This window comes from Eleutherodactylus coqui, chromosome 8, assembly GCF_035609145.1.
Source record: "Eleutherodactylus coqui strain aEleCoq1 chromosome 8, aEleCoq1.hap1, whole genome shotgun sequence".
Lineage (NCBI taxonomy): Eukaryota > Metazoa > Chordata > Amphibia > Anura > Eleutherodactylidae > Eleutherodactylus > Eleutherodactylus coqui.
The window spans coordinates 3,128,519-3,415,000 of NC_089844.1; the positions used below are offsets into that span (position 1 = coordinate 3,128,519).

At 45.2% G+C, this 286,482-nt stretch overlaps 2 protein-coding genes across 2 annotated transcripts in view; both read right to left on the minus strand.

Annotated features, from left to right (window-relative positions):
- Positions 1-15,273: 15,273 nt before the first annotated feature.
- LOC136577423 (scavenger receptor cysteine-rich type 1 protein M130-like) lies at positions 15,274-184,367 on the minus strand. The gene is made up of 6 exons (XM_066577318.1): positions 184,325-184,367; positions 178,497-178,796; positions 30,876-31,190; positions 18,311-18,631; positions 17,905-18,219; positions 15,274-15,335 (listed from the first exon to the last, which is right to left on the minus strand). Exons 1-6 carry the CDS (start codon positions 184,365-184,367, stop codon positions 15,274-15,276), a joined length of 1,356 nt encoding a protein of 451 aa, XP_066433415.1.
- Positions 184,368-218,502: 34,135 nt separating this feature from the next.
- Positions 218,503-286,482, minus strand: part of LOC136577424 (CD5 antigen-like) — a 91,664-nt gene continuing 23,684 nt past the window's right edge. Inside the window, exons 3-5 of the mRNA XM_066577320.1 lie at positions 269,163-269,474; positions 222,339-222,650; positions 218,503-218,930 (exon numbers count right to left, since the gene is read on the minus strand). Of these exons, the coding sequence (XP_066433417.1) occupies positions 218,503-218,930; positions 222,339-222,650; positions 269,163-269,474 (1,052 nt within the window). The remainder of the gene's footprint in view (positions 218,931-222,338; positions 222,651-269,162; positions 269,475-286,482) is intronic.

Below are 286,482 nucleotides of genomic sequence, written 5' to 3' on the forward strand. Positions count from 1 at the left end.
CTGGGGTTCTTTAGAAGTGGACACATGTAGTTACAACTCCGTGTGGACCGACAGCATGGGTGGGTGCCAGGAAGCCACCAGCGGTACATAAATATATCCCATTGCATTGCCCATCACAGCTGAGGTAATAATGTCATGTTTAATGCAGGTGGGCTTCGGCCCACACTGCATGCCCCAGTCAGACTGGGGTTCTTTAGAAGTGGACACATGTAGTTACAACTCCCTGTGGACCCACAGCATGGGTGGCTCCCTGGAACCCACCGGCGGTACATAAATATATCCCATTGCATTGCCCATCACAGCTGATGTTACATCAGCTGTAATGCAGGTGGGCTAATAATTAATTTGATTACACTGTAGGCGAGGGCCCCCAAAAATTGGTGTATCAACAGTACTAATGTACCTCTGAAAAATTGCCCATGCCCAACCAAGAGGGCAGGTGAAACCCATTAATTGCTTTGGTTAATGTGGCTTAATTGGTAACTAGGCCAGGAGGCCGCCCAGTTAAAATAAAAATTGGTTGAGGTGAAAGTTTCAACGCTTTAATGAGCATTGAAACGTGTTAAAAATTGTTTACAAGGGGCGGAGCCTGGACGCCGAGCGTGATGGCTGCTTGAGAGAAGCGCTCCTCTGACCAAGCACCCACGCTGGCCTCAAATAGCTTCTCTTAGACGGAAGAATGGGCAAGCTGACAAGGGATAAGAACGCTGAACTGCAGGGAACACCTCGAGCGGCTAAAAGGCAAGTGGATATGCAGCGCTTCTTTAGAGAAAGACCTGCCCGGTCCCCGCGCCCCCCCTCTAAGATGGCGCCGGCGAGGGAACTCATTGCTGCTCCCAGCAGGGGGGAAGAGGAGGAGACGTGCTCCGAGGATGAGGGTGAAGAGATTATTTCACATGCCCTGCGTCCCATAAGCGCTGATCTGGCCGAGATCAAGGGTGACCTGAGACAGATGGGACACAGGGTAGAAGAGCTGGAGACTGCAGTGTCGGCCACCACTTCTCACTCCATAGAGCTAGAGCGGGCCTTAAAGGAGCAGCACACCTACCTTAGCAAGACCCTCCTAATGCAGGAAGATCTTGAAAATAGGAATCGCCGCAATAATGTGCGCATCAAGGGGCTGCCCGAATCCCACTCCGCCGAGAATCTACAGAAGGTCGCTAAAGAAATCTTTGCCTCGCTTTTGGGGACAGACAGAGCCAGTTCTATTTGTGTCGAAAGGATTCACAGAGCACTTAGACCTCCGCCGAGTGAGGCCGAGCCACCTCGCGACATCATCTGCAAGGTGCTCTCTTTCCCCGACGCGGCCGCCATATTGAGAGCTGCAAGATCCAACAGAGAGATACACTTCGCCGAATCCCCAATACAAATTTATCAAGACCTTGCCCCCTCAACCGTGGCGAAGCGCCGTGCTCTCCGCCCGCTCCTGGAAACGCTCAAATCCATGGACATAAAATATTCGTGGCTCTTCCCGTTTGGGCTGAGCTGCTTCCACAAAGGCAAGAGAATTAACGTCCGCACTAACGAGGACTTGCAAAATCTGTGGAAAACCCTTCAGATTGATCCCATTGACTTGCCTAATTGGCAGCCCCTGCCGGATCCACCCCAATTTCAGCAGCTGGAAGACCCGGAGACATGGCTGGTAGCGGGTTGCTCTAAATCCCCAAAAGGGGGAAAAAAGAAGAAGTCAAGGGACGATGCGACCTGATTGCCCACTGAAGAGCGCCCTGAATCTCTTGTGGCTATACGAGCTCGTCTAACAATCGGTCGACCAAGGTTACCAATGTTTCGTTCTTTGTTTCTTTTTCTTTCTACAGGCCAGTAAGTCTCACTTCAGTAACGGGAAAAATTTTCGAGGGGATTCTGAGAGACGCAATCGATGAGTACCTCAAGGAGATTAAGGGAATAACTCCTCACCAACATGGATTCATGAAGGGTCGCTCATGTCAGACAAATCTGATCAGTTTCTACGATGAAGTAAGCTCTAAGCTGGACCAGGGAGAATCTATTGATCTTGTATATCTGGACTTCTCTAAAGCCTTTGACACCGTGCCTCATAATAGGCTAATATACAAAATGAGGCAGCTCGGACTGGGCGAAAACGTGTGTAAGTGGGTAAAAAATTGGCTCAACGATAGAAAGCAGAGGGTGGTAATAAATGGTTCGTACTCTGATTGGACCACAGTCGCTAGCGGGGTGCCACAGGGTTCAGTATTAGGCCCCACTCTGTTCAACATATTTATCAATGACCTGATAGAGGGGCTGCACAGCAAAATATCAATATTTGCAGATGACACAAAATTATACAATATAATTAATGCAACGGAGGACAATGTGTGGCTACAAACGGACCTGGATAAGCTGGGGGCTTGGGCAGAAAAATGGCAAATGAAGTTCAATGTTGAAAAATGTAAGACTATGCACATGGGCAGGAGGAACGGATGTCACCAATATTCACTTAATGGGGTACCACTAGGGAAAAGTGATATGGAAAAGGATCTGGGGGTACTAGTGGATAATAGACTAAACTGGAGTAACCAATGCAAGTCAGCCGCTGCAAAGGCAAATAAAGTCTTGGGGTGCATTAAAAGAGGTATAGGGGTGAAGGACGAGAACATTATCCTTCCATTATATAAGGCACTTGTCAGACCTCACATGGAATACTGCGTACAATTCTGGACACCGGTGCTCAGGAAAGATGTCACAGTGCTTGAGGGGGTTCAAAGAAGAGCGACTAAACTAATACATGGAATGACGGGACTGGAATACCCAGAGAGGCTGTCCAAATTGGGACTATTTACTCTAGAAAAAAGAAGGTTAAGAGGCGACCAAATAACCATGTATAAGTACATGAGGGGACAATACAAGGATCTCTCCCGCGATCTGTTTACATCCAGGACCACGACGGTAACAAGAGGACATCCGCTACGATTAGAGGAAAGTAGGTTTCATCACCAACACAGAAAGGGGTTCTTTACTGTAAGAGCAGTTAGACTGTGGAACTCTCTACCGGAGGAAGTGGTGATGGCAAAATCCATAGAGAAGTTTAAAAGGGGACTTGATGTCTTTCTGGAGAAGGATATTACAGGATATAAATTTTAGTTTAAGTGTCAATCCTGGTATATAGGCAGGTAGGAACTATTAGGGGTTGATCCAGGGAACAGTCTGATTGCCATTAGGGAGTCGGGAAGGAATTTTTTCCCCAAAAGAGCCAATTGACTTCTGGCCTTGGGGTTTTTTGCCTTCCTCTGGATCAACACAGTAGGATAGACAGGCTGGACTAGATGGACAATGTCTTCATTCGGCCTTACATACTATGTTACTATGTTACTATGTAGGACCACCGCAGCGAAAGAACTGGCGTGTTATCTTGTGGACTCTCGACTCGGGAGCAATATGACTGATGGTGGTCAATGCAAGAAATGAGACACCATTCCTTGTCAGACTGAGTATCCCTATTGTTTTTTCTAGATAACCGTCGGCCGTTAGTAATAGTGTTGACAGAAATGTTTTTGCTCATAGTTTAAAATTCTGTCGAATACGATAGCTTTAATTACTATGTACTGGACTGTTGGCCCAGTGGCCAATGCTTTCAGCCTACCTCTCTGGGGGCCATGGGTTGCTGGTCCGTCCAGGCTGTACCTATTTCTCTGAACTCCCGTCGTGGTCCTTGACCCTACGAGACTTCAGTAGCCGCCCAATTGTGGGTCAGAGGTTCGGGAGACCTCGGCCACCCCGCCTCTCCGCCTACCTAAAAACCTTAAGTCATTTGCATAAGTTAGGACTAATTGTATTTTGTGCTATATTTACAGCACTTTACTGTTTTGTGTTGTTCCCCCGCCCCGTCCCTCTCTGACCTTCCTACCTATCCATCCCTCTCATTCCTCGTGTATCTCCCCAGACTCCCCCTTCCCATCCTGGAGCCTCGGACATCCAGACACCCAACCCACTAGACTCCTCCATAGGGCCTAAACCGTTCGCCATCCTCTCCACTTATTGGTACCTGCTCAGGTACCCCACCTGCCTTCTTGCTTCTCACTTGTCCACTTTCTCCCGCCGTAGCCTGGAATCGTAGCCATGGTGGGACTCCGCATTACCTCCTTCAACATCAGAGGTCTCAACTCCCCCTTCAAGAGACATAACCTCGCTCTCCTCATCAAAAGGTACGAAAGCAAAATACTTTTCTTACAGGAAACACACTATAAGGGACCCAGGTGCTTCTCCCTCCCGGGCAAACATTTCCCACAAGCGTTCCACAGCACTCATCCCTCCTCGGCCTCAAAGGGGGTCTCGACCCTTTTCCACAAGACAATAAATTTTGTTGAAGAGGCCCAGTACAGGGACGGCGAGGGAAGAGTCCTGTATATAAGGGGTACATTAAATAATATTAAAATGACCTTCGCCAACATTTACGCCCCTAATGTAGACCAAGTGTCTTGGCTGCTCCAGCAATTAAACATTTTAAAACAATTTGCGGTAGGGCAGATAGTCCTAGCAGGCGACTTTAATGTCACGTTCAACCCTTCCTTGGACTCCTCCTCCGGTAGATCTCAGACTTCCCAAAAGAGATTGAGAAAGCTAAGCAAATGCTTACAGGAGCTAGGAGTGATAGACTCCTGGCGTACTTTAAACCCCTCTACTAGGGACTATTCGCACTTCTCATCAATCCACTCGTCATACCAGAGACTGGATTACGTCTTGGTCTCCTCAGACCTCCTCACTTCTATGATCCATGCTGAAATTGACTCCGTGACAATTTCCGACCATGCCCCAGTTCATCTGATCCTAAAAGATCCACGCCCAGTTGCAAGGGAATGGAGGTGGACTCTCAATGCGTCATTACTAGATCCCATTGAAGAGAGAGAACAACTCTCCAAAGCTTTGGAGGAGTACTTCGACATCAACTCCTCTGGCGATCCCAAAATCCCAATTGTGTGGAAAGCGCACAAGACGTTCATCCGGGGTCTCCTAATAGCCTTAGGCTCCCGCGTCAAAAAACGCGCACAAAAAGAAATAGACGAGAAACTCTCGCAGATAGCAAAAGTGGAGCTGGCTGCGAAACTTTCCCAGTCAAAACAAAATCTAGACAGCCTCATCTCTTTAAGGTTAGATCTGAAACACATGTTGGAATCTAAATTCAACAAAAAACAACTACACTTAAAACATCTGGTTTACGCCCAGGGCAACAGAGGGAGTAGATTAATGTCCGCATTAATCAAAAAAGCTCGGACAAAAAATCATATTAGCGCTATAAAAACCTCCACCAACGAAACTTATACCTCGACTCCCGAGATAGCAAAGGAGTTCCAGAAGTATTACTCCAAACTCTATAATCTGAGGGACCCCCTCACCTACGACCTATCCCTGGACCCATCGGTCCCGATAAACAACTTCCTTAGCCAACTCGACATCCCTAGAATTAACCCTACAGACGCTTCGACCCTGTTGGCTCGGGTCACTGAGGCGGAGGTTGAGGAACTAATTGCGTCAAGCCCACCCCACAAGAGCCCGGGCCCGGATGGATTAACTATCCAGTATTACAAATCCTTCCTCCCCATCTTAAAACCCAAACTAACAGAGTTGTTTAACAGCTTGATGAGGGGGGACCCCCTGCCGAGACAGTCCCAAGAGGCCCACATTACTCTGATCCATAAGGATGGTAAGGACCCGGAGTTTTGTGGTAGCTATCGCCCGATCTCTCTCATAAATCAAGACATGAAATTGTGGACTAAGCTCCTTGCAAAAAGGATGGAGCCCTTCATGACTACTTTGATAGACAGGGAGCAGACGGGCTTTGTGTGTGGAAGGGAGGGGAGAGATAACTGCATAAGATTGCTACATGCTGCCCGCTACGCAAAACGCCACAGAATACCCTTAGCCTTAGTAAGTACAGATGCAGAAAAGGCATTTGATAGGGTAGACTGGCGTTATATTGAAGAGGTCTTGCACTCCTTTGGCTTTCCAGCGGAGTTCATACGGGCTATTCTCTCTCTCTACATTTGTCCTCACGCAAGACTTAAGATTAACGACACTCTCTCTCCTCCCTTCGACATAAAAAACGGCACTCGGCAGGGGTGCCCCCTTTCCCCCTCTCTGTTTGTGCTGGCCTTGGAGCCGCTGCTTCTCAGGGTTAGACAAGACCCGGGAATCGGAGGTCTCCATCTCGGTAAACATGTGCTCTCGTCAGCAGCGTTCGCTGACGATATAGTCTTTTTAATAACTGATCCCCAAAGGAGCCTGCCCAGGCTAACGGAAGTACTCGAGGGATTCGGCCTTGCTTCCAATTTCAAAATCAACTACACAAAATCAACTATTTTGAATGTCTCTATACCAAAGGCCCAGGCTGACGCATTGAGAGCCAACTCTCGCTTCATATGGTCGGACTCCTCGATTGACTACTTGGGCATCATACTATCCCGGAAAGCCGAAGACCTGTATAGGGTAAACTTTATCCCACTGCTAAACTATGTCAAATGTCTCCTGAAGAACTATGACATTCCATTTGTGTCTTGGTTCGGCAGAAAAAAACATTATTAAATCATATATATTACCCTCTATTCTGTATAAAATCAGAATGCTCCCGATTCATTTGCCGGCCAGCTTCTTCAAAACACTACGCACTGCGTTCACTGGATTCATTTGGAGGCGGAGGAGGCCAGGACTGGCCTACTGTCTGATGACTAGGAGGAGATCTGAGGGAGGGATTGACCTCCCAAATCTGCTGGACTTCTACCGCGCTGCACATCTTCGCTACTGGTTTGACCTAACCCAACCTCATAGAGACAGCTTGCTGACCAGATTAGTGGAAGGCTACAATAGAGATCAACTGCTAGAGGATCTCTGGCTCCCCTCCAGGAGCAGATACAAAGCCAAGGGTTTCAACCCATTACTTAAGGGCCCCTGCACAGTCTGGGATGAACTAAACAAAGAGTTAGCCCCACCCCCCTCTCCCCTGCTCCCGTTGTGCATTCTTACTAAAACACTCGACCTACCTACAGACCGAAGCTCGTCCTCGATGTGGAAAAAGCTCTCACCCCTGCAATTGCTGGATCTTTATCCACTAGCACACTTGCCCCCGACTACAACACTGCGGAAGCTCCTCCCCGAGAGTAGACTTTCTTTCTTACAACAAGCACAATTGGAGGGGATATTAAAGACCTTCCTCACAAAATATAAATCCACTAGACCTTTAACCCCATTTGAGAAAGCACTACAGAATAACAAACCCCCTGTAAGCAAGATCTCCTACCTAAAGAAGAACTTTGTCGCCCCTAGTCTCCCTTACAAACCCGCTTTCTTGAGCTCCTGGGAGAGAGACCTAGGAATCACACTATCCTCAAGTGAGATAAAAGCAATTCTAAAAACCTTTTTCGGCCTCTCCCCTTGTGTTCTCGCACAAGAAGCACATTATAAGTTGCTTTCCCGTTGGTACCGGACACCACAGTGGCTACTTGATCACAATCTGTCCGCGGATGGTTCCTGCTGGAGATGCGGAGGCCACCTTGGCACTTATCTACATCTCTGGTGGTCATGCCCGATATTGGCTCCCTTCTGGAGAGGAGTGGAGAAGATAATTCATTTGATCTCACCAAACATAAAAATATCACCGGAATTGGTACTCCTCTGGAAGCCCTCTAAATTCTTCCACCCACAGAGAAACAAGATGATAGCCTTGATCCTGGACACAGCCAAATCCCTAATACCCTCCCTTTGGAAACAACAAACGGCCCCCACATTGAGACAGTGGAGGGAGAGAGGGACAACCTCTACAATGTGGAGGAATTATACAGCTGGTCCAAAAATTCACATGACAAATTTAGTCAGGTATGGTACATGTGGTGGACAGTGAGAGACTCACCAATATGGAACGAATGAAGCGATGGCTACGGCTTCGGATACTCACCTCCCCCCCCCCTCCTATCCACCCCCTCTATCCCACTCTTCCCCACCCCATACTCTCCCCCCGCCCACAGTTGACGAGATTCTAGGTGCAGAAGGCAGCCCCATGCGGATGTTCGCAGGGAATGATAACTTGCTTTATCCTGTATGAGATAGAGGTAATGTGAGTTAATTTTTTGGCACTAGTATTTCATCTCATCCAGGTCCAACGACGAATGTATCTGTGCAAGATAATGATGCTGCTCAGCCCATTTATAATCGGTACTTTATGTCTTATATCTGCAGTATGTCTCTTTAATATGTCTCGACCCCAGCCCGTTGGACTCCCCATGTTCGTCTGAGATTTATGTATTCTGCACCGTGTAATTGTAATTGTTGCCTTGTTATTACTTAAAAAATTCAAATAAAATCTGATTTTCAAAAAAAAAAAAAAATTGTTTACAAAAATTATATGACTGAGCCTTGTGGGCTTAAGAAAAATTGCCCGTTCGGCGTGATTATGTGAGGTTTCAGGAGGAGGAGCAGGAGGAGGAGGAGGAATATTATACACAGATTGATGAAGCGAAAAGGTCCCCGTTTTTGATGGGGATACAGAACGATGCTTCCATCCGCGGGTGCAGCCTACGTATTGCTTACGTATCGCTGCTGTCCGCTGGTGGAGAAGAGAAGTCAGGGGAAATCCAGGCTTTGTTCATCTTGATGAGTGTTAGCCTGTCGGCACTGTCGGTTGACAGGCGGGTACGCTTATCTGTGCTGATTCCCCCAGCCACACTAAACACCCTCTCTGACAAGACGCTAGCAGCAGGACAAGCAAGCACCTCCAGGGCATACAGCGCGAGTTCAGGCCACGTGTCCAGCTTTGACACCCAGTAGTTGTAGGGGGCAGAGGCGTCACGGAGGACGGTCGTGCGATCGGCTACGTACTCCCTCACCATCCTTTTACAGGGCTCCCGCCAACTCAGCCTTGACTGGGGACCGGTGACACAGTCTTGCTGGGGAGCCATAAAGCTGTCAAGCACCTTAAAGAGTGTTGCCCTGCCTGTGCTGTACATGCTGCCTGATCTCCGCGCCTCCCCTGCTACCTGGCCCTCGGAACTGCGCCTTCGGCCACTAGCACTGTCGTATGGGAATTTTACCATCAGTTTGTCCACCAGCGCCCTGTGGTATAGCATCACTCTCGAACCCCTTTCCTCTTTGGGTATGAGAGTGGAAAGGTTCTCCTTATACCGTGGGTCAAGCAGTGTGTACACCCAGTAATCCGTAGTGGCCAGAATGCGTGTAACATGAGGGTCACGAGAGAGGCATCCTAACATGAAGTCAGCCATGTGTGCCAGGGTACCTGTACGCAACACATGGCTGTCCTCACTAGGAAGATCACTTGCAGGATCCTCCTCCTCCTCCTCAGGCCATACACGCTGAAAGGATGACAGGCCAGCAGCATGTGTACCCTCACCAGTGGGCCAAGCTGTCTCTTCCCCCTCCTCCTCATCTTCCTCCTCCTCCTCCTCACCGCGCTGAGATATAGACAGGAGGGTGCTCTGACTATCCAGCGACATACTGTCTTCCCCCGGCTCTGTTTCCGAGCGCAAAGCGTCTGCCTTTATGCTTTGCAGGGAACTTCTCAAGAGGCATAGCAGAGGAATGGTGACGCTAATGATTGCAGCATCACCGCTCACCATCTGGGTAGACTCCTCAAACTTTCCAAGGACCTGGCAGATGTCTGCCAACCAGGCCCACTCTTCTGAAAAGAATTGAGGAGGCTGACTCCCACTACGCCGCCCATGTTGGAGTTGGTATTCCACTATAGCTCTACGCTGCTCATAGAGCCTGGCCAACATGTGGAGCGTAGAGTTCCACCGTGTGGGCACGTCGCACAGCAGTCGGTGCACTGGCAGATTAAACCGATGTTGCAGGGTGCGCAGGGTGGCAGCGTCCGTGTGGGACTTGCGGAAATGTGCGCAGAGCCGGCGCACCTTTCCGAGCAGGTCTGACAAGCGTGGGTAGCTTTTCAGAAAGCGCTGAACCACCAAATTAAAGACGTGGGCCAGGCATGGCACGTGCGTGAGGCTGCCGAGCTGCAGAGCCGCCACCAGGTTACGGCCGTTGTCACACACGACCGGTTGGAGGCTCAGTGGCGCAAGCCAGCGGTCGGTCTGCTCTGTCAGACCCTGCAACAGTTCGTGGGCCGTGTGCCTCTTATCTCCTAAGCTGAGTAGTTTCAGCACGGCCTGCTGACACTTGCCCACCGCTGTGCTGCCACGCCGCGCGACACTGACTGCTGGCGACGTGCTGCTGCTGCTGACACATCTTGATTGCAAGACAGAGTTTGCGTTGGAGGAGGAGGAGGAGGAGGAGGAGGAGGGTGCTTTAGTGGAGGAAGCATACACCGCCGCAGATACCACCACCGAGCTGTGGCCCGCAATTCTGGGGGTGGGTAGGACGTGAGCGGTCCCAGGCTCTGACTCTGTCCCAGCCTCCACTAAATTCACCCAATGTGCCGTCAGGGAGATTTAGTGGCCCTGCCCGCCTGTGCTTGTCCACGTGTCCGTTGTTAAGTGGACCTTGGCAGTAACCGCGTTGGTGAGGGCGCGTACAATGTTGCGGGAGACGTGGTCGTGCAGGGCTGGGACGGCACATCGGGAAAAATAGTGGCGACTGGGAACTGAGTAGCGCGGAGCTGCCGCCGCCATCATACCTTTGAAGGACTCCGTTTCCACAACCCTATACGGCAGCATCTCCAGGCTGATAAATTTGGCTACGTGCACGTTTAACGCTTGAGCGTGCGTGGCGGCGTACTTGCGCTTGCCCTCAAACACTTGCGCTAGCGACGGCTGGACGCTGCGCTGACAGACATTGCTGGATGGGGCCGAGGACAGCGGAGGTGAGGGTGTGGGTGCAGGCCAGGTGACGGTAGTGCTGTGTCCTCAGAGCGGGGTTGGATCTCAGTGGCAGGTTGGGGCAAAGGGGGAGAGGCAGCGGTGCAAACCGGAGGCGGTGAACGGCCTTCGTCCCACCTTGTGGGGTGCTTGGCCATCATATGTCTGCGCATGCTGGTGGTGGTGAGGCTGGTGGTGGTGGCTCCCCGGCTGATCTTGGCGCGACAAAGGTTGCACACCACTGTTCGTCGGTCGTCTGCACTCTCAGTGAAAAACTGCCAGACCTTTGAGCACATCGGCCTCTGCAGGGTGGCATGCCACGAGGGGGCGCTTTGGGAAACAGTTGGTGGATTATTCGGTGTGGTCCTGCCTCTACCCCTGGACACCACACTGCCTCTTGCAACCTGCCCTGCTACTGCCCTTGCCTCCCCCTCTGAAGACCTGTCCTCAGTAGGCGTTGCAAACCAGGTGGGGTCAGTCACCCCATTGTCCTGCTGCTCTTCCTCCGAATCCTCTGTGCGCTCCTCCCTCGGACTTACTGCCCTTACTACTACCTCACTGATAGACAACTGTGTCTCAACGTCATCGTCCTCCTCACCCACTGAAAGGTCTTGAGACAGTTGCCGAAAGTCCCCAGCCTCATCCCCCGGACCCCGGGAACTTTCCAAAGGTTGGGCATCGGTCACGACAAACTCCTCCGGTGGGAGAGGAAGCATTGCTGCCCAATCTGAGCAGGGGCCCGAGAACAGTTCCTGGGAGTCTGCCCGCTCCTCAGAATGTCTCATTGCAATGGAGTGAGGAGGCTGGGAGGAAGGAGGAGCAGCAGCCAGAGGATTCTGAGTTGCAGCAGTGGACGGCGCAGAACTGTGGGTGGACGATAGGTTGCTGGAAGCACTTTCTGCCATCCACGACAGAACCTGCTCACACTGCTCATTTTCTAATAAAGGTCTACCGCGTGGACCCATTAATTGTGCGATGAATGTGGGGACGCCAGAAACATGTCTCTCTCCTAATCCCGCAGCAGTCGGCTGCGATACACCTGGATCAGGAGCTCGGCCTGTGCCCACACCCGGACTAGGGCCTCCGCGTCCTCGGCCGCGCCCACGTCCTCTAGGCCTACCCCTACCCCTCAGCATGCTGTATTACCAGTAATGCAGAAACAGAACGCTATAATTAAATGTGCCGCTTATTGGCCTGTGGTTGGAGGCTGAGTTCGCTTACGGAACGCCAGGAAATAATTATGCGCAAGCCTGCTGTAACACTTAGCTGGCTGCGTATGATTTTGTAGAACTACTACACCCAGCACACACAGACCCAGAACACTGAGCACAGTGACAGGCAGGCCAAATAATTTTTTTCCCAATATTTTTTAGAAAAGGCCCACTTCCTATATTCAATCAATAATATATGTCTTCTGTCCCTGCCTCCACACTTCTGTCCCTGGAGTATTACTGCAGGGCGCAATGCTCTGCACGGCCGATATACCAAAAAAAAAAAAGGGCAACACTGCAAAAAGCAGACTCCACAGTACTGCACACGGTAAGATGTGGCCCTAAGAAGGACCGTTGGGGTTCTGGAAGCCTAAAATACTCCTAACGCTCTGCCTGCCTAAGCACTTCTGTCCCTGGAGTATTACTGCAGGGCGCAATGCTCTGCACGGCCGATATACCAAAAAAAAAAAAAGTGCAACACTGCAAAAAGCAGACTCCACAGTACTGCACACGGTTAGATGTGGCCCTAAGAAGGACCGTTGGGGTTCTTGAAGCCTACAATAACTCCTAACGCTCTCCCTATAGCAGCTCCAACACGATAGCACTGTCCCTCAGCTATGTCAGAATGCATCTGTGGCGAGCCGCGGGAGGGGCCGATTTTTATACTCGGGTGACACCTGATCTCGCCAGCCACTCACTGCAGGGGGGTGGTATAGGGCTTGAACGTCGCAGGGGGAAGTTGTAATGCCTTCCCTGTCTTTCTATTGGCCAGAAAAGCGCGCTAACGTCTCAGAGATGAAAGTGAAAGTAACCCGAACATCGCGTGGTACTCGTCACGAGTAACGGGCATCCCGAACACGCTAATACTCGAACGAGCATCAAGCTCGGACGAGTGCGTTCGCTCATCTCTAATATACACATATCTACATGTGATAATACACCTACTTACGATGCAGTATTTGGAATAGGTGTAATGTTTCCATTTTGTATTGGCAATAATACACAATTTCCATCTGACACTTTAAAATATGAAAATTCTTAAAGCAAAATTCTTACGCCCAACATCACTGTGTTTATTCTTTGATTGATGGGGTTGTGTGAAGGCCTTTTGTGGGATGACCTGTGGTTTCTATTGGTAATATTTTGGGGCATTTTTGATAAGCTTTTTATAAAACTTTCCTGGAAATAGGATGACCACAATAACACAGCTCTGGTGTTGTGCTTTTTTTTTCTTACAGTGTTCATTGGGTCACCGTGTGCGATAAGTAAAGCATTATTTTAAGGAATTGAACTTTTCTTTAATATTCTTATTCTAAAAATTGTAAGAGGGAGTCTAGACTTTTAATATCTTGTTATATTAGTACCCACAGGCAGAAAGGGATTAATAGCATCTAGAACAGCCCTGGGGGCCTTCACAAGGCCCAAGGCTGCCATGCTATATGAACGGCCACCGGCAATTGTGTTGCAGTTGAGCTATTTGGGTAACAGAAGGAACTCCAGAAGGAGGCTCCTAGATTTGGTTCCTCCAAGGTCTACATAATGAATGCTCTGATAAGGCATCTGTGTAGCGCTTTTATATTAAAAGAACTGTAGGAATTTGTGCAGAAACCAAAATCTATATATACAAAATTGAATGTATGTCTGTCTGTCTGTCTGTCTGTCTGTCTGTCTGTGTGTCTGTCTGTGTGTCTGTCTGTGTGTCTGTCTGTCTGTCTGTCTGTCTGCGTGTCTGTCTGTCTGTCTGTCTGTCTGTCTGTCTGTCCGTTATGCATTACTACACCATTCATCCGATCGCCATGAAACTTTGGGAAGTTGTTGAGTACACTCCTGGGAAGATTACTGGCATAGTACATCTATCCTACGATAGGTGGCGCCGTGCGAGCGTCGTCGACAGTTATGCCCCCCAGACAAAGATCATTTGATTTCCATCTCAAGCACAAAAACAAAAGGCATCACGAGCAACGGGAGGCGTGTTCAACTACAAGATGATGCATCCACCGAACGTATCACAAGACAATTGCTGCATATTGAGAATGCTGAGGTAAAATGAAAGCTGCGCTGTGATTGGTTGTTATATATTATACTGAGGTAACATGAAAGCTGTGCTGTGATTGGTTGCTATATATTATACCGCTGAGGTAAAATGAATGCTGCACTGTGATTGGTTGTTATATATTATACTGCTGAGGTAACATGAAAGCTGCGCTGTGATTGGTTGTTATATATTATACTGAGGTAACATGAAAGCTGTGCTGTGATTGGTTGTTATATATTATACTGAGGTAACATGAAAGCTGTGCTGTGATTGGTTACTATATATTATACCGCTGAGGTAAAATGAATGGTGCTCTGTGATTGGTTGCTATTTTTTATATTGCTGAGGCAGAATAAAAGTTGCGCTGTGATTGGTTGTTATTTCTCTTACTGCTGAGGTAACATGAAAGCTGCGCTGCGATTGGTTGTTATATATTATACCACTGAGGTAACATAAAAAAGCTGCACTGTGATTGGTTGTTATCTAGATATACAAAAACGAATGTATGTATGTCTGTCTGTCTTCGCAGCAACCCGCGACGGGTAAGCTAGTCAATTCATAAATATTTTACATCCGCGCTGAAGTCACGCACATTGGGGGAGGTTTACTAAGTCTGATACACCAGAATTCTGGCTGAATGTATACCAAAAACTGACCTACATGCCTTGTCCCACATTCACCATGCATTCCAGAAACTTATGTCTCTCACTTGGTAAAGGGGTAAGACTTTGCAGCGAAATTGGAGTGGCCTAAATGAGACAAAGTGCACCAAAATGCTGGAGTAGAATTTTGGCACAAACTAATTCATCCAGTAGACGGTACAAATATTGGCAAAAGTATCTAAAGGTTCCCCAAATGCATGAGACTGTAATAGATTTGGCACATTTTTAGCCTGCCTGGTGTAATTTTACACTATGAGGCCATTCTTGCAACGGCTTTATCCTGTGTATTAAAACTCCACTTTTTCAGGTCATTAGCGACCAGTTTTTTTCCCTTATTGCATAAGTTATTGCACTTGACCATACCCACGTATGGCATTCTGACAAGATGGTCCCTTCTGAGGTTACCCTGAGTGCAGGAATGCTTTCTTTCTTCACACTGTTATAAAGGAAAGTATGTAATAGGGAGGCATTTTTCTGCACTGGAGTAGGTGTAAAACCCATGAGATGTGTCTAGCTTGCCAGAGTAGGGGAGGAGAAGGGCAAGCACCCACTCCATCCATGCAGGATATCCCGGGACTTGGTTTGCCTAACTAGTAGCCAGGTGGAAGAGCTCTTTGGGAGAGGTGTGAAATGTTCCCACATGACTCCCAGTCTGGGGACGAGACACACAAATATTAATCCCATGGAAGTCATAAAATGGTATACATTCAAATGTTCTTTGTTTAACCCCTTCCTGCTCCAGGGTGTAAGCTTACGTCCTGGCAGTGGGGTACTTCCCGCAACAGGGCGTGAACTTACGTCCTGGGGATAGCGTGAGATCACATATGATCTCGCGCTATCCCACAGCGGGAGCCGGCTGTCAGTCATAGCCGGCCTCCCACTGCAACAGCGGGGGTGCATCGGAGATGCCCCCGCTCCCCCCCCCCCCCCCGCTGTTAGCCCCTTCCGTGCCGCGATCTATGTAGATCGCGGGATGGGAAGGGTTCACAGAGGGAGTGCGCTCCCTCTGTGAAGTTGTCAGGCTCTCGCGATATAATCGCAGAGAACCCGGCCTGTTGCCGTGGCAACAGGACGCCAGACATTGGCGTCTTCTGTTGCCAGTGCCTGAGATCACTGTACAAGCAATAAGGCATGGCAGGGCAGTAGCCCTGACATTCCTTATCACAGCGATCACCAGGGCAGTGTTGTAAGTCCCCCAGGGGGACACAAATTGTGTTAAAAAAAGATTTAAAAAAATAAATTAAAAAAAGGAGAAAAAAAAGGAAAAAAAACACGTTTTTTATGCTTTTTCTCATATTAGCATAAAAAAAGGTTAAAAAAAATTAAAATCCCACATATTTGGTATTGTCACGTCCATAATGATGCATACAATAAGCTGCACATGCTTTTGACTGTGCACGGAAAAAAGCGTAAAAAAAAAACCGCTAAAAAACTGAGGCAAAATGCTAATTTTTAGCATTTTGCCTCCCTAAAAACGCAATAAAAGTGATCAAAAAAGGCGTATATACCCCAAAGTGGTACCACTAAAAACTACAGCTCGTCTCGCAAAAAATAAGCCCTCATAGAGCTCCGTACATAAAACAATAAAAAAGTTACAGGTCTTTGAATTCAGCGGGTTAGAAAAAAAAAGGGATTTCCAAAAAAGGGATTTTTATTGCAGAAAAGTGGAAAAACCTAAAAAAAAGTATGACAGGAGAGAGAGAGAGAGAATTGGCCGGGAGGGAAATCTTACAGATAACTTAAAGGGGTTGTCCCGCGTCGAAACGGCTTTTTTTTTTTTTTCAATAGGCCCCCCGTTTGGCGCGAGACAAGCACAAGGGATGGGTTAAAAAAAAAAGTTTAGTACTTACCCAAATCCCCGCTCTGCGGCGACTTCTTACTTACCTTACCAAGATGGCCGCCGGGATCTTCACCCACGATGCACCGCGGGTCTTCTCCCATGGTGCACCGTGGGCTCTGTGCGGTCCATTGCCGATTCCAGCCTCCTGATTGGCTGGAATCGGAACACGTGACGGGGCGGAGCTACGCAATGATGCGTAGAAGGGGGCGGAGCCAGAACGCCGCTCGTGCCGAGACCCAAGAGAAGGGAGACGACCCTTCTGCGCAAGCGCGTCTAATCGGGAGATTAGACGCTGAAATTAGACGGAGCCATGGAGACGAGGACGCCAGCAACGGAACAGGTAAGTGAATAACTTCTGTATGGCTCATAATTAATGCACGATGTATATTACAAAGTGCATTAATATGGCCATACAGAAGTGTATAGACCCACTTGCTGCCGCGGGACAACCCCTTTAAACTGTGGATTATACAAATACCCTGAGAATCTGCCCGATAATTTGCTTCTGTACAAGAATGTTTATTTGGTTATAATTTCAGAAGTTTAAGTAAATAAACAGAATCGACCGTTCCTCATTCTCCTTCAAAAAACATCCTGTATGTGGACTACTTTACTACATTCAAGAAATCTGCTGCAGAGGACAGAAGAGTGGCATCATGTGTGACAATTGAACTACAGGCAAGCTCCGGATACTCTCTCTGACCTCCCCTAGCAGTGCCGAGGTCAGGTCCTGAGCTACCCCCAGAGGGAAGATGGTAGAGCCCTGTGACAAGGCCTTTCTGTACGCCGCTGTCTCCTCGGCTGTGGGCGCGCTCCTCGGATGCTGCATATATATATATATATATATATAATAAATGACTCCTGGATAGTGTAATGCTATCATTTAGAGACTTCTAACATCGTAAGCAAAATGGTAACATTATTCTAATTGGAATCTGGACCAATAAGTTTACATCTTCCATAGGTTGTACATGTTTTATATCAGGTACAAAGAATCGTGCTAAAACACCAATCTTGCTCAGGAAGAATGAAGAAAGTCCAACGTTGGGTTAAAAGCTTCCAGTCTTTATTAAACGATCCAGGCAGACATAAAGAAAGGTCATGTGCCAATATTATTTAAATAGATGGAGCAATTCATTTCTGCATATAAAATAATAATAATCACACCTCATTCTCAATTTGACAAGCTTAAAGCATGCTAACCGTACTGCCCCAGGCTCTTAACCCTTACCTGGAACCTGGGCTACTTTTTTCTAGTGAATCTTTAAGTTCATGGACAGATGTCTTGAGCACATAACCTCATTAATGATGTCCATATGACCTAATATATCACCTAGTCAATATTTCAAACCCCTTTAAATAGCAGTGAATACTATCTTACCTGAACATATCACACCTGCATCCTCTTTATGACCACAGTCATGTTTACCATACTGGTTTGCTGGACAGTCCTGGATGTGTGTTTCATTCCCTCCACATTCCACATTGTCCAGCCAGATCTCCCCAGTTCCTCTTCCATGATAGCCTCCAGTTGTAGCTTTGACACCATAACCACAGCCCAGCTGCTTACAGACCACATCTGCATCGGCTTTATTCCAGGAGTCATCACAGATTGTCCCCCATCTTCCATCATGATAAATCTCCACTCTGCCCGCACATCGGCCGGGACCATCTACCAGCCTCAGCTGGTTACTTTCTGTATTAGAAGAGACTCACAGATATAACACACCATGTAATATGTTTAGTATTAAATAATCTCTACTTGTGCTACATAGAAGCTACTATACCTGAGCAGATAATTTCTATCTCCTTTTCCTGTCCCGTCCATGTATTTGTATCAGATGATCCAGTAACAGAACAATCTGCCAGTTGGGTCTCATTTCCTTGACAATTACCACTGAGGTACACATGACCACTGACTGTTGTTGGAGGTATGATAGTAAATTGCCCAACCGCATGACCACAACGTAATTCTCTGCACACAACTTGGGTCTCATTAATGCACCATTGGTCACCGACAGCTCTGTTCCATGTATTATTGGGGAGAATCTCCAGTCTTCCTGCACAGTGATCCTCTCCACCCATCAGCCTCACTGTCTCCTCTTTCCCTGTGGTTATATAATCTCATTATTTAACATAATTCATTCTAATAGTTTCATAGATTCAACCTGAGAAATCAGAAGTGACTAAACTAAGAATGATTGCAGATTTATTTATTTTACTTTTTTCCAGAGAAATATAAATGTACAGTATAAGCCAACCGTAGATATGGAGGAGGGCTTCAACCATTAAAAAAAACTTTATTGATAAAAACACATACATCTACCAGGTAAACGCTGAACGTTGGCAAAGGCCAATGTCTGGCCGAAACGCGTTCAGCGTTTACCTGGTAGATGTATGCGTTTTAATTAGAGATGAGCGAGCACCAAAATGCTCGAGTGCTCGTTACTTGAGTCGAACTTTCCGCGATGCTCGAGGGTTCGTTTCAAGTAATGAACCCCATTGAAGTCAATGGGCGACTCGAGCATTTTTGTATATCGCCGATGCTCGCTAAGGTTTTCATTTGTGAAAATCTGGAAAATTCAAGAATGTGATGGGAACGACACAGAAACGGATAGGGCAGGCGAGGGGCTACGAGTTGGGCTGCATCTCAAGTTCCCAGGTCCCACTATTAAGCCACAATAGCGGCAAGAGTGGGCCCCCCCCCCAACAATTTTTACTTCTGAAAAGCCCTCATTAGCAAGGCATACCTTAGCTAAGCACCACACTACCTCCAACAAAGCACAATCACTGCCTGCATGACACTCCGCTGCCACTTCTCCTGGGTTACATGCTGCCCAACCCCCCCGCACGACCCAGTGTCCACAGCGCACACCAAAGTGTCCCTGCGCAGCCTTCAGCTGCCCTCATGCCACACCCTGGCCTCATAGCCACACCACCCTCATGTCTATTTATAAGTGCGTCTGCCATGAGGAGGAACCGGAGGCACACACTGCAGAGGGTTGGCAGGGCCAGGCAGCGACCTTCTTTAAAAGGGGCGGGGCGATAGCCCACAATGCTGTACAGAAGCAATGAGAAATATAATCCTGTGCCACCTCCATCAGGAGCTGCAAATGTGGGCATAGCAATGGGGAATCCATGTGCCACACAGTATTCATTCTGTCAAGGTGTCGCATAGCTCAATCCACACTGCAAGGGGAAAGCCGTCTGCGCTCTGCCCCCTACCCAAGTCAGTCAGTGTCTTTGTGCCAGACAGATCAAACACCGCAATGGGAACTAAGTTTGCACCAACAGCATAGGTGGGTCCTAGGCAACCCAAGACATGAACAAAAAATTGATCTGAGCGGCCAAACATGGCAGACTTGCACCGCGCCCACGGCATAGGCCTCGGCCCACAGATTCAGCAATCCTAGGCTGGAAGCGGACTTTCACTGCACCCAGGACATAGGCCTCTGCAGAAACCCTCAGCAATCGCGGGCCTACAGCGGACTCCGATGCTAGCGCAGCTGTGCACGTCTCATTAGCGCTGTATTGCTCCTGTAGTTTGTCCCAATGCAGCGCCTCGGATAGTAGAGCTAACGTCAGACTAAATACAGGTGGGCTTCGGCCCACACTGCATGCCCCAGTCAGACTGGGGTTCTTTATAAGTAGACACAGGCAGGTACAACTCCGTGTTGACCGACAGCATGAGTGGGTCCCAGGAAGCCACCGGCGTTACATAAAAAAACCCCATTGCATTGCCCAGCACGGCTGAGTTAACGTCAGATTAAACGCAGGTGGGCTTCGGCCCACACTGCATGCCCCAGTCAGACTGGGTTTTATTTATAAGTAGACACAGGCAGGTACAACTCCCTAATGTGAAGTCCGTGTGGACCCAAAGCATGGGTGGCTCCCTGGAACCCACCGGCGGTACATAAACAAATCCCATTGCAGTGCCCAGCACAGCTGAGGTAACGTCAGATTAAATGCATGTGGGCTTTGGCCCACACTGCATGCCCCAGTCTGACCAGGGTTTTTAATACATAGACACTGGCAGGTACAAATCCGTAATGTGAAGTCCCTGTGGACCCACAGCATGGGTGGCTGCCTGGAACCCATCGGCGGTACATAAATGTATCCCATTGCAGTGCCCTGCTCAGCAGAGCTAACGTCAGATACAATACAGGTGGGCTTCGGCCCACAGTGCATGCCCCAGTCAGACTGGTAATATGTACCTTAACAGTAACCTCGTTGGTGGGAATGAGGTTGCGATTGCGGACCTAGTGGCACGGTTTTATTTAGTTGGTTTTCGGAATGTGGCCATGATTAAGTGGGCCATGGCGGGGAGATGGTGGGGGGACTCTCTTGTTGTGTCGTTAAAGGTGAAATTCTTGGACTGCCACCAGACGGACCAATGCAAAAGTATTTGCCAAGAATGTTTTCATTGTTGGAGGAGGAGGGGGATGTTTTTGAGGCACTACGTGTCCTCTCCACGTGTCCGTGGTTATATGCATGTTATAAGCGCGTTAGTGGGAAATGGCCTCGCTGCCATCATGTCTTTGGGAAGCCTCCGTTTCCACACCCCAGTGACATAGCATTAGCAGCGGTATAGGCAGAGCCCAGAATTAGTAACATTTCAGTGGTAGCATTAGGGACAGGCCCCAGTAACATATCACTAGCAGCAGTATAGGGGGAGCACAGTCTTAGTTCCATTTCATTAATAGTAGCAGTCAAGACAGCCCCCAGTAACAATTCCAAAACAGCAGTATAGGGGGAGCAGAGTATTAGTTCCATTTCAGTAGTAGTAGCAGTCAAGACAGGCCACAGTAACATTCCCGTTGCAGCAGTTTAGGGAGATAACAGTCTCTTTCACATTTCAGTAGTTGCAGTATAGATAAGGCCCCAGTTACATTTCTGTAGCAAAAGTGTAGGTCAACCCCACACACCTTGCTGTACCATGAGTGCAGGTGAAGCCCATAAAAATTACTAGGATTACACTGTAGGCGAGGGCCCCAAAAAATTGGTGTACCCACAGTACTAATGTACCTCAGAAAAATTGCCCATGCCCAACCAAGAGGGCGGGTGAAACCCATTAATCGCTTTGGTTACTGTGGCTTAATTTGTAACTAGGCCTTGAGGCAGCCCAGTTAAAAGAAAAATTGGTTCAGGTGCAAGTTTCAACGCTTTAATGAGATTGATGAAGCTAAAAGGTCCCCGTTTTTTATGGTGATAGAGAACGATGCTTCCATCCGTGGGTGCAGCCTACGTATTGCTTACGTATCGCTGCTGTCCGCTGGTGGAGAAGAGAAGTCTGGGGAAATCCAGGCTTTGTTCATCTTTATGAGTGTAAGCCTGTCGGCACTGTCAGTTGACAGGCGGGTACGCTTATCCGTGATGATTCCCCCAGCCGCACTAAACTCCCTCTCTGACAAGAGGCTAGCCGCAGGACAAGCAAGCACCTCCAGGGCATACAGCGCGAGTTCAGGCCACGTGTTCAGCTTTGAGACCCAGTAGTTGTACGGAGGAGAAGCATCACGGAGGACGGTCGTGCGATCAGCTACGTATTCCCTCACCATCCTTTTACAGTGCTCCCACCGACTCAGCCGTGACTGGGGAGCGGTGACACAGTCTTGCTGGGGAGCCATAAAGCTGTCAAAGGCCTTGAAGAGTGTTCCCCTGCCTGTGCTGTACATGCTGCCTGATCTCCGTGCCTCCCCTGCTACCTGGCCCTCGGAACTGCGCCTTCTGCCACTAGCGCTGTCGGATGGGAATTTTACCATCAGTTTGTCTGCCAGGGTCCTGTGGTATAGCATCACTCTCGAACCCCTTTCCTGTTCGCGTATGAGAGTAGAAAGGTTCTCCTTATACCGTGGGTCGAGCAATGTGTACACCCAGTAATCCGTAGTGGCCAGAATGCGTGTAACGCGAGGGTCACGAGAAAGGCATCCTAACATGAAGTCAGCCATGTGTGCCAGGGTTCCTGTACGCAACACATGGCTGTCCTCACTAGGAAGATCACTTTCAGGATCCTCCTCCTCCTCCTCCTCAGGCCATACACGCTGAAAGGATGACAGGCAAGCAACATGGGTACCCTCAGCAGTGGGCCAAGCTGTCTCTTCCCCCTCCTCCTCATGCTCCCCCCTCCTCCTCCTCCTTCTCAACACGCTGAGATATAGACATGAGGGTGCTCTGACTATCCAGCCACATACTGTCTTCCCCCGCCTCCGTTTCCGAGCGCAAAGCGTCTGCCTTTATGCTTTGCAGGGAACTTCTCAAGAGGCATAGCAGAGGAATGGTGACGCTAATGATTGCAGCATCGCCGCTCACCATCTGGGTAGACTCCTCAAAGTTTCCAAGGACCAGGCAGATGTCTGCCAACCAGGCCCACTCTTCTGTAAAGAATTGAGGAGGCTGACTCCCACTACGCCGCCCATGTTGGAGTTGGTATTCCACTATAGCTCTACGCTGCTCATAGAGCCTGGCCAACATGTGGAGCGTAGAGTTCCACCATGTGGGCACATCGCACAGTAGTCGGTGCACTGGCAGATTAAACCGATGTTGCAGGGTCCACAGGGTGGCAGCGTCCGTGTTGGACTTGCGGAAATGTGCGCTGACTCGGCGCACCTTTCTGAGCAGGTCTGACAAGCGTGGGTAGCTTTTCAGAAAGCGCTGAACCACCAAATTAAAGACGTGGGCCAGGAATGGCACGTGCGTGAGGCTGCCGAGCTGCAGAGCCGCCACCAGGTTACGGCCGTTGGCACACACGACCATGCCCGGTTGGAGGCTCAGCGGCGAAAGCCAGCGGTCGGTCTGCTCAGTCAGACCCTGCAGCAGTTCGTGGGCCATGTGCCTCTTCTCTCCTAAGCTGAGTAGTTTCAGCACAGCCTGCTGACGCTTGCCCACCGCTGTGCTGCCATGCCGCGCGACACCGACTGCTGGCGACGTGCTGCTGCTGACACATCTTGATTGCGAGACAGAGGTTGCGTAGGAGGAGGAGGGTGGTTTAGTAAAGGAAGTATACACCGCCGCAGATACCAGCACCGAGCTGGGGCCCGCAATTCTGGGGGTGGGTAGGACGTGAGCGGTCCCAGGCTCTGACTCGGCCCCAGCCTCCACTAAATTCACCCAATGTGCCGTCAGGGAGATATAGTGGCCCTGCCCGCCTGTGCTTGTCCACGTGTCCGTTGTTAAGTGGACCTTGGCAGTAACCGTGTTGGTGAGGGCGCGTACAATGTTGCGGGAGACGTGGTCGTGCAGGGCTGGGACGGCACATCGGGAAAAGTAGTGGCGACTGGGAACCGAGTAGCGCGGGACCGCCGCCGCCATCATGTTTTTGAAAGCCTCCATTTCCACAAGCCTATACGGCAGCATCTCCAGGCTGATCAATTTGGCTATGTGCACATTTAACGCTTGAGCGGGTGCGCGGCGGTGTACTTGCGCTTACGCTCAAACACTTGCGCTATCGATGGCTGGACGCTGCGCTGAGAGACATTGCTGGATGGGGCCGAGGACAGCGTAGGTGAGCATGTGGGTGCAGGCCGGGAGACGCTCGTGCCTGTGTCATGAGAGGGGGGTTGGATCTCAGTGGCAGGTTGGGGCACAAGGGGGAGAGGCAGTGGTGCAAACCGGAGGCGGTGAACGGGCTTCGTCCCACCTTGTGGGGTGCTTGGCCATCATATGCCTGCGCATGCTGGTGGTGGTGGCTCCCCGGCTGATCTTGGCGCCACAAACCTTGCATACCACAGTTCGTCGGTCGTCTGCACGCTCAGTGAAAAACTGCACACCTTTGAGCACCTCGGCTTCTGCAGGGTGGCATGGCGCGAGGGGGCGCTTTGGGAAACAGTTGGTGGATTATTCGGTCTGGCCCTGCCTCTACCCCTGGCCACCGCACTGGCTCTTTCAACCTGCCCTGCTGCTGCACTTGCCTCCCCCTCTGAAGACCTGTCCTCAGTAGGCTTAGCAAACCAGGTGGAGTCAGTCACCTCATCGTCCAGCTGCTCTTCCTCCGAATCCTCTGTGCGCTCCCTCTCGGACTTTCTGCCCTTACTACTACCTCACTGATAGACAACTGTGTCTCATCGTCTTCATCCTCCTCACCCACTGAAAGCTCTTGAGACAGTTGCCGGAAGTCCCCAGCCTCATCCCCCGGACCCCGGAACTTTCCAAAGGTTGGGCATCGGTCACGACAAACTCCTCGGTGGGAGAGGAACCATTGCTGCCCAATCTGGGCAGGGGCCCGAGAACAGTTCCTGGGAGTCTGCCTGCTCCTCAGAATGTGTCATTTTCATGGAGTGAGGAGGCTGAGAGGAAGGAGGAGCAGCAGCCAGAGGATTCAGAGTTCCAGCTGTGGACGGCGTAGAAGACTGGGTGGTCGATAGATTGCTGGATGCACTTTCTGCCATCCACGACAGGACCTGCTCACACTGCTCTGTTTCTAATAAAGGTCTACCGCGTGGACCCATTAATTGTGAGATGAATCTGGGGACCCCAGAAACTTGCCTCTCTCCTAATCCCGCAGCAGTCGGCTGCGATACACCTGGACAGGGAGCTCGGCCTGTGCCCACACGCTGACTTGGGCCTCCGCGTCCTCGCCCCCATCCACGTCCTCTAGGCCTACCCCTACCCCTCAGCATGGTGTATTACGAGTAGAGCAGAAACAGAACGCTGTAATTAAATGTGCCGCTTATTGGCCTGTAATTGGAGGCTGGCTTCACTTACGGAATGCACAGCAGAGCCAGGAAACAATTATGCGCAAGGCTGGGAATTAATCAGCGACTACTACCCCCAGCAGACACGCCATAAACTGAAGAAGGTCACTGCCAGGCCAAATATAGTATTTTTTTCCACTTTTTGGGAAAAAGCCCACTGCCTCTGATATACGCTGTATTTGGATGTCCCTGTTGGAGGATGACTGTGGTTACTGAAAGGCCAGTGCAGCCAGGAAACAATTATGCGCAAGGCTGGGTATTAATCAGCGACTACTACCCCCAGCAGAAACGCAGTAAACTGAAGACAGTCACAGGCAGGCCAAATATAGTATTTTTTTCCACTTTTTGGGAAAAAGCCCACTGCCTCTGATATACGCTGTATTTGGATTTCCCTGTTGGAGGATGACAGTGGTTACTGAAAGGCCAGTGCAGCCAGGAAACAATTATGCGCAAGGATCGGTATTAATCAGCGACTACTACCCCCAGCAGACACGGAGTAAACTGAAGACAGTCACAGGCAGGCCAAATATAGTATTTTTTTCCACTTTTTGGGTAAAAACCCACTGCCTATATAGCCAGTATACCTCTTTCCCTGCCTCACCAGTACTGCCCCTATACTCTGTAAAATGAGTGCAGACTGAGGACGCTATGCTCTGCACGCCCGATATACAAAAAAAAAAAAAATGTGCAACACTGCTCCCAGCAGCCTCCACACTACTGCACACAGTCAGATGTAGCCCTAAGAAGGACCGTTGGTGTTCTTGAAGACTAAAATAACACCTAACACTCTCCCTATAGCAGCTACAGCAAGACAGCATTTTCCCTGATCTCTGTCAGAATGCATCTGTGGCGAGCCGCGGGAGGGGCAGATTTTAATACTCGGTGTCACCTGATCTCCCCAGCCACTCACTGCAGGGGCGTGGTATAGGGCTGGAACATCACAGGAGGAAGTTGTAATGCCTCCCCTGTCTTTCTATTGGCCAGAAAAGCACACAAATTTCGCAGGGAAGAAAATTAAAGTGACTCGAACATCGCGTGGTGCTCGTCTCGAGTAACGAGCATCTCGAGTAACCTAATACTCGAACGAGCATCAAGCTCGGACGAGTACGCACGCTCATCTCTAGTTTTAATCAATAAAGTTATTTTTTTTAATGATTGAAGCCCTCCTCCATATCTACGGTTTCTCTAATGAAGTTTAGCCGATTGCCAATGGCCATCTGAGGACGGAGCTCCCGCTGGTAAACAGGTATTGTTTTTTCCCCTTTACCGGAGGCACTGCTGGTGAGGTGAGCCCCTATTCATTTTTTTCCTTTACTTTAGTATAAACCAACATTTATTATGCTGTTCACACCACTGAAATGTCACAATGCATGACATGAACTATACTTGTGCTGCTTGTAGGCTGATCAGCTAATTCCCAGGGCCCCTGTCATTACAGTCCACATAGGAAGCAGAAAGCACTGACCATAGTGCAGTGGCCTGGCTTGGTATTGGAGATGCACCTACCCCTTAATTCAGGGGGAGCTGCGCTTGCAGTACCAACCTGGGCAGCTGTGTTATGGTTAGTGCTTTCTACTTCCCGTAATGGCCATATTGACAATGGCCCTTGGAATCAGTTGGTGGGCAGGAATCCCCAGCAACACTTCACTGATGATCATCTAAAGGAGAGGGGTGGAGCAAACATGATGGTATCAAAGGCTTTGGTCCCAGGTGCTGCCAATCAGGAGAGCTCGCCAGAGGTTGGCACATCAGATTTGTAAAGAGCTATAGAAAGAAAAGACTGGTGGATAGGCGCAACTCTCCAGACAAGATGGTGGGATGATAGGATGAATTATTCAGCTTCTCTTTTATTGAGTATACTAAATATCACCCTCCACTTCTCTTGCTATCTCCAGCTTCATCTTTGGTACCATCAGCACTTTTGATTCCCATATCCCTTAGTCCCAGAAGTGATATCCCACCCAACCTGAATGAAGAAGGGGTTCTCCTTGAAATGCATATCCTATGCTGTTTTTTTAAATATACTTAATAAAAGAGAAGTTGGATGATACATCCTACCATCCCACAATCATCTATTGATAACAATCATCAATAGAAAAAAATGAAAAGTCCAGGAACACCTTTAAGTTAAAATAGAACTTTTAAGTTAAAGGAACTGTGTGATTGATGATGTGCTGATGTTTCAACTCTACATCTATTAATATATTCACTGAGTTATTGTGAGCAGCTGTCTCACAAGACAATTTGTCAGAATCCTTTTATAAGAGATCTGACATCCACAGTCTCTCCATCCTTTGTCCAGGTATTTCATCACACTTGGATATATAGAGAGATTAGATGGTTCACGTTCTGTATTTTTGAGGAGTTATAAATGACTACTCACCTGTACAACCCCTGTCTGTAGTGTCTCTCTTTTTGTTTGTTAGCCAATAAGTGTCCTTTTAAAGGATTTCAATAAAGATTTCTGTTTTAAGTCTATACCTGTGAAGGGCTGTTTTAACTTATATATATATAGACTTTTCTGCCCCCGTGATTCCCAAAATGAAATCATGGTGAAAGAAAATAAATTATATTTTTTTCCAAAGATATTTTACTGTTTTAAGTACAGTAGAGAAAAAAACTGTATACATTTAGTATCATCGGAATTGTACTGACCCATAGAATAAAGTTATCAGGTAATTCTTGGGACAGTGTGTAAGGCGTAAAAACAAGAGCTCCAAAGATGACAATTGCGTTTTTTTTCCCATTGCACTCCATTAATTAATATTTAAGTGTTTTTTCAGTGCATTATTTAGTGCATTAAAAAGCACCACTAAAAAATACTACTTGCCCCGTAGAAAACAAGCACTGAGCAGCTAAGTCAGTGGAAAAAAATAAGGGTTAGGATTTTTGAAAGTGGAGAGGAAAACCAAAAATTGAAAAATAAAAAGATCCTCCAGAGGTTAAAATACTCAGCAATCCATGTCTGATTCATTTTCACAAATATGAATTCTTCCAAGCTTCTGATATACAATGTTGTCTGCTTGGGAATAACTACATCACCTGCCATGCTGAATACCCTCTCTGATGCTACACTGGAAGGTGTACAAGATAATATACCCACAGTAAACTGGGCCAGTGATTGCCAATGTTCCAATCTACTGACTCAGAGATCCATGGGATGTTGGTTCACAATATTTGCTGGAGACTGGACATATTCCAAGTAAGACTGAACCTCATTGTTCAAGTGGTGGTGGGGAACATATCTTTTGTCATGATGATGTGTGTCAGGTCGGTATTTGGTCAGGTCAGCATATAAAAACTTTGTTATCATGTACTCCAAACTGTATTAGCATTGTAGCATCCCAATAAGTGAACAATCCACCAAGTGTAGAGCAGAGAGTGGCAGATGTGCTTGTAATAAAGTCATGGCAATATGCTGCCATGGAGCCTCAGGTATGGGTACTGGGCACAAGAGCCCTGCGGGTCTTAGTTTCTGTGGTTTATACTGGGCTCAGGAGGTACAGGAGGACACAAAATCATGGATTTCCTTCATCATGGATGGCCACCAGTACCGACTGTGAATTAACTCACTAGTCTTGCATTGCCCACAATGACCAGCTAATTTGGGACAGTAACCCCAGGATAGGACACCTCTCTTCTTGGCTTCAGGTACGGACGTCTTACCTGGCGGAATATCCTTATCCCTTTCCAATCCACTGTCTGACGTCTAAAGACATTCTGATTGAAACCTGTACAGATCCGATGTCGGAAGATGTCCAGCAGGGTATTCTTACTGTATATTACTGGCCGCTCTGTTGTCGGGGGTCTCTCCAGCATATCCCATATCGCAGTACTGGCTCTAGCCAGCTAATGATGCCACTGCATAATGGCAGAAAGAGAAAGTCCCCTAGGAGAGCCTGAATCCAAAATTGGATTGCAAAGGGTTAACCTGAACAGGAGCTATGGTCAATAATCTGGCAGGTTCAATGATGAACGGTGGAGCCTCTTCAGCGTTGTTACAGTTAAATGCTCTAGATAGGGTGTCAGCCTTAATATTTTGGTTGGCAGGCCAAAATTACAATGTAAAATCCAACCACCGAGCCATTGTGCAGTCTGAAGATACGTCAGAGTTTTATGGTCAGTGTAAATTAGGATGAGATGCGAGGCTCCCTCCAGCACATATCGCCAAAATTCCAGAGCCATCGTGATAGCCAGTAACTCGCGGTCCCCTATAGAGTAATTCCGTATCGCCGTGGAAAATGACTTCGAGAAAAAAAACGCATGTCACCTTATTCCATTTTGTTTTTCAAGATTAACAAAATCTGCAATTCTGTAATGTTTTTATTCACTCTTAGGGCCTTCAACATGCAGTATAAATAATATGCTACATTAATGCAGGCCAGTACAATTATGGCAATACCAAAGAAATATAGTTCTTTTTCACACTTTTTTAAATTAAAGTGTTTTTTGTTTATTACATCATTCAAAGGCCCCTAACATTTTTTTTCTTATCAATGCTGCTGTGTAAGGTTTTTTTTGCGAGATTAGGTGCACTTTTTAATAGTACCATTTGTTAATCCATGTGATGTTTTGATCACTTTATTGTAAGGCGAGATAGGCAATTTTCTCTTTTCGACTTGACCTGTGTTATTTATATCCTGAATCCAATGCTGTCTGTGAGTTCCAGCAGTGAAACACGAAGCACTTCTGGCTGAGACACTTCCATTACTTGCCAGGAACCCAGCAGGTGAGGCAATTTATATGAATATGCTATTCTTTGTGCATTACACTGTGGCACACAAATCATTTCTGGTCACGGATAAATCTGGTTGAGGTAATCTGGTATCTTAGTGGGAAACCAGCCGTAGTGAAGAATGCTGTGATTACTATATATACACACTATATGGACAGAATTATTTGGACTGCAAAAAAAAAAGGAAATAGTGAGTTTGCTGAATGGTATCCTGGGAAGGACATGGGTAAAATAGAAAGCTGCTCATTTTGTACTAACTATTCATGCACCCGATAGAGCACGTATGGGACGAACAGAAACAACGGGTATGACACTGCTACCCACACCTATTCTTACAGCAATCTCTTCTCACAGCCTTGTTGGAGGAATGGCGAGCTATTCCCCACCAGACTTACAGATACCTTGTGGAAAGTATGCCTCGACATATTGTTGCTGCAATACAAGCAAAAAGCGGGCCAACACGTTACTAAATAGAATAAAGCACTTTTTCTGAAAAACATGCAGAGTCCAAGTACTTTTGTCCATGTAGTGTACTAGTGGGAGTATTCTTTCATAATACCTACTTTAGCTCTTGATAAAGCTGAACTGTGTATTCTCATAATGCATGGCCTACTTCTGACTTCTATCTACTATATGCATCTGATGGGTCATCTGATGAAACATTATCTTCATTTACTTCTAGATCTGATCAGTGATTTGTAGTCCCGCAGTTTTGTTCTGCACTCCTGCATTCTATGGGAGGAGGCAACGTTGCCACCAAGCCTTTCCCCCATTCGGTATTAATCCCAGTGGCTCTCTTACTGAGCACCTACCCTGGTCTTGTTCTTTGTTTGGTTCTGCAGCTTCTCCGACTTACTAGTCCATCAATGTTAAATCCAAGCAGACTCTCTAAAAGCCCAACATTTTTAAACACTGTTGAATGAATCTTACCTGTACATATAACACCAGCAGTATCCCAGGATGGACATTCACTGTTTCCAAGTGCAGTTATATTGCAGTCCCCCAGGTGGTATTCTGTACCTGAACAATGAAATCTGTATGTGGTGGTAACATAATATTTCCCAAAATGCCCTCCACCTGGAACGGACCCAGCAACTCCACATTTTATTTGCCTGCAGAGCACATTAGCCTCTTGTAGACTCCAATGAGAACTGCACAACACCATCCATTGTCTTTCATATAATACCTCCACTCTCCCAGAGCAGCGATCACTACCGTTCACAAGTCTATAGCTGTTAAATAAGCCTAAAAACCATCAAGGAATGAAAACATATTGTGAAAAAATACAAAATCATCAAGTAAATCAGTCATTAGAGTAAATGTGTCTGTTCTGTAGCAATAAAAGCCACAGCATCCTACAGTCTGGATGTACCAGTAAGGTATAATAAGTGTTCTAAATCGGATGCGAGTGCAGAACTAATCTGTATGGGGTATAATAATAAGGGCAGCTTAAGACACCATTGATTTCAACCGGTTCATTCTCACAGATCTTTTTTCCACTTGCAAAATAAAACATGATATGCTCTATTAAGCGCGAGCACCCACTGGCGTTTGCGTTTTCCGCGGGAAACGCAAACGCGTTTGCGTTTTTGCCGCGTTTCCCGCGATTTTTCCGCGCGTTTTTCGCGGCGTTTTTCGCGGCGTTTTCGCGGCTTTTCCATTAATTTCCATGGAGAAAAATAAGGACACATATGCAACTGACAGTTCCTATGTTAAAAACGCAACGCAAAAAAACGCCAGTGGACAGGAACACATGTTATCTCTATGCCTGTGCAGGAAAAACGCAAAACGCAAAACGCAGGTAAAAAAACGCCAGTGGGTGCTCGCCCTTAGTGTGCATTTGTGCACCCAAGACCCCATAGGAATCTATAGGGGGTGCGCAAATGACAACACCCGCGAGCTTGCACAGAATACTGTGTGATTTCTCAAGAAATTTGAAACATCGGGGATTAAGCTGCACAGACTAATAAATCATGGCATAGATGTGTCCCGTGCTGATGTGAACAAGTTGCGCTGTCCCAAGTGTATATGTACTTACGGATATCTGAAGCTGCCCTAATGTCAGCATTTTTAGAGATCATTTACTATTGTTCTGATGGAAAAGATTGGAGGTCATACTGCATTACATTTCATATTGGAAGCAAGCTATTAGTGACAAGTGCCTTAAATATATGACTAAGTGATAGCACTGACCCAGGATGTCATTTACATCTACTGTACCTTCTCAGGGCAGCAGCCAAAATCATAGCTGATCCTGATAATGTAACCACTACATCTAATAGTCAGTAGGGATTGTGACCGTTTACTGATCAGTTTCTTTGCCTTCTGCAATATATTCATTGTCCAATAAATGGCTCATACATACTAGTTGGAGGTTATATGTGGCAGTGAGGGGGTTACTTGTTTACAATATAGAGCTAATCTAATGTATTACAATTTTAAGGTAAAAATCATAAATTTATTAGAGATGAGTGAGCACACTCGTCTGAGCTGGATGATCGTTCGAGTATTAGGTCACTCGAGATGCTTGCTTCTGGAGTCGAGCACCACGCGGTACTCAAGTCAATTTCATTTCCTTCCCTGCATGTTTAGCGCCAATTTTTAGCCACTAAACATGCAGGGAAGGCATTACCACTTCCTGCTGTAACATGCCAGCCCTGTGCACGTCTACAGCAGTGAGTGGCTGGTGGAATCAGGTGACCGCCGAGTACTTAAACTAGTGCCGCCTGCACTAAGAAAAGAGCTGCTGCTGAGATAGGGAAAGTGTTAGAGTAGGATCCTGTCTTCAAGAACCCAACGGTCCTTCTTAGGGCTACTCCTCATTGTGTGCATTACTTTTTTGGCTGGCCAGAAGCAGTAGTGCACCAATTTTTTTTCAAGCATCTAGGCCTGTGCAGAGCATTTCACATCTACCATTCTCTGTGTGCGGTGAATTAACCATAGTTTTCATCACTAAACAGCCAGTTAATTGCTGGCTGGGCCAGTGTAGAGCATCTCACATCTTCCATTTACTGTGTGCGGTGAATTAGCCATAATTTTCAGCGCTAAACAGTGGGTTAATTTTTCCTGGAGCTCTGCAGAGTATCTCACACCTGCCATTCGCTGTGTGTGGTGAGCTAGCCGTAATTCTCAATGCTTAACTGTGGGTTACTTTTTCCTGGGGCTCTGCAGAGTATCTCACATCTACCATTGTCTGTGTGCGGTGAAGTAGCTGCAGTTATCAGCACTATCCACTGGGTTAATTTTTTCTGGCACTCCATACAGCCTCTCTTATCTACAAGTATCTGTGTGCGGTGAATTAGCCCCAGTTCGCAGCGCTATACAGTGGGTTAATTTATTTGTGCCCTGCTCTATCCTTTATCTGACATGATGAGGAGTAGGAGTAAGGGTCGAGGATGTGGACGTTCACGTGGGTGTCCAAGTGAGGGTGTGGGCAGAGGCTGAGGTCCTGGGCAGGGTGAATCAGAGTCGGCTGCTGAGGGATTAGGAGAGCACCGCTCCCCAGCTTCATCTTACATTTTGCGGGTCCGTGTGGTAGACCTTTATTACAAGCACAGCAGTGCGATCAGGGTCTGTCGTGGATTGCGGATAACGAGTCCAGCAACATATCAAACAGTTTTCCACGCAGTCCACTCCTACTGGGCTAGGAACTGTGCTTGGAACTTCCTCCCAGCCTCGTCACTCCAGGAAAATGACAGATTCTGAGCAGGTAGACTCCCAGGTACTGTTCTCGGGTCCCTGCCCTGCATCGGAAAAAACGGATTCTCACCCACCTGAAGAGTTTGTCGTTTTTCCGGGATTCGCCCATACTATTGCTACAGAAATGTTTCAGGGTTTCGCTTATACACGTGCCACAGAAATGGTTTTCCAGGGTTCGCCTATACTATTGCTACAGAAATGTTTTAGGGGTTCGACTATACTGCGTGTGCACAACGGCTTTCTTATTGCGTTGTTTAGCTATCTGACACATACACAAAATGAATTGGGCAGAAGTGTGGGCAGAGGCCGAAGTCCTGGGCTGGGTGAAACTCTGCCATGTTTGTGCACTCTCTTTTCCTCATGTTTAATACTGTCCTTGGGTTTCATGGGCTCACCTATGCTGTGGGTGCACAAAGGTTTCCCAGCATGGTGTTCAGCCATCTGGCAAATACACAGAATGAATTGTGTGGGTACACATGGGTTTCCCATAGCTATGTAACTCACAGCACCTTGGGTCACACAAGGTGGAGGCTGGGACCGAGCCTGACCCTGGGCCTGCTCACATGCTTCCCACACAGAGGATTGCGTGTCCTACCTTGGTCACAGTTTCTCGGGCTTATTATGCCACCTCCCCCTCCTGCTTGGGGTCTGGGGATCAGCACTGGTTGACATCTATTTGCTCGTGTTACCACAGTTATCTGACACACTGGTTTGGACTAATCAAAAGAAGCGCAACTGAATTAATGAGACGTTCACAGCAATACTAGCATCCGAGTCTGCTTTATGCCCATGATTTCTGAGGGTGTGGGCAGAGCCTGAGGTCCTGGGAGGGATGCAACTGTGCCTGGTTTAGCCTGTGTAACTTCTTCATGGTTCATCCAGTTTTGGAGCGATGAAAGCCACTGTAACTGATTTAATGAGACGTTCGCAGCAGTACTAGCATCCGAGTCTGCTTTATGCCCATGATTGCTGAGGATGTGGGCAGAGGCCGAGGCTTTGGTGCAACTGTGCCAGGTTTGAACTGTGGAACCTCTTTGTGGTTCATACAGTCTTTGGAGCGATGAAAGGAACCGTAACTAATGGCACATTGCGTCAACCAGATGGAGGCTGGGACCGAGTCTGACCTTGGGCGCGCTCATGTGCTTCCCACACAGAGTATTGCAGGTCCTACATCGGTCACAGTTTCTCGGGCTTATTATTCCCCCTTCTCCTCCTCCATAGGGTCTGGGGATCAGCGATGGTCGGCATGTATTATTTCTTGTGTTACAAATTACCACAGTTATCCGAGATACTGGATTGGAGCATTCACAGGAAGTGTAACTAATCTAATGAGACTTTCACAGGGTCACTGTATACCTGTGGTGGCTACTTTTGCAACACCTCCTGCTTCAAACCAATCTTTGGTGTTAGTAAGCTCTGCAGCATTGCAGAGATGTGTAGAAGTACTGGCATCTGAGTCCCCTTTATGCCCACGTTTGCAGCTCCTGACAATTTTGTGATGGAGGTGGCATGGGATTGGATTTATGATCATACGTCAATTTATCATCAATTTTCATCACCATTGTGGGCTATTGCCCATACTTTTAAAGAGGGTCGCTGCCAGCCCTTCCAACCCTCTGCAGTGTGTGTCTTCGGTTCCTCCTCATCCAAGACGAGCTTATAAATAGACATGAGAGTGGTGTGGCTATCAAGCCAGCATGTGGCATGAGGGAAGCTGAACGCTGCGCAAGGAAAATTTTGTGTGCACTGTGGATGCAGGCTCGCGCAGGGGGTTGGGCAGCAATGCCAGCATGTAACCCAAGAGAAGAGGCAGTGGTGTCACCCACAGGTGGTGATTGGCCTTGATTGCAGCTAGTGTGATACTTAGCTAAGATGTGCCAGCGCGTGTGCCTTGCTGCTTATGGTCTGTCCCAAGTAAATTTGTTGGGGGGGAGGGGGTGTCCGCCAGGCTATTGCCACCAATTTGGCTTAATAGTGTGACCTGGGAGCCTCAGATGCACCCATGTATGTTGCCCCTGCTGTTCCCTATCCATTTCTGTGGTGTTTTCATGACTTTCTGATGTTTTCAGGTGTTTCACAGAACCTCCCCTATGCGGAGCATCGGTCAGCTTGAAAAATGCTTGAGTCTCGCATTGACTTCAATGGGGTTCGTTACTCGAAACGAGCTCTCGAGCATTACAAAAAGTTCGACTCGAGTAACCAGCACCCAAGCATTTTGGTACTCGCTCATGTCTAAAATTAATAAATACTCCTACCAAAAAAGTAAAATTATATTACAAAAGAAGCGGTGTGTAGCACAAAGCACAAATAAAGTAAAGTGAATAATTACAACTAAGTTGAAGTGAAAACATTAAAATACAAAATTATAAAATTCTCTGGCCTGCAGTCTGTGCAACTGGGCAGGACATCTATATCGGTGGTGGCATGTTCATCCTGGACTGCCAACATGAACAGGGTACAGGGGGCAGCCAAAACGGACGCGGGAAAGTGCTGGTACAGGCGGCTAGATGCAGAACAGACAGAATGCACCTCTGCAGGAGGGTAAAGGCCTGTTTATCTCGACCGTGCAACATAAATGAAAAATAAACTAAGGGAAATCCTTTCCCTGCAAACCCCTACCCCGGGAGTGAGCCCTGCCCTATTGGCAGGTCGATCGCTTTCGACAGGTGCGGACCCACACTTGTACCTAGGCCACTACAAATCCCTACCAGGGCACCCTGAACACATTGGGTACAGTGGACAGAAATAAAGTACAGACAAACAATAGATACAAACAGGGAACAAACCAAAGTACCAGAGCCAGACACATAGCAGCTCTGAGCAGGCTGACTGCTCAGGGAATACTGGAAATTAATTGGCAACTCCCAGGCAGCAAGAGCTGGATCTTATAGGGAGAAGCCAATTGGCTGACAGAAATGTCAATCACCAGCCACACCTCTCTGACACTAGCAGGACTAATGTACCTAGACTAGAAAGCACAGGAGCTGAGAACCTTGGCTAATCTGGATTGAACCTACACAAACTAGGTGTGCTGGCAAACAATTAACCATGTGCTGACTGAGACGTGACACGTGGTCAGGGCTGGAAGTGTTATATACGTCTTCATTCTATTGAAACCAATAGAAGTGAAGCTGATCCTCTGGTCCTGACCACTGATGTAGATGCCCAGCCACCATGAACTGACAGCGGACCGTGGAATCAGCTGATTAGCAGGGATCCCAAGGGGCCAATCTCCAATGATCTGTTACTGATGACCCATCCCAAGAATAGGTCATCAATATTAAAAAGTGCCAAAACCCCCTTTAAATTCTCTCTAGGCAAGACATAGTGACATATGCTGAGGTCTATGGTGTAACATGTTAAACAAAAACATTACACATCCAGCAGATGCAGGGCTGACAACATTACTTTTTTTTGGACAACATATCCACAAAATATTTATGGACAGATTGAAAAAACACAATAATCCAAAAAGATTATAAGAGATACATGCCAGTAACCCGGAAAACTGATATGAACACCGGAGCAGCAATTACTCTGAAATGTAAAATGAAAATTACAATAACTTTCAAAAGCTCCTCTCACTTCAAAAAAAAAAAAATCAGACACAATTTTTTTATGGACACTGGAAAAAATGGCTATTTTTTAAATGGACTTTCAAGGACTTTATGAATGCTACCTGTCAGTGACCCATCAACCAAAGGGTCCTATGTGAAAAACCTTACTCCTTTGTTAGCATAGAAGATATTTTCACCTGATAGCACAAAATTCTCTACAACTGATATCATGAAAAGTTGTGTAAAAAAAATGAAGATAGGTAAAGTTTGGACAGTCTGTCAAAGTGTGGCGAGCTGGAAGTATGAAGTTTACTTCTTAATGAAACATTGTGAAATACCTTCTCTTTAAGAAATATAACTTTCAACTCTAATCTCCATGCATGAATACAGTTTATGCAGGCCCTTGCAATATCGCTGCGGTTTCTTGCAAGGATACCGCAACTTTGTAGTGGTACTAAGTTGCATGTGGTGCTACAAACTCACACAACTTTGTAGCACCACATGCAAGGATTTTTGGGGGAAAGCGTGGGGTGCTTGAAATATAAGCCCTACTCTGAAAATAAGCCGTAGCTGAAGAAAAAAAAAAGTATATATCACCTAGAAGCGCTGTCCGTGGCTCCACAGCAGCTTCTTCTTGGGTCCCCGACACAGATCATCTTCCTCTCTTTTGGCCGGGGATTGATAAATCCCTTCCTCCTGGAGGCGCTGGCTGTAATTGGCTAACACTTTGGCCAATGAATGGCTGTGTCTGGTTCATCAAGTCCTGGCTGTGATTGGCTAAACGTCAGCCAATCACGGCAAGTGCTTTCAGGAGGGGGGATTTTTCAATCCCGGCCAGAAGATAATGAAGAGAAACAGTGTTGGGACCAGGGAGATGATGCAGCCAGGCTCACATCACTTTTTAGGTGATGTATACTGTTTTTTTTTTTTTTTTTCCCTGTAGCTAGAAGGTTCCTTTTCCTGTCATGGATGTAAGGCTTGCCAATTTATTGAAAAAACTGTCACCTTCAAAAGCCCATCAACTGGAAAAACATATACCATCAGGGACTATATCAACTGTAGGTCTACAAATGTGGTCTACATTGCTACCTGCCCCTGCCCCAAGGATTATGTGGGAAAAACTGCTCAACAACTACGAAGATGGGTACTAGCCCATGTGGGCAACATCAGCCGTAAGGAACCAACAAGTTTGGCTACTCATATGCGAGATGTACATGACAACAATCCAGAATTGGTTACCTTTAGGGGCATTGAAGTCCTAAGACCATCAGGACGGAGAGGCAACATTGACCGCAAACTCCTACAAAAAGAGGCGGCTTAGATTTATCATCTGGAGTCCTCTGCTCCAAAGGGACTTAATGAATGCCTCTCCTTTGTTCCTTTCATCTAGAACATCATTTAAATTCCCTCCTGCCATACAACCATCACTGCTCTCTTTTGATCTCTAGCTCTGTGCAGTTCCATATTCTCATAATATATTTTTACAACCACCCATGTAGGCTTAGACTCTATTGCACTCGATTATATCATAAAATATGTTAATCTCACTATTGATGGATACGTACCTGTTTGCTGTATCACATTATGCCCCATCATAGGCATTTTATTTACTCTCTAGTACCTGAGTGCCCGTATTTCATCTGTTTTTCAACTCCCTTACCTGCTGCAGTCCCTAAGATACAGGTTATCATTTAATAATTACTATTTAAAGTATCGGAACAATGTCTGAAAGTTTTTTATTCAATGCTGGTAAAGTGATATTATGATGTCGATGGTGGCGCTAGACCGTAGTGCGCTTCAGGCAGTGCTATCTTGGCTCTTCATGCACCTGCACTGATGGTCTATATCTAGACAGCGCATGTTGCTGCATTGCTAATAGGTTGGTTCGTGAGTGCGCATGCGCACTTGTTCTTACTGAGATATCGCGAGAATATTAGTACATCGTCACGTGATAGTCATGTGACTGATGACGTCCATTGGATCGCAACGTCGGCATCCTCCGTGACATGTTCCTCCTGGGTCATTCCGTGTCAGTTCAACCAACGCTCCCGGTCGACCATCTCAGATTTCAATGAAACTTTGCACAAAGGTAGACCCTGACCCTAAACTAAGATAGCCAGAATATTAGGCTTCAAAGTTTGGTTCACGAGCTACAGGTCTTACTCTAGGGGGTTGTCATGTGATTACAGCGCGCAACCTGAAAAAAGTGGCGATTTCAATCCATTGCCAAGCCAGTTCTAATGACTCTAGAGCAATGAAACTTCACACACTAGGAGAACTTTTGGTGCTGAATCCAGCTAAGCTACTCAGACTGCCACTCTTATCATCATTCTGCCACCATTGCATGTCAAAGTAGCTGAAAAATTCTATCGCGCAAAATAAAGCTCATATTTTAAGCAGTAATAACTCCTAATCAATGCAATCCAACTCAGCTCTGAATTTATCAATGTGCACTCAATAGAAATGTTTCTCATTATTCCCATTATGGACCCAAAAGGATGCATAGCTCTTAAGATACAAGGAGTCAAAAATGGCAAAAAACACTTTTTTGCAAATTTTTCCCTTTTTCACAGGCGAAAATCGGAATGTACTCCATTTTTTTATTTTTCATTTTTGTTCTATTTGGAAGAGAATTTTTTGCTCTACAAGATTCGATGTTTTTCATTTTGTTCCCAGACCTTCTAGATGGGAAAATATCAATGCCTGTGAAGGTCCTATGCACTCGCAGAGGTCAAATAATAAAATAAGTGTAAGTTTTGCATGGATGTATAATTAGTGTATGTGTATAAGAGTGTGCGTTTGTGTGCGTATGTGTATAAAAGTGTGCGTCTGTGTGCATATTTTTATAATAGTGTGCATCTGTGTGCATATATGTATCATAGTGTGCGTGTGTGCATATGTGTATAAAAGGGTGCGCCTGTGTGCCTGTATGTGTATAATAGGGTGCGTCTGTACGCGAATGTGTATAATAGTCTGCGTCTGTGTGCATGTATGTGTATAACAGTGTGCGTCTATGCGCGTATGTGTATAATAGTGTGCGTCTGTGCGCATGTATGTGTATAATAGTGTGCGTCTGTGCGCATGTATGTGAAGGTAGTGTGCATCTGTGTGCATATGTGTATAATAGTTTGCGTCTGTGTGCATGTGTGTATAATAGTGTGCGTCTTTGTGCGTTTTTGTATAATAGTGTGCGTCTGTGTGCATATGTGTATAATAGTGTGCGTCTGTGTGCGTATGTATATAATAGTGTGCATCTGTGTGCGTATGTATATAATAGTGTGTGTCTGTGCATATATGTGTATAATAGTGTGCGTCTGCGTGCATATGTGTATAATAGTGTGCATCTGTGCGCGTATGTGTATAAGAGTGTGCATATGTGCGCGTATGTGTATAAGAGTGTGCGTCTGTGTGCATATGTGTATAAAAGTGTGCGTCTGTGTGCATATGTGTATAATAGTGTGCGTCTGTGTGCGTATGTGTATAATAGTGTGCGTCTGTGCGCGTATGTGTATAATAGTGTGCGTCTGTGCGCGTATGTGTATAATAGTGTACGTCTGTGCGCATGTATGTGTATAATAGTGTGCGTATGTGCGCCTGCATTTGTATATAAGTGTGTGTCTGTGCGCCTGTATTTGAATAATAGTGTGCGTCTGTGCACATGTATGTGTATAATAGTTGTCCTCTGTGCGCATGTATGTGTATAATAGTGTGTGTCTGTGTGCATATGTGTATAACAGTGTGAGTCTGTGTGCATGTGTGTATAATAGTGTGCGTCTGAACGCATGTATGTGTATAATAGTGTGCGTCTCTGCGCATGTGTGTGTGTATGATAGTGTGCGTCTGTGTGATGTGTGTGTGTATAATAGTGTGCGTCTGTGCGCGTATGTGTATGATACTGTGCGTCTGTGCACATGCATGTGTATAAGAGTGTGCGTCTGTCCGCATGTATGTGTTTAATAGTGTGCATCTGCGCGCCTGCATGTGTATAATAGTGTGCATGTGAGTATATAATGGTGTGCATCTGTGCGCGTATGTGTATATTAGTGTGCGTCTGTGTGCATGTATGTGTATAATAGTGTGTATCGGTGCGTGTATGTGTATTATACTGTGCGCCTGTGTGCATGTATGTGTATAATAGTGTGTGTCTGTGTGCGTATGTGTATAATAGTGTGCATCTGTGCGAGTATGTGCATAAGAGTGTGCGTCTGTGTGCATATGTATATAATAGTGTGCGTCTGTGCGCGTATGTGTATAACAGTGGGCATCTGTGCGCGTATGTGTATAAGAGTGTGCGTCTGTGCGCGTATGTGTATAAAAGTGTGTGTCTGTGTGCATATGTGTATAATAGTGTGTGTCTGTGTGCATATGTGTATTATAGTGTGCATCTGCGTACATATGTGTATAATACTGTGCATCTGTGCGCGTATGTGTATAACAGTGGGCATCTGTGCGCGTATGTGTATGAGTGTGCGTCTGTGCGCGTATGTGTATAAAAGTGTGTGTCTGTGTGCATATGTGTATAATAGTGTGGATCTGTGTGCATATATGTATCATAGTGTGCGTGTGTGTGCATATGTGTATAAAAGGGTGCGCCTGTGTGCCTGTATGTGTATAATAGTGTGCGTCTGTGTGCATGTATGTGTATAATAGTGTGCGTCTGTGCGCGTATGTGTATAATAGTGTGCGTCTGTGCGCGTATGTGTATAATAATGTGCGTCTGTGCGCATGTACGTGTATAATAGTGTGCGGCTGTGCGCATGTATGTGCATAATAGTGTGCGTCTGTGCGCATGTATGTGTATAATAGTGTGCGTCTGTGCGCATGTATGTGAAGGTAGTGTGCATCTGTGTGCATATGTGTATAATAGTTTGCGTCTGTGTGCATGTGTGTGTATAATAGGGTGCGTCTGTACGCGAATGTGTATAATAGTCTGCGTCTGTGTGCATGTATGTGTATAATAGTGTGCGTCTGTGCGCATGTATGTGTATAATAGTGTGCGTTTGTGCGCATGTATGTGTATAATAGTGTGCGTCTGTGCGCATGTATGTGTATAATAGTGTGCGTCTGTGCGCATGTATGTGAAGGTAGTGTGCATCTGTGTGCATATGTGTATAATAGTTTGCGTCTGTGTGCATGTGTGTATAATAGTGTGCGTCTTTGTGCGTTTTTGTATAATAGTGTGCGTCTGTGTGCATATGTGTATAATAGTGTGCGTCTGTGTGCGTATGTATATAATAGTGTGCATCTGTGTGCGTATGTATATAATAGTGTGTGTCTGTGCATATATGTGTATAATAGTGTGCGTCTGCGTGCATATGTGTATAATAGTGTGCATCTGTGCGCGTATGTGTATAAGAGTGTGCATCTGTGCGCGTATGTGTATAAGAGTGTGCGTCTGTGTGCATATGTGTATAAAAGTGTGCGTCTGTGTGCATATGTGTATAATAGTGTGCGTCTGTGTGCGTATGTGTATAATAGTGTGCGTCTGTGCGCGTATGTGTATAATAGTGTGCGTCTGTGCGCGTATGTGTATAATAGTGTGCGTCTGTGCGCATGTATGTGTATAATAGTGTGCGTATGTGCGCCTGCATTTGTATATAAGTGTGTGTCTGTGCGCCTGTATTTGAATAATAGTGTGCGTCTGTGCACATGTATGTGTATAATAGTTGTCCTCTGTGCGCATGTATGTGTATAATAGTGTGTGTCTGTGTGCATATGTGTATAACAGTGTGAGTCTGTGTGCATGTGTGTATAATAGTGTGCGTCTGAACGCATGTATGTGTATAATAGTGTGCGTCTCTGCGCATGTGTGTGTGTATAATAGTGTGCGTCTGTGTGCATGTGTGTGTGTATAATAGTGTGCGTCTGTGCGCGTATGTGTATGATAGTGTGCGTCTGTGCACATGCATGTGTATAAGAGTGTGCGTCTGTCCGCATGTATGTGTTTAATAGTGTGCATCTGCGCGCCTGCATGTGTATAATAGTGTGCATGTGAGTATATAATGGTGTGCATCTGTGCGCGTATGTGTATATTAGTGTGCGTCTGTGTGCATGTATGTGTATAATAGTGTGTATCGGTGCGTGTATGTGTATTATACTGTGCGCATGTGTGCATGTATGTGTATAATAGTGTGTGTCTGTGTGCGTATGTGTATAATAGTGTGCATCTGTGCGAGTATGTGCATAAGAGTGTGCGTCTGTGTGCATATGTATATAATAGTGTGCGTCTGTGCGCGTATGTGTATAACAGTGGGCATCTGTGCGCATATGTGTATAAGAGTGTGCGTCTGTGCGCGTATGTGTATAAAAGTGTGTGTCTGTGTGCATATGTGTATAATAGTGTGTGTCTGTGTGCATATGTGTATTATAGTGTGCGTCTGCGTGCATATGTGTATAATACTGTGCATCTGTGCGCGTATGTGTATAACAGTGGGCATCTGTGCGCGTATGTGTATAAGAGTGTGCGTCTGTGCGCGTATGTGTATAAAAGTGTGTGTCTGTGTGCATATGTGTATAATAGTGTGGATCTGTGTGCATATATGTATCATAGTGTGCGTGTGTGTGCATATGTGTATAAAAGGGTGCGCCTGTGTGCCTGTATGTGTATAATAGGGTGCGCCTGTGTGCCTGTATGTGTATAATAGTGTGCGTCTGTGTGCATGTATGTGTATAATAGTGTGCGTCTGTGCGCGTATGTGTATAATAGTGTGCGTCTGTGCGCGTATGTGTATAATAATGTGCGTCTGTGCGCATGTACGTGTATAATAGTGTGCGCCTGTGCGCATGTATGTGCATAATAGTGTGCGTCTGTGCGCATGTATGTGTATAATAGTGTGCGTCTGTGCGCATGTATGTGAAGGTAGTGTGCATCTGTGTGCATATGTGTATAATAGTTTGCGTCTGTGTGCATGTGTGTGTATAATAGGGTGCGTCTGTACGCGAATGTGTATAATAGTCTGCGTCTGTGTGCATGTATGTGTATAACAGTGTGCGTCTATGCGCGTATGTGTATAATAGTGTGCGTCTGTGCGCATGTATGTGTATAATAGTGTGCGTCTGTGCGCATGTATGTGTATAATAGTGTGCGTCTGTGCGCATGTATGTGTATAATAGTGTGCGTCTGTGCGCATGTATGTGAAGGTAGTGTGCATCTGTGTGCATATGTGTATAATAGTTTGCGTCTGTGTGCATGTGTGTATAATAGTGTGCGTCTTTGTGCGTTTTTGTATAATAGTGTGCGTCTGTGTGCATATGTGTATAATAGTGTGCGTCTGTGTGCGTATGTATATAATAGTGTGCATCTGTGTGCGTATGTATATAATAGTGTGTGTCTGTGCATATATGTGTATAATAGTGTGCGTCTGCGTGCATATGTGTATAATAGTGTGCATCTGTGCGCGTATGTGTATAAGAGTGTGCATCTGTGCGCGTATGTGTATAAGAGTGTGCGTCTGTGTGCATATGTGTATAAAAGTGTGCGTCTGTGTGCATATGTGTATAATAGTGTGCGTCTGTGTGCGTATGTGTATAATAGTGTGCGTCTGTGCGCGTATGTGTATAATAGTGTGCGTCTGTGCGCGTATGTGTATAATAGTGTGCGTCTGTGCGCGTATGTGTATAATAATGTGCGTCTGTGCGCATGTACGTGTATAATAGTGTGCGCCTGTGCGCATGTATGTGCATAATAGTGAGCGTGTGTGCGCATGTATGTGTTTAGTAGTGTGCATCTGTGTGCATATGTGTATAATAGTTTGCGTCTGTATGCATGTGTGTATAATAGTGTGCGTCTGTGTGCGTATGTGTATAATAGTGTGCGTATGTGTATAATAGTGTGCGTCTGTGTGCGTATGTGTATAATAGTGTGTGTCTGTGTGCGTATGTGTATAATAGTGTGCGTCTGTGCGCGTATGTTAATAATGGTGTGCGTCTGTGCGCCTGCATTTGTATATAAGTGTGTGCTTGTGCGCCTGTATTTGAATAATAGTGGGCGTCTGAGCACATGTATGTGTATAATAGTCGTCGTCTGTGCGCATGTATGTGTATAATAGTGTGCGTCTGTACGCATGTATGTGTATCATAGTGTGCGTCTGAGCGCATGTGTGTGTATAATAGTGTGCATCTGTGCGAGTATGTGCATAAGATTGTGCGTCTGTGTGCATATGTATATAATAGTGTGCGTCTGTGCATGTGTGTATAATAGTGTGTGTCTGTGTGCATATGTATATTATAGTGTGCGTCTGCGTGCATATGTGTATAATACTGTGCATCTGTGCGCGTATGTGTATAAGAGTGTGCGTCTGTGCGCGTATGTGTATAAAAGTGTGTGTCTGTGTGCATATGTGTATAATAGTGTGGATCTGTGTGCATATATGTATCATAGTGTGCGTGTGTGTGCATATGTGTATAAAAGGGTGCGCCTGTGTGCCTGTATGTGTATAATAGGTTGCGTTTGTGTGCATGTATGTGTATAAGAGTGTGCATCTGTGCGTGTATGTGTATAATAGTGTGCGTCTGTGTGCATGTATGTGTATAATAGTGTGCGTCTGTGCGCATGTATGTGTTTAGTAGTGTGCATCTGTGTGCATATGTGTAAAATAGTGTGCGTCTGTGTGCGTATGTGTATAATAGTGTGCATCTGTGCGCATTTGTGTATAATAGTGTGCATCTGTGCGCGTATGTGTATAATAGTGTGCATCTGCGCGCATGCATGTGTATAATAGTGTGCGTCTGTGCGCCTGCATTTGTATATAAGTGTGTGCCTGTGCGCCTATATTTGAATAATAGTGTGCGTCTGTGCACATGTATGTGTATAATAGTTGTCGTCTGTGCACATGTATGTGTATAATAGTTGTCGTCTGTGCTCATGTATGTGTATAATAGTGTGCGTCTGTGCATGTGTGTATAATAGTGTGTGTCTGTATGCATATGTATATTATAGTGTGCGTCTGCGTGCATATGTGTATAATACTGTGCATCTGTGCGCGTATGTGTATAAGAGTGTGCGTCTGTGCGCGTATGTGTATAAAAGTGTGTGTCTGTGTGCATATGTGTATAATAGTGTGGATCTGTGTGCATATATGTATCATAGTGTGCGTGTGTGTGCATATGTGTATAAAAGGGTGCGCCTGTGTGCCTGTATGTGTATAATAGGGTGCGTCTGTGCGCGTATGTGTATAAGAGTGTGCAACTGTGCGTGTATGTGTATAATAGTGTGCGTCTGTGCGCATGTATGTGTATAATAGTGTGCGTCTGTGCGCATGTATGTGTTTAGTAGTGTGCATCTGTGTGCATATGTGTATAATAGTTTGCGTCTGTGTGCATGTGTGTATGATAGTGTGCGTCTGTGTGCATATGTGTATAATAGTGTGCGTATGTGTATAATAGTGTGCGTCTGTGTGCGTATGTGTTTAATAGTGTGCGTCTGTGTGCATATGTGTATAATAGTGTGTGTCTGTGTGCATATGTGTATAATAGTGTGCGTCTGTGCGCGTATGTGTATAATAGTGTGCGTCTGTGCGCATGTATGTGTATAATAGTGTGCGTCTGTGCGACTGCATTTGTATATAAGTGTGTGTCTGTGCGCCTGTATTTGAATAATAGTGTGCGTCTGTGCACATGTATGTGTATAATAGTCGTCGTCTGTGCGCATGTATGTGTATAATAGTGTGAGTCTTTGTGCATATGGGTACAATAGTGTGCGTCTGTACGCATGTATGTGTATCATTGTGTGCGTCTGTGCGCATGTGTGTGTATAATAGTGTGTGCCTATGTGCGTATGTGTATAATAGTGTGCATCTGTGCGAGTATGTGCATAAGAGTGTGCGTCTGTGTGCATATGTATATAATAGTGTGCGTCTGTGCATTTGTGTATAATAGTGTGTGTCTGTGTGCATATGTGTATCATAGTGTGCGTGTGTGTGCATATGTGTATAAAAGGGTGCGCCTGTGTGCCTGTATGTGTATAATAGGGTGCGTCTGTGTGCATGTATGTGTATAATAGTGTGCATCTGTGCGCATGTATGTGTTTAGTAGTGTGCATCTGTGTGCATATGTGTATTATAGTGTGCGTCTGTGTGCGTATGTGTATAATAGTGTGCATCTGTGCAGGCATGTGTATAATAGTGTGCATCTGCGCGCATGCATGTGTATAATAGTGTGCGTCTGTGCGCCTGCATTTGTATATAAGTGTGTGCCTGTGCGCCTATATTTGAATAATAGTGTGCGTCTGTGCACATGTATGTGTATTAAAGTGTGCGTCTGTGCGCATGTATGTGTTTAGTAGTGTGCATCTGTGTGCATATGTGTATAATAGTTTGCGTCTGTGTGCATGTGTGTATGATAGTGTGCGTCTGTGTGCATATGTGTATAATAGTGTGCGTATGTGTATAATAGTGTGCGTCTGTGTGCGTATGTGTTTAATAGTGTGCGTCTGTGTGCATATGTTTATAATAGTGTGTGTATGTGTGCATATGTGTATAATAGTGTGCGTCTGTGCGAGTATGTGTATAATAGTGTGCGTCTGTGCGCATGTATGTGTACAATAGTGTGCGTCTGTGCGACTGCATTTGTATATAAGTGTGTGTCTGTGCGCCTGTATTTGAATAATAGTGTGCGTCTGTGCACATGTATGTGTATAATAGTCGTCGTCTGTGCGCATGTATGTGTATAATAGTGTGAGTCTTTGTGCATATGGGTACAATAGTGTGCGTCTGTACGCATGTATGTGTATCATTGTGTGCGTCTGTGCGCATGTGTGTGTATAATAGTGTGTGCCTATGTGCGTATGTGTATAATAGTGTGCATCTGTGCGAGTATGTGCATAAGAGTGTGCGTCTGTGTGCATATGTATATAATAGTGTGCGTCTGTGCATTTGTGTATAATAGTGTGTGTCTGTGTGCATATGTGTATCATAGTGTGCGTGTGTGTGCATATGTGTATAAAAGGGTGCGCCTGTGTGCCTGTATGTGTATAATAGGGTGCGTCTGTGTGCATGTATGTGTATAATAGTGTGCATCTGTGCGCATGTATGTGTTTAGTAGTGTGCATCTGTGTGCATATGTGTATAATAGTGTGCGTCTGTGTGCGTATGTGTATAATAGTGTGCATCTGTGCAGGCATGTGTATAATAGTGTGCATCTGCGCGCATGCATGTGTATAATAGTGTGCGTCTGTGCGCCTGCATTTGTATATAAGTGTGTGCCTGTGCGCCTATATTTGAATAATAGTGTGCGTCTGTGCACATGTATGTGTATAATAGTTGTCGTCTGTGCTCATGTATGTGTATAATAGTGTGTGTCTATGTGCATATGTGTATAACAGTGTGAGTCTGTGTGCATATGTGTATAATAGTGTGCATCTGTACGCATGTATGTGTATAATAGTGTGCGTCTGTGCGCATGTGTGTGTGTATAATAGTGTGCGTCTGTGCGCATGTGTGTGTGTATAATAGTGTGCTTCTGTGTGCTTCTGTGCGCGTATGTATTTGAATAATAGTGTGCGTCTGTGCACATGTATGTGTATAATAGTTGTCGTCTGTGCTCATGTATGTGTATAATAGTGTGTGTCTGTGTGCATATGTGTATAACAGTGTGAGTCTGTGTGCATATGTGTATAATAGTGTGCATCTGCGCGCATGCATGTGTATAATAGTGTGCGTCTGTGCGCCTGCATTTGTATATAAGTGTGTGCCTGTGCGCCTATATTTGAATAATAGTGTGCGTCTGTGCACATGTATGTGTATAATAGTTGTCGTCTGTGCTCATGTATGTGTATAATAGTGTGCGTCTGTGCGCGTATGTGTATAAAAGTGTGTGTCTGTGTGCATATGTGTATAATAGTGTGGATCTGTGTGCATATATGTATCATAGTGTGCGTGTGTGTGCATATGTGTTACCATGCAGGGCGGCGCTGGGTCCCGCGGCCGGCGCGTGCCGCTTCGAGCTCGGCTTCGGCGTCCCGGAGCTGTGCTGTCAGGGATCTCCCGGCGGCGTGGAGCAGCCAGTGTGCAGCAGCGTGGAGCAGCCAGCGTGCTGCGGCGTGGGCGTGTCCGCCCGTAGGGTGCCGCCTGCTCTCATCCACCTCCCTTATGCAACAGTGGGAGAGTCGGCTCCTCCCACTCTCCGCCCCTGGGCGGAGGCTTTTAGTTAAAAGGCTGGCAGTGACCTGAACTCACTGCCAGTTATTGGTTCTGCTAGCCTCTAGTCAGGTCTATTCTAGTCTGTCCTAGTTGCTTGTCAGTATCCTTTCGTTTGCCTGTGAGCTACACCTCCAGCCTTGATTCACCTAGTAGTTTTGTTGGTCTGATACACCTGCCTCTTCTGTCGGCACTCTGTCCCCTGTTAGTAGTTCCATCCAGGTAGTCGCCAGGTCCCTAGCCAGCGCACGGACTGCCGCCCAGTTGTCCGCCTGGGGTTAGCCAGGGCCGAGGCAAGTAGGCAGGGACAGTGGGGTGCAGGAGATCAGGGCACCCCAACTGGCGCTCGGGGGGCAGAGTGCCGTAACATAATAACTGGCCCTTTAAAACCGTTTTTGTCATGGAGGCGATCAGTTCCCTCACGAACCAGCTGCAGGCCCTGGTGCCTGTGATCCAGGATTTATCCGCCCGCATGGTGGCCCAGGAACAGCCGGGGGTGTCGCAGGGGTCGGACGCCTCAACCAGCCCCGAACCCAAGTGCCCTCTTCCCGAGGTGTTTTCTGGGGAGAGGAACAAGTTTTTTTGTTTTCCGACAGGCGTGTCGCCTGTTTTTTCGCATGCGTCCCCGTTCTTCCGGGTCGGAGGCTCAGAGGGTCGGGCTGATAATGTCCCTGCTGCGGGGCTCGGCACAGACATGGGCTTTCTCCATCCCCGAGGGTTCCTCCTGCCTGCAGTCCGTGGACTCCTTTTTTCAGGAACTCGGGGGTATCTTCGACGAACCGGACCGAGCGGGGTTGGCGGTTTCGCGGTTGTTGGTGCTGCGGCAGGGGTTGTCGTGTGTGGAGGATTATTGCTCCAACTTCAGACGCTATGCGGGGGATACGACATGGAACGATAGCGCGCTGAAGGACGTTTTTCTGCAGGGCCTCTCGGACGCAGTTAAAGACCTGTTAATTTCCCATCCCGTTCCCGGGTCCTTAAGGGAGGCTATGGAGCTAGCGGTGAGAGCAGATAGGAGGCTCAGGTCTAGGAAGCAGGACAGGCAGACCCGTAGAGTCAGGGAGGTCAGTGGCCCTTGTCCCTCCTCCTCCTTACCAGTCTCTGCGCCCGAGCCGATGGAGGTGGACCCGCTGGACCCCAAAGAGCGACGCCGGATCCGTTTGTTGCATCGTCTCTGCCTCTACTGCGGGAAAGCTGGACATCGGGTGATAACCTGCCCACTGAGGTCTCAACGCCCGCAGCCGGAACCGGCGGAAAACTCCGAGTCCTAGGCGATTGCAGGGAGGATCGCCTAGGACTTCAGGTACTTCCTAAACTTTTGGTACCGTGTCATGTTAGATTCTGGGATTTTTCCCGATCAGGGCGGGCGTTTATTGATTCCGGAGCAGCCGCTAACTTGATAAGTCTGGGTTTTGTCCGTTCTCTGATGGCGGAATTTGTGGCGTTGAAGACGCCAATTCATTTTACCAGCATTGATGCTACCCCTCTCTCTACAGGCTTGGTACGATGGAGGACCCCAAGATTACAGTTCACGGTGGGGGTCCTCCACTCGGAAGAACTGTCTTTCTTGGTTATGGAAAAAATGTCGGTTGATGTGGTGCTTGGTATGCCCTGGTTGGCACTGCACAACCCCCAATTTGATTGGTCCACCCGGGAATTGACTCATTGGGGGTCATCGTGTCACAATCACCTGTCTACCATAGCTGTGTGCTCCGCAGATACGGTGCTCATTCCGGAGTATTTGTCAGACTTTCAGGATGTATTCTCCAAATGACTGTCTAAGGCTCTGCCCCCTCATAGGGAGTGGGACTGTGGTATCGACCTGATTCCCGACGGTCCCATCCCTAAGGGAGCCATTTTCAATCTGTCAGGTCGTGAGCATGAAGCCCTCAAGTCCTATGTCTCGGAAGCTCTGGCCAACCGACATATCCGGCCGTCCAGGTCCCCTGCCGGGGCAGGTCTCTTCTTTGTAGAGAAGAAGGACGGGACACTAAGGCCTTGTGTGGATTATCGGGCCTTGAATAAAATCACGGTGAAGAACCAGTGCTCCTTGCCCCTAATTCCTGACTTGTTGAATCAGGTGGTAGGGGCTCACTGGTTCTCCAAACTGGACTTAAGGGGGGCTTACAATTTAATTCGCATCAGAGAGGGAGATGAATGGAAGACAGCGTTCAACACCCCGTTAGGACATTTTGAATGTCTGGTCATGCCTTTTGGACTCTGTAATGCCCCCGCTGTGTTTCAGGGTTTTATGAACGCAGTCTTCCACGACTTCCTGGGGGTATTTCTGGTCATTTATCTGGACGACATCCTGGTGTACTCGCCTGACTGGGATTCACATGTGCGGCACCTGAGGTTGGTCCTGACCCGTTTGCGCGAGTATCAACTTTTTGTCAAATTAGAGAAATGTACATTTGGCTCTAAACAAGTATCCTTCCTTGGTTATGTAATTTCCCCCACAGAGATTCAGATGGAGTCTGATAAAGTAGCAGCAATCTCCCAATGGGTCAGACCCGACAACCTCAAGGCTCTCCAGCGGTTCTTAGGTTTTGCAAATTTCTACCGCAAATTCATTAGAAATTACTCAGTTATTGCTCAACCTCTGACCGACCTGACTAAGAAGGGGGCTGACTTGGGTAAGTGGTCGCCTGCAGCCCTTGAGGCCTTAAGCCGTCTAAAAAAGGCATTCACGACTGCCCCGGTGCTAATACAGCCGGACGCACGACTACCCTTTTTTATTGAGGTAGACGCGTCGGAAGTGGGGACAGGAGCAGTATTGTCGCAGGAAGTCAGTGGGAGGTCTGGCTATAGCCCATGTGCGTTCTTTTTGCGAAAGTTCAATTCAGCAGAGCGCAACTACGACGTGGGTAACCGTGAATTGTTGGCTATCAAATGGGCTCTGGAAGAGTGGCGACACCATCTTGAGGGTGCTAGACACCCAATTACCGTATATACTGATCACAAGAATCTGGTATATCTCGCCAATGCTAAAAGACTCACAGCTCGTCAAGCCAGGTGGGCGTTGTTCTTCGCCAGGTTTAACTTCGTCGTGACATATATCCCCGGAGAGAAGAACGTGAAGGCGGACGCCCTGTCACGGAGTTTCGGGGTTCCAGACAGTGGGACCATGACTCCCGAGAATATCTTAGCCCCCGGCGTGGTGGTGGCAGTGTTAGAGTCTAACTTCGTCCCTCAACTACAGGATGCTCAGCAGGACGCTCCGTCAGGGGTGCCGGAGGGCAGATGGTTTGTGCCAGAGACCCTACGCCCTAGAGTCATGGATGAGTCCCACTCGTCGGCTCTCGCCGGGCATCCAGGGTTCCAGGGGACCCTGGAGCTTTGCTCCCGATACTTCTGGTGGCCAGGCATGTCTCAGGAGATCCGCAACTTTGTGAGGGGTTGCTCGGTCTGTGCTCGCAATAAGAGTCGGCGGCGTCCTCCGGAGGGTCCTCTGAGACCACTACCGGTTCCTTCCAGTCCCTGGTCTCACTTATCAGTAGATTTCATCACTGACCTACCAGAATCCCAGAAGTGCACCACTATCTTAGTGGTGGTCGACCGGTTCTCAAAGATGGCACATTTTGTGGCGTTAAAAAAGCTACCCTCGGCAAAAGAATTTGCCACGATTTTTGTAAAGGAAATAATTCGCCTACATGGGGTTCCCCAAAATATTGTATCTGATCGCGGGGTTCAGTTTGTGTCGCAGTTTTGGCGTGCCTTCTGCAGAAACCTGGGAACGTCGCTTTCCTTCTCGTCAGCGTTCCACCCGCAGACCAATGGTCAGACTGAGCGGAAGAACCAAGACTATTTACGGTTGTTTGCCAGCGAAAAGGCTTACCAGTGGGCAGAGTTCCTGCCGTTGGCAGAGTTTGCACTAAACAACCGCCTTTGTTCTTCTACTGGGGTGTCTCCATTTTTTAGTGTATACGGTCAGCATCCTCGCTTCCTTACAGCAATCCCCACTCCGTCGCTCTGTCCGGCAGCGGATGACGCCACAGATACGCTTCGGGGAGTATGGAAAGAGGTGCAGAGAAACTTGGAGGCAGCGGGGGCCCGTATGCAGTCGCGCAGTGGGAAGAGTCTGTCTGTGTCTGAACCTTACAGGGTGGGACAGAAGGTATACCTGTCTTCTAAAAATCTCAAATTGCGGGTCCCGTCCTTGAAGCTGGCGCCACGTTACATGGGGCCGTTTGCCATCACACGTGTGGTAAACCCACTCGCCTACGAGCTGGGGTTGCCAGCCACATGGAGGGTTCACAGGGTATTCCATAAGTCGCTGCTGAAACCTTTTGTCCCTTCTGTGCGCATTTGTGTATAATAGTGTGCATCTGTGCAGGCATGTGTATAATAGTGTGCATCTGCGCGCATGCATGTGTATAATAGTGTGCGTCTGTGCGCCTGCATTTGTATATAAGTGTGTGCCTGTGCGCCTATATTTGAATAATAGTGTGCGTCTGTGCACATGTATGTGTATAATAGTTGTCGTCTGTGCTCATGTATGTGTATAATAGTGTGTGTCTGTGTGCATATGTGTATAACAGTGTGAGTCTGTGTGCATATGTGTATAATAGTGTGCATCTGTACGCATGTATGTGTATAATAGTGTGCGTCTGTGCGCATGTGTGTGTGTATAATAGTGTGCGTCTGTGCGCATGTGTGTGTATAATAGTGTGCTTCTGTGTGCTTCTGTGCGCGTATGTATTTGAATAATAGTGTGCGTCTGTGCACATGTATGTGTATAATAGTGTGTGTCTGTGTGCATATGTGTATAACAGTGTGAGTCTGTGTGCATATGTGTATAATAGTGTGCGTCTGTACGCATGTATGTGTATAATAGTGTGCGTCTGTGCGCAGGTGTGTGTGTATAATAGTGTGCGTCTGTGCGCATGTGTGTGTATAATTGTGTGCTTCTGTGCGCGTATGTGTATGATAGTGTGCGTCTGTGCGCACGTGTGTGTGTGTATAATAGTGTGCGTCTGTCCGCATGTATGTGTATAATTGTGTGCATCTGCGCACATGCATGTGTATAATAGTGTGCATGTGTGTATATAATAGTGTGCATCTGTGCGCGTATGTGTATATTAGTGTGCGTCTGTGTGCATGTATGTGTATAATAGTGTGTATCGGTGCGTGTTTGTGTATTATACTGTGCATCTGTGTGCATGTGTATAATAGTGTGCATCTGTGCGCGTATGTGTATAATAGTGTGCGTCTGATTGCATATGTATATAGTAGTGTGCATCTGTGCATGTATGTGTATAATAGTGTACGCCTGTGTGCATGTATGTGTATAATAGTGTGTGTCTGTGTGCGTATGTGTATAATAGTGTGCATCTGTGCGAGTATGTGTATAATAGTGTGTGTCTGTGCATGTATGTGTATAATTGTGTGTGTCTGTGTGCATATGTGTATTATAGTGTGTGTCTGTGTGCATATGTGTATTATAGTGTGCGTCTGCGTGCATATGTGTATAAGAGTGTGCGTCTGTGTGCGTATGTGTATAAAAGTGTGCGTCTGTGTGCATATTTGTATAATAGTGTGCATCTCTGTGCATATATGTATCATAGTGTGCGTGTGTGTGCATATGTGTATAAAAGGGTGCGCCTGTAAGGCTTGATGGACAGTTAGGAGGGAAAGCCTCATGGGATCTGGGAGCTTTATGTACATGATGGATGGATGATATGTCACCTTCTATGGAGTCTCATGGGATCTGGGAGCTTTATGTACATGATGGATGGATGATATGTCACCCTCTATGGAGCCTCATGGGATCTGGGAGCTTTATATACATGATGGATGGATGATATGTCACCTTCTATGGAGAAGGTTTTCTGGTTAACCATGATATGTTACAAAGGTCATTACTGGGTCAGATGAGATGGAAGAGAGTGAGTTCTGCCCAGTGATGGACTGGTTGGCAGCAGCACATGATTGGCTGAAGAAAAATGGCGGGAAATGCCTGTGGTTGTCAGGCAGAATCTGGTGGCCTGATAGTGGCTGGTGATTGGTCCAGAGGAATAAGCTGAGAGGAGCAGCGGTGATATATGGAGGTGCAGAGATGTGGGCCATCATCAGCTGGAAAGGAAGCAGCATCCCGCCCTCCCTCCCGTAGATTTGTCACGGTGTAGTTAATGGGGGATTGTCGCCCGCATTAGGCGGGTGGGCAGGTAAACTTGGGGAGAGTTTGGTGGTGGTAAACTCGTGTCTGTAAGACAGGGTTTACATGAACTGTTATGGTTATTGATTGGTTAATAAACTTGGGTCTGTAAAACAGAGTTTACAGCAAGTGTTATGGTTATTATTGGTTATATTTCTCACCAAATGTTTGTAACCCCGTTAATAAACACTGCGGCCTTATTTATCCAATATTGGTGTCTGTGTCGGTTATTTATAAGAGTTTGGTAAGGTTTTAATAAAGCGTAAGATCCCATGTGTGCCTGTATGTGTAAAATAGGTTGCGTCTGTGTGCGTATGTGTATGATAGTGTGCGTCTGTGCGCGTATGTGTATAATAGTGTGCGTCTGTGCGCATGTATGTGTATAATAGTGTGCGTCTGTGCGCGTATGTGTATAATAGTGTGCGTCTGTGCGCATGTATGTGTATAATAGTGTGCGTCTGTGCGCATGTATGTGTATAATAGTGTGCGTCTGTGCGCATGTATGTGTTTAGTAGTGTGCATCTGTGTGCATGTGTGTGTATAATAGTTTGCGTCTGTGTGCATGTGTGTATAATAGTGTGCGTCTTTGTGCGTTTGTGTATAATAGTGTGCGTCTGTGTGCGTATGTGTATAATAGTGTGCGTTTGTGTGTGTATGTATATAATAGTGTGCGTCTGTGCATATATGTGTATAATAGTGTGTGTCTGTGTGCATATGTGTATTATAGTGTGCGTCTGCGTGCATATGTGTATAATAGTCTGCATCTGTGCGCGTATGTGTATAAGAGTGTGCGTCTGTGTGCGTATGTGTATAAAAGTGTGCGTCTGCGTGCATATGTGTATAATAGTGTGGATCTGTGTGCATATATGTATCATAGTGTGAGTGTGTGCATATGTGTATAAAAGGGTGCGTCTGTGTGCCTGTATGTGTATAATAGGGTGCGTCTGTGCGCGAATGTGTATAATAGTGTGCGTCTGTGTGCATGTATGTGTATAATAGTGTGCGTCTGTGCGCGTATGTGTATAATAGTGTGCGTCTGTGTGCATGTATGTGTATAATAGTGTGCGTCTGTGTGCATGTATGTGTATAATAGTGTGCGTCTGTGTGCATGTATGTGTATAATAGTATGCGTCTGTGTGCGTATGTGTATAATAGTGTGCGTCTGTGCGCGTATGTGTATAATAGTGTGCGTCTGTGCGCATGTATGTGTATAATAGTGTGCGTCTGTGCGCATGTATGTGTATAATAGTGTGCGTCTGTGCGCATGTATGTGTATAATAGTGTGCGTCTGTGCGCATGTATGTGTTTAGTAGTGTGCATCTGTGTGCATATGTGTATAATAGTGTGCGTCTATGTGCATGTGTGTATAATAGTGTGCGTCTGTGTGCGTATGTGTATAATAGTGTGCGTCTGTGTGCGTATGTGTATAATAGTGTGCGTCTGTGTGCGTATGTGTATAATAGTGTGCGTCTGTGCGCGTATGTGTATAATAGTGTGCGTCTGTGCGCGTATGTGTATAATAGTGTGCGTCTGTGCGCATGTATGTGTATAATAGTGTGCGTATGTGCGCCTGCATTTGTATATAAGTGTGTGTCTGTGCGCCTGTATTTGAATAATAGTGTGCGTCTGTGCACATGTATGTGTATAATAGTTGTCGTCTGTGCGCATGTATGTGTATAATAGCGTGTGTCTGTGTGCATATGTGTATAACAGTGTGAGTCTGTGTGCATGTGTGTATAATAGTGTGCGTCTGTACGCATGTATGTGTATAATAGTGTGCGTCTCTGCGCATGTGTGTGTGTATAATAGTGTGCGTTTGTGTGTGTATGTATATAATAGTGTTCGTCTGTGCATATATGTGTATAATAGTGTGTGTCTGTGTGCATATGTGTATTATAGTGTGCGTCTGCGTGCATATGTGTATAATAGTCTGCATCTGTGCGCGTATGTGTATAAGAGTGTGCATCTGTGCGCGTATGTGTATAAGAGTGTGCGTATGTGTATAAAAGTGTGCGTCTGCGTGCATATGTGTATAATAGTGTGGATCTGTGTGCATATATGTATCATAGTGTGAGTGTGTGCATATGTGTATAAAAGGGTGCGTCTGTGTGCCTGTATGTGTATAATAGGGTGCGTCTGTGCGCGAATGTGTATAATAGTGTGCGTCTGTGTGCATGTATGTGTATAATAGTGTGCGTCTGTGCGCGTATGTGTATAATAGTGTGCGTCTGTGTGCGCGTATGTGTATAATAGTGTGCGTCTGTGTGCATGTATGTGTATAATAGTGTGCGTCTGTGTGCATGTATGTGTATAATAGTGTGCGTCTGTGTGCATGTATGTGTATAATAGTGTGCGTCTGTGTGCGTATGTGTATAATAGTGTGCGTCTGTGCGCGTATGTGTATAATAGTGTGCGTCTGTGCGCATGTATGTGTATAATAGTGTGCGTCTGTGCGCATGTATGTGTATAATAGAGTGCGTCTGTACGCATGTATTTGTATAATAGTGTGCGTCTCTGCGCGTGTGTGTGTATAATAGTGTGCGTCTGTGCGCGTATGTGTATGATAGTGTGCGTCTGTGCACATGCAAGTGTATAAGAGTGTGCGTCTGTCCGCATGTATGTGTATAATAGTGTGCATCTGCGCGCCTGCATGTGTATAATAGTGTGCATGTGAGTATATAATAGTGTGCATCTGTGCGCGTATGTGTATATTAGTGTGCGTCTGTGTGCATGTATGTGTATAATAGTGTGTATCGGTGCGTGTATGTGTATTATACTGTGCGCCTGTGTGCATGTATGTGTATAATAGTGTGCATCTGTGCGAGTATGTGCATAAGAGTGTGCGTCTGTGTGCATATGTATATAATAGTGTGCGTCTGTGCATGTGTGTATAATAGTGTGTGTCTGTGTGCACATGTGTATTATAGTGTGCGTCTGCGTGCATATGTGTATAATACTGTGCATCTGTGCGCGTATGTGTATAAGAGTGTGCGTCTGTGCGCGTATGTGTATAAAAGTGTGTGTCTGTGTGCATATGTGTATAATAGTGTGGATCTGTATGCATATATGTATCATAGTGTGCGTGTGTGTACATATGTGTATAAAAGGGTGCGCCTGTGTGCCTGTATGTGTATAATAGGGTGCGTCTGTGCGCGTATGTGTATAATAGTGTGTGTCTGTGTGCATGTATGTGTATAATAGTGTGCGTCTGTGCGCGTATGTGTATAATAGTGTGCGTCTGTGCGCGTATGTGTATAATAATGTGCGTCTGTACGCATGTACGTGTATAATAGTGTGCGTCTGTGCGCATGTATGTGTATAATAGTGTGCGTCTGTGCGCATGTATGTGTATAATAGTGTGCGTCTGTGCGCATGTATGTGTTCAGTAGTGTGCATCGGTGCGCCTGCATTTGTATATAAGTGTGTGTCTGTGCGCCTGTATTTGAATAATAGTGTGCGTCTGTGCCCATGTATGTGTATAATAGTTGTCGTCTGTGCGCATGTATGCGTATAGTAGTGTGAGTCTGTGTGCATACGTGTATAATAGTGTGCATCTGTGCGTGTATGTGTATAAGAGTGTGCAACTGTGCGCGTATGTGTATAAGAGTGTGCGTCTGTGTTCGTCTGTGTATAAAAGTGTGCGTCTGTGTGCATATGTGTATAATAGTGTGCATCTGTTTGCATATATGTATCATAGTGTGCGTGTGTGTGCATATGTGTATAAAAGGGTGCACCTGTGTGCCTGTATGTATATAATAGGGTGCATCTGTGACTGAATGTGTATAATAGTGTGCGTCTGTGTGCATGTATGTGTATAATAGTGTGCGTCTGTGCGCGTATGTGTATATGAGTGTGCGTCTGTGCGCGTATGTGTATAATAGTGTGCGTCTGTGTGCATGTATGTGTATAATAGTGTGCGTCTGTGTGCATGTATGTGTATAATAGTGTGCGTCTGTGCGCATGTATGTGTATAATAGTGTGCGTCTGTGCGCATGTATGTGTTTAGTAGTGTGCATCTGTGTGCATGTGTGTGTATAATAGTTTACGTCTGTGTGCGTTTGTGTATAATAGTGTGCGTCTGTTTGCGTATGTGTATAATAGTGTGCGTCTGTGTGCGTATGTATATAATAGTGTGCGTCTGTGCATATATGTGTATAATAGTGTGTGTCTGTGTGCATATGTGTATTATAGTGTGCGTCTGCGTGCATATGTGTATAATAGTGTGCATCTGTGCGCGTATGTGTATAAGAATGTGCATCTGTGCGCGTATGTGTATAAGAGTGTGCGTATGTGTATAAAAGTGTGCGTCTGTGTGCATATGTGTATAATAGTGTGGATCTGTGTGCATATATGTATCATAGTGTGCGTGTGTGTGCATATGTGTATAAAAGGTTGCGCCTGTATGTGTATAATAGGGTGCGTCTGTGCGGGAATGTGTATAATAGTGTGCGTCTGTGTGCATGTATGTGTGTAATAGTGTGCGTCTGTGCGCGTATGTGTATAATAGTGTGCGTCTGTGCGCGTATGTGTATAATAGTGTGCGTCTGTGTGCATGTATGTGTACAATAGTGTGCGTCTGTGTGCATGTATGTGTATAATAGTGTGCGTCTGTGTGCGTATGAGTATAATAGTGTGCGTCTGTGCGCGTATGTGTATATTAGTGTGCGTCTGTGCGCATGTATGTGTATAATAGTGTGCGTCTGTGCGCATGTATGTGTATAATAGTGTGCGTCTGTGCGCATGTATGTGTATAATAGTGTGCGTCTGTGCGCATGTATGTGTTTAGTAGTGTGCATCTGTGTGCATATGTGTATAATAGTGTGCGTCTATGTGCCTGTGTGTATAATAGTGTGCGTCTGTGTGCGTATGTGTATAATAGTGTGCGTCTGTGTGCGTATGTGTATAATAGTGTGCGTCTGTGTGCGTATGTGTATAATAGTGTGCGTCTGTGTGCATGTATGTGTATAATAGTGTGCGTCTGTAGGCATATGTGTGCAAAAGTGTGCGTCTGTGTGCATGTGTGTAAAATATTGTGCGTCTGTGTGCATATGTGTATAACAGTGTGCGTCTGTGTGCATATGTGTATAACAGTGTGCGTCTGTGTGCATATGTGTATAATAGTGTGTGTCTGTGTGCATATGTGTATAATAGTGAGGATCTGTGTGCATATATGTATCATAGTGTTTGTGTGTGCATATGTGTATAAAAGGGTGCGCCTGTGTGCCTGTATGCGTATACTAGGGTGCGTCTGTGTGCGTATGTGTATAATAGTGTGCGTCTGTGTGCATATGTGTATAATAGTGTGCGTCTGTGCGCGTATGTGTATAATAGTGTGCGTCTGTGTGCGTATGTGTATAATAGTGTGCGTCTGTGTGCATATGTGTATAATAGTGTGCGTCTGTGCGCGTATGTGTATAATAGTGTGCGTCTGTGCGCATGTATGTGTAGAATAGTGTGCGTCTGTGCGCCTGCATTTGTATATAAGTGTGTGTCTGTGCGCCTGTATTTGAATAACAGTGTGCGTCTGTGCGCATGTATGTGTATAATAGTCGTCATGTATGCACATGTATGTGTATAATAGTGTGAGTCTGTGCGCGTATGTGTATGATAGTGTGCGTCTGTGCACATGCATGTGTATAAGAGTGTGTGTCTGTCCGCATGTATGTGTATAATAGTGTGCATCTGCGCGCATGCATGTGTATAATAGTGTGCGTCTGTGCGCCTGCATTTGTATATAAGTGTGTGTCTGTGCGCCTGTATTTGAAAAATAGTGTGCGTCTGTGCGCATGTATGTGTATAATAGTTGTCGTCTGTGCGCATGTATGTGTATAGTAGTGTGAGTCTGTGTGCATACGTGTATAATAGTGTTTGTCTGTACGCATGTATGTGTATCATAGTGTGCGTCTGTGCGCATATGTGTGTATAATAGTGTGCGTCTGTGCGCGTATGTGTATGATAGTGTGCGTCTGTGCACATGCATGTGTATAAGAGTGTGCGTCTGTCCGCATGAATGTGTATAATAGTGTGCATCTGCGCGCATGCATGTGTATAATAGTGTGCATGTGTATAATAATGTGCATCTGTGCGCGTATGTGTATAATAGTATGCGTCTGTGTGCGTATGTGTATAATAGTGTGCGTCTGTGTGCGTATGTGTATAATAGTGTGTGTCTGTGTGCATATGTGTATGATAGTGTGCAACTGTGCATGTATGTGTATAATAGTGTGCGTCTGTGTGCATATGTATGTGTATAATAGAGTGCGTCTATGCGCATGTATATGTATAATAATGTGCGTCTGTGCGCATGTATGTGTTTAATAGTGTGCATCTGTGCGCGTATGTGTAAAATAGTGTGCGTCTGTGTGCATGTATGTGTATAACAGTGTGCGTCTGTGTGCATGTGTATAATAGTGTGCGTGTGTGTGCATATTTGCATAACAAAGTGCGCCTGTGCGCATATGTGTATAATAGTATGCGTCTGTGTGCATGTATGTGTATAATTGTGTGCGTCTGCGTGCATGTATGTGTATAATAGTGTGTGTATGTGCGCGTGTGTGTATAATAGTGTGCGTCTGTGTGCATGTTTGTGTATAATAATGTGCGTCTGTGCGCGTATGTGTAAAATAGTGTGCGTCTGTGTGCATGTATGTGTATAACAGTGTGCGTCTGTGTGCATGTGTATAACAGTGTGCGTGTGTGTGCATATTTGCATAACAATGTGCGCCTGTGCGCATATGTGTATAATAGTATGCTTCTGTGTGCATGTATGTGTATAATTGTGTGCGTCTGCGTGCATGTATGTGTATAATAGTGTGCTTCTGCGCGCATGTGTGTGTATAATAGTGTGTGTATGTGCGCATGTGTGTGTCTAATAGTGTGCGATTGCATGCATGTATGTGTATAACAGTGTGCGTCTGTGTGCATATTTGCATAATATTGTGCGTCTGCGCGTGTACCTGTATAATAGTGTGCGTCTGTGTGCATGTATGTGTATAATAGTGTGCCTCTGTGTGCATATGTGTATAATAGTGGGCATCTGTGCGCGTATGTGTAGAATAGTGTGCGTCTGTGTGCATGTATGTGTCTAATAGTGTGCGTCTGTGTGCATATTTGCATAACAGCGTGTGTCTATGCGTGTATGTGTATAATAGTATGCGTCTGTGTGCATGTATGTGCATAATTGTGTGCGTTTGTGCGCACGTATGTGTAGAATAGTGTGCGTCAGTGTGCCTATTTACATAATAGTGTGCGTCTGCGCGCGTATGTGTATAATAGTGTGCGTCGGTGTGCATGTATGGGTATAATAGTGTGCGTCTGTAGGCATATGTGTGCAAAAGTGTGCGTCTGTGTGCATGTGTGTAAAATATTGTGCGTCTGTGTGCATATGTGTATAACAGTGTGCGTCTGTGTGCATATGTGTATAACAGTGTGCGTCTGTGTGCATATGTGTATAATAGTGTGTGTCTGTGTGCACGTAAGTGTAAAATAGTGTGCATCTGAGTGCACGTATGTGTATAATAGTGTGTGTATGTGCGCATGTATATGTATAATAGTATGCGTCTGTGTGTATACGTGTATAATAGTGTGCGTCTGTGTGCATATGTGTATAATAGTGTGCATCTGTGTGCGTATGTGTATAATAGTATGCGCTTGTGTGCATGTATGTGTTAAATAGTGTGCGTCTGTGTGCATATGTGTATAATAGTGTGCGTCTGTGTGCATGTATATAATAGTGTGCATCTGTGCGCGTATGTGTATAATAGTGTGCGTCTGTGTGCATATGTATATAGTAGTGTGCGTATGTGCATGTATGTGTATAATAGTGTGTGTCTGTGTCCATGTGTATAATAGTGTGCGTCTGTGTGCATATGTGTATAATAGTGTGTATCTGTGTGCATATGTGTATAACCTTGTGCATCTATGTGCATGTATATGTATAACAGTGTGTGACTGCGTGCATGTATGTGTATAATAGTGTGCTTCTGTGTGCATATGTGTATAATAGTGTGCGTATGTGTGCATGTATGTGTATAATAGTGTGCGTATGTGTGCATGTATGTGTATAATAGTGTGCGTATGTGCGCATGTATGCGTATAATAGTGTACGTATGTGCGCATGTATATGTATAATAGTGTGCGTCTGTGGGCATATGCGTACTTTAGTGTGCCTCTGTGTGCATACGTGTATAATAGTGTGCGTCTGTGTGCATATGTATATAGTAGTGTGCGTCTGTGCATGTATGTGTTTAATAGTGTACGCCTGTGTGCCTGTATGTGTATAATAGTGTGTGTCTCTGTGCATATGTGTATGATAGTGTGCAACTGTGCATGTATGTGTATAATAGTGTGCGTCTGTGTGCATATGTATGTGTATAATAGAGTGCGTCTATGCGCATGTATATGTATAATAATGTGCGTCTGTGCGCATGTATGTGTTTAATAGTGTGCATCTGTGCGCGTATGTGTAAAATAGTGTGCGTCTGTGTGCATGTATGTGTATAACAGTGTGCGTCTGTGTGCATGTGTATAATAGTGTGCGTGTGTGTGCATATTTGCATAACAAAGTGCGTCTGTGCGCATATGTGTATAATAGTATGCGTCTGTGTGCATGTATGTGTATAATTGTGTGCGTCTGCGTGCATGTATGTGTATAATAGTGTGTGTATGTGCGCATGTGTGTGTATAATAGTGTGCGTCTGTGTGCATGTTTGTGTATAATAGTGTGCGTCTATGCGCATGCATATGTATAATAATGTGCGTCTGTGCGCGTATGTGTAAAATAGTGTGCGTCTGTGTGCATGTATGTGTATAACAGTGTGCGTCTGTGTGCATTTGTATAACAGTGTGCGTGTGTGTGCATATTTGCATAACAATGTGCGCCTGTGCGCATATGTGTATAATAGTATGCTTCTGTGTGCATGTATGTGTATAATTGTGTGCGTCTGCGTGCATGTATGTGTATAATAGTGTGCGTCTGCGCGCATGTGTGTGTATAATAGTGTGTGTATGTGCGCATGTGTGTGTCTAATAGTGTGCGATTGCATGCATGTATGTGTATAACAGTGTGCGTCTGTGTGCATATTTGCATAATAGTGTGCGTCTGCGCGTGTACCTGTATAATAGTGTGCGTCTGTGTGCATGTATGTGTATAATAGTGTGCGACTGTGGGCATATGTGTGTAAAAGTGTGCGTCTGTGCATATGTGTAAAATAGAGTGTGTCTTTGTGCATATGTTTATAACAGTGTGTGTCTATGTGCATATGTGTATTACAGTGTGCGTCTGTGTGCATGTGTGTATAATAGTGTGCGTCTGTGTGCATATGTGTATAATAGTGTGCATCTGTGCGCGTATGTGTATAATAGTGTTGTCTGTGTGCATATGTGTATAATGTACGTCTGTGTGCATGTATGTGTATAACAGTGTGCGTCTGTGTGCATATTTGCATAATAGTGTGCGTCTGCGCGTGTACCTGTATAATAGTGTGCGTCTGTGTGCATGTATGTGTATAATAGTGTGCCTCTGTGTGCATATGTGTATAATAGTGGGCATCTGTGCGCGTATGTGTAGAATAGTGTGCGTCTGTGTGCATGTATGTGTCTAATAGTGTGCGTCTGTGTGCATATTTGCATAACAGCGTGTGTCTATGCGTGTATGTGTATAATAGTATGCGTCTGTGTGCATGTATGTGCATAATTGTGTGCGTTTGTGCGCACGTATGTGTAGAATAGTGTGCGTCAGTGTGCCTATTTACATAATAGTGTGCGTCTGCGCGCGTATGTGTATAATAGTGTGCGTCGGTGTGCATGTATGGGTATAATAGTGTGCGTCTGTAGGCATATGTGTGCAAAAGTGTGCGTCTGTGTGCATGTGTGTAAAATATTGTGCGTCTGTGTGCATATGTGTATAACAGTGTGCGTCTGTGTGCATATGTGTATAACAGTGTGCGTCTGTGTGCATATGTGTATAATAGTGTGTGTCTGTGTGCACGTAAGTGTAAAATAGTGTGCATCTGAGTGCACGTATGTGTATAATAGTGTGTGTATGTGCGCATGTATATGTATAATAGTATGCGTCTGTGTGTATACGTGTATAATAGTGTGCGTCTGTGTGCATATGTGTATAATAGTGTGCATCTGTGTGCGTATGTGTATAATAGTATGCGCTTGTGTGCATGTATGTGTTAAATAGTGTGCGTCTGTGTGCATATGTGTATAATAGTGTGCGTCTGTGTGCATGTATATAATAGTGTGCATCTGTGCGCGTATGTGTATAATAGTGTGCGTCTGTGTGCATATGTATATAGTAGTGTGCGTATGTGCATGTATGTGTATAATAGTGTGTGTCTGTGTCCATGTGTATAATAGTGTGCGTCTGTGTGCATATGTGTATAATAGTGTGTATCTGTGTGCATATGTGTATAACCTTGTGCATCTATGTGCATGTATATGTATAACAGTGTGTGACTGCGTGCATGTATGTGTATAATAGTGTGCTTCTGTGTGCATATGTGTATAACAGTGTGCGTATGTGTGCATGTATGTGTATAATAGTGTGCGTATGTGTGCATGTATGTGTATAATAGTGTGCGTATGTGCGCATGTATGCGTATAATAGTGTACGTATGTGCGCATGTATATGTATAATAGTGTGCGTCTGTGGGCATATGCGTACTTTAGTGTGCCTCTGTGTGCATACGTGTATAATAGTGTGCGTCTGTGTGCATATGTATATAGTAGTGTGCGTCTGTGCATGTATGTGTTTAATAGTGTACGCCTGTGTGCCTGTATGTGTATAATAGTGTGTGTCTCTGTGCATATGTGTATGATAGTGTGCAACTGTGCATGTATGTGTATAATAGTGTGCGTCTGTGTGCATATGTATGTGTATAATAGAGTGCGTCTATGCGCATGTATATGTATAATAATGTGCGTCTGTGCGCATGTATGTGTTTAATAGTGTGCATCTGTGCGCGTATGTGTAAAATAGTGTGCGTCTGTGTGCATGTATGTGTATAACAGTGTGCGTCTGTGTGCATGTGTATAATAGTGTGCGTGTGTGTGCATATTTGCATAACAAAGTGCGTCTGTGCGCATATGTGTATAATAGTATGCGTCTGTGTGCATGTATGTGTATAATTGTGTGCGTCTGCGTGCATGTATGTGTATAATAGTGTGTGTATGTGCGCATGTGTGTGTATAATAGTGTGCGTCTGTGTGCATGTTTGTGTATAATAGTGTGCGTCTATGCGCATGCATATGTATAATAATGTGCGTCTGTGCGCGTATGTGTAAAATAGTGTGCGTCTGTGTGCATGTATGTGTATAACAGTGTGCGTCTGTGTGCATTTGTATAACAGTGTGCGTGTGTGTGCATATTTGCATAACAATGTGCGCCTGTGCGCATATGTGTATAATAGTATGCTTCTGTGTGCATGTATGTGTATAATTGTGTGCGTCTGCGTGCATGTATGTGTATAATAGTGTGCGTCTGCGCGCATGTGTGTGTATAATAGTGTGTGTATGTGCGCATGTGTGTGTCTAATAGTGTGCGATTGCATGCATGTATGTGTATAACAGTGTGCGTCTGTGTGCATATTTGCATAATAGTGTGCGTCTGCGCGTGTACCTGTATAATAGTGTGCGTCTGTGTGCATGTATGTGTATAATAGTGTGCGACTGTGGGCATATGTGTGTAAAAGTGTGCGTCTGTGCATATGTGTAAAATAGAGTGTGTCTTTGTGCATATGTTTATAACAGTGTGTGTCTATGTGCATATGTGTATTACAGTGTGCGTCTGTGTGCATGTGTGTATAATAGTGTGCGTCTGTGTGCATATGTGTATAATAGTGTGCATCTGTGCGCGTATGTGTATAATAGTGTTGTCTGTGTGCATATGTGTATAATGTACGTCTGTGTGCATGTATGTGTATAATAGTGTGCATCTGTGCTCATATATATGTATAATAGTGTGTGTCTGTGCGCATGTATGTGTTTAATAGTGTGCGTCTGTGTGCATATGTGTATAATAGTGTGCCTCTGTGTGCATATGTGTATAATAGTGGGCATCTGTGCGCGTATGTGTAGAATAGTGTGCGTCTGTGTGCATGTATGTGTCTAATAGTGTGCGTCTGTGTGCATATTTGCATAACAGCGTGTGTCTATGCGTGTATGTGTATAATAGTATGCGTCTGTGTGCATGTATGTGTATAATTGTGTGCGTTTGTGCGCACGTATGTGTAGAATAGTGTGCGTCAGTGTGCCTATTTACATAATAGTGTGCGTCTGCGCGCGTATGTGTATAATAGTGTGCGTCGGTGTGCATGTATGGGTATAATAGTGTGCGTCTGTAGGCATATGTGTGCAAAAGTGTGCGTCTGTGTGCATGTGTGTAAAATATTGTGCGTCTGTGTGCATATGTGTATAACAGTGTGCGTCTGTGTGCATATGTGTATAACAGTGTGCGTCTGTGTGCATATGTGTATAATAGTGTGTGTCTGTGTGCACGTAAGTGTAAAATAGTGTGCATCTGTGTGCACGTATGTGTATAATAGTGTGTGTATGTGCGCATGTATATGTATAATAGTGTGCGTCTGTGTGTATACGTGTATAATAGTGTGCGTCTGTGTGCATATGTGTATAATAGTGTGCATCTGTGTGCGTATGTGTATAATAGTATGCGCTTGTGTGCATGTATGTGTTAAATAGTGTGCGTCTGTGTGCATATGTGTATAATAGTGTGCGTCTGTGTGCATGTATATAATAGTGTGCATCTGTGCGCGTATGTGTATAATAGTGTGCGTCTGTGTGCATATGTATATAGTAGTGTGCGTATGTGCATGTATGTGTATAATAGTGTGTGTCTGTGTCCATGTGTATAATAGTGTGCGTCTGTGTGCATATGTGTATAATAGTGTGTATCAGTGTGCATATGTGTATAACCTTGTGCATCTATGTGCATGTATATGTATAACAGTGTGCGACTGCGTGCATGTATGTGTATAATAGTGTGCTTCTGTGTGCATGTATGTGTATAATAGTGTGCGTCTGCGGTCATGTGTGTGTATAATAGTGTGCGTCTGTGTGCATATGTGTACAATAGTGTGCGTATGTGTGCATGTATGTGTATAATAGTGTGCGTATGTGTGCATGTATGTGTATAATAGTGTGCGTATGTGCGCATGTATGCGTATAATAGTGTACGTATGTGCGCATGTATATGTATAATAGTATGCGTCTGTGGGCATATGTGTACTTTAGTGTGCCTCTGTGTGCATACGTGTATAATAGTGTGCGTCTGTGTGCATATGTGCATAATTGTGTGCGTCTGTGTGCACGTATGTGTATAATAGTGTGCGTATGTGCGCATGTATATGTATAATAGTGTGCGTCTGTGGGTATACGTGTATAATAGTGTGCGTCTGTGTGCATATGTGTATAATAGTGTGCGTCTGCGCGCATGTGTGTGTATAATAGTGTGTGTATGTGCGCATGTGTGTGTCTAATAGTGTGCGATTGCATGCATATATGTGTATAACAGTGTGCGTCTGTGTGCATATTTGCATAATAGTGTGCGTCTGCGCGTGTACCTGTATAATAGTGTGCGTCTGTGTGCATGTATGTGTATAATAGTGTGCGACTGTGGGCATATGTGTGTAAAAGTGTGCGTCTGCGTGCATATGTGTAAAATAGAGTGTGTCTTTGTGCATATGTGTATAACAGTGTGTGTCTATGTGTATAACAGTGTGCGTCTCTGTGCATATGTGTATTACAGTGTGCGTCTGTGTGCATATGTGTATAATAGTGTGCGTCTGTGTGCATATGTGTATAATAGTGTGCGTCTGCGGTCATGTGTGTGTATAATAGTGGGCGTCTGTGTGCATGTATATAATAGTGTGCATCTGTGCGCGTATGTGTATAATAGTGTGCGTCTGTGTGCATATGTGTATAATAGTGTGCATCTGTGCACGTATTTGTATAATGGTATGCGTCTGTGTGCATGTATGTGTATAATAGTGTGTGTCTGTGTGCATATGTGTATAATAGTGTGCATCTGTGCGCGTATGTGTATAATAGTGTGCGTCTGTGTGCATATGTGTATAATAGTGTGCATCTGTGTGCGTATGTGTATAATAGTATGCTCTTGTGTGCATGTATGTGTTAAATAGTGTGCGTCTGTGTGCATATGTGTATAATAGTGTGCGTCTGTGTGCATGTATATAATAGTGTGCATCTGTGCGCGTATGTGTATAATAGTGTGCGTCTGTGTGCATATGTATATAGTAGTGTGCGTCTGTGCATGTATGTGTATAATAGTGTGTGTCTGTGTCCATGTGTATAATAGTGTGCGTCTGTGTGCATATGTGTATAATAGTGTGTATCTGTGTGCATATGTGTATAACCTTGTGCATCTATGTGCATGTATATGTATAACAGTGTGCGACTGCGTGCATGTATGTGTATAATAGTGTGCTTCTGTGTGCATGTATGTGTATAATAGTGTGCGTCTGCGGTCATGTGTGTGTATAATAGTGGGCGTCTGTGTGCATATGTGTATAATAGTGTGCGTATGTGCGCATGTATGCGTATAATAGTGTACGTATGTGCGCATGTATATGTATAGTAGTGTGCGTCTGTCGGCATATGCGTACTTTAGTGTGCCTCTGTGTGCATACGTGTATAATAGTGTGCGTCTGTGTGCACGTATGTGTATAATAGTGTGCGTATGTGCGCATGTATATGTATAATAGTGTGCGTCTGTGGGTATACGTGTATAATAGTGTGCGTCTGTGTGCATATGTGTATAATAGTGTGCGTCTGCGCGCATGTGTGTGTATAATAGTGTGTGTATGTGCGCATGTGTGTGTCTAATAGTGTGCGATTGCATGCATGTATGTGTATAACAGTGTGCGTCTGTGTGCATATTTGCATAATAGTGTGCGTCTGCGCGTGTACCTGTATAATAGTGTGCGTCTGTGTGCATGTATGTGTATAATAGTGTGCGACTGTGGGCATATGTGTGTAAAAGTGTGCGTCTGTGTGCATATGTGTATAATAGTGTGCGTCTGCGGTCATGTGTGTGTATAATAGTGGGCGTTTGTGTGCATGTATATAATATTGTGCATCTGTGCGCGTATGTGTATAATAGTGTGCGTCTGTGTGCATATGTGTATAATAGTGTGCGTCTGTGTGCATATGTGTATTACAGTGTGCGACTGCGTGCATGTATGTGTATAATAGTGTACTTCTGTGTGCATGTATGTGTATAATAGTGTGCGTCTGCGGTCATGTGTGTGTATAATAGTGGGCGTCTGTGTGCATATGTGTATAATAGTGTGCGTCTGTGTGCGTATGTGTATAATAGTGTGCGTATGTGTATAATAGTGTGCGTCTGTGTGCGTATGTGTATAATAGTGTGCGTCTGTGTGCGTATGTGTATAATAGTGTGCGTCTGTGTGCATATGTGTATAATAGTGTGCGTCTGTGCGCGTATGTGTATAATAGTGTGCGTCTGTGCGCATGTATGTGTAGAATAGTGTGCGTCTGTGCGCCTGCATTTGTATATAAGTGTGTGTCTGTGCGCCTGTATTTGAATAATAGTGTGCGTCTGTACGCATGTATGTGTATAATAGTCGTCGTCTGTGCGCATGTATGTGTATAATAGTGTGAGTCTTTGTGCATATGTGTATCATAGTGTGCGTCTGTGCGCATGTTGTGTGTGTATAATAGTGTGCGTCTGTGCGCATGTATGTGTAGAATAGTGTGCGTCTGTGCGCCTGCATTTGTATATAAGTGTGTGTCTGTGCGCCTGTATTTGAATAATAGTGTGCGTCTGTACGCATGTATGTGTATAATAGTTGTCGTCTGTGCGCATGTATGTGTATAGTAGTGTGAGTCTGTGTGCATACGTGTATAATAGTGTTTGTCTGTACGCATGTATGTGTATCATAGTGTGCGTCTGTGCGCATATGTGTGTATAATAGTGTGCGTCTGTGCGCGTATGTGTATGATAGTGTGCGTCTGTGCACATGCATGTGTATAAGAGTGTGCGTCTGCCTGCATGAATGTGTATAATAGTGTGCATCTGCGCGCATGCATGTGTATAATAGTGTGCATGTGTATAATATAGTGCATCTGTGCGCGTATGTGTATAATAGTGTGCGTCTGTGTGCGTATGTGTATAATAGTGTGCGTCTGTGTGCGTCTGTGTGCGTATGTGTATAATAGTGTGCGTCTGTGTGCGTATGTGTATAATAGTGTGCGTCTGTGTGCATATGTATATAGTAGTGTGCGTCTGTGCATGTATGTGTATAATAGTGTACGCCTGTGTGCCTGTATGTGTATAATAGTGTGTGTCTGTGTGCATATGTGTATGATAGTGTGCAACTGTGCATGTATGTGTAAAATAGTGTGCGTCTGTGTGCATGTATGTGTATAACAGTGTGCGTCTGTCTGCATGTGTATAATAGTGTGCGTGTGTGCATATTTGCATAACAAAGTGCGTCTGTGCACGTATGTGTATAATAGTATGCGTCTGTGTGCATGTATGTGTATAATTGTGTGCGTCTGCGTGCATGTATGTGTATAATTGTGTGTGTATGTGCGCATGTGTGTATAATAGTGTGCGTCTGTGTGCATGTTTGTGTATAATAGTGTGCGTCTATGCGCATGTATATGTATAATAATGTGCGTCTGTGCGCGTATGTGTAAAATAGTGTGCGTCTGTGTGCATGTATGTGTATAACAGTGTGCGTCTGTGTGCATGTGTATAACAGTGTGCGTGTGTGTGCATATTTGCATAACAATGTGCGCCTGTGCGCATATGTGTATAATAGTATGCTTCTGTGTGCATGTATGTGTATAATTGTGTGCGTCTGCGTGCATGTATGTGTATAATAGTGTGCGTCTGCGCGCATGTGTGTGTATAATAGTGTGCGTATGTGCGCATGTGTGTGTCTAATAGTGTGCGATTGCATGCATGTATGTGTATAACAGTGTGCGTCTGTGTGCATATTTGCATAATAGTGTGCGTCTGCGCGTGTACCTGTATAATAGTGTGCGTCTGTGTGTATGTATGTGTATAATAGTATGCGCTTGTGTGCATGTATGTGTTAAATAGTGTGCGTCTGTGTGCATATGTGTATAATAGTGTGCGTCTGTGTGCATGTATATAATAGTGTGCATCTGTGCGCGTATGTGTATAATAGTGTGTGTCTGTGTCCATGTGTATAATAGTGTGCGTCTGTGTGCATATGTGTATAATAGTGTGTATCTGTGTGCATGTATATGTATAACAGTGTGCGACTGCGTGCATGTATGTGTATAATAGTGTGCTTCTGTGTGCATGTATGTGTATAATAGTGTGCGTCTGCGGTCATGTGTGTGTATAATAGTGGGCGTCTGTGTGCATATGTGTATAATAGTGTGCGTATGTGTGCATGTATGTGTATAATACTGTGCGTATGTGCGCCTGTATGCGTATAATAGTATACGTATGTGCGCATGTATATGTATAATAGTGTGCGTCTGTGGGCATATGCGTACTTTAGTGTGCCTCTGTGTGCATACGTGTATAATAGTGTGCGTCTGTGTGCATATGTGCATAATTGTGTGCGTCTGTGTGCACGTATGTGTATAATAGTGTGCGTATGTGCGCATGTTTATGTATAATAGTGTGCGTCTTTAGGTATACGTGTATAATTATGTGCCTCTGTGTGCATATGTGTATAATAGTGTGCATCTGTGTGCGTATGTGTATAATAGTATGCGTCTGTGTGCATGTGTGTATAATAGTGTGCGTCTGCGGTCATGTGTGTGTATAATAGTGGGCGTCTGTGTGCATGTATATAATAGTGTGCATCTGTGCGCGTATGTGTATAATAGTGTGCGTCTGTGTGCATATGTGTATAATAGTGTGCATCTGTGCACGTATTTGTATAATGGTATGCGTCTGTGTGCATGTATGTGTATAATAGTGTGTGTCTGTGCGCATGTATGTGTAGAATAGTGTGCGTCTGTGCGCCTGCATTTGTATATAAGTGTGTGTCTGTGCGCCTGTATTTGAAAAATAGTGTGCGTCTGTGCGCATGTATGTGTATAATAGTTGTCGTCTGTGCGCATGTATGTGTATAGTAGTGTGAGTCTGTGTGCATACGTGTATAATAGTGTTTGTCTGTACGCATGTATGTGTATCATAGTGTGCGTCTGTGCGCATATGTGTGTATAATAGTGTGCGTCTGTGCGCGTATGTGTATGATAGTGTGCGTCTGTGCACATGCATGTGTATAAGAGTGTGCGTCTGTCCGCATGAATGTGTATAATAGTGTGCATGTGCGCGCATGCATGTGTATAATAGTGTGCATGTGTATAATATAGTGCGTCTGCGCACGTATGTGTATAATAGTGTGCATCGGTGTGCATGTATGTGTATAATAGTGTGCGTCTGTGGGCATATGTGTGCAAAAGTGTGCGTCTGTGTGCATGTGTGTAAAATAGTGTGCGTCTCTGTGCATATGTGTATAACAGTGTGCGTCTGTATGCATATGTGTATAACAGTGTGCGTCTCTGTGCATATGTGTATAATAGTTTGTGTCTGTGTGCACGTATGTGTATAATAGTGTGCGTCTGTGTGCACGTATGTGTATAATAGTGTGCGTATGTGCGCATGTATATGTATAATAGTGTGCGTCTTTGGGTATATGTGTATAATAGTGTGTGTCTGTGTGCATATGTGTATAATAGTGTGCATCTGTGCGCGTATGTGTATAATATTATGCGTCTGTGTGCATGTATGTGTATAATAGTGTGCGTCTGTGTGCATGTATTTGTATAATAGTATGCGTCTCCGCGCATGTGTGTGTATAATAATGTGCGTCTGTGCACGTGTGTGTATAATACTGTGCCTCTGTGCGCATGTATGTGTATAATAAGGTGTGTCTGTGTGCATATGTGTATAATGTGCTACTGTGCACATGTGTATAAAAGTGTGTCTCTGTCCACATGTACATATGTGTATAATAGTGTGCCTCTGTGCTTATGTATGTGTATAATAGTGTGTGTCTGTGTCCAAGTGTATAATAGTGTGCGGCTGTGTGCATATGTGTATAATAGTGTGTATCTGTGTGCATATGTGTATAACCTTGTGCATCTGTGTGCATGTTTATGTATAATAGTATGCGTCTGTATGTGTATAACAGTGTGCGTCTGCGTGCATCTTTGCATAATAGTGTACGTCTGTGTGTCTATGTGTATAATAGTGTGCGTCTGTGCGCGTATGTGTATAATAGTGTGCATCTGTGCGTGTATGTGTATAACAGTGTGCGTCTGTGTACATATGTGTATAATAGTGTGCGTCTGTACGCATGTATGTGTATAATAGTGTGCGTCTGTGTGCATGTATGTGTATAATAGTGTGCTTCTGTGTGCATGTATGTGTATAATAGTGTACGTATGTGCGCATGTATATGTATAATAGTGTGCGTCTGTGGGCATATGCGTACTATAGTGTGCCTCTGTGTGCATATGTGTATAATAGTGTGCGTATGTGCGCATGTATGTGTATAATAGTGTACGTATGTGCGCATGTATATGTATAATAGTGTGCGTCTGTGGGCATATGCGCACTATAGTGTGCCTCTGTGTATAATAGTGTGCGTCTGTGTGCATATGTGTATACTAGTGTGCGTCTGTGCGCATATGTGTATACTAGTGTGCGTCTGTGCGCATATGTGTATACTAGTGTGCGTCTGTGTGCATGTTTGTGTATAACATTGTGAGTCTGTGTGCATATTTACATAATAGTGTGCGTCTGTGCGCATGCATGTTTATAAAAGTGTGTGTCTGTGCGCATGTATATGTATAACAGTGTGCATCTGCGTGCATGCATGTGTACAATAGTGTGCATGTGTGTGTATAATAGTGTGCATCTGTGCGCGTATGTGTATATTAGTGTGCGTCTGTGTGCATGTATGTTTATAATAGTGGTGTCTCTGCATGTATGTGTACAATAGTGTGCGTCTGTGTGCATGTATGTGTAAAATAGTGTGTGTCTGTGTGCATATGTGTATAATAGTGTGCATCTGTGCGAGTATGTGTATAATAGTGTGCGTCTGTATGCATATGTATATAATAGTGTGCGTCTGTGTGCATATGTGTATAATAGTGTGCGTCTGTGTGCATGTATGTGTATAATAGTGTGCGTCTGTGCATGTATGTGTATAATAGTGTGCGTCTGTGTGCATGTAGATGTACAATAGTGTGTATCTGTGTGCATATGTGTATAATAGTGTGCGTCTGTGTACATGTATGTGTAGAATAGTGTGCGTCTGTGTGCATATTTGCATAACAGTGTGCATCTGTGCACGTATGTGTATAATAGTATGCGTCTGTGTGCATGTATGTGTACAATTGTGTGCGTTTGCGTGCATGTATGTGTATAATAGTGTGCGTCTGCGCGCATGTGTGTGTATAATAGTGTGTGTCTGCGCGCATGTGTGTGTATAATAGTGTGTGTCTGCGCGCAAGTGTGTGTATAATAGTGCGCGTTTGTGCGCATGTGTGTGTATAATAGTGTGCGTCAGTGCGCGTATGTGAATATTAGTGTAAGCCTGCGTGCATGTATGCGTATAACAGTATGCATCTGTGTGCATATTTGCCTAATAGTGTGCGTCTGCGCTCGTATGTGTATAATAGTGTGCGTCTGTGTGCAGATGTGTATAATAGTGTGCGTCTGTGTACGTATGTGTATAATTGCGTGCGTCTGTGTGCACGTATGTGTATAATAGTGTGCGTCTGTGTGCATGTATGTGTATAATAGTGTGCGTATGTGCGCATGTATTAGTATAATAGTGTGCGTCTGTGGGTATATGTGTATCATAGTGTGCGTCTGTGTGCATATGTGTATAATAGTGTGCGTCTGTGTGCATATGTGAATAATAGTCTGCGTCTGTGTGCATGTGTGTATAATAGTGTGTATCTGTGTGCATATGTGTATAATAGTGTGCATCTGTGCGTGTATGTGTATAACAGTGTGCGTCTGTGCACATATATGTATAATAGTGTGCGTCTGAACGCATGTATGTGTATAATAGTGTGCGTCTGTGCGTGTATGTGTATAACAGTGTGCGTCTGTGTACATATGTATATAATAGTGTGCGTCTGTACGCATGTATGTGTATAATAGTGTGCGTCTGTGTGCATGTATGTGTATAATAGTGTGCTTCTGTGCGCACGTATGTGTAGAATAGTGTGCGTCTGTGCGCGTATGTGTATAATACTGTGCCTCTGTGCTCATGTATGTGTATAATAAGGTGTGTCTGTGTGCATATGTGTAAAATGCGCTACTGTGCACATGTGTATTAAAGTGTGCCTCTGTGCGCATGAACATATGTGTATAATAGTGTGCCTCTGTGCTTATGTATGTGTATAATAGTGTGTCTGTGTCCATGTGTATAATAGTGTGCGTCTGTGTGCATATGTGTATAACCTTGTGCATCTGTGTGCATGTTTATGTATAATAGTGTGCGTCTGAATGTGTATAACAGTGTGCCTCTGTGTGCATATGTGTATAATAGTGTGCTTCTGTGTGCATATGTGTATACTAGTGTGCATCTGTGTGCATATGTGTATACTAGTGTGCGTCTGTGCGCATATGTGTATACTAGTGTGCCTCTCTGCGCATATGTGTATACTAATGTGCGTCTGTGTGCATGTTTGTGTATAACATTGTGCGTCTGTGTGCATATGTGCATAATAGTGTGCGTCTGTGCGCATGCATGTGTATAAGAGTGTGCATCTGCGCGCATGCATGTGTACATTAGTGTGCATGTGTGTGTATAATAGTGTGCATCTGTGGGCATGTATGTGTATTATAGTGTGTGTCTGTGTGCATATGTATATAATAGTGTGCGTCTGTGCATGTATGTGTATAACAGTGTGCGTCTGTGTGCATGTATTTGTATAATAGTGTGCGTCTGTGTGCATGTTTGCATAACAGTGTGCGTCTGTGCGCGTATGTGTATAATAGTATGCGTCTGTGTGCATGTATGTGTATAATAGTGTGCGTTTGTGCGCATGTATGTGTAGAATAGTGTGGGTCTGTGCGCGTATGTGTATATTAGTGTGCGTCTGCGTGCATGTATGTGTATAACAGTGTGCGTCTGTGTGCATATTTACATAATAGTGTGCGTCTGCGCACGTATGTGTATAATAGTGTGCATCGGTGTGCATGTATGTGTATAATAGTGTGCGTCTGTGGGCATATGTGTGCAAAAGTGTGCGTCTGTGTGCATGTGTGTAAAATAGTGTGCGTCTCTGTGCATATGTGTATAACAGTGTGCGTCTGTATGCATATGTGTATAACAGTGTGCGTCTCTGTGCATATGTGTATAATAGTTTGTGTCTGTGTGCACGTATGTGTATAATAGTGTGCGTCTGTGTGCACGTATGTGTATAATAGTGTGCGTATGTGCGCATGTATATGTATAATAGTGTGCGTATTTGGGTATATGTGTATAATAGTGTGTGTCTGTGTGCATATGTGTATAATAGTGTGCATCTGTGCGCGTATGTGTATAATATTATGCGTCTGTGTGCATGTATGTGTATAATAGTGTGCGTCTGTGTGCATGTATTTGTATAATAGTATGCGTCTCCGCGCATGTGTGTGTATAATAATGTGCGTCTGTGCACGTGTGTGTATAATACTGTGCCTCTGTGCGCATGTATGTGTATAATAAGGTGTGTCTGTGTGCATATGTGTATAATGTGCTACTGTGCACATGTGTATAAAAGTGTGTCTCTGTCCACATGTACATATGTGTATAATAGTGTGCCTCTGTGCTTATGTATGTGTATAATAGTGTGTCTGTGTCCATGTGTATAATAGTGTGCGGCTGTGTGCATATGTGTATAACCTTGTGCATCTGTGTGCATGTTTATGTATAATAGTGTGCGTCTGTATGTGTATAACAGTGTGCGTCTGCGTGCATATTTGCATAATAGTGTGCGTCTGTACGCATGTATGTGTATAATAGTGTGCGTCTGTGTGCATGTATGTGTATAATAGTGTGCTTCTGTGCGCGTATGTGTATAATAGTGTGCATCTGTGCGTGTATGTGTATAACAGTGTGCGTCTGTGTACATATGTGTATAATAGTGTGCGTCTGTACGCATGTATGTGTATAATAGTGTGCGTCTGTGTGCATGTATGTGTATAATAGTGTGCTTCTGTGCGCGTATGTGTATAATAGTGTGCATCTGTGCGTGTATGTGTATAACAGTGTGCGTCTGTGTACATATGTGTATAATAGTGTGCGTCTGTACGCATGTATGTGTATAATAGTGTGCGTCTGTACGCATGTATGTGTATAATAGTGTGCTTCTGTGTGCATGTATGTGTATAATAGTGTACGTATGTGCACATGTATATGTATAATAGTGTGCGTCTGTGGGCATATGCGTACTATAGTGTGCCTCTGTGTGCATATGTGTATAATAGTGTGCGTATGTGCGCATGTATGTGTATAATAGTGTACGTATGTGCGCATGTATATGTATAATAGTGTGCGTCTGTGGGCATATGCGCACTATAGTGTGCCTCTGTGTATAATAGTGTGCGTCTGTGTGCATATGTGTATACTAGTGTGCGTCTGTGCGCATATGTGTATACTAGTGTGCGTCTGTGCGCATATGTGTATACTAGTGTGCGTCTGTGTGCATGTTTGTGTATAACATTGTGAGTCTGTGTGCATATTTACATAATAGTGTGCGTCTGTGCGCATGCATGTTTATAAGAGTGTGTGTCTGTGCGCATGTATATGTATAATAGTGTGCATCTGCGTGCATGCATGTGTACAATAGTGTGCATGTGTGTGTATAATAGTGTGCATCTGTGCGCGTATGTGTATATTAGTGTGCGTCTGTGTGCATGTATGTTTATAATAGTGGTGTCTCTGCATGTATGTGTACAATAGTGTGCGTCTGTGTGCATGTATGTGTATAATAGTGTGTGTCTGTGTGCATATGTGTATAATAGTGTGCATCTGTGCGAGTATGTGTATAATAGTGTGCGTCTGTATGCATATGTATATAATAGTGTGCGTCTGTGTGCATATGTGTATAATAGTGTGCGTCTGTGTGCATGTATGTGTATAATAGTGTGCGTCTGTGCATGTATGTGTATAATAGTGTGCATCTGTGTGCATGTAGATGTACAATAGTGTGTATCTGTGTGCATATGTGTATAATAGTGTGTGTCTGTGTACATGTATGTGTAGAATAGTGTGCGTCTGTGTGCATATTTGCATAACAGTGTGCATCTGTGCGCGTATGTGTATAATAGTATGCGTCTGTGTGCATGTATGTGTACAATTGTGTGCGTTTGCGTGCATGTATGTGTATAATAGTGTGCGTCTGCGCGCATGTGTGTGTATAATAGTGTGTGTCTGCGCGCATGTGTGTGTATAATAGTGTGTGTCTGCGCGCAAGTGTGTGTATAATAGTGCGCGTTTGTGCGCATGTGTGTGTATAATAGTGTGCGTCAGTGCGCGTATGTGAATATTAGTGTGAGCCTGCGTGCATGTATGCGTATAACAGTGTGCATCTGTGTGCATATTTGCCTAATAGTGTGCGTCTGCGCTCGTATGTGTATAATAGTGTGCGTCTGTGTGCAGATGTGTATAATAGTGTGCGTCTGTGTACGTATGTGTATAATTGCGTGCGTCTGTGTGCACGTATGTGTATAATAGTGTGCGTCTGTGTGCATATATGTGTATAATAGTGTGCGTATGTGCGCATGTATTAGTTTAATAGTGTGCGTCTGTGGGTATATGTGTATCATAGTGTGCGTCTGTGTGCATATGTTTATAATAGTGTGCGTCTGTGTGCATATGTGAATAATAGTCTGCGTCTGTGTGCATGTGTGTATAATAGTGTGTATCTGTGTGCATATGTGTATAATAGTGTGCGTCTGTGTGCATGCATTTGTATAATAGTGTGCATCTGTGTGCATATATGTATCATAATGTGCCTGTGTGTTCATATGTGTATAAAAGGGTGCACCTGTGTGCATGTGTGTATAATAGTGTGCGTCTGTGTGCGTATGTGTATAATAGTGTGCATCTGTGTGCGTATGTTTATAATAGTGTGCGTCTGTGCATATATGTGTATAATAGTGTGTATCTGTGTGTATTTGTGTATTATAGTGTGCGTCTGCGTGCATATGTATATAATAGTGTGCATCTGTGCGCGTATGTGTATAAGAGTGTGCATCTGTGCTCTTATGTGTATAAGAGTGTGCGTCTGTGTGCGTATGTGTATAAAAGTGTGCGTCTGTGTGCATATATGTATCATAGTGTGCGTGTGTGTGCATATGTGTATAAAAGGGTGCGCCTGTGTGCCTGTATGTGTATAATAGGGTGCGTCTGTGCGCGAATGTGTATAATAGTGTGCGTCTGTGTGCATGTATGTGTATAATAGTGTGCGTCTGTGTGCGTATGTGTATAATAGTGTGCGTCTGTGCGCGTATGTGTATAATAGTGTGCGTCTGTGGCATGTATGTGTATAATAGTGTGTGTCTGTGCGCATGTATGTGTATAATAGTGTGCGTCTGTGCGCATGTATGTGTATAATAGTGTGCGTCTGTGCGCATGTATGTGGTTAGTAGTGTGCATCTGTGTGCATATGTGTATAATAGTTTGCGTCTGTGTGCATGTGTGTATAATAGTGTGCGTCTGTGTGCATGTGTGTATAATAGTGTGCGTCTGTGTGCATGTGTGTATAATAGTGTGCGTCTGTGTGCGTATGTGTATAATAGTGTGCGTCTGTGTGCGTATGTGTATTATAGTGTGCGTCTGTGCGCGTATGTGTATAATAGTTCGTCTGGACAAAGGACATCTCCCTCTTCATGAGAAAGCTCAGATGGAAGAAATATCATGCGATCCAGGACCGCAAAATGGCCAACGAGCTAGGTGTACCGGTCTCCGACATCCCTGCAATCAGGGACCTCCAAAGTTTGGAGGAAGATTCGTCTGGACCAATTGTCTACACTGACTGTAGGCCAACCAATAGATCTCCCCCCCCCCCCCCCCCACTATGAGCTGTCCTGAGTTGGATATCTTCGAGAATTTGGTACTAAGAGATATAAAAAAGATCCAAACCTCCAACATAAAAAAATACAATATGACTCTAAATGAAAAGAAGGCCCTGAAAGCCCTAGAAAAGAATGAGGACATCATTATCAAACCGTCCGATAAAGGCGGCAATGTGGTTATATTAGATAGAGACAGCTACATCAAAATGTGTACCGACATTCTCGATGATGCAACCACATATGCTGTTCTGGAGGAAGATCCTACGGATAAATTCAAACATACATTAGACCAAATTCTCATGACCGCTAAAGAATCCAAACTCATAAATGAACGTGAGTTTAAATTCATGACTGTGGACACACCGAGACTAGCCACTTTTTTATACCTTGCCAAAAATACACAAGGGGACGAGCCCTCTAAAAGGACGACCCATCGTATCTGGCATTGATAATCTAACACAGAATGCCAGCTGGTATCTAGACAAGGTCCTTCGACCATTTGTGTCATCTCTCCCCTCATTTGTGCAGGACACAATGGATGTCCTGCGTCAGATAGAGGGAATAGTGGTGGGTCCAGGAACTATGATAGCGAGCCTCGACGTTGAGGCTCTGTACAGTTCGATCCCTCACAACATAGGACTGAAAGCCACCTCGTATTTTCTAACTCAAAGAGGCCGACATCTACAGCAGCATAGTGAGTTCGTACTGGAATTACTAAATTTCATTCTTACACACAACTATTTTCTCTTCAATAGAAAATTTTTCCACCAGCTCAGGGGCACCGCGATGGGGACCTCTTGTGCCCCCACCTATGCCAACTTGCTCCTGGGCTGGTGGGAAGAGAAAATCGTTTTTTCCAGCGACATGCCATGGTCCACATACATCCTCACATGGATTAGATACATTGATGACATCTTAATATTGTGGACCGGCACGAAGCTGCTCTTTGATGAGTTCATGATTTGGCTTAATGACAATGATTTAAACTTACGTTTTACAGCTGCAATAGATAAGAATACAATGACATTTTTGGATATCAGTATTAAAATCGAAGCAGATGGTAAACTCACGAGTGATCTATACCGTAAAGAAACCGCCACCAATAGCCTCTTAGCCTGGGACAGCTACCATCCTTTTCCTCTACGTCGAGGCATCCCTAAGGGCCAGTTCCTAAGAGCAAGACACAACTGCTCTGATGACAATTGCTTCAATAAGGAATGTGATAAACTCCAGAAGAGGTTCCAACGACGCAAATACCCTGCTGAAATCTTGAATGCAGCTGAACAACATGCTCGCATATGTGATAGGAGTTCTCTTCGCATCCCAAAACAACGGTCAGACAACAAAAATGTAATTAGGATTATCGGTACCTATGATACTGGACATCAGGAAGTCTTCAACATCCTTAAGTCTTATTGGGAAATCCTCCAAAAAGATGTTGATATTAAACAGCACATTCCTGACCTTCCTAAAATTACCTATAGACGTGGCCGGAACATTCGCGACCACGTGGTTAAAAGTCATCTTAAATCGACAATTCCTTGCAAGAACTGGCTCACACGTTCAATTCCAACCGGAACCTTTAAATGTTCTAAATGCCTGGCATGTAAATACATTTCTAAAGGCAATTCCTTCACTGCAAGCGCTACAGGCAAGAAATATGAAATACGCGACTTCATCAATTGCCTGTCAACCAATGTAGTCTATCTGATTACATGCAGTTGTAAAAAACAATACATTGGAAAAACACGTCAACAACTGCGACGGAGAATATTTGGCCATATCGGCAATGTAGGGAGGAAAGAGGTTACCTCCGTTGCAACCCATGAGTGGGAACAACACAACGGGAACGCCGAATGCTTAGCATTCCAAGGGATTGAAATAATCAGATCAGACGGTAGAGGCGGCAACCCTGACAGTTTATTACTTCGCAAAGAGGCAAACTGGATTTTTCGGTGTGAAACCACACAACCAGTCGGTCTAAATGAAATTCTTTCATTTAATTGCTTCATTTAATACATAAGTCTCCAGTACCTCCCCCAGTTTATGTGTCCAAAAAATCTATTTCTGAAGAAACCCTAATCCATGGTCGTCATGTGATACAAATATATAAGACCACATGTGATGGTCTATCATCCACCCTTAATAAATCCTATGGTAATTATCATACTATCCCTTAGTATCTTTATGGTTCGAATCGAGAATTCATCATACTTACCTAAAATCCCTCTGGGTCACAAATGTAAAACTAAATACATCCATTATTGTATCATTTAAGAGGACCAATTCTATGTAAACAACACCTGACACGAGATCTTTTTCCATGAGCAACTTTAATAGGAATAATCTCAGTTGACAAATTTCTTCGTCCACCTAATATGAACTCTGAGTGACACATCTATATCTGTGAAGTTCATCCATTGCCCTTTAACATAGGGATCTAGATACCCATTATGGATTATATCTGGGAAGTTTATCAATTGCCCTTTAAAATAGGGATCTAGATACCCAATTACGGACTGGTCCCGAGCCCGGATGCCCCCGATTACCTTGGGACATTCATCACGGGTCATTGAGTGCATCTCCACAAGTACCCCTAGGTGACCACACCTCTGCTATGCTAATATGGGCCCTCTGAGGCGGTTTCACATAGCGAATTACGCTCTGACGAAACGTCATGCGTGGTGACGTCGTGGTAAGTCGCGTCATGACGCTACACCACATAGACGCAGGGTACGGCCTTTGGTATGGATGAGGCGCAGATGCGTCTCACGAAATGCCGGCGTCAGGACATCCATCCATGCGTGGTGACGTCGCGGTAGGCGGCGTCATGACGTCACACCACGGAGACGTGGGGTTACAGCCCAGCACGGTTGAGGTGCATGTGCGTCTCACAGGACGCCGTGCGTCATGACGTCAACGCAGCACGGCGGGGGGCAGAACGCCGGATGCGCTCCACGGCCATCACATACCGTGCGCCGCTATGTTTGGACACGATGACGGTGTGTAGCGTCACGACTGGGAGGTGATACACCTCCCTCCGCTACCATGGGTCCCATTGGCTCCACAACACAGGTCGTGGGACTTTCACACCCCCTGACTCGTAACCGCACCCCCATTGGTCCCCCGACCACAGGAAGGCGTGGAATAAACGACGGGCCTCTCTTAACCCCTCCCACAGACCGCGTCATCCGAAGCATAGTCCGCACAGATCGGTGCATCCAAACGGACGATCGCACTCACAACACATTACTATTCCCACTGAAATAACTTTCAGGACCCTAGATCCGGACTCAGACTTACGTGAAGGTCATTACCAATAAACTAATTGATGTCTCACACATGATGTGTAAACAAAGGGGCGTAATCCACTCTGATAGGTGGACATGGTGATCACACCCTCTTGGAGGACGGACTTGGACTATATAAGGCAAGCACCTTGCATCCAGAGCTCATTCCCTAGCCTGCCATCCGGGCTGCGGACACCAGCTTTGTTATTTTATCTTGTATCCATCCTTCCTTTCTGTCAACTTTGACACTTTGGGAAAATAAATTTGGGCGGGTATCGCTAAACAAGCTCCCACACGTAATGAGCTAGTAATCACTAGTTCATTTATGTGATTGTTGGAGGAGAAGTAGACCTGTATCGGGGGTATACTACAGAGGGGAAGGGGTTTGTACTCACCTCCTTTTTTGGAGACACGTGCCCTGAATAGGCACAAGTACAAATACCCCTGTAACATCGGCATAGCGTTCCATATGCACATTGCATGGGACGAGCCGGTTGCCTAATCTCTAGACGGAGACCTATTGCTCAGTACCACTCTATCTATCCCACAGGATACCATTGTATCCTGCTATCGCATCCCTGGTGGGTATTAGAGGACTGAACATATCCGTTTGAGTTCCCGTCTCAAAACCCCATGATAGATATCTACACCTAATGTCACTTTGTGTCATTGGGACACGTTACCTCTGGCAATTCTCACACTTATGTCTATGCTAATGTGAGAAATCTGGGGCTTGAGAACTTCACTCTAGGTGATATCTGACCCTTGATAAATCTGCCGAGATAACTAGTCCTCTAAAAATTTGGACACTCGTTTCTTTACCTATCGGTCCATTGAGACCCCACAATACCTTCTATATTGTTCAATCCCAATTCATAATGCTCCTGATGATCCACGCAAATTAAAGTGGTGAAGCGCGTCGAGTAGTAAATCAACGAGATATGAGCAGAAAATCAACGAGATATAGTATATAAAAAGGGAATTTGAATCTTTTGGGTCAAGTATCTTTAAAACGACCCTTACTAATTGGAGGGGGGTTTATACTCTTTTGGGAGGCCTTCTCATGGAGGTTTTTATGACACATCTTTAGAAACCTCATGAGATGCCCCCTATGGTAGAGACCAATTCCGACTCTTTATTTATAGGAATTGGTCTTGCACTCTCAACCCTCCCCAGTAAGAAACGTGAAGAAACGTACATATGAGTCACTAAAATTGAATCTAATTTTGGTGTGTGGGCTATATAGTATCAAGAAATAGCAACCGGGAATAACCAAATTCTATATTTCCAGATTGCTAACACACAATCTAGTCCCTGCTCAACCGGCAATTGGCGGGACAAGAACCTTTGTGGTCGGTGGTGACCCGATACTGTACAACACCCACACACACAACTGTGTGATTGGACACCTACCTTTAGTGACGGTGTGGTTGGATGGTTCATACCACGCCCTTTACATAGCCTTTCTTTTTGTTTTGTTTTATATGTTGTGCCCCTACGTGTGTATTTTAAAATTTTCTAAATAAAACGTGAATCTTTTATTCTAAGTCACCACTGTGAAAGGGCAATTTCTAGTTAAATTTGGAGACTTCTACTCTGCCTCCTCTGTGAAACATATGTGTATAATAGTGTGTATCGGTGCGTGTATGTGTATTATACTGTGCGCCTGTGTGCATGTATGTGTATAATAGTGTGTGTCTGTGTGCGTATGTGTATAATAGTGTGCATCTGTGCGAGTATGTGCATAAGAGTGTGCGTCTGTGTGCATATGTATATAATAGTGTGCGTCTCTGCATGTGTGTATAATAGTGTGCGTCTGTGTGCATATGTGTATAATACTGTGCATCTGTGCGCGTATGTGTATAAGAGTGGGCATCTGTGCGCGTATGTGTATAAGAGTGTGCGTCTGTGCGCGTATGTGTATAATAGTGTGCGTCTGTGCGCGTATGTGTATAATAGTGTGCATCTGTGTGTATATATGTATCATAGTGTGCGTGTGTGTGCATATGTGTATAAAAGGGTGCGCCTGTGTGCCTGTATGTGTATAATAGGGTGCGTCTGTGCGCGAATCTATATAATAGTGTGCGTTTGTGTGCATGTATGTGTATAATAGTGTGCGTCTGTGTGCGTATGTGTATAATAGTGTGCGTCTGTGCGCGTATGTGTAGAATAGTGTGCGTCTGTGCGCATGTATGTGTTTAGTAGTGTGCATCTGTGTGCATATGTGTATAATAGTTTGCGTCTGTGTGCATGTGTGTATAATAGTGTGTGTCTGTGTGCGTATGTGTATAATAGTGTGCGTCTGTGTGCGTATGTGTATAATAGTGTGCGTCTGTGTGCGTATGTGTATTATAGTGTGCGTCTGTGCGCGTATGTGTATAATAGTGTGCGTCTGTGCGCGTATGTGTATAATAGTGTGCGTCTGTGCGCATGTATGTGTATAATAGTGTGCGTCTGTGCGCCTGTATTTGAATAATAGTGTGCGTCTGTGCGCATGTATGTGTATAATAGTTGTCGTCTGTGTGCATGTATGTGTATAGTAGTGTGAGTCTGTGTGCATACGTGTATAATAGTGTGCGTCTGTGCGCATATGTGTGTATGATAGTGTGCGTCTGTGCACATGCATGTGTATAAGAGTGTGCGTCTGTCCGCATGTATGTGTATAATAGTGTGCATCTGCGCGCATGCATGTGTATCATAGTGTGCATGTGTATAATATAGTGCATCTGTGCGCGTATGTGTATAATAGTGTGCGTATGTGTATAATAGTGTGCGTCTGTGTGCATATGTATATAGTAGTGTGCGCCTGTGCATGTATGTGTATAATAGTGTGTCTCTGTCCGCATGTATGTGTATAATAGTGTGCATCTGCGCGCATGCATGTGTATAATAGTGTGCATGTGTATAATATAGTGCATCTGTGCGCGTATGTGTATAATAGTGTGTGTCTGTGTGCATATGTGTATGATAGTGTGCAACTGTGCGAGTATGTGAATAATAGTGTGCGTCTGTGTGCATGTGTATATAATAGTGTGCGTCTGTGCATGTATGTGTATAATAGTGTGCGTCTGTGTGCATGTATGTGTATAATTGTGTGCGTCTGCGTGCATGTATGTGTATAATAGTGTGCGTCTGTGCGCATGTGTGTGTATAATAGTGTGTGTATGTGCGCATGTGTGTGTATAATAGTGTGCGTCTGTGTGCATGTATGTGTATAATAGTGTGCGTCTATGCGCATGTATATGTATAATAATGTGCGTCTGTGCGCATGTATGTGTTTAATAGTGTGCATCTGTGCGCGTATGTGTAAAATAGTGTGCGTCTGTGTGCATGTATGTGTATAACAGTGTGCGTCTGTGTGCATGTGTATAACAGTGTGCGTGTGTGTGCATATTTGCATAACAATGTGCGTCTGTGCGCATATGTGTATAATAGTATGCTTCTGTGTGCATGTATGTGTATAATTGTGTGCGTCTGCGTGCATGTATGTGTATAATAGTGTGCGTCTGCGCGCATGTGTGTGTATAATAGTGTGCGTCTGTGTGCATGTATGTGTATAACAGTGTGCATCTGTTTGCATATTTGCATAATAGTGTGTGTCTGCGCGCGTATTTGTATAATAGTGTGCATCTGTGTGCAAGTTTGTGTACAATAGTGTGCATGTGTGTGTATAATAGTATGCGTCTGTGTGCATGTGTGTGTATAATAGTGGGCATCTGTGTGCATATTTGCATAATAGTGTGCGTCTGTGCGCATGCATGTGTATAAGAGTGTGCGTCTGTGCGCATGTATATGTATAATAGTGTGCATCTGCACGCATGCATGTGTACAATAGTGAGCATGTGTGTGTATAATAGTGTGCATTTTTGCGCGTATGTGTATATAAGTGTGCGTCTGTGTGCATGTATGTCTATAATAGTGGTGTCTCTGCATGTATGTGTATAATAGTGTGCGCCTGTGTGCATGTATGTGTATAATAGTGTGCGTCTGTGTCCATATGTGTATAATAGTGTGCATCTGTGCGAGTATGTGTATAATAGTGTGCGTCTGTGTGCATATGTATATAATAGTGTGCGTCTGTGCATGTATGTGTATAATAGTGTGCGTCTGTGTGCATGTATATGTATAATAGTGTGCGCCTGTGGGTATATGTGTATTAAAGTGTGCTTCTGTGCGCATGTAGGTATATAATAGTGTGCATCTGTGTGCATATGTGTATAATAGTGTGCGTCTATGTGCATGTATGTGTATAATAGTGTGCGTCTGTGTGCATATTTGCATAAGTGTGCATCTATGCGCGTATGTGTATAATTGTGTGCGTCTGTGTGCATGTATGTGTATAATTGTGTGCGTCTGCGTGCATGTATGTGTATAATAGTGTGCGTCAGTGCGCACGTATGTGTAAAATAGTGTGGGTCTGTGCGCGTATGTGTATATTAGTGTGCGTCTGCGTGCATGTATGTGTATAACAGTGTGCGTCTGTGTGCATATTTGCCTAATAGTGTGCCTCTGCGCGCGTATGTGTATATTAGTGTGCGTCGGTGTGCATGTATGTGTATAATAGTGTGCGCCTGTGGGCAAATTTGTGCAAAAGTGTGCGTCTGTGTGCATATGTGTATAATAGTGTGCGTCTGTGTGCATATGTGTATAATAGTGTGCGTCTGTGTGCATATGTGTATAACAGTGTGCGTCTGTGTGCATATGTGTATAACAGTGTGCGTCTGTGTGCATATGTGTTTAATAGTGTGCCTCTGTGTGCATATGTGTATAATAGTGTGCGTCTGTGTGCATGTGTGTATAATAGTGTGCGTCTGTGTGCATGTATGTGTATAATAGTGTGCGTCTGTGTGCATGTATGTGTATAATAGTGTGCGTCTTTGTGCATGTATGTGTATAATAGTGTGTGTTTGTGTGCATGTATGTATATAATAGTGTGTGTTTGTGTGCATGTATGTGTATAATGGTGTGCGTCTGTGCGCACGTATGTGTAGAATAGTGTGCATCTGTGCGCGTATGTGTTTAATACTGTGCCTCTGTGCGCATGTATGTGTATAAAAGTATGCGTCTGTGTGCATCTGTGCATACTAGTGTGCGTCTGTGTGCATGTGTGTGTATAATAGTGTGCGTCTGCGCGCATGTGTATGTATAATGGTGTGCGTCTGTGCGCATGTGTGTGTATAATAGTGTGCGTCAGTGCGCACGTATGTGTAGAATACTGTGCCTCTGTGCGCATGTATGTGTATAATAGTGTGCGTCTGTGTGCATATTTGCCTAATAGTGTGCGTATGCGCGCGTATTTGTATATTAGTGTGCGTCGGTGTGCATGTATGTGTATAACAGTGTGCGTCTGTTTGCATATTTGCCTAATAGTGTGCGTCTGCGCGCGTATGTGTACATTAGTGTGCGTCGGTGTGCAGATGTGTATAATAGTGTGCGTCTGTGCGCATGTGTGTGTATAATGGTGTGCGTCTGTGTGCATATGTGTATAATAGTGTGCATCTGTGTGCATATGTGTTTAATAGTATGCATCTGTGTGCATGTATGTTTATAATAGTGTGCGTCTATGTGCATACACTACCGTTCAAAAGTTTAGGGTCACCCAAACAATTTTGTGTTTTCCATGAAAAGTCACCCTTATTCACCACCATGCGTTGTGAAATGAATAGAAAATAGAGCCAAGACATTGACAAGGTTAGAAATAATGATTTGTATCTGAAATAACAGTGTTTTTACATCAAACTTTGCTTTCGTCAAAGAATCCTCCTTTTGCAGCAATTCCAGCATTGCACACCTTTGACATTCTAGCTGTTAATTTGTTGAGGTAAGCTTGTGAAATTGCACCCCACGCTTCTAGAAGCATCTCCCACAAGTTGGATTGGTTGGATGGGCACTTCTGGCGTACCATACGGTCAAGCTGCTCCCACAACAGCTCAATGGGGTTCAGATCTGGTGACTGCGCTGGCCACTCCATTACCGATAGAATACCAGCTGCCTGCTTCTGCTGTAAATAGTTCTTGCACAATTTGGAGGTGTGTTTAGGGTCATTGTCCTGTTGTAGGATGAAATTGGTTCCAATCAAGCGCTGTCCACTGGGTATGGCATGGCGTTGCAAAATGGAGTGATAGCCTTCCTTATTCAGAATCCCTTTTACCCTGTACAAATCTCCCACCTTACCAGCACCAAAGCAACCCCAGACCATCACATTACCTCCACCATGCTTAACAGATGGTGTCAGGCATTCTTCCAGCATCTTTTCATTTGTTCTGCGTCTCACAAACGTTCTTCTTTGTGATCCAAACACCTCAAACGTGGATTCATCCGTCCACAACACTTTTTTCCAGTCTTCCTCTGTCCAATGTCTGTGTTCTTTTGCCCATCTTAATCTTTTTCTTTTATTGGCCAGTCTCAGATATGGCTTTTTCTTTGCCACTCTGCCCTGAAGCCCAAAATCCCGCAGCCGCCTCTTCACTGTAGATGTTGACACTGGTGTTTTGCGGGTACTATTTAATGAAGATGCCAGTTGGGTACCTGTGAGGCGTCTGTTTCTCAAACTAGAGACTCTAATGTGCTTATCTTCTTGCTTAATTGTGCAACGCGGCCTCCCACTTCTTTTTCTACTCTGGTTAGAGCCTGTTTGTGCTGTCCTCTGAAGGGAGTAGTACACACCGTTGTAGGAAATCTTCAATTTCTTAGCAATTTCTCGCATGGAATAGCCTTCATTTCTAAGAACAAGAATAGACTGTCGAGTTTCAGATGAAAGTTCTCTTTTTCTGGCCATTTTGAGCGTTTAATTGACCCCACAAATGTGATGCTCCAGAAACTCAATCTGCTCACAGGAAGGTCAGTTTTGTAGCTTCTGTAACGAGCTAGACTGTTTTCAGATGTGTGAACATGATTGCACAAGGGTTTTCTAATCATCAATTAGCCTTCTGAGCCAATGAGCAAACACATTGTACCATTAGAACACTGGAGTGATAGTTGTTGGAAATGGGCCTCTATTCACCTTTGTAGATATTGCACAAAAAACCAGGCATTTGCAGCTAGAATAGTCATTTACCACATTAGCAATGTATAGAGTGCATTTGTTTAAAGTTAGGACTAGTTTAAAGTCATCTTCATTGAAAAGTACAGTGCTTTTCCTTCAAAAATAAGGACATTTCAATGTGACCCCAAACTTTTGAACGGTAGTGTATGTGTATAATAGTGTGCCTCTGTGCGCATATATGTGTTTAATAATGTGCGTCTGCGCGCATGTGTGCGTAAAATAGTGTGCGTCTGTGCGCATGTTTGTGTATAATACTATGCTTCTGTGTGCATGTAGGTGTATAATAGTGTGCGTCTGTGTGCATATGTGTATAATAGTGTGCGTCTGTGCACATATGTGTATAATAGTATGCGTCTGTGTGCATGTATGTGTATAATAATGTGCGTCTGTGTGCATGTATGTGTATCATAATGTGCGTCTGTGTGCGTATGTGTATAATAGTGTGCGTCCGTGTGCTTGTTAGTGTATAATAGTGTGCATATCTGCACATGTATATGTATAATAGAGTGCGTCTATGTGCATATGTGTATACCACTGTGCGTCTGTTTCCATATGTGTATACTAGTGTGCGTCTGTGTGCATATTTGCATAATAGTGTGCGTCTGTGCGCGTATGAGTATAATAGTGTGCATCTGTGTGCATATATGTGTATAATAGTGTGCGTATATGTGTATAATGTGCTTCTGTGCGCATGTATGTGTATAACAGTGTGCCTCTTTGTGCATGTATGTGTATAATAGTGTGCCTCTGCACGTATGTATGTGTATAATAGTGTGTGTCTGTGTGCATATGTGTATAATAGTGTGTATCTGTGTGCTGGTATATGTATAATAGTGGGCGTGTGTGCGCATGTATGTGTATAATATTGTGCGTCTGTGTGCATATGTGTATAATAGTGTGCGTCTGTGTACATATGTGTATAATAGTGTGCATCTGTGCGCGTATATTTAAAATAGTATGCGCCTTTGTGCATGTAAGTGTATAATAGTGTGTGTCTGTGTGCATGTGTATGTATAATAGTGTGCGTCCGCGCGCATGTGTGTGTATAATACTGTGCTTCTCTGTGCATGCAGGTGTATAATAGTGTGCGTCTGTGCACACGTATGTGTAAAAGAGTGTGTGTCTGTGCGCCTATGTGTATAATAGTGTGCCTCTGTGCGCATGTATGTGTATAATAGTGTGCCTCTGTGCGCATGTATGTGTATAATTGTCTGCGTCTGTGCGCATGTAGGTGTATAATAGTGTGCGTCTGTGTGCATATTTGCATAATAGTGTGCGTCTGCGCGCGTATGTGTATAATAGTGTGCATCTGTGTGCATGTTTGTGTACAATAGTGTGCATCTGTGTGCATGTATGTGTATAATAGTGTGCGTCTGTGTGCATATGAGTATAAAAGTGTGAGTCTGTGTGCATATGTGTATAATAGTGTGCGTCTGTGCGCATGTGTGTGTGTATAATAGTATGCGTCTGTGCGCATGTGTGTGTATAATAGTGTGCGTCTGTTCGCGTATGTGTATGAAAGTGTGCATCTGTGCGCATGCATGTGTATAAGAGTGTGCGTCTGTGCACATGTATGTGTATAATAGTGTGCATGTGTGTGTATAATAGTGTGCATCTGTGCACGTAGGTGTATATTAGTGTGCGTCTCTGTGCGTATATGTGTCATATTGTGCGTCTGTGTGCATAACTATATAATAGTGTGCGTCTGTGCATGTATGTGTATAATAGTGTGCATATGTGCGCATGTATGTGTATAATAGTGTACGTATGTGCGCATGTATATGTATCTGAGTGTGCGTCTGTGTGCATATGTGTATACTAGTGTGCATCTGTGTGCATATGTGTATACTAGTGTGCGTCTGTGCGCATATGTGTATACTAGTGTGCGTCTGTGTGCATGTTTGTGTATAACATTGTGCGTCTGTGTGCATATTTGCATAATAGTGTGCGTCTGTGCGCATGCATGTGTATAAGAGTGTGCGTCTGTGCGCATGTATATGTATAATAGTGTGCGCCTGTGTGCATGTATGTGTATAATAGTGTGCGCCTGTGCATATGTGTATAATAGTGTGCATCTGTGCGAGTATATGTATAATAGTGTGCATCTGTGTGCATGTATGTGTATAATAGTCTGTGTCTCTGCGTGTATGTGTATTATACTGTGCGTCTGTGCATGTGTATAATAGTGTGCATCTGTGCGCGTATGTGTGTCATACTGTGTGTCTGTGTGCATAACTATATAATAGTGTGCGTCTGTGCATGTATGTGTATAATAGTGTGCGTATGTGCGCATGTATGTGTATAATAGTGTACGTATGTGCGCATGTATATGTATAATAGTGTGCGTCTGTGGGCATATGCGTACTATAGTGTGCGTCTGTGTGCATATGTGTATACTACTGTGCATCTGTGTGCATATGTGTATACTAGTGTGCGTCTGTGCGCATATGTTTATACTAGTGTGCGTCTGTGTGCATGTTTGTGTATAACATTGTGCGTCTGTGTGCATATTTGCATAATAGTGTGCGTCTGTGCGCATGCATGTGTATAAGAGTGTGCGTCTGTGCGCATGTATATGTATAATAGTGTGCATCTGCGCGCATGCATGTGTACAATAGGGTGCATGTGTGTGTATAATAGTGTGCATCTGCGCGCGTATGTGTATATTACTGTGCGTCTGTGTGCATGTATGTCTATATTAGTGGAGTCTGTGCATGTTTTTGTATAATATTGTGCGCCTGTGTGCATGTATGTGTATAATAGTGTGCGCCTGTGTGCACATGTGTATAATAGTGTGCATCTGTGCGATTATATGTATAATAGTGTGCGTCTGTGTGCATATATATAATAGTGTGCGTCTGTGCATGTATGTGTATAATAGTGTGCGTCTGTGTGCATGTATATGTATAATAGTGTGCGTCTGTGGGTATATGTGTATTATAGTGTGCGTCTGTGCACATGTAGGTGTGTAATAGTGTGCAACTGTGTGCATATGTGTATAATAGTGTCCGTCTGTGTGCATGTATGTGTATAATAGTGTGTGTCTGTGTGCATATTTGCATAACAGTGTGCATCTGTGCGCGTATGTTTATAATAGTATGCGTCTGTGTGCATGTATGTGTATAATTGTGTGCGTCTGCGTGAATGTGTGTATAATAGTGTGCGTCTGCGCGCATGTGTGTGTATAATAGTGTGCGTCAGTGCGCACGTATGTGTAGAATAGTGTGGGTCTGGGCGCGTATGTGTATATTAGTGTGTGTCTGCGTGCATGTATGTGTATAACAGTGTGCGTCTGTGTGGATATTTAACTAATAGTGTGCGTCTGCGCGTATGTGTATATTAGTGTGCGTCGGTGTGCATGTATGTGTATAATAGTGTGCGTCTGTGGGCATACGTGTGTAAAAGTGTGCGTCTGTGCATATGTGTATAATAGTGTGCGTCTGTGTGCATATGTGTATAATAGTGTGCGTCTGTGTGCAAATGTGTATAGCAGTGTGCGTCTATGGGCATATGTGTATAACAGTGTGCATCTGTGTGCATATGTGTATAATAGTGTGCCTCTGTGTGCATATGTGTCTAATAGTGTGCGTCTGTGTGCGTATGTGTATAATAGTGTGCGTCTTTGTGCACGTATGTGTATAAAAGTGTGCGTCTGTGTGCATGTATGTGTATAATAGTGTGCGTATGTGCGCATGTATAAGTATAATAGTGTGCGCCTGTGGGTATATGTGTATTATAGTGTGTGTCTGTGTGCATATGTCTATAATACTGTGCGTCTGTGTGCATATGTGAATAATATTCTGCGTCTGTGTGCATATGTGTATAATAGTGTGCATCTGTGTGCATGTATGTGTATAATAGTATGCATCTGTGTGCATGTATGTGTATAATAGTGTGCATCTGTGTGCATGTATGTGTATAATAGTATGCATCTGCTTGCATGTATGTGTATAATAGTGTGCGTCTGTGTGCATGTATGTGTATAATAGTGTGCGTCTGTGTGCATGCATTTGTATAATAGTATGTGCCTGCGCGCATGTGTGTGTATAATCGTGGGCGTCTGTGCGCGTTTGTGTATAATAGTGTGCATCTGTACGCACGTATGTGTAGAATAGTGTGCGTCTGTGCGCGTACGTGTATAATACTGTGCCTCTGTGCGCATGTATGTGTATAATAGTGTGCGTCTGTGTGCATATGTGTATACTAGTGTACGTCTGTGTGCATATGTGTATACTAGTGTGCGTCTGTGCGCGTATGTGTTTAATAGTATGCGTCTGTGTGCATTTATGTGTATAACAGTGTGCGTCTGTGTGCATATTTGCATAATAGTGTGCGTCTGCGCGCGTATGTGTATAATAGTGTGCATGTGTGTGTATAATAGTGTACGTATGTGCGCATGTATATGTATAATAGTGTGCGTCTGTGGGCATATGCGTACTATAGTTTTCGTCTGTGTGCATATGTGTATACTAGTGTGCATCTGTGTGCATATGTGTATACTAGGGTGCGTCTGTGCGCATATGTGTATACTAGTGTGCGTCCGTGCGCATATGTTTATACTAGTGTGCGTCTGTGCGCATGTTTGTGTATAACATTGTGCGTCTGTGTGCATATTTGCATAATAGTGTGCGTTTGTGCGCATGCATGTGTATAAGAGTGTGCGTCTGAGCGCATGTATATGTATAATAGTGTGCATCTGCGCGCATGCATGTGTACAATAGTGCGCATGTGTGTGTATAATAGTGTGCATCTGTGTGCGTATGTGTTTATTAGTGTGCGTCTGTGTGCATGTATGTCTATAATAGTGGTGTCTGTGCATGTATTTGTATAATAGTGTGCGCCTGTGCGCATGTATGTGTATAATAGTGTGCGCCTGTGTGCACATGTGTATAATAGTGTGCATCTGTGCGAGTATATGTATAATAGTGTGCGTCTGTGCATATATATAATAGTGTGCGTCTGTGCATGTATGTGTATAATAGTGTGCGTCTGTGTGCATGTATATGTATAATAGTCTGCATCTGTGTGGATATGTGTATAATAGTGTGCGTCTGTGTGCATGTATGTGTATAATTGTCTGCGTCTGCGTGCATGTGTGTGTATAATAGTGTGCGTCTGTGCGCATGTGTGTGTATAATAGTGTGCGTCAGTGCGCACGTATGTGTAGAATAGTGTGGGTCTGGGCGCGTATGTGTATATTAGTGTGTGTCTGCGTGCATGTATGTGTATAACAGTGTGCGTTTGTGTGGATATTTGCCTAATTGTGTGCGTCTGCGCGCGTATGTGTATATTAGTGTGCGTCGGTGTGCATGTATGTGTATAATAGTGTGCGTCTGTGTGCATATTTGCATAATAGCGTGCGTCTGCACCCGTATGTGTATAATATTGTGCATCTGTGTGCATATGTGTATAAAAGTGTGAGTCTGTGTGCATATGTGTATAATAGTGTGCGTCTGTGCGCATGTGTGTGTATAATAGTGTGCGTCTGTGCGCATGTGTGTGTATAATAGTGTGCGTCTGTGCGCGTATGTGTATGATAGTTTGCGTCTGTGCGTGTATGTGTATTATACTGTGCGTCTGTGTGCATGTGTATAATAGTGTGTGTCTGTGTATGTATGTGTATAATAGTGTGCGCCTGTGTGCATGTATGTGTATAATAGTGTGTGTATGTGTGCATATGTGTATAATAATGTGCATCTGTGCAAGTATGTGTATAATAGTGTGCGTCTGTGTGCATATGTATATAATAGTGTGAGTCTGTGCATGTATGTGTATAATAGTGTGTGTCTGTGTGCATGTATGTGTTTAATAGTGTTCGTCTGTGTGCATTTGTGTTTAATAGTGTGCCTCTGTATGCATATGTATATAATAGTGTGCATTTGTGCGCGTATGTGTAAAATAGTGTGCGTCTGTGTGTATATATGTGTATAATAGTGTGCATATGTGCGCATGTAGGTGTATAATAGTGTGTATCTGCGCGCATGCATGTGTATAATAGTGTGCATGTGTGTGTATGATAGTGTGCATATGTGCGCATGTAGGTGTATAATAGTGTGCGTCTCTGTGCATATGTGTATAACAGTGTGCGTCAGTGCTTATATGTGTATAATGTGCTTCTGTGCGCATGTATGTGTATAACAGTGTGCCTCTTTGCGCATTAATGTGTATAATAGTGTGCCTCTGCACGTATGTATGTGTATAATAGTGTGTGTTTGTGTGCATATGTGTATAATAGTGTGTATCTGTGTGCTGGTATATGTATAATAGTGGGCGTCTGTGCGCATGTATGTGTATAATATTGTGCGTCTGTGTGCATATGTGTATAATAGTGTGCATCTGTGTGCATATGTGTATAATAGTGTGCATGTCTGTGTGCATAACTATATAATAGTGTGCGTCTGTGCATGTATGTGTTTAATAGTGTGCGTATGTGCGCATGTATGTGTATAATAGTGTACGTATGTGCGCATGTATATGTATAATAGTGTGCGTCTGTGGGCATATGCGTACTATAGTGTTCGTCTGTGTGCATATGTGTATACTAGTGTGAATCTGTGTGCATATGTGTATACTAGTGTGCGTCTGTGCGCATGTTTGTGTATAACATTGTGCGTCTGTGCGCATATGTGTATAATAGTGTGCGTCTGTGCGCATGCATGTGTATAATAGTGTGCATCTGCGCGCATGTATGTGTACAATAGTGTGCATGTGTGTGTATAATAGTGTGCATCTGTGCGCGTAATGTGTATATTAGTGTGTGTCTGTGTGCATGTATGTCTATAATAGTGGTGTCTGTGCATGTATTTGTATAATAGCGTGCGCCTGTGTGCATATGTTTATAATAGTGTGCATCTGTGCGAGTATATGTATAATAGTGTGCGTCTGTGTGCATATGTATATAATAGTGTGCATCTGTGCATGTATGTGTATAATAGTGTGCGTCTGTGTGCATGTCTATGTATAATAGTGTGCGTCTGTGGGTATATGTGTATTATAGTGTGCGTCTGTGTGCATGTAGGTGTGTAATAGTGTGCATCTGTGTGCATATGTGTATAATAGTGTGTGTCTGTGTGCATGTATGTGTATAATTGTGTGTGTCTGCGTGCATGTGTGTATAATAGTGTGCGTCTGCGCGCATGTGTGTGTATAATAGTGTGCGTCTGTGCGCATGTGTGTGTATAATAGTGTGAGTCAGTGCGCACGTATGTGTAGAATAGTGTGGGTCTGGGTGCGTATGTGTATATTAGTGTGTGTCTGCGTGCATGTATGAGTATAACAGTGTGCGTCTGTGTGGATATTTGCCTAATTGTGTGCGTCTGCGCGCGTATGTGTATATTAGTGTGCGTCGGTGTGCATATGTGTATAACAGTGTGCGTCTATGGGCATATGTGTATAACAGTGTGCATCTGTGTGCATATGTGTATAATAGTGTGCCTCTGTGTGCATATGTGTATAATAGTGTGCATCTGTGTGCGTATGTGTATAATAGTGTGCGTCTGTGTGCGTATGTGTATAATAGTGTGCGTCTGTGTACATACGTGTGTAAAAGTGTGCATCTGTGTGCATATGTGTATAATAGTGTGCGTCTGTGTGCATATATGTAAAACAGTATGCATCTATGTGCATATGTGTATAATAGTGTGCCTCTGTGTGCATATGTGTATAATAGTGTGCCTCTGTGTGCATATGTGTATAATAGTGTGCATCTGTGTGCGTATGTGTATAATAGTGTGCGTCTGTGTGAGTATGTGTATAATACTGTGCGTCTGTGTACATATTTGCATAATGGTGTGCGTCTGCACCCGTATGTGTATAATAGTGTGCGTCTGCGCGCGTACGTGTATAATGTTGTGCATCTGTGTGCATGTATGTGTATAATAGTGTGCGTCTGTGCATGTATGTGTATAATAGTGTGTGTCTGTGTGCATGTATGTGTATAATAGTGTGCGTCTGTGCGTATGTATATGTATAATATTGTGCATTTGTGCGCATGTATGTGTTTAATAGTGTTCGTCTGTGTGCATTTGTGTTTAATAGTGTGCCTCTGTATGCATATGTGTATAATAGTGTGCATCTGTGCGCGTATGTGTAAAATAGTGTGCGTCTGTATGTATATATGTGTATAATAGTGTGCATATGTGCGCATGTAGGTGTATAATAGTGTGCGTCTGCGTGCATATGTGTATAACAGTGTGCGTCTGTGTGCATGTATTTGTATAATAGTGGGCGTCTGTGTGCATATTTGCATAACAGTGTGCCTCTGTGTGCATGTTTGCATAACAGTGTACGTCTGTTTGCGTATGTGTATAATAGTATGCTTCTGTGTGCATGTATGTATATAATAGTGTGCGTCTGCGTGCATTTATGTGTATAATAGTGTGCGTCTGCGAGCATCTGTGTGTTTAATAGTGTGCGTCTGTGCGCATGCGTGTGTATAATAGTGTGCGTCTGTGCACACGTATGTGTAGAATAGTGTGGGTCTGTGCGCGTATGTATAGAATAGCGTGTGTCTGCGTGCATGTATGTGTCTAACAGTGTGCATACTTTTATAATTGTGTTCGTCTGCGCGCGTATGTGTATAATAGCGAGCGTCGGTGTGCATGTATGTGTATAATAGTGTGCGTCTGCGGGCATATGTGTGTAAAAGTGTGAGTCTGTGTGCATATGTGTATAATAGTGGGCGTCTGTGCGCATGTATGTGTATAATAGTGTGCGTCTGTGTGCATGTTTGTGTATAATAGTGTGCGTCTGTGCGTATATGTGTATAATGTGCTTCTTATCGCATGTATGTGTATAATAGTGTGCCTCTGTGCGCATGTATTTGTATATTAGTGTGCCTCTGTGCGTTTGTATGTGTATAATAGTGTGTGTCTGTTTGCATATGTGTATAATTGTGTGCATATGTGTATAACAGTGTGTATCAGTGTGCGTATTTGTATAACAGTGTGCATCTGTGTGTATGTATATGTTTAATAGTGTGCATCTGTGCGCATGTATGTGTATAATAGTGTGCGTCTGTGGGCCTATGTGTATAATAGTGTGCGTCTGTGTGCATAATATTGTGTGCATCTGTGCACGTATGTGTAAAAAATGTTCGTCTGTGCACATCTATGAGTATAATAGTGTGCGTCTGTGTGCATGTATGTGTATAATAGTGTGCGTCTGTGTGCATATGTGTATAATAGTATGCGCCTGTGTGCATGTAAGTGTATAATAGTGTGTGTCTGTGTGCATGAGTGTGTATAATAGTGTGCGTCTGCGCGCATGTGTGTGTATAATAGTGTGCGTCCGCGCGCATGTGTGTGTATAATACTGTGCTTCTCTGTGCATGTAGGTGTATAATAGTGTGCGTCTGTGCGCACGTATGTGTAAAATAGTGTGCGTCTGTGCGCGTATTTATATAATAGTGTGCCTCTGTGCGCATGTATGTGTTTAATAATGTGTGTCTGCGCGCATGTGTGCGCATAATAGTGTGCGTCTTTGCGCATGTGTGTGTATAATACTGTGCTTCTGTGTGCATATGTGTATAATAGTGTGCGTCTGTGCGCGTATGTGTATACTAGTATGCGTCTGTGTGCATGTATGTGTACAATAGTGTGCGTCTGTGTGCATGTATGTGCATAATAGTGTACGTTTGCGGGCATCTGTGTGTATAATAGTGTGCGTCTGTGTGTGTATGTGTATAATAGTGTGCGTCTGTGTGCATGCATGTGTACAATAGTGTGCGTCTGTGTGCATGTATGTGCATAATAGTGTGCGTTTGCGGGCATCTGTGTGTATAATAGTGTGCGTCTGTGTGTGTATGTGTATAATAGTGTGCGTCCGTGTGCATGTATGTGTATAATAGCGTGCGTATGTGCGCACGTATATGTATAATAGAGGGCGTCTATGGGCATATGTGTATACCACTGTCCGTGTGTGTGCATATGTAAATACTAGTGTGCGTCTGTGCGCGTATGTGTATAATAGTGTGTGCTGTGTGCATATTTGCATAATAGTGTGCGTCTGTGTGCATATTTGTATAATATTGTGTGCATCTGTGCGCGCATGTGTAAAAAAGTGTTCGTCTGTGTGCATGACTGTGTATAATATTGTGCGTCTGTGCGCATCTATGAGTATAATCGTGTGCGTCTGTGTGCATGTATGTATATAATAGTGTGCGTCTGTGTGCATATTTGCATAAAAGTGTGCATCTTTGCGCGTATATGTATAATAGTATGCGCCTGTGTGCATGTAAGTATATAATAGTTTGTGTCTGTGTGCATGTGTGTGTATAATAGTGTGCGTCCACGCGCATGTGTGTGTATAATACTGTGCTTCTCTGTGCATGTAGGTGTATAATAATGTGTGTCTGTGCGCACGTATGTGTAAAATAGTGTGTGTCTGTGCGCGTATGTGTATAATAGTGTGCCTCTGTGCGCATGTATGTGTTTAATAATGTGCGTCTGCGCGCATGTGTGCGTATAATAGTGTGCGTCTGTGCGCATGTGTGTGTATAATACTATGCTTCTGTGTGCATGTAGGTGTATCATAGTATGCGTCTGTGTGCATATGTGTATAATAGTGTGCGTCTGTGCGCGTATGTGTATAATAGTATGCGTCTGTGTGCATGTATGTGTATAATAATGTGCGCCTGTGTGCATGTATGTGTATAATAGTATGCGTCTGCTGGCATCTGTGTGTATAATAGTGTGCGTCTGTGTGTGTATGTGTATAATAGTGTGCGTCCGTGTGCTTGTTTGTGTATAATAGTGTGCATATCTGCACATGTATATGTATAATAGAGTGCGTCTATGTGCATATGTGTTAACCACTGTGCGTCTGTTTGCATATGTGTATACTAGTGTGCGTCTGTGTGCATATTTGCATAATAGTGTGCGTCTGTGCGCGTATGTGTATAATAGTGTGCATCTGTGTGCATGTATGTGTATAATAGTGTGCGTCTGTTTGCATGTATGTGTATAATAGTGTGCGTCTGTGCGTATATGTGTACAATGTGCTTCTGTGCGCATGTATGTGTATAACAGTGTGCCTCTTTGCGCATGTATGTGTATAATAGTGTGCCTCTGCACGTATGTATGTGTATAATAGTGTGTGTCTGTGTGCATATGTGTATAATAGTGTGTATCTGTGTGCTGGTATATGTATAATAGTGGGCGTCTGTGCGCATGTATGTGTATAATATTGTGCGTCTGTGTGCATATGTGTATAATAGTGTGCATCTGTGTGCATATGTGTATAATAGTGTGCGTCTGTGTGCATATGTGTATAATAGTGTGCATCTGTGTGCATATGTGTATAATAGTGTGCAGCTGTGTGCATATGTGTATAATAGTGTGCATCTGTGTGCATATGTGTATAATAGTATGCGTCTGTGTGCATGTATGTGTATAACAGTGTGCGTCTGTGTGCATGTATGTGTATAATAGTGTGCGTCTGCGCGCATGTGTGTGTTTATAATAGTGTGCATCTGTGCGCGCGTGTGTATAATAGTGTGCCTCTGTGCGCATGTATGTGTATAATAGTGTGCGTCTCTGTGTATAATGTGCTACTGTGCACATGTATGTGTATAAAAGTGTGCCTTTGTGCGCATGTACATATGTGTATATTAGTGTGCCTCAGTGCGTATGCATGTGTATAATAGTGTGTGTCTGTGTGCATTTGTGTATAATTGTGTGCGTCTGAGTGCTTATGTGTATAATATTGTGAATCTGTGTGCATATTTGTATAACCTTGTGCATCTGTGTACATGTTTATGTATAATAGTGTGCGTCTGTATGTGTAAAATAGTGTGCGTTTGTGGGCATATAAGTATAATAGTGTGTGTCTGTGTGCATATATGTATAATAGTGTGTGTCTGTGTGCATATGTGTATAATAGTGTGCGTCTGTGTGCATATGTGCATAATAGTGTGCATATGTGCATAATACTGTGCGTATGTGCGCGTATGTGTATTATAGTGTGCGTCTGTGCGTATATGTGTATAATGTGCTTCTGTGCGCATGTATGTGTATAACAGTGTGCCTCTGCGCATGTATGTGTATAATAGTGTGCCTCTGCACGTATGCATGTGTATAATAGTGTGTGTCTGTGTGCTTATGTGTATAATAGTGTGAATCTGTGTGCATATTTGTATAACCTTGTGCATCTGTGTACATGTTTATGTATAATAGTGTGCGTCTGTATGTGTAAAATAGTGTGCGTTTGTGGGCATATATGTATAATAGTGTGTGTCCGTGTGCATATATGTATAATAGTGTGTGTCTGTGTGCATATGTGTATAATAGTGTGCGTCTGTGCGCGTATGTGTATAATAGTATGCGTCTGTGTGCATGTATGTGTATAATAATGTGCGCCTGTGTGCATGTATGTGTATAATAATGTGCGTCTGTGTGCATGTATGTGTATAATAGTATGCGTCTGCTGGCATCTGTGTGTATTATAGTGTGCGTCTGTGTGCGTATGTGTATAATAGTGTGCGTCCGTGTGCTTGTTAGTGTATAATAGTGTGCATATCTGCACATGTATATGTATAATAGAGTGCGTCAATGTGCATATGTGTATACCACTGTGCGTCTGTTTGCATATGTGTATACTAGTGTGCGTCTGTGTGCATATTTGCATAATAGTGTGTGTCTGTGCTTATATGTGTATAATGTGCTTCTGTGCGCATGTATGTGTATAACAGTGTGCCTCTTTGCGCATGTATGTGTATAATAGTGTGCCTCTGCACGTATGTATGTGTATAATAGTGTGTGTCTGTGTGCATATGTGTATAATAGTGTGCATCTGTGTGCATATGTGTATAATAGTGTGCGTCTGTGTGCATATGTGTATAATAGTGTGCATCTGTGTGCATATGTGTATAATAGTGTGCATCTGTGTGCATATGTATATAATAGTGTGCGTCTGTGCATGTATGTGTATAATAGTGTGCGTCTGTGCGCATGTATGTGTTTAATAGTGTGCGTCTGTGTGCATTTGTGTTTAATAGTGTGCCTCTGTATGCATATGTGTATAATAGTGTGCATGCGTGCGCGTATGTTGAAAATAGTGTGTGTCTGTGTGCATATATGTGTATAATAGTGTGCGTATGTGCGCATGTAGGTACATAATAGTGTACGTCTGTGTGCATATGTGTATAACAGTGTGCGTCTGTGCATGTATGTGTATAATAGTGTGCGTCTGTGTGCATGTATTTGTATATTTGTGTGCGTCTGTGTGCATATTTGCATAACAGTGAGCCTCTGTGTGCATGTTTGCATAACAGTGTGTGTCTGTGCGCGTATGTGTATAATAGTATGCGTCTGTGTGCATGTATGTATATAATAGTGTGCGTCTGCGTGCATGTAAGTGTATAATAGTGTGTGTCTGCGTGCATGTGTGTGTTTAATAGTGTGCGTCTGTGCGCATGTGTGTGTATAATAGTTTGCGTCTGTGCGCACGTATGTGTAGAATAGTGTGCGTCTGTGCGCATGTGTGTGTATAATAGTTTGCGTCTGTGCGCACGTATGTGTAGAATAGTGTGGGTCTGTGCGCGTATGTGTAGAATAGTGTGCGTCTGCGTGCATGTATGTGTATAACAGTTTACGTCTGTGTGCATATGTGTGTAAAAGTGTGAGTCTGTGTGCATATGTGTATAATAGTGTGCGTCTGTGTGCATATGTGTATAACAGTGTGCGTCTGTGTGCATATGTGTATAATAGTGTGCGTCAGTGTGCACATATGTGTACAATAGTGTGCGTCTGTGAGCATGTATGTGTATAACAGTGTGCGTCTGTGTGCATGTATGTGTATAATAGTGTGCGTCTGCGCGCATGTGTGTGTGTATAATAGTGTGCATCTGTGCGCGCGTGTGTATAATAGTGTGCCTCTGTGCGCATGTATGTGTATAATAGTGTGCGTCTCTGTGTATAATGTGCTACTGTGCACATGTATGTGTATAAAAGTATGCCTTTGTGCGCATGTACATATGTGTATATTAGTGTGCCTCAGTGCGTATGCATGTGTATAATAGTGTGTGTCTGTGTGCATTTGTGTATAATTGTGTGCGTCTGAGTGCTTATGTGTATAATAGTGTGAATCTGTGTGCATATTTGTATAACCTTGTGCCTCTGTGTACATGTTTATGTATAATAGTGTGCGTCTGTATGTGTAAAATAGTGTGCGTTTGTGGGCATATAAGTATAATAGTGTGTGTCTGTGTGCATATATGTATAATAGTGTGTGTCTGTGTGCATATGTGTATAATAGTGTGCGTCTGTGTGCATATGTGCATAATAGTGTGCATATGTGCATAATACTGTGCGTATGTACGCGTATGTGTATTATAGTGTGCAGCTGTGTGCATATATGTGTATAATAGTGTGCGTCTGTGTGCTTGTATGTGTATAATAGTGTGCGTCTGTGCTTATATGTGTATAATGTGCTTCTGTGCGCATGTATGTGTATAACAGTGTGCCTCTGCGCATGTATGTGTATAATAGTGTGTGTCTGTGTGCATATGTGTATAAAAGTGTCTATCTGTATGCTGGTATATGTATAATAGTGGGCGTGTGTGCGCATGTATGTGTATAATATTGTGCGTCTGTGTGCATATGTGTATAATAGTGTGCGTCTGTGTGCATATGTGTATAATATTGTGCATCTGTGCGCGTATGTTTAAAATAGTATGCGCCTTTGTGCATGTAAGTGTATAATAGTGTGTGTCTGTGTGCATGTGTGTGTATAATAGTGTGCGTCCACGCGCATGTGTGTGTATAATACTGTGCTTCTCTGTGCATGCAGGTGTATATTAGTGTGCGTCTGTGCGCACATATGTGTAAAATAGTGTGCGTCTGTGCGCATATTTGCATAACAGTGAGCCTCTGTGTGCATGTTTGCATAACAGTGTGTGTCTGTGCGCGTATGTGTATAATAGTATGCGTCTGTGTGCATGTATGTATATAATAGTGTGCGTCTGCGTGCATGTATGTGTATAATAGTGTGTGTCTGCGTGCATTTGTGTGTTTAATAGTGTGCGTCTGTGCGCATGTGTGTGTATAATAGTTTGCGTCTGTGCGCACGTATGTGTAGAATAGTGTGGGTCTGTGCGCGTATGTGTAGAATAGTGTGCGTCTGCGTGCATGTATGTGTATAACAGTTTACGTCTGTGTGCATATGTGTGTAAAAGTGTGAGTCTGTGTGCATATGTGTATAATAGTGTGCGTCTGTGTGCATATGTGTATAACAGTGTGCGTCTGTGTGCATATGTGTATAATAGTGTGCGTCAGTGTGCACATGTGTACAATAGTGTGCGTCTGTGAGCATGTATGTGTATAATAGTGTGCGTCTGTGTGCATATGTGTATAATAGTGTGCGTGTGTGTGCATATGTGTATAATAGTGTGCGTCTGTTGGCATATGTGTATAATAGTGTGCGTCTGTGTGCATATGTGTATAATAGTGTGCGTCTGTTTGCATATGTGTATAATAGTGTGCGTCTGTGTGCATATGTGTATTATAGTGTGCGTCTGTGTGCATATGTGCATAATAGTGGTAGTCTGTGTGCATATGTGTATAATAATGTGCGTTTATGTACATATGTGTATAATAGTGTGCGTCTGTGTGCATATGTGTATAATAGTATGCGTCTGTGTGCATGTATGTGTATAACAGTGTGCGTCTGTGTGCATGTATGTGTATAATAGTGTGCGTCTGCGCGCATGTGTGTGTGTATAATAGTGTGCATCTGTGCGCGTGTGTGTATAATAATGTGCCTCTGTGCGCATGTATGTGTATAATAGTGTGCGTCTGTGCGTATATGTGTATAATGTGCTACTGTGCACATGTATGTGTATAAAAGTGTGCCTTTGTGCGCATGTACATATGAGTAAAATAGTGTGCCTCAGTGCGTATGCATGTATATAATAGTGTGTGTCTGTGTGCTTATGTGTATAATAGTGTGAATCTGTGTGCATATTTGTATAACCTTGTGCATCTGTGTACATGTTTATGTATAATAGTGTGCGTCTGTATGTGTAAAATAGTGTGCGTTTGTGGGCATATATGTATAATAGTGTGTGTCTGTGTGCATATATGTATAATAGTGTGTGTCTGTGTGCATATGTGTATAATAGTGTGCGTCTGTGCGCGTATGTGTATAATAGCATGCGTCTGTGTGCATGTATGTGTATAATAATGTGCGCCTGTGTGCATGTATGTGTATAATAATGTGCGTCTGTGTGCATGTATGTGTATAATAGTATGCGTCTGCTGGCATCTGTGTGTATTATAGTGTGCGTCTGTGTGCGTATGTGTATAATAGTGTGCGTCCGTGTGCTTGTTAGTGTATAATAGTGTGCATATCTGCACATGTATATGTATAATAGAGTGCGTCTATGTGCATATGTGTATACCACTGTGCGTCTGTTTGCATATGTGTATACTAGTGTGCGTCTGTGTGCATATTTGCATAATAGTGTGCGTCTGTGCTTATATGTGTATAATGTGCTTCTGTGCGCATGTATGTGTATAACAGTGTGCCTCTTTGCGCATGTATGTGTATAATAGTGTGCCTCTGCACGTATGTATGTGTATAATAGTGTGTGTCTGTGTGCATATGTGTATAATAGTGTGTATCTGTGTGCTGGTATATGTATAATAGTGGGCGTCTGTGCGCATGTATGTGTATAATATTGTGCGTCTGTGTGCATATGTGTATAATAGTGTGCATCTGTGTGCATATGTGTATAATAGTGTGCGTCTGTGTGCATATGTGTATAATAGTGTGCATCTGTGTGCATATGTGTATAATAGTGTGCATCTGTGTGCATATGTGTATAATAGTATGCGTCTGTGTGCATGTATGTGTATAACAGTGTGCGTCTGTGTGCATGTATGTGTATAATAGTGTGCGTCTGCGCGCATGTGTGTGTGTATAATAGTGTGCATCTGTGCGCGCGTGTGTATAATAGTGTGCCTCTGTGCGCATGTATGTGTATAATAGTGTGCGTCTCTGTGTATAATGTGCTACTGTGCACATGTATGTGTATAAAAGTATGCCTTTGTGCGCATGTACATATGTGTATATTAGTGTGCCTCAGTGCGTATGCATGTGTATAATAGTGTGTGTCTGTGTGCATTTGTGTATAATTGTGTGCGTCTGAGTGCTTATGTGTATAATAGTGTGAATCTGTGTGCATATTTGTATAACCTTGTGCCTCTGTGTACATGTTTATGTATAATAGTGTGCGTCTGTATGTGTAAAATAGTGTGCGTTTGTGGGCATATAAGTATAATAGTGTGTGTCTGTGTGCATATATGTATAATAGTGTGTGTCTGTGTGCATATGTGTATAATAGTGTGCGTCTGTGTGCATATGTGCATAATAGTGTGCATATGTGCATAATACTGTGCGTATGTACGCGTATGTGTATTATAGTGTGCAGCTGTGTGCATATATGTGTATAATAGTGTGCGTCTGTGTGCTTGTATGTGTATAATAGTGTGCGTCTGTGCTTATATGTGTATAATGTGCTTCTGTGCGCATGTATGTGTATAACAGTGTGCCTCTGCGCATGTATGTGTATAATAGTGTGCCTCTGCACGTATGTATGTGTATAATAGTGTGTGTCTGTGTGCATATGTGTATAAAAGTGTCTATCTGTATGCTGGTATATGTATAATAGTGGGCGTGTGTGCGCATGTATGTGTATAATATTGTGCGTCTGTGTGCATATGTGTATAATAGTGTGCGTCTGTGTGCATATGTGTATAATATTGTGCATCTGTGCGCGTATGTTTAAAATAGTATGCGCCTTTGTGCATGTAAGTGTATAATAGTGTGTGTCTGTGTGCATGTGTGTGTATAATAGTGTGCGTCCACGCGCATGTGTGTGTATAATACTGTGCTTCTCTGTGCATGCAGGTGTATATTAGTGTGCGTCTGTGCGCACATATGTGTAAAAGAGTGTGCGTCTGTGCGCGTATGTGTAAAATAGTGTGTGTCTGTGCGCATGTATGTGTATAATAGTGTGCGTCTGTGCGCATGTATGTGTATAATACTGTGCTTCTGTGTGCATGTAGGTGTATAATAGTGTGCGTCTGTGTGCATATGTGTATAATAGTGTGCGTCTGCGTGCGTATGTGTATACTAGTGTGCGTCTGTGCGCGTATTTGTATAATAGTGTGCATCTGTGTGCATGTCTGTGTGCATATTTGCATAATAGTGTGCGTCTGCGCGCGTATGTGTATAATAGTGTGCATCTGTGTGCATGTTTGTGTACAACAGTGTGCGGCTGTGTGCATGTATGTGTATAATAGTGTGCGTCTGCGTGCATATTTGCATAATAGTGTGCGTCTGAGCGCGTACGTGTATAATAGTGAGCGTCTGCGCGCGTATGTGTATAACAGTGCGCATCTGAGTGCATGTATGTGTATAATAGTGTGCGTCTGTGCGCATATGTGTATAAAAGTGTGACTCTGTGTGCATATGTGTATAATAGTGTGCGTCTCTGCGCATGTGTGTGTGTATAATAGTGTGCGTCTGTGCGCATGTGTGTATAATAGTGTGCGTCTGTGCGCGTATGTGTATGAAAGTGTGCGTCTGTGCGCATGCATGTGTATAAGCCTGTGCGTCAGTGCTCATGTATGTGTATAATAGCGTGCATGTGTGTGTATAATAGTGTGCATCTGTGCACGTATGTGTATATTAGTGTGCGTCTGTGCGTGTATGTGTATTATACTGTGCGTCTATGTGCATGTGTATAATAGTGTGCATCTGTGCGCGTATGTGTGTCATAGTGTGCGTCTGTGTGCATAACTATATAATAGTGTGCGTCTGTGCATGTATGTGTATAATAGTGTGCGCCTGCGTGCATGTATGTGTATAATAGTGTGTGTATGTGTGCATATGTGTATAATAGTGTGCATCTGTGCAAGTATGTGTATAATAGTGTGCGTCTGTGTGCATATGTATATAATAGTGTGCATCTGTGCATGTATGTGTATAATAGTGTGCGTCTGTGCGCATGTATGTGTTTAATAGTGTGCGTCTGTGTGCATTTGTGTTTAATAGTGTGCCTCTGTATGCATATGTGTATAATAGTGTGCATGCGTGCGCGTATGTTGAAAATAGTGTGTGTCTGTGTGCATATATGTGTATAATAGTGTGCGTATGTGCGCATGTAGGTACATAATAGTGTATGTCTGTGTGCATATGTGTATAACAGTGTGCGTCTGTGCATGTATGTGTATAATAGTGTGCGTCTGTGTGTATGTATTTGTATATTTGTGTGCGTCTGTGTGCATATTTGCATAACAGTGAGCCTCTGTGTGCATGTTTGCATAACAGTGTGTGTCTGTGCGCGTATGTGTATAATAGTATGCGTCTGTGTGCATGTATGTATATAATAGTGTGCGTCTGCGTGCATGTATGTATATAATAGTGTGTGTCTGCGTGCATGTGTGTGTTTAATAGTGTGCGTCTGTGCGCATGTGTGTGTATAATAGTTTGCGTCTGTGCGCACGTATGTGTAGAATAGTGTGGGTCTGTGCGCGTATGTGTAGAATAGTGTGCGTCTGTGTGCATGTATGTGTATAACAGTTTACGTCTGTGTGCATATGTGTGTAAAAGTGTGAGTCTGTGTGCATATGTGTATAATAGTATGCGTCTGTGTGCATATGTGTATAACAGTGTGCATCTGTGTGCATATGTGTATAATAGTGTGCGTCAGTGTGCACATGTGTATAATAGTGTGCGTCAGTGTGCACGTATGTGTACAATAGTGTGCGTCTGTGAGCATGTATGTGTATAATAGTGTGCGTCTGTGTGCATATGTGTATAATAGTGTGCGTCTGTGTGCATATGTGTATAATAGTGTGCGTCTGTTTGCATATGTGTATAATAGTGTGCGTCTGTGTGCATATGTGTATAATAGTGTGCGTCTGTTTGCATATGTGTATAATAGTGTGCATATGTGTATTATAGTGTGCGTCTGTGTGCATATGTGCATAATAGTGTGAGTCTGTGTGCATATGTGTATAATAATGTGCGTTTATGTACATATGTGTATAATAGTGTGCGTCTGTGTGCATATGTGTATAATAGTATGCGTCTGTGTGCATGTATGTGTATAACAGTGTGCGTCTGTGTGCATGTATGTGTATAATAGTGTGCGTCTGCGCGCATGTGTGTGTGTATAATAGTGTGCATCTGTGCGCGTGTGTGTATAATAATGTGCCTCTGTGCGCATGTATGTGTATAATAGTGTGCGTCTGTGCGTATATGTGTATAATGTGCTACTGTGCACATGTATGTGTATAAAAGTGTGCCTTTGTGCGCATGTACATATGAGTAAAATAGTGTGCCTCAGTGCGTATGCATGTGTATAATAGTGTGTGTCTGTGTGCTTATGTGTATAATAGTGTGAATCTGTGTGCATATTTGTATAACCTTGTGCATCTGTGTACATGTTTATGTATAATAGTGTGCGTCTGTATGTGTAAAATAGTGTGCGTTTGTGGGCATATATGTATAATAGTGTGTGTCTGTGTGCATATATGTATAATAGTGTGTGTCTGTGTGCATATGTGTATAATAGTGTGCGTCTGTGCGCGTATGTGTATAATAGTATGCGTCTGTGTGCATGTATGTGTATAATAATGTGCGCCTGTGTGCATGTATGTGTATAATAATGTGCGTCTGTGTGCATGTATGTGTATAATAGTATGCGTCTGCTGGCATCTGTGTGTATTATAGTGTGCGTCTGTGTGCGTATGTGTATAATAGTGTGCGTCCGTGTGCTTGTTAGTGTATAATAGTGTGCATATCTGCACATGTATATGTATAATAGAGTGCGTCAATGTGCATATGTGTATACCACTGTGCGTCTGTTTGCATATGTGTATACTAGTGTGCGTCTGTGTGCATATTTGCATAATAGTGTGCGTCTGTGCTTATATGTGTATAATGTGCTTCTGTGCGCATGTATGTGTATAACAGTGTGCCTCTTTGCGCATGTATGTGTATAATAGTGTGCCTCTGCACGTATGTATGTGTATAATAGTGTGTGTCTGTGTGCATATGTGTATAATAGTGTGTATCTGTGTGCTGGTATATGTATAATAGTGGGCGTCTGTGCGCATGTATGTGTATAATATTGTGCGTCTGTGTGCATATGTGTATAATAGTGTGCATCTGTGTGCATATGTGTATAATAGTGTGCGTCTGTGTGCATATGTGTATAATAGTGTGCGTCTGTGTGCATATGTGTATAATAGTGTGCATCTGTGTGCATGTATGTGTATAACAGTGTGCGTCTGTGTGCATGTATGTGTATAATAGTGTGCGTCTGCGCGCATGTGTGTGTGTATAATAGTGTGCATCTGTGTGCATGTATGTGTATAACAGTGTGCCTCTGTGCGCATGTATGTGTATAATAGTGTGCGTCTCTGTGTATAATGTGCTACTGTGCACATGTATGTGTATAAAAGTATGCCTTTGTGCGCATGTACATATGTGTATATTAGTGTGCCTCAGTGCGTATGCATGTGTATAATAGTGTGTGTCTGTGTGCATTTGTGTATAATTGTGTGCGTCTGAGTGCTTATGTGCATAATAGTGTGCATATGTGCATAATACTGTGCGTATGTGCGCGTATGTGTATTATAGTGTGCAGCTGTGTGCATATATGGGTATAATAGTGTGCGTCTGTGTGCTTGTATGTGTATAATAGTGTGCGTCTGTGCGTATATGTGTATAATGTGCTTCTGTGCGCATGTATGTGTATAACAGTGTGCCTCTGCGCATGTATGTGTATAATAGTGTGCCTCTGCACGTATGTATGTGTATAATAGTGTGTGTCTGTGTGCATATGTGTATAAAAGTGTCTATCTGTATGCTGGTATATGTATAATAGTGGGCGTGTGTGCGCATGTATGTGTATAATATTGTGCGTCTGTGTGCATATGTGTATAATAGTGTGCGTCTGTGTGCATATGTGTATAATAGTGTGCATCTGTGCGCGTATGTTTAAAATAGTATGCGCCTTTGTGCATGTAAGTGTATAATAGTGTGTGTCTGTGTGCATGTGTGTGTATAATAGTGTGCGTCCACGCGCATGTGTGTGTATAATACTGTGCTTCTCTGTGCATGCAGGTGTATAATAGTGTGCGTCTGTGCGCACATATGTGTAAAATAGTGTGTGTCTGTGCGCGTATGTGTAAAATAGTGTGTGTCTGTGCGCATGTATGTGTATAATAGTGTGCGTCTGTGCGCATGTATGTGTTTAATACTGTCCTTCTGTGTGCATGTAGGTGTATAATAGTGTGCGTCTGTGTGCATATGTGTATAATAGTGTGCGTCTGCGTGCGTATGTGTATACTAGTGTGCGTCTGTGCGCGTATTTGTATAATAGTGTGCATCTGTGTGCATGTATGTGTATAACATTGTGCGTCTGTGTGCATATTTGCATAATAGTGTGCTTCTGCGCGCGTATGTGTATAATAGTGTGCATCTGTGTGCATGTTTGTGTACAACAGTGTGCGTCTGTGTGCATGTATGTGTATAATAGTGTGACTCTGTGTGCATATGTGTATAATAGTGTGCGTCTCTGCGCATGTGTGTGTGTATAATAGTGTGCGTCTGTGTGCATATTTGCATAATAGTGTGCGTCTGCGCGCGTACGTGTATAATAGTGAGCGTCTGCGCGCGTATGTGTATAACAGTGCGCATCTGTGTGCATGTATGTGTATAATAGTGTGCGTCTGTGTGCATATGTGTATAAAAGTGTGACTCTGTGTGCATATGTGTATAATAGTGTGCGTCTCTGCGCATGTGTGTGTGTATAATAGTGTGCGTCTGTGCGCATGTGTGTATAATAGTGTGCGTCAGTGCTCATGTATGTGTATAATAGCGTGCATGTGTGTGTATAATAGTGTGCATCTGTGCACGTATGTGTATATTAGTGTGCGTCTGTGCGTGTATTTGTATTATACTGTGCGTCTATGTGCATGTGTATGATAGTGTGCATCTGTGCGCGTATGTGTGTCATAGTGTGCGTCTGTGTGCATAACTATATAATAGTGTGCGTCTGTGCATGTATGTGTATAATAGTGTGCGTCTGCGTGCGTATGTGTATACTAGTGTGCGTCTGTGTGCGTATTTGTATAATAGTGTGCATCTGTGTGCATGTCTGTGTGCATATTTGCATAATAGTGTGCGTCTGCGCGCGTATGTGTATAATAGTGTGCATCTGTGTGCATGTTTGTGTACCACAGTGTGCGGCTGTGTGCATGTATGTGTATAATAGTGTGCGTCTGCGTGCATATTTGCATAATAGTGTGCGTCTGAGCGCGTACGTGTATAATAGTGAGCGTCTGCGCGCGTATGTGTATAACAGTGCGCATCTGAGTGCATGTATGTGTATAATAGTGTGCGTCTGTGCGCATATGTGTATAAAAGTGTGACTCTGTGTGCATATGTGTATAATAGTGTGCGTCTCTGCGCATGTGTGTGTGTATAATAGTGTGCGTCTGTGCGCATGTGTGTATAATAGTGTGCGTCTGTGCGCGTATGTGTATGAAAGTGTGCGTCTGTGCGCATGCATGTGTATAAGCCTGTGCGTCAGTGCTCATGTATGTGTATAATAGCGTGCATGTGTGTGTATAATAGTGTGCATCTGTGCACGTATGTGTATATTAGTGTGCGTCTGTGCGTGTATGTGTATTATACTGTGCGTCTATGTGCATGTGTATAATAGTGTGCATCTGTGCGCGTATGTGTGTCATAGTGTGCGTCTGTGTGCATAACTATATAATAGTGTGCGTCTGTGCATGTATGTGTATAATAGTGTGCGCCTGCGTGCATGTATGTGTATAATAGTGTGTGTCTGTGTGCATATGTGTATAATAGTGTGCATCTGTGCAAGTATGTGTATAATAGTGTGCGTCTGTGTGCATATGTATATAATAGTGTGCGTCTGTGCATGTATGTGTATAATAGTGTGCGTCTGTGCGCATATTTGCATAACAGTGAGCCTCTGTGTGCATGTTTGCATAACAGTGTGTGTCTGTGCGCGTATGTGTATAATAGTATGCGTCTGTGTGCATGTATGTATATAATAGTGTGCGTCTGCGTGCATGTATGTGTATAATAGTGTGTGTCTGCGTGCATTTGTGTGTTTAATAGTGTGCGTCTGTGCGCATGTGTGTGTATAATAGTTTGCGTCTGTGCGCACGTATGTGTAGAATAGTGTGGGTCTGTGCGCGTATGTGTAGAATAGTGTGCGTCTGCGTGCATGTATGTGTATAACAGTTTACGTCTGTGTGCATATGTGTGTAAAAGTGTGAGTCTGTGTGCATATGTGTATAATAGTGTGCGTCTGTGTGCATATGTGTATAACAGTGTGCGTCTGTGTGCATATGTGTATAATAGTGTGCGTCAGTGTGCACATGTGTACAATAGTGTGCGTCTGTGAGCATGTATGTGTATAATAGTGTGCGTCTGTGTGCATATGTGTATAATAGTGTGCGTGTGTGTGCATATGTGTATAATAGTGTGCGTCTGTTTGCATATGTGTATAATAGTGTGCGTCTGTGTGCATATGTGTATAATAGTGTGCGTCTGTTTGCATATGTGTATAATAGTGTGCGTCTGTGTGCATATGTGTATTATAGTGTGCGTCTGTGTGCATATGTGCATAATAGTGGTAGTCTGTGTGCATATGTGTATAATAATGTGCGTTTATGTACATATGTGTATAATAGTGTGCGTCTGTGTGCATATGTGTATAATAGTATGCGTCTGTGTGCATGTATGTGTATAACAGTGTGCGTCTGTGTGCATGTATGTGTATAATAGTGTGCGTCTGCGCGCATGTGTGTGTGTATAATAGTGTGCATCTGTGCGCGTGTGTGTATAATAATGTGCCTCTGTGCGCATGTATGTGTATAATAGTGTGCGTCTGTGCGTATATGTGTATAATGTGCTACTGTGCACATGTATGTGTATAAAAGTGTGCCTTTGTGCGCATGTACATATGAGTAAAATAGTGTGCCTCAGTGCGTATGCATGTATATAATAGTGTGTGTCTGTGTGCTTATGTGTATAATAGTGTGAATCTGTGTGCATATTTGTATAACCTTGTGCATCTGTGTACATGTTTATGTATAATAGTGTGCGTCTGTATGTGTAAAATAGTGTGCGTTTGTGGGCATATATGTATAATAGTGTGTGTCTGTGTGCATATATGTATAATAGTGTGTGTCTGTGTGCATATGTGTATAATAGTGTGCGTCTGTGCGCGTATGTGTATAATAGCATGCGTCTGTGTGCATGTATGTGTATAATAATGTGCGCCTGTGTGCATGTATGTGTATAATAATGTGCGTCTGTGTGCATGTATGTGTATAATAGTATGCGTCTGCTGGCATCTGTGTGTATTATAGTGTGCGTCTGTGTGCGTATGTGTATAATAGTGTGCGTCCGTGTGCTTGTTAGTGTATAATAGTGTGCATATCTGCACATGTATATGTATAATAGAGTGCGTCTATGTGCATATGTGTATACCACTGTGCGTCTGTTTGCATATGTGTATACTAGTGTGCGTCTGTGTGCATATTTGCATAATAGTGTGCGTCTGTGCTTATATGTGTATAATGTGCTTCTGTGCGCATGTATGTGTATAACAGTGTGCCTCTTTGCGCATGTATGTGTATAATAGTGTGCCTCTGCACGTATGTATGTGTATAATAGTGTGTGTCTGTGTGCATATGTGTATAATAGTGTGTATCTGTGTGCTGGTATATGTATAATAGTGGGCGTCTGTGCGCATGTATGTGTATAATATTGTGCGTCTGTGTGCATATGTGTATAATAGTGTGCATCTGTGTGCATATGTGTATAATAGTGTGCGTCTGTGTGCATATGTGTATAATAGTGTGCATCTGTGTGCATATGTGTATAATAGTGTGCATCTGTGTGCATATGTGTATAATAGTATGCGTCTGTGTGCATGTATGTGTATAACAGTGTGCGTCTGTGTGCATGTATGTGTATAATAGTGTGCGTCTGCGCGCATGTGTGTGTGTATAATAGTGTGCATCTGTGCGCGCGTGTGTATAATAGTGTGCCTCTGTGCGCATGTATGTGTATAATAGTGTGCGTCTCTGTGTATAATGTGCTACTGTGCACATGTATGTGTATAAAAGTATGCCTTTGTGCGCATGTACATATGTGTATATTAGTGTGCCTCAGTGCGTATGCATGTGTATAATAGTGTGTGTCTGTGTGCATTTGTGTATAATTGTGTGCGTCTGAGTGCTTATGTGTATAATAGTGTGAATCTGTGTGCATATTTGTATAACCTTGTGCCTCTGTGTACATGTTTATGTATAATAGTGTGCGTCTGTATGTGTAAAATAGTGTGCGTTTGTGGGCATATAAGTATAATAGTGTGTGTCTGTGTGCATATATGTATAATAGTGTGTGTCTGTGTGCATATGTGTATAATAGTGTGCGTCTGTGTGCATATGTGCATAATAGTGTGCATATGTGCATAATACTGTGCGTATGTACGCGTATGTGTATTATAGTGTGCAGCTGTGTGCATATATGTGTATAATAGTGTGCGTCTGTGTGCTTGTATGTGTATAATAGTGTGCGTCTGTGCTTATATGTGTATAATGTGCTTCTGTGCGCATGTATGTGTATAACAGTGTGCCTCTGCGCATGTATGTGTATAATAGTGTGCCTCTGCACGTATGTATGTGTATAATAGTGTGTGTCTGTGTGCATATGTGTATAAAAGTGTCTATCTGTATGCTGGTATATGTATAATAGTGGGCGTGTGTGCGCATGTATGTGTATAATATTGTGCGTCTGTGTGCATATGTGTATAATAGTGTGCGTCTGTGTGCATATGTGTATAATATTGTGCATCTGTGCGCGTATGTTTAAAATAGTATGCGCCTTTGTGCATGTAAGTGTATAATAGTGTGTGTCTGTGTGCATGTGTGTGTATAATAGTGTGCGTCCACGCGCATGTGTGTGTATAATACTGTGCTTCTCTGTGCATGCAGGTGTATATTAGTGTGCGTCTGTGCGCACATATGTGTAAAAGAGTGTGCGTCTGTGCGCGTATGTGTAAAATAGTGTGTGTCTGTGCGCATGTATGTGTATAATAGTGTGCGTCTGTGCGCATGTATGTGTATAATACTGTGCTTCTGTGTGCATGTAGGTGTATAATAGTGTGCGTCTGTGTGCATATGTGTATAATAGTGTGCGTCTGCGTGCGTATGTGTATACTAGTGTGCGTCTGTGCGCGTATTTGTATAATAGTGTGCATCTGTGTGCATGTCTGTGTGCATATTTGCATAATAGTGTGCGTCTGCGCGCGTATGTGTATAATAGTGTGCATCTGTGTGCATGTTTGTGTACAACAGTGTGCGGCTGTGTGCATGTATGTGTATAATAGTGTGCGTCTGCGTGCATATTTGCATAATAGTGTGCGTCTGAGCGCGTACGTGTATAATAGTGAGCGTCTGCGCGCGTATGTGTATAACAGTGCGCATCTGAGTGCATGTATGTGTATAATAGTGTGCGTCTGTGCGCATATGTGTATAAAAGTGTGACTCTGTGTGCATATGTGTATAATAGTGTGCGTCTCTGCGCATGTGTGTGTGTATAATAGTGTGCGTCTGTGCGCATGTGTGTATAATAGTGTGCGTCTGTGCGCGTATGTGTATGAAAGTGTGCGTCTGTGCGCATGCATGTGTATAAGCCTGTGCGTCAGTGCTCATGTATGTGTATAATAGCGTGCATGTGTGTGTATAATAGTGTGCATCTGTGCACGTATGTGTATATTAGTGTGCGTCTGTGCGTGTATGTGTATTATACTGTGCGTCTATGTGCATGTGTATAATAGTGTGCATCTGTGCGCGTATGTGTGTCATAGTGTGCGTCTGTGTGCATAACTATATAATAGTGTGCGTCTGTGCATGTATGTGTATAATAGTGTGCGCCTGCGTGCATGTATGTGTATAATAGTGTGTGTATGTGTGCATATGTGTATAATAGTGTGCATCTGTGCAAGTATGTGTATAATAGTGTGCGTCTGTGTGCATATGTATATAATAGTGTGCATCTGTGCATGTATGTGTATAATAGTGTGCGTCTGTGCGCATGTATGTGTTTAATAGTGTGCGTCTGTGTGCATTTGTGTTTAATAGTGTGCCTCTGTATGCATATGTGTATAATAGTGTGCATGCGTGCGCGTATGTTGAAAATAGTGTGTGTCTGTGTGCATATATGTGTATAATAGTGTGCGTATGTGCGCATGTAGGTACATAATAGTGTATGTCTGTGTGCATATGTGTATAACAGTGTGCGTCTGTGCATGTATGTGTATAATAGTGTGCGTCTGTGTGTATGTATTTGTATATTTGTGTGCGTCTGTGTGCATATTTGCATAACAGTGAGCCTCTGTGTGCATGTTTGCATAACAGTGTGTGTCTGTGCGCGTATGTGTATAATAGTATGCGTCTGTGTGCATGTATGTATATAATAGTGTGCGTCTGCGTGCATGTATGTATATAATAGTGTGTGTCTGCGTGCATGTGTGTGTTTAATAGTGTGCGTCTGTGCGCATGTGTGTGTATAATAGTTTGCGTCTGTGCGCACGTATGTGTAGAATAGTGTGGGTCTGTGCGCGTATGTGTAGAATAGTGTGCGTCTGTGTGCATGTATGTGTATAACAGTTTACGTCTGTGTGCATATGTGTGTAAAAGTGTGAGTCTGTGTGCATATGTGTATAATAGTATGCGTCTGTGTGCATATGTGTATAACAGTGTGCATCTGTGTGCATATGTGTATAATAGTGTGCGTCAGTGTGCACATGTGTATAATAGTGTGCGTCAGTGTGCACGTATGTGTACAATAGTGTGCGTCTGTGAGCATGTATGTGTATAATAGTGTGCGTCTGTGTGCATATGTGTATAATAGTGTGCGTCTGTGTGCATATGTGTATAATAGTGTGCGTCTGTTTGCATATGTGTATAATAGTGTGCGTCTGTGTGCATATGTGTATAATAGTGTGCGTCTGTTTGCATATGTGTATAATAGTGTGCATATGTGTATTATAGTGTGCGTCTGTGTGCATATGTGCATAATAGTGTGAGTCTGTGTGCATATGTGTATAATAATGTGCGTTTATGTACATATGTGTATAATAGTGTGCGTCTGTGTGCATATGTGTATAATAGTATGCGTCTGTGTGCATGTATGTGTATAACAGTGTGCGTCTGTGTGCATGTATGTGTATAATAGTGTGCGTCTGCGCGCATGTGTGTGTGTATAATAGTGTGCATCTGTGCGCGTGTGTGTATAATAATGTGCCTCTGTGCGCATGTATGTGTATAATAGTGTGCGTCTGTGCGTATATGTGTATAATGTGCTACTGTGCACATGTATGTGTATAAAAGTGTGCCTTTGTGCGCATGTACATATGAGTAAAATAGTGTGCCTCAGTGCGTATGCATGTGTATAATAGTGTGTGTCTGTGTGCTTATGTGTATAATAGTGTGAATCTGTGTGCATATTTGTATAACCTTGTGCATCTGTGTACATGTTTATGTATAATAGTGTGCGTCTGTATGTGTAAAATAGTGTGCGTTTGTGGGCATATATGTATAATAGTGTGTGTCTGTGTGCATATATGTATAATAGTGTGTGTCTGTGTGCATATGTGTATAATAGTGTGCGTCTGTGCGCGTATGTGTATAATAGTATGCGTCTGTGTGCATGTATGTGTATAATAATGTGCGCCTGTGTGCATGTATGTGTATAATAATGTGCGTCTGTGTGCATGTATGTGTATAATAGTATGCGTCTGCTGGCATCTGTGTGTATTATAGTGTGCGTCTGTGTGCGTATGTGTATAATAGTGTGCGTCCGTGTGCTTGTTAGTGTATAATAGTGTGCATATCTGCACATGTATATGTATAATAGAGTGCGTCAATGTGCATATGTGTATACCACTGTGCGTCTGTTTGCATATGTGTATACTAGTGTGCGTCTGTGTGCATATTTGCATAATAGTGTGCGTCTGTGCTTATATGTGTATAATGTGCTTCTGTGCGCATGTATGTGTATAACAGTGTGCCTCTTTGCGCATGTATGTGTATAATAGTGTGCCTCTGCACGTATGTATGTGTATAATAGTGTGTGTCTGTGTGCATATGTGTATAATAGTGTGTATCTGTGTGCTGGTATATGTATAATAGTGGGCGTCTGTGCGCATGTATGTGTATAATATTGTGCGTCTGTGTGCATATGTGTATAATAGTGTGCATCTGTGTGCATATGTGTATAATAGTGTGCGTCTGTGTGCATATGTGTATAATAGTGTGCATCTGTGTGCATATGTGTATAATAGTGTGCATCTGTGTGCATATGTGTATAATAGTATGCGTCTGTGTGCATGTATGTGTATAACAGTGTGCGTCTGTGTGCATGTATGTGTATAATAGTGTGCGTCTGCGCTCATGTGTGTGTGTATAATAGTGTGCATCTGTGCGCGCGTGTGTATAATAGTGTGCCTCTGTGCGCATGTATGTGTATAATAGTGTGCGTCTCTGTGTATAATGTGCTACTGTGCACATGTATGTGTATAAAAGTATGCCTTTGTGCGCATGTACATATGTGTATATTAGTGTGCCTCAGTGCGTATGCATGTGTATAATAGTGTGTGTCTGTGTGCTTATGTGTATAATAGTGTGAATCTGTGTGCATTTGTGTATAATTGCGTGCGTCTGAGTGCTTATGTGTATAATAGTGTGAATCTGTGTGCATATTTGTATAACCTTGTGCCTCTGTGTACATGTTTATGTATAATAGTGTGCGTCTGTATGTGTAAAATAGTGTGCGTTTGTGGGCATATAAGTATAATAGTGTGTGTCTGTGTGCATATATGTATAATAGTGTGTGTCTGTGTGCATATGTGTATAATAGTGTGCGTCTGTGTGCATATGTGCATAATAGTGTGCATATGTGCATAATACTGTGCGTATGTACGCGTATGTGTATTATAGTGTGCAGCTGTGTGCATATATGTGTATAATAGTGTGCGTCTGTGTGCTTGTATGTGTATAATAGTGTGCGTCTGTGCTTATATGTGTATAATGTGCTTCTGTGCGCATGTATGTGTATAACAGTGTGCCTCTGCGCATGTATGTGTATAATAGTGTGCCTCTGCACGTATGTATGTGTATAATAGTGTGTGTCTGTGTGCATATGTGTATAAAAGTGTCTATCTGTATGCTGGTATATGTATAATAGTGGGCGTGTGCGCATGTATGTGTATAATATTGTGCGTCTGTGTGCATATGTGTATAATAGTGTGCGTCTGTTTGCATATGTGTATAATAGTGTGCATCTGTGCGCGTATGTTTAAAATAGTATGCGCCTTTGTGCATGTAAGTGTATAATAGTGTGTGTCTGTGTGCATGTGTGTGTATAATAGTGTGCGTCCACGCGCATGTGTGTGTATAATACTGTGCTTCTCTGTGCATGCAGGTGTATAATAGTGTGCGTCTGTGCGCACATATGTGTAAAATAGTGTGTGTCTGTGCGCGTATGTGTAAAATAGTGTGTGTCTGTGCGCATGTATGTGTATAATAGTGTGCGTCTGTGCGCATGTATGTGTATAATACTGTCCTTCTGTGTGCATGTAGGTGTATAATAGTGTGCGTCTGTGTGCATATGTGTATAATAGTGTGCGTCTGCGTGCGTATGTGTATACTAGTGTGCGTCTGTGCGCGTATTTGTATAATAGTGTGCATCTGTGTGCATGTATGTGTATAACATTGTGCGTCTGTGTGCATATTTGCATAATAGTGTGCGTCTGCGCGCGTATGTGTATAATAGTGTGCATCTGTGTGCATGTTTGTGTACAACAGTGTGCGTCTGTGTGCATGTATGTGTATAATAGTGTGCGTCTGTGTGCATATTTGCATAATAGTGTGCGTCTGCGCGCGTACGTGTATAATAGTGAGCGTCTGCGCGCGTATGTGTATAACAGTGCGCATCTGTGTGCATGTATGTGTATAATAGTGTGCGTCTGTGTGCATATGTGTATAAAAGTGTGACTCTGTGTGCATATGTGTATAATAGTGTGCGTCTCTGCGCATGTGTGTGTGTATAATAGTGTGCGTCTGTGCGCATGTGTGTATAATAGTGTGCGTCTGTGCGCGTATGTGTATGAAAGTGTGCGTCTGTGCGCATGCATGTGTATAAGCCTGTGCGTCAGTGCTCATGTATGTGTATAATAGCGTGCATGTGTGTGTATAATAGTGTGCATCTGTGCACGTATGTGTATATTAGTGTGCGTCTGTGCGTGTATGTGTATTATACTGTGCGTCTATGTGCATGTGTATAATAGTGTGCATCTGTGCGCGTATGTGTGTCATAGTGTGCGTCTGTGTGCATAACTATATAATAGTGTGCGTCTGTGCATGTATGTGTATAATAGTGTGTGTCTGTGTGCATATGTGTATAATAGTGTGCATCTGTGCAAGTATGTGTATAATAGTGTGCGTCTGTGTGCATATGTATATAATAGTGTGCGTCTGTGCATGTATGTGTATAATAGTGTGCGTCTGTGCGCATGTATGTGTTTAATAGTGTGCGTCTGTGTGCATTTGTGTTTAATAGTGTGCCTCTGTATGCATATGTGTATAATAGTGTGCATGCGTGCGCGTATGTTGAAAATAGTGTGTGTCTGTGTGCATATATGTGTATAATAGTGTGCGTATGTGCGCATGTAGGTACATAATAGTGTACGTCTGTGTGCATATGTGTATAACAGTGTGCGTCTGTGCATGTATGTGTATAATAGTGTGCGTCTGTGTGCATGTATTTGTATATTTGTGTGCGTCTGTGTGCATATTTGCATAACAGTGAGCCTCTGTGTGCATGTTTGCATAACAGTGTGTGTCTGTGCGCGTATGTGTATAATAGTATGCGTCTGTGTGCATGTATGTATATAATAGTGTGCGTCTGCGTGCATGTATGTGTATAATAGTGTGTGTCTGCGTGCATGTGTGTGTTTAATAGTGTGCGTCTGTGCGCATGTGTGTGTATAATAGTTTGCGTCTGTGCGCACGTATGTGTAGAATAGTGTGGGTCTGTGCGCGTATGTGTAGAATAGTGTGCGTCTGCGTGCATGTATGTGTATAACAGTTTACGTCTGTGTGCATATGTGTGTAAAAGTGTGAGTCTGTGTGCATATGTGTATAATAGTGTGCGTCTGTGTGCATATGTGTATAACAGTGTGCGTCTGTGTGCATATGTGTATAATAGTGTGCGTCAGTGTGCACATATGTGTACAATAGTGTGCGTCTGTGAGCATGTATGTGTATAATAGTGTGCGTCTGTGTGCATATGTGTATAATAGTGTGCGTCTGTGTGCATATGTGTATAATAGTGTGCGTGTGTGTGCATATGTGTATAATAGTGTGCGTCTGTGTGCATATGTGTATAATAGTGTGCGTCTGTTTGCATATGTGTATAATAGTGTGCGTCTGTGTGTATATGTGTATAATAGTGTGCGTCTGTGTGCATATGTGCATAATAGCGTGAGTCTGTGTGCATATGTGTATAATAATGTGCGTTTGTGTACATATGTGTATAATAGTGTGCGTCTGTGTGCATATGTGTATAATAGTATGCGTCTGTGTGCATGTATGTGTATAACAGTGTGCGTCTGTGCGCATGTGTGTGTGTATAATAGTGTGCATCTGTGCGCGTGTGTGTATAATAATGTGCCTCTGTGCGCATGTATGTGTATAATAGTGTGCGTCTGTGCGTATATGTGTATAATGTGCTACTGTGCACATGTATGTGTATAAAAGTGTGCCTTTGTGCGCATGTACATATGAGTAAAATAGTGTGCCTCAGTGCGTATGCATGTGTATAATAGTGTGTGTCTGTGTGCTTATGTGTATAATAGTGTGAATCTGTGTGCATATTTGTATAACCTTGTGCATCTGTGTACATGTTTATGTATAATAGTGTGCGTCTGTATGTGTAAAATAGTGTGCGTTTGTGGGCGTATATGTATAATAGTGTGTGTCTGTGTGCATATATGTATAATAGTGTGTGTCTGTGTGCATATGTGTATAATAGTGTGCGTCTGTGCGCGTATGTGTATAATAGTATGCGTCTGTGTGCATGTATGTGTATAATAACGTGCGCCTGTGTGCATGTATGTGTATAATAATGTGCGTCTGTGTGCATGTATGTGTATAATAGTATGCGTCTGCTGGCATCTGTGTGTATTATAGTGTGCGTCTGTGTGCGTATGTGTATAATAGTGTGCGTCCGTGTGCTTGTTAGTGTATAATAGTGTGCATATCTGCACATGTATCTGTATAATAGAGTGCGTCTATGTGCATATGTGTATACCACTGTGCGTCTGTTTGCATATGTGTATACTAGTGTGCGTCTGTGTGCATATTTGCATAATAGTGTGCGTCTGTGCGCGTATGTGTATAATGTGCTTCTGTGCGCATGTATGTGTATAACAGTGTGCCTCTTTGCGCATGTATGTGTATAATAGTGTGCCTCTGCACGTATGTATGTGTATAATAGTGTGTGTCTGTGTGCATATGTGTATAATAGTGTGTATCTGTGTGCTGGTATATGTATAATAGTGGGCGTCTGTGCGCATGTATGTGTATAATATTGTGCGTCTGTGTGCATATGTGTATAATAGTGTGCGTCTGTGTGCATATGTGTATAATAGTATGCGTCTGTGTGCATGTATGTGTATAACAGTGTGCGTCTGTGTGCATGTATGTGTATAATAGTGTGCGTCTGCGCGTATGTGTGTGTGTATAATAGTGTGCATCTGTGCGCGTGTGTGTATAATAATGTGCCTCTGTGCGCATGTATGTGTATAATAGTGTGCGTCTGTGCGTATATGTGTATAATGTGCTACTGTGCACATGTATGTGTATAAAAGTGTGCCTTTGTGCGCATGTACATATGAGTAAAATAGTGTGCCTCAGTGCGTATGCATGTATATAATAGTGTGTGTCTGTGTGCTTATGTGTATAATAGTGTGAATCTGTGTGCATATTTGTTTAACCTTGTGCATCTCTGTACATGTTTATGTATAATAGTGTGCGTCTGTATGTGTAAAATAGTGTGCGTTTGTGGGCATATATGCATAATAGTGTGTGTCTGTGTGCATATATGTATAATAGTGTGTGTCTGTGTGCATATGTGTATAATAGTGTGCGTCTGTGCGCGTATGTGTATAATAGTATGCGTCTGTGTGCATGTATGTGTATAATAATGTGCGCCTGTGTGCATGTATGTGTATAATAATGTGCGTCTGTGTGCATGTATGTGTATAATAGTATGCGTCTGCTGGCATCTGTGTGTATTATAGTGTGCGTCTGTGTGCGTATGTGTATAATAGTGTGCGTCCGTGTGCTTGTTAGTGTATAATAGTGTGCATATCTGCACATGTATATGTATAATAGAGTGCGTCTATGTGCATATGTGTATACCACTGTGCGTCTGTTTGCATATGTGTATACTAGTGTGCGTCTGTGTGCATATTTGCATAATAGTGTGCGTCTGTGCTTATATGTGTATAATGTGCTTCTGTGCGCATGTATGTGTATAACAGTGTGCCTCTTTGCGCATGTATGTGTATAATAGTGTGCCTCTGCACGTATGTATGTGTATAATAGTGTGTGTCTGTGTGCATATGTGTATAATAGTGTGTATCTGTGTGCTGGTATATGTATAATAGTGGGCGTCTGTGCGCATGTATGTGTATAATATTGTGCGTCTGTGTGCATATGTGTATAATAGTGTGCATCTGTGTGCATATGTGTATAATAGTGTGCGTCTGTGTGCATATGTGTATAATAGTGTGCGTCTGTGTGCATATGTGTATAATAGTGTGCATCTGTGTGCATGTATGTGTATAACAGTGTGCGTCTGTGTGCATGTATGTGTATAATAGTGTGCGTCTGCGCGCATGTGTGTGTGTATAATAGTGTGCATCTGTGCGCGCGTGTGTATAATAGTGTGCCTCTGTGCGCATGTATGTGTATAATAGTGTGCGTCTCTGTGTATAATGTGCTACTGTGCACATGTACATATGTGTATAAAAGTATGCCTTTGTGCGCATGTACATATGTGTATATTAGTGTGCCTTAGTGCGTATGCATGTGTATAATAGTGTGTGTCTGTGTGCATTTGTGTATAATTGTGTGCGTCTGAGTGCTTATGTGTATAATAGTGTGAATCTGTGTGCATATTTGTATAACCTTTTGCCTCTGTGTACATGTTTATGTATAATAGTGTGCGTCTGTATGTGTATAATAGTGTGCCTCTGCACGTATGTATGTGTATAATAGTGTGTGTCTGTGTGCATATGTGTATAATAGTGTGTATCTGTGTGCTGGTATATGTATAATAGTGGGCGTCTGTGCGCATGTATGTGTATAATATTGTGCGTCTGTGTGCATATGTGTATAATAGTGTGCGTCTGTGTGCATATGTGTATAATAGTATGCGTCTGTGTGCATGTATGTGTATAACAGTGTGCGTCTGTGTGCATGTATGTGTATAATAGTGTGCGTCTGCGCGTATGTGTGTGTGTATAATAGTGTGCATCTGTGCGCGTGTGTGTATAATAATGTGCCTCTGTGCGCATGTATGTGTATAATAGTGTGCGTCTGTGCGTATATGTGTATAATGTGCTACTGTGCACATGTATGTGTATAAAAGTGTGCCTTTGTGCGCATGTACATATGAGTAAAATAGTGTGCCTCAGTGCGTATGCATGTATATAATAGTGTGTGTCTGTGTGCTTATGTGTATAATAGTGTGAATCTGTGTGCATATTTGTTTAACCTTGTGCATCTCTGTACATGTTTATGTATAATAGTGTGCGTCTGTATGTGTAAAATAGTGTGCGTTTGTGGGCATATATGCATAATAGTGTGTGTCTGTGTGCATATATGTATAATAGTGTGTGTCTGTGTGCATATGTGTATAATAGTGTGCGTCTGTGCGCGTATGTGTATAATAGTATGCGTCTGTGTGCATGTATGTGTATAATAATGTGCGCCTGTGTGCATGTATGTGTATAATAATGTGCGTCTGTGTGCATGTATGTGTATAATAGTATGCGTCTGCTGGCATCTGTGTGTATTATAGTGTGCGTCTGTGTGCGTATGTGTATAATAGTGTGCGTCCGTGTGCTTGTTAGTGTATAATAGTGTGCATATCTGCACATGTATATGTATAATAGAGTGCGTCTATGTGCATATGTGTATACCACTGTGCGTCTGTTTGCATATGTGTATACTAGTGTGCGTCTGTGTGCATATTTGCATAATAGTGTGCGTCTGTGCTTATATGTGTATAATGTGCTTCTGTGCGCATGTATGTGTATAACAGTGTGCCTCTTTGCGCATGTATGTGTATAATAGTGTGCCTCTGCACGTATGTATGTGTATAATAGTGTGTGTCTGTGTGCATATGTGTATAATAGTGTGTATCTGTGTGCTGGTATATGTATAATAGTGGGCGTCTGTGCGCATGTATGTGTATAATATTGTGCGTCTGTGTGCATATGTGTATAATAGTGTGCATCTGTGTGCATATGTGTATAATAGTGTGCGTCTGTGTGCATATGTGTATAATAGTGTGCGTCTGTGTGCATATGTGTATAATAGTGTGCATCTGTGTGCATGTATGTGTATAACAGTGTGCGTCTGTGTGCATGTATGTGTATAATAGTGTGCGTCTGCGCGCATGTGTGTGTGTATAATAGTGTGCATCTGTGCGCGCGTGTGTATAATAGTGTGCCTCTGTGCGCATGTATGTGTATAATAGTGTGCGTCTCTGTGTATAATGTGCTACTGTGCACATGTACATATGTGTATAAAAGTATGCCTTTGTGCGCATGTACATATGTGTATATTAGTGTGCCTTAGTGCGTATGCATGTGTATAATAGTGTGTGTCTGTGTGCATTTGTGTATAATTGTGTGCGTCTGAGTGCTTATGTGTATAATAGTGTGAATCTGTGTGCATATTTGTATAACCTTTTGCCTCTGTGTACATGTTTATGTATAATAGTGTGCGTCTGTATGTGTAAAATAGTGTGCGTTTGTGGGCATATAAGTATAATAGTGTGTGTCTGTGTGCATATATGTATAATAGTGTGTGTCTGTGTGCATATGTGTATAATAGTGTGCGTCTGTGTGCATATGTGCATAATACTGTGCATATGTGCATAATACTGTGCGTATGTGCGCGTATGTGTATTTTAGTGTGCAGCTGTGTGCATATATGTGTATAATAGTGTGCGTCTGTGTGCTTGTATGTGTATAATAGTGTGCGTCTGTGCGTATATGTGTATAATGTGCTTCTGTGCGCATGTATGTGTATAACAGTGTGCCTCTGCGCATGTATGTGTATAATAGTGTGCCTCTGCACGTATGTATGTGTATAATAGTGTGTGTCTGTGTGCATATGTGTATAAAAGTGTCTATCTGTATGCTGGTATATGTATAATAGTGGGCGTGTGTGCGCATGTATGTGTATAATATTGTGCGTCTGTGTGCATATGTGTATAATAGTGTGCGTCTGTGTGCATATGTGTATAATAGTGTGCATCTGTGCGCGTATGTTTAAAATAGTATGCGCCTTTGTGCATGTAAGTGTATAATAGTGTGTGTCTGTGTGCATGTGTGTGTATAATAGTGTGCGTCCACGCGCATGTGTGTGTATAATACTGTGCTTCTCTGTGCATGCAGGTGTATAATAGTGTGCGTCTGTGCGCACATATGTGTAAAATAGTGTGTGTCTGTGCGAGTATGTGTAAAATAGTGTGTGTCTGTGCGCATGTATGTGTATAATAGTGTGCGTCTGTGCGCATGTATGTGTATAATACTGTCCTTCTGTGTGCATGTAGGTGTATAATAGTGTGCGTCTGTGTGCATATGTGTATAATAGTGTGCGTCTGCGTGCGTATGTGTATACTAGTGTGCGTCTGTGCGCGTATTTGTATAATAGTGTGCATCTGTGTGCATGTATGTGTATAACATTGTGCGTCTGTGTGCATATTTGCATAATAGTGTGCGTCTGCGCGCGTATGTGTATAATAGTGTGCATCTGTGTGCATGTTTGTGTACAACAGTGTGCGTCTGTGTGCATGTATGTGTATAATAGTGTGCGTCTGTGTGCATATTTGCATAATAGTGTGCGTCTGCGCGCGTACGTGTATAATAGTGAGCGTCTGCGCGCGTATGTGTATAACAGTGCGCATCTGTGTGCATGTATGTGTATAATAGTGTGCGTTTGTTTGCATATGTGTATAAAAGTGTGACTCTGTGTGCATATGTGTATAATAGTGTGCGTCTCTGCGCATGTGTGTGTGTATAATAGTGTGCGTCTGTGCGCATGTGTGTATAATAGTGTGCGTCTGTGCGCGTATGTGTATGAAAGTGTGCGTCTGTGCGCATGCATGTGTATAACCCTGTGCGTCAGTGCTCATGTATGTGTATAATAGTGTGCATCTGTGCACGTATGTGTATATTAGTGTGCGTCTGTGCGTGTATGTGTATTATACTGTGCGTCTATGTGCATGTGTATAATAGTGTGCATCTGTGCGCGTATGTGTGTCATAGTGTGCGTCTGTGTGCATAACTATTTAATAGTGTGCGTCTGTGCATGTATGTGTATAATAGTGTGCGCCTGCGTGCATGTATGTGTATAATAGTGTGTGTCTGTGTGCATATGTGTATAATAGTGTGCATCTGTGCAAGTATGTGTATAATAGTGTGCGTCTGTGTGCATATGTATATAATAGTGTGCGTCTGTGCATGTATGTGTATAATAGTGTGCGTCTGTGCGCATGTATGTGTTTAATAGTGTGCGTCTGTGTGCATTTGTGTTTAATAGTGTGCCTCTGTATGCATATGTGTATAATAGTGTGCATGCGTGTGCGTATGTTGAAAATAGTGTGTGTCTGTGTGCATATATGTGTATAATAGTGTGCGTATGTGCGCATGTAGGTACATAATAGTGTACGTCTGTGTGCATATGTGTATAACAGTGTGCGTCTGTGCATGTATGTGTATAATAGTGTGCGTCTGTGTGCATGTATTTGTATATTTGTGTGCGTCTGTGTGCATATTTGCATAACAGTGAGCCTCTGTGTGCATGTTTGCATAACAGTGTGTGTCTGTGCGCGTATGTGTATAATAGTATGCGTCTGTGTGCATGTATGTATATAATAGTGTGCGTCTGCGTGCATGTATGTGTATAATAGTGTGTGTCTGCGTGCATATGTGTGTTTAATAGTGTGCGTCTGTGCGCATGTGTGTGTATAATAGTTTGCGTCTGTGCGCACGTATGTGTAGAATAGTGTGCGTCTGTGTGCATGTATGTGTATAATAGTGTGCGTCTATGCGCATGTATATGTATAATAATGTGCGTCTGTGCGCATGTATGTGTTTAATAGTGTGCATCTGTGCGCGTATGTGTAAAATAGTGTGCGTCTGTGTGCATGTATGTGTATAACAGTGTGCGTCTGTGTGCATGTGTATAACAGTGTGCGTGTGTGTGCATATTTGCATAACAATGTGCGTCTGTGCGCATATGTGTATAATAGTATGCTTCTGTGTGCATGTATGTGTATAATTGTGTGCGTCTGCGTGCATGTATGTGTATAATAGTGTGCGTCTGCGCGCATGTGTGTGTATAATAGTGTGCGTCTGTGTGCATGTATGTGTATAACAGTGTGCGTCTGTTTGCATATTTGCATAATAGTGTGTGTCTGCGCGCGTATTTGTATAATAGTGTGCATCTGTGTGCAAGTTTGTGTACAATAGTGTGCATGTGTGTGTATAATAGTACGCGTCTGTGTGCATGTGTGTGTATAATAGTGGGCATCTGTGTGCATATTTGCATAATAGTGTGCGTCTGTGCGCATGCATGTGTATAAGAGTGTGCGTCTGTGCGCATGTATATGTATAATAGTGTGCATGTGTGTGTATAATAGTGTGCATTTGTGCGCGTATGTGTATATTAGTGTGCGTCTGTGTGCATGTATGTCTATAATAGTGGTGTCTCTGCATGTATGTGTATAATAGTGTGCGCCTGTGTGCATGTATGTGTATAATAGTGTGCGTCTGTGTCCATATGTGTATAATAGTGTGCATCTGTGCGAGTATGTGTATAATAGTGTGCGTCTGTGTGCATATGTATATAATAGTGTGCGTCTGTGCATGTATGTGTATAATAGTGTGCGTCTGTGTGCATGTATATGTATAATAGTGTGCGCCTGTGGGTATATGTGTATTAAAGTGTGCTTCTGTGCGCATGTAGGTATATAATAGTGTGCATCTGTGTGCATATGTGTATAATAGTGTGCGTCTATGTGCATGTATGTGTATAATAGTGTGCGTCTGTGTGCATATTTGCATAAGTGTGCATCTATGCGCGTATGTGTATAATTGTGTGCGTCTGTGTGCATGTATGTGTATAATTGTGTGCGTCTGCGTGCATGTATGTGTATAATAGTGTGCGTCTGCGCGCATGTGTGTGTATAATAGTGTGCGTCTGTGCGCATGTGTTTGTATAATAGTGTGCGTCAGTGCGCACGTATGTGTAAAATAGTGTGGGTCTGTGCGCGTATGTGTATATTAGTGTGCGTCTGTGTGCATATTTGCCTAATAGTGTGCCTCTGCGCGCGTATGTGTATATTAGTGTGCGTCGGTGTGCATGTATGTGTATAATAGTGTGCGCCTGTGGGCAAATGTGTGCAAAAGTGTGCGTCTGTGTGCATATGTGTATAATAGTGTGCGTCTGTGTGCATATGTGTATAATAGTGTGCGTCTGTGTGCATATGTGTATAATAGTGTGCGTCTGTGGGGGGCGGAGCCTGACCGCTGAACATGATGGCCGCTTGAGCAGAGAGCTCCGTTCGGCACGGCACCCTTCCCGGACCCGACAGCGGCTATTTTGAGCGGACATGCGGAAGAGCAGCAGAGAAAAGACCGGAGACCTCCAGGGAACCCCTCGTTCTCAAAAAAAACAGACGGAGATGCAGCGCTTCTTCAAGGAACGCGGCGCCCGTTCTCCCCACCCGCTCACCAAGATGGCGCCGGCCCACGAGGCTGCAGCTTCTAACAGTAAGGAGGCAGAGGGGGATGATTTCTCCGACGGGGAGGGAAGAGAAGAAATCACTAAAAGCTTCATGAGGGAGCTGATTAATAGCGCCCTGCACCCTGTTATATCCGATCTGGCCGAGATAAAGGACGATCTCAAGCATATGGGGCGCAGAGTGGAGGACTTAGAAACCTCTACAGCTTCTGTCATTAACCATTCGATTGCCCTTTCCAAAGCCTTAGAAGAACAGCGCGATCATCTCAACCGTGCATTACTAATGCAGGAAGATCTGGAGAACCGTAACAGGCGCTCCAATATCCGCATTAAAGGCCTCCCCGAGTCCTGGGCTACGGATATCCTCCCCAAAGTTGCTGGTGAGATTTTTCAACTTCTATTGGGAGCGGAAAGAGCCAACTCGGTCCAGATTGAACGTATTCACAGGGCCCTCAGACCCCCCCCCTCCTCGCCCACAGATATTCCCAGGGACATCATTTGCAAAGTTTTGTCCTTCCAAGACGCCTTTGACATCCTGAAGGCTGCTAGATCCCGGAAGGATTTAAGATACGGAGATGCTTCCCTTCAGATCTTCCAGGATCTGGCCCCATCTACCTTGACAAAGCGTCGCCTCCTTCGCCCGCTGCTGGAGGCCCTTAGAGCCAAGAACATAAGATACGCCTGGCTCTTCCCTTTCGGCCTGGGTATCACCCACAAGGGCCGCAGACTTTCCATCAGATCCCCAGAGGATCTCAGGGACTCTTGGGCCTTCCTGGAGCTAGACCCAATGGATATCCCGTCCTGGCTCCCTCTCCCAGATTTTCCCCAGCTTCCCAGGCTGACGCCTCCTGAGTCCTGGCAGCAGGCAAGTTCTACCAAATCGCCCAGAAGCAAGAAAAAAAAGAACAAAGACACCCCGAATTTGGACACTTGATTCCTGTCGCCAGCCCGACCCCGGCTTAATTCTCTCGCGGATGAGACAAGCTGTGGAAGTTTCCGCAGCTAATGGTGTTCAACCGCGAGGACTTTCCCTTCTACCTCCGGCTTCAATCTCTTTCTGGTTATTGATATGCCTATACTACTTCCCTGCTCTCTGTTAAACGTTATTTAACCTGCTCTGCACTTATGGTTTGCAACTGCATTATTTGACTGTCCTTTAAATGTTAGGGTTCCTTTGGGTGCCTACCTTCCCAGGCTGTGCGACCAGTTTTGCCCTCTGCTTTTTGGCAGCTCTGGTGACCCGCCTCCACCCAAAGGCAACCCAGCCTTTCTCAGGTTTGCCTTTAACAGTACCTGTTGATTAAGGATCTCTTTTGCTTTATTCAAAAAGTACATTTGTCTTCCCCTTCCCAACTCTGTCCCACCTTCCTAGTGTTTTTCCCTCCCCACCCTCCTTCTCTCTAAACCTCAAACCACTAGGTTTCCGTGGCTTTTCAGAGCTCTTCTAAACTACGTGACCAACTAACAAAAATTTCTTTCAGCTTCGCTAGTTGGACAGTATTGACACGTCTACCTGAGCTCCATGCCCGACCCGCTTCGGCTCACCACGTTCAACGTCCGAGGCCTGAATTCGCCCTCCAAGAGACATCACCTCAGTCTCCTTCTAAAAAGGTATGGCTCTGGGGTGGTTTTTTTACAGGAGACCCACTTTAAGGGGAGTAAATGCCTTTCCCTACCTGGGAAGCAATTCCCAATAGGGTTCCATAGTTCCCACCCAACGTCATCCTCTAAGGGTGTTTCCATCTTTTTCCATAAATCCGTCACCTTCTCCTGTGAGGCCCAGTACTCCGATGAAGAGGGCAGGGTCCTTTTTTTGAGGGGCACTTTAAACAATACCAAACTGACCATAGCCAACCTATATGCCCCTAATAAGGATCAAGTACCGTGGCTGACTAAGCAGCTAGAGACTCTCGGACATTTCGCTACTAGCCCTATCCTCCTCGGGGGAGATTTTAACGTCACTCTTTGCCCCCTACTGGACTCGTCGGTTGGCAGATCACAGGTATCTCAGGTCAGGCTGAGGAGATTAGCTCGCAGTCTTGCGGATCTGGGGGTCGTGGACGCATGGCGATACCGATCCCCCTCCACTAAGGATTACACTTATTACTCCTCGGTCCACTCTTCGTTCCAACGCCTGGACTATATTTTCGTGTCCTCCTCCCTATTAGCCGCAGTCCAAAAAGCTAGCATAGACCCCATAACCATATCTGACCACGCACCAGTGCATGTCGAACTTGGTCCCTCTCTATCTACCCCCCGGGAGTGGAGATGGAGACTAAACCCCTCTTTGCTGGACCTAGAGAGTGATAGAGAACAAATCAATGCTCAATTAGTAGAGTACTTCCAACTAAACAAAACACCAGATCTCTCGGTCCCGATAGTGTGGGAGGCCCATAAGGCCTTCTCCAGAGGCTTACTAATCGCTCTTGGCTCACGAGCCAAGAAAAAACAACAGAGGGAGATTGATGAAAAACTCCAACAAATTTCTAAACTGGAACAATCTGCCAAGTCCTCCCTTAAGAAAAATAACCTGGACGAACTCATTGCCCTGAGAAAAGACCTCAAACTATCCCTAGATTCTGAGGTTTAACAAGAAACATCTCCACTTTAAACACACAATCTATGCACAGGGCAACAAGGGTAGTAAATTTATGTCCTCCATGATTAAGAAGGCCCGCTCTAGAAACTCTATTAAATCTATTATCACCTCCTCGGGATCCAAAGTCACCTCGACACTTGAGATTGCAAAAGCATTCCAGGCCTTTTATTCTCAGCTTTACAATCTGGAGTGTTCTAATACCCCTGAGGCCCCAGCTTCCTCTAGTGACAGGATTAAAGCCTTTCTCAATAAGCTGAAGCTCCCAAAAATTGGGGATGCAGAGGCAGAAGAACTATTAATCCCTATCACTATGCGTGAGACAGAAGATCTGCTGTCCTCCTGCCCTCCTGGGAAGAGCCCTGGCCCCGATGGCTTCCCTCTTACCTACTACAAAGCATTTAAACAAACTCTTATTCCCCGGCTCACAGAGTTTTTTAATTCCCTTCTTCAGGGCAACCCCCTACCGAAGCAGGCTCAGGAGGCCCACATTACCCTGGTTTTAAAGGAGGGCAAGGATCCGGAGGGGTGTGGTAGTTACAGGCCAATTTCATTGATCAATCAGGACATAAAACTCTGGGCAAAGCTTTTAGCCAAAAGACTAGAGCCTCACCTCCCAATCCTTATAAATGTAGAACAAACCGGCTTCATAAAAGGGAGGGAGGGTAAAGACAATTGTTTAAAACTTTTACATGCTTCAAGGTTTGCCCAGACCCATAGTATCCCCCTGGCTTTAGTAAGTACGGATGCGGAAAAAGCATTTGACAGGGTGGATTGGGGGTACATGGAATTGGTCCTGTTGCACTACGGCATCCCTCCGGGGTTCGTCGCAGCAATATTCTCCCTTTACGCTATGCCCTATGCCAGACTGAAAATTAATGATTCCCTGTCTCCTCCCTTTAACATCAAAAACGGCACCCGCCAGGGTTGCCCCCTCTCTCCCTCCCTCTTCATTCTAACATTAGAACCCTTCCTTCAAAAAATTAGAGAAGATCCGGAGATCCAGGGACTGAAAATCAATAGAGCAGAGATGTCGCTGGCTGCCTTTGCCGACGACATCGTGTTTCTGATTACCAACCCGGTTTCGGGCCTTCCCTCCCTGGTCAGGCTCCTAGAGGAATTCGGCTCCTTATCAAATTTCAAAACAAATTTTTCGAAGTCCATTGTCCTTAACATTTCTATTCCCTTACCCCAAAGCAGAGTCATTAGAACCTCAACTCCCTTTGCTTGGTCTGAAACCCGGATTGACTTTTTAGGTGTAAAAATTACCAAAAGGACTGAGGACTTGTTCTCTGCCAACTTTGATCCGCTCCTGATAAAAGTTAAAAACCTGCTGGGTGCCTACGACCAGCCCTTGATCTCCTGGCTGGGCAGGAAAAATGTTTTAAAATCCTATGTGTTGCCAGTGATCCTTTACCAGATCCGCCTTCTCCCAATTCATCTCCCCATTGGATTTTTTAAGGCCATCCGTACAATCTTTTCAGACTACGTCTGGAAAAGAAAAAGACCCAGATTAGCCAACTGCCTCCTGGTTAAGAGGACTGACGAGGGCGGTATTGGTTTGCCATGCGTCCAGGACTTTTACTTAGCCTCTCAGCTCCAATACTGGATGGAGTTAGCTCTCCCTAGCGGAGATGGCATAATTTTTTCCCTAGCTGAGAGGACCTACGGCCCGACTCTCAGAGAGGACCTGTGGTATCCGGACAGGGGAGGTTTGAGGAGGGCAAGGGGGGACCCCCTACTTAGAGGCCCATTCGAGGCCTGGAACAGCATGAGAGAGGGCTTGGCCCCTTCTCCATCCCCCTGTGCCCCTATGAGCGCTCTATATAGAATTATGGATCTGCCACTTGACCCGTGTTCTGCCGACGTCTGGAGTCTTTTCAAAGATAGGAAAATCAGTGATATCCAGGTTTTGGCACATAGGCCTCCTAGCGAAATTGTCCGAGAGCTTCTCCCTTGCTGGACTCCCCACCCATTACAGTCCCTTCACATAACCAAAGTACTCGGGGATTTCATCTCAAAATTCAAGTCTACTAGACCAAGATCTGATTTTGAATCAGCCTTACTGGGAGTTAGGGGGTCTAACAGGAAAATAGCTTTTCTACGTAAGCATTTTGTCTCACCCCCCTCATCTTCAAAACCGGCTTTCCTGACCTCTTGGGAGAGGGAGCTCCACATCTCCCTCTCTCAGAGTGATACTAAATTGATTTTGCGGACGGCCTTTGGCCTCTCCCTTTGTGTCACCTCCCAGGAGAGCCACTATAAGCTCCTGGCGAGGTGGTACAGGACCCCGCAATGGATGTTTGACCACGCACTGGCCCCGCACGGAAGGTGCTGGAGATGTGACGGGGACACCGGCTCCTACCTACACCTGTGGTGGAGCTGCCCGCTGGTTTCCCCTTTTTGGAATGACGTTGAGGTAATTTTGAAGATGCTATCCCCATCTTTGAAACTTTCCCCGGAATTGGTTCTCCTGTGGAAGCCCTCCTCTGCCTTCCACCCACTTAAACACCAACTTCTGGCCTTCCTCATTGACGCAGCCAAGGCTCTTATCCCACTGCATTGGCGCCAACAAACCTCTCCCTCGCTGCTGCAGTGGAGGGACAGAGTTGACCTTATTGCTAGCTTGGAGGAACTGGTCAGTTGGTCAAATGGAACCCACCATAAATACCATAAAATTTGGTCCCCCTGGCGAGTGCTGAGAAACAAATTCTAATCCTTCAGACTGGGGGGTCCTGGTTCGGTTTGGTGTGGTGTGCCGGGCGGGTGCGTGGAGGTCGGCTCCTACTCTGACCCCTGTGAGTTGCTGCGACCAAGCAGGGCCTCCTAGACTTCGTGTAAAACTACCAACAACCACGGTGACCACCTCGCTCCCTACCCAAGTCCTTCATCCCTCCCCCCGTTCCCTCCACCCCATCACCCCCACCCCCCACTGTCCTGTCTTTGTTGGCGGTCCGTCACCCTGTGGCGGACTAGCGGTTATGCTCCCCAGGGGGGGCCTTGACTGGCTTTCACCCTGATGTGGCAGCTTGGCCCTTACCAATACCCCCCCCCCCGGGGTGAGCACTTCGGTTCATAATGTTTCATATGTTTGTAATAAGCTTGACAACCTGCTAATCTTTTGACTTCACCTGTCTGTCTTTATAAATACATGAAAACTCCAATAAAAATGGATTTGAAAAAAAAAAAAAAAAAATAGTGTGCGTCTATGTGCATATGTGTATAATAGTGTGCGTCTGTGTGCATATGTGTATAACAGTGTGCGTCTGTGTGCATATGTGTATAACAGTGTGCGTCTGTGTGCATATGTGTTTAATAGTGTGCCTCTGTTTGCATATGTGTATAATAGTGTGCGTCTGTGTGCATATGTGTATAATAGTGTGCGTCTGTGTGCATGTATGTGTATAATAGTGTGCGTCTGTGTGCATGTATGTGTATAATAGTGTGCGTCTTTGTGCATGTATGTGTATAATAGTGTGTGTTTGTGTGCATGTATGTGTATAATAGTTTGCGTCTGTGTGCATGAATTTGTATAATAGTATGTGTCTGCGCGCATGTGTGTGTATAATGGTGTGCGTCTCTGCGCGCGTGTGTATAATGGTGTGCGTCTGTGCGCACGTATGTGTAGAATAGTGTGCATCTGTGCGCGTATGTGTTTAATACTGTGCCTCTGTGCGCATGTATGTGTATAAAAGTATGCGTCTGTGTGCATATGTGTATACTAGTGTGCGTCTGTGTGCATGTGTGTGTATAATAGTGTGCGTCTGCGCGCATGTGTATGTATAATGGTGTGCGTCTGTGCGCATGTGTGTGTATAATAGTGTGCGTCAGTGCGCACGTATGTGTAGAATACTGTGCCTCTGTGCGCATGTATGTGTATAATAGTGTGCGTCTGTGTGCATATTTGCCTAATAGTGTGCGTATGCGCGCGTATTTGTATATTAGTGTGCGTCGGTGTGCATGTATGTGTATAACAGTGTGCGTCTGTTTGCATATTTGCCTAATAGTGTGCGTCTGCGCGCGTATGTGTACATTAGTGTGCGTCGGTGTGCAGATGTGTATAATAGTGTGCGTCTGTGCGCATGTGTGTGTATAATGGTGTGCGTCTGTGTGCATATGTGTATAATAGTGTGCATCTGTGTGCATATGTGTTTAATAGTATGCATCTGTGTGCATGTATGTTTATAATAGTGTGCGTCTATGTGCATACACTACCGTTCAAAAGTTTAGGGTCACCCAAACAATTTTGTGTTTTCCATGAAAAGTCACCCTTATTCACCACCATGCGTTGTGAAATGAATAGAAAATAGAGCCAAGACATTGACAAGGTTAGAAATAAGGATTTGTATCTGAAATAACATTGTTTTTACCTCAAACTTTGCTTTCGTCAAAGAATCCTCCTTTTGCAGCAATTACAGCATTGCACACCTTTGACATTCTAGCTGTTAATTTGTTGAGGTAAGCTTGTGAAATTGCACCCCACGCTTCTAGAAGCATCTCCCACAAGTTGGATTGGTTGGATGGGCACTTCTGGCATACCATACGGTCAAGCTGCTCCCACAACAGCTCAATGGGGTTCAGATCTGGTGACTGCGCTGGCCACTCCATTACCCATAGAATACCAGCTGCCTGCTTCTGCTGTAAATAGTTCTTGCACAATTTGGAGGTGTGTTTAGGGTCATTGTCCTGTTGTAGGATGAAATTGGTTCCAATCAAGCGCTGTCCACTGGGTATGGCATGGCGTTGCAAAATGGAGTGATAGCCTTCCTTATTCAGAATGCCTTTTACCCTGTACAAATCTCCCACCTTACCAGCACCAAAGCAACCCCAGACCATCACATTACCTCCACCATGCTTAACAGATGGCGTCAGGCATTCTTCCAGCATCTTTTCATTTGTTCTGCGTCTCACAAACGTTCTTCTTTGTGATCCAAACACCTCAAACGTGGATTCATCCGTCCACAACACTTTTTTCCAGTCTTCCTCTGTCCAATGTCTGTGTTCTTTTGCCCATCTTAATCTTTTTCTTTTATTGGCCAGTCTCAGATATGGCTTTTTCTTTGCCACTCTGCCCTGAAGCCCAAAATCCCGCAGCCGCCTCTTCACTGTAGATGTTGACACTGGTGTTTTGCGGGTACTATTTAATGAAGATGCCAGTTGGGTACCTGTGAGGCGTCTGTTTCTCAAACTAGAGACTCTAATGTGCTTATCTTCTTGCTTAGTTGTGCAACGCGGCCTCCCACTTCTTTTTCTACTCTGGTTAGAGCCTGTTTGTGCTGTCCTCTGAAGGGAGTAGTACACACCGTTGTAGGAAATCTTCAATTTCTTAGCAATTTCTCGCATGGAATAGCCTTCATTTCTAAGAACAAGAATAGACTGTCGAGTTTCAGATGAAAGTTCTCTTTTTCTGGCCATTTTGAGCGTTTAACTGACCCCACAAATGTGATGCTCCAGAAACTCAATCTGCTCACAGGAAAGTCAGTTTTGTAGCTTCTGTAACGAGCTAGACTGTTTTCAGATGTGTGAACATGATTGCACAAGGGTTTTCTAATCATCAATTAGCCTTCTGAGCCAATGAGCAAACACATTGTACCATTAGAACACTGGAGTGATAGTTGCTGGAAATGGGCCTCTATTCACCTTTGTAGATTTTGCACAAAAAAACAGGCATTTGCAGCTAGAATAGTCATTTACCACATTATCAATGTATAGAGTGCATTTGTTTACAGTTAGGACTAGTTTAAAGTCATCTTCATTGAAAAGTACAGTGCTTTTCCTTCATCAATAAGGACATTTCAATGTGACCCCAAACTTTTGAACGGTAGTGTATGTGTATAATAGTGTGCCTCTGTGCGCATGTATGTGTTTAATAATGTGCGTCTGCGCGCATGTGTGCGTAAAATAGTGTGCGTCTGTGCGCATGTTTGTGTATAATACTATGCTTCTGTGTGCATGTAGGTGTATAATAGTGTGCGTCTGTGTGCATATGTGTATAATAGTGTGCCTCTGTGCACATATGTGTATAATAGTATGCGTCTGTGTGCATGTATGTGTATAATAATGTGCGTCTGTGTGCATGTATGTGTATCATAATGTGCGTCTGTGTGCATGTATGTGTATAATAGTGTTCGTCTGCGGGCATCTGTGTGTATAATAGTGTGCGTCTGTGTGCGTATGTGTATAATAGTGTGCGTCCGTGTGCTTGTTAGTGTATAATAGTGTGCATATCTGCACATGTATATGTATAATAGAGTGCGTCTATGTGCATATGTGTATACCACTGTGCGTCTGTTTGCATATGTGTATACTAGTGTGCGTCTGTGTGCATATTTGCATAATAGTGTGCGTCTGTGCGCGTATGAGTATAATAGTGTGCATCTGTGTGCATATATGTGTATAATAGTGTGCGTATATGTGTATAATGTGCTTCTGTGCGCATGTATGTGTATAACAGTGTGCCTCTTTGCGCATGTATGTGTATAATAGTGTGCCTCTGCACGTATGTATGTGTATAATAGTGTGTGTCTGTGTGCATATGTGTATAATAGTGTGTATCTGTGTGCTGGTATATGTATAATAGTGGGCGTGTGTGCGCATGTATGTGTATAATATTGTGCGTCTGTGTGCATATGTGTATAATAGTGTGCGTCTGTGTACATATGTGTATAATAGTGTGCATCTGTGCGCGTATGTTTAAAATAGTATGCGCCTTTGTGCATGTAAGTGTATAATAGTGTGTGTCTGTGTGCATGTGTATGTATAATAGTGTGCGTCCGCGCGCATGTGTGTGTATAATACTGTGCTTCTCTGTGCATGCAGGTGTATAATAGTGTGCGTCTGTGCACACGTATGTGTAAAAGAGTGTGTGTCTGTGCGCCTATGTGTATAATAGTGTGCCTCTGTGCGCATGTATGTGTATAATAGTGTGCCTCTGTGCGCATGTATGTGTATAATTGTCTGCGTCTGTGCGCATGTAGGTGTATAATAGTGTGCGTCTGTGTGCATATGTGTATAATAGTGTGCGTCTGTGTGCATATTTGCATAATAGTGTGCGTCTGCGCGCGTATGTGTATAATAGTGTGCATCTGTGTGCATGTTTGTGTACAATAGTGTGCATCTGTGTGCATGTATGTGTATAACAGTGTGCGTCTGTGTGCATATGTGTATAAAAGTGTGAGTCTGTGTGCATATGTGTATAATAGTGTGCGTCTGTGCGCATGTGTGTGTGTATAATAGTATGCGTCTGTGCGCATGTGTGTGTATAATAGTGTGCGTCTGTTCGCGTATGTGTATGAAAGTGTGCATCTGTGCGCATGCATGTGTATAAGAGTGTGCGTCTGTGCACATGTATGTGTATAATAGTGTGCATGTGTGTGTATAATAGTGTGCATCTGTGCACGTATGTGTATATTAGTGTGCGTCTCTGTGCGTATATGTGTCATAGTGTGCGTGTGTGCATAACTATATAATAGTGTGCGTCTGTGCATGTATGTGTATAATAGTGTGCATATGTGCGCATGTATGTGTATAATAGTGCACGTATGTGCGCATGTATATGTATCTGAGTGTGCGTCTGTGTGCATATGTGTATACTAGTGTGCATCTGTGTGCATATGTGTATACTAGTGTGCGTCTGTGCGCATATGTGTATACTAGTGTGCGTATGTGTGCATGTTTGTGTATAACATTGTGCGTCTGTGTGCATATTTGCATAATAGTGTGCGTCTGTGCGCATGCATGTGTATAAGAGTGTGCGTCTGTGCGCATGTATATGTATAATAGTGTGCGCCTGTGTGCATGTATGTGTATAATAGTGTGCGCCTGTGTGCATATGTGTATAATAGTGTGCATCTGTGCGAGTATATGTATAATAGTGTGCATCTGTGTGCATGTATGTGTATAATAGTCTGTGTCTCTGCGTGTATGTGTATTATACTGTGCGTCTGTGCATGTGTATAATAGTGTGCATCTGTGCGCGTATGTGTGTCATACTGTGTGTCTGTGTGCATAACTATATAATAGTGTGCGTCTGTGCATGTATGTGTATAATAGTGTGCGTATGTGCGCATGTATGTGTATAATAGTGTACGTATGTGCGCATGTATATGTATAATAGTGTGCGTCTGTGGGCATATGCGTACTATAGTGTGCGTCTGTGTGCATATGTGTATACTACTGTGCATCTGTGTGCATATGTGTATACTAGTGTGCGTCCGTGCGCATATGTTTATACTAGTGTGCGTCTGTGTGCATGTTTGTGTATAACATTGTGCGTCTGTGTGCATATTTGCATAATAGTGTGCGTCTGTGCGCATGCATGTGTATAAGAGTGTGCGTCTGTGCGCATGTATATGTATAATAGTGTGCATCTGCGCGCATGCATGTGTACAATAGGGTGCATGTGTGTGTATAATAGTGTGCATCTGTGCGCGTATGTGTATATTACTGTGCGTCTGTGTGCATGTATGTCTATAATAGTGGAGTCTGTGCATGTTTTTGTATAATATTGTGCGCCTGTGTGCATGTATGTGTATAATACTGTGCGCCTGTGTGCACATGTGTATAATAGTGTGCATCTGTGCGATTATATGTATAATAGTGTGCGTCTGTGTGCATATATATAATAGTGTGCGTCTGTGCATGTATGTGTATAATAGTGTGCGTCTGTGTGCATGTATATGTATAATAGTGTGCGTCTGTGGGTATATGTGTATTATAGTGTGCGTCTGTGCACATGTAGGTGTGTAATAGTGTGCAACTGTGTGCGTATGTGTATAATAGTGTCCGTCTGTGTGCATGTATGTGTATAATAGTGTGTGTCTGTGTGCATATTTGCATAACAGTGTGCATCTGTGCGCGTATGTTTATAATAGTATGCGTCTGTGTGCATGTATGTGTATAATTGTGTGCGTCTGCGTGAATGTGTGTATAATAGTGTGCGTCTGCGCGCATGTGTGTGTATAATAGTGTGCGTCAGTGCGCACGTATGTGTAGAATAGTGTGCGTCTGTGCGCATGTGTGTGTATAATAGTGTGCGTCAGTGCGCACGTATGTGTAGAATAGTGTGGGTCTGGGCGCGTATGTGTATATTAGTGTGTGTCTGCGTGCATGTATGTGTATAACAGTGTGCGTCTGTGTGGATATTTAACTAATAGTGTGCGTCTGCGCGTATGTGTATATTAGTGTGCGTCGGTGTGCATGTATGTGTATAATAGTGTGCGTCTGTGGGCATACGTGTGTAAAAGTGTGCGTCTGTGCATATGTGTATAATAGTGTGCGTCTGTGTGCATATGTGTATAATAGTGTGCGTCTGTGTGCAAATGTGTATAGCAGTGTGCGTCTATGGGCATATGTGTATAACAGTGTGCATCTGTGTGCATATGTGTATAATAGTGTGCCTCTGTGTGCATATGTGTCTAATAGTGTGCGTCTGTGTGCGTATGTGTATAATAGTGTGCGTCTTTGTGCACGTATGTGTATAAAAGTGTGCGTCTGTGTGCATGTATGTGTATAATAGTGTGCGTATGTGCGCATGTATAAGTATAATAGTGTGCGTCTGTGGGTATATGTGTATTATAGTGTGTGTCTGTGTGCATATGTCTATAATACTGTGCGTCTGTGTGCATATGTGAATAATATTCTGCGTCTGTGTGCATATGTGTATAATAGTGTGCATCTGTGTGCATGTATGTGTATAATAGTATGCATCTGTGTGCATGTATGTGTATAATAGTGTGCATCTGTGTGCATGTATGTGTATAATAGTATGCATCTGCTTGCATGTATGTGTATAATAGTGTGCGTCTGTGTGCATGTATGTGTATAATAGTGTGCGTCTGTGTGCATGCATTTGTATAATAGTATGTGCCTGCGCGCATGTGTGTGTATAATCGTGGGCGTCTGTGCGCGTTTGTGTATAATAGTGTGCATCTGTACGCACGTATGTGTAGAATAGTGTGCGTCTGTGCGCGTACGTGTATAATACTGTGCCTCTGTGCGCATGTATGTGTATAATAGTGTGCGTCTGTGTGCATATGTGTATACTAGTGTGCGTCTGTGTGCATATGTGTATACTAGTGTGCGTCTGTGCGCGTATGTGTATAATAGTATGCGTCTGTGTGCATTTATGTGTATAACAGTGTGCGTCTGTGTGCATATTTGCATAATAGTGTGCGTCTGCGCGCGTATGTGTATAATAGTGTGCATGTGTGTGTATAATAGTGTACGTATGTGCGCATGTATATGTATAATAGTGTGCGTCTGTGGGCATATGCGTACTATAGTTTTCGTCTGTGTGCATATGTGTATACTAGTGTGCATCTGTGTGCATATGTGTATACTAGGGTGCGTCTGTGCGCATATGTGTATACTAGTGTGCGTCCGTGCGCATATGTTTATACTAGTGTGCGTCTGTGCGCATGTTTGTGTATAACATTGTGCGTCTCTGTGCATATTTGCATAATAGTGTGCGTTTGTGCGCATGCATGTGTATAAGAGTGTGCGTCTGAGCGCATGTATATGTATAATAGTGTGCATCTGCGCGCATGCATGTGTACAATAGTGTGCATGTGTGTGTATAATAGTGTGCATCTGTGCGCGAATGTGTATATTAGTGTGCGTCTGTGTGCATGTATGTCTATAATAGTGGTGTCTGTGCATGTATTTGTATAATAGTGTGCGCCTGTGCGCATGTATGTGTATAATAGTGTGCGCCTGTGTGCACATGTGTATAATAGTGTGCATCTGTGCGAGTATATGTATAATAGTGTGCGTCTGTGTGCATATATATAATAGTGTGCGTCTGTGCATGTATGTGTATAATAGTGTGCGTCTGTGTGCATGTATATGTATAATAGTCTGCATCTGTGTGCATATGTGTATAATAGTGTGCGTCTGTGTGCATGTATGTGTATAATTGTCTGCGTCTGCGTGCATGTATGTGTATAATAGTGTGCGTCTGTGCGCATGTGTGTGTATAATAGTGTGCGTCAGTGCGCACGTATGTGTAGAATAGTGTGGGTCTGGGCGCGTATGTGTATATTAGTGTGTGTCTGCGTGCATGTATGTGTATAACAGTGTGCGTTTGTGTGGATATTTGCCTAATTGTGTGCGTCTGCGCGCGTATGTGTATATTAGTGTGCGTCGGTGTGCATGTATGTGTATAATAGTGTGCGTCTGTGTGTATATTTGCATAATAGCGTGTCTGCACCCGTATGTGTATAATATTGTGCATCTGTGTGCATATGTGTATAAAAGTGTGAGTCTGTGTGCATATGTGTATAATAGTGTGCGTCTGTGCGCATGTGTGTGTATAATAGTGTGCGTCTGTGCGCGTATGTGTATGATAGTTTGCGTCTGTGCGTGTATGTGTATTATACTGTGCGTCTATGTGCATGTGTATAATAGTGTGTGTCTGTGTATGTATGTGTATAATAGTGTGCGCCTGTGTGCATGTATGTGTATAATAGTGTGTGTATGTGTGCATATGTGTATAATAATGTGCATCTGTGCAAGTATGTGTATAATAGTGTGCGTCTGTGTGCATATGTATATAATAGTGTGAGTCTGTGCATGTATGTGTATAATAGTGTGTGTCTGTGTGCATGTATGTGTTTAATAGTGTTCGTCTGTGTGCATTTGTGTTTAATAGTGTGCCTCTGTATGCATATGTATATAATAGTGTGCATTTGTGCGCGTATGTGTAAAATAGTGTGCATCTGTGTGTATATATGTGTATAATAGTGTGCATATGTGCGCATGTAGGTGTATAATAGTGTGTATCTGCGCGCATGCATGTGTATAAAAGTGTGCATGTGTGTGTATAATAGTGTGCATATGTGCGCATGTAGGTGTATAATAGTGTGCGTCTGTGTGCATATGTGTATAACAGTGTGCGTCTGTGTGCATGTATTTGTATAATAGTGTGCGTCTGTTTGCATGTATGTGTATAATAGTGTGCGTCAGTGCTTATGTGTGTATAATGTGCTTCTGTGCGCATGTATGTGTATAACAGTGTGCCTCTTTGCGCATTAATGTGTATAATAGTGTGCCTCTGCACGTATGTATGTGTATAATAGTGTGTGTTTGTGTGCATATGTGTATAATAGTGTGTATCTGTGTGCTGGTATATGTATAATAGTGGGCGTCTGTGCGCATGTATGTGTATAATATTGTGCGTCTGTGTGCATATGTGTATAATAGTGTGCATCTGTGTGCATATGTGTATAATAGTGTGCATCTGTGTGCATATGTGTATAATAGTGTGCATCTGTGCGCGTCTGTGTGCATAACTATATAATAGTGTGTGTCTGTGCATGTATGTGTTTAATAGTGTGCGTATGTGCGCATGTATGTGTATAATAGTGTACGTATGTGCGCATGTATATGTATAATAGTGTGCGTCTGTGGGCATATGCGTACTATAGTGTTCGTCTGTGTGCATATGTGTATACTAGTGTGCATCTGTGTGCATATGTGTATACTAGTGTGCGTCAGTGCGCATGTTTGTGTATAACATTGTGCGTCTGTGCGCATATGTGTATAATAGTGTGCGTCTGTGCGCATGCATGTGTATAAGAGTGTGCATCTGCGCGCATGCATGTGTACAATAGTGTGCATCTGTGCGCGTAATGTGTATATTAGTGTGTGTCTGTGTGCATGTATGTCTATAATAGTGGTGTCTGTGCATGTATTTGTATAATAGCGTGCGCCTGTGTGCATATGTTTATAATAGTGTGCATCTGTGCGAGTATATGTATAATAGTGTGCGTCTGTGTGCATATGTATATAATAGTGTGCATCTGTGCATGTATGTGTATAATAGTGTGCGTCTGTGTGCATGTCTATGTATAATAGTGTGCGTCTGTGGGTATATGTGTATTATAGTGTGCGTCTGTGTGCATGTAGGTGTGTAATAGTGTGCATCTGTGTGCATATGTGTATAATAGTGTGTGTCTGTGTGCATGTATGTGTATAATTGTGTGTCTGCGTGCATGTGTGTATAATAGTGTGCATCTGCGCGCATGTGTGTGTATAATAGTGTGCGTCTGTGCGCATGTGTGTGTATAATAGTGTGAGTCAGTGCGCACGTATGTGTAGAATAGTGTGGGTCTGGGTGCGTATGTGTATATTAGTGTGTGTCTGCGTGCATGTATGTGTATAACAGTGTGCGTATGTGTGGATATTTGCCTAATTGTGTGCGTCTGCGCGCGTATGTGTATATTAGTGTGCGTCGGTGTGCATATGTGTATAACAGTGTGCGTCTATGGGCATATGTGCATAACAGTGTGCATCTGTGTGCATATGTGTATAATAGTGTGCCTCTGTGTGCATATGTGTATAATAGTGTGCATCTGTGTGCGTATGTGTATAATAGTGTGCGTCTGTGTGTGTATGTGTATAATAGTGTGCGTCTGTGTACATACGTGTGTAAAAGTGTGCATCTGTGTGCATATGTGTATAATAGTGTGCGTCTGTGTGCATATATGTATAACAGTGTGCGTCTATGGGCATATGTGTAAAACAGTATGCATCTATGTGCATATGTGTATAATAGTGTGCCTCTGTGTGCATATGTGTATAATAGTGTGCATCTGTGTGCGTATGTGTATAATAGTGTGCGTCTGTGTGAGTATGTGTATAATACTGTGCGTCTGTGTACATATTTGCATAATGGTGTGCGTCTGCACCCGTATGTGTATAATAGTGTGCGTCTGCGCGCGTATGTGTATAATGTTGTGCATCTGTGTGCATGTATGTGTATAATAGTGTGCGTCTGTGCATGTATGTGTATAATAGTGTGTGTCTGTGTGCATGTATGTGTATAATAGTGTGCGTCTGTGCGTATGTATATGTATAATATTGTGCATTTGTGCGCATGTATGTGTTTAATAGTGTTCGTCTGTGTGCATTTGTGTTTAATAGTGTGCCTCTGTATGCATATGTGTATAATAGTGTGCATCTGTGCGCGTATGTGTAAAATAGTGTGCGTCTGTGTGTATATATGTGTATAATAGTGTGCATATGTGCGCATGTAGGTGTATAATAGTGTGCGTCTGCGTGCATATGTGTATAACAGTGTGCGTCTGTGTGCATGTATTTGTATAATAGTGGGCGTCTGTGTGCATATTTGCATAACAGTGTGCCTCTGTGTGCATGTTTGCATAACAGTGTACGTCTGTTTGCTTATGTGTATAATAGTATGCGTCTGTGTGCATGTATGTATATAATAGTGTGCGTCTGCGTGCATTTATGTGTATAATAGTGTGTGTCTGCGCGCATGTGTGTGTTTAATAGTGTGCGTCTGCGAGCATCTGTGTGTTTAATAGTGTGCGTCTGTGCGCATGCGTGTGTATAATAGTGTGCGTCTGTGCACACGTATGTGTAGAATAGTGTGGGTCTGTGCGCGTATGTATAGAATAGCGTGCGTCTGCGTGCATGTATGTGTCTAACAGTGTGCATACTTTCATAATTGTGTTCGTCTGCGCGCGTATGTGTATAATAGCGAGCGTCGGTGTGCATGTATGTGTATAATAGTGTGCGTCTGCGGGCATATGTGTGTAAAAGTGTGAGTCTGTGTGCATATGTGTATAATAGTGGGCGTCTGTGTGCATGTATGTGTATAATAGTGTGCGTCTGTGTGCATGTTTGTGTATAATAGTGTGCGTCTGTGCGTATATGTGTATAATGTGCTTCTTATCGCATGTATGTGTATAATAGTGTGCCTCTGTGCGCATGTATTTGTATATTACTGTGCCTCTGTGCGTTTGTATGTGTATAATAGTGTGTGTCTGTTTGCATATGTGTATAATTGTGTGCATATGTGTATAACAGTGTGTATCAGTGTGCGTATTTGTATAACAGTGTGCATCTGTGTGTATGTATATGTTTAATAGTGTGCATCTGTGCGCATGTATGTGTATAATAGTGTGCGTCTGTGGGCCTATGTGTATAATAGTGTGCGTCTGTGTGCATAATATTGTGTGCATCTGTGCGCGTATGTGTAAAAAATGTTTGTCTGTGCGCATCTATGAGTATAATAGTGTGCGTCTGTGTGCATGTATGTGTATAATAGTGTGCGTCTGTGTGCATATGTGTATAATAGTATGCGCCTGTGTGCATGTAAGTGTATAATAGTGTGTGTCTGTGTGCATGTGTGTGTATAATAGTGTGCGTCTGCGCGCATGTGTATGTATAATAGTGTGCGTCCGCGCGCATGTGTGTGTATAACACTGTGCTTCTCTGTGCATGTAGGTGTATAATAGTGTGCGTCTGTGCGCACGTATGTGTAAAATAGTGTGCGTCTGTGCGCGTATTTATATAATAGTGTGCCTCTGTGCGCATGTATGTGTTTAATAATGTGTGTCTGCGCGCATGTGTGCGCATAATAGTGTGCGTCTTTGCGCATGTGTGTGTATAATACTGTGCTTCTGTGTGCATATGTGTATAATAGTGTGCGTCTGTGCGCGTATGTGTATACTAGTATGCGTCTGTGTGCATGTATGTGTACAATAGTGTGCGTCTGTGTGCATGTATGTGCATAATAGTGTACGTTTGCGGGCATCTGTGTGTATAATAGTGTGCGTCTGTGTGTGTATGTGTATAATAGTGTGCGTCCGTGTGCATGTATGTGTATAATAGCGTGCGTATGTGCGCACGTATATGTATAATAGAGGGCGTCTATGGGCATATGTGTATACCACTGTCCGTGTGTGTGCATATGTAAATACTAGTGTGCGTCTGTGCGCGTATGTGTATAATAGTGTGTGCTGTGTGCATATTTGCATAATAGTGTGCGTCTGTGTGCATATTTGTATAATATTGTGTGCATCTGTGCGCGCATGTGTAAAAAAGTGTTCGTCTGTGTGCATGACTGTGTATAATATTGTGCGTCTGTGCGCATCTATGAGTATAATCGTGTGCGTCTGTGTGCATGTATGTATATAATAGTGTGCGTCTGTGTGCATATTTGCATAAAAGTGTGCATCTTTGCGCGTATATGTATAATAGTATGCGCCTGTGTGCATGTAAGTATATAATAGTGTGTGTCTGTGTGCATGTGTGTGTATAATAGTGTGCGTCCACGCGCATGTGTGTGTATAATACTGTGCTTCTCTGTGCATGTAGGTGTATAATAATGTGTGTCTGTGCGCACGTATGTGTAAAATAGTGTGTGTCTGTGCGCGTATGTGTATAATAGTGTGCCTCTGTGCGCATGTATGTGTTTAATAATGTGCGTCTGCGCGCATGTGTGCGTATAATAGTGTGCGTCTGTGCGCATGTGTGTGTATAATACTATGCTTCTGTGTGCATGTAGGTGTATAATAGTATGCGTCTGTGTGCATATGTGTATAATAGTGTGCGTCTGTGCGCGTATGTGTATAATAGTATGCGTCTGTGTGCATGTATGTGTATAATAATGTGCGCCTGTGTGCATGTATGTGTATAATAGTATGCGTCTGCTGGCATCTGTGTGTATAATAGTGTGCGTCTGTGTGCGTATGTGTATAATAGTGTGCGTCCGTGTGCTTGTTTGTGTATAATAGTGTGCATATCTGCACATGTATATGTATAATAGAGTGCGTCTATGTGCATATGTGTATACCACTGTGCGTCTGTTTGCATATGTGTATACTAGTGTGCGTCTGTGTGCATATTTGCATAATAGTGTGCGTCTGTGCGCCTATGTGTATAATAGTGTGCGTCTGTGTGCATATGTATATAATAGTGTGCGTCTGTGCATGTATGTGTATAATAGTGTGCGTCTGTGCGCATGTATGTGTTTAATAGTGTGCGTCTGTGTGCATTTGTGTTTAATAGTGTGCCTCTGTATGCATATGTGTATAATAGTGTGCATGCGTGCGCGTATGTTGAAAATAGTGTGTGTCTTTGTGCATATATGTGTATAATAGTGTGCGTATGTGCGCATGTAGGTACATAATAGTGTACGTCTGTGTGCATATGTGTATAACAGTGTGCGTCTGTGCATGTATGTGTATAATAGTGTGCGTCTGTGTGCATGTATTTGTATATTTGTGTGCGTCTGTGTGCATATTTGCATAACAGTGAGCCTCTGTGTGCATGTTTGCATAACAGTGTGTGTCGGTTCGCGTATGTGTATAATAGTATGCGTCTGTGTGCATGTATGTATATAATAGTGTGCGTCTGCGTGCATGTATGTGTATAATAGTGTGCGTCTGTGTGCATATGTGTATAATAGTGTGCGTCTGTGTGCATATGTGCATAATAGTGTGAGTCTGTGTGCATATGTGTATAATAATGTGCGTTTATGTACATATGTGTATAATAGAGTGCGTCTGTGTGCATATGTGTATAATAGCATGCGTCTGTGTGCATGTATGTGTATAACAGTGTGCGTCTGTGTGCATGTATGTGTATAATAGTGTGCGTCTGCGCGCTTGTGTGTGTGTATAATAGTGTGCATCTGTGCGCGTGTGTGTATAATAATGTGCCTCTGTGCGCATGTATGTGTATAATAGTGTGCGTCTGTGCGTATATGTGTATAATGTGCTACTGTGCACATGTATGTGTATAAAAGTGTGCCTTTGTGCGCATGTACATATGAGTAAAATAGTGTGCCTCAGTGCGTATGCATGTGTATAATAGTGTGTGTCTGTGTGCTTATGTGTATAATAGTGTGAATCTGTGTGCATATTTGTATAACCTTGTGCATCTGTGTACATGTTTATGTATAATAGTGTGCGTCTGTATGTGTAAAATAGTGTGCGTTTGTGGGCATATATGTATAATAGTGTGTGTCTATGTGCATATATGTATAATAGTGTGTGTCTGTGTGCATATGTGTATAATAGTGTGCGTCTGTGCGCGTATGTGTATAATAGTATGCGTCTGTGTGCATGTATGTGTATAATAATGTGCGCCTGTGTGCATGTATGTGTATAATAATGTGCGTCTGTGTGCATGTATGTGTATAATAGTATGCGTCTGCTGGCATCTGTGTGTATTATAGTGTGCGTCTGTGTGCGTATGTGTATAATACTGTGCGTCCATGTGCTTGTTAGTGTATAATAGTGTGCATATCTGCACATGTATATGTATAATAGAGTGCGTCTATGTGCATATGTGTATACCACTGTGCGTCTGTTTGCATATGTGTATACTAGTGTGCGTCTGTGTGCATATTTGCATAATAGTGTGCGTCTGTGCGCGTATGTGTATAATAGTGTGCATCTGTGTGCATGTATGTGTATAATAGTGTGCGTCTGTGCGTATATGTGTATAATGTGCTTCTGTGCGCATGTATGTGTATAACAGTGTGCCTCTTTGCGCATGTATGTGTATAATAGTGTGCCTCTGCACGTATGTATGTGTATAATAGTGTGTGTCTGCTTGCATATGTGTATAATAGTGTGTATCTGTGTGCTGGTATATGTATAATAGTGGGCGTCTGTGCGCATGTATGTGTATAATATTGTACGTCTGTGTGCATATGTGTATAATAGTGTGCATCTGTGTGCATATGTGTATAATAGTGTGCATCTGTGTGCATATGTGTATAATAGTGTGCATCTGTGTGCATATGTGTATAATAGTATGCATCTGTGTGCATGTATGTGTATAACAGTGTGCGTCTGTGTGCATGTATGTGTATAATAGTGTGCGTCTGCGCGCATGTGTGTGTGTATAATAGTGTGCATCTGTGCGCGCGTGTGTATAATAGTGTGCCTCTGTGCGCATGTATGTGTATAATAGTGTGCGTCTCTGTGTATAATGTGCTACTGTGCACATGTATGTGTATAAAAATGTGCCTTTGTGCGCATGTACATATGTGTATATTAGTGTGCCTCAGTGCGTATGCATGTGTATAATAGTGTGTGTCTGTGTGCATTTGTGTATAATTGTGTGCGACTGAGTGCTTATGTGTATAATAGTGTGAATCTGTGTGCATATTTGTATAACCTTGTGCCTCTGTGTACATGTTTATGTCTAATAGTGTGCGTCTGTATGTGTAAAATAGTGTGCGTTTGTGGGCATATAAGTATAATAGTGTGTGTCTGTGTGCATATATGTATAATAGTGTGTGTCTGTGTGCATATGTGTATAATAGTGTGCGTCTGTGTGCATATGTGCATAATAGTGTGCATATGTGCATAATACTGTGCGTCTGTGCGTATATGTGTATAATGTGCTTCTGTGCGCATGTATGTGTATAACAGTGTGCCTCTGCGCATGTATGTGTATAATAGTGTGCCTCTGCACGTATGTATGTGTATAATAGTGTGTCTGTGTGCATATGTGTATAAAAGTGTCTATCTGTATGCTGATATATGTATAATAGTGGGCGTGTGTGCGCATGTATGTGTATAATATTGTGCATCTGTGCGCGTATGTTTAAAATAGTATGCGCCTTTGTGCATGTAAGTGTATAATAGTGTGTGTCTGTGTGCATGTGTGTGTATAATAGTGTGCGTCCACGCGCATGTGTGTGTATAATACTGTGCTTCTCTGTGCATGCAGGTGTATAATAGTGTGCGTCTGTGCGCACATATGTGTAAAATAGTGTGTGTCTGTGCGCGTATGTGTAAAATAGTGTGTGTCTGTGCTCATGTATGTGTATAATAGTGTGCGTCTGCGCGCATGTATATGTATAATACTGTGCTTCTGTGTGCATGTATATGTATAATACTGTGCTTCTGTGTGCATGTAGGTGTATAATAGTGTGCGTCTGTGTGCATATGTGTATAATAGTGTGCGTCTGCGTGCGTATGTGTATACTAGTGTGCGTCTGTGCGCGTATTTGTATAATAGTGTGCATCTGTGTGCATGTATGTGTATAACATTGTGCGTCTGTGTGCATATTTGCATAATAGTGTGCGTCTGCGCGCGTATGTGTATAATAGTGTGCATCTGTGTGCATGTTTGTGTACAACAGTGTGCGGCTGTGTGCATGTATGTGTATAATAGTGTGCGTCTGTGTGCATATTTGCATAATAGTGTGCGTCTGCGCGCGTACGTGTATAATAGTGAGCGTCTGCGCGCGTATGTGTATAACAGTGCGCATCTGAGTGCATGTATGTGTATAAAAGTGTGCGTCTGTGTGCATATGTGTATAAAAGTGTGACTCTGTGTGCATATGTGTATAATAGTGTGCGTCTCTGCGCATGTGTGTGTATAATAGTGTGCGTCTGTGCGCATGTGTGTATAATAGTGTGCGTCTGTGCGCGTATGTGTATATTAGTGTGCGTCTGTGCGTGTATGTGTATTATACTGTGCGTCTATGTGCATGTGTATAATAGTGTGCATCTGTACGCGTATGTGTGTCATAGTGTGCGTCTGTGTGCATAACTATATAATAGTGTGCGTCTGTGCATGTATGTGTATAATAGTGTGCGCCTGCGTGCATGTATGTGTATAATAGTGTGTGTATGTGTGCATATGTGTATAATAGTGTGCATCTGTGCAAGTATGTTTATAATAGTGTGCGTCTGTGTGCATATGTATATAATAGTGTGCATCTGTGCATGTATGTGTATAATAGTGTGCGTCTGTGCGCATGTATGTGTTTAATAGTGTGCGTCTGTGTGCATTTGTGTTTAATAGTGTGCCTCTGTATGCATATGTGTATAATAGTGTGCATGCGTGCGCGTATGTTGAAAATAGTGTGTGTCTGTGTGCATATATGTGTATAATAGTGTGCGTATGTGCGCATGTAGGTACATAATAGTGTACGTCTGTGTGCATATGTGTATAACAGTGTGCGTCTGTGCATGTATGTGTATAATAGTGTGCGTCTGTGTGCATGTATTTGTATATTTGTGTGCGTCTGTGTGCATATTTGCATAACAGTGAGCCTCTGTGTGCATGTTTGCATAACAGTGTGTGTCTGTGCGCGTATGTGTATAATAGTATGCGTCTGTGTGCATGTATGTATATCATAGTGTGCGTCTGCGTGCATGTATGTGTATAATAGTGTGTGTCTGCGTGCATGTGTGTGTTTAATAGTGTGCGTCTGTGCGCATGTGTGTGTATAATAGTTTGTGTCTGTGCGCACGTATGTGTAGAATAGTGTGCGTCTGCGTGCATGTATGTGTATAACAGTTTACGTCTGTGTGCATATGTGTGTAAAAGTGTGAGTCTGTGTGCATATGTGTATAATAGTATGCGTCTGTGTGCATATGTGTATAACAGTGTGCATCTGTGTGCATATGTGTATAATAGTGTGCGTCAGTGTGCACATATGTGTACAATAGTGTGCGTCTGTGAGCATGTATGTGTATAATAGTGTGCGTCTCTGTGCATATGTGTATAATAGTGTGCGTCTGTGTGCATATGTGTATAATAGTGTGCGTCTGTTTGCATATGTGTATAATAGTGTGCGTCTGTGTGCATATGTGTATAATAGTGTGCGTCTGTTTGCATATGTGTATAATAGTGTGCGTCTGTGTGCATATGTGTATTATAGTGTGCGTCTGTGTGCATATGTGCATAATAGTGTGAGTCTGTGTGCATATGTGTATAATAATGTGCGTTTATGTACATATGTGTATAATAGTGTGCGTCTGTGTGCATATGTGTATAATAGTATGCGTCTGTGTGCATGTATGTGTATAACAGTGTGCGTCTGTGTGCATGTATGTGTATAATAGTGTGCGTCTGAGCGCATGTGTGTGTATAATAGTGTGCGTCTGTGCGCGTGTGTGTATAATAATGTGCCTCTGTGCGCATGTATGTGTATAATAGTGTGCGTCTGTGCGTATATGTGTATAATGTGCTACTGTGCACATGTATGTGTATAAAAGTGTGCCTTTGTGCGCATGTACATATGAGTAAAATAGTGTGCCTCAGTGCGTATGCATGTGTATAATAGTGTGTGTCTGTGTGCTTATGTGTATAATAGTGTGAATCTGTGTGCATATTTGTATAACCTTGTGCATCTGTGTACATGTTTATGTATAATAGTGTGCGTCTGTATGTGTAAAATAGTGTGCGTTTGTGGGCATATATGTATAATAGTGTGTGTCTGTGTGCATATATGTATAATAGTGTGTGTCTGTGTGCATATGTGTATAATAGTATGCGTCTGTGTGCATGTATGTGTATAATAATGTGCGCCTGTGTGCATGTATGTGTATAATAATGTGCGTCTGTGTGCATGTATGTGTATAATAGTATGCGTCTGCTGGCATCTGTGTGTATTATAGTGTGCGTCTGTGTGCGTATGTGTATAATAGTGTGCGTCCGTGTGCTTGTTAGTGTATAATAGTGTGCATATCTGCACATGTATATGTATAATAGAGTGCGTCTATGTGCATATGTGTATACCACTGTGCGTCTGTTTGCATATGTGTATACTAGTGTGCGTCTGTGTGCATATTTGCATAATAGTGTGCGTCTGTGCTTATATGTGTATAATGTGCTTCTGTGCGCATGTATGTGTATAACAGTGTGCCTCTTTGCGCATGTATGTGTATAATAGTGTGCCTCTGCACGTATGTATGTGTATAATAGTGTGTGTCTGTGTGCATATGTGTATAATAGTGTGCATCTGTGTGCATATGTGTATAATAGTGTGCATCTGTGTGCATATGTGTATAATAGTGTGCATCTGTGTGCATATGTGTATAATAGTGTGCGTCTGTGTGCATATGTGTATAATAGTGTGCATCTGTGTGCATATGTGTATAATAGTGTGCATCTGTGTGCATATGTGTATAATAGTATGCGTCTGTGTGCATGTATGTGTATAACAGTGTGCGTCTGTGTGCATGTATGTGTATAATAGTGTGCGTCTGCGCGCATGTGTGTGTGTATAATAGTGTGCATCTGTGCGCGCGTGTGTATAATAGTGTGCCTCTGTGCGCATGTATGTGTATAATAGTGTGCGTCTCTGTGTATAATGTGCTACTGTGCACATGTATGTGTATAAAAGTATGCCTTTGTGCGCATGTACATATGTGTATATTAGTGTGCCTCAGTGCGTATGCATGTGTATAATAGTGTGTGTCTGTGTGCATTTGTGTATAATTGCGTGCGTCTGAGTGCTTATGTGTATAATAGTGTGAATCTGTGTGCATATTTGTATAACCTTGTGCCTCTGTGTACATGTGTATGTATAATAGTGTGCGTCTGTATGTGTAAAATAGTGTGCGTTTGTGGGCATATAAGTATAATAGTGTGTGTCTGTGTGCATATATGTATAATAGTGTGTGTCTGTGTGCATATGTGTATAATAGTGTGCGTCTGTGTGCATATGTGCATAATAGTGTGCATATGTGCATAATACTGTGCGTATGTACGCGTATGTGTATTATAGTGTGCAGCTGTGTGCATATATGTGTATAATAGTGTGCGTCTGTGTGCTTGTATGTGTATAATAGTGTGCGTCTGTGCTTATATGTGTATAATGTGCTTCTGTGCGCATGTATGTGTATAACAGGGTGCCTCTGCGCATGTATGTGTATAATAGTGTGCCTCTGCACGTATGTATGTGTATAATAGTGTGTGTCTGTGTGCATATGTGTATAAAAGTGTCTATCTGTATGCTGGTATATGTATAATAGTGGGCGTGTGTGCGCATGTATGTGTATAATATTGTGCGTCTGTGTGCATATGTGTATAATAGTGTGCGTCTGTGTGCATATGTGTATAATAGTGTGCGTCTGTGTGCATATGTGTATAATAGTGTGCATCTGTGCGCGTATGTTTAAAATAGTATGCGCCTTTGTGCATGTAAGTGTATAATAGTGTGTGTCTGTGTGCATGTGTGTGTATAATAGTGTGCGTCCACGCGCATGTGTGTGTATAATACTGTGCTTCTCTGTGCATGCAGGTGTATAATAGTGTGCGTCTGTGCGCACATATGTGTAAAATAGTGTGTGTCTGTGCGCGTATGTGTAAAATAGTGTGTGTCTGTGCGCATGTATGTGTATAATAGTGTGCGTCTGTGCGCATGTATGTGTATAATACTGTCCTTCTGTGTGCATGTAGGTGTATAATAGTGTGCGTCTGTGTGCATATGTGTATAATAGTGTGCGTCTGCGTGCGTATGTGTATACTAGTGTGCGTCTGTGCGCGTATTTGTATAATAGTGTGCATCTGTGTGCATGTATGTGTATAACATTGTGCGTCTGTGTGCATATTTGCATAATAGTGTGCGTCTGCGCGCGTATGTGTATAATAGTGTGCATCTGTGTGCATGTTTGTGTACAACAGTGTGCGTCTGTGTGCATGTATGTGTATAATAGTGTGCGTCTGTGTGCATATTTGCATAATAGTGTGCGTCTGCGCGCGTACGTGTATAATAGTGAGCGTCTGCACGCGTATGTGTATAACAGTGCGCATCTGTGTGCATGTATGTGTATAATAGTGTGCGTCTGTGTGCATATGTGTATAAAAGTGTGACTCTGTGTGCATATGTGTATAATAGTGTGCGTCTCTGCGCATGTGTGTGTGTATAATAGTGTGCGTCTGTGCGCATGTGTGTATAATAGTGTGCGTCTGTGCGCGTATGTGTATGAAAGTGTGCGTCTGTGCGCATGCATGTGTATAAGCCTGTGCGTCAGTGCTCATGTATGTGTATAATAGCGTGCATGTGTGTGTATAATAGTGTGCATCTGTGCACGTATGTGTATATTAGTGTGCGTCTGTGCGTGTATGTGTATTATACTGTGCGTCTATGTGCATGTGTATAATAGTGTGCATCTGTGCGCGTATGTGTGTCATAGTGTGCGTCTGTGTGCATAACTATATAATAGTGTGCGTCTGTGCATGTATGTGTATAATAGTGTGCGCCTGCGTGCATGTATGTGTATAGTGTGTGTCTGTGTGCATATGTGTATAATAGTGTGCATCTGTGCAAGTATGTGTATAAAAGTGTGACTCTGTGTGCATATGTGTATAATAGTGTGCGTCTCTGCGCATGTGTGTGTGTGTATAATAGTGTGCGTCTGTGCGCATGTGTGTATAATAGTGTGCGTCTGTGCGCGTATGTGTATGAAAATGTGCGTCTGTGCGCATGCATGTGTATAAGCCTGTGCGGCAGTGCTCATGTATGTGTATAATAGCGTGCATGTGTGTGTATAATAGTGTGCATCTGTGCACGTATGTGTATATTAGTGTGCGTCTGTGCGTGTATGTGTATTATACTGTGCGTCTATGTGCATGTGTATAATAGTGTGCATCTGTGCGCGTATGTGTGTCATAGTGTGCGTCTGTGTGCATAACTATATAATAGTGTGCGTCTGTGCATGTATGTGTATAATAGTGTGCGCCTGCGTGCATGTATGTGTATAGTGTGTGTCTGTGTGCATATGTGTATAATAGTGTGCATCTGTGCATGTATGTGTATATTAGTGTGCGTCTGTGTGCATATTTGCATAATAGTGTGCGTCTGCGCGCATGTCTGTATGATAGTGTGCATCTGTGCGCATGCATGTGTATAAGAGTGTGCGTCTGTGCGCATGTATGTGTATAATAGTGTGCATCTGCGCGCATGCATGTGTATAATAGTGTGCATGTGTGTGTATAATAGTGTGCATCTGTGCACGTATGGGTATATTAGTGTGCGTCTGTGTGCATGCATGTGTATAATAGTGTGTGTCTGTGCGTGTATGTGTATCATACTGTGCGTCTGTGTGCATGTGTATAATAGTGTGTGTCTGTGCATGTATGTGTATAATAGTGTGTGTCTGTGTGCATATGTGTATAATAGTGTGCATCTCTGTAAGTATGTGTATAATAGTGTGCGTCTGTGTGCATATGTATATAATAGTGTGCGTCTGTGCATGTATGTGTATAATAGTGTGCGTCTGTGTGCATGTATGTGTATAATAGTGTGCGTCTGTGCGCATGTATATGTATAATATTGTGCGTTTGTGTGAATGTATGTGTTTAATATTGTGCGTCTGTGTGCATTTGTGTTTAATAGTGTGCCTCTGTATGCATATGTGTATAATAGTGTGTATTTGTGCCCGTATGTGTAAAATAATGTGCGTCTGTGTGTATATATGTGTATAATAGTGTGCGTCTGTGTGCATGAATTTGTATAATAGTGTGCGTCTGTGTGCATATTTGCATAACAGTGTGCGTCTGTGCGCTTATGTGTATAATAGTATGCGTCTGCGTGCATGTATGTGTATAATAGTGTGCGTCTGCGCGCGTGTGTGATTAATAGCGTGCGTCTGTGCGCATGTGTGTGTATAATAGTGTGCGTATGTTTGCACGTATGTGTAGAATAGTGTGGGTCTGTGCGCGTATGTGTATAACAGTGTGCGTCTGTGTGCATATTTGCATAATAGTGTGCGTATGCGCGCGTATGTGTATAATAGTGTGTGTCGGTGTGCATGTATGTGTATAATAGTGTGCGTCTGTGGGCATATGTGTGTGTAGTAGTGTACGTCTGTGTGCATATGTGTATAACAGTGTGCGTCTGTGTGCATATGTGTATAATAGTGTGCGTCTGTGTGCATATGTGTATAATAGTGTGCGTCAGTGTGCATATGTGTATAATAGTGTGCGTCAGTGTGCACATATGTGTATAATAGTGTGCGTATGTGCGCATGCATGTGTATAACAGTGTGCGTATGTGCGCATGTATATGTATAATAGAGTGCGTCTATGGGCATATGTGTATACCACTATGCGTCTGTGTGCATATGTGTATAATAGTGTGCGTCAGTGTGCACATATGTGTATACTAGTGTGCGTCTGTGCGCGTATGTGTATAATAGTATGCGTCTTTGTGCATCTATGTGTATAACAGTGTGCGTCTGTGGGCATATGTGTATAATAGTGTGCGTCTGTGTGCATGTATGTGTATAATAGTGTGCGTCTGCGCGCGTATGTGTATAATAGTGTGCATCTGTGTGCATGTATGTGTATAATAGTGTGCGTCTGTTTGCATGTATGTGTATAATAGTGTGCGTCTGTGCGTATATGTGTTTAATGTGCTTCTGTGTGCATGTATATGTATAACAGTGTGCCTCTTTGCGCATGTATGTGTATAATAGTGTGCGCCTGTGTGCATATGTGTATAATAGTGTGTATCTGTGCGCATGTATATGTATAATAGTGGGCGTCTGTGCGCATGCATGTTTATAATAGTGTGCGTCTGTGTGCATATGTGTATAATAGTGTGTGTCTGTGTGCATATGTGTATAATAGTGTGCATCTGTGCGTGTATGTTTAAAATATTGTGCGTCTATGTGCATGTATGTGTATAATAGTGCGCGTCTGTGCACATGTATGAGTATAATAGTGTGCGTATGTGCGCATGTATATGTATATTAGTGTGCATCTGTGGGCACATGCGTATTATAGTGTGCGTCTGTGTGCATATGTGTATAATAGTGTACGTCTGTGTGCATATGTGCATACTAGTGTGCGTCTGTGTGCATATGTGTATACTAATGTGCGTCTGTGCGCGTATGTGTATAATAGTATGCGTCTGTGTGCATGTATGTGTATAACAGTGTGCGTCTGTGTGCATATTTGCATAATAGTGTGTGTTTGCGCGCGTATGTGTATAATAGTATGCATCTGTGTGAATGAATGTGTATAATAGTGTGCGTCTGTGTGCATGTTTGTGTATAATAGTGTGCGTCTGTTCGTATATGTGTATAATGTACTTCTTATCGCATGTATATGTACAATAGTGTGCATCAGTGCACATGTATTTGTATAATAGTGTGCGTCTGTGTGCATGTATGTGTATAATAGTGTGCGTCTGTGTGCATATTTGCATAATAGTGTGCATTTGTGCGCGTATGTGTATAATATTATGCGCCTGTGTGCATGTAAGTGTATAATAGTATGTGTCTGTACGCATGTGTGTGTATAATAGTGTGTGTCCGCGCGCATGTGTGTTTATAATACTGTGCTTCGCTGTGCATGTAGGTGTATAATAGTGTGAGTCTGTGCGCACGTATGTGTAAAATAGTGTGCGTCTGTGCACGTATGTGTATATTAGTAAGCGTCTGTGTGCATGTATGTGTAATAGTGTGCGTCTGTGTCCATGTATGTGTATAATAGTGTGCGTCTGCGGACATCTGTGTGTATAATAGTGTGTGTCTGTGCGCATGTATATGTATAATAGTGGGCGTCTGTGCGCATGTATGTGTATAATAGTGTGCGTCTGTGTGCATATGTGTATGATAGTGTGCATCTGTGCGCGTATGTTTAAAATAGTGTGCATCTGTGTGCATGTATGTGTATAATAGTGTGCGTCTGTGCACATGTATGAGTATAATAGTGTGCGTCTGTGTGCATGTATGTGTTTAATAGTGTGCGTCTGTGTGCATGTATGTGTATAATAGTGTGCATCTGTGTGCATATTTGCATAAGAGTGTGCATCTGTGCGCGTATGTGTATAATAGTGTGCATCTGTGCGCATATGTTTAAAATAGTGTGCGTCTCTATGCATGTATGTGTATAATAGTGCGCGTCTGTGCACATGTATGAGTATAATAGTGTGCATCTGTGTGCATGTATGTGTATAATAGTGTGCGTCTGTGTGCATATTTGCATAATAGTGTGCATACCTGCGCGTATGTGTATAATAGTATGCGCCTGTGTGCATGTGAGTGTATAATAGTGTGTGTCTGTGTGCATGTGTGTGCATAATAGTGTGCATCTGTGTGCATATGTGTATAAAAGTGTGCGTCTGTGTGCATATTTGTATAATAGTGTGCATCTGTGCGCGTATGTTTAAAATAGTGTGCATCTATGTGCATGTATGTGTATAATAGTGCGCGTCTGTGCACATGTATGAGTATAATAGTGTGCGTCTTTGTGCGTATGTATATAATAGTGTGCGTCTGTGTGCATGTATGTTAATAATAGTGTGTATATGTGCGCATGTATATGTGTATTAGTGTGCGTCTGTGGGCATATGCGTATTGTAGTATGCGTCTGTGGGCATATGCGTATTATAGTGTGCGTCTATGTGCATATGTGTATAATAGTGTACGTCTGTGTGCGTATGTGTATAATAGTATGCATCTGTGTGCATATGTGTATACTAGTGTGTGTCTGTATGCATATGTGTATACTAATGTGCGTCTGTGGCGTATGTGTATAATAGTATGCATCTGTGTGCATGTATGTGTATAACAGTGTGCATCTGTGTGCATATGTATATAATAGTGTGCGTCTGTGCATGTATGTGTATAATAGTGTGCGTCTGTGTGCATGTATGTGTATAATAGTGTGCGTCTGTGCGCATGTATATGTATAATATTGTGCGTTTGTGTGAATGTATGTGTTTAATAGTGTGCGTCTGTGTGCATTTGTGTTTAATAGTGTGCCTCTGTATGCATATGTGTATAATAGTGTGTATTTGTGCCCGTATGTGTAAAATAATGTGCGTCTGTGTGTATATATGTGTATAATAGTGTGCGTCTGTGTGCATGAATTTGTATAATAGTGTGCGTCTGTGTGCATATTTGCATAACAGTGTGCGTCTGTGCGCTTATGTGTATAATAGTATGCGTCTGCGTGCATGTATGTGTATAATAGTGTGCGTCTGCGCGCGTGTGTGATTAATAGCGTGCGTCTGTGCGCATGTGTGTGTATAATAGTGTGCGTATGTTTGCACGTATGTGTAGAATAGTGTGGGTCTGTGCGCGTATGTGTATAACAGTGTGCGTCTGTGTGCATATTTGCATAATAGTGTGCGTATGCGCGCGTATGTGTATAATAGTGTGTGTCGGTGTGCATGTATGTGTATAATAGTGTGCGTCTGTGGGCATATGTGTGTAATAGTGTACGTCTGTGTGCATATGTGTATAACAGTGTGCGTCTGTGTGCATATGTGTATAATAGTGTGCGTCTGTGTGCATATGTGTATAATAGTGTGCGTCAGTGTGCATATGTGTATAATAGTGTGCGTCAGTGTGCACATATGTGTATAATAGTGTGCGTATGTGCGCATGCATGTGTATAACAGTGTGCGTATGTGCGCATGTATATGTATAATAGAGTGCGTCTATGGGCATATGTGTATACCACTATGCGTCTGTGTGCATATGTGTATAATAGTGTGCGTCAGTGTGCACATATGTGTATACTAGTGTGCGTCTGTGCGCGTATGTGTATAATAGTATGCGTCTTTGTGCATCTATGTGTATAACAGTGTGCGTCTGTGGGCATATGTGTATAATAGTGTGCGTCTGTGTGCATGTATGTGTATAATAGTGTGTGTCTGCGCGCGTATGTGTATAAGAGTGTGCATCTGTGTGCATGTATGTGTATAATAGTGTGCGTCTGTTTGCATGTATGTGTATAATAGTGTGCGTCTGTGCGTATATGTGTTTAATGTGCTTCTGTGTGCATGTATATGTATAACAGTGTGCCTCTTTGCGCATGTATGTGTATAATAGTGTGCGCCTGTGTGCATATGTGTATAATAGTGTGTATCTGTGCGCATGTATATGTATAATAGTGGGCGTCTGTGCGCATGCATGTTTATAATAGTGTGCGACTGTGTGCATATGTGTATAATAGTGTGTGTCTGTGTGCATATGTGTATAATAGTGTGCATCTGTGCGTGTATGTTTAAAATATTGTGCGTCTATGTGCAGGTATGTGTATAATAGTGCGCGTCTGTGCACATGTATGAGTATAATAGTGTGCGTATGTGCGCATGTATATGTATATTAGTGTGCATCTGTGGGCACATGCGTATTATAGTGTGCGTCTGTGTGCATATGTGTATAATAGTGTACGTCTGTGTGCATATGTGCATACTAGTGTGCGTCTGTGTGCATATGTGTATACTAATGTGCGTCTGTGCGCGTATGTGTATAATAGTATGCGTCTGTGTGCATGTATGTGTATAACAGTGTGCGTCTGTGTGCATATTTGCATAATAGTGTGTGTTTGCGCGCGTATGTGTATAATAGTATACATCTGTGTGAATGAATGTGTATAATAGTGTGCGTCTGTGTGCATGTTTGTGTATAATAGTGTGCGTCTGTTCGTATATGTGTATAATGTACTTCTTATCGCATGTATATGTACAATAGTGTGCATCAGTGCACATGTATTTGTATAATAGTGTGCGTCTGTGTGCATGTATGTGTATAATAGTGTGCGTCTGTGTGCATATTTGCATAATAGTGTGCATCTGTGCGCGTATGTGTATAATATTATGCGCCTGTGTGCATGTAAGTGTATAATAGTATGTGTCTGTACGCATGTGTGTGTATAATAGTGTGCGTCCGCGCGCATGTGTGTTTATAATACTGTGCTTCACTGTGCATGTAGGTGTATAATAGTGTGAGTCTGTGCGCACGTATGTGTAAAATAGTGTGCGTCTGTGCACGTATGTGTATATTAGTAAGCGTCTGTGTGCATGTATGTGTAATAGTGTGCGTCTGTGTCCATGTATGTGTATAATAGTGTGCGTCTGCGGGCATCTGTGTGTATAATAGTGTGTGTCTGTGCGCATGTATATGTATAATAGTGGGCGTCTGTGCGCATGTATGTGTATAATAGTGTGCGTCTGTGTGCATATGTGTATGATAGTGTGCATCTGTGCGCGTATGTTTAAAATAGTGTGCATCTGTGTGCATGTATGTGTATAATAGTGTGCGTCTGTGCACATGTATGAGTATAATAGTGTGCGTCTGTGTGCATGTATGTGTTTAATAGTGTGCGTCTGTGTGCATGTATGTGTATAATAGTGTGCATCTGTGTGCATATTTGCATAAGAGTGTGCATCTGTGCGCGTATGTGTATAATAGTGTGCATCTGTGCGCATATGTTTAAAATAGTGTGCGTCTCTATGCATGTATGTGTATAATAGTGCGCGTCTGTGCACATGTATGAGTATAATAGTGTGCGTCTGTGTGCATGTATGTGTATAATAGTATGCGCCTGTGTGCATGTGAGTGTATAATAGTGTGTGTCTGTGTGCATGTGTGTGCATAATAGTGTGCATCTGTGTGCATATGTGTATAAAAGTGTGCGTCTGTGTGCATATTTGTATAATAGTGTGCATCTGTGCGCGTATGTTTAAAATAGTGTGCATCTATGTGCATGTATGTGTATAATAGTGCGCGTCTGTGCACATGTATGAGTATAATAGTGTGCGTCTTTGTGCGTATGTATATAATAGTGTGCGTCTGTGTGCATGTATGTTAATAATAGTGTGTATATGTGCGCATGTATATGTGTATTAGTGTGCGTCTGTGGGCATATGCGTATTGTAGTATGCGTCTGTGGGCATATGCGTATTATAGTGTGCGTCTATGTGCATATGTGTATAATAGTGTACGTCTGTGTGCGTATGTGTATAATAGTATGCATCTGTGTGCATATGTGTATACTAGTGTGTGTCTGTATGCATATGTGTATACTAATGTGCGTCTGTGGCGTATGTGTATAATAGTATGCATCTGTGTGCATGTATGTGTATAACAGTGTGCATCTGTGTGCATATTTGCATAATAGTGTGCGTCTGCGCGCGTATGTGTATAATAGTGTGCATCTGTGTGCATCAATGTGTAGAATAGTGTGCATCTGTGCACGTATGTTTAAAATAGTGTGCGTCTGTGTGCATGTATGTGTATAATAGTGCGCGTCTGTGCACATGTATGAGTATAATAGTGTGCGTCCGTGTGCATGTATGTGTATAATAGTGTGCATGTATGTGTATAATAGTGTGCATCTGTGTGCATATTTGCATAATAGTGTGCATCTGTGTTTGTATGTTTATAATAGTGTGCATCTGTGCGCGTATGTTTTAAAATAGTGTGCGTCTGTGTGCATGTATGTGTATAATAGTGCGCGTCTGTGCACATGTATAAGTATAATAGTGTGCGTCTGTGTGCATGTATGTGTATAATAGTGTGCGTCTGTGTGCATATTTGCATAATAGTGTGCATCTGTCCGCGTATGTGTATAATATTATGCGCCTGTGTGCATGTAAGTGTATAATAGTATGTGTCTGTGCGCATGTGTGTGTATAATAGTGTGCGTCCACGCGCATGTGTGTTTATAATACTGTGCTTCGCTGTGCATGTAGGTGTATAATAGTGTGCGTCTGTGCGCACGTATGTGTAAAATAGTGTGCGTCTGTGTCCATGTATGTGTATAATAGTGTGCGTCTGTGTCCATGTATGTGTATAATAGTGTGCGTCTGCGGGCATCTGTGTGTATAATAGTGTGTGTCTGTGTGCATGTATATGTATAATAGGGGGCGTCTGTGCGCATGTATGTGTATAATAGTGTGCGTCTGTGTGCATATGTGTATGATAGTGTGCATCTGTGCGCGTATGTTTAAAATAGTGTGCGTTTGTGTGCATGTATGTGTATAATAGTGTGCGTCTGTGTGCATGTATGTGTATAATAGTGTGCATCTGTGTGCATATTTGCATAAGAGTGTGCATCTGTGCGCGTATGTGTATAATAGTGTGCATCTGTGCGCATATGTTTAAAATAGTGTGCGTCTGTGCGCATATGTTTAAAATAGTGTGCGTCTCTGTGCATGTATGTGTATAATAGTGCGCGTCTGTGCACATGTATGAGTATAATAGTGTGCGTCTGTGTGCATGTATGTGTATAATAGTGTGCGTCTGTGTGCATATTTGAATAATAGTGTGGATCCCTGCGCGTATGTGTATAATAGTATGCGCCTGTGTGCATGTAAGTGTATAATATTGTGTGTCTGTGTGCATGTGTGTGCATAATAGTGTGCGTCTGCGCGCATGTGTGTGTATAATAGTGTGCGTCCGCGCGCATGTGTGTGTATAATACTGTGCTTCTCTGTGCATGCAGGTGTATAATAGTGTGCGTCTGTGCGCACGTATGTGTAAAATAGTGTGCATCTGTGCGCGTACGTGTATAATAGCGTGCGTCTGTGCGAATGTGTGTGTATAATACTTTGCTTCTGTGTGCATGTAGGTGTATAATAGTGTGCGTCTGTGTGCATATGTGTATAATAGTGTGCGTCTGTGCGTGTATGTGTATAATAGTATGCGTCTGTGTGCATGTATGTGTATAATACTGTGTGTCTGCGGGCATCTGTGTGTATAATAGTGTGCGTCTGTGTGCGTATGTGTATAATAGTATGCGTCTGTGTGCATGTATGTATATAAAAGTGTGCGTATGTGCGCATGTATATGTATAATAGAGTGCCTCTATGGGCATGTGTGTATACTAGTGTTCGTCTGTGCGCGTATGTGCATAATAGTATGCGTCTGTGTGCATGTATGTGTATAACAGTGTGCGTCTGTGTGCATATTTGCATAATAGTGTGCGTCTGCGCGTATGTGTATAATAGTGTGCATCTGTGTGCATGTATTTGTATAATAGCGTGCGTCTGTTTGCATGTATGTGTATAATAGTGTGCGTCTGTGCGCATATGTGTATAATGTGCTTCTGTGCGCATGTATGTGTATAATAGTGTGCCTCTTTGCGCATGTATGTGTATAATAGTGTGCCTCTGTGCATATTTATGTGTATAATAGTGTGTGTCTGTTTGCATACGTGTATAATTTGTGCGTCTGTGTGCATATGTGTATAATAGTGTGCGTCTGTGCGCGTATGTATATAACAGTGTGCATCTGTGTGCATGTATATGTATAATAGTGGGCGTCTGTGCGAATGTATGTGTATAATAGTGTGCATCTGTGTGCATATATGTATAATAGTGTGCATCTGTGCGCGTATTTTTAAAATAGTGTGCGTCTGTGTGCATGTATGTATATAATAGTGTGCGTCTGTGCACATGTATGAGTAGAGTAGTGTGCGTCTGTGTGCATGTTTGTGTATAATAGTGTGTGTCTGTGCGCATGTATGTGTATAATAGTGTGCGTCTGTGTGCCTATGTGTATAATTATGTGCGTCTGTGTGCATATTTGTATAATAGCGTTCATCTGTGCATATTTGCATAATAGTGTGCGTATGCGCGCGTATGTGTATAATAGTGTGTGTCGGTGTGCATGTATGTGTATAATAGTGTGCGTCTGTGGGCATATGTGTGTAATAGTGTACGTCTGTGTGCATATGTGTATAACAGTGTGCGTCTGTGTGCATATGTGTATAATAGTGTGCGTCTGTGTGCATATGTGTATAATAGTGTGCGTCTGTGTGCATTTTTGTATAATAGTGTGCGTCAGTTTGCGTATGTGTATAATAGTGTGCCTCTGTGCGCGTATGTGTATAAAAGTGTGCGTCTGTGTGCGTATGTGTATAATAGTGTGCCTCTGTGCGCGTATGTGTATAAAAGTGTGCGTCTGTGTGCATATGTGTATAATAGTGTGCGTCTGTGTGCATGTATGTGTATAATAGTGTGTGCGTATGTGTGCATGTATGTGTATAATAGTGTGCGTCTGTGTGCATATGTGTGTAATAGTGTGCGCCTGTGCGCATATGTGTATAATAGTGTGCATCTGTACGCATATGTGTATAATAGAGTGCGTCTGTACACGTGTGTGTGTGTATAATAGTGTGCGTGTGTGTGTATAATAGTGTGCATCTGTGTGCATATTTGCATAATAGTGTGCGTCTGTGTGCATATGTTTATAATAGTGTGCATCTGTGCGTATGTGTGTAATAGTGTGCGTCTGTGTGCTTATGTGTATAAGAGTGTGCGTCTTTGTGCATTTGTGTATAATAGTGTGCGTCTGTGTGCATTTGTGTATAATAGTGTGCGTCTGTGCGCGTATGTGTATAATAGTGTGCGCCTGTGTGCATATATGTATATTAGTGTGCGTCTGTGCGTATGTTTGTGTATAATAGTGTGTCTGTGTGCATGTGTATAATAGTGTGCGCCTTGTGCATTTGTGTATAATAGTGTGCGTCTGCGTGCATGTATGTGTATAATAGTGTGCGTCTGCGTGCATGTATGTGTATAATAGTGTGCGTCTGTGCGTATATGTGTATAATGTGCTACTGTGCACATGTATGTGTATAAAAGTGTGCCTCTGTGCGCATGTATGTGTATAATAGTGTGCCTCTGTGCGTATGTATGTGTTTAATAGTGTGTGTCTGTGTGCATATGTGTATAATTGTGTGCGTCTGTTTGGATATGTGTATAATAGTGTGTATCTGTGCACGTATGTGTATAACCTTGTGCATCTGTGTGCATGTATATGTATAATAGTGTGCGTCTGTATGTGTATAATAGTGTGCATCTGTGTCTATATGTGCATAATGGTGTGCGTCTGTGCGCATACGGGCATAATAGTGTGCGTCTGTGCGCATATGTGTATTATAATGTGCGTCTGTGTGCATATATGTATAATAGTTTGCGTCTGTACGCATGTGTGTATAATAGTGTGCATCTGTACGCATGTGTGTGTATATTATGTGCGTCTGTGCGCATGTATGTGTATAATAGTTTGCCTCTGTATGCATGTATGTGTAGAATAGTGTGCGTCTGTGCGCATGTATGTGTAGAATAGTGTGTGTCTGTGTGTGCGCCTGTATGTGTATAATAGTGTGCGTCTGCGTGCATGGGTGTGTATAATAGTGTGCGTCTGTGCGCATGTATGTGTATAATAGTGTGCGTCTGTGCGCATGTATGTGTATAATAGTGTGCATCTGCGTGCATATGTGTATAATAGTGTGCGTCTGTGCGCATGTGTGTGTATAATAGTGTGCATCTGTGCGCATGTGTGTATAATAGTGTGCGTCTGTGCGCATGTGTGTGTATAATAGTGTGCGTCTGTGCGCATGTGTGTTTTTAATAGCGTTCGTCTGTGCGCATGTATGTGTATAATAAGGTGCGTATGTGCGCATGTGTATTTTAGTGTGTGTCTGTACGTATGTATGCGTGCGTGCGCACGCGTGTGTATGTATATATATATATATAGTAGTGTGCTCCTGTGTGTGTGTAGATATTTATAGATATATATAATAGTGTGCGCCACTGGCCGCTATGGGGGACCTTATTACCAATCGGGCCACTGTGGGGTTCATAAGCCTGATGTGGCCCTCGTTGAACATGAGTTTGACACCCCTGCTCTATGCCCATACCCTCATCCTTATGGACAGTGGGACACATGTAGAAATTTGAGTGGCCAAAGCAGGACAATTCATTCTGTCTAGGTGTCAGATAGCTGGACACTGCGCTGGGAAACCTTTGTGGACTCTGTGGGCGTAGGATGCTGGAACCAGCACGTTTGCTGAACTGTAGTAGTCAACCTCTTCAAAATTGGTGGCGAGAACCTGGAGGCCGCCCTCCAAAAAAATTCTTTTGACAGAGGCTGGAGGCAGCCCTGGTAAAAAAGAACTTTTTAAACAGCCTATGGGGCCCTCTGAAGAATTGGCTGTTCAGCATGCTGACATGCTGGTTTAGGTGGAGGAAGATCAGAAAAGGATAGACCGAGCTACTTCTATCAATGGGACACACACTGGGGCCTATTATGTAGATGCTTTCAGCAAAAAACAAATGAAAGAATGAAAAATTAAAGACGTTTTGTTAGTTGCTATATAGTCTGCGTACACCAGTAGGAGTATACTGCATAGAAGAGGTAACAGTATGCAGTATACAGCCGGGATGCTTGCGAACGCTTTGTGCGCACTAATGGTCCCAGGCAGCCAAACTGATGATGCACACAATGAGAGGAATTGTAGTCCTAGAAAGGACTGTTGGGGTCCAATAATTCCAATCCCATACCACCTCCATCACAAAATTTCATGAGCCACAAACGTGGGCATAAAGGAGACTCAGATGCCAGTACTTCTACATATCTGCACAATTCAACCACCCATTCTACAACCACAGATTTTTGTACCCAAAGTGGAGGCAAACCCCTGAAACAATTGCTTTACCAAGAATATAGGTAAACTCCTGAAACATTTGTGTACTAAGAGTATAGGCGAACCCCTGAAACATTTGTTGACCAAGAGTATAGGCGAACCCCTGAAACAATTGCTTTACCATAAGTTTAGGCGAACCTCTGAAACCTTTGTGTACCAAGAATATAGGCGAACCCCTGATAGATTTGTTGACCAAGAGTAGAGGTGTACCCCTGAAACAGTTGCTTTACCAAGAGTATAGGAGAACCACTGAAAAATTTGTATACCAAGAATAAAGGCGAACTCCTTAAAAATTTGTGTTCCAAGAGTATAGGCGAACCCCTGAAACATTTGCTGACCAAGAGTATAGGTGAACCCCTGAAACAATTGATTTACCAAGAGTTTAGGTGAACCCCTGAAACCTTTGTGGACCAAGAATATAGGCGAACCCCTGAAAAATTCATTTGCTAGGAGTATAGGCGAAGGCCGGAAAAATTTGTGTACCAAGATTATAGGTGTACCCCTGAAAAATTTGTTTACCCAGAGTGCAGATGAAAGCCAGAACAATTTTTTTAACACACAGCTCATACTTGCTTAATTTGCTAACAGAGCCTGGAGGCAGCCCTTTTGAAAAATTAGTTTGTACAGAGCCTTTTGGCCCTCTAAAGAATTGGCAGTTCAGCTTGCTGACATGCTGGTTTAGGAGGAGGAGGGGGATCAGAGAAGGATAGACCAAGCTACTTCTCCCTTTTTTGGGGGTGATAGAGAGTGCATGGTTCTCCTGTTCCAGCTTAAAGAATCTTTATATTCCACTGCTTTCCACCGGTGAAGAAGAGAAATCTGGGGAAATCCAGGCTTTGTTCATCTTAATGAGTGTAGGCCTGTCAGCACTGTCAGTAGACAGGCGGGTATGCTTATCCATGATAATCCCCCCAGCAGCACTAAACACCCTCTCTGATAAGACGCTAGCTGCAGGGCAGCCCAGAACCTCCAAGGAGTACAGCGCAAGTTCGTGCCATGTGTCCAGCTTTGACACCCAATAGTTGTATAGAGCAGAGGGATCACGGAGGACATTGGTACAGTCGGCAATGTACTCCCTCACCATCTTTTTACAGCTACTCAGCCTTGATTGGGGAGTGGTGACACAGTCTGGCTGGGGAGCCACAAAACTGGCAAAGGCCTTGGAGAGTGTTCCCTTGCCTGCGCTGGACATGCTGCCTGTTCCTCACGTCTCCCCTGCTAGTTGGCCCACTGAACTACATGTTCTTCCGCTAGCGTGTCCGATGGGAACTTTAGTATCAGCTTTTACACCAGGGTCTTGTGGTATTGCATCACTCTCGTACTCCTTTCCTCTTCAGGAAGGAGAGTGAAAAGGTTCTCCTTATACCATGGGTCGAGAACAGTGAACACCCAGTAATCCGTGTTGGCGAGAATGCGTTTAACGCGAGGGTCATGAGAAAGGCAGCTTAACATGAAGTCAGCCATGGGTGCCAGAGTCCCAGTATGCAACACATCGCTATCCTCACTAGGAGGATAACTCCCAGTCTCCTCATTTTCCTTCTCCTCCCATACACGCTGAACAAATGTGAAGGAAGTAGCATGGGTACCCTCTGCAGTGGGCGCAGCAGTCTCTTCCCCCTCTTCCTCCTTCAATACGCGCTGAGAAACAGATGTGGGGGTGGTCTGGCTATCAAGCAATGTATTGTCATCCCCATCTCCTGTTCTATTTACAAAGCGTCGGCCTTAAAGCTTAGCAGCGACCTTCTCAGCAGGCAAAGCAGCGGGATGGTTATGCTGATAATGGCCGCATCGCTGCTCACCATTTGTGTTGACTCCTTAAAGTTTCCTAAGACCTGACAGATGTCAGACATCCATGCCCACTCCTCTGTGAAGAACTGCGCAGGCTGACTACATGTCCAACAGCCATGTTGCAGCTGGTATTCACCAATGGCTCTACGCTGCTCGTAAACCGTCGCGAACATGTACAACGTTGAATTCCAGCACGTGGGCACGTCGCACAACAGTCGGTGCACTGGCAGCTGGTTACAATGTCCTGAGGGTGGCAGCATCTGAGGTAGACTTTCGGAAATGTGCGCACATGCTGATGCTTCCCTACGGCAGTGCTGCAGCACCTCGAGCTACCGACTGAAGGTAACATGCTCACACATGGAAATTGAGAGGTGGAGGAGGATGATGGGGGTGTTTGGAGGAGGTGGCATAATAAGCTGGAGAAACCATGATCGAGATAGGATCTGCAATCCTCGGTGTGGGGGGAACGTGAGCGGACGCAGGGTCAGACTTGGTCCCAGCCTACACCAGGTTTACCCAATGTGATGTCAGGGAGATGTAGTGTCTCTGCCCACCAGCACTTGTCTATGTTTCCGTGGTTAAGAGGACCTTCCCAATAACCGCGTTGGTGAGGGCACGATTTATGTTCTGTGAGACATGCTGGTGTAGTGCAGGGGCGGCGCAGCAGGAAAAATAGTGGCGACTGGGGACCGAGTACCGAGGGACGGCTGCCACCATGAGGTTGCGGAAGCTGTTTCTACCAGCCTATATGGCAGCATCTCCAGGCTGAGTAGTTTGGAAATATGCACGTTTAGCGATTGTGCATGCTGGTGGGTTGCCACATATCTCTGCTTGCGTTCCAATGCTTGGGTCATCGACAGCTTAACGCTGCGCTGGGACACATTGGGGGAGTTAGTGGAGGACAATGGAGGTGAAGGGTTGGGTGCAGGCCAGGAGACGCTCATGCCTGCAACCTGGGAGGGGGGTTTCATCTCTGTGCCAGGATGTGACACAGGGGAAGAGGCAGTGGTGTGACCCGGAGGCGGTGAACGGCCTTTGTCCCACCTTGTGGGGTGCTTGGCCATCATATGCCTGCGCATGCTGGTGGTGGTGAGGCTGGTAGTGGTGGCTCCCCAGCTGATCTTGGTGTGGCACATGTTGCACACCACTGTTCGTTGGTCGACTGTGCTCTCAATAAAAAACCTCCAGACTTTCGAGCACCTAGCCCTCAGCATGGAGGCTTGCTGCGAGGATGTGCTGTGGGGAAAAGTTGGGGGGTTATTTGCAGTGGCCCTGCTTCTCCCTCTGGCCACCCCACTGCCTCTTCCAACCTATTCTGGTGCTGCACTTTCCTCCCCCTCTGAAGCCCTGTCATCAGTAGGCTTAGCAACCCAGGTGGGGTCAGTCACCTCATCATCCACCGCTAACACACTGCTATATACCGTACGATTTCAGTGGGCCCCCCCAAAAATATAAACAGTGTATACTGTTGCTAGATTGCATAGATCGACAGCACCAACACACAGCTATATGCCGAACGCTTTGAGCACCCCCCCAAAAAATGTAAAGAGTGTATACTGTTGTTAGATAGCGTAGATTGACAGCACCAACACACTGCTATATAGCGTACGCTTCCAGCGGCCAAAAAAGTTTAAAAAAATTAAAAATGATATCAGTTTTGTTACTTCCTATCTAGTCTGTGTACACCACTAGCGGTGTACTGCATAAAACTGGTAACAGTATGCAGTATACAGCCGGGATGCTTGAGAACACTTTGTGCGCACTACTGCTCCCAGCCAGCCAAACTGCTGATGCACACAATGAGAGGAGTTGTAGTCCTAGAAAGGACTGTTGGGTACTTGGAGCAAGGGTCTCTGCCTAACCGCTACCTATTCCCTACACTATCGCTTTCCCTATAGCAGCAGCTCTATCCCTCAGCTCATGCAGCGGGAGTGTGAGGCGAGCCTCAGGTGACCAGAGTTTTTATACTCGTCACGTGTTCAGCCCAGCCAGTCACTGCTATGGATGTGCACAGGGCTGGCACGTCACAGCAGGACGTGGTAAAGCCTTCCCTGCATGTTTATTAGCTAAAAAAATGGCACTAAACATGTGGGGAGGAGAGGAGGAAATTTTCTTGAGCACCGTGTGGTGCTCGCTCGAGTAACGAGCACCTTCGAGTATGCTACTGCTCGGACGAGCATGCTCGCTCATCTCTAGTGATTATACATGTTCTTTATATAATATTTTACACCATTATTCACAATGACATCATAGAATGAAATGTACAGTATTACGCACCTTTACATTGGATATAGGCAGCACTTTGTTTGGTGCAGTTTCCTTCTATCCCATATCTTATACAGTCATATAGCCTGGACTCATTACCGTCACAATAGATTTGCTCTGTCCATATTGGTCCTGGTCTTCTTGTATAGGTCATTAATGATGGCACTGCTTCTCCACATTGAAGTTCTTTACAAAGTACATTGGCCGCTCTTAGTTCAATCTCACAAACAGATCCCCAAGTATCACCATGAAGTGCTTCCAAATGTCCTGAGCAAGCAGTAGCCCCATCAGCTAGTCTGTATTCTCTGTGACCTGATGGTAAATCACTGAACACATTACTGTACATTCACATCACATTCCCATACTATACTATAACACCGTGCAACACAATTTTTGAAATCGATAAGCAGATAGGTGGCTCATAGTAACTTTAGTGCGCTGAATTTAAATATCATACCCATTTTTCTGCCATGTAAGGTTTTCCAATTATGGGTAATAATGTAATCCAATTGCAATTGCATTGTATGTTTTTGTAAACTGCCTATACAATTAATCCAGCAGGCTCGCCATTAACCTTGCTTTATAAAAAGAATAAGAAAAGTGATTGCACAACTATTTGGCAATCACTATTACACACCGCATGCTGACTGAATACTATAAGGGTAGGTTTATGTAACATATACATACGCTATATGCAGCGTGGCGGAAAAACTGCTGATCCTCCACCAGTAAGTTGTAATTAATGAACTGTGTTTTTACAGTTCATTGGTTAGACTAATCAAAATCATAAAAGAAAAACACATGCTTGGTATTGCTGCATCCGTAAAAGTCCTATTGATCAAAGTAATGGATTATTTACCCCTCCTAGTGAACGTCGTCCGAAAAATAAATTAAGAAAGCCAGAAATGCACTTTTTTGGTCATTCTGTCTCCAAGAAAAAATGCAATGAAAAGTGATCAAAAAGACGTATGTATTCCAAAATGGTACTAACACAAACTACAGGATGCCCTGCAAGAAATGAACTCTTGCACAACTATGTGGACAGGAAAATAAAAGTTATTGCGCACAAAAGATGGCAGCAGAAAATAATTTTTAAAAAATTTTGATTTCTTTAAAAAAATAATTATACTTTAAAAAAAAAAAAAAAAGCGACACCAGTTTGGTATCGTAGTAATCATACTGACCCATAGAATAAAGTTATCATATTATTTTTGTTTCAGTTTGTGCACCATAGAAACAAGACAGGGCTAGTTGCCATAACCCCCCCCCCCCCTAACAATTTTTACTTCGGACAAACCCTTATTAGCAAGGCACACCTTAGCTAAGCACCACACTACCTCCAACCGAACACAAGCACTGCCTGCGGGGCACACCGCTGCCTCTTCTCCTGGGTTACATGCTGCCCAACCCCCCAGCCCCCCGCACAACCCTGCGTCCGCAGCGCACACAAAAGTGTCCCTGTGCAGCCTTCAGCTGCCCTCATGCCACACACTGGCCGCATAGCCACACCACCCTCATGTCTATTTATAAGCGCGTACTGGATGAGGAGGAACCGGAGGCACACACTGCAGAGGGTTGGCAGGGCCAGGTAGCGACCCTCTTTAAAAGGGGCGGGCGATAGCCCACAATGCTGTACAGAAGCAAGGAGAAATTGACGTTCGATCGTCATTCCAATCCTGTGCCACCTCAGGAGCTGCAAACAAGGGCATGAGTGACATAGCTATGGGGAATCCATGTGCCCACACAGTATTCATTTTGTCAAGGTGTCGCATAGCTTAATCGACACCGCAAGGGGAAAGCCATCTGCACTCTGCCCCCTACCCAAGTCAGTCAGTGTCTTTGTGCCAGACAGGTCAAACACCGCGATGGGAACTAAGGGCTCCCACCCACTGGCGTTTTTTTTCCTCCACTGCGCTGCGAGAGTTAGTGAAAACTCTCGCAGAACAGTGCGAGAAAATCGCTGCGATATCGCTGCGACAGTCTTTTCAATGGGAGCAGCAGCAGCGCTAGCCCCATTGAAAAAACTAGCGATGTCGCAGCGATATCCCAGCGATTTTGGGATATCTGCCTGCATTTTTCTCGCACTGCGATGCGAGACTTTAACTTTAGAATCGCATCGCAGTGGAGAAAAAAAAACACCAGTGGGTGGGAGCCCTAAGTGGGCACCAACAGCATAGGTGGGTCCTAAGCAACGCAAGACATGAACAATAAATAAATCAGAGCGGCCAAACATAGCAGACTTACGCCGCGCCGACGACATAGGCCTCCACCCACAGCTTCAGCAATCGTAGGCAGGAAGCGGACTTTCACTGCACCCAGGACATAGGCCTCTGCACACACCCTCAGCAGAGGCTACAGCGGACTCATATGCTAGCGTAGCTGTGCACGTCTCATTAGCGCTGTATTGCTCCTCTAGTTTGTCCCAATGCAGTGCCCCGGATAGTAGAGCTAACGTCAGATTAAATACAGGTGGGCTTCGGCCCACACTGCATGCCCCAGTCAGACTGGGGTTTTTTTTATAAATAGTCACCGGCAGGTACAGCTCCGCAATGGGAATTCCGTGTGCACCCACAGCATGAGTGGGTCCCAGGAAGCATCCGACCGTTCATACATAAATCCCATTGCAGTGCCCTGGACAGCAGAGCTAACGTGAGATAAAATACAGGTGGGCTTCGGCCCACACTGCATGCCCCAGTCAGACTGGGTTTTTTTTATATATAGTCACAGGCAGGTGTAACTCCGCAATGGGAAGTCCGTGTGCACCCACAGCATGGGTGGGTCCCTGAAGCCACCGGCGGAACTTAAATAAATTCCATTGCAGTGCCCTGGACAGCAGAGCTAACGTGAGATAAAATACAGGTGGGCTTCAGCCCACACTGCATGCCCCAGTCAGACTGGGTTTTTTTTATATATAGTCACAGGCAGGTGTAACTCCGCAATGGGAAGTCCGTGTGCACCCACAGCATGGGTGGGTCCCTGAAGCCACCGGCGGAACTTAAATAAATTCCATTGCAGTGCCCTGGACAGCAGAGCTAACGTGAGATAAAATACAGGTGGGCTTCAGCCCACACTGCATGCCCCAGTCAGACTGGGGTTTTTATAAATAGACACAGGCAGGTACAACTCCCCTATGGGAATTCCGAGTGCACCCACAGCATAGGTGGCTCCCTGGAACCCACCGGGGGTACATAAATAAATCCCATTGCAGTGCCCCGGACAGCTAAGCTAACGTCAGATAAAATACAGGTGGGCTTCGGCCCACACTGCATGCCCCAGTCAGACTGGGGTTTTTTATAAATAGTCACTGGCAGGTACAACTCCGCAATGGGAATTCCATGTGCACCCACAGCATGGGTGGGTCCCAGGAAGCCTCTGACCGTTCATAAATAAATCCCATTGCAGTGCCCCGGACAGCAGAGCTAATGTGAGATAGAATACAGGTGGGCTCTGGCCCACACTGCATGCCCCAGTCAGACTGGGTTTTTTTATATATACAGTAGTCACAGGCAGATGCAACTCCGCAATGGGAAGTCCGTGTGCACCCACAGCATGGGTGGGTCCCTGAAGCCACCGGCGGAACTTAAATAAATTCTATTGCAGTGCCCCGGACAGCAGAGCGAACGTCAGATAAAATACAGGTGGGCTTCGGCCCACACTGCATGCCCCAGTCAGACTGGGTTTTTCTTTTATTAATAGTCACAGGCAGGTACAACTCAGCTATGGGAATTCTGTGTGCACCCACAGCACGGGCGGCTCCCTGGAACCCACCGATGGTACATTACTGTATCCCATTGCAGTGCCCTGGATAGCAGAGCTAACGTCAGATAAAATACAGGTGGGCTTCGGCCCACACTGCATGCCCCAGTCACACAGTTTTTTTGTTTTTTTTTTGTGCCAGATAGGTAGAACACTGCGATCTGAAAATTTAGTGCAGCCATACTATGCACAGACCCCTGTAGTATTCCTGTAGCAAACGTATGAGCTGACCCCAATAACAGTTATGTTGCAGAAGTCTAGGTAGACCCCAGTAACATTTCTGTAGTTACAGTATAGACAGACCCCAGTAACATTTTAGTTGCAGCAGTATAGACTGACCCCAGTAACATTAATGAAGCTGCGGTATTGGCAGACCCCTGTAACATTTCTGCAGCTGAAGTATAGGCAGACCCCTGTAACATTAATACAGTTACGCTCCTCTCCTGTAGCCCAAACAAGTTTCTCCGATAACTGTGGTAACAGGAGAGAAATTACATGATGTGCATTGCTGACCCCAAGCGGGAGGAGGAGGTGGCATTACAAGGCCAAGACAGCATGACCAGGACCCGCTATAGTCTGTGTGGGAACCACATTAGCGGGCCCAGGTTCAGGCTGGGTTCCGGGCCTCCACCGTGGATTTTGCCTCCATGGGCAAAATCAAACCTTCAGATCCGCCAATGGACCAAAGTAAAGCCACAGAATAAAAGTGGAAGCGACAACAGCTGTGTGGAAAAGCTAGTATTTTGTGAGACAAGAGGGGCATTTGATAGCAATGAAAAGGATATTCAAGGAGCTAAAAGTCGGCACTCCTCCTCATCTCAATCAGAAATATGGAAAGGCTTCATTCATATGTTTTCTGTTGACCATTGCAAAGTGTTAGCAATGCTAGTTTCTGGCTATACCACTCATCTTTGTCAGGAATTACCAAAGATGATCACAAGTAAAGGCCTCTTCAATCAGTCCAAAATCAGACTGGGAGAATGTGGCTCTCAGCTGGCCTGCTTCCACCAAGGATAAGTGCCTGCTGCTACTCTGTCCCCAGCCATGCAGGGATGCTGTGTTCGAGAGTCGGCTCTATTCCTACCTCAGCATGACACAACACCATGTAATTATTATCTGCACCAACAAGATGGAAGCCTGCAATTGCTCTACCGCTCGGCTGAATGCTTCAGCTAGGGATAGTCGAATAGCACCCCGGTTGTATTTCTTTGGTTTTCGGAACTGTGGCCAGGATTAAGAGACTGCCGCAAGAGGGACCAAAGCTTTACCATTTGCCAAGAATGTTTGCATTGTTGGAGAAGGAGGAGGAGGGGGGGAGGGTTTAAAGGAGGTGGCATTACAAGGCCAAGACAGCATGACCAGGATGCGCTATAGTCCGTGTGGGAACCACATTAGCGGGCCCAGGTTCAGGTTGGGTTCCGGGATACCACCGTGGATTTTGCCTCCATGGGCAAAATCAAACCTTCAGATACGAATAAAAGCCAATGGACAACAGTGAAGCCACAGAACAAACGTGTGATATGAAGCTGGGGACCCCAGAAACTTTCCTCTCTCCTAATCCCTCAGCAGCTGGCTGCGATTCACCTGGACCAAGAACTCGGTCTGTGCCCACACCCTCACTTGGACCTCCGCGTCCTCGCCCACGGCCACATCCTCTAGGCCTACCCCTACCCCTCAGCATGGTGGATTATGAATACAGCAGACACTGAGCATTGGTAAAAATTAGGCGATTATTGGCCTGCACTTGGAGGCTGACAGCGGTACTGTAACGCACACAGTAGGCCGAAAAAATAATACGCTTGCCTGCAGAAAGGCCAAACTGGCAAAGTAAATCAGTAATGTTTTCTTTCCCTGCTACAATGACTGGATTAGCCTGGAAAAAGTTGCACAGTCCCAACCTGGCGCACGTAAGAAATCAAGTAGCAAAAAGTACCCCCGCGCTCCGGAACTCAGGAAGCAATAACCTTATAACATACTATACTTTTATTGCAACGCGTTTCGGCGGTACATAGCCGCCTTTCTCAAGCAATACACATATTCACAAAATAACATCTATATAAACACAATTAAAAGATTAGTCTTACTCACAAACACATGTTTTCGGTGGACGCCGTGCCCCGGCGCCATCTTGGTATCTCTCGTGACGCAATACGTCATTCCCGTCACGTGGTTGGACATGTCATTACATTCATTCATAAAAACGGGGTTGTATACTACGATCATTTCACAGGACACACCACGTCATTATATCACATGATCGGATAACTCATTCATTAGAAATATAATGTCAATTTATCATACCTAGTATAGTATTATAGAGCTACTCAATATCTATTTACCTCATCTACTAACAAGGGCATATCACTCGGAACCAATATATATATATAAAACTTATAATATATACTTTAATTTAATATTTAAAAAATAAATTATGTATATAGCCCAATATCTATTTATTAACTCAAAAAAACAATTTTCTTATAATTTGAACTGTGATAACTAAAATATATTTATAATTAATAGTTTGTACATATATTCATTAGTCAATTAATTAGCTAATTATTAGAAAACCCTTTGTAAAAATATATAAAAATGTGTATATAAATAGAAATCCTATAAAATTACACCACCCATTTTTTGATAGTAATTCTTATAAAATATCTTAATACCTATAATAAAAAAAAAAATTTCAACAATTTTTTTTCTTTAGGATGTTATATCCCATAAGGGAATGTATATCTGTGTGTGTGTGTGTGTATATATATATATATATATATATATATATATATATATATATATATATATATATATATATATATATATATATATATATATATACATATACATACATATAATACCCAAAATCTAGTGTTAAATATTTACAAAAACCTAATTTAAACACGGTAAAAATTGATAAAAATATTTTATATCCTTTTTTCTATAAAATACTCAAATTTTCTCCAGGATCTTGCTTAATCCCATAGGTACCAATGTTTTTAACCTATATATCCAGTACATCTCTTTACGACGGAGATGGCTAATAGATTTATTGTGGATATGTTCCAATGGAGTTACGACCAGATCTTTTGTTTCACAGTTGTGTGCCTCCACAAAGTGGCGGGACACACTATGTTTGGAATATCCTTTACGGATATTAAATTTGTGATTATTTATACGTGCTCTCAGTCTATTCTTTGTCCTCCCCATGTATCTCATGCCGCAACTGCATTCTAATAAATATATAATGTAACTACTCCCACAATCCAGTCTAACTCTATTGTCTAGTCTATCTACTTCCCCTTCGGGTTTTATTTCAAATAGATCTTCCACCCTGTTGGATATGTGGGCAACACTTACATCTATTTTTATGGCATCTAAATATTCCAGTCTTATTATATGATGTAATATTAGTAATTATACTCTTCTTTTTAGCCTCTGCTCTGGATGGGGCTATAGAATCTTTGATGGTCCTATTCTTTCTAAAAATTAATCTAGGATATTTATCTAAAGTTTTCCCCAAAATTGGGTCATTCATAAGGATTGACCAGTTTTTTTGTATAATTTTACGGATGTCCCGATTTTGGTTATTGTATCTAGTTATGAAGGCTAGTCCAAAAGTATTTTTGTTTTTGTTTTTACTCTGACTACTTAATCCTTTTTTATCTTCATTCTTATTTCTATTTTTATTTTCATTTTCATTTCTAACCTCTATATCTTCCCTATCATTTACATTCTGTCTTTCTTTTAGTATTTTATTGTATGCTGCATCTATAAGCTCTTCGGGATATTTCTTCTCTAAAAACCGTTTTTTTTTAAATGAGAGATTGTTTTTTAAAATCTTCAATTCTTGTACAGTTTTGACTTATCCTTTTCAGTTGCCTATAAGGAATGTTAGTCTTCCAGGGGTGTAAAAATTGATGTAACTATTACTATCAACTTTTTTTAAAATGGGTGGTAGCAATAATCCTGTTATTATCATGGGTTAATTCTAAATCTAAAAAAATTATTATGGTCAATATTATCGGTGAACCGGAGATTATATTCATTCCTATTCAATTGTGAGACAAAGTCTATCAGATCATTTTCTTTCCCATCCCAAATTAAAATGACATCATCGATGAACCTCTTATAAAAGATAATTCGTTCATCTAAAAATCTATGCTTTTCAAAGTCACCCACGTATAGATTAGCGTTAGAGATGAGCGAACGTACTCGTCCGAGCTTGATACTCGTTCGAGTATTAGCGTGTTCGAGATGCTCGTTACTCGTAACGAGTACCACGCGATGTTCGAGTTACTTTCACTTTCATCTCTGAGACGTTAGCGTGCTTTTCTGGCCAATAGAAAGACAGGGAAGGCATTACAACTTCCCCCTGCGACGTTCAAGCCCTATACCACCCCCCTGCAGTGAGTGGCTGGCGAGATCAGGTGTCACCCGAGTATATAAATCGGCCCCTCCCGCGGCTCGCCACAGATGCATTCTGACATTGTTCAGGGAAAGTGCTGCTGATGCCGAAGCTGCTATAGGGAGAGTGTTAGGAGTGATTGTAGGCTTCAAGAACCCCAACGGTCCTTCTTAGGGCCACATCTGACCGTGTGCAGTACTGTTGAGGCTGCTTTTTGCAGTGTTGCACCTTTTTTTTTTTTGTATATCGGCCGTGCAGAGCATTGCGTCCAGAGCATTGCGTCCTGCAGTAATTTTACATAGTCCAGGGCCAGTAGTGGTGAGGCAGGGAGAGAAGACATATACAGTCTATATAGGCAGTGGGCCTTTCCAAAAAAATTTGGGGAAAAAAATCTATTTGGGCTGCCTGTGACCGTCCTCAGTGTACTGGGTCTCTGCTGTGGGTAGTTGTCCTAATTCATACGCAGCCAGCTAAGTGTTACAGCAGGCTTGCGCAAAATTCTTTCCTGGCTCTGTGTTGCCTGTTACATCACCGCTGTATTCCTGTCTACAGTGAAACAGTCTGCAGTAATTTTACATAGTCCAGGGCCAGTAGTGGTGACGCAGGGACAGAAGACATATACAGTCTAAATAGGCAGTGGGCTTTTCCAAAAAAATTTGGGAAAAATAAATCTATTTGGGCTGCCTGTGACCGTCCTCAGTGTACTGGGTCTCTGCTGGGGGTAGTTGTCCTAATTCATACGCAGCCAGCTAAGTGTTACAGCAGGCTTGCGCAAAATTCTTTCCTGGCTCTGTGTTGCCTGTTACATCACCGCTGTATTCCTGTCCACAGTGAAACAGTCTGCAGTAATTTTACATAGTCCAGGGCAAGTACTGGTGACACAGGGACAGAAGACATATACAGTCTATATAGGCAGTGGGCTTTTCCAAAAAAATTTGGGAAAAATAAATCTATTTGGGCTGCCTGTGACCGTCCTCAGTGTACTGGGTCTCTGCTGGGGGTAGTTATCCTAATTCATACGCAGCCAGCTAAGTGTTACAGCAGGCTTGCGCAAAATTCTTTCCTGGCTCTGCTGTGCGTTCCGTAAGCGAAGTCAGCCTCCAACCACAGGCCAATAAGCGGCACATTTAATTACAGCGTTCTGTTTCTGCACTACTGGTAATACAGCATGCTGAAGGGTAGGGGTAGGCCTAGAGGACGTGGACGCGGGCGAGGACGCGGAGGCCCAAGTCAGGGTGTGGGCACAGGCCGAGCTCCTGATCCAGGTGTATCGCAGCCGACTGCTGCAGGATTAGGAGAGAGGCACGTTTCTGGCGTCCCCACATTCATCTCACAATTAATGGGTCCACGCAGAAGACCTTTATTAGAAAATGAGCAGTGTGAGCAGGTCCTGTCGTGGATGGCAGAATGTGCATCCAGCAATCTATCGACCACCCAGAGTTCTGCGACGTCCACTGCTGCAACTCTGAATCCTCTGACTGCTGCTCCTCCTTCCTCCCAGCCTCCTCACTCCATTACAATGACACATTCTGAGGAGCAGGCAGACTCCCAGGAACTGTTCTCGGGCCCATGCCCACAATGGGCAGCAATGGTTCCGAATCCTCTCCCACTGGAGGAGTTTGTCGTGACCGATGCCCAACCTTTGGAAAGTTCCCGGGGTCCGGGGGATGAGGCTGGGGACTTCCGGCAACTGTCTCAAGAGCTTTCAGTGGGTGAGGAGGACGATGACGATGAGACACAGTTGTCTATCAGTGAGGTAGTAGTATGGGCAGTAAGTCCGAGGGAGGAGCGCACAGATGATTTGGAGGAAGAGAAGCTGGACGATGAAGTAACTGACCCCACCTGGTTTGCTAAGCCTACTGAGGACAGGTTTTCAGAGGGGGAGGCAAGTGCAGCAGCAGGGCAGGTTGGAAGAGGCAGTGCGGTGGCCAGGGGTAGAGGCAGGGCCAGACCAAATTATCCACCAACTGTTTCCCAAAGTGCCCCCTCACGCCATGCCACCCTGCAGAGGCCGAGGTGCTCAAAGGTCTGGCAGTTTTTCACTGAGAGTGCAGACGACCGACGAACAGTGGTGTGCAACCTGTGTCGCGCCAAGATCAGCCGGGGAGCCACCACCACCAGCCTCAACACCACCAGCATGCGCAGACATATGATGGCCAAGCACCTCACAAGGTGGGACAAAGGCCGTTCACCGCCTCCGGTTTGCACCGCTGCCTCTCCCCCTGTGCCCCAACCTGCCACTGAGATCCAACCCCCCTCTCAGGACACAGGCACTACCGTCTCCTGGCCTGCACCCACACCCTCACCTCCGCTGTCCTCGGCCCCATCCACCAATGTCTGTCAGTGCACTGTCCAGCCGTCGTTAGCGCAAGTGTTTGAGCGCAAGCGCAAGTACGCCGCCACGCACCCGCACGCTCAAGCGTCAAACGTGCACATAGCCAAATTTATCAGCCTGGAGATGCTGCCGTATAGGGTTGTGGAAATGGAGGCTTTCAAAGGTATGATGGCGGCGGCGGCCCCGCGCTACTCAGTTCCCAGTCGCCACTACTTTTCCCGATGTGCCGTCCCAGCCCTGCACGGCCACGTCTCCCGCAACATTGTACGCGCCCTCACCAACGCGGTTACTGCCAAGGTCCACTTAACAATGGACACGTGGACAAGCACAGCCGGGCAGGGCCACTATATCTCCCTGACGGCACATTGGGTGAATTTAGAGGAGGCTGGGACCGAGTCAGAGCCTGGGACCACTCACGTACTACCCACCCCCAGAATTGCGGGCCCCAGCTCGGTGGTGGTATCTGCGGCGGTGTATGCTTCCTCCACTAAACCACCCTCCTCCTCCTCCGCAACCTCTGTCTCGCAATCAAGATGTGTCAGCAGCAGCACGTCGGCAGCAGTCGGTGTCGCGCGGCGTGGCAGCACAGCGGTGGGCAAGCGTCAGCAGACCATGCTGGAACTACTCAGCTTAGGAGATAAGAGGCACACGGCCCACGAACTGCTGCAGAGTCTGACAGAGCAGACCGACCACTGGCTTGCGCCGCTGAGCCTCCAACCGGGCATGGTCGTGTGTGACAACGGCCGTAACCTGGTGGCGGCTCTGCAGCTCGGCAGCCTCACGCACGTGCCATGCCTGGCCCACGTCTTTAATTTGGTGGTTCAGCGCTTTCTGAAAAGCTACCCACGCTTGTCAGACCTGCTCGGAAAGGTGCACCGGCTCTGCGCACATTTCCGCAAGTCCCACACGGACGCTGCCACCCTGCGCACCCTGCAACATCCGTTTAATCTGCCAGTGCACCGACTGCTGTGCGACGTGCCCACACGGTGGAACTCTACGCTCCACATGTTGGCCAGGCTCTATGAGCAGCGTATAGCTATAGTGGAATACCAACTCCAACATGGGCGGCGCAGTGGGAGTCAGCCTCCTCAATTCTTTACAGACGAGTGGGCCTGGTTGGCAGACATCTGCCAGGTCCTTGGAAACTTTGAGGAGTCTACCCAGATGGTGAGCGGCGATGCTGCAATCATTAGCGTCACCATTCTTCTGCTATGCCTCTTGAGAAGTTCCCTGCAAAGCATAAAGGCAGACGCTTTGCGCTCGGAAACATACTGTCTTCCCCGGCTCTGTCGCTGGATAGTCAGACCACCCTCCTGTCTATATCTCAGCGCGTTGAGGAGGAGGAGGAGGAGGAGCATGAGGAGGATGAGGAGGAGGGGGAAGAGACAGCTTGGCCCACTGCTGAGGGTACCCATGCGGCTTGCCTGTCATCCTTTCAGCGTGTATGGCCTGAGGAGGAGGAGGAGGAGGATCCTGAAAGTAATCTTCCTAGTGAGGACAGCCATGTGTTGCGTACAGGTACCCTGGCACACATGGCGGACTTCATGTTAGGATGCCTTTCTCGTGACCCTCGTGTTTCACGCATTCTGGCCACTACGGATTACTGGGTGTACACAATGCTCGACCCACGGTATAAGGAGAACCTTTCCACTCTCATACCCGAAGAGGAAAGGGGTTCGAGAGTGATGCTATACCACAGGACCCTGGCGGACAAGCTGATGGTAAAATTCCCATCCGACAGCGCTAGTGGCAGAAGGCGCAGTTCCGAGGGCCAGGTAGAGGGGAGCCAGGGGAGGCGCGGAGATCAGGCAGCATGTACAGCACAGGCAGGGGAACACTCTCTAAGGCCTTTGACAGCTTTCTGGCTCCCCAGCAAGACTGTGTTACCGCTCCCCATTCAAGGCTGAGTCGGCGGGAGCACTGTAAAAGGATGGTGAGGGAGTACGTAGCCGATCGCACGACCGTCCTCCGTGACTCTTCTGCCCCCTACAACTACTGGGTGTCGAAGCTGGACACGTGGTCTGAACTCGCGCTGTATGCCCTGGAGGTGCTTGCTTGTCCTGTGGCTAGCGTCTTGTCAGAGAGGGTGTTTAGTGCGGCTGGGGGAATCATCACAGATAAGCGTACCCGCCTGTCAACCGACAGTGCCGACAGGCTTACACTCATCAAGATGAACAAAGCCTGGATTTCCCCAGACTTCTCTTCTCCACCAGCGGACAGCAGCGATACCTAAACAATACGTAGGCTGCACCCGCGGATGGAAGCATTGTTCTCTATCACCATCAAAAACGGGGACATTTTTGCTTCATCAATCTGTGTATAATATTCATCCTCCTCCTGCTCCTCCTCCTGAAACCTCACGTAATCACGCCGAACGGGCAATTTTTCTTAGGCCCACAAGGCTCAGTCATATAATTTTTGTAAACAATTTTTACACGTTTCAATTCTCATTAAAGCGTTGGAACTTGCACCTGAACCAATTTTTATTTTAACTGGGCTGCCTCCAGGCCTAGTTACAAATTAAGCCACATTAACCAAAGCGATTAATGGGTTTCACCTGCCCTCTTGGTTGGGCATGGGCAATTTTTCTGAGGTACATTAGTACTGTTGGTACACCAATTTTTTGGGGCCCTCGCCTACAGTGTAATCCAATTACTTTTTTGCCCACCTGCATTAAAGCTGACGTTACATCAGCTGTGCTGGGCACTGCAATGGGATATATTTATGTACCGCCGGTGGGTTCCAGGGAGCCACCTATGCTGTCGGTCCACACGGAGTTGTAACTGCATGTGTCCACTTCTAAAGAACCCCAGTCTGACTGGGGCATGCAGTGTGGGCCGAAGCCCACCTGCATTAAACATGACATTACCTCAGCTGTGATGGGCAATGCAATGGGATATATTTATGTACCGCCGGTGGCTTCCTGGCACCCACCCATGCTGTCGGTCCACACAGAGTTGTAACTGCATGTGTCCACATCTAAAGAACCCCAGTCTGACTGGGGCATGCAGTGTTTGGCCCGAAGCCCACCTGCATTAAACATGACATTACCTCAGCTGTGATGGGCAATGCAATGGGATATATTTATGTACCGCGGGTGGGTTCCAGGGAGCCACCCATGCTGTGGGTCCACACGGACTTCACAATAGGGAGTTGTACCTGCCTGTGTCTACTTATAAAAAACCCCTGTCTGACTGGGGCATGTAGTGTGGGCCGAAGCCCACCTGCATTTAATCTGACGTTAGCTCTGCTGTCCAGGGCAATGCAATGGGATATATTTATCTACCGCCGGTGGGTTCCAGGGAGCCACCCATGCTGTGGTTGCACACGGAAGTCCCATTGCGGAGTTGTACCTGCCTGTGACTATTTATAAAAAAACACGGTCTGACTGGGGCATGCAGACACCTTGACAGAATGAATAGTGTGTGGCACATAGGTACCCCATTGCTATGCCCACGTGTGCAGCTCCAGATGGAGGTGGCACAGGATTGCATTTCTCATTGCTTCTGTACAGCATTGTGGACTATCGCCCCGCCCATTTTAAAGAGGGTCGCTGCCTAGCCGTGCCAACCCTCTGCAGTGTGTGCCTGCTTTTCCTCTCGCAGACGCACTTATAAATAGACATGAGGGTGGCGTGGCATGAGTAAAAAAAATGAAAAAGGAGGGTGGAGCAAGACCCAGTGAGGGTAGTGGAATATTTATGGAGTACAAAGAGTTTTCAATGATTGAGTATTTTGAATGGTGGAGGTGCTGCCAACCAGATGACGCTCCACCAGTGTGGGCGTAAGTGTTGTTGTGGGCGCAACACTCTAAGCTACTAGAAGATGTAGATCAAAGTCCAATGTGTGATGGTGAAAGCACTTCTTTTTTATTATTTTTTCAGAAATTAAAAACCAGCAATGGAATACGCGTTTCGAGGAAGAACCCCTTCGTCAGTTCGGCTGGATAGGACTGTGTGATAAGTACAAATAGATAATGGAGGAGTGATTAACAAAGAAAGGGGAGGAGAGGGGGAAAAAAAAGAACAAAATTCATATACATAATGAAGTCTCACAAATGTGTCAATAAGAATAATAAATATATGATGAAAACATCGATCTGAACAGTGATAAAATATAGATGAGACAAAAAACATAAAAGAATATGAGCATCCGTACATGTAAATTAACATGAGATTTATACAAAACAAATATCTGTTAAAATAGGATGAAGACAATCCTGAGTAAAATACCAATCTTAAAAGTACCAATATGAGAGCGGATGGACTCAAAATCGTGTGGTTGCTTTCAGCTGAATGGGATGACTACAGAATTAAAATGCATGTACAGCCTATTGGGAAATATGATATGATTGCTACACCCAAGGGGGTGCATAAATAAATGTGTATATGTAGACATGAGGGTGGCGTGGCATGAGGGCAGCTGAAGGCTGGGCAGGGACAGTTTGGTGTGCGCTGTGGACACCGGGTCGTGGGGGGGGGGTTGGTCAGCATGTAACCCAGGAGAAGTGGCAGCGGAGTGTCATGCAGGCAGTGATCGTGCTTTGTTGAAGGTAGTGTGGTGCTTAGCTAAGGTATGCATTGCTAATGAGGGCTTTTCAGAAGTCAAAGTTGTTGGGAGGGGGGGCCCACTCTTGCCGCTATTGTGGCTTAATAGTGGGACCTGGGAACTTGAGATGCAGCCCAACATGTAGCCCCTCGCCTGCCCTATCCGTTGCTGTGTCGTTCCCATCACTTTCTTGAATTGCCCAGATTTTCACAAACGAAAACCTTAGCGAGCATCGGTGATATACAAAAATGCTCGGGTCGCCCATTGACTTCAATGGGGTTCGTTATTCGAAACGAACCCTCGAGCATCGCGAAAAGTTCGTCTCGAGTAACGAGCACCCGAGCATTTTGGTGCTCGCTCATCTCTACAGCACACATATAAATGAAGACTTTCACCCCAAAATGGATACCCCTGTTTGTCCCGTGTTAAAAACCATACCCCTTGTGGCCCTAATCTACTTAAAGGACACATGGCTAGGCCTATAATGGAAGGAGCACTTATTGGATTTCAGGGTACAACGGAATAAATTCCAGGCCCCATTGCCCACTTGTAGAGACATTGAGCATCCAAAACGATAAAGAACCCCCACAAATGACCCCATTTTAAAAACTAGACCCCTTAATGAATTCATCTAGGGGTGTACTGTGTGTTTTGACCCCACAGTATTTGAATAAATCTAAGCAAAGCAGAAGGAAAAAATTATAATTTTCATTTTTTTGGCAATTTTTTAAATTTAAAACCTGTTTTTTTTGTACAGTGTACATAGGAATGAAGACATTCACCCCAAAATGGATACCCCCATTTGTCCCGTGTTCAAAAACATTCCTGTTGTGGCCCTAATCTACTTATAGGACACAGGCCTATAATGGAGGGAACACCCGTTGGATTGCAGGACACAACTGAATAAATTCCAGGAACCATTGCCCACTTGTACGGAATTAAAAAATTGACTCCCTAAAAATCCCCCCCTCCCCCACACACTCCGCGCCCTTTTCGGCGTTCCCCAAATCTTAGATAAAAGTAATAATGTGAACTGTGTAGTATTTCCGAAGACAGGGGTAACTACGGCGGCTCGTTGGGATGGGCCCATGGGGCAATAAAACCGGGTATCCCCCCTCCTCTCATGCTTTTTAGGGGTATTTCTTGACCTCAGTAGCGGGTATGGGGTGTAAAAAGTGGTGTTCCGTGAGTCTCCGTAAGCCTGCTGAGGTGTGACGGTCTCGCACAGAAGGCGCTCAACAAGGTGCTCCTGGAACTGCAGGAAGGTGAACGTTCCCGGGGCTTCTTGTTAATTACGGATTACAGGTAGCGGTCTGAATAACGCCGAGCTCACACGGACGTAGGTGGAATCCGCTTCCGGAGGCCCGCAGCGGATCCCATCTGTTAGCCCGGCCGTGACCCTGCGTACGGCTGCGTAATGTACTGCGCATAATTGCCTACTCACACAGGCGGTCATGCGCAGTATATATTTTTTTGTTTGTATTTCCCGCACCGTCGCTTAGCGATGACACGGGTACCCGCAGCCCGTATACAACGTAGTTGCGTATGGGCAGCGGGTATATCCACGATGACGGAGCACAATGGGCTCTATGCTGCGGATATCCGCGGTAAAATAGAACCTGCTGCGTTCTCTTTTCTGCAAGTGGATTACACAATTTCGACCCACTAATGTGAGCGGAATTGTGTAATCCAATGCGATTGATCTGCGTAATACCGCGGATCAGACGCATGCGGAATCCGTAATTCCTATCCGGTCATGTGAGACCGGCCTAAGGTAGATCGCTACCTTTTTATCACGTGACCGAGGACCGCTCAACGAGGCCACCCGTCACTGCTCCAGGCTCTCGGCGACCGATGGTCGCTGGGAGCAAGGAGATTTTAAATTTCCTGGGCTCCCCGACTCCTGCGCATGTGTCCGATATTTTGCCGGCGGTCGCATGCGCAGAATCCGGGAAAGTTCACGGATGAGGATTGCGTCGGGGTGCAAATACGGAGGCCTCCGGTAAAAAGTTTCATCTCCCCTCACCGATCACATTGGTGAGGGGAGATGAACCTTCACCTTTTTTTTACTTTTACACATGACCAGAAACCGCTCACCGCGGCTCTCCGTCAAATCTCCAGGCTCCCGGCTAAATTTTGTAGCCAGGAGCAGGGAAATTTTAAATTACGCTGGCAATCCACAGCTTTTGCGCATGCGTCCGCCACTTTGGCGACGGGCGCGTGCGCAAAAGCTGGGGTAAGGTCCGCGGATAAATCCGCGGGCCTTACGTACATCATTTCATCCTCCCTCACGGATATGATCCGTGGGGGGTGATGAGACGTAAGATTTTTAAACTTTTTAAAAACTTTTTTTTTTACTTTTTACACTTTTTTAAAAAACTTTACACTTCCATTGGATGACAGTGATCATGTCCCCAGTGACATCCCTCTGCTCTGGGCTACACATTGCAGCCAAGAGCAGAGGGATTTTAAATTTCCCGGGGCTCGAGCCCCTCTGTCAGTCATCGGGCGCGCATGCGCAGAGGGGGACTTCGGGTCCCGGAACATCTGGACACCGCTGAGGACCGGGGGTGAGTATTTTCACCTCCCCTCATGGATCCGATCCATGAGGGGAGGTGAAACGGACACTTTTTTAAAACTTTTTTAACTTTTTCGCGATCGCCGCTATCCAATGGATAGCGGCTCTCCGCGGTCCCCGGTAACACCTCCTGGCTCCCGGCTTCCTTCGGGAGTCGGGAGCCAGGAGATTTTAAATTTGCCGGGGGCTCCCGGGCTTCTGCGCGTGCGCAGGACATCATCGTCTGGCGCGCATGCGCAGAAGGCCGCTGGCGGGTCCGGGAGGAGCAGATCTCCGGGGGACACCGCCGACAAGCCGTGTGAGTATTTTCAGCTGCTCTGATGGTTCCGATCCATTTACTTTTTTCACACTTTTATTTACTTTATTGCGATCGGCGCTATCCATTGTATAGCGCCGATCGCAATGCCGGGGGGGACTACCCGCATCCTGGGATGACAGCTCCATGCTGTCGGCTACCTGCGGGCACCGACAGCATGGAGCTGTCACGTCCTCAGGCAAGTGGGCATTAATCCTAAGAGGATGCATAAAACTACGTCCTCTAGGATTAAAGCCCACTTGCTGAGGACGTAGTTTCCCGATGGGGCAGTCGTTAAGGGGTTAATGTCTCATTACTTTGATTATAGACCCGGCTGGTACTTTGTATCTACTGTAGAGACATAATGACCCGGGGCATCTCCTCATTGTCATGTGGTCACCTCATTTTTGACCCATGTATTCCTTTAATGGTTCTAAAATCTCCATGTAACAGGAAGACGCAGAATTAGAGATGAGCAAACACCAAAATGCTCGGGTGCTCGTTGCTCGAGTCGAGCTTTCCGTGATGCTCGAGGGTTCGTTTCGAGTAACGAACCCCATTGAAGTCAATGGGCGACCCGAGCATTTTTGTATATCGCCGATGCTCGCTAAGGTTTTCATTTGTGAAAATCTGCAAAACCTACGAAAGTGATGGAAACAACACAGAAACGGATAGGGCAAGCGAGGGACAACATGCAGGGCTGCATCTCAGGTTCCCAGGTCTCACTATTAAGTCACAATAGCGGCAACCCCCTAACAATTTTTACTTCGGACAAACCCTCATTAGCAAGGCACACCTTAGCTAAGCACCACACTACCTCCAACCAAGCACAATCACTGCCTGTGGGACACACCGCTGCCTCTTCTCCTGGGTTACATGCTGCCCAACCCCCCCACACGACCCTGCGCCCGCAACGCTTACAAAAGTGCCCCTGCGCAGCCTTTGGCTGCTCTCATGCCACACACTGGCTTCATAGCCACACCACCCTCATGTCTATTTATAAGTGTGTCTGCCATGAGGAGGAACCGGAGGCATACAATGCAGAGGGTTGGCAGGGCCAGGAAGCGACGATCTTTGAAAGTGTGGACGATAGCCCACAATGCTGTTGAGAATTGATAATAGATTGACGTTCGATCTTCATTCAAATCCTGTGCCACCTCCGTCAGCAGCTGCAAACGTGGGCATAAAGGGGACTCAGCTGCCAGCCCAGCACTTCTACACATCTCCACAATGCAGCAATACTCGGTGTGGGAAGTATGTGAGCGGGCCCTGGGTTAGCCTCTGTCCCAGCAAACACCTTGTGTGGCCCAAGGTGCTGCGAGTGACATAGCAATGGGGACTCCATGTGTCCACACACTACTCATTCTGTTTGGGTGTCGGATACCTCATCGACAACGCAAGGGGTAAACCATCTGCACTCTGCACCCTACCCAAGTCTGTCAGTGTTTTGGGGACAGACAGTTACAACTCCGCTATGGCAAGTCTGTGTGCACCCGCAGCATGGGTGGCTAGCAGGAACACACAGACGGTACATAAAGAAATCCCATTGCAGTGCCCCGGATAGCTGAGGTTACGTGAGAGGAAATACATGTTGGCTGCGGCCCACACGCCATGCCCTAGACATTCTGTTTTTTTTTTTTTAAAGTGCCAGGCAGGTACAACTCCACTATGAAAAGTCTGTGTGCAAACGCAGCATGGGTGGCTAGCAGGAAAACACAGACGGTACATAAAGAAATCCCATTGCAATGCCCCGGATAGCTGAGGTTACGTGAGAGGAAATATATGTTGGCTGCGGCCCACACGCCATGCCCTAGACATTCTGGGTTTTTTGGGGGGGCCATATAGGTAGAACACCGCGATGGGAAGACTTAGTGCACCTATAGTATACACAGACCCCTGTAATATTCCAGTAGCAAAGGTATAAGCTGACCCTAGTAACAGTTATGTTGCAGAAGTCTAGGGAGACCCCCAGTAACATTTCTGTAGTAACAGTATAGACCGACCCCAGTAACATTTCATTAGCGGAAGTATAGGCGGACCCCTGTAACATTTCTGCAGCAGAAGTATAGGCAGAAACCTGTAACATTTACGTGCCAGAAGTATAGGCAGAATCACAGTCACATTTTAGTAGCAGCAGTATTGGCAAACCCTTGTAACATTTAGGTAGCAGCAGTATATGCAGATCCCTGTAACATTTCAGTAGCAGCAGTACAGGCAGAGCCCAGTATTTGTAACATTTCAGTAGTAACAGTATAGACAGACCCCAGTAACATTTCTGTTGTAACAGCATAGACAGAGCCGAGTAACATTTCTGTAATAACAGTATAGGCAGACCCTAGTAACATTTCTGTAGCAGCAGTATAGGCAGAGCCCTGTATCATTTCTGTAGCAGCAGTATAAGCAGACCCCTGAAACATTAATGTAGCAGAAGCATAGGCAGACCCCTGTAACATTTTTGTAGCAGCAGTATAGGCAGACCCCAGTACCATTTCTGTAGAAGTAAAGGCAGACCCCAGTAACATGTCTGAAGCAGAAGCATAGGCAGACCCCAGTACCATTTTTGTAGCAGAAGTATACGCAGACCCCCTGTTACATTTTCGTGGCAGAAGTATAGGCTAACCCCAGTAACATTCTTGTAGCAGAAGTATAGGCAGACTCCTGTGACATTTAAGTGGCAGCAGTATAGGCAGACCCCGTAACATTTAGAGGCCTGTAACATTTCTGTAGCAGCAGTATAGGCAGACCCCACCACCATTTCTGTTGTTGAAGTATAGGCAGACCCCAGTACCATTTTTGTAGCAGAAGTATACGCAGACCCCCTGTAATATTTACGTGGCAGAAGTATAGGCAGACCCCAGTAACATTCTTGTAGCAGAAGTATAGGCAGACTCCTGTGACATTTAAGTGGCAGCAGTATAGGCAAACCCCTGTAACATTTATGTGGCAGAAGTATAGGCAGACCCCAGTAACAGTTATGTAGCAGCAGTATAGGCAGAGGCCTGTAACATTTCTGTAGCAGCAATATAGGCAGACCCCACCACCATTTCTGTTGTTGAAGTATAGGCAGACCCCAGTAACATTTTTGTAGCAGAAGTATACGCAGACCCCTGTATCATTTCTGTAGTACCACTATAGACAGATCCCAGTAACATTTCTGTAGCAGAAGTATAGGCAGACCCCTGTAACATTCTTCTGGTGGAGAAGAGAAGTCTGGGGAAATCCAGGCTTTGTTCATCTTTATGAGTGTAAGCATGTTGGCACTGGCAGTTGACAGGCGGGTATGCTTGTCCGTGATGATTCCCCTAGCTGCACTAAACACCCTCTCCGCGCCTCCCCTGCTACTTGGCCCTCAGAACTGCGCCTTTTGCCGCTAGCGCTGTCAGATGGGACGTTTACCATCAGTTTGTCCACCAGGGCCCTGTGGTATTGCATCACTCACGAATCCCTTTCCTCTTCGGGAATGAGAGTGGAAACGTTCTCCTTATACCGTGGGTCGAGAAGGGTGTACACCCAGTAATCCGTAGTGGCCAGAATGCGTCTAACGCGAGGGTCACGAGAAAGGCAGCCTAACATGAAGTCAGCCAAGTGTGCCAGGGGGGCCAGTACGCATGACATGGCTGTCCTCACTAGGAAGATCACTTTCAGGATCCTCCTCCTCCTCCTTGTCCACAGGCCATACACGCTGAACAGATGGGAGGCAAGCAGCATGGGTACCCTCTGCAGTGGAGGCAGCAGTCTCTTCCCCCTCTTCCTCCTGGTCCTCCTCCTCCTCCAAAACACTCTGCGATATAGACATGAGGGTGCTCTGACTACCAAGCGACATACTCTCTTCCCCATTCTCCTGTTCCGACCGCAAAGCGTCAGCCTTTATGCTTTGCAGCGAACTTCTCAGCAGGCATAGCAGAGGAATGATGACGCTAGTGATTGCAGCATCGCCGCTCACCATCTGGGTAGACTCCTCAAAGTTTCCAAGGAAGTGGAAGATGTCTGCCATCCATGCCCAATCCTCGGTAAAGAGTTGGGGAGGCTAACTCCCGGCGCCCATGTTGGAGTTGGTATTCCACTATTGCTCTACGCTGCTCATACAGCCTGGCCAACATGTGCAGCGTAGAATTCCACCGTGTGGGCACGTCGCACAGCATCCGGTGCTCTGGCAGATTAAATCGATGTTGCAGGGTCCGCAGGGTTGCAGCGTCCGTGGTGGACTTACGGAAATGTGCGCTGACCCGGCTCACCTTGCCGAGCAGGTCTGACAAGTGCGGGTAGTTTTTCAGAAACAGTTGAACCACCAGATTGAAGATGTGGGCCAGGCATGGCACATGTGTGAGGCTACCGAGCTGCAGAGCTGCCACCAGGTTATAGCCGTTGTCACACACGACCATGCCCGGTTGGAGGCCCAGCGGCAAAAGCCAGATGTCGGTCTGCTCAGTCAGACGCTGCAACAGCTCGGGGGCCGTGTGCCTCTTGTCACCTAGGCTGAGTAGTTTCAGCACGGTCTGCTGACGCTTGCCCACCGCTGTGCTGCCGCACCACACTGACTGCTGACGACGTGCTGCTCACATTTCTTAATTGAGAAGTAGAGGTTGCGTAGGAGGACGAGGAAGGGGAGAGTTTAGAGGAGGTGGCATAGACCGCCGCAAATACCAGAACCGAGAAAGGACCCGCAATTCTGGGTGTGGGTAGGACGTGTGCGGTCCCAGGCTTTGACTCGGTCCCAGCCTCCACCAAATTCACCCAATGTGCTGTCAGGGAGATATAGTGGCCCTGCCCGCCAGTACTTTTCCACGTGTCCGTGGTTAAGTGGACCTTCCCAGTAACCGCGTTTGGTGAGGGCACGATTGATGTTGCGGGAGATGTGCTGGTGTAGGGCTGGGACGGCACACCGGGAAAAATAGTGGCGACTGGGGACCGAGTGGCGTGGGACCACCACCACCATCATGTTTTTGAAAGCCTCCATTTCCACAAGCCTGTACGGCAGTATCTCCGGGCTGATCATTTTGGCAATGTGCACGTTTAAAGCTTGAGCGTGTGGGTACATGGCTGCGTATTTGCACTTGCACTCCAAGGCTTGCGCTAGCGACAGCTGGATGCTGCGGTGAGAGACATTGCTGGATGGGGCCGAGGACAGCGGAGGTAAGGGTGTGGGTGCAGGCTGGGAGGCACTCGTGCCTGTGTCCTGAAAGGGGGGTTGGATCTGAGTGGCAGGTTGGGGCACAGGGGGAGAGGCAGTGATGCAACCCGGAGGCGGGGAACGGCCTCCGTCCCACCTTGTGGGGTGCTTGGCCATCATATGCCTGCGCATGCTGGTGGTGGTGAGGCAGGTACTGGTGGCTCCCCGGCTGATCTTGGCGCGACACAGGTTGCACACCACTGTTCGTCGGTCGTCCGCACTCTCACTGAAAAACATTCACACCTTTTGAAGACCTAGGCCTTTGCAGGGTGGGTTGGCGCGAGGGGGTGCTTTGGGAAGCAGTTGGGGGAGTCTTCGCACTAGCCCTGCCTCTACCCCTGGCCACCCCACTGTCTCTTCCAACCTCTCCTGCTGCTGCACTGGTCTCCCCCTCTGAAGACCTCTCCTCAGTTGGCTTAGCGAACCAGGTGGGGTCAGTCACCTCATCGTCCAGCGGCTCTTCCTCCGAATCCTCTGTGCACTCCTCCCTCAGACTTACTGCCTGTACTACTACCTCACAGATAGACAACTGTGTCTCATCATCATCGACCTCCTCACCCACTGAAAGCTCTTGAGACAGTTGCTGGAAGTCCCAGCATCATCACCCGGATCCCGGGAACTTTCCAAAGGTTGGGCATCGGTCACGACAAACTCCTCAGCTGAGAGAGGAACCATTTTTTCCCAATCAAGGCTGGGGCCCTAGAACAGTTCCTGGGAGTCTGCCTGCTCATTAGAATGTGTCATTTTCATGGAGTGAGGAGGCTGGGAGAAAGGAGGAGCAGCAGCGAGAGGATTCAGAGTTGCAGCAGTGGATGACGTAGAAGACTGGGTGGTCGATACATTGCTAGATGCATTTTCTGCCATCCACCACAGGACATGCTCACACTGCTCAGTTTGTAATAAAGGTCTACCACGTGGACCCAAAAATTGTGAGAGGAAGCTGGGGACCCCAGAAACTTGTCTCTCTCCTAATCCCGCAGCAGCCTGCTGCGATTCACCTGGAGCAGGAACTCAGCCTGTGCCCACACCCTCACTTGGACCTACGCGTCCTCGCCTCTGTCCACATCCACGTCCTTTAGGCCTACCCCTACCCCTCAGCATGGTGGATTACGAATAGAGCACACACAGAGCGGTCTGAATAATTATGCAATTATTGGCGTGCGGTTCGAGGCTTACAGTGGTTATGTAACGCACACTGCATTCCCCAAAAAATAATACGCAAGGCTGCAAAAAGGCCTAGCTGGCTAATAGTGAGGCAACTCCCAGCAGCCACGCAGTATAATCCACACGGTCACAGGTAGCCCTAAGAAGGAGCTTTTTGGGGGTACTTGTTGACAGGATTCTACACTACCACTGTTCCTGCCTCACCAGTACTACCCCTATACTCTGTATAATTGACTGCAGACTGAGAACGCAATAGTCTGCAGAGCGCAAGATGAAGAAAAAAAAATTGTGCAAAACTGCTCCCAGCAGCCACAACAGTAATGCACACGGTAAGATGTGGCCTGAAGAAGGACCGTTGGGGTTCTTGCAGACGCAAACAGTAGCCTAACACTCTCCCTATAGCACCAGCAGCACTCTCCCTAATCTCTGCCAGCCTGTGTCTGAGGCGAGCAGCAGGCGGGACTGCTTTATATACTCCGCGGTCACTTGATCTCGCCAGCCACTCACTGCAGGGGGGTGGGATAGGGCTGGAACGTCACAGGAGGAAGTTGTAATGCCTTCCCTGCATGTCTATTGGCCAGAAAATGGTGCAAAACACGCAGGGAAGGAAATGGAATTGATTCGAGTACCGCATGGTGCTCTTCTCGAGTAACGAGCATCTCGAGTACCCTAATACTCGAGCGAGCATCAAGCTCGGACGAGTACGCTCGCTCATCTCTACGCAGAATACATCATTGTATTTAAACAGAAGCGTTTTTATTACTATAATCATGCCTATTAGGTAATAGTCATATCCATGTTATATTATAAAAAGAATGTAAAAAAAAATATCACCAGTAAGGTACCCCAATTCATTAAGAATTCAAATATGGGTGCTAAGCCTCTTTGCACCCATATTTGAATGGATGGACTCTACAAATTGAGTTCAGCACACCATCATGCCTATATACAATTCTGTCTTCCTTTCTTGCATGCAACCTTTAAGAGTTAATTGATATGATTGTGTTTTCTTAAAAAAAATGGACCCCATATAAATTTAGATTGGTATGCCATTATGTCCCTATGTAATCTGTGTGATATTACAATGCATGGTAGCCAAGGCATTTGCCCCTTATTATATGTGGCTTCTTAGAATCGACAGCGCATGCGCGGCTTACGATAGGTTAAGATTACACATCCCCACGATTTAGCAGTGATGAAGCATAATGTGTGACTCCACGGAGCTCTCTGCGCATGCGCGGCACATACGGCATGCCATTGATTACCCACAAGTAAGTTAACGTGAGATTTCATCATCACGCGATGCATTGTGAGCTATGGACATTCGCAATGGACCCCAACGATTGTATGGGCATACGTGGGTTGAAATCGTCATTACAGCGCATGCGCGGGATATACGGCATGGGAGTGAGTTATCGCGAGTTTTTGCGAGTTCTTCCTATTCTGTGATGCATCATGGGCTATTAACATGCGCAATGGGACCTGATTGAAGTATAGTGATGAGCGAACACACTCGTTCGAGCATTAGGGTACTCGAGATGCTCGTTACTCGAGACGAACACCACGCGGTACTTGAGTCAATTGCATTTCCTTCCCCGCATGTTTAGCGCCATTTTCTAGACATGCGAGGAAGACACTACCCTTCCTGCTGTGACATGCCAGCCGTATCCCACCCCACAGTAGTTAGTGGCTAGGCTGATCAGATGACTGCCGAGTACTTAAACTGGTCCCGCCCGCGGCTTACCTCAGACACATGCTGGCAGAGGTTAGGGAAAGTTATGCTGCTGATATAAGGAATGCGTTAGACTAGGATCCAGTCTTCATGAACCCCAACTGTCCTTCTTAGGGCTACTCTTCATAGTGTGTATTACTGTTGTGGCTGGCTGGGAGCAGTAGTGCACCAATTTTTTTTTTTAAGCATCTCGGGCTGTGCAGGCCATTTCACCTATAGCATTCTCAGTCTGCAGTATATTATGCAGAGTTTAGGGAAATAGCTGCTGATATAGGGAAAGTGTTAGAGTAGGATCCTGTCTTCAAGAACCCCAACGGTCCTTCTTAGGGCTATATCTGACAGTGTGCATTATAGTTGTGGCTTGCTGGGAGTAGTAATGCATCAATTTTTGTATTTTGCATCAAGGCCAGTTCCCAGCCTTTCAGTAATAGCGTTCTCAGGCTGCAGTGCCGTACAACCAGCTCTCACCGTGAAACTGCTCTGTAACATCTCCTAGCCTACTGCAAGCAACTTCATTTTTACCGTTGTGTGTCTGCAGTGCATTAGACAGCGTCTCACAGCTAAACAGTACTGTAATATTTCCTGGACCACTGCAAAGTATTTCAGCTCTGCCGCTGTGCAGAGCATCTCACAATACCCTTTCCTTGGTGGGGTTGAGATCGCCGCAGTTACCAGCACTATCCACTGGCTTTAGAGTCTTCTCCCACTCCATAAGCCTCTCTTATCTACAAGTCTCTGCGAGCGGTAAATTACCCCTAAGTATCAGCGCAAGACAGCGGGTTAATTTTTTTCAAGTCACAGCACAGAGCCTCCGCTATCTACAAGTCTCTGTATGCGGTGAATTAAGCCACAGTTGTCAGTGATGTATAGTGGGGTAATTTACTTGGGCCCTGCTCTATTCCTAATCTGCCATGATGAGGAGTAGGGGTAAGGATCGAGGACATGGACGCGGACATCCAGGTGAGGGTATGGGCACAGGCCAAGTTCCTGGGCATGGTGAATCACAGCCGGCTGCTGCGGGATTAGGAGAGGGGCAAGTTTCTGGGCTCCCCAGCTTCATATCACAATTTACGGGTCTGCGTGGTAGACCTTTATTACAAACAGAGCAGTGTGAGCAGGTCCTGTCGTGGATGGCAGAAAATGCGTCCAGCAATGTATCTGCCACCCAATCTTCTACGCAGTCCACTACTCCCAGCCTAGGGACTGCAACTCTGCATCCTCTGGCTGCTGCTCCCCCTTCCTCCCAGCCTCCTCACTCCATAAAAATGACATATTCTGATGAGCAGGCAGACTCCCTGGAACTGTTCTTGGGTCCCTGCCATGAGTGGGAAAAAACGGTTCCTCTCTCACCTGAGGAGTTTGTCGTGACCGATGTCCAACCTTTGGAAAGTTTCCGGAGTCCAGGTGATGAGGCTGGGGACTTCCTGCAACTGTCTCAAGAGCTTCTTGTGGAGGAGGATGATGAGACACAGTTGTCTGTCAGTGAGGTAGTAGTAAGGGCAGTAAGTCCGAGGAAGGAGCGCACAGAGGATTGGGGGAAGAGCAGCTGGACGATGAAGTGAATGACCCCACCTGGTTTGCTAAGCCTACTGAGGACAGGGCTTCAGAGGGGAAGGCAAGTGCAGCAGCAGGACAGGTTGGAAGAGACAGTGGGGGTGGCCAGGGGTAGAGGCAGGGCCAGAGCGAAGAATCACCCAGCTGTTTCCCACAGCACCCCCTCGCGGCAAGCCTCCATGCAGAGTGCAAGGTGTTTAAAGGTGTGAATTTTTTTTAGTGAGAGCACAGATGACCGACGAACAGTGGTGTGCAACCTGTGTCGCACCAAGATCAGCCGGGGAGCCACCACTACCAGCCTCACCACCACCAGCATGCGCAGACATATGATGGCCAAGCACCCCACAAGATGGGACGAGGGCCGTTCACCGCCTCTGGGTCACACCACTGCCTCTTCGCCTGTGCCCCAACCTGCCACACAGATCCAATCCCCCTCCCAGGATACGGGCACGAGCGCCTCCCGACCTGCACCCACATACTCACCTCCACCGTCCTCAACTCCATCCAGCAATGTCTCTCAGCACAGCGTTCAGATGTCGCTAACACAAGCGTTGGAAGGAAAGTGCAAATACACCGCCACCCACCCGCACACACAAGCTTTAAATGTGCACATTGCTAAATTATTCAGCCTGGAGATGATGCCGTACGGGCTTGTGGAAATGGAGGCTTTCAAAAACATGATGGCGGCGGTCCTGCGCTACTCGGTCCCCAGTCGCCATTAGTTTTCTCGGTGTGCCGTCCCAGCCCTATACCAGCACCTCTCCTGCAACATAAATCGTGTCCTCCCCAACATGTTTACTGGGAATGTCCACTTAACCACGGACACGTGAACAAGTACTGGCGGGCAGGGCCACTATGTCTCCCTGACAGCACATTGGGTGAACTTGGTGGAGGCTGGGACCGAGTCAGAGTCGGGGATTGCTCACGTCCTACCCACACCCAGAATAGCGGGTGTAACTTCGGTGCTGGTATCTGCGGCATTTTATGTCACCTCCTCCAAACTCTCCCCCACGTCTACCTCTCAATTAAGTGTGAGCACGTCGCCAGCAGTTGGTATGGCACGGCAGCACAGTGGTGGACAAGCGTCAGCAGGCCGTGCTGAAAATACTCAGCTTAGGTGACAAGAGGCACACAGCCCCCGAACTGTTGCAGGGTCTGACAGAGCAGACCGACCTCTGGCTATCGCCGCTGAGCCTCCAACCGGGCATGGTCGTGTGTGACAACAGCCGTAACACACGTGCCATGCCTGGCCCAAGTCTTCAATCTGGTGGTTCAGCGGTTTCTGAAAAACTACCCTCACTTGTCTGACCTGCTCGGCAAGGTGCGCCGCGGACGCTGCCACCCTGAGGACCCTGCAACATCGGTTTAATCTGCCAGAGCATCGACTGCTGTGCGACGTGCCCACACGGTGGAATTCTACACTGCACATGTTGGCCAGGCTCTATGAGCAGCGTAGAGCGATAGTCGAATACCAACTCCAACACGGGTAGCCTCCACAATACTTTACCGAGGAGTGGGCCAGGATGGCAGATATCTGCCAGGTCCTCGGAAACTTTGAGGAGTCTACCCAGATGGTGAGCGGCGATGCTGCAATCATTAGCGTTACCATCCCGCTGCTATGCCTGCTGAAAAGTTCGCTGCAAAGCATAAAGACCGACGCTTCGCTGTTGGAACAGGAGATGGGGGATGAGAGTATGTCGCTTAATAGCCAGACCACCCTCATGTCTATATCTCAACGCGTTTTGGAAGGGAGGAGGGGGAGGAGCAGGAGGAGGAGAAGGGGGAAGAGACAGCTGGGCACACTGCAGAGGGTACCCATGCTGCTTGCCTCTTATCTGTTCAGCGTTTATGGGCTGAAGAGGAGGAGGAGGAGGATCCTGAAAGTCATCATCCTAGTGAGGACAATGTGTTGCATAATGGTACCCTGGTACACATGGCTGACTTCATGTTAGGCTGCCTTTCTCGTGACCCTCGCGTTAGACGCATTCTGGCCAACATGGATTAATGGGTGTACACCCTTCTCAACCCACGGTATAAAGAGAACCTTTCCACTCTCATTCCCAAAGAGGAAAGGGGTACAAGAGTGATGCAATACCACAGGGCCCTGGTGGAAAAAGTGATGGTAAACGTTCCCATCTGACAGCGCTAGTGGCAGAAGGCGCAGTTCCGAGGGCCAAGTAGCAGGGGAGGCACAGAGATCAGGCAGCATGTCCAGTGCAGGCAGGGGAACACTCTCCAAGGCCTTTGCCAGCTTTATGTCTTCCCAGCAAGACTGTGTCACTACTCCCCAGTCAAGGCTGAGTCGGACGGAGCACTGTAAAAAGATGGTGAGGGAGTACGTAGCCGATCGTACCACTGTCCTCCGTGATACCTCTGTTCCATACAATTATTGGGTGTTAAAACTGGACACGTGGCACGAACTTGCGCTGTACGCCCTGGAGGTGCTGGCTTGCCCTGCCACTAGCATCTTGTCAGAGAGGGTGTTTAGTGCAGCTGAGGGAATCATCACGGATAAGCGTACGCGCCTGTCAACTGCCAGTGCCGACATGCTTACACTCATAAAGATGAACAAAGCCTGGATTTCCCCAGACTTCTCTTCTCCACCTGCAGAGAGCAGCGGAACCTAAAGATTCTTTTCGCTGCAACCGGAGAAAATTTCATTCACTATCACCGGAAAAAGGGGGGAATTAGCTTTGTCAATCTCTCTCGGATATTAGTCCTCCTCCTCCTCCTGAAACATCATGTCATCACGCTGAACTGCCAATTTTTCTGCGGCCCAATTTTTCAAAGTTTCAAAAGTATTGATACTTTTACATAAACCATTTTTTCAACAGGGCTGCCTCCAGGCTCTGTTACAAATTAAGCAACAGTGAGCTGTCTCTTTAAAAAATATTTATGGGTTTCACCTGCCCTCTCGGTTGAGCAATTTTTCAGGGATACATTTGTGCTCTTGGTACACTAATTTTTCTGGCCCTCACCTATACTGTTATCTAACTAAATTTTCTGGCCTTCGCCTACACTTATGGTACACCAATGTTTCAGGGATTCGCCTATACTCTTGCTACAGAAATGCTACTGGGGTCTGACTATACTTTTACTACAGAAATGTTACAGGGGTCTGCCTATACTTCTCCTACAGAAATGTTACTGGGGTCTGTCTATTCTTTTACTACAGAAATGTTACTGGGGTCTGCCTATATTTCTGCTGCAGAAATGTTACTGGGGTCTGCCTAAACTGCAGCTACAGAAATGTTACAGGGGTCTGCCTATACCTTTCCTACAGAAATGTTACAGGGGTCTGCCTATACCTTTCCTACAGAAATGTTACAGGGGTCTGCCTATACCTTTCCTACAGAAATGTTACAGGGGTCTGCCTATACCTTTCCTACAAAAAGGTTACAGGGATCTGCCTATACTTCTGCTACAGAAATGTTACAGGGGTCTGTCTATAATGTTACTACAGAAATGCTACTGGGGTCTGCCTATACTTTTACTACAGAAATGTTACAGGTAGAGATGAGCGAGCACCAAAATGCTCGGGTGCTTGTTACTCGGGACGAAATTTTCGCGATGCTCGAGGGTTCGTTTCGAATAACGAACCCCATTGAAGTCAATGGGCGACCCGAGCATTTTTGTATATCGCCGATGCTCGCTAAGGTTTCCATGTGTGAAAATCTGGGCAATTCAAGAAAGTGATGGGAACGACACAGCAACGGATAGGGCAGGCGAGGGGCTACATGTTGGGCTGCATCTCAAGTTCACAGGTCCAACTATTAAGCCACAATACCGGCAAGAGTGGGCCCCCCCCCCCTCCCAACAATTTTTACTTCTGAAAAGCCCACATTAGCATGGCATACCTTAGCTAAGCACCACACTACCTACAACAAAGCACAATCACTGCCTGCATGACACTCTGCTGCCACTTCTCCTGGGTTACATGCTGCCCAACCCCCCTCCCCCCTGCACGACGCAGTGTCCACAGCGCACACCAAACTGTTCCTGCGCAGCCTTCAGCTGCCCTCATGCCACACCACCCTCATGTCTATTTATAAGTGCGTCTGCCATGAGGAGGAACTGCAAGCACACACTGCAGAGGGTTGGCACGGCTAGGCAGCGACCCTCTTTAAAAGGGGTGGGGCGATAGCCCACAATGCTGTACAGAAGCAATGAGAAATATAATCCTGTGCCACCGCCATCAGGAGCTGCACACGTGGGCATAGCAATGGGGAACCTATGTGCCACACACTATTCATTCTGTCAAGGTGTCTCTGCATGCCCCAGTCAGACCGGGCTTTTTAATTCATAGACACAGGCAGGTACAACTCCCTATTGTGAAGTCCCTGTGGACCCACAGCATGGGTGGGTGCCAGGAAGCCACCGGCGGTACATAAAAATATCCCATTGCATTGCCCAACACAGCTGAGGTAGTAATGTCGTGCTTAATGCAGGTGGGCTTCGGCCCACACTGCATGCCCCAGTCAGACTGGGGTTCTTTACAAGTGGAAACAGATGCATTTATAATTCCCTGTGGACCGACAGCATGGGTGGGTGCCAGGAAGCCACCGGCGGTACATAAAAATATCCCATTGCATTGCCCAACACAGCTGAGGTAGTAATGACGTGCTTAATGCAGGTGGGCTTCGGCCCACACTGCATGCCCCAGTCAGACTGGGGTTCTTTACAAGTGGAAACAGATGCATTTATAATTCCCTGTGGACCGACAGCATGGGTGGGTGCCAGGAAGCCACCGGCGGTACATAAAAATATCCCATTGCATTGCCCAACACAGCTGAGGTAGTAATGTCGAGCTTAATGCAGGTGGGCTTCGGCCCACACTGCATGCCCAATTTAGACTGGGGTTCTTTACAAGTGGAAACAGATGCATTTATAATTCCCTGTGGACCCACAGCATGGGTGGGTGCCAGTAAGCCACCGGCGGTACATAAAAATATCCCATTGCATTGCCCAACACAGCTGAGGTAGTAATGTTGTGCTTAATGCAGGTGGGCTTCGGCCCACACTGCATGCCCCAGTCAGACTGGTAATATGTACCTTAACAGTAACCACGTTGGTGGTAATGTGGTGGTGACTGCGGACCTTGTAGCGCGGTTTTATTTTGTTGGTTTTCGGAATGTGGCCAGGATTAAGTGCGCCGTGGCGGGGGATGTTTTTGAGGCACTACGTGTCCTCTCCACGTGTCCCTGGTTATATGCACCTTAACAGTAACAGCGTTGGTGGGAAATGGCCTCGCCGCCATCATGTCTTTGGGAAGCCTCTGTTTCCACACCCCAGAGACATACCATTAGCAGCGATATAGGCAGAGCCCATAATTAGTAACATTTCAGCCGTAGCATTAGGACAGGCCCCAATAACATATCACTAGCAGCATTATAGGGGGAGCACAGTATTAGTTCCATTTCAGTAATAGTAGCACTCAAGACAGGCCCCAGTAACAATTCCGAAGCAGCAGTATAGTGGGAGCGCAGTCTTCGTTCCATTTCAGTAATAGTAGCACTCAAGACAGGCCCCAGTAACAATTCCGAAGCAGCAGTATAGTGGGAGCGCAGTCTTCGTTCCATTTCAGTAGCTGCAGTATAGACAAGGCCCAAGTTACATTTATGTAGCTAAAGTGTAGGCCAACCGCACACACCTTTCTGTACCATGAGTGCAGGCGAAGAACATAGAAATTGCTATGATTACACTGTAGGTGAGTGCCCCAAAAAATTGGTGTACCAACAGTACTAATGTACCTCAGTAAAAAGTGGCCATGCCCAACCAAGATGGCAGGTGAAACCCATTAATCGCTTTGGTTAATGTGGCTTAAGTGGTAACTAGGCCTGGAGGCAGCCCAGTTTAACGAAAAATTGGTTCAAGTTAAAGTTCCAACGCTTTTAAGAGCATTGAAACGTATAAAAAATTTTTAGAAAAATTATATGAGTGAGCCTTGTGGCCCTAAGAAAAATTGCCCGTTCAGCGTGATTACGTGAGGTTTCAGGAGGAGGAGCAGGAGGAGGAGGAGGAATATTATACACAGATTGATGAAGTAGAAATGTCCCCGTTTTGGATGGTGAGAGAGAACGATGCTTCCATCCGCGGGTGCAGCCTACGTATTGCTTAGGTATCGCTGCTGTCCGCTGGTGGAGAAGAGAAGTCTGGGGAAATCCAGGCTTTGTTCATCTTGATGAGTGTTAGCCTGTCGTCACTGTCGGTTGACAGGCGGGTACGCTTATCTGTGACGATTCCCCCAGCCGCACTAAACACCCTCTCCGACAAGACGCTAGCCGCAGGACAAGCAAGCACCTCCAGGGCATACAGCGCGAGTTCAGGCTACGTAGTTGTAGGTGGCAGAGGCGTCACGGAGGACGGTCGTGCGATCGGCTACGTACTCCCTCACCATCCTTTTACAATGCTCCCGCGCTGTCGTATGGGAATTTTACCATCAGTTTGTCCGCCAGGGTCCTGTGGTATAGCAACACTCTCGAACCCCTTTCCTCTTCGGGTATGAGAGTGGAAAGATTCTCCTTATACCGTGGGTCGAGCAGTGTGTACACCCAGTAATCCGTAGTGACCAGAATGCGTGTAACACGAGGGTCACGAGAAAGGCATCCTAACATGAAGTCAGCCATGTGTGCCAGGGTACCTGTACGCAACACATGGCTGTCTTCACTAGGAAGATCACTTTCAGGATCCTCCTCCTCCTCCTCCTCCTCCTCCTCCTCAGGCCATACACGCTGAAAGGATGACAGGCAAGCAGCATGGGTACCGTCAGCGGTGGGCCAAGCTGTCTCTTCCCCCTCCTCCTCATCCTCCTCATGCTCCTCCTCCTCCTCCTGAACGCGCTGAGATATAGACAGGAGGGTGCTCTGACTATCCAGCGACATACTGTCTTCCCCCGCCTCCGTTTCCGAGCGCAAAGCATCTGCCTTTATGCTTTGCAGGGAACTTCTCAAGATGCATAGCAGAAGAATGGTGACGCTAATGATTGCAGCATCGCCGCTCACCACCTGGGTAGACTGCTCAAAGTTTTCAAGGACCTGGCAGATGTCTGCCAACCAGGCCCACTCTTCTGTAAAGAATTGAGGAGGCTGACTCCCACTGCGCCGCCCATGTTGGAGTTGGTATTCCACTATAGCTCTACACTGCTCATAGAGCCTGGCCAACATGTGGAGCGTAGAGTTCCACCGTGTGGGCACGTCGCACAGCAGTCGGTGCACTGGCAGATTAAACCGATGTTGCAGGGTGCGCAGGGTGGCAGCGTCCGTGTGGGACTTGCGGAAATGTGCGCAGAGCCGGGTCAAGCGTGGGTAGCTTTTCAGAAAGCGCTGAACCACCAAATTAAAGACGTGGGCCAGGCATGGCACGTGCGTGAGGCTGTCGAGCTGCAGAGCCGCCACCAGGTTACGGCCGTTGTCACACATGACCATGCCCGGTTGGAGGCTCAGCGGCGCAAGCCAGCGGTCGGTCTGCTCTGTCTGACCCTGCAGCAGTTTGTGGGCCGTGTGCCTCTTCTCTCCTAAGCTGAGTAGTTTCAGCACGGCCTGCTGACGCTTGCCCACCGCTGTGCTGCCACGCCGCGCGACACCGACTGCTGGCGACGTGCTGCTGCTGACACATCTTGATTGCGAGACAGAGGTTGCGTTGGAGGAGGAGGAGGAGGGTGGTTTAGTGGAGGAAGCATACACCGCCGCAGATACCACCACCGAGCTGGGGCCCGCAATTCTGGGGGTGGGTAGGACGTGAGCGTTCCCAGGCTCTGACTCTGTCCCAGCCTCCACTAAATTCACCCAATGTGCCGTCAGGGAAATATAGTGGCCCTGCCTGCCTATGCTTGTCCACGTGTCAGTTGTTAAGTGGACCTTGGCAGTAACCGCGTTGGTGAGGGCGCGTACAATGTTGCAGCAGATGTGGTCGTGCAGGGCTGGGACAGCACATCGGGAAAAGTAGTGGCGACTGGGAACTGAGTAGCGCGGGGCCGCCGCCGCCATCATACTTTTGAAAGACTCCGTTTCCACAACCCTATACGGCAGCATCTCCAGGCTGATAAATTTGGCTATGTGCACGTTTAACGCTTGAGTGTGCGGGTGCGTGGCGGCGTACTTGCGCTTGCGCTCAAACACTTGCGCTAGCGACGGCTGGATGGTGCGCTGACAGACATTGGTGGATGGGGCCGAGGACAGCGGAGGTGAGGGTATGGGTGCTGGCCAGGAGACAGTAGTGCCTCTGCCCTGAGAGGGGGGTTGGATCTCAGTGGCAGGTTGGGGCACAGGGGGAGAGGGAGCGGTGCAAACCGGAGGCGGTGAACGGCCTTCGTCCCACCTTGTGGGGTGCTTGGCCATCATATGTCTGCGCATGCTGGTGGTGGTGAGGCTGGTGGTGGTGGCTCCCCGGCTGATCTTGGAGCGACAAAGGTTGCACACCTCTGTTCGTCGGTCATCTGCACTCTCAGTGAAAAACTGCCAGACCTTTGAGCACCTCGGCCTCTGCAGGGTGGCATGGCGCGAGGGGGTGCTTTGGGAAACAGTTGGTGGATTCTTCGGTCTGGCCCTGCCTCTACCCCTGAACACCGCACTGCCTCTTGCAACCTGCCCTGCTGCTGCCCTTGCCTCCCCATCTGAAGACCTGTCCTCAGTAGGTGTAGCAAACCAGGTGGGGTCAGTCACCTCATTGTCCTGCTGCTCTTCCTCCGAATCCTCTGTGCGCTCCTCCCTCGGACTTACTGCCCTTACTACTACCTCACTGATAGACAACTGTGTCTCATCGTCATCGTCCTCCTCACCCACTGAAAGGTCTTGAGACAGTTGCCGGAAGTCCCCAGCCTCATCCTCCGGACCCCGGGAACTTTCCAATGGTTGGGCATCAGTCACGATAAACTCCTCTGGTGGGAGAGGAACCACTGCTGCCCAATCTGAGCAGGGGCCCGAGAACAGTTCCTGGGAGTCTGCCCGCTCCTCAGAATGTGTCATTGTAATGGAGTGAGGAGGCTGGGAGGAAGGAGGAGCAGCAGCCAGAGGATTCTGAGTTGCAGAAGTAGACGGCGCAGAACTGTGGGTGGACGATAGATTGCTGGATTCACTTTCTGCCATCCACGACAGGACCTGCTCACACTGCTCATTTTCTAATAAAGGTCTACCGCGTGGACCCATTAATTGTGCGATGAATGTGGGGACGCCAGAAACGTGCCTCTCTCCTAATCCCGCAGCAGTCGGCTGCGATACACCTGGATCAGGAGCTCGGCCTGTGCCCACACCCTGACTTGGGCCTCCGCGTCCTTGGCCACGTCCACATCCTCTAGGCCTACCCCTATCCCTCAGCATGCTGTATTACCAGTAATGCAGAAACAGAACGCTGTAATTAAATGTGCCGCTTATTGGCCTGTGGTTGGAGGCTGACTTCGCTTACGGAACGCCAGGAAATAATTTTGCCTGCTGTAACGCTTAGCTGGCTGCGTATGAATTTGGAGGACTACTACACCCAGCAGAGACCCAGAACACTGAGGACAGTGACAGGCAGCCCAAATAGATTTTTTTCCCAAAATGTTTTTGCAAAGGCCCACTGCCTATATTCAATCAATATGTCTTCTGTCCCTGCCTCACCGCTACTGGCCCTGGAGTATGTCAAAGAACTGCATAGTGTTGCACTGTGGACTGCAATACAGCGGTGATTTAACAGCCCAGACAGAGCCAGGAAATAATTTTGCGCAAGCCTGCTGTAACACTTAGCTGGCTGCGTATGAATTTGGAGGACTACCACACCCAGCAGAGACCCAGAACACTGAGGACAGTCACAGGCAGCCCAAATAGATTTTTTTCCCCAAATGTTTTTGCAAAGGCCCACTGCCTATATTCAATCAATATGTCTTCTGTCCCTGCCTAACCACCACTTCTGGCCCTGGAGTATTACTGCAGGGCGCAATGCTCTGCACGGCCGATATACCAAAAAAAGAAAATGTGCAACACTGCAAAAAGCAGCCTCCACAGTACTGCACACGGTTAGATGTGGCCCTAAGAAGGACCGTTGGGGTTCTTGACGCCTAAAATACTCCTAACACTCTCCCTATAGCAGCTCCACCAAGACAGCACTTTCCCTCCTCTATGTCAGAACGCATCTGTGGCGAGCCGCGGGAGGGGCCGATTTATATACTCGGGTGACACCTGATCTCGGCAGCCACTCAGTGCAGGGGGGTGGTATAGGGCTTGAACGTCGCAGGGGGAAGTTGTAATGCCTTCCCTGTCTTTCTATTGGCCAGAAAAGCGCGCTAACGTCTCAGAGATGAAAGTGAAAGTAACCCGAACACCGCGTGGTACTCGTCACGAGTAACGAGCATCTCGAACACGCTAATACTCGAACGAGTATCAAGCTCGGACGAGTACGTTCGCTCATCTCTATTTACTACAGAATTGTTACAGGGGTCTGCCTATACCTTTCTTACAGAAATGTTACAGGGGTCTGCCTATACTTCTGCTACAGAAATGTTACAGGGGTCAGTGTATAGTGTTACTACAGAAATGCTACTGGGGTCTGCCTATACTTTTACTACAGAAATGTTACTGGGTTCTATCTATACGTTTACTACAGAAATGTTACAGGGGTCTGCATATACGTCTGCTACAGAAATGTTACAGGGGTCTGTCTATAGTGTTACTACAGAAATGCTACTGGGGTCTGCCTAAACTGCAGCTACAGAAATGTTACAGGGGTCTGCCTATACCTTTGCTACAGAAATGTTACTGCGGTCTGCCTAAACTTCAGCTACAGAAATGTTACAGGGGTTTGCCTATACTTCTGCTACATAAATCGTACTGTGCTCTGTCTATACTTTTACTACAGTAATGTTACTGGGGTCTGCCTATATTTCTGCTACAGAGATGTTACAGGGGTCTGTCTATACTTTTACTACGAAAATGTTACAGGGGTCTGCCTATACCTTTGCTACAGAAATGTTACTGGGGTCTGCCTATACTTCTGCTACAGAAATGTTACAGGGGTCTGCCTATACTATGCTACAGAAATGTTACTGGGGTCCGCCTATACTTTTACTACAGAAATGTTACAGGGGTCTGTGTATACGTTTACTATATAATTATATTGAAGATAACTATTTTTATTTACTTTTTTAAAATGAGTTTTTGTATTAATGATAGTCTTTGATGTATAAAACTAAGTCTAGAAAAATGATTTCTTTCTTATCAATTGTGGACGTAAATTTTAGTTTTTTTTTCGTTTTTATTGATGTTTATTATGAAATTTTCTAGTTCTAGTTTTGAACCTTTCCATATTAATAATATGTCGTCTATGTAGCGACCATGATAAATTATATTTTTGTTTTTGAATTTTTCGACCTCAAATTGTCCCATGTATAAGTTAGCGAAAGTCGGAGCAAATTTGCTCCCCATCGCCGTTCCGGTTATCTGAAAATAAAAATTTTTTAAAAAAGAAAAATAATTATTTTTTAATGCAAAAGTAATAAATTTTAATATGTACTTTTTTGGGGATTGTGGCATGAGTGGGTCATTATCAATGAACCACGCGATTGCTTCCACCCCTAGTTCATGTGGTATACTGGTGTATAAAGATTCGACATCCAGGGTACACCACATGTAATCTTCTTTCCATTCTATTTTTTGTATGATTTCTAATATTTGACTAGAGTCTTTTATGTATGTTGGAAGGCTTATGACATATTTCTGTAAGATGTTATCTATATATTCCGCTAGACGGCTTGTGACTGAGTTTATTCCTGATATTATTGGTCTACTAGGGGGATTTTGTGTATTTTTATGTATTTTTGGTATATGGTACAAAAATGGGATTTCTGGTTCTATGCTTGTTATGTATTTTGCTTCCATTTTACTTATTGCGTTTTTTGCTTCTGCTTCCATAACCATTGTTTTTAATTCTCTATGAATAGTTGATGTGGGGTCATTCATTACTTTTTTATAGTTATTTTCATCATTAACTAGTTCATTCCCTATTTGTATGTATCTATCTGTGTCCATTATAACAATTCCCCCCCCCCCCCCCTTTATCGGCTCTTTTTATTACTAATTCTTTGTTTTCTGTTAGTTTTTTAAGGACCTCTCTTTCTTTTTTTGATAAATTATCTTTGTACCGTGTGTTATTTTTATGTAAGTTTTTAAATTCTCGTGCTACATTATTGAAAAATAATTCTATGTTTGATCCTTTAGCTTCTATTGGGAAAAAATTACTTTTATTTTTTAGCTCCGTGGTTATGGGCATATCTATATGAAATTCTGTTTCATTATTAGTAGAGATTAATTTTTCATTCATTAAGAAATATCTACTTCTTGTCAGTTTTTTTATATATTCATTTAGATCAATAAACAAATCAAATTGTGATGAACGAATTGATGGGCTAAACGATAGTCCTTTGTTTAATAATTGTACCTCCCCCCTTGTAAGTTTTTTCTTTGAAATATTAAAAATCCCTTTTTCTGTTGCTTCTGTGTTATTAATTTCATCATTCAAATTTTCGCATAGAATTTTTTCTTTATTGTTGGTGTTATTCTTTTTTCCTCCTTTTTTGCCTCTTTTTCATCTAGTTTTTTCTTTTTTGTTTGCAATTTTGGTGACGGAGTGTGAAAGTAATGTTGAATTTTTGATCTGGTGATTGGTGGAGTAAATGTTGCTTTGTTTGTCGTTTTTTTCTTTATTGGAATCGTGTTTGCTGGTGGTTCTTTTGGGGAAAAGATTTTTGGGCGTGCCCCTAAAAAATATTCTGTTTTCTTATAATCAATTTTTATTTCAGATTTAGATGATTTTTCTTGATTTTTTCTTTCATTTTCCTCTTTTTCTTTTTCTTTTTCCTTTTCTTCGTCATTGGTAGTTATAGATCTTATTCCTTTCACTTCTTCTTTATTTTTCTCTAGTCGTTTATTTATTTTATCAAAATCTGGTGGTGAATTTATAATTGGGAGGTTTTTAAAAAAAATTTCTATTTGTTCTCCATCTGTATTAGGTTGTATTAGTGGTGGTAATTGTGACGGAACTATGTAATTTTCTGTGTTGTTTGTGTTGTTAATATCTATCTGTTTTTTATTATTATTATCCATCTTTTTCTTCTCTGTATTATTGTCCATTTTTTGTATTGCAGTGTTCCTTCTGAAAGTAATCCCTTTTCCATTCCAATAATCCTCCATATTATTACTCTTTTTTTCTCTATTTTTTTCTATATGGTGATTTTTGTTTTTATTAGTTTTTTTATTATCAATCTTGTTTGATTTTATTTTGTTACCATTTGTTGTTTCTATATCAATTGTTCCTTTAATTATTTCTTTATCAATTGATTCTGTATTATCTTCTTTTTGTGTTTCTTCCCTTGCAGTCTGTGTTTTTCGTTTATATTGGTGTGGAAAATAAATATTTTGTTTAAAGTCAGTATAATCTCTTTTTAATTTTGTCATTTTTCTAAATATTATGGGAATTTCTATATCATTTGTATCTATTATTTTTTCTTCTTTATTGTTGTCTAGTGTATTATCTGTGTTTAGAATGTTATATAAATTTTGTAATATCAGAATTCTTCTTTTATCCTTTAATTTATCAAGCATTACGGCTGTGAATGTTTGTAGCATAGATTGCCATTCACCAGTAAATGTTTCGTCTTGAGGAAATGCTGATCTGTGTGGTATTCTTAATCCTCTAGGGGTTAAATTGTTAATGGCATAGATTTTTAACAATATCCAGTCGATGGTGTGTCTCCATAGGTCATTAAGTAGACGTTTTGGATTTTTCAAATTTGTTATTTTCCGGCCAAATATCTTTTAATGATCCCGATATTTCCAAGAGCTTGAGATCCTTAAAGATATTTATTTGTTTCTTTATCGCACTGCAGATACGATCTGGAATGCTTTCCCATTCCTTTTTGAGAATCTGTAGTTGTGCTGGAGTCGGCATTTCTTTAAAATGAATTAAACCGGTACTTCCAATTGATGTAGGACCGTAAAGCACATTTTCTGGTACAGAAATGTTACAGGGGGCTGCCTATACTTCTGCTACAGAAATGTTACAGGGGGCTGCCTGTACTTTTGCTACAGCAATGTTACTGGGGTCTGTCTATACCTTTGCTACAGAAATGTTACTGGGGTCTGCCTATACTTCTGCTACAGAAATGTTACAGGGGTCTGCCTATACTTCTGCTACAGAAATGTTACAGGGGTCTGCCTATACTTCTGCTACAGAAATGTTACTGGGGTCCACCTATACGTTTGCTACTGAAATGTTACTGGTGTTTGTTTGCCTATACTTCTACTACAGAAATGTTACAGGGGTCTGTCTATACGTTTACTACAGAAATGTTACAGGGGTCTGCCTATACCATTGCTACAGAAATGTTACAGGGGTCTGTCTATATGTTTGATACTGAAATGTTACTAGTGTTTGTTTGCCTATACTACTGCTACAGAAATGTCACTGGGGTCTGCCTATACTTTTACTAAAGAAATGTTACGGGGGTCTGTTTATACCTTTGCTACAGGAATGTTACAGGGGTCTGTCTATACTATGGGTGCACTAAGTCTTCCCATCGCGGTGTTTTACCTATCTGGCACAAATACACTGACTGACTAGGGCATGAATTGTGGGCCGAGGCCAAGGTCGTTGGCAGGGTGAAACTTTCCCATGGTTAGGCACTCTGATTTCTTCCTGTGTAATACCATCTTTGTGCACTGACAGCATAGGCGAGCCCAAGGAACTCAAAGACTTCCCCTGGCAGTGTTGAGCTATCTGTGTGAGGACACATGGATTTCCCATTGCTATGTAACTCAAGGCACCTTGGGTCACACAAGGTGGAGGCTGGGACCAAGCCTCACCCTGGGCCCGCTCACGTACTTCCCACACAGACTATAGCGGGTCCTGGTCATGGTTTCTTGACCTTGTAATGCCACCTCCTCCTCCTGTCATGGATCAACATTGGGCAACATGTATTTTCTCCCATGTTATCACAGTTATCTGAGACACTGGTTTGGGCCAAACAGGGGAACGTTACTGCATTCATGAGATGTTCACAGCTGTACTAGCATCGGAGTCCGCTTCATGTCCGCGATTGCTGAGGGTTTAGGCAGAGGCCTATGTCCTGGGGGAAATGCAACTGCGCCAGGTTGGGCCTTTGGAACTTCTTCCTGGTTAATGCAGTCTTTGAAGCGGTGAAAGCAAACGTAACTGATCTAATGAGACCTTCACAGCTGTACTAGCATAGGAGTCCGCTTCATGTCTGCGATTGCTGAGGGTGTGGGCAGAGGCCTATGTCCTGGGGGAAATGCAACTGCACCAGGTTGGGCCTGTGGAACTTGTTCCGGGTTAATCCAGTCTTTGGAGCGGTGAAAGCAACCGCAAATAATTAAATGAGATGTTCACAGCTGTACTAGCATCGGAGTCCGCTTCATGCCTGCGATTGCTGAGGGTGTGGGCAGAGGCCTATGTCCTGGGGGAAATGCAACTGCACCAGGTTGGGCCTGTGGAACTTGTTCCGGGTTAATCCAGTCTTTGGAGCAGTGAAAGCAACTGCAAATAATTAAATGAGACGTTCACAGCTGTACTATCATCGAAGTCCGCTTTATGCCCACAATTGCTGAGGGTGTGGGCCAAGGTCCTTGGCGGGGTGAAACTTTGCCATGTTCGGGCGCTGTGATTTCTTTATGCGTAATACCATCTTTAGGTTCCAGGGGCTCGCCTATGCTGTGGGTGCACAAAGACTTCCCATTGCGATGTTTTACCTGCCTGACACAAACCCACTGACTGACTAGGGCAGAAATGTAGGCTGAGGCCCTTCGCACGGTGAAACTCTGCCATATTTGGGCACTCTGATTTCCTCATGTGTAATACCACGCTTGAGTTTCTTGGGCTAGCCTATGCTGTGAGTGCACAATGAGTTCCCATTGCATTGCTTTACCTGTCTGGCACAAATACACTGACTGACTAGGGCAGAAATGTGGGCGGAGGTCCTTGGAGGGGTGAAACTCTGCCATGTTTGGGCGCTAATGATTATATCATCACAGGCTTTTCACCACCATCTATCCTCAGTACTGCTAAACTCTGTCCTCATGTACTGGTCACATGATTATATCATCACTGGTCCTTCATCCACACAGACATGTACACAGAGGGTCTTTTACACTAGTATAATAACCCTTCATGATTGGACTGATCGCTGAAAAAAACATCTTTGGATGAAGCTGCTGCAGGTTGTTAGTTAGTGTCATTCTCTCAGCAGTTGTCGGTGCAGTTATTGTACATGTTGTCAGGTATAATGCTGTATCCAGTGCGGTGTGTGATGTGTGGAGAGGAAAAATACGTCTCTTACCTGAACATTTCACGCCCATCAGAGATGCAGAAGGATATAGACCATCGTGTATAGAATAATGACACTGTGAGAAGGATGACTCTTCTCCTGTACATTTTAGATCCAACCTCCTCCTGTAATCATCCACAAATATCTCCCCTCTGGTCACACGATGTTGTAGATTTGCAGTGTTACATCCCAGCTCTCTACAAACTATATTTGCAATCTTTTCTCTGTTGCCAGTGTCATAATACGCTCCCCTCCATTCTTCTTTATATCTACTTTCCACTAATCCTTCACATTCAGTGTTTCCTCCATAAAGTCTCACTGGAGCTGTGAAAATAAACAGAAAAGAATATAAAAACCCATGAATATAAGGAAATACTAGTATAACAGCGCTTGTCTCACCATGACGTCCCCTCTCCATATGCCTATTAATCACAATGCACATCTTAGAGGGGTGACTAGTCCTCGAGGTCCCTCTCTATGAGCCAGAATGAGGAGGGGCAGCTGGTGGATCTGGTAGATTCTGCATCACATGGGTGTCAATTCACCAGAATCCCCAGATGTGGCTCCCAGAGATCCCAGCTGATGGTCATGGACTAGAGAAGCCGGAGCCAACTTCTTAGAACAGCAGTCTTCATGAGAGAATCCCTAAGAGCAGCGACCAATAGTAATATCTCTTACTACACCCCACATCCCAGAAATATCATCTACACCATCAAGTCACAAGTGTTTATGTATATTTGTGTAGACAAAGAGTGTATACAGGAGGTCTGAAACTGTCTACATGCTGCAACATGGAAAATATCTGCAGAAAAGCTTTATTACTAGATGAAGCCTGAATGTACACTTTCATCTGCATGCAATATGGATAGAATATACATTGGAAAGTAACAAATTATTCTAAATGGGTTATTTTCCTTAGGCAGTTTTTCCCATATGAGGAGCGGAGAACTAGAAATGCAAACTGAATTAAATGTTTTTGCTTTGTTCATCACTGATTTAAATGGGTTTCATTAATAATGGACGTAGTTCCAATTTTTCTGTTTAACTGCATTCCATTTTATTTCTGTTTTTTGAATGGAAAAAGAGTGTGTTCAGCTAATGCCAGTGTGGACGAGCCCTTAGTCATGTCAGATTCATTATCTCTTGTCCTTCTTATAATATCTGGATTTACCAATCTCTATTGATTCACAGTACAGCGATGTTCATCAGATTGGTGAATTCTGCCCTCACAGGTTTCACATAATTGACCTAATTAGCTGGTTCCAACACAGAGAAAACCCTTCCCTGCTACACAGACCACCTAAAACAGCTGTACTCATGCCCCCTAGTGGCCATCTAAGTGACCATACTGCTGCAATATTACATATAATCTTGCAGCAGTGTAGCTACTTTGATGGCCACTAGGGCAACTAGTGGATTTGAGGTACAGCTGTGTGTGATATGTGGAGGTCAGCATGGATGTAGTAGAGCTATGTGTGATGTGTGGGGATCATAATGGATGTACCATGTAGTAGAGCTGTGTGTGTAATGTACTGTGTGTGTGTGTAAAGTGTTGGGTCAGAAAGGATGCAGTGGAGCTTTTTTGTGTTATGTGTTGTGTGTGTAATGTATGTGGCCTTGATGGGTGTAGTGGAGCTGTGTGTGTAATATGTGGGATCAGGATGAATGCAGTGGAGCTGTGTGTAATGTGATGTGTGTGTCATATGTGGGAATCAGGATGGATGTAGTCGAGCTGTGTGTGATGTGTGGGGATCATAATAGATGTACCATGTAGTAGAGCTGTGTTTGTAATGTGCTGTGTATGTAATGTGTGCGGTCAGGATGGATGTAGTTGAGCTGTGTGTGTAATGTCCTGTGTGTGTAATGTGTGGGGTCAGGATGGATGTAGTAAAGCTATGTGTGCAATATGTGTGGTCAGCATTCATGTAGTAGAGCTGTGTGTGTGTAATGTGATGTGTAATGAGTGAAAATCAGGATTGATATAATAGTGCTGTGTGTGTTATGTGTGGGCATCATAATGGACGTACCATGTAGCAGAGCTGTGTGTGTAATGCGCTGTGTGTGATGTGTGGGAATCAAGATGGATGTAGTAGAACTGTGTGTGTGATGTGTAGGGATCATAATGGGTGTACCATGTAGCAGAGCTGAGTGCATAATGTGCTGTGTGTCTAATGTGTGGGAATCAGGATGGATGTAGTAGAGTTGTGTGTGTAATGTGCTGTGTATGTAATGTGTGAGGGCAGAATGGATGTAGTAAAGCTGTGTGTAGTGTGCTGTATGTGATGTGTGGGGGTCATAATGGATGTACCATGTAGTAGAGCTGTGTCTGTAATGTGCTGCGTATGTAATGTGTGGTGTCAGAATGGATGTAGTAGAGCTGTATGTAATGCGCTGTGTGTGTGATGTGTGGGGTCAGGATGGAGATAGTACAGCTTAGTGTGTAATGTGCTGTGTGTAATGTGTGGAAAAGAGGATGGATGTAGTAGAGCTGTGTGTGTTATGTGTGGGGATCATAATGGATGTACCATGTAGCAGAGCTGTGTGTTATGTTTGTGAATCAAATGGATGTTGAAGAGTTGTGTATGTGATGTGTCGGGATCAAAATGTATGTACCATGTAGCAAAGCAGTGTGGCGCATTGTGCCACAAGAAACACTGGTGCTATAGTTTCCTAATAATTACTAGTATCTAGTAATAAAGAGGAGAAAAGCCAATCAGGGACATTTTTTAAGTAATTTACATCTGAATTCTGGTGGAGGAAAGTTGCACATTTTTGTGTAAGCCACATTTGTTAAAAATATTGTTACCATTCTTTTTGCACTGACCTTTTTAATGAAAAAGTAGGTGGGGCTCAGGAGGGGACATGGCTTTCCTAAACTAATAGTTTTATGTACAATCTGTGCCAGAAGCTAGTGTAAATTATGTTAGGTATGTATGCTACGTCAGACCTGACGTACATTTCTGTGTAGGTGCATGGAGATACAGGAATGTTATACTAAGAGTACTTTCACATCAAATGGAATTACGCCACAAGACGCAGCCAAATCTGCAGCTGCGGAATTCCACACCAAGATCTGCAGGTCTGGCTGCAGATTTTGATACAGAATTGCAGGTAGATTTTCAGCCATTTTCAATTTTGCATCAAAATTTGCAGGAAGCCGTCAGATTTTGGCACAGAATTTACCACAGGTTGCAGTCTAGTTTGTCCTGCCTGGAAGTCCCTAAAACCAGCGTTAGAAATGTTGGCCTTAGAAGATTCCCCCCAACATATTGTTTCCTCTCTTTGTCAGTACATGAGCTTTATTAGCAGTATGTAGGGAATCCTGTAAGTTCTAACGCTGGATATTAGAGTATTTCCACTGTTCTGGTATCAGAGGTGGTAACGCGAAGAATATGTGTTATTTTATACCCAGATTCTTACTGCTCAGATATTATATGAACTGCTTTTTGTGTAGAGAGCAGAAGACATGTCACATGTAGAGATGAGCGAACGTACTCGTCCGAGCTAGATACTCGTTCGAGTATTAGCGTGTTCGAGATGCTCGTTACTCGTAACGAGTACCACGCGATGTTCGGGTTACTTTCACTTTCATCTCTGAGACGATAGCGCGCTTTTCAGGCCAATAGAAAGACAGGGAAGGCATTACAACTTCCCCCTGCGACGTTCAAGCCCTATACCACCCCCCTGCAGTGAGTGGCTGGCGAGATCAGGTGTCACCCGAGTATATAAATCGGCCCCTCCCGCGGCTCGCCACAGATGTGTTGTGAGATAGTGAGAGGGACAGTGGTATCGTGTTGGAGCTGCTGTAGGGAGAGTGTTAGGAGTTAGTGTAGGCTTCAAGAACCCCAACGGTCCTTCTTAGGGCCACATCTAACAGTGTGCAGTAGTGTGGAGGCTGCTTTTAGCAGTGTTGCACTTTTTTTTTTTTTTTGGTATATTGGCCGTGCAGAGCATTGCGCCATGCAGTAATAGTCCAGGGCCAGAAGTGTGGAGGCAGGGAGAGCGTTAGGAGTTAGTGTAGGCTTCAAGAACCCCAACGGTCCTTCTTAGGGCCACATCTAACCGTGTGCAGTACTGTGGAGGCTGCTTTTAGCAGTGTTGCACTTTTTTTTTTTTTTGGTATATCGGCCGTGCAGAACATTGCGCCCTGCAGTAATACTACAGGGACAGAAGTGGTGGTTAGGCAGGGAGAGTGTTAGTAGTGATTGTAGGCTTCAAGAACCCCAACGGTCCTTCTTAGGGCCACATCTAACCGTGTGCAGTACTGTGGAGGCTGCTTTTAGCAGTGTTGCACTTTTTTTTTTTTTGGGTATATCGGCCGTGCAGAGCATTGCGCCCTGCAGTAATACTACAGGGACAGAATTGTGTAGGCAGGGCCAGAAGACATATATTATAGATTGAATATACGCAGTGGTCCTTTTGAAAAAAATATTGAAAAAAAATCTATTTGGCCTGCCTGTCACTGTGCTCAGTGTTCTGGATCCTTGTCTGCTGGGGGTAATAGTTCTCCAAATAAATACGCAGCCAGCTAAGTGTTACAGCAGGCTTGCGCCAAATTATTTCCTGGCTCTGAAATCACCGGTCTGTTGCAGTTAATAACAGTGCAACACTGCAGTTCCGTGACACACACATCAGGGACAGAATTGTGTAGGCAGGGCCAGAAGACATATATTATAGATTGAATATACGCAGTGGTCCTTTTGAAAAAAATATTGGAAAAAAAACTATTTGGCCTGCCTGTCACTCTGCTCAGTGTTCTGGGTCCGTGTCTGCTGGGGGTAGAAGTTCTCCAAATAAATACGCAGGCAGCTAAGTGTTACAGCAGGCGTGCGCCAAATTATTTCCTGGGGTTCTGTAAACGAAGTCAGCCGCCAACCACAGGCCAATAAGCGGCACATTTAATTACAGCGTTCTGTTTCTGCACTACTGCTAATACAGCATGCTGAGGGGTAGGGGTAGGCCTATAGGACGTGGACGCGGGCGAGGACGCGGAGGCCCAAGTCAGGGTGTGGGCACAGGCCGAGCCAGTGCGGTGGCCAGAGGTAGAGGCAGGGCCAGACCGAATAATCCACCAACTGCTTCCCAAAGCGCCCCCTCGCGCCATGCCACCCTGCAGAGGTCAAGGTGCTCTACGGTGTGGCAGTTTTTCACAGAGACGCCTGACGACCGACGAACAGTGGTGTGCAACCTTTGTCGCGCCAAGATCAGCTGGGGAGGCACCACCACCAGCATGCACAGGCATATGATGGCCAAGCACCCCACAAGGTGGGACGATGCCCGTTCACCGCCTCCGGTTTGCACCACTGCCTCTCCCCCTGTGCCCCAACCTGCCACTGAGATCCAACCCCCCTCTGAGGACACAGGCAGTACCGTCACCTGGCCTGCACCCACACCCTCACCTCCGCTGTCCTCGGCCCCATCCAGCAATGTCTCTCAGCGTAGCGTCCAGACGCCGCTAGCGCCACAGTTTGAGCGCAAGCGCAAGTACGGCGCCACGCACCCGCATGCTCAAGCGTTAAACGTGCACATTGCAAAATTGATCAGCCTAGAGATGCTGCCGTATAGGCTTGTGGAAACGGAGGCTTTCAAAAGCATGATGGCGGCGGCGGCCCCGCGGCACTCGGTTCCCAGTCGCCACTACTTTTCCCGATGTGCCGCCCCAGGCCTGCACGACCACGTCTCCCGCAACATTGTACGCCCCTTCACCAACGCGGTTACTGCCAAGGTCCACTTAACAACAGACACGTGGACAAGCACAGCCGGGCAGGGCCACTATATCTCACTGACGGCACATTGGGTGAATTTAGTGGAGGCTGGGACAGAGTTAGAGCCTGGGACCACTCACGTCCTACCCACCCCCAGAATTGCGTGCCCCTGCTCGGTGGTGGTATCTGCGGGGGTGTATGCTTCCTCCACTAAACCACCCTCCTCCTCCTCCTCCTCCTCCTCCTACACAACCTCTGTCTCGCAATCAAGATGTGTCAGCAGCAGCACGTCGCCAGCAGTCGGTGTCGCGCGGCGTGGCAGCACAGCGGTGGGCAAGCGTCAGCAGGCCGTGCTGAAACTACTCAGCTTAGGAGAGAAGAGCCACACGGCCCACGAACTGCTGCAGGGTCTGACAGAGCAGACCGACCGCTGGCTTGCGCAGCTGAGCCTCCAACCGGGCATGGTCGTGTGTGACAACGGCCGTAACCTGGTGGCTGCTCTGCAGCTCGGCAGCCTCACGCACGTGCCTGGCCCATGTCTTTAATTTGGTGGTTCAGCGCTTTCTGAAAAGCTACCCACACTTGTCATACCTGCTCGGAAAGGTGCGCCAGCTCTGCGCACATTTCCGAAAATCCCACACGGACGCTGCCACCCTGCGGACCCTGCAACATTGGTTTAATCTGCCAGTGCACCGACTGCTGTGCGACGTGCCCACACAGTGGAACTCTACGCTCCACATGTTGGCCAGACTCTATGAGCAGCGTAGAGCTATAGTGGAATTCCAACTTGCGCGGCGCAGTGGGAGTCAGCCTCCTCAATTATTTACAGAAGAGTGGGCCTGGTTGGCAGCCATCTGCCAGGTCCTTGGAAAATTTGAGGAGTCTACCCAGATGGTGAGCGGGGATGCTGCAATCATTAGCGTCACCATTCCTCTGCTATGCCTCTTGAGAAGTTCCCTGCAAAGCATAAAGGCAGACGCTTTGGAATCAGAAACGGAGGCGGGGGAAGACAGTAAGTCGCTGGATAGTCAGAGCAACCTCATGTCTATATCTCAGCGCGTTGTGGAGGAGGGGGAGGAGCATGAGGAGGAGGGGGAAGAGACAGCTTGGTCCACTGCTGAGGGGACAGATGCTGCTTGCCTGTCATCCTTTCAGCGTGTATGGCCAGAGGAGGAGGAGGAGGAGGGGGAGGAGCATGAGGAGGAGGGGGAAGAGACAGCTTGGCCCACTGCTGAGGGTACAGATGCAGCTTGCCTGTCATCCTTTCAACGTGTATGGCCAGAGGAAGAGGAGGAGGAGGAGGAGGAGGAGGAGGATCCTGAAAGTGATCTTCCTAGTGAGGACAGCCATGTGTTGCGTTCAGGTACCTTGGCACACATGGCTGACTTCATGTTAGGATGCCTTTCTCGTGACCCTCGCGTTACACGCATTCTAGCCACTACGGATTACTGGGTGTACACAGTGCCCGACCCACGGTATAAGGAGAACCTTTCCACTCTCATACCCGAAGAGGAAAGGGGTTCGAGAGTGTTGCTATACCACAGGACCCTGGCGGACAAGCTGATGGTAAACTTCCCATCCGACAGCGCTAGTGGCCGAAGACGCATTTCCACGGCCCAGGTAGCAGGGGAGGCGCAGAGATCAGGCAGCATGTACAGCGCAGGCAGTGGAACACTCTCTAAGGCCTTTGACAGCTTTATGGCTCCCCAGCAAGACTGTGTCACCGGTCCCCAGTCAAGGCTGAGTTGGCGGGAGCACTGTAAAAGGATGGTGAGGGAATACGTAGCCGATTGCAGCACCGTCCTCGGTGACGCCTCTGCCCCCTACAACTACTGGGTGTTGAAGCTGGACACGTGGCCTGAACTCGCGCTGTATGCCCTGGAGGTGCTTGCTTGTCCTGCGGCTAGCGTCTTGTCAGAGAGTGTGTTTAGTGTGGCTGAGGGAATCATCACGGATAAGCGTACCCACCTGTCAACCGACAGTGCCGACAGGCTTACACTCATCAAGATGAACAAAGCCTGGATTTCCCCAGACTTCTCTTCTCCACCAGCGGACAGCAGCGATACCTAAGCAATACGTAGGCTGCACCCGCAGATGGAAGCATCGTTCTCTATCACCATCCAAAACGGGGACCTTTTTGCTTCATCAATCTGTGTATAATATTCATCCTCCTCCTCCTGCTCCTCCTCCTGAAACCTCACGTAATCACGCCGAGCGGGCAATTTTTCTTAGGCCCACAAGGCTCAGTCATATAATTTTTCTAAACAATTTTTATACGTTTCAATGCTCATTAAAGCGTTGAAACTTTCACCTCAACCAATTTTTATTTTAACTGGGCTGCCTCCAGGCCTAGTTACCAATTAAGCCACATTAACCAAAGCCATTAATGGGTTTCACCTGCCCTCTCGGTTGGGCATGGGCAATTTTTCTGAGGTACATTAGTACTGTTGGTACACCAATTTTTGGGGGCCCTCGCCTACAGTGTAACCCAATAAATTTTTGGCCCACCTGCATTACAGCTGACATAACATCAGCTGTGATGGGCAATGCAATGGGATATTTTTATGTACCGCCGGTGGGTTCCAGGGAGCCACCCATGCTGTGGGTCCACAGGGAGTTGTAAATGCATCTGTTTCCACTTCTAAAGAACCCCAGTCTGACTGGGGCATGAAGTGTGGGCCGAAGCCCACCTGCATTAAACATGACATTACTACTAAAGATGAGCGAACGTGTCCGTTACGGACACATCCGCACCCGGACACCGGCTTTGCCGAACACTGCAGTGTTCGCGCGTAAAGGTCCGGGTGCCGCCGGGGGGCGGGGAGATGCGCGGCGGCGCGGGCGGCAGTAGCGGGGAACAGGGGGGGGCCCTCTCTCTCTCCCTCTCCCCCCCACTCCCCGCCGCACCCCCCCGCGCTGCCACGGCGGCCCCCGAACTTTTTCGCCCGAACACTGAAGTGTTCGCAAAGTTCGGTGTTCGGGCGAAAAAGGGGCGGGGCCGAACGTGTTCGCTCATCTCTAATTACTACCTCAGCTGTGTTGGGCAATGCAATGGGATATATTTATGTACCGCCGGTGGCTTCCTGGCACCCACCCATGCTGTGGGTCCACAGGGAGTTGTAAATGCATCTGTTTACACTTCTAAAGAACCCCAGTCTGACTGGGGCATGCAGTGTGGGCCAAAGCCCACCTGCATTAAACATGACAATACTACCTCAGCTGTGATGGGCAATGCAATGGGATATTGTTATGTACCGCCGGTGGCTTCCTGGCACCTGGCACCCATGCTGTGGGTCCACAGGGAGTTGTAAATGCATCTGTTTCCACTTCTAAAGAACCCCAGTCTGACTGGGGCATGCAGTGTGGGCCGAAGCCCACCTGCATTAAACATGACATTACTACCTCAGCTGTGTTGGGCAATGCAATGGGATATATTTATGTACCGCCGGTGGCTTCCTGGCACCCACCCATGCTGTAGGTCCACAGGGAGTTGTAAATGCATCTGTTTCCACTTGTAAAGAACCCCAGTCTGACTGGGACATGCAGTATGGGCCGAAGCCCACCTGAATTAAGCACGACATTACATCAGCTGTGATGGGCACTGCAATGGGATATATTTATGTACCGCCGGTGGGTTCCAGGGAACCACCCATGCTGTGGGTGCACACGGAATTCCCATTGCGGTGTTGTACCTGCCTGTGACTATATATAAAAAAACGCGGTCTGACTGGGGCATGCAGACACCTTGACAGAATGAATAGTGTGTGGCACATAGGTTCCCCATTGCTATGCCCACGTGTGCAGCTCCAGATGGAGGTGGCACAGGATTGGATTTCTCATTGCTTCTGTACAGCATTGTGGGCTATCGCCCTGCCCCTTTTAAAGAGGGTCGCTGCCTAGCCGTGCCAACCCTCTGCAGTGTATGCCTGCTTTTCCTCCTCATGGCAGACTCACTTATAAATAGACATGAGGGTTGCGTGGCATGAGGGCAGCTGAAGGCTGGGCAGGGACAGTTTGGTGTGCACTGTGGACACTGGGTCGTGGGGGGGGGGGATTTGGCAGCATGTAACCCAGGAGAAGTGGCAGCGGAGTGTCATGCAGCCAGTGATTGTGCTTTGTTGGAGGTAGTGTGGTGCTTAGCTAAGGTATGCATTGCTAATGAGGGCTTTTCAGATGTAAAAGTTGTTGGGGGGGGCCCACTCTTGCTGCTATTGTGGCTTAATAGTGGGACCTGGGAACTTGAGATGCAGCCCAACATGTAGCCCCTCGCCTGCCCTATCCGTTGCTGTGTCGTTCCCATCACTTTCTTGAATTGCCCCGATTTTCACAAATGAAAACCCTAGCGAGCATCGGCGATATACAAAAATCCTCGGGTCGCCCATTGACTTCAATGGGGTTCGTTACTCGAAACGAACCCTCGAGCATCGCGAAAATTTCGTCCCGAGTAACGAGCACCCGAGCATTTTGGTGCTCGCTCATCTCTATTTAAAATGACTGAGTTTTATTTTCATTAGTATTTGAGCGTGATCTGACCACGTTGCTATTCCAACCTCTGAGGAAGTGACCAGTGGGAGGGTCCATCTATCTATTAAAAAGAGATCAATACGAGAGAAGGATTTGTGTCATGGGGAAAAATAGGTATATTCCCTAGACAAGGAATTTAGGCATCTTAATGAGTCGTATAAAGCTTCTTTGTGAAGCCATGGGGCTAGTATAGGAGAAGATCTAAGCCTGTTCGTTGAGTCTTGTTCTCTGTCTGGGGTGATGATAAAGTCCCCGCATATTATCAGCTTACCAAATTGCAGATTTTAATTTTTTTTATAACTTTGTTTAGGAAGGAAATTTGAGCTTTGTTAGGGGCATAAATATTAGCCAGGGTGATAGGGCAATGGTCTATTTTGCCAGTCACAATGAGGAACCTTCCCTTGGGATCCACAAGGATATTCTTAAGAGAGAAATTGGTGTTTGCTTTAAAGGCTGTTAGGACACGTGCCTGTTTTTTGGGGGTGCATGACATGTAAATTTGGGGGTAGTCTTTGTTAGAAAATTTTGGACACGCTGTAGAGGAGAAATGAGTCTCCTGTATACAAATAACATCGGCGCCTGCTTGTCTGGCGTCTTTCCAAACTGCAGCTCTCTTGAAGGGAGAGTTTAGACCCCTTGCGTTTTGAGATAAAATTTTAAGCATTATGGATGTTGGTTAAGTAGATAACACAATCTTGAGGTTGAAAAAGGACCGCATCCACAATAAAAAATAAACACTTAGAAGTACATACTAAGTAGATATCGGATATCTGGTAAAGTGCCCATTTTTCTCGCGGCTTGCATCATGGCCTCTTTCACATGAAAAAAATAGACTCTCACAATGACATCCCTTGGGATTTCTGCAGGGAGGAAATTTGGTTTTGGGAGTCTATGAGCCCTGTCGATGATGCGTTCAGATTCTGGTACATCAGGAAGTATGGCGCAAATAAGTTGAGAGAGGAAACTTTTCAGATTAGGTTGGCTAATGTTTTCGGGTATGCCTCGGAATTTTATATTATTTCGCCTATTTCTGTCTTCTAAATCCACAAGTTTATTTTTAATGGCGGTTACTTTGTCCTCTAAAGTATAATGAGAGTCAATCAGGTTGTTGTGAGAAGTAGTTAGCTCCTCCATTTTGTTTTCCATATGATCTGTGCGGTCGCCTAGATCTTGTAATGATGCATTTACAGAGGAAGACAGAAGGTTGAAATTGTTTTGTATTGATCTCCTCAGAGCAACCACAATATTTTTAATGAAAAGTTCTGAGGCAGGTTGGTCAGAGGAGGGAAGGGTTAAAATCGGGTATTCTGACAGAGACAGGCTGGAGGCTGAGGGTGATGAAGAAGCCATTATTTGCCGTTGTTTTTCGGGGCTAGAAAATGGGGACTGGTTCACTTCCCGCTGAAAATCAGTTATGGGCGGCATCTTGCCTAGCTCCTCGCTGTGATCGTGAGGTAAATTTATATCACTCACCCTCCTCTGGCGTTGAACTTTAGGAGCCTGTGATCGGTTGCAGGCTACAGCATCTCCGTTGTCCTCCCTGGCCGAGACTTCGGCTGAAGGAGCTTCTTCGGAGCAGACAGAAGCTTTCACAGGGCTCGGAGCTTCCTCTTCTGTGCAGGGATCAGGAGGAGCGGGGGGGGGGGGGGGCAGTAAGCAGCTGCAGTCTCACCTCGGCCGGCGCCTCGGGTAGTGAAAAGGTCAGGGGAGGCTTTGAAATCCTCCTTTTGGACATTCCTGCAGTCCCTCTGGTAAGTGCCTCTGCTGATAAGATAAGGTCTCACTCTTTTGATGCTTTTATGTCGCTTGGGAAGGGATTGAGCTGGAGAGCTCAGAAGAGTGCAACTAGCTCAGATAGCATTCAGGCCACGCCCCCCGGTGAGTTGTATTTTTGTTGGTAGCACACAACGTACCATGTGATGTGTTAAGAAACTTTCCAAAAATTTTAAGCAGAATGAAATGAAAAAACAAACAATTACACAATTTTTGGGATTTAAATTTTACAGCAGTCATTTTTGTCGTTAAATGACATGTTAGCTTGTATTATTGTACCTTGACGCCACCAGGAAGTAGTGGTGGAGAGAACAGTGATGCCCCCTGAACCTGATTGGCTGCAGAAATGGCTCCCCTGCAGGTCCTGGAAGGCCAGTATGATGATCCTGCTGCTGTGCTCCCCGCTGGTGCTGTAATTCTTCCAGGCTCCCTGCAGCAGTTTTGTGTTCCCACGCCCTTTCCTGCTGCTGCTGCTGGTAATCGCCGCTGTCCATCTCCCTTCTCTCCCATTCCCCGCTACTGCTGATGATAATGATCCGCAGTGGCGTTCTCTCCCCTGGGTCATCGCCGGTGTCCTACTCTCTTCTCTCCCCTTCCCTGCTGCTGCTCCTGGTAATCGGCGCTGTTGTTCTCTCCCCAGCGGCTGCACCAGGACATGCAGGAGACTGGTGTTCGGCCCTTCCCCGCTGCTGCAGCTACCCCCTGTCCATCTCCCTTCTGTCCGGAATGACTGCTTGGCCAGGGGAGAAAGAAGGGGGACAGCTACTAGGGGAAAACACATTGCTGCATGCTGTTTACTGATTTTTCCCTGCCCTGGAGGCTTAAGCTTAGTTTTATTTATGTATCACCACTAAAAAAAAAAGTACTTTTTATGTTTGCATTGATGAGGGTTTGTGAGTGCTTGTCTTTTGAAGGATGAGCTGCAGTTTTTATGTTCAAAAAGTTTTTATTAAGACAGCCTTTTCTGAAGTATCAGTTATGTAGACACAGTTATAAACAAATAAGTGTTATATTACCCAATCTTCTATTGGGGAGTGATTCTACATGTTTCGAAAGATATCACTGTCTCTAATTTGCAATAGTTATAAACAAATAAAAACTAAATCCAATGTGTGGGGGGAAAAGGAAGGGGAAGGACAAGGCGGGGGAAAGCAGGACAGGAGATTGGTCTCAGACCACTTATGGTTCCGGTTTATCATAGGAACACACAGTATATGGTTACTCAAGCCTAGGTCCTAATTGTTAGGATCCGGTCATCGAACATTGAGGATGCCCAGATAGTAATCCAAGGTTGCCAGGTAGCATAGAAGCATGGGTGTGTATTGTCCTCATCTAATCTTATCTCCTCAAACCACATGAGGGTGTTTATCATATACAGCCACATCACCCTAGAGGGAAGCATGTAGGAACAACACTTCCTGGGGATGACTTGGCTATTAGCAAGGATAAAGAACTGTGAATATAAATAGTAGGGCAGCCTCAGGGGTAAGCCTGATGGCTGTTCCACATGTTTAGTTGTATAGGGTCACGATATCCTGCCACAATGTGGCTATGGGGCACATTTCCACCAGATATGAATCAAAGTGCCAGTGGCTACCCAGCATCTGCAGCATAAAGGGGAGCCATTGGCAGATCAAAAATGTTATTCAATCTCTCCAGAGTTCTATACCACTTAGACATTTTGTAATTGAGTTCTGGCAATTTACATGAAGCCTCCATCTTGGATGTTGGAATATGTGTTTTTTTCCATAGTTCACATGGCAGGCACCTACCAAGCTCTCTCTCCCACACTCCCACATATCCCAGGGCTTCATCCTCTATCTCCTGCTACAGCAGCTCCTTATATAATGCAGAGATCAGGTGTTTGGGAGGATCAAAGGACAAAATTATTTCCTCTGAGGCCTCGGTCACATGGGCGATTTTTCACGCGATTTGCGCATGCATATGCGATCTGCGATTTTATAGAACCATTGCTTTACAATGGTATTGGACACATGGGCGCTTGTTATGCACTTGTCCGATAAATTATAGGACAAGAAATCGCAGATCGCGGCTATCTGCGATCTGCGATTCCTTGTGTTCTCTATATGCGCTCAATGGGGCCGGCGGCAGCAGCGCTGACCCCATTGAGAACATATACTACACAAATCATTCTCCTCTGCCACAGCTGTAACAGCTGTGGCAGAGAAGAATGATGTTTGCCCATTGAATTCAATGGAGCCGGTAATACAGCCGGCTCCATTGAAAGCAATGGGCTGCCGGCGAGCACAGGATTAATTTTCAGGAAGGGCTTAAAAATATAAGCCCTTCCCTGAAAATTATCCAAAAATGTGTAAAAATAAAAAAAATATATATACTCACCTTGTCCGTGCAGCCGGAGTTCAGCCGCGGCCGGCCGGTAGTTCTCCTGAACTGCTCTGAGTAGTATTCAGCAGGCGGGGATTTAAAATCCCCGCCTGCTGAATGGGCTGCCTCTGATTGGTGAGGCTGTTACTAATCAGAGGCAGCCCATTCAGCAGGCAGGGATTTTAAAGTATAGAAACCAATCAGGGGCAGCTCTCAGCTGTCATTTTATAGCTGAGAGCTGCCCCTGATTGGTCCCTGTGCTGAGCTAATCAGAGGCAGCACTCACTCACCCATTCATGAATTGGTGAGTGAGAGCTGCCTCTGATTGGTGAGGCTGTTACCAATCAGAGGCAGCCCATTTAGCAGGCGGGGATTTTAAATCCCCGCCTGCTGAATACTACTCAGAGCAGTTCAGGAGAACTGCCGGCCGGCCGCGGCTGAACTCCGGCTGCACGGACAAGGTGAGTATATATATATTTTTTTATTTTTACACTTTTTTGGATGATTTTCAGAGAAGGGCTTATATTTTTAAGCCCTTCCTGGAAATTCATCCTGCGCTCGCCGGCAGCCCATTGCTTTCAATGGAGCCGGCTGTATTGCCGGCTCCATTGAATTCAATGGGCTGGACAGCGCTCCTGTGCTCGGGCCCATTTCAAAGAAAATGCGGCTAGGAGCAGATTTTTCCGGCGATTTTTCGGCCCTGGTCACGCTATTTGCGGATGCGCATCCGTCATGCGATCCGCAAATCGCGGCAAAAAACGCCCGTCTGACCGAGGCCTAAGGGAGTAAGTGGCTTAGTCATGTTCTCCTCAGGTGTCAGAGATTTTATGAAACCCCTTGCAAACACACCCACGGGGGACTATAGTGTCTCTAAAAAAAAGTCTATCAATGGTCTAAGAGCTGACTTGGTCCCGATGCCCCTATTTAGAGGAATGTAAAAAGTTGGGAGGGATAGTAGTGATGGGCTATGAGTGGTGGTGTCAAATTGAGGGTTAGCCACGAACAATGTAAGAGGGTCTGGTAAATAAATCAGTTTGAATTTGGGTGCGAACCTGCACTAAACATCTACCATCTGAGTCAGGAATGGGGACAGGATACGTGTATTTCCCATCAGGCCTCTAGGGATCCAGAATGCTCCCTGTATTAGCCTGTACTCTGTGTCCCATTCCACCTCTAACCATAACTTGGTGGACAGATGTTTAACTAAATTTAGAATGCAGTTGGAAAAATTGGCTTTATAGTATAGAGAGAAACCCAGGCCTCCTGATTCCCTTGTGTATGTGAGATTATACCATAAGTGAGGTCCTCAGCCCCTCCATATAAATTTGCTGATTAATGCTCAGATACACTGCAGAAAAAGCCTGAGTATTCTTACTGGGACAGTTTGACACAGGTACAAAAACTTTGGAAGTGTGTCCATTTTATTGGCATTTACCCTGCTACTCCAGGACAGAAAGAGCAGATTCCATTTATCCAAATCCCTCTCTAAACTGGAGGCATGCGGTATGAAAGGCAGAGTTAAGGCTTCAGTCAAATCAGTTGGAAAGTGAACCCTAAGTATTTTATAGGGGAATGTTTCCATTCGTAGGGGAACTGTCTCTCAAGGTTTTACCCCTTGGTCTGTGGCAAGGAAAAATTCAAGATCTGACTTTTGAAGGTTTACCTTAAAATTGCTGATCGCATTGAAATTTCTAAACTCGTGGAGTATCACTGAAAAGCCCACCCTTGGACAGGACAAGTATAGGAGGTCGGCAGCAAAAAGTAGCATCTTGTGTTCTGTTTGGCGCACCACAACCCCGTTATGGAATAATTTTGTCTAATCGCACTGGCCAGAGATTCCATTGTTAACATATAAAAAAATGGAGACAGGAGACATCCATGTTTTGTACTTTCCTGGATCAGGAGAGGGGATGACAGAAACCCTGTGACTCAGACTCTGGCTGTGGGTTAAGTGAATAGAGCCATTATCCAATTTCTAGGAAATCAAAGCCAACTTTCTCAAAAGCCTTCTCTGTATCTACCACTAGGATTCATAGAGGGAACCTGATGGATTTAATGGTATTGTTCCTAGCTTTCCTCCCTGGGACAAATTCCACCTGTTCTCTGTGGATTAGACCCTGAGTGAGGGTTTGTAACCAATCTATCAATCTGGAGAACATTTTTACATCAATGTTTATAAGTGAAATGGGCCTAAAGTTGCCACAGATCAAGTCATCCTTTCTTGACTTTGGAAAGACCACTATATGGTCCTGTATGGCATGAGGGAGACAGGAAAGCCCACTCAAAATTGCGTTGAAAGAACGTAGAATGAAAGGGGAGTTCTCTTCCCTAAACATCTTGCAGAATCTAGCTAAAAAACAATCGGTGCCTGGACGCTTGCCTATTTTTTAACTTTTTGATTAATACCGATCGTTCAGGAGGTGAGAAATCCGACTTCATTGCTTGAGCACCCTATGCGTCTATCATGTTAGAAGCGTGATTATCTAGATAGATATCCCCCCTCCGAGAACCCAACTTCCAAAGGATCTTTGTTCATGTTGCAAAGTTTATCATCGTATGATCCGTTTTTCTCTAGTATATCTGAGGTGGAGTGGACAATTTCTCCATGGCTAGATTTAATTTTTAGTATATTGGATTGAGGTAGCCTTGGGTAAAAAGTTTTAGCCAGCCAGTTCCCACATTTATCCCCATATTCAAGTGTGCCTCTGTGGATTTTGTTCTTATATCCCAGGGAGCGTTGGTCTAGTAGTGATAGGATTTGTTGTCTGAGGTAAGATATCTCAGCTTTTAACATATCTAGGGGCATTTATTTTATCAGAAGGTTCTTTGATATGTAGATCAGCTATGGGATAAGCAACTTCAAAAGGGATTTATGAAACACCCTATGTACCCTCCAAGAACCTGGTAAATCTAACTCATAGGCTAGAGGATTAATGACTCACGGTATGGCAAAGGGACCGATAAAACCTGGTGCAAGCTTTGCCGAGGGGAGCTTCAATTTTAAATTTGTCGTGGACAGATAGACCTTCTGACCAACCTGAAATGGCTCTGAAACAATGGACCTTTTACAACTACGTAGCTGCATACAACCACTTGCTTCCTCCAGGTTCTTGTGTACACCATCCCAGGCCTCCCGCCACTCACTAGTAACAAGATCAACCACGGGACAAACTGTAGGTACTGGAATGGAAGTCAGGAACCAGGGATGGTGACCGAACACACAGAAGAAAGGTGACACCCCAGTCGCCGAACTGATATGATTATTTATGGCAAAGTCGGACAAAGGTAAAAACTCTTCCCACCAACTCACCCTCTCGCCCACAAAAAGACGCAAGTATTGTACTAGGTCTTGATTTTTACGTTCCGTTTGCCCATTCGTCTGCGTATGAAATGCTGATGAGAACGACAGAGATGTTCCCATGTTTTTACAGAAGGCCCTCCAAAATTGGGCTACGAATTGCACCCCCCGATCCAAAACTATATTGACCAGTATTCCGTGCAATCTTATAATTTCTCTAATGAAAATCTTCACTATTTCAGCGGCAGACGGTAATTTTTTCAAAGGAACAAAATAGGCCATTTTCGAGAACCTGTCAACAGCTACCAAAATGGTGGAACAACCTTGTGACAGAGGCAGGTCATTAACAAAATCCATCGATACATGCGACCATGGCCTACCGGGTACTGGCAATGGCCTAAACGGTCCCTCAGGGCTCTAATGGCGACTCTTATGGGAAAAGAAGGCACACGGACTATACCCTGAGTGGCCCACCAATTCCTGGGAGAGGACTGCACCCACCCCAACCTCAGAAGCGCCAATCTCCACGAAAAAGGGCTCCTGAGGGTCCGTCTGAGTAGACACCGATGCGGGAATAACACACGTTTAACCCTCGAATGAGCACTTCTCCAATTTAACATACAATTGGTACTCCCGTAGCCGCTCTAACACCAAATGGAGGTGTCTGACATGTGTATCCCAATCGACAACCATAAAAACGCCCAGGTAATCGTCAAAGATTGCGTCCATAGACCCCTGAAAAACCACAGGGGCGTTGCACAACTTGAAGGGCATAACCAGATACTCGAAGTGCCCCAACGGGGTGTCGAACGCGGTTTTCCACTCGTCACCAGCCTTAATACATATAAAATTATAAACCCCCCGAAGGTCAAGCTTGGAGAACCAGCGTGCTCCCACCACGTGATTCAACAGATCAGGGATCAGAGGGAGCGAGCACTGATTCTTTATGGTGATCTAATTTAAAGCCCGATAGTCAACACAAGGCCGTAAAGACCCATCTTTCGTTTCAACAAAAAATAGGCCTGCTCCAGCTGGTGACTTTGATGGTCTGATATGTTCCTTGGCTAAAGCCTCTGAAATATAGGATTTAAGAGCCTCATGCTCCCCACCCGACGGATTAAATATGGCCCCCTTAGGGATGGGACATCTTGAAACTCCCGTAAATAGTCTGGAATACTAATAGTATTGGTGGAGCACAATGTAACAGGCACAAGATGATCCTGACAGGACCCTCCCCACCGAACTAGCTCCAACGTAGTCCAATTGAACTGAGGATTGTGCTTCCTTAGCCACAGCAATCCCAGAACGATATCCACGGACATCTTCTCCATGACCAGAAATGAAATAACCTCCTAATGTAATGCGCTCACCATGAACCGAAGTTCTGGTGTCCTCCACCGCACTACCCGAGAGGACAGAGGGGTTGCATCGATACTGGTAAAGTGGATCGGCACACCAAATGCGGTAAAACTTGACAATAGTGGTCTTACGAACTGTAAATGGATAGGGTTCGTGGCTGACCCAGAATCTATAAATGCCTGTCCCACCCTGTGAAAAGCCTTGTAAGACACACTACAAGGCACCAGTAATTTAGGGAGTACGTGACCTCCTAGATGACCCTCCCGACAGTCACCTAGGAGCTGAAGTTCTCCTGCTTTTTCCGTACCTGTCTTTCCTGCCAGGATGCAATGCGATGACCAGTTTTGCCGCAGTAAAAACAGAGTTGGTTGAAACCCGGAAGTGCCTCCGCTTTCCAGGACTCAAACGGTCCACTTCCATACTATCATCTCTGGGCGTTGACGATGGTGTACAGGCTGTAGAAGTCGCCATAGACTTGGCACCACATTCTTGATGGGCCTCTAGCTTAGTTTCCCTTCTAGACCTGAGCCTACGATCAGCTCTGACTGCCAATTCCATAGCCTGATTCAAGGTAGATGGTGACGGATGGGACAGCAATAGATCTTTTACTGCGTCAGACAGGCCTACCAAAAATAAATCTTTGAGCGCACAGTCATTCCATGCAGATTCACCAGAATACTGCCTGAAACTAGAGCAATATTCTTCTGCCGACTGGCGCCCCTGGTGTAGGGCCAACAACTTACTGACTGCATAACCCGCACGATTGGGTTCATCAAAAATATTCCCGAGCTCAAGTAAAAAAATGAGTTTACCAACTGCAGACAAGCGGAATCAGCCAGTAAAGAATAGGCCCATGACTGAGGCCCTTCTCTGAGCAACGACATAACAATCCCCACCTGTTAGGACTCAGACCCAGAGGAATGAGGCTGCAAGCGAAAAAACAACTTAAATGTCACCCGGAAGACAATTAATTTTTTTCAGTTCCCCAAGAACACCTCAGGTAATGGGCATTTAGGTTCTGGCACTGGATCAGCGAGCACAACCAACAGCTGCTAATGATGGCTGAGATGCCCCGACAGGTCCTGAACCATCCCGGCCAGGTAACGAATCTGACCGGTAATCGTATTGTAGGACTGTTACCAGGTGTCTGGCCGGCGTAGTGCTGGTGGCGCGCGGCACCGTGCGCGCGCACTTGTGAGTGCAGCTGCCTTGCACGAGCTCCCTTTTATTAGGTTCTGTTGGGAGTTGGCTGTCTCCCTCTCTCTGCCCTTGGGCAGAGGCTTTTGTTTAAGGTCGGACAGAGACTATCAATCACTGCCAGTTATTGGTTTCCCTCAGTGTGCAAGCTAGTCTGTCTCTGTTGGTCTCCTGCTTCTGTCAGCCTGTCTGCTATACTTTGCTATTATCCGCCAAGTTTTTCAATCTGCCTCAGTTCAGCTTAGTATTGTCGTATTGGTCATTTACATCTGCCTTTTCTGTCGGTATTCTACACTTTCCATCCAGGTACGCCAGCGTCCCTTTTCGGTCCCTAGTGAGAGTAGGGACCGCCGCCCAGTTGCCCGCCTGGGGTTAGCCAGGAGTGGAGGCAAGTAGGCAAGGACAGGGGTTGTGGGTGAGATCTAGGGCACCCGGGCTGGCGTATCAAGGGTAGTATACGGTAACTTAATAAGTGGCCCTTAAAATTGCTTTCCAATGGAGGTTATGAGTATCCTCACAAGTCAGTTGCAGGGTTTGGTGGTCGAGATCCAAGACCTGTCCGGTCATATGGTGGCCCAGGAGCAGCGGAAGTTAGTGCACGTTTCTATCGACCCTTCTATTCCTGAGCCCAAGTGTCCTCTTCCTGAGGTGTTTTCAGGGGAGAGGAGCAAGTTTTTTGTTTTTCAGCGGGCATGTAAATTGTATTTTTGGATGCAGCCCCACTCCTCCGGCTCAGAATCCCAGAAAGTTGGATTGATTATATCCTTACTTCGGGGTTCCCCCTAGACATGGGCTTACTCCTTACCCGAGAGTTTGGCTTGCCTGCAGTCAGTTGATTTGTTTTTTCGGGAACTTGGAGGTATTTTTGATGTGCCGGACCATGCAGGGTTGGCGGTATCTCACCTGATGTCTCTACGTCAGGGGCAGCAGTGAGTAGAGGACTATTGCTCTAAATTTAGACTGTATGCAGGTGAAACCTTTTGGAACCATAGTGCCCTTAAACATGTCTTTTGTTGGGTCTTTCTGACCCTGTCAAGGATCTACTCATTTCTCATCCCGCTCCCGGACACTCAGTGATGCGATGGTATTGGCAGTTAAAGCTGACAGGAGGCTGAGATCTAGAAAAGAGGAACGTCAGGCCTATAAAGCTAGGGAATCCATCAGACCCGCTCCCACTTCTCCCATGCCAACTTCTGGTGCCAAGCCTATGGAAGTGGACCCGCTAAGTCCCGAGGAACAGCAACGGTTCCGGATGATTCATCATCTCTGCCTCTATATTGGGAAAGCTGGACATCGTGTAGCGACCTGTCCTCAGAAGTGTCTACAACATCAGCCCAAACCAGCGGAAAAACTTCAGATCCTAGGTTGCTTTTGCAAGGATCGCCTAGGATCACAGGTACTCCCTAAGTTGTTGGTGCCTTGTCAGATTGGCTTCCGGAATTTCACTTGGTTCGGTCAAGCTTTTATTGATTCGGGTGCTGCCGCCAAATTGATTAGTTTAAGTTTTGTCAGACCTCTTATGACTGAATTCTCGGCATTAAAGATTCCCATATGCTTTATTAGAATTGATTCTACCCCTCTGTCTGCAGGTGTTGTACAATGGAGGACTCCCATTTTACAGTTCACTGTGGGTGTTCTCCATTCTCAGAATCTGTCGTTCTTGGTAATGGAAAGGATGTTTGTTGATGTAGTGCTTGGTATGCACTGTTTGGCACTGCACAATCCCCGATTTGATTGGTCCACTCGGGAATTGACACATTGGGGGTTGTCCTGTCATAGTCACTTAGCTACTATATCCATGTGTTCAGCAGATACCATACTTATTCCTGAGTATTTGTCTGATTTTCATGACGAATTTTCCAAGAAACTGTTTGAGACTTTGCCTCCCCATAAGGAGTGGGACTGTGGTATTGATTTGATCCCCGACAGTCCCATCCCTAAGGGAGCCATTTTCAATTTGTCTGGGCGTGAGCACAAAGCCCTTAGGTCCTATATCTCAGAGTCTCTGGCCAAACGACATATCTGGCTGACCAGGTCCCCTGAGGCCTTGTGTGGATTATCAGGCTTGAATAAAATTACAGTGAAGAACCAGTGCTCCTTGCCCCTGATTCCTGACTTTTTGTCAAGTTGGAGAAATGCAATTTTGGCACTAAACAAGTGTCTTTCCTTGGTTATGTGATTTCACCCATGGAGATTCAAATGAAGCCTGATAAAGTGGCAGCAAACTCCCAATGGGTCAGACCAGATAACCTGAAAGCTCTCCAGCGGTTTTTAGGTTTCGCAAAGTTTTACCTAAATTCATTAAGAAGTATTCAGTTGTTGCTCAACCCCTGACCGATCTTACCAGGATGGGTGTGACTTGGTAAGATGGTCACCAGAGGCCCTAAAGGCTTTTAGTCGTCTCAAAAGGGTGTTTACTGCTGCCCAGGTGCTAGTACAGCCTGAGGCGATGCGACCATTCTTCATTGAGGTCGATGTGTCTGAGGTGGGGGTGGGGGCTGTATTGTCTCAGGAAGTCAGCGGGAGATCTGGGTATAGTCCATGTGCGTTCTTCTCGTGGAAGTTCAGTTCGGCGGAACGTAACTATGACGTGAGTAATCGTGAGTTATTGGCAATTAAGTGGTCTCTAGAAGAGTGGTGTCACCATCTTCAGGGGGCAAGGCATGTCATTACCGTGTATACTGATCATGAAAACTTGGTATATCTCGCCAACGCTAAGAGACTCACAGCTCGTCGGGCGAGGTGGGCGTTGTTTTTCGCCAGGTTTAACCTCGTCGTTACATATATTCCAGGGGAGAAGAACGTGAAGGCTGACACCCTCTCACGGAGTTTCGGTTCACCGGAAAGTGAAACAGTGGCTCCCGAGAATATCTTGCCACCTGGCATGGTGGTGGCAGCTGTAGAATCTGATCTCGTTCCTCGTCTATGGAGTTGTCAGCAGGATGCTTTCTCGGTGCTGCTGGAGGGCAGATGGTTTGTGCCAGATGACTTTCACTCATCTGTTCTCACAGGTCATCTGGGAGTTCAGGGGACCATGGATCTTTGTTCTAGACACTACTGGTGGCCAGGCATGTCTCGGAAGATCAGCGACTTTGTTAAAAGATGCTCTGTCTGTGCACGCAGGAAAAGTTGGCATTGTCATCCGGAGTGGCCTCTGAGACCGCTGCAGGGGGTATGGAAAGAAGTACAGAAGAACCTGGAAGCAATGGGGGCTTGTATGCAGTTGCGTAGTGGGAGGAGTCTATCTGTATCTGAACCTTACAGAATGGGACAGAAGGTATATTTGTCTTTTAGAAATCTCAAATTGAAGGTCATCATGCGTGTAGTAAACCGGCTTGCTTATGAACTTGATTTGCCAGCTACATGGAGGGTTCACAGAGTTTTTCTTAAGTCATTGTTGAAACCTTTTGTCCGTTCGGTGAGGACTTAGGTTCTGGTACTGGATCAGTGGCTCAACCAACCGCTGCTCATGATGGCTGAGACGCCCCGATAGGTCCTGCACAATCCTGGCCAGGTCACAAATCTGACCAGTAATCGTATTGTAGGACTCCATTCACACAGTGAATTCTACCACAAAAAAAAACCGCAGGAAAATATTTTTTGGGCCAGTTATTATATTACAGTACTAGTGGGGTGCACAGATACGCATGGCATAGGGCTCCCTGACCTTCACCTACGCCAATGTCCCTTCCTGGAGATAGCCCCAAAGGTGGACACGTCTAGGCCGCCAACTTTGACCCTACGCTGCCTAGTGGCAGGACAGGAAGGAACCGCCGTACCAAGGCAGGTGACTTCTCACTAGCACTGACAGGCTAGGCAGATGGAATAACCAATTTGAAAGAAAACCACAGAACACAGGCAGAGCTGGATCGGGACAGGTAACTTCCACTGGAGCAGGACCGAGGTCAAACATACAGAGGACGGAACCAATAACTAGCACTGCTATCAGCAGCTGCCAGACTATATTCAGGAGTCCCCACCCCTAGGGCAGAGACCAATCAAGCCGGCTGACCGGAGCTCCCAGCCAGCAACTATAACTCACAGAGCTAGAGCGTGCACGCCTCTCATAGCAGGCACACGCGGGCGCACGGCCGTGCATGCCACATGATGTGCCCGCATACCGGAGCACGGCGTCGTCGCTCGCCGACCCGAATGCGGGAGCAACGTCACCCCGGAACTCCGCGGCAAACCACGCCACTGCCACCCGGGTCCGTGACCAGCCTCATGGTAACAATATGATTTCTCTTTTCTGGGATGTTAAGGCCCTTGGTGTCATAAGTGCAGAATGTCACACTAGCCATATTCATATTAGACGATTTGGGGGGAGCTGAGATCTATTACCCAAGCCTTGATGTTAGAGGGGAGGGAGATGGAGGGGGGGGGGGGGGGGAATTATTTGAAATGCCAGGTCCTGAAACCGGACCATTAAAACTAAATTCAAACCTGTCTTAATACAGTAACTAGTGTTGTAAAACTTGATGAAGAAGCCAATGTTAGACCTGTTTCCTTACTCACCCCAGCTATATGTAAGAGATTTTGCAGACAATTGTGAAAATCCAAAAAATGAAATCCCAGAGACTGTAAATTAAAAATTATATAAGGAAATAAGAACTGCAGAAATGTTATAGAAAACCATAAACGTTTATGAATGAAGAGTCCATGCGCTGAGTTGTCGTGCCCTCAGGTGCCCTCGAACTGTGCATTGCTAGGTTTGTGTCGGGATCTTCCCCCACCCATCAGCCAGGACATAATCGGGGAGAAACTGGTAGGGATACAGGTCCCTGGTCAGTCTAGAGATCATCGGGATGTCGAAAGTTTCAAGAAATCCTGGGAGATCTCCCAGACCTTTGAATAAAGCTGATTTCCATCATTTATGGGCATGGAGTTATAAGGGATATCCTCATCTTTATGGCACCTCTATCTCTTTCAGGGATGTTAGCAAGGGTTTTAGAGCCAGTCGTAGTTGGACAGTGCGGCGTGATAGGTCAGGGAGTATAAGGATGGGAGATCCCTGAAAAGACAGACCATCTTGCCTTCTTCAGGATCAATTCTTTCTCTTTGCAAAAATGAACACTGCTAATGATATCATAGGGTCTTGCTGGGTCAATGGGCCTAAGGTTGTGGGACCTATGAATTCTGTCAATTTTGATTGACCTTTCAGGGTTTCTATGGAGAATGTTATTGAGGAACTAAGGCCTCTGATGCAAATGTTTTTTCTTCAATGGTGATCTTCTATATCATCTAGTTGCATGAACAATTCAGAGATTTATAGTACCTGTTCCTGTATAGCATTTTTGTGAGAGTCTATGATGACTATTATTTTATTCTCTGCCTCCTCCACCATCAACAGTGTCTGACTTTTGCAATAGGCCATTTATCTCCAATTTACTAGGTAAAGCTCTTAAGTGGGCTTTCCAGTCTCATTCTTCTCCCCATCTAATGGCAAGGGTGTAGAGGGGAAAATATCTTATGGAGTGGCTGGGTTGGTCATACCACTCCATATGCCTAATAGCTTGAGAGGAAAGGCCTAAGCCTACAGCTCCCCCTTTCTGAGACACCCTGTTCTAATAATAACAAACAGGGATATCTTCCCACTGTTCTTGTTGTGTGAGGCTAAAGCCCCAGGGAAGAGGGAATCCCTGCAGGTCTTCGCCTACACTTAAGCCGGCCCCACTTGGCAGCCAGACACTGCAGTGGTGTCATTGCCGGAAGCAGGGGAGGCCTTGCTAATCCTGGGGCTCATGGTGGTGCTTTTACTTCAGGTAGAGCCGCCGCCCATCTGGTCCTGGCAGGGATGGAGGAACCTCTCAAGGTGGTGCTGGGAAGGTGCCTTGGGATGCCTAGAACTTTTCTGTGTCCCATGGTGTAGATTAGGCAATTTGTGGGATTTTCTTATCCACTGGACGTAGCTGGCCTTTCAGGAGAACTTCAGGTCTGCCTCCTACCCACCCATTGGCAAGCCACTCCCAAGCTGCAGTTTTTATTGGTACAATTGTTAGATACATCTTTTTTGATAATTTTCTATTCAAAATTTTGGGGAGGCAGAGTTATAAAAAAAAACTCTGAATTTCTGACATTGTATATTTTTTTTGGTAGTTATGGTATTCTCTGTGCAGGTAAATCTTTAAATAATTCAGACTTTTATGGAGATACCAAATATGTTTTTTGTTACAGTTGTTTTGTACTTAAATTATTCAGTGGTTCAATATTTTCTCCTGAGAAAAAGGTTTGTTTAACATTTTATTATGTTGTTGAAAATTTTATTGGACTGCTTTTAGACGAGTGCATTTTCCCTCGCTAGCTGCGGTCACATGGCTGCTAATTACCTACAAAGAAGACTAAATGCATAATTTCACATTATAAAAGCTCCTCCCCCTCATTTCACATGACAATGACATAATAATAAATACTTGACTACGTACCACCTATCCTCAGCACTGCTAAACTTTGTCCTTATGTACCGGTCACATGATTATATCATCACAGGACCTTCACTTCCACGTATCCTCAGTACTGCTGAGCTCTGCCCTCATGTACAGGTCACATGATTATATTATCACTGGTACTTCACCTCCACCTATCCTCAATACTGCCGAGCTGTCCTTATTTACTGGTCACATGATTATACCATCACAGGTCCTTCACCACCACAATTACTGACAGAGCAGACGGCCCATAGCAGACATGAGGCCATGTAGGATTTAACAGAATTACCAGATGGTGTGATGCAAATATAATTGGCTATTTGTCGCCCTCCATCTTGTATTCTTACAGTCATGAATGCTCAATATGTAAATTACACAGATCTGTGACTAAAAAGCTGTTTGATTATTTTAAAGTAATTGCCATGAATTTTGGTGTGCTGAAAATGAAAAAGAAAAAATGAAAAAAATCATAGACGTCAGGATTTACCACAAAATGCAAAATTGTCTTCAAATTTAGCAAATTGTTCTCAATTTTTGGTATTTCTTTTATCTCAGGATTTTTAACCAAATTTAAAGTCAAAATTACTATTAATTGATTCACATCAGTGCATTTAAGATATACTATTCCAAAAAAATATAACTTTCAAAGAAAAGAACTTCCAGAGTGAGCAAGCTGACCGCACAGACTCTGATATGCACGGGCTCTATTCGTTTTTTTCCTCTAGGTTCTCGCCTATAGTACTATTGTATCTTGATGCCACCAGAAGTATGGGTGGAGACAAGATACAGGATGCTTGACAGGACGGTGACTCCCCCAGGAGCTGATTCGCTGCTATGAGCAAGGTCCTAGCACGCCGCAGCAATCACTCTCCCTGGAGCAGACATCCACCTTCCTTACCTCCATGGTGAACCGCTAGGCGGTACCTGCGCTGACAATGTGATACTGTAGGCACTCTACAGATCCTCCTGCAGTGAGGCTGTGCCCTCCCATCTCCCCTGGCAAAGCCCTTGTGCTGTCACTTACAAAGCCTCAGAGAATCTCCCCTGGCCATCTGCTCCCTCACAGCTCCCTCCGCAGACGTGTCTGTGCCGCTGTGCTGCCTCTCAGCTCTGTCCCAGACGCTGGCTCTCTGCTGCTGTGGCCGCTGACAGCTCACTCCCCCGCTCAGTGTATGCCGCCACTACCAGTGTCGCTGGTGCTTTGCTGCTGTGGCCACTGACAAATGGAAAGAAAGGGAGTAACTCCCACAATCTCTTTGTGTTAGCTCGTTATTCTTAAATCATGTTTCCCCAAGTTAGCGTTATGGCTCCGCAGAAGTGTATTAATTTGCCTGATAGTTTCTGTTTCATTTGTGGTGAATACACAGTATTAAAGCAACAGCTGAATATTACAGACTTTGTGAAAAAAGTATACTTTGCATACTTCATACTAAAACTTGGAGATCAAGATAAAGTTTAGGCGCCTCATAAAGTGTGCAAACGGTGTGTTGCGGATCTCCGAAATTGGTTCAAGGGTAAGGAAAAAACTTTCTGCTTTGGGATTCCTATAGCATGGCGAGAGAAAAGAACCATAGTGAGGACTGTTACTTTAGTTCATACGATGTGAAAGGGTATAATTCCAAATGGAAGCATCCCATTTCATACTCCAATCATCACTCAGCAATTCGTCCCATCTCCATGGCACAGATATACCAGTACCTAATCCCCCTGCTACCTTGAAAGAGATTCCTAGCTCTGATGAAGGTGGAGTCATACCCGAACCAGATGACGAATCAAGTTCTGATAATAAAGATGATACAAGACCAAAATTTTTTTCCCAGGCGGAGATGAATCATTTGGTAAGAGACTTGAATCTTCCCAAAGATGCCGCTGAGTTACTCGGTTCAAGGCTTAAAAGCAGGAATTTATTATTGCCAGGATTGTCTTTTTCATGGTTCAGACATCGTGAAAAGGAGTTCGTTCCTTACTTTACCCAGGAAGACAAGTTGGTTTATTGCATCAATGTTGAAGGTTTGATGGGTTAATTCAAAATTTCAATATGATTCAACACAATGGCATATTTTCATAGATTCTTCAAAAAGAAGTCTCAAAGCAGTTTTCCTCCACAACGGTGGTTTTTACGCTTCCATCCCTGTAGGTCATTCTGTACACTTGAAGAAAACCTACGAGAACTTGGAATTGGTTATTTGTAAACTTAAATACGAAGACCACGGTTGGCAAGTGTGTGGGGATTTAAAGGTCTTATGCATGCTGCTCGGGCAACAAGCAGGATATACCAAATATCCTTGTTTTCTGTTTCCATGGGACAGTCGAGACCGACAAAATTACTGGACCAAGAAGATTTGGCAGTCTAGGGTGCCCACAGACAGTCAAATAAATGTTCTCCTAGAAACTTTAGTACCTCCACATAAAGTTCTCCATATAAAATTGGCATTGATGAAGCAATTCGTGAAATCACTTCAAAGAGATGGAGAATGCTACAAATATTTGGTCACCAATTTTCCAGGTCTCTCTGAGACAAAATTGAAGGAAGGTGTGTTCGTCGGACCAGATATTAGAAGGCTTATAGCTGATCAAGCGAATGTCAATACCATGACAGATTCTCAAAAAGAAGGGTGGATTGCATTTAACGAGGTAATAGAGAAATTGTTAGGCAATAAGAAAAATTCTGACTACAAAAAGATCATTCGACGACTGCTGAATGCATTTCAAGTTTTAGGTTGCCTGGTGAGTTTGAAAGTGCATTTCCTCCAATCCCACCTTTCCTGAAAATTTGCGAGCTGTGAGTGAAGAGCAAGGTGAATGATTCCACCAGGACATTAAATAGATGGAAAGAAGATACCAGGGAATATGGCATTACAATAGCATTACAATGATGGCAGACTACTTTTGGATGCTTCAGAGAGACATTCCAGATGCTACTCACAAGCGTGAATGTAACAAGAGGAGCATCACAGGGAAGAAGAAACGGTTTTAGTGTTTTAGTGAGCTCATTTTAATTCAATAATGATTTTCATGTAAAATTTGTAATTAAAAATTAATTTTATAAGTCTATTTTCATTAATTTTGGGGTATTCAATATAAAGATTACGTGGAATAACCGAAACAGCTCTTAATTTTTTTATTTTTTTTTGCAGACCTGTGTTATAAGGATTGTATAGCTGAGTCTTATAGACTTGCTGGACAATATGTTAATATCTGCACATAGTGTCAACTACAATTACAATGTTAATTGTATTAACTATAGTTGCTGTCAGGGAACCAGGGAAAGCAGGAGTCGGGGGTCCCTGCATCGTAGCCCACAACCCCTGTCCCTGCCTACTTGCCTCCACTCCTGGCTAACCCCAGGCGGGCAACTGGGCGACGGTCCCTACACTGGCTAGGGGAATGCTGGGGAAATCCACAATCCCTGGAAACAGAAAGCAAATGGACAGACAACAGACAACCAGAGCGAAGCACAAGGGAAAACCGCAAACCAGTCCAGGAGCAAGCCAAAGGTCAAGCACTAAAAGTCAGTCCAAAGAGACGCAGTACAGAAGGAGGAGACAAAGTCAGGTCAGGGGGAAAGCCGAGGTCAATGCACTAATAAACAGGAATACAAGGTAACGCTGGTGAGTGCAAGGAAGCCTATACAAACACTGGCAGTGTCAGGAAGCAACTGAGGGGTTTAAATGCTGTCAGAGCTCCCGCCCCAGCAGCTGATTGGGGTGGAGCATGTGACAGCAGCAGGATAATCAGAAATGCTAGGAGAACCTCCCTCAGCACTAGCAGACCAGGCTAGGTCAGTGGAGATGCAGCAGGCTGCCATGGAAACAGGAACACGGCGCCGGGCAGCAGCTGCTATGCTCCTAGCACCTCTGCGCCGTGTAGGAGCCGGGCGAGCAGGAGTGATGACCAGCGTAGGAGTCCCCCTGCATCGCGCAATCGCAGCAGGGGCGACAGCATCTGCCGTGCGGCCATGGCGACCCCGATAGCAGCCAATCCTGACAGTACCCCCCCTCTTACAGGGGGACACCGGACCCCCATGACCCGGAGCTGGCTTGACTGGGTAGGTCCTATGAAAGTGACGGACTAGCCGCGGAGCATGGACATCCTTGACCGGAACCCATGACCGCTCCTCGGGTCCACACCCCTTCCAGTGCACTAAATACTAGTAAGCACCCCGTACCTGCCTGGAGTCCAGAATTCGTTCTATCTCGAATTCCATCTCTCCTTGGACAAGGGTGGGAGGAGGAGGTTTGCGGGTGGGTAATACCGAGGGAACGAACCTCTTCAAGAGTGACTTGTGGAAGACGTTATGCACCTTCCAGGAGTCAGGTAAGGTTAGTTCATAGGCCACTGGGTTAATAACCTTGGAAATAGGGAATGGTCCGACAAAACGAGGAGCTAACTTGAGAGATGGTACCTTTAACTTTAAATTTCTTGTGGACAGATAGACTAGGTCACCAATTACAAAGGGGTCAGACAGAGTGAGTTTACCAGCACCTTGTTTCCGCAACTTCTCCTGCGATTCCAGTAAGTTCTTGCGAACCTGGACCCAGACTGCGTCCAGCTGCCCGGTAAAGGAGTCAGCCGACGGGTTATCTGACGGCAAGGAGACGGATACAGCAAAGCAGGAATGAAACCCGTAGTTGCAGAAAAAAGGGGAAAACTGAGATGATGAGCTGGTATGGTTATTTATAGCGAATTCCGCCAACGGCAAAAACTTCACCCATTGTTCCTGGTTGTCCGAGACAAACAGACGAAGGTGCTGAATGAGTTCATGATTCATACGCTCCGTCTGTCCGTTGGACTCAGGGCGAAAGGCGGAAGAGAACGATAGGTCAATATCAATACGCTTACAGAACGCCTGCCAGAACCGTGCCACAAACTGTACCCCCCGATCAGAAACAATATCTTCTGGAACACCGTGTAACCGGACTATTTCCTTAATAAACAGGTCAGCTAGGTCCCTAGCTGAGGGTAATTTACTTAATGGGACAAAATGGGCCATCTTAGAAAACCGATCGACCACTACACAGATGACGGTATGACTCTGTGACGGGGGTAAATCCGTAATGAAATCCATGGATATATGCGACCAAGGTTTACATGGAGCTGGTAGGGGAACAAACAGTTTGCCCTCCGGAAGGGCCTCCGGGGCAGCTTGCTGGGCGGCATATAGCAGAGATGAGATATTGGGGGTTAAGGCCGCTAGAACCACGCCAGGAGAGGGGATCCCCTCTGGCTGAGAATCCACGGGTTCAGGCACATCGAAGCTACGCGACAACGCATCAGGCTTAGAAAATACATCAGCAAATTTGGTCAAATAATGTGGCCGGGTCAGTTCCTTGCATTCAGTGGTATGGACCTGAACGGCAGGCATGTGGTCACTGCACCCTGCCCCCCATCGGACTAACTCCAGAGTCTCCCAGTTGATGACTGGGTTATGGACCTTTAACCACGGCAGGCCGAGCACCACGTCCACCGACAAATTTTCCATGACCAAAAAGGTACAAAGTTCTGTGTGGAAGGTCCCTACAGAAAACTTCAGCTCTGGGGTGACCCGACTGACATGTCCAGCTACTAAGGGTGTAGAATCAAGTCCAGACACCTGGACGGGAGGATCAAGGTTTCTTAACACCTTGGCTATGGGAGCAATGAAATCAGAATTAATGAAATTGGCGGCAGCCCCAGAGTCTATGAAGGCTTGGCCCGAAATATGGAAGGAATCAAACGCAATAGAGCATGGTAATAACAACTTGGAACATTCTGGGGGCACCTGGGCTCCTAAGTGATCCTCCTGGACAGCACTTAGGAGCAGAAGTCTTCCCAATTGTGGCCTCTTCTCGCAGGATGCGATCCGGTGTCCAGGTTCTCCACAGTACAAGCACAGTCAGTTCTTGAGACGAAACTCCTTGCGTTGAGTGGGAGACATGGATCCCAGTTCCATGGGTTCTGAGGGAACAGCTTGCGAAACCTGGACGTCGGTCTCACGGGCTGATAACCCAGAACTGGTCCTGGGGAAGCATCTTGCCCTAAGGCGGCGGTCAGCTCTAATGGCTAGCGTCATGGCTTGCTCCAAACTGTCAGGCTCAGGATACGAAACAAGGAGGTCTCTCAGAGCATCCGAGAGACCCGTCAGAAATAAGTCCTTAAGGGCTCGGTCATTCCAACCAGACTCAGCGTAATACTGTCGAAACTGGGAGCAATATTCCTCCGCTGCCAGTCTACCCTGTCGCAGTTCTAATAACCTGGAAACTGCATACCCGGCCCTATCTGGTTCGTCATAGATCTGGCCTAACGCGGTAAAGAAAGAGTCCAGGGACTGCCTGATGGGCGAGTAGACGGGCAAGGAAAAAGCCCAATTCTGCGGGTCACCTCTCAAGCGGGATATGACAACTCCCACTCTTTGGAACTCGGTTCCAGAGGAGTACGGACGCAAACTGAAATACAGCTTACACCCCTCCCGGAAGGGGAAAAACTGTCTCCGGTTCCCAGAAAAAAAAATCAGGGAGGGTAGCCTTGGGCTCAAGCTTATCAGAATAAGCAGGAGGCAGCACCGCTGGTGCGCTAGCCGCAGCCTGTTCCTGCTGGAGGAACCGTGTGGTTAAATCTTGCACCCTATCTGTCAGGCTCTGCACCTGATTAGCTAGGGCTGAAACAGCCTCCATAGATGGACTTAGTTTGGCTGGGCAGATGTAGGGACCAAAGAACGTCTTTTGGGCCAGTGTTTCTGTCACGGAACCAGGCAAAGCAGGAGTCGGGGGTCCCTGCAACGTAGCCCACAACCCCTGTCCCTGCCTACTTGCCTCCACTCCTGGCTAACCCCAGGCAGGCAACTGGGCGACGGTCCCTACACTGGCTAGGGAATGCTGGGGAAATCCACAATCCCTGGAAACAGAAAGCAAATGGACAGACAACAGACAACCAGAGCGAAGCACAAGGGAAAACCGCAAACCAGTCCAGGAGCAAGCCAAAGGTCAAGCAGTAAAAGTCAGTCCAGAGAGACACAGTACAGAAGGAGGAGACAAAGTCAGGTCAGGGGGAAAGCCGAGGTCAATGCACTAATAAACAGGAATACAAGGTAACGCTGGTGAGTGCAAGGAAGCCTATACAAACACTGGCAGTGTCAGGAAGCAACTGAGGGGTTTAAATGCTGTCAGAGCTCCCGCCCCAGCAACTGATTGGGGCGGAGCATGTGACAGCAGCAGGATAATCAGAAATGCTGGGAGAACCTCCCTCAGCACTAGCAGACCAGGCTAGGTCAGTGGAGATGCAGCAGGCTGCCATGGAAACAGGAACACGGCGCCGGGCAGCAGCTGCTATGCTCCTAGCACCTCTGCGCCGTGTAGGAGGCGGGCGAGCAGGAGTTATGACCAGCGTAGGCGTCCCCCTGCATTGCGCAATCGCAGCAGGGGCGACAGCATCTGCCGTGCGGCCATGGCGACCCCGATAGCAGCCAATCCTGACAGTTGCAAGGTTAATTGTATCAACTACAATTATCCAGAACATTGTTAATTGTATTAATTACAATTCCATTTGTATAGATATGTTTAAACTCTGTCCATATGCATTGTATTGCCATGAATATGTTGAGTCTGTTAATTCTGTGATATCATCATCATTGTCTATAGAACTGAGTCTTGTTGATCCTGAATCTTTCATCAATGAAGCTGGCCACTTCAGATGTGGGGTGTCTCAGATTGATAGCACTTTGTTCTTTTTTAAGAAAATATGCAAGCTTGGGTAAGGCTAGCTGGGTATTAGTGTATCTTGACTCCACCGGAAGCTAGTGGTTTGACAGGAAGAATGCCCCTGTAGAAAAACGGAGCAGCACCACAGGTCTTCCAAAAAGAAGTTGTTTTTATTTAATCCATAAAAATGGGGCAGCACAGAGGGGAAAGAACTCAGCAGGACGGAATTCAGACTCTGGCTGTGGTACGCCAGAGAATGACATAAACCTTGACCCTTCTCTTGTGGTAAATATTTCCACCCGCATTCTTACGGATGTTGTGATTAGAGTGTTATCACACAGCTTATCTTTTTGCAGTGTTCCATCTGTTGATTGGTTCAAATATGACCTTGATTGTTGTAGATTGTATAGAAATTTGAAATTGAAAGCCTATTTTGCAATATTACCGACACCAGCTCTATTGAGTGGTACCTCAGGAAACATTCATAATGTGGGCTTCTCAGCGGTGGAACTGGGACACTGTAATCCTAATACATTCTAAGCACCTGGTAATTTCTATGGTGTGGAAGCATTTGCCAACATGGTCAATGTGGATCTTTGTAAATTGAGAAAACAACAATTTGTATTGTTTTCTATATCTAATCTATCTAAAGTTGAATCTGAAGCATTACACTCCCTTGGTACGGATGTGTCCATCACCATCAGGGCGGCCGACAAGGGTGGAGCCATGGTGGTGATGGACACCTCCTATTACCATGAGGAGTTGACTTCACAATTGGGTGACTGTGAGACGTATGAACCCCTTATGTTGGATCCCACATCTGATTATCAGAAGACCCTTATGGATACCTTAAATGAAGCATTTCGACTCTGGTATTATTGATCAAAAACGAAAAAAAATTCTGAATGTTACCTCCCCAATAACGCCTATTATTTACACGTTGCCAAAGATACACAAGAATCTATACCATCAGCCAGGGCGTCCTATCGTCTCCGGGAGAGGTTCTCTGTTTGGCAACGTATCGTGATCCCTTGACAGGGTCCTTAGGAACTTTGCTGTTGAGGCGAAATCTTACATCAAAGATACAACTGATTTTTTGTTTAAGATTAAGGATTGTTCCATCCCTGATAGTTGTATTCTCGGATCATTTGACGTTGTCTGTCTCTACAGAAACATAGAACATGAAAAAGGGTTGGAGGGTGTGGCTCACTCTCTGTCCACCTCCAATGTTGAGAACAACAAGATTACCTTTATATTGACACTCTTGGAGATGGTGTTGTACCAGAACATCTTTCTCTCTAAGGATGCCCTCTTTAGACAGTGCCGTGGTACCGCCATGGGTACTAACGTGGCACCAACGTATGCCAACCTATTTATGGCATATGTTGAAGAATGCTATATCTACGTATCATGGCACTGGTCTAAAGTCCATATGTGGGCTCATTATATTGACAATATTTTTATCATTTGGGGCGGGACGGAGAGTGAGCTACATACATTCCATGAAGAAATTAACAACATAATCCCGTCTCTCAATTTCACACTATCCATGTCAACCAATGAGATGCAGTTTTTAGATGTCCTCATATACAAGGATGATGGACGTTTGAAGACTGACCAATTTGTCAAAGAGACAGACAGAAACAGCATGCTACTGTACACTAGCTATCATCCTCCACGGATGCGAGACTCTCTACCATGGATTCAATTATTGAGAGTTCGACGCATTGTGGATGAAGATAGGCTTGATAGACGACTCCATGAGATGTGTTTGAAATTTGTGAAACGGGGTTACCCAAATGAATTAATTTCTCGTTTGCAGTCTGAGACATGTTCAATTGATCGAGAGACGCTTTTTTTTTTTTTTTGGTAAATCAAATTTTATTGCATTTTAATTATAACAACAATTACGCATCAGTTATTGAGATGGGTTACAATCTGCGTCTTAAGTACAATCTTAACAGCTTTAACATAGTCTTCGCACATTGGGAGCTCCCGCCAGAGGCTCATGAAAACTGGCCTGAGGCAGGTTGAGGTGATAATCCTCCCTACCGCGAAGACCGCTCTGAACCTCCTTGGCAACAAGCAAGGGGGGTTCTGCTATGGCGTATAGGATAAAAGACTCACCCCATCTCGCCATTAGCGGAGCTTTAAAACATCTAAACGTGGGGGAGGGGGGGAAAGGGGTGGGAGGCAGGGGGGAGACATGGGTAAGAGGTCTTGGGGGGAAGAAAAAAAGGGGGAGGATCTTAAGTATCCTTCAGCGTTCTTAAATCAGAATGATCCAGAGCAAGAGTAAAGGTTGGTGAGAAATCCCGATATGTGCAGCGCTCCCCTAAGGGGTTAGCGCGGGAGGGGTTCTTATAGAGCATCATCGAAGCTGATATTTGCACATTGTACTTTGTATATGGACCATAGGCCTGTTGGGATTGGGACTACCTAATCGCTCGGAGGTTCCGTTACCAGACAACCGCTCTCCAAGGAGTCCAAGTATCTATAAATTTGTCATGTGTCCCTCTGGACCAGGCCGAGAGTTCCTCTAAATTCGCTAGGGTATCAACCTTATCTCGCCATTGAGTTAGTGTAGGTGGGTCCCTCTGTTTCCACTTTAATGGAATAAGGGCTTTTGCAGAGTCTATCAGCAGGGCATCCAATTTATTCTGTAGTGGATGGAATACCGGAGTCGGTCTCCACAGGAGAACCACCTCAGGGGAGAGAATCAGCCCCGGAGAGATTTGCCTCAGTACCCCCTCCACCTCTCTCCAAAATTTAGTCAGAGCCGGGCACTCCCACCATATGTGGAGGAAGGACCCAGTTGCATCCTCGCATCTCCAGCATAAATCATGTGTGCTTAATTTATGATCGTGCAGCCACTGCGGGGTCCTGTACCATCTTGCTAAAAGCTTATAGTGAGATTCCTGTGAGGTGACGCATGGTGACAGACCAAAAGCGGTCTTCAGAATGAGTTTGGTCTCCTTTGGGGATAAGGAGATGTGGAGCTCCCTTTCCCATGAAACGAGGAAGGCAGGGCTTATGTCCACTGGAGGGGAGACAAAGTGTTTCCGTATGTAAGAAACCTTTCTGGTTTGGGCATTGTCTCCTGCTAAGGTTGTCTCCAGCGCTGTTAGGGGCCTGGTGGTTTTGTGGTCTTTCAGGAAGTTATTTATAACTTTTAATAAGTGGGTTGAGGTGAGGAAGGACAAAGGATATCCAGGTAGGAGGTCCTCCAACGATGAAAGAGGGTATTTGTATGCTAAGTCTACTACGTCTTGGATTCTTTTGTCCGCCAGTGGCTTCCAAATTCTTGCCGCGTGTGGGTCCAGAGAAAGGCCCATGTATCTGTGTAAGGCAGAAAGGGGTGCGCATGGGGAAGGGCTTGGAGCCAGCTTAGACCCCAAGGCAGCCCAAGTCCCCAGTAATCCCTTTGTGAGGGGATTGATATTCTGTTTCCTCTTATGTTTCCCATACGGGACCCAGAGTTCCTCCAGCAGGTGAGGGCCGTAGGCTCCTTTAGCTAGGGACTGAAGCAGGGGGTCCTTAACTGGGTGTGTTAGTTCCAGCCAGTGATTCAATTGTGCAGCCAAATAAAACTGTTTAGGGCATGGTAGGTCCACTCCCCCCTCCGAGCGCCTTCTAATTAGCAGACAATGCGCCAGCCTCGGCCGCCTTCCCATCCACAGATATCTTGTAAAAATGGTGCGTAGAGACTTGAAGAAACTCGATGGAATAAACACTGGGAGTAATCTGATTTTATAAAGTATAATAGGGATGATGTAGGACTTTAATATATTTTTTCTGCCTAACCAGGATATGAAAGGGAGGTCATAGGCTCTTACTAAGTTCTTAATCTTTCCTAGTAGGGGGAAGAAATTTGTTGCATATATGTCTTCTGCTTTTTTTTAGTAATTTTGATCCCCAAGTATTCAATTGACGAGTCGGCCCAGGTAAAGGGAGAGCTATTTTTGATCGCTTTATATCTATTGGGCGCGATGGAAATATTTAGTGCCGTCGATTTGGACAGGTTAATTTTGAAATTAGATATCAACCCAAAGTCCTCCAGCAGCCGTACTAGGTGGGGGAGGCCCGTCTCGGGGTTCGTTATGAGGAATGTTATGTCGTCCGCGTATGCAGACGCAGAGAGGGTCTTTCCTCCTACTCTCAGACCCTGTATCCGGGGGTCTAGTCTTATTTTTTGGAGGAAGGGTTCGAGGGCAAGGATGAAAAGCGAGGGGGACAGGGGACATCCCTGTCTCGTACCATTATTTATGTTGAATGGGGGGGAGAGGGAATCATTAATTTTAAGCCTGGCATGAGGCGAGGCATAGAGGGAGAAAATCGCTGTGACGAATTTAGGAGGAAAGTTGAAGTGTAGAAGGACCTGCTCCATGTAGACCCAGTTTATGCGGTCAAATGCTTTTTCCGCGTCTGTACTCACAAAAGCTAATGGGATGTTATTTTTTTGGGCGTATCTAGCCACATGGAGCAGTCGGAGACAGCCGTCTCTTCCCTCTCTACCCCTGACAAACCCCGACTGTTCAAAGTTAATCAGTTTAGTGATAACTTTTTCTATTCTTTTCGTTAAGATTTTCGCCCAGAATTTCATATCGAGGTTTATCAGGGAGATTGGGCGGTAGCTGCCGCAGGACTCCGGGTCCTTGTTTTCTTTGTGCACTAAAGTAATGTGCGCTTCCTGCGCCTGTCTCAGGAGAGGGGTACCTTGCAATAATGCATTAAAGAGTTCCTTTAGATGGGGTATGAGGGTACTTTTAAATGTTTTAAAATAACTGAGTGAAAGTCCATCAGGACCTGGGCTCTTTCCGGATGGGGCAGTGTCTATAAGGTCCTCTATTTCTTGGTCAGTGACCGGTGTCATGAATGCCTCCAAGTCCTCCTCTTCTATTTTTGGGAGATCTAGGTCTCTGAGAAAATGGTTAATCCGTTCCTTGGCATGTATAGTGGCTTCTGGAGTTAGGGGTTCTCTGAGATTGTAGAGAGAGGAGTAAAAGCTTTGGAATTCGTTCGCTATCTCGGTTGTGGAAGAAACCCGTTGACCGCAAGAGGTTTTGATGCACTTTATGTGATACCTGGCCTTTGCTTTTTTGATGAGAGCAGACGTGTATTTGCTCCCTCTGTTACCCTGAGCGTACGTGATGTGTTTTAAATATAAATGTTTTTTATTAAATTTGGTCTCCAGTATGAGTTTAAGTTCCTTTCGGAGCACTGTTAATTCTTCAAGAGAGGTCTTGCTGATCGAGAGCTTAGAGACTCGCTCTAATTTAGCAATTTGCAGGAGTTTGTTGTCTATTTCTTTTTGCTGTCTCTTTTTAGCTCTAGATCCAGCGGCAATTAGGAGACCTCTGACAAATGCCTTATGGGCCTCCCATACCAGAGGAACTGGCAGGTCGTCTGATTTGTTTAACTGGAAATATTCCTCTAATGATGTCTTCAGCTGTGTCCTCTCTTCCTCATTATCTAAGAGGGAGGGAGTGAGTCTCCAGCGCCACTCTCTGGGGGACTGAGGAGGCAGACTGAGGTTTAAGTGGACCGGCGCATGATCCGTGATTAAGATAGGGTCAATAGTCGCGTTTGCTACATGTTGTAACAGGGAGGAAGATATAAAGATATAGTCGAGGCGTTGGAAGGAGGAGTGGACCCCTGAGAAAAATGTGTAGTCTTTAATGTTTGTATTGAAGCTTCTCCATCCATCTACTACATCAGTCCCTACCAGGGAGCGCTTCAATTTGTTCAAATTTCTTTGAGATATTCGGGATTTACCCTCTGAAGAGTCTAATAGGGGGTGCATCGTGAGGTTAAGATCTCCTCCTAGTATTATCTGGCCGCTGGCAAAATGTCTTAAAGCCTCTAACTGTTTCACCAGCCATGGTATCTGGTTAGTGTTTGGGGCGTAAATATTTGCTAAAGTTACTCTATTGTTATTAAGAACGCCCTTTAGGAATAGAGCCCTGCCTTCCTCGTCAGCGTAGCGCCCCTCACAGGTGAAGATAAGAGATTTGTGTAGCAAGATGGTAACACCCTTTGAGGCAGACGAGGGGTGCGCATTGTGATACGCAAGGGGGAACTGTTTGCCCGGTAAAGACAGGCATCTATCTCCCCTGAAGTGGGTCTCCTGCAAGAACACAACCTTCGATCCATACCTTTTCAGAAGTGCTGCAATGTGATGTCTCTTAGCGGGGGAATTGAGGCCGTTCACGTTTAGTGTGGTGATTCGGGTTATCTCATCCATTGCGTCCCTGAAGGAGAGCTGACCTTTCCTCTTTCTCTAGCCGGGCGTGAGAGGGGGAGGATAACAAGAAAAAAGAAAGTTAGACACCAATAACCTATACCAGTCTGCAGCTTCTAGAGATTGAAGGCGTACCAAGATCAGGTGGTGGGTGGGAAAAGAGTAAAAAGGGGGGGAGGAAGGGAGACAGAAGAGAGAGGTAAGAGGGGTAGGACAAACAAACAATAATAAGAACAAAAATTAAGAACAATAAATACGTATCAGGGGGGATACGTAGATGTGTTGTGAGACTGTCCCCCGGGTCAGCAGTCCTGGTTTCACACTCTGGATCAAACCAGCCACGGGAGACAGAGGGTAGGAGGGGGGGGCGAGTTGTCTAAGCCTCCAACACTGAGGGATAGGCAACTATGAAATCAGCCTGAACCGTCAGGCGCCCCATGGGTCCATAGGTCAAAAACTTTAAAACAAAGCTATGCATGTCTCAGCTTTTAGAGGAGAATCATTTTGTGAACAGGGGTATAACACAGCGTATGATTATTCTAATTACTCTAAGGTAGTAGACATCATATCAAACACAAACTTGCTTCACCTGTCTGCATAAACAACAGAGAAGGTGAGGGAGAAGAAGAGGGTCCCCGGCAGGGGAACCAACCAGCATCACAGAGGAGGATACATTTAGTGGGGAAGTCCTCCGGCATCCTCTCGGGACCGTTCTAAAACCCGGTCCACCAGACCGATATAAGAATACAGTCACCTCTTATGTTATCAAGTGTCCAGAGTAGCAGTGGGTTCTTTTGCCTTTTTCTTTTTCGGCGACTTAGGGTTGCTTGCCACCTGCCATGGCTCAGGTAGTGTTAGACGAGGTAGTTTAGGAAATTCAGGGAGAGGCATCCAGGAGGGCAGATCTATCGGTTCAAGCTCTGGATGTTCCCAGCAGCTCTGTAGGTCCTCTGGGGAGCGAACTAACAGCCTTCTCCCTTTACCGGCTATGTTAATGCCAAAAGGGAACAGCCAAGAATAGCGGATGTTCTTTGCTCTCAAGGCTTCCAGGAGCGGGCGGAATAACCGGCGCTTCGCCAAGGTCGTCGGAGATAGATCCTGGAAGATTTGAAAGCGTGTTTCCCCATACTTAAGTTCTTTGCAAGTTCTTGCTGTTTTTAGAATCAGAGCAGTGTCTTGGAAAGAGAGCAGTTTACATATGACGTCACAGGGGGGCTCAGAGGGCGCAGGTGTCGGTCTGAGAGCCCTGTGAATTCTCTCTATTTTTATTGACGTGGCTCTCTCAGTACCTAGTAGCTGCTGAAAAATTTCGGAGGCTACCTTGGTAAGTGACTCAGTAGCCCAGGACTCCGGCAGGCCCTTGAACCTTAAATTACACCTCCTATTTCGATTCTCAAGATCTTCTTGTGCTATGAGAGCTCGATTTATGCTGTCATGATGTTCTCTCAGAATTTTCTCCAAAGCGATCGCATGTGTGGAAACGGAGGCCATCACAGACTCCAGCTCCTCCACTCTGCGCCCCATCTGCTTGACATCCTCTTTAATTTCAGTGAGGTCAGCAATTATAGGGTTTAGAGCATTGGCAAGCAGCTCCCTCATAAATCCCCTCGAGACCCCACGAGTCCTCTTCGTCTGAGGAGAGCTCTCCCCCTCCAGCCTTACTGTTTGATGCAGCAGCTTCTGCCGCCGGCGCCATCTTGACGGACGGGTGCGGAGAGCGGGAGCCGCGCTCCTTCAGGTAGCGCTGCATGCCTGCTTGATTTTTCACTGTTCGGGGTGTGCAGGGTTGGTCTCCGGTCCTCTCCTTCGTAGCTCTCCTCATTATTTGCTTCTGGTAGCTAAGTAAATGGACCCTCTAGGGCGCTGTGCAGAGGGAGCTCCAGGCTTAAGCGGCCATCTTGCTCCGCGTCAGGCTCCGCCCCCTCGAGAGACGCTTTTGATCCCGAAAAACAAAGAGGAGACTAAGGGGCGCATTCCATTCATTTCAGAGTTTGGCCCAATTAGCGGGCAGGTGGCACAAATTATCCGCAGACATTGGCCGATTTTGGCACAATGCCATACAGACGTCAAGGAATTCAAAGAGCCTCCCATTATGGCTTATCAGAGGGGGAATTAACTTTAGAGATAGGCTAGTTCACACTGTATCTACAATGGTATGCAAGAGAGAATCCCGCAGCACACCAGGCAATACGCTAACAGCGCAGAGGTATCCAGCAATGTATGCCAAGCCACTGAAGGGACTATGGACCTCCAGTCCCCAAGTTAGACATCAACAAAGAAGAAGTGGCAGCATCCGTTGAGGGTTTTAAAGTAAAATCAGCAACTTTATTACTCCATATTCAAAGTGGTACAGGCAACGTTTCGACTACAGTTAGTCTTTGTCAAGCCTAGTCGAAACACTGAATCTACAGGGACATTACATACTACTCAAAGGGTCCTTGCACCACTAAAGATGGGTAACTTCCCTTGCTTGAATTGTAGCAGTTGCCACAATATGGTTAAGGGTGATAGCTTTATGCATCCCAGAACAGGTAAGAAATACCCGATTAAATCCTGCTTCACCTGCAATTCGTTGTACTTGTTCTGCGTTATATCGTGTCCTTGTGCCATGTTATATGTAGGTGAAACAATTTTGGAGAGCAGGACACGGTTATTGAAACATAAGAGTACTACACGTACAAAAAAAACTGATGCACCTGTAGCACGACACTCCTTGAGAAGAGGCACACCATAAGTCAGTTGCGGTTCCAAATTATTGATGCAATACCCCATTTGTATAGAGGTGGGGATAGAGAATAGAAACTCAAATATTTGGAATGCAAATGGATTTTCGAACTAGACAAACTCCACCTGTTAGGTCTGAATTTAGAGTATAACCCTTTACCGTTTGTGTAAACCTACTAGTCTTTTGATAGCTTTATTCTGTTTGGATTTTAATTGATGTTTTTTATATGTTGACAGGACCCCTGTGACTTGATGTCGGGAGACGAGCAATGGCGCTGCACTATTCATATAATGACGATTTATTTCTATCTTGATGCACTGGTTTATGGATGATTAATCGGTGCCTTTAATAACCATAATAGAATTAATTTGCATACGACCAATGGGATTCTTGATAAAATATAATATTTAGTCCTTTTTCATAACACTGGCAGTTATATAAGGCTTCATTGATGTTGAAGATCAGTTGTTCCCCCCCCCCCCCCCCTGTTTGAGTGAATTAAGCTTTTCACGAACCAACCCCGCTGTAATGTTTGGTCTATTGGAGCCTCTGGATGATTGACAGTTGGGGGCATGGCAATCTATGATGTAGACCAGTATGGTAGATGGAGGCAGTTGCCGCGGCCTCTTGACAGTGTGTGCTCTGTGGATGCGATCCATTGCCATTGTGGATAAGTAATTTTCACTGTAGACATATCGCTATGTCTATGGTTACATCAGTATGAACGGGCATAATATATGCTGAAGCCCTGTGTGATGTCCGAACTATCGCGAGAGTTCTAGGACTCTCGCATATGCGCAGTGGGCATGTGATCTCCGACATTGAGCCACAAAGTGCATTGCAGCGTGTGCACTACCGCGATGGACTTAGTAATCCCGCATAAATGCATTGGGTTTGCATTATTGAGCTATAAGGTATGCCGCAGCTGCTCCTGACATCATGCTTCCCATAAGGATTCTATGATTGTTTCTGGTCACAGGTGAGCCTCTGTCATTTTAATTATGTGTTGGGTGTGGGTTCCATTTGATTGGTGTATGCTTTCTTTAAAGTCTATGGTGTTCTATAGTGGTGGTCAGCTTGAAAAAGACTCTGCATGAGTTGAAACGTTGATGCCCCATTTTTATGGATTAAATAAAAACAACAGCTTTCTGGAAGACCTGTGGTGCTGCTCCGTTTTTCTACAATCGCTTGCTACTGGGGTCGCAGGAGTGGGGGCCAATGGAGCCTGCATACAGGACCCTCACCTCGCACCAGATGGTGTTTTACGACTGAGTGCTGCTGCTTCTTTGTATTTTAGGAGGAATGCCCCTGTCACACCCCTAGCTCCCAATTGGGCCAAGACAGGAAGGTCCTACTAGCAGAGTGTGCATAAATGCTGCCATGTTAAGGCTGGAACATGGCAGCGTTAAAGTGTAATAATGTAAGCCTAACAAGTAATGATACCCTCCACCCAAGGACCCCCGCTTGCTAGGCGGGTACAGAGATAAGACTGGAAGTCCCTAAAAACCATCCACACCTCTGACCCTACCTACTTGCTTCGCCCTGGCTAAACCAAGGGGGACAACTGGGCATCGGACCCTATACTGTCTAGGGATAATCTGATACTATAGGGGAAAAAGGAGCACAAAAACTAAGGAAGATACTACCACAGAGAAACACAAAAGGCTAAATGAAACTACAGCAAGGGAAGGCAAGGGTTAAAGCACAAGGACTAAGGGGACCAGAGAGACCTAGTTAACCTCACTAGATACAAACAAACACTGGCAATGAAACTTGACAGCTGCTGCCTCTAATCCCTAGCAAAGGGGCGGAGCCAATGACATGCTTGTGGGTGGAGGAAGAAGACCCATCCACTCACATCAGAAGAGGCACCCAGAGCCGGACGGCCGCCCTAAGGGAACCGGCGCCGGACGTGGAAGGAAGAACACTGTGCCTGGACCCCCGCAGCTGGACTGGCGTGCTGCCAAGACCGGACCGTGCTGCTGGCAGGTTTCCGCCTAACACTGCTCACAGCTGGCACCCTCACTGCTTGTGTTCTACTGGCGGAACTGTCTGCTCCCTGTTGCCCGCTGCCTCTCTCAAAGCTCTTGCTCCTCCGGCGGTAGTGTTAGCTCCGCGGACGTTGCTCACGCCGCTGACAGCTGGCACCCTATGCGCTGCTTCTGCTCCGCTGCGGCACACTCAGATTCCTGCCGGTCGCTCCTCCGCTGACAGCTTGCACCATCAGCACTTCTGCTCCACTGCTGGGAAAGCCCACTGAGGAGGGGAAGAAAGGCCGGTGGCGTGTTCTCCTTCACTGTGCAGCCACCGCATAACACTCTCTGTCCCCCTGGCCCTGCAGCGTAGCGGCCGGTATGTTAAAGTGAAATCTGTTTTGGGGGTGGGGTTGCCTCCTGTGGTGCGCCGCTGGCTCCCAAGCAAAAGCCACTTCATGACGCTTTCGGCGAATTGCTAGAACAGTGAACCGGGTCTGTGGCGAGTGCCTCGGTGCCGAGCTAGCAGCTCTGGCAGTGTGTTAGCAGCAGGGCCTGCTTGGCACAGCTGCATGTATCTTCCGGCCAGTTTTAGTGCCCTTCCAGGACCTATTTGCAAGGCTGCTGTGCAGCCAAACTGGTACAGGGGCGTCACCCCCCTGTCAATCTTGGCTCCACCAGGACTTCCTGGAGGCGTCAAGATACACTAATACCGGCTGGCTGATTAAGCTATTTTTCTTAGTACATAAGGACTTGGTCTGGTGGCATAAAATTTGAGGTTTTTATTTGGACACATGTTGAGGCATACCCACAAAGTGTAAATCTCCAGGAGTTCTCTTTGCCTTTCACTGCCACCTGTCCAGCTGATAGATGATGATGATGAACGATTGGTTTAGTCTTTGCTGTTACTTTCTTCAGCTGATGTCTAATAGACGAATACAGTTTGTATGTTGTGGGTATATGCAGTCTCTTGTAAAGTAAATTATGTTTCTGTCTAGCATTTGGTGATTTATGTACTTAACCTTTGTCTAGGAGAATCATTATACAATTGTAATCAATATCACCTATTATTCATAAATTTGTTTAATTATTGCCATTTTAATAAATTGCTATATATCAACCCATTTGTCCTTCTTTAAAGCCATATCTGATCTTGTTGCCTTTCGAGTTGGCAAAACAATGGGCAGTCCGGCCCTGCAGCCAACTGATATGTGCACCTGATAATTGGGATTTATCACTTTGTATGTGACAGATGGACTACAGTAATAGGGTCACCATTTACAGAGCTTATAACGGAGCAATTGGCATCTCATCACCAGCAGATCTCACCTGTTCTAACACATCTCATACCCAGAACTACAAGTCCCATCATCCATACAGACATGTACACAGAGGGCTCCATTACACCAGTATAATAACCCTTCATGATGAGACTGATGGCTAATAAAAAACATCTTTGGATGAAGCTGCTGCTGGCTGATATTTAGTGTCATTCTCTCAGCAGTTGTCGGTGCAGTTATTGTACAGGTTGTCAGGTATGATGCTGTATCCAGTTTGGTGTGTGATGTGTGGAGAGGAAAAATACGTCTCTTACCTGAACATGTCACGCCCATCAGAGATCCAGAAGAATATCGACCACCATATGTAGAATATTCACACTGCGACAAGGATGACTCTCCTCCTGTACATCGTAGATCCAACCTCCTCCTGTCATCATCCACAAATATCTCCCCTGTGGTCACATGATGTTGTAGATTTGCAGTGTTACATCCCAGCTCTCTACAAACCACATTAGCAATGTTTTCTCTGCTACCCCTGCAATATTCCACTCCCCACCATTCTCCTTCATATCTCACTTCCACTAATCCTTCGCATTCTGTGTATTCCTGGGAAAATCTCACTGGAACTATGAAAATAGAAATAAATATAAAAATCCATGAATATAAGGAAATACTAATATAAAAGCGCTCGTCTCAGCATGACATCCACTCTCCAAATGGCCACTAAATACAATGCACATCTTAGCGGGGTGACTAGCGCTCAGGGTCCCTCTATGAGCCAGAATGAGGAGGGGCACTGAGTGGATCTGATAAGTTCTGCATCACATGGGTGTCAATTCACCAGTACCGCAAGTCATGACTCCCTGAGATCACAGCTGATTGGACTAGAGAAACCAGAGCTAACTTCTTCGTATAACAGCAATCTTCATGAGAGAATACCTTAGAGCAGCGACCAATAGTAATATCTCTTAATAGACTCCAGATTCTAGGAATATCATCTACATCATCAAGTCACAAGTAGAGATGAGCGAACGTACTCGGCCGAGCTTGATGCTCGCTCGAGTATTAGGGTACTCGAGATGCTCGTTACTCGAGACGAGCACCACGCGGTACTCGAGTCAATTTCATTTCTTCCCTGCATGTTTTGCGCCATTTTCTGGCCAATAGACATACAGGGAAGGCATTACCACTTCCTCCTGTGACGTTCCAGCCCTATCCCACCCCCCTGCAGTGAGTGGCTGGTGAGATCAAGTGACCGCCGAGTATTTAAAGCAGTCTCGCCGGCGGCTCGCCTCAGACACACGCTGGGAGAGATTAGGGAGAGTGCTGTTCCTGCTATTCCTGCTATAGGGAGAGTGTTAGGCTACTGTCAGCGTCTTCAAGAACCCCAAAGGTCCTTCTTAGGGCCACATCTGACCGTGTGCATTACTGTTGTGGCTGCTGGGAGCAGTTTTGCACCAATTTTTGTTTTTCATCTTGGGCTCTGCAGACTATTGCATTCTCAGTCTGCAGCCAATTATACAGAGTATAGGGGCAGTACTGGTCAGGCAGGGACAGTGGAAGTGTAGAATCCTGTCAACAAGTAACCCAACGGTCCTTCTTAGGGCTACCTCTGACCGTGTGCATTACTGTTGTGGCAGCTGGGAGCAGTTTTGCACCAATTTTTTTTTCATCTTGGGCTGTACAGACTATTGCGGTCTCAGTCTGCAGCCAATTATACAGAGTAAAGGGGCAGTACTGGTGAGGCAGGGACAGTTGTAGTGTAGAATCCTGTCAACAAGTACCCCAAAAAAGCTCCTGCTTAGGGCTACCTGTGCGCGTGTGCAGTTTACTGCATGGCTGCTGTGAGTTGTAGTGGCTCACTATTAGCCAGCTTGGCCTTTCTGCAGCCTAGCGTATAATTTTTTTGGCCTACAGTGTGCGTAACATAACTGCTGTGACCCTCCAAGTGCAGGCCAATAATTGCCTTATTTTTTACAACACTCTGTGTCTGCTGTATTCAAAATACACCATGCTGAGGGGTAGGGGTAGGCCTAGAGGACGTGGCCGTAGGACGCGGGCGACGACGCAGAGGTCCAAGTGAGGGTGTGGGCACAGGCCGAGTTCCGGGTCCAGGTGAATCACAGCCGGCTGCAGCGGGATTAGGAGAGAGGCAAGTTTCTGGGGTCCCCAGCTTCATATCACAATTTATGGGTCCACGTGGTAGACCTTTATTACAAAATGAACAGTGTGAGCAGGTCCTGTCATGGATAGCAGAAAATGCATGCAGCAATGTATCGACCTCCCAGTCTTCTACGCCGTCCACTGCTGCAACTCTGAATCCTCTCGCTGCTGCTCCTCCTGGGGAGCCACCAGTACCAGCCTCACCACCACCAGCATGCGCAGGCATATGATGACCAAGCACCCCACAGGGTGGGACGAAGGCCGTTCACCGCCTCCGGGTCGCACCACTGTCTCTCCCCCTGTGCCCCAACCTGCCACTCAGATCCAACCCCCTTCTCAGGACACAGGCAAGAGCGTCTCCCGGTCTGCACCCACACCCTCACCTCCGCTGTCCTTGGCTCCATCCAGAAATGTCTCTCAGCGCAGCATCCAGCTGTCACTTGCGCAAGCGTTGGAATGCAAGCACAAATACACCGCCACGCACCCACACGCTCAAGCATTAAACGTGAACATTGCCAAATTGATCAGCCTTGAGATGCTGCCGTACAGGCTTGTGGAAGCGGAGGCTTTCAAAAACATGATGGCGGCGGCGGTCCCGCCCTACTCGGTCCCCAGTCGCCACTATTTTTCCCGGTGTGCCGTCCCAGCCCTACCCCAACACGTCTCCCGCAAGATTAATCGTGCCCTCACCAACGCGTTTACTGGGAAGGTCCACTTAATCACGGACACGTGGACAAGTACTGGCGGGCAGGGCCACGATATCTCCCTGACGGCACATTGGAGCCTTGGACCGCACACGTCCTACCCACACCCAGAATTGGTGGTCCTTCCTCGGTTCTGGTATCTGCGGCAGTCTATGCCACCTCTTCTAAACCCTCCCCCGTCTCCAACAATAAAAAAAAAAAGCATTCTTGGCAAATGCTTTCGCTATGGTCCGTCTTGCGCCAGTCCAAGAATTTCACCTCTAGCGGCACAATACGAATGCCCCCGGCCGTCCCTCTTAATCATGGCCCCAGTTCCGAAAACCAACAAAATAGAACCGGGGTCCTATTCCATTATTCCTAGCTGAAGCATTCAGCCGACCCCCGGTATAAGGAGAAACTTTCCACTCTCATTCCCGAAGAGGAAAGGGGTTTGAGAGTGATGCAATACCACAGGGCCCTAGTGGACAAACCGATGGTAAACTACCCATCTGACAGCGCTAGCGGCAGAAGGCTCAGTTCCGAGGGCCAAGTAGCAAGGGAGGCGCAGAGATCAGGCAGTATGTCTTGCACAGGCAGGGGCACAGTGTCCAAGGCCTTTGCCAGCTTTATAGCTTCCCAGCAAGACTCCGTCACCACTCCCCAGTCAAGGCTGAGTCGGAGGGAGCACTTTTAAAAAGATGGTGAGGGAGTACGCAGCCAATCGTACCACCGTCCTCCGTGATGCCTCTGCTCCATACAACTATTGGGTGTCAAAGCTGGACACGTGGCACGAACTTGCGCTGTATGCCCTTGAGGTGCTGGCTTGCCCTGCCGCTAGCGTCTTGTGAGAGAGGGTGTTTAGTGCTGCTGGGGGAATCATCACGGACAAGCTGTCAGGACAGTGTCCGGGATATGGGGTTCCCTGAGATATCCCGCAACCCCTGTCCCTGCCTACTTGCCCCCCTGGGCTAACCCCCAGGGCGACAACTGGGCGACGGTCCCTACCCTCACTAGGGAAGCGGGACACGGAAGACAAACAGACACTGAGACAAACAACGGTAGAATGGTCAGACAATCCGGGTAGGCAACAAGAGGGTACGCAGTACGGAGGGGTCAGGCAAAAACGTAGTCAAGTCCAAAAGCAGGTGTCAGAAAAGCCGAGGTCACAAGAGCAGTCAGGATAAACGCGGGTGCAGCTGGAGAACCAAACTAACACTGGCAAGGCCTGAGAGGAAAACACACCTATTTATATGCTGTCAGCGCTCCCGCCCCAGAAGCTGATTGGGGCGGGGAGCCTGACAGCAGCAGGGCTAATCAGGGCGGTGCTGGGGACACGCCCCCAGTCTATCTGCACAGACAGTTACTAGGGAAGCCAGCCTGGTAGTCAGGACACTAGAAGCACCAGCTGCCTCCCTAGCAACCCGGCGGCGACCAGTCTTACAGCGGCCCGGGGAGATCACAAGAACCGGGGTACCTCTGCGCCGCGCTCCTGTACCCCGGGTGGCCGGACCGGTGGTGCGGGCACGGCGGCCCCGAGAGTTGCCGGTTCTGACAGTACCCCCCCTTCTACGGGGGGACACCGGACCCCCATGGCCAGGTGCGGGCTTAAGCGGGAAAGCCCTGTGGAATGCCTGGACTAGGCGTGGCGCATGAACGTCCCTGGCAGGGACCCACGTCCTATCCTCAGGGCCAAATCCTCTCCAGTGGACCAGGTACTGCAGCCCACCTCTAACCCGTCGGGCATCCACAAGCCTTTCTACTTCATACTCCAGTTCCCCCTGTACCAGAGAGGGAGGAGGCGGGTTCTGGGTGGGGAGAACTGGAGTCACATACTTCTTAAGCAAGTTCTTGTGAAAAACCTTGTGGACCTTCCAGGGGTCAGGAAGTGCCAACTTATATGACACCGGGTTGATAACCTGAGAAACCGTAAATGGGCCAATGAACCGAGGAGCAAGTTTCAGGGAGGGAACCTTAAGTCTCAGATTCTTGGATGATAATAAAACCTGCTCCCCGACCACAAAAGGTGCGGAGATAGTACGTCTTTTATTTGCGTATTTACGCAGTTTCTCTTGGGAACCCTGAAGGTTCTTACGAACCTGGGCCCAAACTGTGCACAGTTCTTCAGCGGATATGTCGGCGGCCGGATTGTTCGAGACCAAAGGAGTAGAAAGCGAGAACCGGGGATGGAACCCATAGTTACAAAAAAAAGGTGACAGTTGGGTCGACGAGTTACCATGGTTGTTAATAGCAAATTCGGCGAGAGGTAAGTAGTTGGCCCACTGATGCTGGTTATCAGAGACAAACAGTCGCAGATACTGGATGAGTTCTTGGTTCATCCGTTCCGTTTGTCCGTTACTCTCGGGATGGAAAGCGGAGGAAAAGGACAAATTAACGTTTAGATTTTTACAGAAGGCTCGCCAGAAGCGAGCGACGAACTGAACCCCTCTATCAGACACAATATCCTCGGGGATCCCATGTAACCGAACAATCTCCTTGATGAACATCTCAGACAAAAGTTTGGCGTTAGGCAACTTGCCAAGTGGAACAAAATGAGACATTTTGGAAAAACGGTCAACTATTACCCAAATGACCGTATTCCCCAGCGAGGATGGCAGATCAGTAATAAAATCCATGGACAAATGGGACCATGGCCTGGACGGAATGGGCAAGGGCAGAAGAGGCCCCTCAGGACGTCTCCTGAGGTTCTTCCCCCTTGCGCAAACCGGGCACGCGGACACAAATACCCGTACATCCTTGGCCATGTGCGGCCACCAATAGAGTCTGGCCGCTAACTCCAGAGTACCCCTGATGCCGGGGTGTCCAGCTAGGACTGAAGCATGTGTCTCCTCTAACACTTTCAATCTCAGTGACAACGGGACAAATAATTTGCCTTCCGGAAGGGCTTCAGGAGCAGATTGTTGAGCGGCGTGAATGAGAGGTGAAAGGTCGGAGGAGACAGCAGCGAGGACCACCCCAGGGGAGAGAATGCTCTCAGGTTCCGGCTCGGAAGGTTCCGGAGAACCAAAACTCCTAGACAGGGCATCAGCCTTGACATTCTTAGAACCGGGTCTATAGGTAACAACAAAATTGAACCGAGAGAAAAACAAGGCCCAGCGGGCTTGCCGAGCATTTAACCTCTTAGCGGAATCTAGATAAGTGAGGTTTTTATGGTCAGTGAGCACCGTGATCTGGTGATGGGCTCCTTCCAAAAAATGCCTCCACTCTTCGAAAGCCCACTTAATCGCCAGCAATTCCCGGTTGCCTATATCATAGTTCCGTTCGGTGGACGAAAACTTCCTAGAAAAATAGGCACACGGTCTAAGGTTGGTGAGAGTGGAGGGACCTTGGGACAGTACCGCTCCCACACCAAACTCAGAGGCATCTACCTCCACCACAAAAGGGCTGGACAGATCCGGTTGTACTAGGACCGGTGCAGAAGAGAACGCCGCCTTTAGGGTATTGAAGGCCCTCAGAGCCTCAGAAGACCAGGTCCTCACATCTGCCCCCTTTCTGGTGAGGTCCGTTAGAGGTTTAGCCACCACGGAGAAGTCTTTAATGAATTTGCGATAGTAGTTGGCGAAGCCGAGGAAGCGTTGAAGGGCTTTCAACGACCCTGGCTGGGCCCACTCCGTGATGGCCTTCACCTTTTCAGGATCCATCTGGAAGTCGCATGGCGTGATGATATACCCCAAAAATGATATCTTTTGTACCCCGAAAACACATTTCTCGAGTTTAGCAAACAGCTTGTTATGTCTGAGTCGAGCTAGCACAGTCTGAACGTGAGTATGGTGACTCGGCAGGTCGGAGGAAAAAATCAAAATGTCGTCTAGATATATAACCACGAACACCCCCATGATATCCTGAAACACTGAGTTCATGTACCCCTGAAAAATGGCGGGGGCGTTACACAATCCAAAAGGCATCACTAGGTATTCAAAATGCCCGAGGGGCGTATTGAAGGCGGTTTTCCACTCATCCCCCTCCCGAATGCGGATGAGGTTGTATGCTCCCCTGAGATCAAGTTTAGAAAACCATCGGGCACCAGCGACCTGGTTGAGGAGGTCAGGAATGAGTGGAAGAGCATACTGGTTTCGGACTGTGATTTTATTTAGCTCTCTATAGTCAATACAGGGCCGGAGACCCCCATCCTTCTTCTCAACGAAGAAAAACCCGGCACCCACCGGGGATTCTGAGGGCCGGATGTGCCCCTTGGCCAGGCTGTCCTGGATGTAGTCCCTCATGGATTCTCTCTCTGGAACCGTAACGTTATAAATGCGGCCCTTAGGAAGTTTGGCCCCAGGAATCAAGTCTATTTTACAGTCCCCTTCCCTATGGGGGGGCAGAGCTTCAGATAAATGTTTGGAGAACACGTCAGAAAACTCGGAAAGGTATTCTGGTAGGGGGCTCCCCTCGCAGGTGGAGATTCCCACCTTCACCGCACAAAGGTGGTTGGCACAGCGGGGACCCCACTTTACCAGTTCCAACGTGTCCCAATTTACTACCGGGTTGTGCTCCCGGAGCCAGGGGAGGCCTAGGACGACGTCCACAGACAAATCTCTCATCACTAGAAAGGTGCAGGTTTCCACGTGTAAGGCTCCTATGGTAAACCTTACTTCAGGGGTAACCAGATTAACCACCCCTGCTTGCAAAGGAGTGGAGTCCACTCCTGAAACCAGAATCGGAGTCTCTAAACGTAACAAAACCCCGGACAGTTGAGCAACGAAATTAAAGTTAACGAAATTAGCTGCAGCCCCAGAATCAACAAAGGCTTGCCCAGTACGGTGGAAAGCATGAAATTCTAGGGTGCAAGGCACTAACATTTTGGACAACACAGGGAGTACCTTGGCTCCTAGACAGTTCCCCCGACAACTGCCTAGGAGCGGGAGTTCCTCCTGCCGTGGCTTCTTAGCGCAGGTAGAAATGCGGTGACCCGGCTCCCCACAGTAGAAGCAGAGATTCTTCTTCAGGCGGTGTTCCCGTCGTTGCTTGGGGTTCACGGCTCCCAGCTCCATGGCCTCGGTGGTGGGAGGGTAAAAGGTCGGGTCAGTCGAAGAAGTAGGCGTGGGGAGTGGGGTGGTCCGAGCGGCGTGTCTGGCCCTCAAACGTCGGTCGGCTCGAATAGCCAGCGACATGGCTTGCTCCAGGGTTCTAGGCTCTGGGTGGGCCACAAGTAGGTCTTTGAGACCCTCAGACAGACCGGTCAAAAATAAGTCTTTTAGGGCGGCATCGTTCCACCGGGATTCCGTACAATGTTGACGGAATTGGGAACAGTAGTCCTCCGCCATCTTACAACCCTGGCGCAGGGCCAGAAGTTTGGAGACTGCGTAGCCCGCCCGGTCGGGTTCGTCATAAATTTGACCCAGGGCGGAAAAAAAGGCGTCAAGGGATAGTCGGGCTGGAGAGCCAGCTGGTAGCGAGAAAGCCCAATTTTGGGGCTCTCCCCTCAGGCGGGTAATTACGATTCCCACTTTCTGGTATTCAGTACCAGAGGAGTGGGGGCGGAGATCAAAGTAGAGCTTGCAGCTCTCTCTAAATGCAAAAAACTGATCTCTCTCTCCGGAGAAGCAATCCGGAAGCGAGGCTCGAGGTTCTGACATCGTACCTGGAGCGGACGAGGGCTGCATGGGACCTGCAGCTGGCACTTGTTCCCGTGGCTGCAAGCGGGCTGTTAGGTCCTGGGCAAGGGTCGTAAGGACCTGGACCTGGTTCGCTACAGCCGCCACGGCCTCCATCGAGGGGCTCAAAGTTGCCGGGCGGATGCAAGGGTCTGACCTTAGTTCGGCCAGTGTTACTGTCAGGACAGTGTCCGGGATATGGGGTTCCCTGAGATATCCCGCAACCCCTGTCCCTGCCTACTTGCCCCCCTGGGCTAACCCCCAGGGCGACAACTGGGCGACGGTCCCTACCCTCACTAGGGAAGCGGGACACGGAAGACAAACAGACACTGAGACAAACAACGGTAGAATGGTCAGACAATCCGGGTAGGCAACAAGAGGGTACGCAGTACGGAGGGGTCAGGCAAAAACGTAGTCAAGTCCAAAAGCAGGTGTCAGAAAAGCCGAGGTCACAAGAGCAGTCAGGATAAACGCGGGTGCAGCTGGAGAACCAAACTAACACTGGCAAGGCCTGAGAGGAAAACACACCTATTTATATGCTGTCAGCGCTCCCGCCCCAGAAGCTGATTGGGGCGGGGAGCCTGACAGCAGCAGGGCTAATCAGGGCGGTGCTGGGGACACGCCCCCAGTCTATCTGCACAGACAGTTACTAGGGAAGCCAGCCTGGTAGTCAGGACACTAGAAGCACCAGCTGCCTCCCTAGCAACCCGGCGGCGACCAGTCTTACAGCGGCCCGGGGAGATCACAAGAACCGGGGTACCTCTGCGCCGCGCTCCTGTACCCCGGGTGGCCGGACCGGTGGTGCGGGCACGGCGGCCCCGAGAGTTGCCGGTTCTGACACAAGCATACCCGCCTGTCAACTGACAGTGCCGACATGCTTACACTCATAAAGATGAACAACGCCTAGATTTCCCCAGACTTCTCTTCTGCACCGGCGTAGAGTAGCGGAACCTAAAGATTGTTTTTGCTGTAACCGCAGATAAAAGCACTCTACTCTATCACCGGTAAAATGGGGCATTTAGCTTCATCAATCTGTCTCTGACATTAGTCCTCCTCCTGCTACTCCTCCTCCAGAAACAACATGTCATCGCGCTGAACGGCCAATTTTTCTGCGGCCCAAAGGGCTCATCTACATCTACCAATGTTTTTACAATTTTTCTAAGTTTTAAAAGTATTGAGACTGTAACATGAACCAATTTTTTTCAACAGGGCTGCCTCCAGGCTCTGCTACAAATTAAGGAAAATGATAGAAATGATAGCTGTCATTATAAAAGGTAAGCTTTCATAGCTGTCATTATAAAAGGTGGAAGATTCTAAGCTTTCATAGCTGTCTTTATAAAAGGTGGAAGATAAATGTTCCATATAGTCAGTTCAAGAGAGTCAGGAGAAATTGCACCAAAGACTCAGATTTTGTTGAACAGGCTAAAATTATTTCCACTAGATTTCAAGAAAAAGGATACCCTCCATCTATTGTTAAATCAGCTTATGATAAAGCATTCGATGGCACAGATGATCAGATTGAAAGGAAGAAGATCAATGGTAATAAAATTACAGTGAGAGTGGATGGGAAGGGAGGTGAAAAACAAACTCATGTGAAGGAACCCTCATTAAGTATGCAGTATAATACAGCATTTATAACTAAATATAGTTCTCATCATAGCCATATCAAACAAATCCTCCGCAAAAATTGGTCCATCTTAAAAGGGGATCCGTATCTGAACAAGAATACGTCTAATAACCCGGTATGTATATTCCGGAAAAACACAACCTTAAAAAATATATTGGCCCCTTCACGTCCGAAAAAAGAAACAAGTAAAACAAACAAGGGATTTATATAATCAAAAAAGGGAGTGTACAGGTGTGGTGCGAAAAAATGCAAATGTTGTGCGTATATAATCACATAAAAGCTATGGGATACAGTTCAATATGAACGAGTACATTGAGATTAAACAACATCTCACATGTAGTACCACGTATGGGATTTATCTATTGGAGTGCCCGTGCGCCAAGCGATATGTTGGACGCACCAGCAATGCGCTGAGAATTCGGGTAACGCAACATAGGTGCAACATTAAGAAGGGGTACTTGAAACATAGTATTTCCCGGCACTTCTGCACTGAACATGCGTGTGATCCTTCTGGTCTTAGAGTTACCCCCCTAGAATGTATATTTAATAAATCCATTTCAGAGTTGCGGAACAAAGAAATGTTCTGGATTTTTAAATTAAATACATTAATGCCCGCTGGATTAAATGAGGTCTTAGAAAAAATGTAATTGATTTTTTGCAACTTAAATAATAAGCATTTAATATGTACGTTTTATAGTATTTTATTAATTTTTATATAATTTATGCATATTATTATGTGGTATGTTTGTATGGAGTTTATATGCTAGATATTTTTAAATATTTATTCAATTACTTATTTATGGTTTTAATGATAATGCAGATGTGTCATGGTTACATATGTTTGATTTGTATTTATATCAATTTGATCCAGTAATTGATTATATTTATTATTCATATATACACATATACATATATCCCTACATGGAATATTCACACTTACCTCCCAGAGGCTATTAATAAGTTATTTATTTTTATTATAACCTCTGTAGTAATTTTAATGGAGGTTTTATATGCAATTAGCATGATGGAGGATTTTATTTAGAGATTTTTTTCCACGGTCCCCCTGTTTTCCTTTTCCCCCTCCCCTTTCCTTTAGCTTCTATGGAGCATAGCTGGCAGCAAGGCATTGTGCCTATGAAGGAGCAGTACTATGCACTGCTATATATGTAACTTAGCAACCAAAGCTCAGGTCACATGTTTGGAGTTCCGGAGTTGGTCCCGCCCCCCTGTTCTCTGTGGTTGCTCCGCGTCCCCTGGGTGAGTGCTGTGAGACGTTGTGCGGTGACGCCTGGGAACGTGGTGACCTAGGGCTTAGTGAGTAATTTGCCTCCTCTCTCACTGTAAGCGCTATGACGCATGATATAATGACGCCGGCGTCACGTACGCCGGAGATGCAGATCACATGACCTCTCCTCAGTTTCCATAGTAAAAGTGGAGTTTTGTCATCTCAGAGTGTCGGTACACACTAGCGTGGTGACGTATGGTTTAATCATGTGTCCATATGTCACATGACACATGAATTCTTTGGGTATAGTGCTAATGTTTATTATATTACAAACTTGCACCCTATGAGGGTATCTATGTTGGAGAGGGATCATCCTCTAATGATAGGGGGACATGTATATGAATCTCTGCTTATGGAACAAAAGTTTTATGAGGGGGTGTGTAATTCACAGCTGTCCCCGCCTCCAAAATGGCCGCTGCCTGAGGACACATGCACAGCTACAGCAGGCACCTATGAACTTCTTGATTGTAAGATTTGTTTTACTTATATATACTGCTTGTGTATGAATGATTTTTATGCCTGAAAAAGGCCACATATAGTGGCTGAAACGCGTTGCAAAATAAACTAGTTATTTTTATATACATTGGAATATTTTTCTCCAGCGAGCGTTGGGGCCATTTTTCTTTCTATCATTTTCCTGAAATTATTGGGTCTCCTTCTTGGGGCACTCAAGGAACCCTGCAGCTCTCCCAATCTGTGGATGTGGAGGAAGAATTTTCATCAAAAATTTTAAGGCGATCTTGGACCGAGAGGTGCTGGCAGGGCCTGTCTTGGTATAAGAACCTGCGCAGTACCTGGTAAGTCCTCATTAAAAATCTTTTATATCTCACTATATATGACCGCAGGAGCGCTACGCTGACCTCTGTATATTTCATTTTCTGTTACAAATTAAGCAACAGTGAGCTGTATCTTAAAAAAAATGTTTGAGTTTCACCTACTCTCTCTGTTGATAAATTTTTCATAGGTACACATGTACTCTTGGTACACTAATTTTTGGGGCCCACGCCTACACTGTTATCCAACTAATTTTTCTGGCCTTCGCCAACGCTCATGGTATCCCAATGTTTTCAGAGGTAGGCCTATACTATTAATAGAGAAATTTTACTGGGGTCTGCCTGCCTGCCTATTCTTCTGCTACAAGAAAGTTACAGGGGTCTGACTATACTGCTGCCAATTACATGTTACAGGGGTCTGCCTATACTGCTGTCACTTGAATGTTACAGGGGTCTGCCTATAGTTCTGCTACAGAAATGCTTCTTGGATCTGTCTATAGTGTTACTACTGAAATGACACAGGAGTCTGCGTATACTTCTGCTACAAAAATGTTACTGGGGTCTGCCTATACTTCAACAACAGAAATGGGGGTGGGGTCTGCCTATACTGCTGCTACATAACTGTTACTGGGGTCTGCCTATACTTCTGCCACATAAATGTTACGGGGTCTGCCTATACTGCTGCCACTTAAATGTTACAGGAGTCTGCCTATACTTCTGCTACAAGAATGTTACTGGGGCCTGCCTATACTTCTGCCACATAAATGTTACAGGGGGTCTGCGTATACTTCTGCTACAAAAATGGTACTGGGGTCTGCCTATGCTTCTGCTACAGAAATACTACACAGGTCTGCTTATACTGCGGCTACAGACATGTTACAGGGGTCTGCCTTTACTTCTACAGAAATGGTACTGGGGTCTGCCTTTACTGCTGCTACAAAAATGTTACAGGGGTCTGCCTATGCTTCTGCTACATTAATGTTTCAGGGGTCTGCTTATACTGCTGCTACATAAATGTTACAGGGGTCTGCCTGTACTGCTGCTACAGAAACGTTACTGGGGTCTGCTTATACTGCTGCTTCAGAAACATTACTGGGGTCTGCCTATATGGTTACTACAGAAATGTTACTCGGCTCTGTCTATGCTGTTACAACAGAAATGTTACTGGGGTCTGTCTATACTGTTACTACTGAAATGTTACAAATACTGGGCTCTGCCTGTACTGCTGCTACTGAAATGTTACAGGGGTCTGCATATACTGCTGCTACTGAAATGTTACAGGGGTCTGCATATACTGTGCTACGCAAATGTTACTAGAGGGTCTGCGTATACTTCTGCTACTAAAATGTTACTGGGGTCTGCCTATACTTCTGGCACGTAAATGTTACAGGGGTCTGCCTATACTTCTGCTAATGAAATGTTACTGGGGTCAGTCTATACTGTTACTACATAAATGTTACTGGGGTCTCCTTAGACTTCTGCAACATAACTGTTACTGGGGTCAGCTTATACCTTTTGCTACAGGAATATTACAGGGGTCTGTGTATACTATGAGTGCACTAAGTCTTCCCATCGTGGTGTTCTACCTATCTGGCCCCCCAAAAAACCCAGACTGACTAGGGCATGGCGTGTGGGCCGCAGCCAACATGTATTCCCTCTCATGTAACCTCAGCTATCCGGGACACTGCAATGGGATTTCTTTCTGTACCCTCTGTGTGTACCTGCTAGACACCCATGCTGCAGGTGCACACAGACTTGCCATAGTGGAGTTGTACCTGTCTGTCCCCAAAACGCTAAAAGACTTGGGTAGGGTGCAGAGAGCAGATGGTTTACCCCTTGCGTTGTCAATGAGGTATCCGACACCCAAACAGAATGAGTAGTGTGTGGAAACATGGAGTCTCCATTGCTATGTCACTCGCAGCATCTTGGGCCACACAAGGTGTTGGCTGGGGCAGAGGCTGACCCAGGGCCCGCTCACCTACTTCCCACACCGAGTATTGCTGCATTGTGGAGATGTGTAGAAGTGCTGGGCTGGCAGCGGACTCCCCTTTATGCCCATGTTTTCAGCTCCTGACGGAGGTGGCAAAGGATTGGAATGAAAATGGAATGTCAATCTATTAGCAATACTCAAGAGCATTGTGGGCTATCACCCCCCCCCCCCCCCCTTCAAAGAGGGTCGCTGCCTGGCCCTGCCAACCCTCTGCAGTGTGTGCCTCCGGTTCCTCCTCATGACAGACGCACTTATAAATAGACATGAGGGTGGTGTGGCTATGAGGCCAGTGTGTGGCATGAGGGCAGCTGAAGGCTGTGCAGGGGCACTTTTGTGTGCGGTGTGGACGCTGGGTCGTGTGGGGGGTTTGGCAGCATGTAACCCAGGAGAAGAGGCAGCGGTGTGTCCCGAAGGCAGTGATTGTGCTTTGTTGGAGGTAGTGTGGTGCTTAGCTAAGGTGTGCCTTGCTGATGAGGGTTTGTCCGTAGTAAAAATTGTTGGGGGGGGGGGCACTCTTGCCGCTACTGTGGCTTAATAGTGAGACCTGGGAACCTGAGATGCAGCCCTGCATGTTGCCCCTCGCCTGCCCTATCCGTTTCTGTGTCGTTTCCATCACTTTCTTGGGTTTTGCAGATTTGCACAAATGAAAACCTTAGCGAGCATGGGTCATATACAAAAATGCTCGAGTCGCCCATTGACTTCAATGGGGTTCGTTACTCAAAACGAATCCTCGAGCATCGCGGAAAGCTCGACTCGAGCAACGAGCATCCGAGCATTTTGGTGCTCGCTCATCTCTAGTAGTTAACCATCATATGTGCAGTGGTTATGGTTGCAGATTGTAATAACAATGTTTCCTCTCCTGTTTGAAGTATGTTTTCGTGCAGGTACCAGAGATGGTGTGGGGCCCCGTAATGTCATGCTCCTTCAAGGGGTCATAAAATGCTGCATAGAGCACAAACTAAACATATTTCAGCTTCCAGACTAACTATGAGACTGCCTTGCTAGCACCCTCACATATCGCAATCAAGTGGGGTATAGTTCCAAATACCGTTTCATATCTTTTACTAAATTCGTAAAGTCGAGAGGAAGGGGCGGCAGACGCAGAATATGACATTAAATAGCGAGCACATGAGTGTATGATTGTCGGAAAATTAATGAAAAGAGAAACTAGGGGTCCTAACAATAATGTTTTTTTCTCATAGATTCCAAATATCGTGGAAATGGACAAGCAAAACAGGCTATGCAAGGGTAACCAACAGAAAGAGATAATTGTATAAAAAACACTTTTTTCCTCCTGAGAGACTCAGTTACTCAGGGGATAGAGGTGATGGCGCTCACTGAAATATGTAAGCTGGCTGCAGGTAAGACTGTTAAAGGGGTCGTCCCGCGCCGAAACGTTTTTTTTTTTTTTTCAAACCCCCCCCCCCCCCGTTCGGCGCGAGACAACCCCGATGCAGGGGTTAAAAAAGAAAACCGGACAGTGCTTACCTGAATCCCCGTGCTCCGGTGACTTCTTACTTACCTGCTGAAGATGGCCGCCGGTATCTTCTCTCTCGGTGGACCGCAGGGCTTCTGTGCGGTCCATTGCCGATTCCAGCCTCCTGATTGGCTGGAATCGGCACGTGACGGGGCGGAGCTACAAGGAGCCGCTCTCCGGCACAAGCGGCCCCATTCAGAAAAGAAGAAGACCCAGACTGCGCAAGCGCGTCTAATCTGGCGATTAGATGCTGAAAATTAGACGGCACCATGGAATCGAGGACGCTAGCAACGGAACAGGTAAGTGAATAACTTCTGTATGGCTCATAATTAATGCACAATGTACATTACAAAGTGCATTAATATGGCCATATAGAAGTGTATAACCCCACTTGCTTTCGCGGGACAACCCCTTTAATGTCTGCACCGACTTAAGGTACACATTTGGAATCGTACACGATTTCACATCTTATGTGGCACAGTGGAAGTTTCATGGGGTCCTTGAGTAAGCCAATCCAGAACGCAGAAGCAGTGTCTTTGTTCTACAAGGTTTTAGCTCTTTCCGCACAGGTGACTTATCATCAGAGTCCAGGCTTATGCCACAGAGACAACCACTGAGGCTGGAAGGAACCAGAAAGTAGACACTGCAGCAGCCTGACTTCCCTTGAATGAGGTAACGGCTGGTAACCTGCTTGCACCTGAAATGGGTGTAGATATTTCTCTGTTGCTTGAATTACAGGAACAGGCCTCTAAAGAAGAAGAAGGAGGAGTGGAAAAATCGTACAGAACACTAATGAGGTCTGGCAGAAAAGGGTAATGCCTGTGCCTCCCCTGCACGCTGTGCTCCATGATGTCACACCTGATCCCTGAGCTATCCCATTCATCCTAGGAGGTAATGTGTGGTATGGTGTCTTCTGCTTGGCTTACCCCAGGGTTCAACACTGCTGCGATATGGTTTATACAGCGCTGCATGATATGAGCCCATTACAATCCAGGCCAATTGGTCAAGGTACCTTCTCAGTGCGAGTCAGATTATCTGTTTCAGTGCCTAAATAGCATACAGCTACCAAAGGTAGGTGTTTGAAGTTTGTTGGTTTGCATAGACCTCTTTTCATGTTAGTTGGAGGCGTGGCTTGAGGAAAAAAAAAATAAAACCGCTAGAATATGACTAAAGAAATTGTTTTACGAAAGTAATTATGAATATTTGATACACCAGAAGTCATAATAAAAAATAGAGGTAAGCATTTTATTAGTCATCTACTTGGGTAGAACTACGCCTAATTGTAAGACTAAGTTGAGTCCCTTTGAAGGTATTTGGTAGGACTCCTATAATAGGCTTATGCTTATTCCAGGCCAAAAAGGAGGGCCTTATCTCCCACGTGAGTGCCTTACATCAGGAGTTATATCCACTGTCACTCATAAATGCGTATTCTCCTTGTTTCCAGATCAAAAGTCGCATAGTTTGCTTTCAGGTGGTTGGGTTGTCCTAAAAAGACGCAAGGAACGCTTGGAATCAAGATACAAAGAACCCGTTCAAGTGCTGTTAACCCCTACAACCTCAGTGAAACTTGAAGAAAAGCTACTTTGGGTTCATGTCAGGCATTGTATCAAGATTATCAAGGGAGGAGACAAATGTGGCCCATATCCTTTGTTATATGTAGGACCTTTGCAGTCCTCAGGCTGCCATTTCTCTTTTTCCTCATAAGGGTAACAGAAGACGTACATCCTGTGAAGAGGGTTATACTGTTTCATATGTAATGTTTCAGAGATCGGAAAATGTCAACAGATAGCAGTAAGTTTACCAATGATTCAGCCATATTGTGTAATCAGGCACAAATGTTAATATGTAACAAACAATATAACCTGAAGTCACACCTTGGTAAGCCGGTCACATTAGGCATTATGTCTTCTAAACTATGAATAAGGTGGCTTATGCAGAAAACAGGAAAAAGATAAATCTTTTAGCAGCCATCTACCTAGAATACCGTTGGGAAAATGTAACATGTTGTGAGGTATTTTCCT

Excerpts from the sequence above, each read along its gene's own strand:
- LOC136577423 (XM_066577318.1), bottom strand. The coding sequence starts at position 184,367 with ATGGCGCCGGGGCACGGCGTCCACCGAAAACATGTGTTTGTGA. Across the intron at positions 31,191-178,496 it reads TGCCTATATCCAATGTAAAG|GCTTATTTAACAGCTATAGA; the intron begins GTGCGTAATACT and ends GATGGTTTTTAG. Across the intron at positions 15,336-17,904 it reads TGCAGGTGTGATATGTTCAG|ACTGGGAGTCATGTGGGAAC; the intron begins GTAAGATAGTAT and ends TCTCGTCCCCAG.